Source organism: Vipera berus, assembly GCF_964194415.1.
Source record: "Vipera berus genome assembly, chromosome: 2".
Lineage (NCBI taxonomy): Eukaryota > Metazoa > Chordata > Lepidosauria > Squamata > Viperidae > Vipera > Vipera berus.
The window spans coordinates 25,367,489-25,609,615 of NC_138203.1; the positions used below are offsets into that span (position 1 = coordinate 25,367,489).

General features: G+C 39.4%; 5 protein-coding genes and 1 pseudogene across 19 annotated transcripts; 2 read left to right on the forward strand and 4 right to left on the reverse strand.

Annotated features, from left to right (window-relative positions):
- Window positions 1–22,517: 22,517 nt before the first annotated feature.
- On the reverse strand, window positions 22,518–31,126 carry MCIDAS (multiciliate differentiation and DNA synthesis associated cell cycle protein; the record flags this gene model as incomplete). Its single annotated transcript, XM_081316392.1, has 7 exons — window positions 22,518–22,940; window positions 24,471–24,581; window positions 25,402–25,610; window positions 27,388–27,460; window positions 29,767–29,852; window positions 30,315–30,393; window positions 30,992–31,126. The coding sequence occupies 7 exons, from the start codon at window positions 31,124–31,126 to the stop codon at window positions 22,518–22,520; spliced, it is 1,116 nt and encodes a 371-aa protein (XP_081172518.1).
- Window positions 31,127–35,439: 4,313 nt separating this feature from the next.
- CCNO (cyclin O) lies at window positions 35,440–40,655 on the reverse strand (the record flags this gene model as incomplete). The annotated part of the gene is made up of 3 exons (XM_081316393.1): window positions 35,440–36,295; window positions 38,078–38,263; window positions 40,320–40,655. 3 exons carry the CDS (start codon window positions 40,653–40,655, stop codon window positions 35,792–35,794), a joined length of 1,026 nt encoding a protein of 341 aa, XP_081172519.1. The 3' UTR covers window positions 35,440–35,791.
- Window positions 40,656–45,126: 4,471 nt separating this feature from the next.
- Window positions 45,127–80,084, reverse strand: DHX29 (DExH-box helicase 29). Of its 8 annotated transcripts, none has more exons than XM_081319799.1 (27): window positions 79,780–80,081; window positions 78,258–78,325; window positions 77,856–77,969; window positions 75,502–75,631; window positions 73,874–74,013; window positions 73,030–73,152; window positions 70,828–70,954; window positions 69,739–69,900; window positions 68,288–68,453; window positions 66,773–66,896; window positions 65,161–65,763; window positions 63,978–64,121; window positions 63,721–63,897; window positions 61,690–61,830; window positions 60,260–60,404; window positions 59,960–60,080; window positions 58,165–58,249; window positions 55,251–55,339; window positions 54,540–54,668; window positions 54,103–54,178; window positions 53,158–53,325; window positions 51,475–51,611; window positions 49,484–49,577; window positions 48,695–48,982; window positions 47,811–47,942; window positions 47,147–47,243; window positions 45,127–46,490 (listed from the first exon to the last, which is right to left on the reverse strand). In XM_081319799.1, the coding sequence occupies exons 1-27, from the start codon at window positions 79,979–79,981 to the stop codon at window positions 46,435–46,437; spliced, it is 4,038 nt and encodes a 1,345-aa protein (XP_081175925.1). In that variant the 5' UTR covers window positions 79,982–80,081; the 3' UTR covers window positions 45,127–46,434. The 8 variants fall into 8 exon arrangements, 7 of the variants coding, with proteins under 7 accessions (XP_081175925.1, XP_081175924.1, XP_081175926.1 ...); XM_081319798.1 differs by having other exon boundaries at window positions 53,101–53,325; XM_081319800.1 differs by lacking the exon at window positions 78,258–78,325 and having other exon boundaries at window positions 53,101–53,325; window positions 79,780–79,895.
- A 389-nt stretch (window positions 80,085–80,473) lies between these two features.
- Window positions 80,474–132,387, forward strand: MTREX (Mtr4 exosome RNA helicase; the record flags this gene model as incomplete). 5 transcript variants are annotated; one of them, XM_081317110.1, is made up of 27 exons in its annotated part: window positions 80,474–80,612; window positions 81,473–81,610; window positions 82,918–82,984; window positions 84,347–84,409; window positions 85,083–85,195; window positions 85,744–85,918; window positions 88,603–88,693; window positions 88,787–88,911; window positions 89,464–89,562; window positions 90,319–90,421; window positions 90,544–90,675; window positions 99,030–99,109; window positions 101,196–101,306; window positions 102,233–102,334; window positions 105,594–105,719; window positions 111,878–112,028; window positions 113,500–113,672; window positions 115,335–115,403; window positions 119,096–119,224; window positions 119,843–119,953; window positions 120,958–121,146; window positions 122,197–122,360; window positions 125,054–125,159; window positions 127,966–128,022; window positions 128,876–129,038; window positions 131,688–131,792; window positions 132,164–132,387. In XM_081317110.1, the coding sequence occupies exons 1-27, from the start codon at window positions 80,497–80,499 to the stop codon at window positions 132,214–132,216; spliced, it is 3,111 nt and encodes a 1,036-aa protein (XP_081173236.1). In that variant the 5' UTR covers window positions 80,474–80,496. The 5 variants fall into 5 exon arrangements, 4 of the variants coding, with proteins under 4 accessions (XP_081173236.1, XP_081173235.1, XP_081173237.1 ...); XM_081317109.1 differs by lacking the exon at window positions 132,164–132,387 and having other exon boundaries at window positions 131,688–131,860; XR_014025042.1 differs by lacking the exons at window positions 128,876–129,038; window positions 131,688–131,792; window positions 132,164–132,387 and having other exon boundaries at window positions 125,059–125,159; window positions 127,966–127,989.
- On the reverse strand, window positions 130,838–211,045 carry PLPP1 (phospholipid phosphatase 1). 3 transcript variants are annotated; one of them, XM_081317113.1, is made up of 6 exons: window positions 210,076–211,045; window positions 192,701–192,855; window positions 166,079–166,359; window positions 149,262–149,319; window positions 133,148–133,324; window positions 130,838–132,734 (listed from the first exon to the last, which is right to left on the reverse strand). In XM_081317113.1, the coding sequence occupies exons 1-6, from the start codon at window positions 210,131–210,133 to the stop codon at window positions 132,603–132,605; spliced, it is 861 nt and encodes a 286-aa protein (XP_081173239.1). In that variant the 5' UTR covers window positions 210,134–211,045; the 3' UTR covers window positions 130,838–132,602. The 3 variants fall into 3 exon arrangements, with proteins under 3 accessions (XP_081173239.1, XP_081173240.1, XP_081173241.1); XM_081317114.1 differs by lacking the exon at window positions 192,701–192,855 and adding an exon at window positions 177,769–177,920 and having other exon boundaries at window positions 210,076–211,043; XM_081317115.1 differs by lacking the exon at window positions 210,076–211,045 and adding an exon at window positions 177,769–177,920.
- On the forward strand, window positions 137,371–141,377 carry LOC308661892 (SKA complex subunit 1-like; annotated as a pseudogene). The gene has a single exon. The product of its transcript is annotated as an SKA complex subunit 1-like (transcript).
- Window positions 211,046–242,127: the final 31,082 nt, after the last annotated feature.

Here is a 242,127-nt window from a genome sequence, read left to right on the forward strand (position 1 = left end):
ATTTTGCCAAAATACAGAAATAAACGCTGGTTTTTGGCAAAAACGTTGAAAATTGTCATGTGACCAGGGTACGCTGCAGACAGTTGTAAATGGGGGCCAGTTGCTGAGCATTGAAAATGCAGTCATGGACTGCAGCATGGAAACAGATCTTGGAACTTCAGAACCAGGTCATAAGTACCTTGGGGGCGGGATTGTAACTGGTTCCTAAATGATTGTTTGTAAATCAAGGACTACCTGTACACTTTGTTCTATACCTTGGCATATTTGCCGTATTTTCCGGCGTATAAGACGACTGGGTGTATAAGATGACCCCCGACTTTTGAGAAGATTTTCATGGGTTAAAAAGTCATCTTATACACCGGAAACCCTATACCATTTCAGATAAATGACTGTCCAGTCTCTTCTTAAAAACTTCCAGTGCTGGAGCATTCACCACTTCTGGAGGCAGGTTGTTCCACTGGTTAATTGTCCTCACTGTCAGGAAGTATCTCCTTAGTTCCAGGTTGCTTCTCTCTTTGGTTAGTTTCCATCCGTTGCTTCTTGTCCAGACTTGTGGTGCTTTGGAGAATAGCTTGACTCCCTCTTCTTTGGGGCAGCCCCTGAGATATTGGAACACGGCTATGTGGACTTCAACTCCCAGAATTCCTGGCTGGCTCAGGAATTCTGGAAGTTGAAGTCCACGATCCATAAAAGAACCAAGGTTGCCTACCCCTTGACTAGACATACCCAATTCCAGCAACTGTTCTTTGTATGTTTTATCCTCCGGCTAAATCCGGCTGCAACACAAGCCCGATTCAGCCCCATCTGATGCAGATGGTGCAAAGCAGCCCTTTTGAAGCCCAAAGGGGCTTTTCCTTCCACCCACCCTTTGGAATACACGCAAGAGCTGCGTTCACGCGATGCGCTCTTCCAGGCCAGACTGCAAACGGCACGCCAGAAGCCGCAACCACCGCGGGAACTCTGAGTCCCTGGCTTTCGGCAGCCTGCACGGCCGAGTGCGATCCAGCTTTGAGAGCGCATTTGCAGATGGAGCAGCCGCCGCGTCTGGAGCCAAGCCCTGCCCGGGAGGCGGTCGGCCAGGTGGGCCCAGAAGACATGCTGGAGAGCCGGGCTTGGGGCGGCCATGCCGAGGCCGGCTGGCGAGGGCCACTGCGTCGTCTGCAGGCGAGAGGGGCGCCAGGCCGCCAAGTACCGCTGTCCGGGCTGCCGGGAGAGATAGTGGGCAGCAGGGCACTCTCTGCTTATGCTCAGATACCGCTTGGGCAAGGGGGAGGGGCTTCATGCCGCTCCCGGGGTCTGGTGTTTGCAAGGGGGAGAGGAAGGGGCTTAGAGCCTCTTGGGGGGTGGGAAGGGAGGGGGGACTGGACTAAGGAGGCTTGAAGTTGCTTTGCAAGAATGGGGGCGCTCGATTGATTTATGTACCCGTATTTTCCGGCGTATAAGATGACTGGGCGTATAAGATGACCCTGACTTTTGAGAAGATTTTCATGGGTTAAAAAGTCATCTTATACGCCGGAAAATACGGTATACCTTTTTTACCCTGTTAGTTCATGTTATGCTGTCTCTTGATATAGTCAATTGATGAACCATTTAATTAACTAATGCACCAGTTCCTGAATATATCTGCTCTTTACAAATATTATTTATTTTACCTGTATTTGCGGCAAACAAAAGAGATTCTTGGAAATTTACAATAAAAATCTACTATATAAATCAGTGTTTCTGATTACCTAAAACTGGGTAAAATATTATTTTGGGGGCTAACTGCACACAAACCTATTAATGGTTTTGCAGGTGATCAAGCTTAGGTCAAGCGGTCAGTATTTGAAGTCTTCCTGGTTAACAATTCACAATGAATTGGGGAGGCTGTAATGCAATTATTGCTGTTTTCGTGCACCTACCGTACATGTGTGAAGTAGGATTTTCCACTCTTGCCTTCATAAAGAGCACAAAACAAAACTGCTTGTTAAATCCTGAAAAACGTTTTGGGTAATGAAGGAAAAAGTTTTGGAAGCGTTGGTATAATTAGAATAATAATAAACCACTTCCAGTTACAGACAAACCCATCACTAAGCAGTGGCATCAGATATCTCTAAAATAATTTGGTTTATTGTAACTTAAATGCTTTAACTCAAATATCATTGTCATTCTATAACTCCAGGTGTAAAAAGTCTATTTATTAAGCTTATTTAACAATTGTTTAGTACAGTTTGTGACAGCAAGTTTTTGTTTTCTTGCCCACACAATAAACAGCATAGTTTTGGAACTGCACTAGAGGGTGCTGATTCTTTGTGTTTGATTTTATCTGTAAAACAAACACCTGAGGAAAAGCAAATTGAGCATAAACATTTTTTTACCTGATTCACCAAATTACAGTGGAAAATAATTACTTTCTTCAAAATGTGCAACAAATGAAAAGGGCATGGATCCGTACTGTGATTTCCTCCCATATGTAAGTATCAGCTCCATTTTAGACCAGTTAGACTATCCTGCTATTTCAATAAAGGCTTCTATCTATTGCAACACTGAAATAGTAGTATGAGGTTTAGAAATAAACCAAATAATAACATTTGAAACTAAAATAAATTTGTGTTCAAATGAGTTATGTACTGCTCTGTAGATCTCCCGATGGTATCCACATAGATATTAAAAAGCAGAGTGGACTTCATCTAAATGTGATAAAATAATTTTTATTTTTAAAAGTACCTTTTTTATATGTTCTCTGGTTTACTCTATAATTCTGAATACAATTTGTAAAATTGACAGTTTATTAACACTTTATATATTCAGGGCTTTTTTTCTCATAGAACGCTCAGAACGGAGTTCCGGCACCTTTTTTGGATGGAACCTAATAGGGTAGGCAAGGCGGGTTGTATGACATGTGTGAGTTCCGGCACCTTTTTCTTTTACAAAAAAAGCACTGTATATATTTCATCTCTTTCACCTCTAATAATTGGAATCATTGCCTTAACTTTCTTTTGCAATTATCCAGGATCTGACCAGGAATTTTGCCATTCATTCAGTATCTCTGTTGTAAGCATATTAGTATGAATGGGGATAAGGGTTAAGGTTAGGGTTAGACCCTTGTGAGGTCTGGCCCCAAAACCAACATTGCATTAACTTAGAGGGCCTCTATGCTGAAGCGAGCAGCTTGCCTTTCAGGTGCTCCCTTCCCCGCGAGAGACCCTAGGCCCGGGGTGGCGAACCTATGGCACTCTCTGTGGGCACGCAGGCTATCGCCCCAGTCGTAGGCCTTCAGCTGGGTTTTAGAAAACCTTTTCGCTTTAGGCCTCTGCTGCCGTGTGCAAAAAAAAAAGTTTCAATCAATCAATTTCAACTTCTTGTGGGGAAAAAAAAGATCTCGCAAAGTTGTAATTGATGGATTGAACTTTTTAGTCCCACCCAGTCTGCCGTTAGCACCACAGCCACGCCCACCCAATGGGCCACACCCACTCGGCACCTGATGATACATAAGTGGGGTTTGGGTTGCAGTTCGGGCACTCATCACTGCACTAGGCACATTGCATGGGAAAGCCTCATTGAAAAGTGAAGTCATCTCGGGTTAGAGTTAGAATTAGAGTTAAGGCTAACCCTCAGAAAAGTTAGAAAACTCCCAACTTAAACCTCTGCCACCCTGCGCAAGAGGATTCTTTGCCCACCTAACACCAACAGAAACCAGCGCCAGAGGAAGGAAGGGAAGAGAGTCACCATATAGATAGACCATGCCTCCTTAAGTAACACCAGCTGCCTGCAATCAGTGCAGGTTCGAGTCCCACTAGGCTCAAGGTTGACTCAGCCTTCCATCCTTCCGAGGTAGGTAAAATGAGGACCCAGATTGTTGGGGGCAATTAAGCTGACTTTGTAATAATGCCGCTTGGGGTGTGTGTGAAAGCCCTAATTTGCAGGCATATACATAGAATGAAGGCTACTGCTAAGCTTGTAAGCCGCCCTGAATCTTCGGAGAAGGGCGGGATATAAATGGAATTAAAATAAAATAAAATAAAAAATGACTTATGGCCCTAATTGGATCTGGAATTACAATCGTAAGTCATTTTGGTCGTTAAGCAAGTCATCATGTGACCAGACCCAATTTTACAAGATTTTTGCAGTGGTTGATAAGTGAACTCCACAGACATTATATGAAAGCCTTGGTTAGTAAGTGAATCCATTTTACCCTATGAGCACTTTTTGCCAGAAGCCAGAAGTGATTCCAGAAACCAGTCAAGAATGTTGAAAACTATAGTTACATGATTGCAGGATCCTGCAAATGGCCATGAAGGTGAGCCAACTGCCACAAGCCCAAAATGCGGTCACTTCACCACAAGGGGTAGCTTTAGACCTGATAGTAACTTTTGGGTGTCCGTCATAAATTTGAATGGTTGCTAAGTGACCTGTTGTAAGTCAAGGACTAGCTGTAAAAAGAAGTCAACCCCCAACCCACAGAGCCAGCCCAGGAGGATATTGTGTATCAAAACCCAATGTGAGATCAAAGAGCTCTTTTTCATATCACAAATTGTGTGCTTAAAACAGTTTTCTTACTGGAAACAGATTTGGGTCCTTTTTTGGATCTTAGCTAAGTTAGCTACTATTGAATTATGGTTGAAATTATACATTTTTAGAAAATCTACTGGCTTATTGGCACTACTTTCTTAGAAGACAAGCAATGACAAATAGGCATTGATCTGACAAGGCTGGCAAGCTTAGATCATTCTAAACTTGAAAGAAGCGGTGGTAAGACCCCTCCTCAAAAAGCCTGCCCTGGACCCAGCTGTTTTAAACAACTTTCGCCCGGTCTCCAACCTTTGCTTTCTTGCGAAGGTTGTTGAGAGCATAGTGGCGCATCAACTTCCTCTGTTCCTGGAAGATGCTGATTATCTAGACCCGTACCAATCGGGTTTCAGGCCCGGACACAGCACGGAGACGGCATTGGTCGCTCTGATGAATGATCTCTGGCGAGCTCGGGACAGGGGTTGTTCCTCTGTCCTAGTCCTGTTAGACCTCTCAGCGGCTTTTGATACCATCGACCATGGTATCTTACTGCGGCGTCTCAGGAGATTGGGAGTGGGAGGCACTGTTCTCCAGTGGTTCTCCTCCTACCTTCTGGAACATTCACAGTCTGTGTTGGCGGGTGGGCAGAGATCGACCCCGAGACCTCTCATTTATGGAGTTCCTCAGGGGTCGGTCCTCTCACCACTCCTATTTAACATCTATATGAAGCCGCTAGGTGAGATCATCCATGGTTTTGGAGTGGGATATCATCAGTATGCTGATGATACCCAGCTTTTCATCTCGACCCCAAACCACCCCAGTAATGCCCTCGACGTGATGTCCCGTTGCCTGGAAGCGGTCCGGGTCTGGATGGGGAAGAACAGGCTTCAACTCAACCCGGACAAGACTGAATGGCTGTACATACCGGCATCTCAGGAAGTTCAGATTATTCCATCTCTTACTATTGGGGGTGAGTTATTACCCCCCGTAGATAAGGCTCGCAATTTGGGTGTCCTTTTAGATTCACAGCTCTCCTTAGATGATCATATAGGAGCTGTGACTAGAGGGGCCTTCACCCAGGTTCGTCTGGTGCGCCAGTTGCGACCCTATCTGGACCTGGATGCCTTGCGTACAGTCACTCATGCCCTTGTGACCTCTCGTCTAGACTACTGCAATGCTCTTTACATGGGGCTGCCCTTGAGATACACTCAGAAGCTTCAGCTGGTACAGAATGCAGCTGCGCGAGTTCTTTTGGGGGTCTCCCGATATTCCCATATTACACCTCTGCTCCGTGAGCTGCATTGGCTTCCAGTTGCCTTCCGGGTGAAATTCAAGGTGCTGGTGATGACATACAAAGCCCTACATGGCATGGGTCCGGATTACCTACGGGAGCACCTACTGCCGGCGTCAACCTCCCTCCGTCCTGTACGTTCCCACAGAGAGGGCCTCCTCAGGGTACCACCGGTCAGAGAATGTCAGCTGGTGACCCCCAGGGGGAGAGCATTCTCGGTGGGTGCACCAATCCTTTGGAACCGCTTACCGGCTGAACTCCGGATGGCCCCCAACCTTCGCTCCTTCCGGCGTGATCTAAAAACTTATCTATTCGAACAAGCCGGCCTGGCCTGATGGGTTTGGGTTTTAACATTATTTTAACTAACCTACTACATTGGGCACAATCATTTAACTTTAAATCTTGCATCCTGTATTCATATTTTTGCTGCCCTGTACACCGCCCTGAGTCCTTCGGGAGAAGGGCGGTATATAAATCAAATAAATAAATAAATAAATAAATAAATAAATAAATAAATAAATAAATAAATAAATAAATAATAAACTTCAAACGCTCAAATTGAAGAAAGGTATTGACCAGAATTCTAAAGAATTTTGCTCTCAATATTCTTTGGAATAAGAATCATGTAAGGGAACTAGTCCCCCAAAAAGAGTGATTCCCCATAATAACAGGATATAGAGTCCATGGAACATAGAGTCCTCTACTGTAACCTTTAGGATGTATGATTAATCCTGTTTTGAACAAAATTCTTAACTAATGCTACTAGGATAAGGAAGCAGATTGTAGGCTTAAGGGTTAATGTCTTAAGAATAGTATAGTATATCACAGTGGTGGCGAATCTATGGCACGCGTGCCAGAGGCGGCACTCACGTGCCATGTCCCAGACATGGCAACCATCCCTCTTCAACCAGCCACCTGAGGTCCTACGTGGCTGGATGCATCCCGGCACAGCTGGTTTCCTTCCCCCGCCCGTCCCTCCTGGCCTCACATGCTCTCCTTTTCCTGGGCATGACCCACTGCATCACCTCCTCAGCTGTCGGCCAGCTGTCCAGCTCAGAGGCGGCTTCTCTGAATTGCTGGCGGTGGGCTGCGGAGCCCCAGAGTGCATCGGTCAAGGAGCCAGCAGGCTGTGGCTGCTGACGGACTCCGTTGGCCCCCATGGGCTTGCTGGCCTCTGTGTACGGGGGCCAATGGTGTCAGGCAGCAGCACGCCTCACTTCACCCCACAGGATGAGCCTCCTGCCCACCACCCCACCTCCAAGTGACCCCCTGGATCTCCCCCAAACCTGCCTGGCCCCCATAGGCGTCCCTCCCCACGAGCAACATTGAGGTGACCATGCCCACTTTGGCCACACCCTTTCCATAACCACCGCAGCCACGCCCACCCAGTGGGCCACCTCCCACCTGGCACCTGGTGATAAATAAGTAGGTTTGGGGTTGCAGTTTGAGCACTCGCCATCCCTGGTATATCATATAATTTTGGATTGTAAAAAAATACTGTGTTTTGCTACAGTCTGTAGACCAGGGGTGTCAAACTGCTGGCCAGACGCGTCACAACGAAACCACGCCCACCCCATTGCCAGCAATGGGGAAAAAGCTCCAATATGTCGCACAATGTCACGTGACATCGCGAGTTTGACATGTCTGCTGTAGACTTTAAATTAATGTAGTCAATCTCCAGTCAATTAGAGTGTGATATTAATTTAGATAAATACAACAACAGTTATTATATTCTTATTGCTGTTGTTTTTATTTCCAAGAAAAAGGGCATAAAGTCCCACATCCCACTGCTAAGCATGAGGCTCAGAATTAGCTGTAGCCCCCTTCAAAAGTAGACTCTGTACTAAGCATAGATCTTGCAGTACTTTTCCGTCACTCCCAACACCTTTCCTCCAAGGCAGTTCCACTAATAAGACCAGCCTAACAAAAATGCATCTGGAATAAAGGCATGGGGAGATGAAGGCGTATGAAAAGCGAAGTTAAGAATAGCTTCTGTGGTGATACTACCAAGTTCAGCCAATTTTATTTCCAGTCCTTCATGCAGTGTTTTGTGTACAGCAATGACCACAGACTCATTGTTCTCCACAGAAGCTTTTGAGCATAATCGAAAGAATATTTCGCATAGTATATCAAACTTTTTGTGTTTTTCTACTTGAATGCCTTTTGTCATGCCAATGGGAGTGTGCTGTTCTTCACCAACTCTGTCAATATGCAAACAGAAACTTGCTTTACAGTTAACCAATTTTGAACTTTTATGACAAGCTTACTTCATATTTCTTTTTATAGTGTTCCAAGTTTCGACTTCTTATGAATTTTCCTTTTTCTGTATTCTGTTATTGATTAGCCATACTGCTGCTATTATGAGCATACTTATTTGTGGTCAGCATGGGATTTTATTGCATTTTTGTGGTCAGCATGGGATTTTATATATTAGTACTTCAAAAATCACTAAATATTTCTGCACATGTACACAGTACATTTTTACCGCAGCTATCCAGCAAGCTCATCAAATCTGTCAAAATCCATATTCCTGTACTACAGGCCTGGATTTTAAAACTGAAACACATATTTGAATATCATATTCAGAATCTCATTTTCCTTTAACATGAATCACAGTTCCATCTAGTTTTTTTAGATAACTATATAGAACTTTGAGTTCTTATGCAAAACAACTTTTAATCGCCCACTTCTGGAATATTAAAATATTTAGATAATGAATATGTGAGGCTTCAATTGTGGTGAAAAAGCTACATTGTTCAACAACTAGCCTTTGTTGTTGAATGTTAAATGTCTAAATGTCATTCAGTCAGAACGGAAGAAACTTCTTGGATGAGAAGCGAAATGTTTAAAAAAAAACAACCCCAAGAAAGTCCAATTGCCTTTTGAAAAAACAACTTTGAGAGATAGCTTTTTACTACTGCTGAACTACAATTATGAACTTGTTGTAAAATCAGAGTTCAAATCCTCATTTAACAATGGAATTGATGTGAAATATTTTGAGACAATTATGTTTTTACAATCAAACTCATCTCAGAACTCTTGGGGGATAAATTAGGAGCCTGTCTAAATAAGCAAACTAGATCCAAAAAATAAAATGACAAAAAAAATTCAAATATTTTGGTGCAAAATAGCCTCAAATATTGTAAAGAACCAAGGAAAATAAATCTGTGTTCAAACCATTATTAGAATAGCAAATTTTTAAGTGACAGTATTGTTGCAGGATTGACTCTTGAAAATAAACAGATCATGAAAAGGATACTCAGTTGCCAAACATCCCATTAAAAATAGTCAAATGCTTTTAGTACAGTAGTCTTGGGTACAAAATAAACTATACGTGAATGGTGACATTAATTATATTTGAAGTAAAAGCTAGGGGTTATCAAGAGGCCCATGACAAAGAAAGGCCACACTGCTATCTAAACCTCATCTTGCAAAGGAAAAGAAAGGTGAGTTCAATGTTGTCTCCTAAGCAAAAAAAGACACATTGAACTAACAATAAGCCAGATAAGAATCAAATTCAGGGAGTTTGTGAAGGCTCTTTCTGTCATCTGGTTCTTAGCATTTGCACCATTTGTCAAAATAGCTCACCCCTATAACATGGGGTTAAGATTGAATTGTGTAGATGTAACTGCTATGCTGACTTTTTTTTTTAGCCTCCCTTTGCAGATACCCCTGCCCCAAAGATTGGATGTTTGCAGATATTGACATTTTATAGCGTATAATATATTTTTAAGTGACAGCTGAAGGAAGCACTATTCAGAAGCCCGTGTGTTTCTTGTGATACAGTAGATGTACCAGAAATGGTTCTTAAGTTCCCCTTGCGTCAGACACCTGTTCAAACTCTTAGCTACTAATGTCTTATTTTCAATATTTACTTCATGCTCTCAAACAATATTTGGGGAAATTGAGATTTGTCATTGCCCTCAAGTTTATTCACATAGCTATTTAAAGAAACAATCGGGACCAATCTGGTCAGCAAAATGGGTATTAAATTAGAAATAGTTGGCCTTTAATCATGAGTTCTCCAAACATAACAAAATTTGGCAAACTTTGACCTGATTTCTTCAAGTGCGGCTTTACTCCAACTACTGCTGCTGCTTTTGCTACTCACATTGTTGAATGCCTTTATAAAAATTTATAAATTTCATGGCCAAAATTGTGTGTATCAACAAAAGTGCTAGGAGAGTTGTGGCCAAATTGGATTTTCTCAAAGAATAACAACATGAATATGGGGGGGGGGGGGGAAATCATGGAAAGATGAGACTATAGCCATCAAGGAAACAGTTTGGAACACAAATGAGTTTTGAGGAAAGAATTAAAGCAGTGGTTCTGAATTGTGGCCTGCAGACCCCTGAGGTCTGCAATATCATCACAGGGGGTCTGCGAAGGCCTGAAGAAAATGTTATGATTCAAATCTTGAGTTAAGTCTTGGTAGTCCATGGCCATGGTCCATGACCACAAATGGTATTTAAAAGGGGTCCATGGTGAAAAGGTTGAGAACAACTAAACTAAAGAATTAAAATGGCTTAAATTAATATTATTTTTAAATAATATATTACTTTTCTTTTCATATCTCAGCAGATGACTTTGGGCACAAAAATAAAGCGGGTTAAAATTTGGATGCCCCAAAAGAAGACAATGGAAAATCACTTTTGTATAATTGGCAAGAAAACTTTATGGGAATTGAGCTTGATATGAAGGAGATATTACTTTTTTAAACATTCTTCTTCAAAGAACCCAAAACAGTGCTATCAAGAAGAAATAAACTAATAAATTAGTTGAAATGTTGTTTTTCTTGGTCTGTTGCTTCTGATTATAAATCACTTTGAGTCCTTGTTGAAGTGGATGGACTGTGTATGTACGCATGCTGAATATGTGTATGAAAACGTAAATAAGCAAGCTAGTTCTGTTAGAGTTTTGGGAATGAAAAATAGCAAATAATTTTATGGCACTGTAAATACTAAAAAAAATCACTTAGGATTTCATGAATCACAATCTATTTCAGATGCATGGAATAGCATGCACAAACCAATATGACAGATGGACCTATATTAATGGTTTGATATTGAATGACTGTGATCTTGCCTTAACATTTGTTTTGTTTTATTTTGTATTGGTTTTAATTCTACTTTAGTTGCCCAGAGTCTTGATCTGCAAGTTGGATAGCTGTGTAAATAGATTAATTAATCTTAATTAAGTAATGAAATAAAATATATTTTGGTATCATCGTGGAGATGATTTGCTATTATCTTTTTCTGTGTTGTTTTCTAGGTTTCACAAAATTGCTTGTATTTTCATTGAAATCAACAGGATATCAACTGTACAGAATAAGGAAAATGACCTTGATGGAGATGTGAAAGATCCATTATTAAAATGACAAGGTGTAAATGGTATTTTAGGTCCACAAGACACCAAGTATATGCCGAAGAGGCTCAGATGGATACCTCCTTAATTCACAAAACTATGAAGAAAAGGGAAACAGTACAGCACAAATAGACTTGCAAGATTCTTTTGTTATTATATCCCCTCTCAAAAGTACCCTTCCTGTGGAATTGATTTCTTGGTCTGGTGTTCGTGATGGAGTTGACATTAACTGTGATATGCACGGATCTATCTTTTTATAATGTAAACAAAATGGTAGAATTATTTAAGGTGTTATATTTGCTTTTTTTGAATATGGAAAAGATCAATTATACATTTATAATGAATGTTCCAGCTGTTACACAATGCTCCAGAATATAGTTTGACATAATAGTATACAAATATTTACTTACTAGTCCACTGGCAAGACAAAGAACAGAAGACATATAATGTATAATAGATCACAAGGGCAAAATAGTTGATTTCCTCCTCCAGATTGTTAGTGACATGTTAGATTAGTTGTGCCAGCAATTAAAGTGAGTGCATTGACCAGAAAATAGAAATGAGTGGGAGAAATGTCTTTTCAGCTCCATCAAAGATAGGTTCCATCGATTCCTGAGAGCCACAGGGATACTGTTTAGAGAGGGCACATGGAGAAAGGGTAACTCCCTCCTCTCAAGCGATGAGTGATACATTCTCCCCAACCTTTTTTTTTAGCCTCTGCTTATTCTGGAATATAACCTCTCCCCTCCCCCCTTCCCAACAGAAGTTTGTAAAATAAATTGCTTTTTTTTCCTCAGAAATCTGAACTGATAGTTTTAGAAGAGCTTTGAGATGATATTGAAGACTAAAACTTGGATTATCCCACAGAAATCCTAATTCTGTCTTTACAGTCAGCTGCAAATAGCCCCCCAAATGTATATCTACATTTTTTTATAATTTTCCTTTCCTTCTTGGCACAGTTTGGAAATTACAGTCTTCAGAATGGAACAGAACCCAACTAATGCTGAAAGTCAGGCTTGGTTTTCTCCTTCTAGTTACCAAACCAGTGTAAATTAATTATATAATTCCCTACTTGTTGTTCTTTCCAAGGATTTATAGGAACTTTAAGTTCTGTTGTATGCAGACAAGGCTTTTCTTCCATTATGGATCCACTCATAAGTTTTCTTTGTAATCCAGGGTAAACTATACTGTGGAAAGGTTTAATGTTTGTCCTCATTGTTGTCTGAATCTTTGCCTGCGCTCCACTATGTCTGCTATTAGCTTTGAAGGAGAAATTGTTACTGATCTACTGCTTTCAACTCAATTTCACTCAGTGAGGTAATGGCAAAAGCGGGAGCAGAGGGGAGACAGAATGGTGAATAATCAATGAAGCCATTGACATGGTGGATGATGACATTATTAGCTGCATAGCATATAGGGTATTGCTGACACTTATGCCACTGGAGTTCTAGCTAGCACATTCAATGCCATGGTTCTGTTCACTGATTTGATAATGGTCTAACTTTATTCACCTAACATTCTCCAAATATATTGCTGGAGAATTCTGGGAGATGTAGTTCCAACATACTTAGAGAATGCTGGATTAAAAGGTATGCTTAAAATAAAAAAGTGAAGCTAACTTGTTAATTACATAATCACTTTGGGTTGGGTTGGGGTATGTGGCTATCTTTCTTAAAATATTCATTCACAGTTCTGTGCTTTGTTTTATATAGTGATAATAATGCACAAAATGTCTAAAATGTCCATTAAAAATCTTAATTTTTCAGTTCTGAATTACTTAGATTTCTTCTGCCAAAACTGAGTAAAACATAATTTTGAAGTTTTTCATATAACACACGTAATACTACTTTTATGTTATAAATATATCACATAGCAGGTGGGTTCTTGAAATCAGGACCAGTAGCTGAATATTTGTTTTTCATTAAGTATTTGCTAATAAGTAATTGTTCATATAAACAGGAGAGTTAAAGTTCTTTTAAAATACAACATCTAACATATCTCATTCTGCAGTTCTGGGGCTTAGCTAAAGTAGACCTAATTGACAAGAATAGAGGAGGTGAAGAAGTTCTTTTAACTCTTATGAGGACATATCAGAACTGCATCCTGAAGCCTTTCAACCTGTTGCCCTCCAGATAGTTGCAGATATGTGTACTCTTCTCCAGTATGGCCTTTAACCATGCTGTTTGAAAAATTTTGGAGCCATTAAGGGTGATAGGTTAGTTAGGGAAAGCTTCTCTAAATAAAGGGAGATTGAAGTTTGCAAATATCTAGCCCTTTAGTTGTATTATTGATTTCAATAGGAGTCTTAAGCATAAACTGAGATCTCTTTTGAGGGAATAAATAGAATTTTAATACTCTTTCCTGGGGCTGGATCATGTTCTTTTTTTCTAAACAATTTTGCTATTGTTATTTGAATTTACAATCTGATGCTAAATGTTAACTAGGATATTTGAAATCTATTCAAAATTAAATCCCATTATGTTCAATGGAAAATACCCTCAGGAAGATGTTCTCAGAAATACTCTCAAATGTCTACAGTCTGTTTTGAACTGGTGGGCACAATCTGAATTGTAAGAATATTTTATACTCCCTAATCTATTTTTAACGTATTTATTATTTCTTCTTCCATTTCCTCTTCAAGTCAGTTTTGATTCTCAGTGACTGCCTGGACAAGTCTCTGCAGTTTACTTGGCAAGATTTCAGAAGTGATTTGCCATTGCCTTGTTCCTAGGGCTAAGAGAGTGTTACTGGCCCAAGGTCACCTTGATAGCTTAAGTACTAGAACTCACAGTCCCCCAGTTTCTAACCTGATGCCTTAACCACTACACCCCTACTCTCTATCATAGCTGGTTCTGTTTATTTATTTATTTATTTATTTATTTATTTATTTATTTATTTATTTATTTAGATTCTAAGGTTGGACACCCCTGATATAGAGTCTCCTGCTCAAGCAGGGGGTTGGACTAGAAGACCTCCAAGGCCCCTTCCAACTTTGTTCTTCTATATTTGCTTACTGTGTGTTTCTCCACACACACACACACTCACTCACTCACAGACACTGTGTTTCCCCAAAAGTAAGACCTACCCTGAAAATAAGCCCTAGCTTGATTTTGGGGGTGGGCCTAATATAAGCCATACCCCAAAAATAAGCCCTAGTTTTGGATGTGAACCACACAACTAAAGATCAAGCTAGGGCATCCACTTACCTTGTAGCCAGGCCTCTCCTCGCCAGCCCACTTCTTCTGCTGAATCCCCAAGCCTGCATTTCACAGTCAGAAGTCTTTCTAGAAGGCCACTGCAGCTGAGAACCGAGCTATAGATTGAATCCATAGTCAGTTCTTGGCTGCAGTGGCCTTCCAGAAAGGCCTTTGACTGCAAAATGCAGACCGGAGCTGCATTCTCAGCTGCAGAATGAAGCTGATCCTTTGGCCACTAAAGAAGTGGGCCAGCTGGGTGGGGCTGTTGTGCCGGAAGTAAGTGGAAATAATGCCCCCCCCGAAAATCTCTCTCTCTCTCTCTCTCTCTCTCTCTCTCTCTCTCTCTCTTTCACACACACACACACACACACACACACACCAAAATATTGATACAAGGTATTACAGTGATAGTGCATGATACATTGATAATTCTAAAATGTTCTAATCATTTCAGTGGTTACATAAATTATTCTGCTGATTGTACATATTGCCAATAATAGAAAGTGTTTCTACAAAAATACATAGACACTTTTTCAATTTGTTGAACAACACACAGCTGTTTAAATAAAGAACTAAAAATAACTTCTCTTCTTAAAGAGAAGATTGAGCCAAGATGAATTTGTTTGCTGTACTTGACACTCAGCTACAATAGTTTGTTAGTTACTACATAAGTACAGAAGGTTTACAGTGGTTGCACATTTAATCAAAGCACTGAAGTTTAAACCACAATCATTGGTATGCATGCTGGTACTAAATTAAAAGTGAATTTATTTCATTTTTTATTGATTTTTCTTTCTGGATGTAAAGGGGAAACATAAAAAACACAGTAATACAAGAATTTAATATTAAAAGAGATGTATTTTTGAATGCCCTTGTGAAACTATTATTCTGCTTGTGGCAGGAGGTTCAAATTATTTCATCAAGAAAGTAAATTGAAAATTAAAAAATCTGTTTTATTAACATTAACTTAGTAGGATATATTTTTCACTCTGGTTTAAAATAGAACAAGCATTCAAATCTCAAAAATATATCAGAAAAAACTATTTCATCAACACAATTTCTTCATTAAAATGATCAGTGCCATTGTCCATTGGCAAAATCCGAGTTGGTTTACTTAGAAATAAGTCCTGATCACTAAATGTTTCAATTCAGAATGTCTACAGCAGAGGAAGGGGATGTCAAAAAAACCAAGATGAGAGCTGTTACTACATGATTAAAAAGCTTCTTCCTTTTTACATGCTTGTAAAAAAGGGAAGGATTTCACTCAAATGGTCATAGTTGCCATATTGACTTTTTGGACCTTATTTAATATTTAAATATAATTGCTATTCTGATTATTAAAGTATTTCTTGTTCTTTTACTTCAGTGTTTTAAGTGTTCATTCAAATCAAGCCTGGAAAATAAAATGAAATTATGGAGAACATATCCATACATTGATTGATTGATTGATTGATTGATTGATTGATTGATTGATTGATTAAATTTATATGCCACTCTTTCAAGTGACTCTGGACAGCTTGAATTTCATTTGAATTTACTGTGTAAATGTTCATATCAATTTATAATTTACAAACAAATATGTATAGAATTATAGTCCAATAAATATAAAATGTTGAAAGAAAGCATTTTGTGCCTGTCCACAATGTTTGCTAATGTCTTGGGTGAGATGATGCTATTACTGTAGATTTAGCTCAAGTCACTTCCTTTCCAGTATTAAATCCGTTTCATCAAGATTTTCCACTTTTAAAAGTCTTCACACAAGGTGCATTATTGTATGCATTTCTATTGATCTATACATTTTTATATTTTATTTCTCTTTTACAGGTAGTGATACAAATTAATAAACTATATTGCTGTGTGGAACTTAAAGTTAAATTTCTCTTAGCGCCAAGGTGAGGCATTCTGATTATGAAATAACTCATACAGTACTTTGTATGAAACCAGTGGGCAAATCAAACAAAGGAACAGAACATATACTTGGAAATCCCCTTTGCTGTTGGGTTTTTGGCTACATTACATACAATTTCCACCAACTGAATATTTGATTCATATTTACAATGCAATTCATTTTAATTTTTCAGAGATTTCTGATACAGTTACAAAGTGTTATGTTTTAAAATAATAGGTCTTTTAATGCCAAAATGAGGCTTGAAGTTCTCAGTTGAACTGACTTCAAATACTCTTGTCTGTGAAATTTTGTGAACAATTCTCAAGAGCTGCTCACCAGCATCAAATCATATATTTTCATATTTAATGAGTTTATGTGAACATATCACCAAATTATTTTGGAGAAAAGAGTTTGGTAATTTAAGCAGGAACATGGACAGTTTCAAACCACAGAAGAAAGTTTAGTAGCCATAGCTAACAATACATTCCTAGTGATGCTTACTGCATGCTAATTAGAAGTCTAATCCCAATATTTTACAAGATAGTTTCAATTATCGCACTGAGCTAAATTGTAATATAAAACTTAAACATTTTGTTTTGCAAACCATGGTTTATAGTATGTGCAGGCACACTGGCTGAGGAATTCTGGGAGTTGAAGTCCACAAGTCATAAAAGGACCAAGTTTGAAGACCCCTGAATTAAGTTGTGGGTCCCAGTTGTGATCATTTGATGAAGACTACCTGTATCTCAAACCACTTAAGGTAGGGTATTTACCTTTAAAATCTGGCATCAGTTGTACCATCCTTAATGGTAAACATTAGGGGGGAAAACAAAACAACACAGTATAGATACCTTTGACATTTGTTGCAACAACTACGAATTTTATTTATTTAATTTATTCATTTAGCATTTGTTATTTTATGTTATTTTGGAAAGTATCAAAAGCTTTAAATGATAGAAATGGCAAGGAGAATGGGAGACAGAAGTAACTTATTGACCTTTTAGTATATTAAGATACAAGAGCTGCCCACACTTTTCAGGAGTGACAACAACTCTTCCTCTGCAGGTTTTCAGGCAGCCCACAAAGTTGCTAAGAGAAGGAAGCATCAATAAAAATTTCCATGGAGCCATTTCTCCATGGAACTCATGTTAAGTATGAATCTGCATCAGATACATTTGATGCCTTATGTAAGTTGAGCTACTGCTCCATCCGTTGATTAGATGCTCTGCCGCTCTAACCAAAAGTGGAATTAAAGAACCTTCAGGGTGCCTATTTGAATGTTTCATTGCTAGTGGATTCATCGTGATCATAAAACAAACTACAATGCAGCCCAGCTAGAACTCATCTCTTGTAGAAAAGATTAGTGGGAATGGATGAATTACATTTTCAAAATGTTACAAAGTGGCCCTATTTATTTTACGTCTTTGAAAGTTTAGTGTACTGACAGGACCATTGCATTTGTAGAAAGAAAGGTGTCTTTCCTTGTATTTCTAGTAAGAGCCATGGTGGCACAGTGGTTAGAATGCAGTGTCATAGGCTGACTCTGCTCACTGCCGGGAGTTCAATCCTGACTGGCTCAAAGTTGACTCAGCCTTCCATCCTTCCAAGATCAGTAAAATGAGGACCCAGATTGTTGGGGGCAATATGCTGATTCTGTAAACCACCTAGAGAGGGCTGCAAAGCACTATGAATCAGTATATAAGTCTAACTGCTATTGCTAGTTCCTTGAATGGCCTGGTAAGAACACAACATTGTGCAACCAGAAGGCTCCCTAAGAAAGCACAGGAGAAAGAGGCTTGACTTTTCACAAAGCCCAGGATATTTTAAGCATCAAGATGTTTAAAGAGAAAGGGGGAAATAAGAGATTTCTTGATCAGCTTCTGAAATTTCAAAAGTGCCACCACTCTACCTGATCTAGCCAATATTTATATTTTTTAAATGTGAAAAATTGCTGGATTCTTACAACAAATAAGTTCTTATAACGACATATAAATGCAAACTTCACTTGAAGTCACTTGACCACACGTGAGTAACTCTATCAAAACAAGAACAATTTTTAAAAAAAGGAATACTCCTTTCAAAGTGAAGGATTAATGTTAATACTGTTAATCTTTAATAAACTTTGTTGACCTCTCTGTCTCCTGCCACTAACTCAACAATTTCCTAGATGTGGATCATGATAGACTACAGAAACAGTTGTTGGATATTTATTTGTTTAATTTATTTATTTATTAAATTTGTTTGCTGCTCATCTCACCACAAGGCAACTTTAGTGGCTTACAACCTTAAAACATATATTTGAATGTGCTGATTATGTACATATGCCTAAGCAATTTTTAAACTTTAATTACTTAGTTCTATGTTAGGTTTAAGTATTTCTAAATGTTTCCCCTAATCTGGTTGCCTTTCAAATTAAAACTCCCAGATTTCCCCATCTGTATGACCAAGAATACAAAGCTGCTGATAAATGTAGTGAAATTTGATTTTCTGGCTATGGTTATCAGGGTAACAGAAAAGTCAAACTTTTCCCTACATTTAAAGATGAATTATAATAATTTAATTATAATTCTATTAGATCCCTGGATGAGATAATCACTATTACAGGTAGGCCTAACTTAACAATCACAACTGGGACCGGCAATTCAATCATGAAGCAAAGTGGTCACTAAGTGAAACCACAACTGTGCTGATTTACTTCAGCTTTCCTTTGCTTTACAGACCTGTCAAGGTCATAGATGGGAGGATTAGTGACAAAGTTATTTTTCATCACCGTCATAACTTTAAATGGTCACTCTACGAAGCAGTCATTATAAAGGAGGACTACCTGTACATACAATCTCAAAACCATTTTTCTGAATTAAATTTAGCTTTTGTCCCATAGATTAATGCTATTTCATACAATACACTAAACCATTATTGGGTTAACCATAATTTATTGAATAAAGAATTGACTGGGTTCATGTCACATAAGCCAAAACAATACCAGATACAACATGGCCTAGTGCAAGGGTGAGTAATATATAAGAGGACAGGCTTACAGCTTGTATCTCTGAGAGAGCCATACAATGCTATCTGATGATAATACCACATTATTAGAAGGAGCCAGAATTCGGGGAAAACACAACATTATTTTTTCTAATACTTGTAGTTGAGAATTGCAACAGAAGGTCTCAAATCACATCCATTTGAATATTTAAAAAAATCAATATTGCCACTATGTGAGCAATATATTATCTATATTCCTGGAACCAAAACAAACACTTACCGGTAAATAGAATAATAGCCAAAGAAATAAGGAGAAAGACATTTTTCTTTTATGTAAAGAATATTCTAAGGAATAGAGCCCATTTTGCTATGATTAAAGGGAGAAAAACCCAAGACACTTTGTTGATAACATTACAAAGTAATACAGAATATCAACCAATAGACAGCCATTTTGTCCTTTTCATAGGAGAACAATTTGCATAAATCCATTATCATGTGTAAACATTTTACAAGGGGGATGGAAGAGATAATACCAATAATGTTTCTGTCTTAAGTCCTTTATTTTTTAAAATTCTGCCTGTCAGTCTTTATATGTACAAGTAATACATTACCTTACTAGCTGTAGGATCAAAACAAGAAATTATTCCATTCTTTAATAACTCTTCACTGCAGTCTTCCTTTTACCACATATCAACTGAACAAATTCTACCATGTTAATTCTGCCATAGTAATTACACTGTCAGATGGCTTTTAATGTAAATCACCTACCCTATAGTTTTTTGTGTGTGTGTGTGTTTTGCTTAGTTCATTTGTAATCCAATATTGTGACACCCAGCATCTTCATTTCTGTAAAAAAAAATAGGAATGGACTGTCCCTTTTAGATGAAACAAAACCATGCTTTCTGTAGCGTACTGAAGACTGAACTCTAAAAAGCAGATGGGAGAAGACCAAAACTGTTTTTAATTCAAATGCAATTGAAATATATTATTTAAAGAGTTAATAGTGAATGCTTAACTGTGTATTTCAGAATTTTCCTACTATTGCATTAAAAAGTACAGTTTTTAGCAATAGGGCTCTGGAACCAACATTCAAGCCGTAGACTGTGTACCTGTGTTTCAAAAAAAAAAGTACACTAAAATTGTGGAAAACTCCCTGCCAGAGTATTGGGTAGACAAGCAATTGCTCTGGTTTGCTCACCTTATTCATTGAACATGGTAAGACAGTGTGATTTGTTTTAACACTATACACAAATGCAATCATTTTTTTATTTATCCAGTAAGCCGCTGTTAAACAAAGCTTTAAGATAGCATATACAGTATACTGTAGATTGTAACATTTCAAAGCAGCCCAGAGAATTACAGATGGAAGCAAAGCCATTTTTTTCCTTTTTCTCACTAAACATTTGCAAACCATTTTCTCTTTGCTCAGATTAGCAGCAAAATCCAAGGAAAGGGAACCTATGGCCTGATTTATTCCACATGGTGAATTATGATTTTTTGAGCTTTGAAGCAGTACATCCAGTTAATTATGCTGTCCTCTGTCAACCCTACCCTAAAAATCCAGAGTTTAACCCAGTTTATGAAACAGACCAAGGATCATTGTGTTCTAAAAGCACATCAGCAGACTTTTAACTTAACAAAATGTATTTTATGCATAGATGTAACATGATTTTGTAACTTTGGGGATTTCAATTTAAGAACTAATTTAGGAAAAATCCATTTAAGAGCAGAACCTTAGCCTGAAAAAGTTCTATTATTGAGCAATATTTTTGTATAACTAGAAATCTTCCCTTAAACAAGTGCTATTTAAGCCCACAGTACATGATGATGATAATGATCTACCTACCTAGAACTTCTGGTGGACTCTGCAACAACAACTGCCAAAAATTCTGTTTTTTTCCTATATGTAGTGTCATACCCTTCTCATACCCAATTGAAAATTTCATTTATACTGACCTTCAAGATCCCTCTCTCCCTAGTCAAACTATGAACATTATAAACTTTCTAAACAGAGAGATGATTACTTGAAAAAAGATATTCTCCCTATCAGGAGAAAATGATGGGTCCATTCAAGTAGCCTTTGAAGAAAACAAAAGAGTTGTGTACATCAGGACATCAAGTCTTTCTATAATGTGAGATTGAAAAATGTGCCATGGAATGCATTATCATACACTAAACGGAATTACTGTATATGAGGAGATGTTGTTTTGCTTTGGAAATCTACCTTGATGCCAATCACCATCAAGGAAGGCATTCAAATCTTGAGGTGGACTATTCAACTTTGCCCAGCTACTTCTTACTTTTATGCTTTTCATTTATTTATTTTTTGTGCACACACACATATGAGCTGAGGAGACCATCAAAAGCAAGTAACTACTGGTTTTCTTTCTGAGTCACAAGAAAAGGATATATTTATTGGATTTGTGAAGCTACCTAATCATCAAATGATGGAAAGATGCTTCAGTTGAACATCCCTCTGAGACTTTGCGCAGGTATGCCATACACTTGCAGTTAGCTCTACAGATTAGCCTTAAAACTATCTTAGTCAATAAGACTAAATATACCCATCCCTGCTATGAGCCACTTATGCAAAATTGGGAGCCCTTTCCAGAAAGGAGATCTCTTGCGCTAGCATTGTTAGATTCCTTTAGGGACACTCTCTGCTGGAGCAGTATGAGGAATAAACTTCCAGGCTTCTGTAAAGTGAAAAAGAAAAAAGCAGAGTGGAGAGCAGAGAGCAGTGATAAGAGCAGAGCTACTCTAGCTAGAAGACAAGAGGACATGAGATGCAGCTTTAGAAGAAGTTGCTCTTCTGAAGTGTTTGAAGAAAAGAATTTGATGATGATCGTGTGGAGGTTGGTGGAGTAATACTATGCTACAGAAGCCAATTTAAGACTGGGATTGCCAGTCAACAATAAAAAAAACCGAGCAGCCATTGCTAAAGTATTTCTAATCAGTTTTGATCTTGGATTATTTAGGTAATTCAAGTATTGAGACCAGGTAGATAATAGAATAGCACCATAAATATCCTTGCAGTGGGAGAGGGGGTAATATAGTCATACAATTGACATGCCACCCCTTTTTAGTGCATAAAATAGAATAGAGTTTGAGTCACACACTTTTTTAATCCTCCTGCATGCACAACCCTAACAGGTTTGGTTTTTCCCATGAAGAAGATCCTTAGCTTAAATATTAGGAACTTTTCTTTACTTCTGTTAGCCATCTATAACACATTGCAGCACTTTATATGTGAGGACGAGTGGCATTTTGGCAAGTGTAGTTAGCTGATTGCTTCCCTCTTCAATCAGCTGGGGACCCATCTAAACTTGTAGCCCCCAGTGGCTGTTCTAACAGTAAAAGCATTGCCTTGTGGAAAGGCCAGTGTCCTAATGTTACAGTGCTCTTTGATGGATGTCTTGAAGGACACCCCTTCCTCAAATTCACTACCACTTAAGTCCAGGGAACTCTGACTGCTACATGTCTGCAGTCCATGGAAAGCTCCATACATGTGGATGGCTTCGTTCTCTCCTCGAGGACGCTTTGGGCCTCTGTCGTCATCAATGGACTGCAGGGCTGCATTGCATTTTTCTGATATTTCCCTTAAGATTTCATTCACTTCCATGTCCTCTTCATGCTCAGGAACTGACATCTGCTCAAGGCTTCTCTTGCCAGGACCACAGCTGAGGGAAAGGTCACTGCTGTCTTTGCTCTGAGGGAGCATCAATTTCTGCCAACAATCGAAAGTAGAAATGTTGGAAGACGTTAGCTGCACATCATTCTTGTTATTTCACACCTCCCCACCCAACAGACTATATTGCTAAAATCCCTCATACACTAAAAACAAGTGGAAAATAATTTATTTGGGTACATAGTCACATGTGAATTTTTGTGGGGAATCTCATAAAATGGCTGCCTTGGGTGAGGGCTTGTCATTCACAAAATCAGCACATCGAGACAGAAAGCACCCATGATTCATTCTATATCTTCCCTATCCAATTAATCTTGTTTACTAGGCACAACACATAACCACAGACCAAACAGTGGGCTATAACCATCCACCATTTGGTTTCTTTAAGAATATCTATAGAGCAAATCAAAATGATGCTGGAGTATGGTGCTTCTGAAATAGTCTAGATCATGAAACAAACAGGATTATAGGGATGATATTTTATTGTTGTAGGATAGAATATATAATCATGAAAGCCTACAAGAAACTTCATTCATTCACTCTTTTCTATTTATACAGCTGCCCATCTCACATATGACCCTTTGCTCATCTTATTCCATATGGAATCAAGACAGATTTAATTTGAGTTTCTATCTCATGTTTTCCCCTTTCCTAGTACTATATTGCTGTTTTTCCTCCCTTAATGCCTCTCTATGCATTCCTGGACAATTTATTTATTTATTTTTATTTCTATAGCTGCCCGTCTCAGGTAAGTGACTCTGGGTGTTGTACAGTCATAAAAGCAATTTAAAATACAGTATAGTATAAAAATAAATACATATGGTGGTCAAGGAAAATGATCATAGATGTCCATATAGTCAGGAAACAGGACCCTTCAAACACTCGGGGTCCCAGACCTGAGCAGTTAACCAGAACTTCAAGGCTTACAAAAAGCCAATAGGGTCAGGGTCAGGGGTAGGCAACCTCGGCTCTTTTATGACTCGTGGACTTCGACTCCCAGAATTCCTGAGCCTGGTCAGGGTCATCCTAACTTCTGAAGGCAGGACTTATGGCAGAGAAAGGATGTCTTCTACTCTCTGCCAGGTGACATTCTCCTGAGCTGCTTTGTTTTGTAACATATCAGTTTCTAATTTTTAAAATTAAAACAGACTAAACAAAAGCAAAGTCAGGAAGCCAGGAAGACATCAAAGAAAATGTGTGCAATTCCATTGGGTACCCTGCGATATCACAAGGCCTACCTCTGAAATTTAACTTTACCGTAACATGTCATAATTAATCTCTGATTTTATGCTTGGAGAATAGATCAGGGTTAAACCAGGAGCTTTTTGATGTGTTATGTGAAAAGAAGAAGTCATTTTGACCATAAAAATAACTTTGCTTTATGACAATATGACCACCTAAGTCAGGGGTGTCAAACTGCCGGCCCGTGGGCCGATGCGTCATGGCGAAACCATGCCGACGCCATTGCTGGCAACGTCATCGTGACACGTCATGTGACGTTGTGAGTTTGACACCCCTGACCTAAGTGGTACAGGAGTGATCTCCTGGGAGAGACACTTCAGCACTTACATCTAGCACAGAAGCGAGCTGTTTGGCTTGGCTGGCTAGCTCTTTCAGCTGGATATTTCTTTCCTTCAGAGAAGCAATTTCTTCTTGCTTTTGGGTCAATGTCTCTTGAAGCTGTTGGGAATGAATATGGTCAGGTAGGAATCACGAGCACAGACTATCTTATAAAACAAAGGTTGCCAACAACCAAACTTTGTGACCTATCCCTTCCCTTCCCTCCTCTCCCCCAAAAAACTTTTATCTCGTTAAAGTGCTTCCTTGCTTAATTTTAATGAATGGCAGTTAAATTCTAGCTTTTTAACCTACATTTTGAAACTGCACATTAAAAGATTAGACCACAACATACAAATCAAAGAAATACTGAAATTTATTTTCAGTAGAAATAAATTTAAAAAGGCATAGCTTTTTTTAAAATGCCATAGACAAATGCAGCTAAAACCAATGCATTTTATTTTCTTAGTAATTGTTCGCTTTGTTTTTGGTGCCTTTGAGTCAGTGTTGACTCCTGGCAACTACATTTTTTTTGCAAGATTTCAAAGTGGTTTGCCATTGCTTCCTTCTAAGGACTGAAAGAGAATGGCTGGCCCAAGGAAGGTCACTAAACTGGCTTTATGTCTAAGATGAGACTATGTCTCTAAGCTTCTAGCCTGATGCTTAAGCACTACATCAGAGTGACTCTCTTCCTATTAATTACAGTACAGCTTCCATATTTGGGCTACAAAAATCTGCACACCACTAGATAGCAGTAACAAGATAGAGAAATTACTTTGCTTCCATCTAGGAGTTGCCTGGATTTGTTTCATCTCACTATGAAGGCTCTATAATTTTCCTCTTGCTGCAGTGCTCAGTGCTTTGCATTGATACATTACTGTTTGAATGGCTTGCTGCTAAGTAAATGCCTAACCTACTTTTCATAGCCATTCACTCTTCATACCTGATTATTTTCTACAAGTGCATCCCCCAGTGCTTTTTGATTATGATCTGCCAATTCTTTCCAGTACTGTTCAGTGGGCGAGACACTCTCTAGGCTCAGGTGTGAGACTGGATCAATTTGTGTAGGTTTCTGGAGGCAGGGACTGGGGGGGCTTCCATTATCCACAGGGAAAGAAAAATCCAGCAGAGGAGCTATCAGAGGGGAAGTATCTGGAAAAGAATAGGAATAAAATTATATAGTTGGTTGACTCCATTTATCTTGCTGGCATGTGCACAATTTAGCTGGGGAGCAATTAAGGCTAAATTAAGCACAGAGCAACTAACTCGGAAGTAATGTTGGCGAACCTCAAAAAGCAGCATCAGATTGCAGGCAGTTCTTTCCAGAGGTTTGAACTGGTGTCTTGCATATGAGCATTGAAATTAAGCTACAGGTTATTCAGCTATAGTATGATTAAGCAACTATCCCATTTGGCTTTTTATAATATTTTTTCAGTTTAAATTCCTTCACTGAAAAAGAACGAATACAGATAGTCCTCAACTTGCGACTACAATTGAGTCCAAAATTTCCATCGCTAAGCAAGAATTAAGTACGTTTTGCCCCATTTTATGACTGTTCTTGCCACAGTTGTTAAGTGAATCACTGCAGTTATTAAGTTAGCAACAAGGTTGTTAACAGAATCTGGCTTCTCCATTGGCTTTGCTTGTCAAAAGGTCATAAAAGGTGATCACATGACCCTTGGACACAGCAACAGTCATAAATACACGCCTGTTGCCAAGCATCTGAATTCTTATCACATGACCATGGGGATTCTGCAATGGTAGTAAGTATGAACAGCCATCATAAATCACCTTTTTCAGTGCCATTGTAACTCTGAATTGTCACTAAACGAATGATTGTAAGTTGAGGGCTACTTGTAGACATGAGTGTCTGCAGAAGGGGTAACAAACAAACAAGCAAAAATTTGGCAGCTCAACTGTGTGTCCAACCCCCAACCCTTTTATATGCACTGCACATGAAATTCACCTAAAACAGGGCTTTGATCACATGGCTGCAGCCACCATATTTTTTCCCCTCACACCCCTGCTAGTAGAACTTGATTTTTACCCACAGTGGAATCAAGAGCAGTTAGAAAGACAAATAGATTATAGGGGAAAAGATTATCCTAAACATTTCAGGGGTTTGCCACTAGAGGGCATCAGATTAGGAAAGCTTAATTTAAAGCAAGTTTCCTTAAACTTAAAAGGATTTTTTCCCATGAATTTGATTGGAACCACAGAAATACAAAAAGTGGAGTGAGAGATCGCCATTGATAAAAACAAAAAATCATACCTTGTCCTGAAACAGGCAAAATCTACAAGTAGCCACCCATTTACATGCCTCTAGTTCTTTATTTTTAGTTTAGAATAATTTTAATACAAAACCCACCTAATATAAATGTAGTACTTGGTTAATAAGAATTTGGAAGCAATTTACAGTATTTAATGAAATGCTCCTCCATATTTTGGTACAATGATTTTTGCATGTAAAGAAGATGAGCTCAAAAAATATCAGTGCAAATGAAGCGTGTATATGGCAGGTATTATTTTTCAAAATAATTTTTTTTCATTTATTTCAAGGAAATGTGATTTAATGAGATGGCTACATTGTTTATAATATCTATTCTTTCTCCTAGCCTTTTAATAATAATATTAATGTTATACTTGTGGGATGTTCTTTTTAATATTGTCATTTTATGTTTTTCATTGTTGCCATCCAGAATCATATTTTGTAAATGGGCGGCCATATACATATGGTAAATAAAAATAAATAAGCAAGGGCAAATAGAATGCAAGTGTCTTACACCCAAGTAGACATACATGACATATGCATGCATGGTCAATGACTGAAATAAATTCTTTAATCAAGTGGTAGGCAGCCCATTGCAGAAATCCATAGAAACATTTCATTTCCTATATGAAATGTTAATTAAACTCTCTGCATACTTGCCAGATAAGAAATTATCCACGGCATCTCGAAACTCCTGGAAATCAAAGTCATCTTCGGGTTGCAAGGAAGGGCTCTGGAAAGTATAAAAGAAATGAGCCAATTAGGGAAACTTTTCTCCCAGAAACACTTTCTGACGTCTTCTTTCCACGCTCAAAAAACATCTTCACGCACACCTGCAAATCCACTGGCCACCTCAGGCAGCGAAGGGAACAAGATCGCACTGACATGCTGGAGGGGAAAACAAAGGGCGGCTGATGTTGGACTTGAGGGCAAGTGCTATTGAGGTATTTGCTACGATATACCAGTTTTCTTTTGGAAAAAACAAAAACCGAGATGCGAGAAAGTTGAATCCACCGCCCCTGCGGATTTTACACATAGGCGGCCCCATCACAGGGCATGCTTCTCCCTACGTGCCACATAGTGATCTAGTTGGCAAGATGCGCAAGCCAATCACATTCTTCCAAACTGGGCATTCTTCTCATGCTTGGAGGCAAGCAAACCTGTGCGAGCTTTCCTTTCCAGTAGCCCTGGTTGGCTGACTAGATTGTGCCCAGTGGGTCACGCGAACACCGCCCTTGGTACGTATTGCACCAAGCTGAGCTGCCACTTTATAAAGTTGCATCTTATAAAATAAAATGGAAAATTAGCAAATTGGCGACTTATCATCTGCCCTACGGATCCTCCCTACCATCATATTATCTAATCTGATTATTTCTGGTTGTGGTGAAGGTGCAAAGTACCAATTTCTTCTCGTCTAAGATTGCAATCCAATCCATCCACTACTTTTCCCATAGAGTAAAACCTGAGGATTCACTTCCTTTAACTTCTGAAAAGCATAAATATTTATGGCAGATTATTTCCAAAGTTCAACAATACATTGCAGGGTGCAACTGTTTCAAAGGAAACTCAATACAGTGGATCTAAATCTCAGAAAGTCCAAATTAACTGCCATAGTCTCACACAGACATATACATTCTGACCTATGGTTTGTCTAACTGTGATTTATTGAATAATCCATCATTGTCTAGTTTGTACTTCAGGTGTTTAAGCTGCAGTTGGTTAGTATACCTGATGCCAAAAATTCTAGTTTTTAAAACATGATGGCTGTTCACATAACATACAAAAGTCAAAATCAAGCAATCCACATTATGATTTACTGTAGCCTGTTATGTATCCATGTAATAAAATGTTAGTAGTAAAGTGTAACATCTTCCACTCGGTTTTCTAAAAACATTTCCCCACCCCTGAAGTGTGCATGCTGATCCTTGGGGCTGATCCTCTAAAACAGGCACTGTATATCTTTGTAAGAAAACACCAACAAGCCAATGGAAGCTTTCTGCAGTATCCCCTCATCATAACTACTGGAAAATTCTCTGCACCTGCACTGCATCATCCACAGTTCTCATTTGTAGAAATTACTAGCTGAAATTCCAATACTTATGTGACATCCTAAATCAATCTGGATTTGTTCTACTTTCCATTTTTAATAATTGTCCACTTGTCTGGAAAGAAAGGCTGTTTTGTGCATTAGCAGCAAGAATAAGATTTTTTTTTTTTAAAAAAAGTGTGGTCTCCTTTGATCCAGTCTTAACTCCAGATTTCTTGGGTAGTGCATGTAGCTTTCTCAGCAATACCAGAGAATGGTTTCCCAGCGCATTTTTCTGATACATTTCTCACCATCCAAAGGTCACCTATGGCTTATGGTCTCTATTCCAAATATTATCTAGTCAGGAGTAGGCAACCTTGGCTCTTTTATGACTCGTGGACTTCAACTCCCAGAATTCCTGAGCAGGCATGGCTCAGCATGGAAAGCTCTCCCTTTCTTCTCAGCATGGCTGGCTCAGGAATTCTGGGAGTTGAAGTCCACGAGTCATAAAAGAGCCAAGGTTGCCTACCCCTGATCTAGATAAACCCCATCACTAACCAGATCAAACGCCGCTTAGTTTTTGGAAACAGCCAGCGTTCGCTATCTGCTGCCACCTGGCGGATTGCTAAGGATGAGGTCCAGGTTTCTAAATAAATCTGTGTAGGTTAAGGGGAGGCCGCTTTCCCTAGTGCAGGGGTAGGCAACCTCGGCTCTTTTATGATTCGTGGACTTCAACTCCCAGAATTCCTGAGCTAGCAGCTGGCTCAGGAATTGTGGGAGTTGAAGTCCACGAGTCATAAAAGAGCCGAGGTTGCCTACCCCTGCCCTAGTGGGAATGAATACCAAGCACTTGAGTGTTTGGCGTTCTGCAAGGCACCGGGACCACTTCTATCCCAATGCAGATCTCAACCAGGGAAGCATCCCCACTCTAATGTAGCAAAATAGCTGGTATAAATGCGTGATTCAAATCGCAACTGTTTAAAAGCGCCGGTGGGTGAGGACTATCGATTTACCTGATGAAGAGCGGTGTCTGTAGAAGCTTCCCGCTGAAAGACTGAGGTGCAATCCGCTAAATCTTGCCAATCGATGGTAGCAAAGGCTAAAGGGAAACCAAAGACCAATCATAGGAAACCAACTTTAAAGACTGACAGACGTGTATGAGAGACAGTGTGCAGGGAAAGCTAGGCTTGCGTTTGGTGAATCGAGGGGTTTTGTTTTGTTTCGTTTTGCTGTTGTGTAGACGATTAAAGCATCTGTCTTCCAGATTGTTTATTCCTGAATAATTATAAGCCTCAAAAGTTGGGTTAAAAAAAAAGACAAGATACAGGTGGTGAAAGGGGCAACTGTGAGGATGTGTTAATAAAAAGATGACTAGAAGCTCATTAATATAAATGTGTGTCTGTATGTGAGCGTACAGTGCCTGAACATTGCTAAGCACATTGATTTGTGCTTTAAATTGTAAGCCGCCCTGAGTCTTCGGAGAAGGGCGGGATATAAATGGGATTTAAAAAACAACAACCATATCTTCTAGCTGGAAATGAAGATTGCAAACCGAACTCACCCGTCTCTACTGAGTCCGGAGATGGGTCGTTATGAATAATTATGGGGCAGCTTCTGGGATGCAGGATCTTCCGTGGCACCTGCGGGCAAACAGTTGCAAACAAAAAAAGGTTAATCTTTTTCAGGCAGCCTGGGCATATGTCTCAGCCTCAGGCAACTCAGGATCTCTTTACTCCTTAGGTTGGGCTGCCTGATTTCTGCGCAACAAAGCTTCACTTTTGATTGAGTTTGTATTGTGCAAGGAGATCTTTATCCTCTTTTTAAACCACACATACATGGACACACACAGACACACACAGACATACATACCTATGTGATATAGGTATATATCTCCTGTGCTTTCTGTATATTTTACTTATACCATATAGACATAGATAGAGATGATGTATGTAAGCACAGAAAGCAAAGGAGCTCGAATTTCTCCCTTTGACAGTTTCCTCCAGTATCAGAGCACTGGCCAAGGCAAGGAACTTTGCACATGCCCAGAGATGCTCGCTCTCTTATCAGTGCCCATCTTCCAGTGATTGAATGAGAAATCCAACTTTTCTCTGGTCCAGACCCTGTCCTTGGTTTAACCACTGGGCGACGCTGTCTCCCGTCCTAGAGGGAGCGAGCGAGCGAGCGAGCGAGCGAGCTAGCCGCTTCTCCGGTTCGCGAGGTCTGTCTCCAGCAACGCACCTTTCTCTCTACTTTGCACGGCTTTTTGCCCAACCTGCCGGCCAAATCTTGCACTCTGTTGGGACAGAGGCTGCCACAGGCTTGCCTGCCGTTGTTACCGCCGCCGCGGCCGGCTCCACTCTCGCGCTTTTGCATCGGGACTCGCCGCCCGACTCGCCACCAAGAACGCGTCGACTGATCGGTTGGCTGGAGCGGTCTGGCCGCGGTTGGGGAGCCTGGCCTCCTTCTCTCTTGGGAAGAGAGAGCCGAGGGGAGGCGGGCCGGCTGCGGTTTGAGCGCCAGAGGTGGCGCCTTTACCTTGGCACACGCCAGCATGGCAACAAGCGAGCCCAGCCTCATCCCGCCGTCCCTCCTCTTCCAGTCCTTTCCCCGCTCCGCCCGGAGATTAGGCTCGATCGCCGCCGCCGCTGCGGCTCGGAGCAGACGTACGAAATTGCGCCCTTTCTCTGCCTCTTGGCGCCCCGGCCAACCGACCAGCGCGGCTAAGAGTCCTTTTGTCTTTAACTCACCGCAGCCCGACAAAAGACGATCCAAACCTAGGCTCTCAATGTCTCCGTGTCCCTGAACATAGGCAGAGAGCATTTTTTTTAGCTCCCTGACCAGCAGCCCCTGTCCTACTCCTATTCCCTTGGAAAGCAATCTCAAGGATCTAATTAGATGCCCATGTTAAGCGTTCAGATTATGCAAATTTTAAAGGCAAGTTAAAAGTTACCAAAGTTTACTGCTGGAGGGTAAAAGCCTCCAGGACACCTTTTAGCTACACCACACACTTACTTACTTACTTACTTACTTACTTACTTACTTACTTCTTACTTACTTACTTTTTGATTTGGTTTGATTTGATTTGATTTGTGTGCAGCCCATCTTGTCTAATCTTGGCCATGCCTGACCCAAGGAAACCCCAATCACAAAAGCAAAGAATCACCTGAGCCTTTCAGACAAGTTTGACACTTTGGATGAAATTCATAGGAAGTTGGCAGAATTGCAATCAAAACCATTAGAAATCCCCTCGAGATACGGAAATTCTTTACAGAATCCAAAAAGATAAAACTGGCCAAGGGTGACAGCCATTCAGGCAAACATTTCTTTCAAGATACCAGAGATCACGCCTATTAATAGAGAAAAGGACCCTTCCTCTATTAAGCAGGAAGCCAATTTATGTAATGATTGAGTAGAAAGACCAACAAACTCAGCAGGGTACCACCAAGTACCCCCTATTGATTATCCATGTAATTACAGTTTATGATAGTTCCTAGAGCAGACATGTCAAACACAAGGCTCGGGGGCCGGATCCGGCCCACAAAGTGGTTTCAGGTGGCCCGCGAAGCCATCCTGGAAACAGTGAGGGAATGGCCCCCGCTGCCTTGGCCCCGGGCCCGGCTGGCTGGGAGCCAATGTACAATTTCGTGGTGGTCATTATACTGAAATACATTCAGTCTTAGCTCCACAAGGCCGTCTGGAAACAGCGAGGGACTGGTCCATGCCGTGTCGGCACTGCCCCCTGGGCGCATGCTGGGGAGGTATCACCCTTTGTGCCATACGCACTCCAGTCACGCCCACCCAGTAGGCTGCGCCCACCCTGGCCACACATACACACACACACACACACACACACACACACACAAACGAGGGCAACCGTAATGCTGATGCGGCCCTCAATGAAATTGAGTTTGACACCCCTGTGCTAGACGGTGGGCTCTATTTCTGGAAGGAGTGAAGGGGAAGGTTTTTCTATCAAGGTAACAACTACCTTGGGCCTGTAACTCGGTAGCCTACCTTTCAATTGCTGTACTGCACATTATGGTGTCAAAATAAATTCTGCCTGTGCGCCAAGTGGCCTAGATTTGAACTCAGGATTTTGTTTCTAACCAGCATAACTGGGCCTCTGTTAGGGCTAGACAAATTTTCCAACTCTTAATAAGAATAGATGGCTTACTCAGAAGAATGAAATGACAGGATCTTGCCTGCCTTCAGACAGCAAGAAGAGAGGATTAACATTTTAAAATGCTTTCCCCTCCCACATTTAAAAACAAAATATCTCTCTATAGAAAACTAGCATGTTTGGCAAAATATTATTTTGGAATCTCTTTCCCTAATGTGCTAGCTTTTTTATTTTGTTTTCTTTCAACAGCCATATGCACTGTAAGAAAATGGCACATCTCATTCCTAGTCTGATGTGCTACAGTTCATTTGTCAATTTTTCTTAGGAATTGTTATACGGTAAGGATCCTGTAGTGGCACTGCAGAAAACCATTATATTTTGAGGAGTTTAGAGACATTTTTTATTTAGAAAACTGTAAAAGTTTAGAATTCATTCTGAGCTATGCTTAATCTGCTTGTTTTTCACTCTTGCTTGATAAATTAAGGAAAAGGGGGATCTTCACACAACTGGCTTATCTGCAAAGAAGTAGTCCTCGATTTACAAGTCGTTGAAATTACAACTGACCTACTTCGGAATACTTGCAACCTGGATTTGAAGTTCTGACAGCTAGACCCCCTTCCCCCCTTGTGATTATGAGATCACAGGCTGGACACTCAGCAACTGGCCCACACTTACAGTATTTGCAGCATCCCACAGTCACACGACCACATTGCACAACAATTTTATTGCAAACCAGCATTTACTTCTGATTTTCAGCAAAGCTGGCCTACAGCAAACCATTTAACAACTGAGGTGTTTGCTTTACAACCTCACTAAAAAGGTTGTAAAATCAGATCAGTTGGTCACGTGGATGACCCAATTTACAACCATCACAACTTAGGACCCTGACTGGCAGGCTCCATTATGGTCATAAGTCAAGGACTACTTGTAGTTCTCAGAACTTTTGTTTTCTCTCCCAGAGTTAAGCACCATTCATCAAAGTCAAGTCCTTGTTATCGTAGAAGCAAGGACCAGATTTTAAAATCCTACTACTGGCCTTTGAGCTTTGGTACTAGTGTGCATCCTGGCCTTTTTGGGATCTCTCCACTGTTGTTATTGGGACTCCTTATGGTTGATGGGAAAGAACCTTGCTTGGTATGTTATGCTTTTATGTTTTTGTTTACATCTGCCTACTAAGGTTATTTATGAAGCTGAAAATTTCCTTACCTACTGTGGTGCTCATTGTCCTGGATTCTCATTGACTGGCATGTGGCCACTCCTATTGCCATACCATACCATGCCCTTTGAAAGTAGCCTAATAAGCTTTCTTTGTGGTGGACCTCATGCTAATGAAAAATTTCAGAAATTTGGAAAGCATTTATTATAGCATCTTTCAGTTTGTTGAAAATTCATTTCTTCTTCCCAGCATGAATATAGAAATACTTTTTTTCATTCTCTGTGTTTTATTTTTATTTTTTTACCATCTTAACAGTATTATTTTACTGTTTTGTTTTTCTGTATGGCTTTGGAATACAGGAAAGAGGGCACATTTATAAACTATTTTTATGGACTAGCTAGCAGGAAGTTAACATCATAGTGTTGAATGAATGAACCTTTGTTATCAAAATACAACATGTATACAATGAGATTGGCTGTGCCTCCCTTCACGCCCCCCCCCAACTCACAGTGACAACAAACCCACCATCTTGTTACACCATGTTGAACTTAATGGGGACAGAAAAAAATGCAATGCTATTTTAAACACCAGCAAACTTAAAGGAGAGAAATGCAGTGCTTTCTTTCATATGTCCTCAATCCCTCTTGTTTTACCAGAACATTGGAAGGTGGCATGGGTGAAAAGTAGAGCTAAAAAATTGTTGGGACTTGTCTGTGTACAGCAGAAAGGGTATCAAAAAAGGAGGGAGTGGTAGACGAACACACCCACCCACACCACTTTTTGATGTTTTACAGCACTTTTTTCTAAGAGATGGCTACCTTTCCATAAGTTATAAAGGTAAAGGTTTCCCCTGTCCACTCGTGTCCAACTCTACGGAACGGTGTTCATCTCCGTGTCCTAGCCGAGGGGGATAGTGTTGTTTGAAGACACTTTCCGTGGTCATGTGGCTGGCATAACTATATGCCAAAATGCACAGGATGCTGTTACCTCCCACTGAAGTGGTACCCATTTATCAACTCTCATTTGCATGCTTTTGAACTGCTAGGTGGGCAGGTGCTGGGGCAAGTAATGGGAGCTCACCCTGTTGCAGAGCTCAGGTCTCTAACCTGGGCTGTTGATTTTCCAGCCAACAAGCCCACCATCTTAACCACTGATCCATCAAGCCCTTTTATAAATAATCCAGTTAGATCCTGAAGCTGCAGTTTCAAACATTACTGATTAAAGGGGAATCTACTTAAGACTTATTTATATATGTAGGACTGCGGACTCTGTTATGAAATGGCTTCTTTTCTAAGTGCTTCTTGGATAAATTTATCTGTTTCATAAGTGGAGATAGAAAACAATATAACAAATCACAATTAATGATAAAACTTTATTAGATAAACATCTTTACAATTTTGTTCTCCTTCCTATGGCTTCAAACTGAACTATCATTTTAATAAATAAAGTACCAGGCATAATATACATTGTTTACAACTCTAAGCTATTCCTTAAAATGATGTCAGTGCAATATATGTCTAGTGTGCAAAATAGAATCTGAAATTCTCTGTAAAAATATTAAAGAAGTTGCTCTTTGATTCTTATTCTAAGTCAATATCACAGCTTCTACTAATAAATATAAATATAGTATTAGAAATTATGGGGTAAATATTCAAAGCGAATACTGTTATTTCAGAGGTATTGCAACTATCAGTGATCCTTTTATTTAGGAACTGGAACAAAACAGAAAACATAAAACTTCCCGATGCATGGTCCACAAATTTTAAATAGTTTTTGTTGGGTTAACTTCTGTTTCTAAGTGCAGACACTGATCTGAAATTTCAGGAGGTAGTACCAAAGGCAAAGAGCGCTCATTTAAAGAGACCAGTAAATGTAACTTGTCCAAACAGTCTTGCAAAACTCCCTCTGGATAGTCACTTAAGTGCAAATCCAGTGGTTTCTGGTGCTGCAGCATCCGATCAGCCAGCCCCAGGCAACAGACAGCCAACAAGGAAGGCATGTATTTATTAAAGGCATAGTCAGCCAAGCTAAGTTCAGCCACACCTTTTGCCAGAGCTTTGGCATTGTTGGCTTCCCAAGCATCAGCTTCACATGCTTCCATTCGCATATGGGTGAAGTGTTCAAGGAAAAAACTGATGGTTGGAGCTGACAGATTGAAGTGAAGCTTGTTGAGAATGATGCACTCCAGATTGCAGAGCTGCTGGTGAGAGAAAGTATCACAACAAAGGGCCAGGAGCTGTTTCACCTTAGGTGGGTGCACTTCAACCTGTAAAACACACAAGCATAGAAAGCAATATGCAGGAACTTAGGCAGAAGATAATATCTTGGGAGGCTTCCAATACTGTTGCAATGCACCACTGAAAGTTGTTTTTTTCCAGTGGTTATTATTTTTTGTCACTCCTAATGTCATTAGCATCAGATATTCTTTTTAAAAAAAATTATATTCATTAGCTGGAAAATCAAAAGATATAATAAACTTATTCAGATTAATGTAAATTTAAATGCTTAATCTTGGCTGTAATGGTCTTTTTTAAGATACTGTTTTCTGGAGCTGCAGCACACATCTCCACATACAGGGAGATTTGACTGGGAAATTATAAACATGGGGATTTAGATACTAAGGTAAGAACATGGTAGGAAAGCTCTTGGTCTCTTCCTTATCTTTTTCCTGTGATCTATCAGAAGCCTTCAGAAAGAGTCTAATTGATTATTTCCCTGTTTGAAGATCCTCTCTATGCTCAATCTTATATTTTTAGGAAAAAAAATCTCCTGACTTTGTTTAGAATTTTTTTTTTAGAAAATAGCTCCTGACATTGGAGAGGTTTCTGAAGAGTAGACTATAGATGGCTTCAAGGACAAAGAAAAGATGGGAAACTTCTGTAATGAACTTTCACAATTCATGTCAAGCTCCAAAACCAGTATTATTATTATTATTATTATTATTATTATTATTATTATTATTATTATTATTATTATTATTATTATTATTATTTTATTATTATTAATTTATTTGACTTATATACTGCCCTGTTCCCATAGGACTCAGGGCGGTTTACAGGGCAATTAAAACCATACAATACAAAAGCTAAAATAAATTTAAAACAATTAATTAAATTTAAGCCCAAAAGTTAAAACTTTAAAACCCAATTAAAAACCCCTCAGTCTAGGCCAGACAGCTCAAAGAGCCAAGTTTTTAGGTCCCAGCGAAATGAATGGAGGTCGGGGGCAGTCCTAAGTTCCATAGGAAGTTGGTTCCAAAGGGCAGGTGCACCCACAGAGAAGGCCCTCTCTCTGGGAGTCACCCGCCGGCAATCCTTCACCAGCGGTAGGTACCCTAAGAAGGCCCTCTCTGTGGGAGCGCACAGGACAATGGGGAGTTAATGTCAGCAGCAGGTGTTCCCTCAGATAATCCGGACCCAAGCCATTTAGGGCTTTATAGGTCATCACCAGCACCTTGAATCTCACCCGGAGGGCAACTGGAAGCCAATGCAGCTCACGGAGAAGAGGTAATTTATTTATTTTTATTTTATTTTAATTCCATTTATATCCCGCCCTTCTCCGAAGACTCAGGGCGACTTTCAAGCTTAGGTGTTACACGGGAGTATCAGGGGACTCCCATCACAACTCGCGCGGCTGCATTCTGCACCAGCTGAAGCCTCCGAGTGGCCCTCAAGGGCAGCCCCATGTAGAGAGCGTTGCAGTAGTCTAGCTGTGTATCCTCTGAAGTATGATATCCTGCAACAAGGAGGATGGAGATATTATGTTCTTTAACAGTAGGCTGAGGTCAATAGAACATCACTTATTTGGCTGTTGGTTTTTTTTAATGAATTTAGGAAATTGAACAAAATGACTGATGATTCAGGAGGGAATAGAGCAGTTTGTGATACAGTCCAACATAAAACTGTTTTTTGTGCACATAATTTCAATATTAGATGTACAAAGGAAAATCTAGTGATCAACTAAGAGACAAGAAGGAGAAGGAAAAAGGAAGGAGAAGGGGAAGAGGAAGAGGAGGAGGAGGAGAATGAAATTTTCGAGACCCTACTACCTGTTTGCAAGAGATGAAGAGTGAGGTGACCCCAAGGAGTTGAAAGCAGTCAGCAGCCACTGGGGTGGTTGTGAGAAAACGGTCTAGTGTGTTTACTGTCAGGCATAAGGATTCGAAAGAAAAGCCAAAATGTTTATGCACTGGAATTAGCCAGCTGATCAGTTTGCAACGGGCATCTGTAGTTATCTGGGAAGCCAAGAAAAGAAGGTGTTAGGATGCAAAAGAGATATCATTGAAATCTACATGCAGCCATAGAATACAATGGATTAAAATATTAGTATGCATTTATTTTAAACACAAGGGACATTTACTTTACTGGCTACTTCTGATTTCATTATTTAAATTGCTTTCAATGTGAATAAATATGAATAATTGAAATAATGAATGCATTTGCACCCTGAATACTGTTATTAGTATGATTATCAAGTGGCAAGCATACAAAGGAACAATATTATCCAAACAACTAGCTGGTTGCAGGTTAGATTTTGTTTCTATTTTGCTTTAAAAAAAAGTAAGTATTTTATAATACTGTGCTATTACAAGGCCATGTAGCATATATATATCAATATGGTCAAATTGGAATAATAAATATAGAATTATATACATTATAAGTGTAAACAGGAATCTATGAACAAAAGAACAAATATGAAAAAACACAGTAAAACACTGAACACAGTAGTTGCTATTAATTTACTGAATTATTAATTTACTGAAAATACTAATTGCAATCATATTTGATACTATATTTATCAGTTATGTTTTTCAAACATGTTTGCAATTTATTGGGCTTTAGTTGCATTTGACTGTCATCAGTACACATACATTTTATATGACTGGTCAGCTCCGGCCATGCTCACCATCCGCTTCATTGCAAAATAACCAAGGTATGTCCCAAAGGTGCTTTTTCAAGAGGCAAATGGACTTTCTTGTTTTTCTTTGAAGAAGTTTCACTTTTCATCCAAGAAGCTGATTGGATGGTGGCAAATGGAAAGATTTATATTCCTTGCAGTCAGAGCTGAAGAAGCTTCTTGGATGAGAAGTGAAATGTCTTCAAAGAAAAACAGGAAAGTCCACTTGCCTCTAGAAAAAGCACCTTTGGGTGACTTGAGAATATCCATAGACAACTAGAATATGTACATACAACAACACACACACACATTTATACCTTTAAGTATTTTTATTTTTTAGTGAAAAAAAAGTGTTCCTTCTTCCATCCTTACTGAAAAAGCCATGTATGAAAGGTATAAAGAAAACCCAACAACGAATGGCACATGGCATGGAGAAAAAAAAATATTTAAAGTGCTTTGGGGTCCTGAAACCACAATGTAAGTCATTCCCTACTGTTCAATAAGATCCTCCACTGCCTTCATTAGGATAAGTCACCAGGAAGTGTCTGAGAATTTAGAAACAAAAAGCAACAGATATCTAATTTTTTTAACATCTGATATGCCTATTTATTTCAAAGCAATGTGCCCATTGTAAAGTAGTATTATTAGAGCATAAGTGCAGCATACCGGACGACTAAGTTCAGGCTATAATGCAAATGCATAGTCAAAATTCCATGAATACATGTGTATAACAATGGAAGCAATTAATAAAGCATACATTTGAGCCAAAATATAATCCACATCTAGCATTCCTCCCCACATCACATCTAAAATAAAGATCTTTTCAAGCTCAGATCCTGCCCCACCACATTGATCAGCTCTAGCCATTCAGCCTCTAATCCAAATTTTCAAATGTCCCAGAAGCAGCTCTTTTAAGAATGATTGGGTGCAGCAAAAATTTGTCTGGGTTTGGATTCCTATTTCTGTGCAATTGCAGGTGATGCATTTCAAGGTCTCTCCCTAAACAAGATTGCATTCTGTGAAGGAAAGAGATGGAGGATCCCGAACAAAACCTAGCGTTTTCCTACCAGGACTGCGCTGTGTCAAAAGTCTAAGGGTGTGTATTTTGTGTGTGCATCTTCTGACTTGGTTCAATAAGTGACTTTGAATCCTCCACCCTAGGGGAACCTGCATGTGCTTCCTCGCGGAATAAGCTTAACTTTGGAAAAGCCCTTTCGGGAAAGGGGGAAGACGAGCGAGGAGAGCGGAGGTTGACTTTGGCCCGGGGGAAACTCTGCCCAGGCTTTTCGTGGGCACATGAAAAAGAAGAATCGCGACCTCCTTCTGGGCCGAAGGGCGGACCAGGTTGGACAGCGACCTGACTTCGTTTCCTCGGACCGTCCTTCTCTCCTTACTTGTGGCTGCTGTGCCAGCGGTTCAAGCGGGTGGAACTTGCCCTCCAGCTCCTTTCGGAAGCGGTACCAGCTCTGCCCGTAGTCGCGGAAGATCTGCCGCTCCAGAGGGCGCATGGGTTCGCCGCGGCTGCGAAGCCGACCCACAGGAGGCGGCTTACTTTTCTTGACCGGCGCGCGGAGCTGGCGGCCGGCCACCGTGCCGCCGCCGCCGCCCGGGGGCTCAGGCCGCTCCTCGGGGGTCACGTCCTCGTGCCGCTGCCGCTTGAGCGGAGGGTCTGGCCGCCCGTCGGGAGCCGCAGCCGCGACGCGCTCCTGGCTAATCCGTGTGATGACCATCCTGCGGCTCCGCGCTCCTGGCTGCCTGTCGGGCAGCGCCGAGGCGAGAGGCGCGGGGTCGGCTATATGTTCGGCAGCGCTGCCCCGCCCCGCCCCTGCGCCCGCCCGCCCGCCCGCCGGGAAGGCATTCTTCCGTCGCCTCGCCGGCTTTCCCGGCTAAAGAACCGCTCTCGCAAGGCGCCCTGGGGTTTCTTGAGCAGCAGGAGCAGGTCGCTGGGCCTCGGCGCGCGGGTGTCGGCTCCCAACCTCACGCCCTGGGAGGCGATTCTTCTCCTTCTGAGGGCGCGCCTGCCATTTTATCTGCCGTCGAGACGGCCGAAGGAACTAGAGATGAGCGCTCGTCTCGTGAAAACTTTGGAGGTTTTTTTTTTGAAGGCCCTCTTTTGCTTTAGATTCCCCTGCCTTTACGTCTAGCCTGATTCAAAAGCCGGAGCCCTTGTTTTTTTGGAAGCGGGCAGGCAGAATGTGCCCCTCCGGTGCGAACAAGAGAACCGGGAGACGGTGAAGAAAGGCGCCATCTTCCTCTTTCGCCAATCTGTCGAGCCAAAGCGGGCCTACTGTTGTTGGATGGCTTAGCTAGAACGATTATTAAACCCAGATAGACGACCACCTACACATACATATACCTTGTATGAATTAGTATAAAGCTGACATGTTGAGCATATTCTCCCCTTTACACTAAGCCACGGCCTTTTGTGCCATGTTTTCTTGAATAAACAGCTGCTAGAATGTATACGGAATACAAAATGGCCAAACTCTTATTTTATAATCAAAGCTTGGATTTACACATTGCTAAGCCAAACCTAAAAATACAATAGTTTAGCAGAAGGAGTGAAGCTAAGATAATTTTGTTTGGGGACTTATCTCTGATTTCTGTTATCAGCCTGGATTCTCTAGTTGTACAAAATAGGCAAATATCTACCATCTAGAGGACATCAGGTTAGGGAGAATGAATTTATTATTGGAAGTTTTTATCTTGAAAAGAGTATTTCTTGAAATACAAAATGGTTAGATTAATAAAATAGCTTCAGGCTGCCTAAAAGAACAAAATTAGAATGGCTACTAAAATGTTTTTTTAAAAAAATTACAAGGAACTTAAAACTATAAATGGCAGTCAAAAAATCCTTCTTGCAAATCAATCCATGTTTCAACACATACAGTACTGGTAACTTCCTGAAACAAAGTATGTTTTGAAATCACAAACACACAGGTTAAAAACATAGGAGAAAGTTACCTAAGATGTAGAGCACTGACGCCAACTACTACAGTTATCCTCTCCACAGTAACCAATCATCAGAGGCAATACGTTGGCAATAAGACAGTCGCACAACAGTATCCTCTCTAGCAGCTGACCCTGAGAAAGACACATCCTAGAGGTAATGTATACGGTAGCTATAAGCCTAGCCTTATCCTTACCAGTTCTTGGATTTCTGCATTATATAAATTTCCAAACTCCCTTCAACCCTTAATTTTTCTTTAAAGCCATATAAATTGTGGGCCGTTATCCTCTATTTCACAATGTGCTTTTATAGGCTTTGGTCAGACTGTATAGCAAACTGCCAGGAACAGCCCCAGCTTCTCTCTGAAACCCAATTTGGCCTACTATAAGATTAATGTGGATTTTAAAAATCACTATATTAAAAGTGCCATATTAAGAGTTTTGAATAGATATAAAGCCAGATTGTACCAGAAAATGCCTTATGGGTCTCAGTACAAGAAACATTTTATAGAAGAGAAATAGCAGGCAAAGAGAGATGATTAACATATTGGGAACAGTTAGAACAAGACCATGGAGAATGCAAGATGAAGAGATCAGTTGACTGCAGAAGGACTTAGCTTTAAATGGTTTTCATATGTATAGTTTTTAGATAGATAACAGGACGTTTGAAACTGAACAGCACAAGGCAGAATCTGAAATTGAACTCTGCAAATGATAAACATGTAATTGCTAAACTATATAAACTTTTGCTGAAATGTGAAGTGGAAGAACAAGTGAAAGAGTGTATTTTAAAATGGATAAAGAACTTTGGATATAATGCACTGATAGAGCAGTGGAAAAATATGTGGCCAAAAGGACTGAAATTATAACCTAAAAGAAAATTTGTATAAAATGATGTACTATTGATACCTGACTCCATAAAAATTATTTACTGTATAAAGAACTTCAGATTTGCATTAGACTTTTTAAAAAGCCAAAACATTTTGGGTTCAAATACACAGTGATACAAAGAATTTTAAAGACTGATACACAATTGAAACCAGAACTTTTCTTCTGTGACTAATGGATGGACAATTAGAAAAGCGTTATGGGAGGTATGATAATTGCTGCAAAACTATTATATATAGACAGAAATGAAAAGACTGAAGCACCCATAGTGGAGGAATGGCTGGTGAAAATTATAGACTCAAGCTGCCCAGAATTGCCTTGGATAGCAATATGGGCAGCATGTAAATTACTTACTTAAATAAAATTAGCAGAGATGGCAAAATTGACTTGTCCGATACAGAAAGGACAATAACCATATTTGTATCATCTAGATCATTTATGAAGAGCGCTGGTCTCAGTACAAAACCTTGAGGTACCCCATACTCCATTGAGAACTATATGCTGAATGTTATCAGTCAACCGTGAATCCATTTGGTGGTAGTACCTTACTAAAAAACTATGATCAGTCAAATAGCTTACTGAAATCCACAGCTTTCTCCAATCTGCTAATTTTAATAAAGTTTGTCTGGTATGATCTGTTTTTAACAAACCCATGCTGGCTTCTAGTAATCATCTAGTAATCATCCCATATCACACCTCTCCTCCGTGAGCTGCACTGGCTTCCGGTTGCCTTCCGAGTGAAATTCAAGGTGCTAACAATGACATACAAAGCCCTTCATGGCATGGGTCCGGACTACCTACGGGAGCACCTTCTGCCAACGTCAACACCCCTCCGTCCTGTGCGCTCCCACAGAGAGGGCCTCCTCAGGGTGCCACCGCTCAAAGAATGTCGGCTGGTGGCCCCCAGGGGGAGGGCATTCTCAGTGGGTGCGCCAACCCTCTGGAACTGCTTGCCTACCGAAATCCGGATGGCCCCCGACCTCCGCACCTTCCGGCGCGACTTAAAAACTTACCTGTTCCAGCAGTCCGGCCTGGCCTGATAGCTCTTGGGGTCTCAGTTGTTTTTACTACTGTTTTTTACTATTGTTCAACTGTATACCTACCTTACTCTGTACACCGCCCCGAGTCCCTTGGGAGAAGGGCGGTATATAAAAACAAACAAATAAATAAAATAAATAAAAAATAAATAAATAAATCTTACTCATTGCTAAGTGCTCCCAAATCCACCACCTGATTATCTTTTCCATGATTTCCCCAGTATCAATGTCAAGCTGATTGGTCTGTAGTTTCCTGGATCCTCCTTTTTCCACTTGTTGAAGATTGGAACATCAGATCTTTTCCATACCTCTGGCAGTTCCTCTAAGCTCCAGAAGCTCTGAAAGTTCTGTTCAGTGGTTCCAAGACAACATCTACCAGCTCAACCCTGGGATGTAAACCATCTGCTCCTGATGATTTGAACCCATCTAGAGGGGAGAGGTATTCTCTTACTAGGTTCTTGCCTATTTTGATCTGCATTCCTGCTGTTTCCCAGTCTTGCTTTTGGTAGGTTGGACTATTTTTCCTTTCTGCATGAAGACAGATACTGAGAAGGAATTAAGCAGTTCTGCTCTCTCCCTGCAGCCCATCACCTTCTTGCCATATTCTCTCATTAATGGCCTGATCATTTCCTTGACTTTTTCTTGTTCCTTATATATTGAACTTGTTATTTTTGGCATTTGTTGCAAGTCTTAGTTCATTCTGAGCTATAGCTTTCTTGACTTGGTTCTTGCAAATATGGAGTTTAGTGGTTTTGTGTTCTAATTATCTGGCCCTCTTTTTTAATATACTTGTCCTTTTTGTCTTGGTTACAATTATCTTGCTTATAATTCTGAATTATCTTGTGTACCTAGTCTATCTTTTGTTTTCCTAATTAGGTTGTCACCTTCTGCCATATAACTCTTTTGACAATTTCCCCCAAAATTCCATTTTCCTTCTCCAAGCATATGCCAAGTCATTATTCTCAGGAAGTTTTTCATAAGAATAAACAAAAATCCAATTGAAACTGAGAATGAAGATGCTGTGCTAGTATACAGTCTTATAGAATAGTAATAACCAGATTTACCTTTTAGCTTTTTGTGATTTGGGAATTAGTTCCTTCCTTTAAAATTGACACCAAGGCAAGTGTAAAATCTTTGTATGACTGTCATCCTTTTCAGGCATATCAACAGAACTGTAGTTTATCAGGATAGATCAGTTGGTAAAAATGCTGAAATCTGCAAGTTGCTTACAAAAAGTACTTTAGTATTTCAAAGTCTTCAAACACTTCTTATCTTAAGAACTGACTCAATTGTATAAAAATTCAGGATTAAGATTAACGAGCTCATCTAAGTAAGTGAGGCAAAAGTTTTAGTTGATGAAAAGAAAGCATCACATTTTTATTATATAGTATTAAAAAATTTTCTAAAGCCTTTTTCTTAACAGTATGTACATTTGTAATAAAACACTTTGACCTAATTGATCTTAAATACTAAGAAAAAAGTGAAATCCTAATCTGACATCACAATTTATTAAGGATAATATCTAAACAGGAATGATTTTTATTTTTAATATTAAAATTATACTTGTATTGAAGTACATGATTTTACATTTCTTAACTAGCTTGAGTCTTTCATCACTTGATAGGTTTTGGTTCATATAGGACACACTATTTTTAATACATCAAATTTGATAACACCAATTATGGTTGGTGGAACACTGTGGTATCATTGCATACTCTTGGTTTCTTTATTTAGACAATAATTTGTAGAAACTCAGCTGAGTGTAAAATATTAATTCGCCTGTTTTAGTTTTAAAGTTTGTGCCTGATATTAGAGGTATTGCAAATTTTAAAGTGAAAATAGCATTATATATGATAGAGGAAAGCAAACATGTTTTGAGTATGAATCAAGTTGAAATTCCTATGAGGTGTACGCTTACAAAAAGGCATATAAGAGGTGGTATGCATAATTTTTCTTTTTCTGTATAGTTTCTTTATATAAAGAAAAAAGTTTCTAAATATTTGAGGTGGTATGTTGCCTTTTTTAAAAAAATGTAGTGTTTCTCCCACAGTTTTATAATGCTGACTTCAAACAGAGAATCTCAATCTATAGAAGCATGCATACTAAAAACAATCTGGGACTTCAAGCAAATATTTGTACATCAAACATTTAGAAATATCAAAGCACATATCTTCTGGCACTACCAACCTATACTATGTCTTTTGCAGGTAATCATGAATGAAAATAAACAATTTCTTAGAATGACACAGATAAACTTTTGCTTAATAATTATCTAATCTATTCATGCATTTTGGCAAAGAAAGATTCTGGTTCCTCAGTTGTGTACTTTCTTTAAAAGAACAGAAATCTATGCCGAAATCTTACAACTGAAAGCATAATCAAGGTAAGTTTCATGTCAAAATAAAAAAAAATTCTCATTTTTATACTGAAACCATCTCCATTGCCATTATTTAAATTTTGAATACCCATTGTTCAAGAGTTTTTATTATCAGTTTTACAAGGCAATCTTATTTCTTACAGAATAATGACAGAATGTATGTGGAAGGTTCAGTGTCCTAATGCTGATTGCATTGTTTTCTTTAAACAAGCACATTCTTCATATTTTTCTTGTTCCAATTTCTGTGGCTCTGAACTATCAGACAGTGTTTTCTGTTTTTATCAGTTCTTTGATGATGTTCAAAATTTTGTCATCTAGAAAAAAGAACAGTGTTAAGAAAGAATAAACTTAATTCTTCTCACTACTCAAAATTATCATGGATGTACTGTCAAATGGCCAGATGCACTGTAAGCCGCCCTGAGTCTTCGGAGAAGGGTGGGATATAAATGGAATTAAAAATAAATAAATAAATAAAAAAGAGGCACAGAAGTCAAGAAATTAAAAATAAGAAAAAGCATCTCCAGTGCTGGCATGGTTAAGCTGTTTCACATGGCTTAATTAAAGATACAAACCATAGGCTCAGAGTTTTTTTCCCTATCTCGTAGTTTCATAATCAATGAATGCCCATTATATGTTTAGAACTCGCTGCCACTGTCTTTACTACTGAATTCTTGTTTACAATTTCCAGACATTGAAAAACTTTAACTTCTCCCCCCAAAATTGAATAAAAATAGAAATCTTTTGCTAGCCTTGCCCACTTAGTGCAATGATGTGACTCACTGAAGATCTTACTAGTAAAAAGTAATATTGCATCTGATAAATAGCTATATCTATCCTACATGGTAACTTAGGTGTTTTGTAGAAATTAAGCATCTGCCATATGAATACTTTTCAGCAAGAACGCAGTTTTCCCACATATCTTATATATATATTCAAAATTTTCATGGCAACATAGAAAAAATAAAATTACCTTCAAGGGACATTTTAGGGTTTTCAAGTTTTTGCTTTAAAACAGACTCAATGAGCACTCTCAGTTGCTTGAAAATTACTGCAATTTTTACAGGGGCCTGTGAAAATAATTATGCCAAATAGCTTATTTTATTAACAATTATTAAGATTAAAACAATTTTAATGACTATGACATTGAGACAAATTTTGGAACACATTGGCCTGGAGAAAGTAATGCTGCTTCTTGAAATTAGGGTTAGCAATATTAGGAAGGAGTCAAGAATTTCATTGTTAGAACTATTTTATAACTAATATGGGATTATTTCTTGTTAAATGTGTTTCCTGTTATATCCAATTCAGATCAGTATGAGCTAATTAGTAATATTTTAACAGGAGGTACTTAAAGTCATCGTTCCACAAGTTAGATGTCACAGAAACAGCAATGTTCCAAACTGAATGGAGAAAATATTCAAGCCAGTGACCAAAACATTATTTGTGCTCTTTCTTTACAGAATCTGAGCAGAAGCCTAATAAGTTTGAGAACACTTATCAATAAATATGACAAGTACATTTTCTTTGTAATGTGCTTTCTATCAGAGTTTATCTGTCTATGGACTTTGCACACTAAATGAAAACAAAGTTCAGTGATGTAACAGAATGCTTCCTAACTCACACATAAGATATACCTGAAAATGGATCCAGCCATCAACTGATAAAAGGCGTTCACGATGCAGCACTTCTATATCTCCACCAAAAAGTAATATTGGAAAGGGGGAAATTAAGGTTGTCTCTTTCAAGAACACTCTGGCATATCTAATCTGAATGGAAAAGGCAAATACAATTCATTTGGTTTATCAAATTGCTGTTTTTCATGTAGCAATTATTTTTCAACCCAGGGAATTCATTTTTATATCTATTTGAAAATATGATTATAAAAGCATTCTATTCAAGGTCTTATCAAAAATGTTGTGTGTACAAGAATAAAAGTACTTTTTAAAGTATATCCTTGCATAGTCTAAATGTTTTGCAAGCTTTAAATAAGTAGCATTGGTAGTTACGAAATTATGGAACTATATATCAGTTTAACAACTGCAGAACAAAGGTTTTACATATGCACATAAAGCACTTCATGACAACTCAATCTTGAAGGAAGCAGGCTACTTTTATACAGAATGGCCTAGATCCCACCAATCAACTGCATAAGCGAAAGGCTTTGCTAGCTTCAATAATGACCAAGCCTCCATTGACAATAATAATCTAGCAGAACCCCTAAAGACAGCAATCCAAGTCTCTGTAATTTCTGGATAAAAGGATCTACTTAGTGCATCTAAATTTTATCAGGATCCATCTTTAAATAAGGGCTCCCCAAAACACAGACATAGAAGTTCTCTTTACTTCAGTCCCCTTAATAAACAGGAGCTCTGTAATAGAAGTGGAGAACAGAAATTATTTTATAGTAAGCCAAACATACTTAGAGCCATAAAGCATGCCCACCTCAACCATGTGGATAAATCCTACCTTTACATAATACTGCATTTTCATACCACAATAAAAAATTAATTTAGCTTACTTTCTCTTGATATAGCAGCCATCCGTAGGTTTGCAGATCCCTGTTTACAGAAGAAGGGTGCACCTGTGCTTTACCCTGAGCCGTCTCTGCCATGCATGCTAATTTCTCTGTAACATCCACAGACTTGGTGTACATTATCTTCCCCACATTGTCATACAGCCCTGCAGTTAGCACAGCTTTAAGGAGAACCATTTCTTGTACTGACAAAGAGTGTATTCCTTCGTGACGAGATGAGGGTGCAGCAAACCCTGCTGCCTGAACCACTCTGATAAGTTCCTGTTTTACATCCTAAAATAGATTTATATAATTGTGTTTTATTAATACGTTTGCACTTTAGCACACTGTAACTACATATGCATTTATAATCTGCTTGTTGCCTTAATACTGCCACCAAAACCATTAGTGCAGAAAGCATCTATCCAGAACCTCATGATTGATATCTCCATCTCACCTATTTGGCATTGCATCTGTAGGTAACAAAGAGAATTGATATCAGTGGTATTTAATTTTCAAATGTTTTAAACAAGGTAAAAATACAAACTACATAAAAGATTAAAAGATTTCCTGAGTTGGAATAATTAATCAGTGGAACGTCTTGCCTCCAGACGTTGTGGGTGCTCCAACACTGGAGGTTTTTAAGAAGAGATTGGACAACCATTTATATGAGAAGCGGAGTGGATTAGAAGACCTCCAAGGTCCCTTCCAACTATTATTCTGTTAATAACATTCTTCATTATTGAATAGAGATTTTTGCAGATTAGGAAAAAAAGATTAAAAGGATTACAGTACCTCAAGTGTTAGTAGTGAAGTTCTGTTCAGAAAATTTATCCTACAATAAGTCATTTCAGCACGATAACCTCCTTCAGAGCGGGCTTTCTTCCATCTAGATAAAATAAATCTTTTTATTCTAATGTAAGAAGTCATCACTATTAAAGATATATGGACAGTATATATATATATATATATATATATATATATATATATATATATATATATATATATATATATATATATCAGTTGGGTTAAAATATAAAAGATCATCATTTGGTGCTTATTCTCACAGGACAATTCACTGAAATAACTTGTTTGCCAATAACAATGGTAATTATTGTAATACATATTAACACTGTAAAATGTACCAAAGAGTTGATAAAAATGGTCTGCCATCTAAACCTTCAAATTAAAGAACTACATTCCCTTTAAACAACATAGGGATCTTTTCAAACAAATACGTTCAGCATCTTCTTGCTTAGTTTAAATAGTAGGCAGATAGCAGCTAAAATCTGTATAAAGTAACAATCTCAACAAGATTAGAAAAAAACCCTCTAAAGTGCTTTTGTCAATATAGCTAAGGGTATTCAATGACCTTTCACTAAAACTCTTTTGGTGCTGAATGTTATTGAGTACTGTGTTATGCAGATCCAACTTGAGCAGTATGGGGCAATTGTTATACTATCAACTCCACCTGCAAATTTATTAGTAGATTATGTAATAAGGTTGCTATACTCTCTCATAGCACAGCCCTCGATGTGCAATAAAAATGAAAGAATTAGTGACTATTCAGTGTTACTGTTTACTATTTTCTCAAATAAACTTGCACTATAGGAATAAAAATAGAAAACTTGGGGTTATCATAAACTACATTTTGAGCTTCAGTCTGTAACCAATATGTAATAAAGCTGTAGCATATTTGGAAAACACTATACTTAACCATAACAGCAGTTGCCCTACATTACTCAATGGCTATAGTATTCATATATAATATTAAGGTAGTTATCTAAAATCATGATTTGCCAAATAAGCTATTGTTGCTTGGCTTACGCACAACTAAAATGAATGAGTTCATATACATTGCTAAAAATAACTCAAGGGACTAAACTAGGCCTGAAAATTCTTTTTAAATGCAGCCTCTCTCAAAGGATATGTTTTGAAATTTGCTTTAGTGGGTTTATTTTTCAACTACAACAGCACTTATTTTGATATTGGAGTCTCTTCAAAGCTGATTATGGAATGCAAGAAAACAAAAATAAAAATTCTTGCCATTTGAATTGGTTTTTCCAATCCTTTATACAGTTACTGTTCTATAATTTTTATTAAGATTATACAGGTTCATTGTACCATCTGAGGGTAACCTTAAGCCAACTTTGCTATTTCAAATAACTTGAACAGAATTTAACTTAGTTATTCTTGGACAAAAGAGCACTAGGAAATCTCAGCACTGTAAATTAGTAAGAGAAGCCAAAACACCTTGAAAGAAGTCACTTCTGTTTTCTTTTTCATTAAGTAAACCAGGGGTTCCCAACCCCTAGGCTACGGCCCACTACTGGGCCGTGGCCTATTTGGAATTGGGTTGTGCGAGTGGCTGGCTGGAGCGTGCATGCATGCTCAACTCGCATGAGCGCCGGGCACTTGTGTGCCGGCCCGCATGTCATGCTAGTTGAACTGAATGTGTGCGTGTCAGCCTGCCACTCGCATGGCCAGTTTCCATCTCTCTCCAGCCAGGCCAAGCCGTAAAGGTTGGTGACCACTAAACTTCACATATGTGCCCTTAAAGTCACCATGACTCAACTTATCTCAGAGGACAAGTTATTAAATAACTAGAGAAGATACATAAAACAGAGTGAGTAAAGAAAGCAGTTAACCATAACAAAATTCTTCCCAGGTTGGAATGTATCGTCACTGTAGAGGAAGAAAGCAATGGAAGAACAGATGAATGAAATTATAGTGGCAGTAAATAGATAAGTACAAAAAAATATTCTAAGAAAAATCATTTCAATTACCCCAGATATGCCTTGTAAATTGTCAAATGGTCTGAATTGGCCAATGCCAAAAAAGATTTTGCCAGGTCTGCTTCATCTTTTCTTCCAATTGGGGTAGTAAATGGAGACTTTTCAGTCATCACAGCTGCAATAGTTGCCTACAAAATATGACAATGTACAGCAACATTTATATTTTTATTTCTGATGTATTAAAAAAGTTTTTTATAATAAAGAATAAGGTCACTATCATAGGACTGTACCATATAATCACATACTGAGGTAGGTCTTGCTTACCAACTAATGGAGCTGAAAAAAATAACCTTACGGCTGATTTATGATCTTTACAGCATACCTAAATCATGTGATTGTCATTAGCATCAGTATGCATTGTCCTGTGCCTGACCTGGTTCTTTTTCTTTCCCCGCTTTGCAAAGGGCTTGCAAGAAAATAAGCTGTTTACACATCAAAAGCAATGTGATCACACAGGAAGCACAGACTGGGAGCTGTAGGCATGATATGCAAAGAGCTTGCTTCCTTGCTCTTGATGTGTAAAAGAACAGCTTTTTCTCCTGAAACCTCATTTTTTCCAATCTCTCCTCTCTTTGAAGGGAGAGGGGACAATACAGCAATCAATTTCTTTATGCAATTACTCCTTTGCCCGATTGTCCTGCCCCACCTTGCAGAGCAGAGAGGTTGAAGAGAAAGACATTTAAAGAGAGTATGCTGTTTACTCTTCTGCACATCAAAAGCAATGTGATCTTGCCAGCAGCAGAAAAGGGTCAGGCAAAAAGAGATTGGCTACAGAAATAACCCATCTATTGCAAACAGAGAGATTGGAGTAAAAGGGATTTCAGTAGAGTAACCTGTGCACCCATGGACCTCTCAAGTGCCTGCTTTCAATGCGTATAAGACAATAAGCAGGCACTTGACCATCAAAAGGGTGAGATAGTTGTCATTAGGAGGCAAAGAAAAGCTGAAGTTGTGAAATTGAATAGTTTTATCTCTTTCCAGTCAGAAAGCAGTCATGGTCATATGATTTCCTTAGTGACTTAGTGACCACTTCACTCAGTGGCAAAGTTTCTGGTTTCAATTAGGGTTGTTACACAAGAACTACCTGTAAGATGCTGGACTTTGGAAAAGAGTTATTGACATTTTCTGATACTATCATGGAAAAAAAATCTTTGGACATTTGCAATTCCTATACAACTGTGTGAGATTTCAGCACTCACACATGATATTTCATATTATTTTGACATTTTATTTTGGATGCTACAAACACTTATTAGGATGTACAAGGCACAATACTGTAAATTTGCAAAACCTTTGGTAAGGACTGTCAGAAACTAAAACCTTAAAGCAAAGATGGAAAGTTTTATATGAAAATAATACAAGAGACATAATAACGTGACCAGACATTTACAATGGTTTGGAAGTTTCTTCTTCAAAGGACAGTGCATTTCAAAAATCCCAGAAGAAACAATGAGCATTAGTTTTGCACTGAGTCAACTGAAATAATATTTTACATACCATAAACAGTATCTAACCTACCAGCCTGTATAGAATAGGTTCTCTGATCAACATTTATTTCATGAGCACTGGGCCTGCACTGGCTAGTAATGGGCTGCCCACTGTTAGCCATCAACTTACCACTGGATCCAAGCAGCCAAAAATAGCACCAAATATAAGCATTTTACCAATCTTTACATTTACTGGCAAGGCTGCAAGATGTTGGCCTAGAGGAGTCAGTTTGGGTTCACTTAATTCACAAGCGCCAATTTTCCTTAGAAGATACATGGCTTTGGCAACAATTTGAGACTGAGGTGGGTCTAATGCCTTGGAGAGGAATTCTTCGGGAGAACCAAGATTACATTTCTATAGATAAAGCAGGAAAAAAAATTAAAATAGAGCCTGAAAAGATATATAACTCTCATTCATTCACACATTTTAACTACTTCTAAATTATTTATTTTCATATTTACTACCATAAGATAACATAGGTAATGTACAGTATGATGGGATTTTCTATTTCAGGTTTCAAAGTAACTTAGTTAACTCTATAGGTACTATGCATTTTTATATAGGAAGAGGGTCTATTTGTTATCCGCCTTCAGTCAGCTATACATCCTGGCCTCATATGATTGAACTACAGCAACCTTTGTCCTAACTTAGTACTATGTGAACAGTTTTGATAGGATAAAGCAAAGCTATTTTGCAATATTCATAGTCATTTCCCATACATCTCTGTTTCTCAAATCAACATCCATATCTAGCAAATTTAGATTTATGCCAGGGTTTCATGCTTGCATGTGATGTATATGTGCACTGTACAAAAGCCATAATACTTATTTAATAAATACTTATTTTTCATTTATGAAAACCCACACCATTCAAAATAACTTTTTTTCAAATGGGCATGGTAAATATGACATTACATAATGGTCTATTCCTTCACTCTTCCTTATTTCCATACATCATGTGGGCATTTAAGGTATGACTAAACTTTCTTGCAGTCTTGCCAAGAGATTACAACTTCACGCAAGAATTTTTCTTGTTTAGAAAGGTAAACAATTGCAAACAACACATTTAGCCAGATTCTCAGGATCTCTTAGTAAATCAAAATAATGAATATTTAAAGCCAAGATATCATACCATGATGTGAAGACACAGTTCTTCCAAGGGAACTCGCAATATTTCTGGAACAGAATATTCTAGAAAACTTTCAAATCTGCAAAAGCCATAAGGGAAAGAACAAAAGAAGTGATTTAAGTTGCTACATTCCAATATTTATTATGGAACTTGTTACGTATAAATATCTATCACTACAATGGAAACTATTCATTTGCATTAAGTTGTCAACCATTTCTTTGATGCTGGATTCTTCAACTAGATAAAGGCTACTTTAGTTCTGTAGTTTCTCCCAAAGGATTATTCGTCCTCCAATGAAATATAATATGGTTAATAAACTTTGCATGTTTGTAGTAGTATATCTGAGACAATTTAATAGGTAAATTAAATATCATAACATAAATGCTATAATTTTAGCAAATGATTCTGCCTTGAACATAGAATGGTTAAAATAATTTTACCTCTCTCGGGTATATAGTCGAAAGCAAAATCCATCTCTGACACGCCCTGCTCGCCCCTGACGTTGTAGTGCACTAGCTTTACTGACAAAAGTCTCTTCCAATGAGCTCATCTGACTACTTTCATGGTACCTGAAGAAAATATTAAGGAAATGTCTAGCACATACAATGTTATTAATACTAAACTTAATAACTCTCCAATAGAACACTATATTTTCTTCTATATAAATGAGTACTTCTGAAAACCTAGCTAAGTAGTTTCAACCACAGAAAACTATGCCTATTTTGATACAATCTACAACCAAAAAGGAACCAATTTCAGAAGGATTAACTTCTTGCGCAAACTTAAATGCTGTTCCTAATTTCTCCCACCCATTCCACCTGCAGTAGGCCAGATCAAGTTTCCATAACTGCCTAAATGGAAAGAAAGAAAATACAAAAAAGGCCTAGAGAAAGCGGCTTGCACTTAAGAAACAAAATAAGTGATGAGGTTTTTGATGAGTATATGTTTATTTATTCCTCAAAAATCAGTTGATCTAATAAAACACTGTTTTGAGGGACAAGGTCCTATTCTAGAAAAAGTATAGTACATTATATCTAGTTATTGCGTAAATATAAAAAACTTCTAATGCATCCAAAACTCTATTGCAAAAAAATAATAATCAATATATCTCTAATGAAAGCTGATCCTTTTTAGTGAAAAGGTGTTTTCACCTGTTTTCCTTTGTTCTTCCAGCATCAATTACAAAAACAACATCAGGTATAGTAATACCTGTTTCAGCTATATTGGTGGCCAAAACAATCTGTAAAAGAAACAGAAGAGAAAGAAAAGGTCTGTTTTACGAACATGAGCAAAAATTAAGATCTAAAACAACTGATTCTAATTATGCTTACAATGTATTTGTAACATTTACTTTTTTATTAATAAAATAAAGTGAGCCACTTTAGGGTAATCTATATCCTGAAATCAGGGATCATACAATAAATAGTACATTGATTATCCTTGAAGAATACTTATGTTAAGTATTTCACTTAACATAAAATACCGCACAACAGAGATCTATGACTTTGGGGAATGAGATACAATTGTTTGGAAAGGTCCCAGTTATAATTTTAAGGTAGTTTTATTATTAAGAATCAATCAAGGATATCTGATACTAGACGGATCAGAAATAAAGACTGCAGTGGTTTTATGTGGTAGATTAGAAGCCGTTTGTGGACCTTATGCGAGTTAAATACAATAATAGATTTGTTAACAAAGGGCTTTGAAGTTTAGCTTTGCTATTGGGTTTACCTGTTAACTGTTCTTTTTTTACAGTAGATATATGGTAAGTCAAATTGTTTGGGTAAATAAAGCTATAGAAGGTCATACATTGTGGACCTGTTTTGCAAGAGAGGTAACTATTATTGTTGAAATATACTTATGTTTGATCTTTTGTCTTTATGCACATTTTTGTTTTGTTACTGCTCCTTTTTTCTTTTGGAGCTTGTATTTTAACTTAGGAAATAAAATAAAAAAATATTTAAAAAACTAAAATACTGCAGCCACAGTCCTAACTGAAATTGAATGTTATTAAGATACATCCTAATTTTATATGATCTTCATTGACTTTTCAGAAATCTGGTTTAAATTCAATACCAATCAAGACATTTTACTGCCCTAGGCCAGGGCTTTTCAACCTTTTCACCGATTGTACCACTTTTAGGATATTGCAATATTCGAGTACCACCTAACAAGGTGTCAAAAACGTGATGACCAAAAAAAAACCAACAACACCTGTTCAAAGTTGCAATTGCACTGAAATGACTTATGACCATTTTTCACACCTATGACCACTGCATCATGCCCAGGATCATGTGATTTATATCTGGAAGCTTGGCAACTGATTCATACTTATGATGGTGTCCCAGGGTCATGTGATCCCCTTTTGCAACCTTTTGACAAGCAAAGTCAATGGCAGGGCTGCTGGTGGCCAAGTGCTAAGGCGGGACTTCCCTCCCTTCCTCCCTCCTTCCCTGCCTCCCTCTTTCTCATTCCCATTTCCTTCTGAAGGAAGAATTTGAAACAACAACCCCCCATATTTTCTCTCTTCCATATATTTATCAAATAAGGAAAAGCCTCCAGAGACAGAAAATACAAGCTGCTGAGTAAACTAGCTTAAAAAGGCGCATTCCCCTTTAAGAATTAGCCACTGGCTAGAAAGGAAAGTTAAGAAGCCGGCAGCATGGCTGGCTCAGAAAATTCTGGAAGTTGAAGTCCACGCGTCATAAAAGAGCCAAGGTTGCCTACCCCTGCCCTAGGCATTTAAATTAATGTGTTAGTTTTTAACATGCTGCTACTTAAGTAATTTTAATTCAGGCTACTGAATTAAAGCACTACCACCTACCTTACTCAAATCAACCAAAATGTTCATAATGATTTCATTCAATTAGTATTAAATGTCATAAGCAGTATCTTCATAACAAATTCTGTGTTAATAGAATATTGAGTCATCTTAACAGGAGTGTGCAACTTGTGGTCCTCCTCATGTTGATGGAACAAACTCCTTTTATCTCACCTGGTCATTGTTAGATAAATGTTCCTTCTGGCTGATGCTATAGAAATAGAAGACTAATATAATTCTGAATGACAGCTTTACTCTTGGCCCAGATATAGATGCCAGGCTTAAATGAACAATTCAGAAGAATGAGGAAAGATCTAGCTCAGAGCTTTTCAACCAGTGGTACGGGTACCACCTGTGGTACATTGGCACCTGGCAGGTGGTACGCGACCATCCTAGAAAAGTGGTAGCGGGGGAGGGGAATGAGCTGAACTGGTGGCAGCACTGCACAAGCCTGAGCAAGAAATGGCTGGAGCTGCAGGGCTGAGCAGAAGCGCCAGGATCAGCGCTTCTTCGGGGCTGTCAGGGCTCAGCGGAAGCGCCAGGATCAGCGCCAGGCTCCAGCATGTCTGCTGAGCCCAGAAGAAACGCCGATCAGCTGGAATGTTGCAGCATCTCCAGGGTTTTGTGATTTACATTCAGATGCTTGGCAACTGATTCATATTTATGACGATCACAGTGTCCCAGGGTCATGTGAAGTGACCAAAACCTGCTGCAACCACCCAGCAGACGGGGGGAATAAAAACCAAACACCCCCACCCCCACCCCACCTGCCGCTGGCAATCCTCAACAGAAATGCTCACAACAATGAAAACCTCGGACAGGAGGAAGAGCACCGCTGAGCGGGCAGGCAGGTGTCTTGCTTGGCTGTGGTTTGGGGGGCACTTTTTCAGTGCCATTGTAACTTTGAACAGTCACTAAGTGAATTGTTGTAAGTCGAGGACTACCTACTTTTTTCCTTTTTTTTGGTCAAGTTTTTGACACCTTGCTAGGCGACTGGTGGTACTCGGATTTTGCCATATCCTAAAAGTGGTACAATGGGTACTGATCTAGCTTTCCAAGATTGCAACACAGAACATAATATCACATTAGAAACATTTGGGATACACTCAGTTTTGTCTATTTAATCCCTTTCTTTAAATTACATGAAAAGCACCACACTTGACATAAAAGGCTGAAAGAAAGATCAGAGATCTTGAGACGCAGGGCAAGATATCAGTTCAGATATATTAATACCTCAAGATTACCTTTCTAACACCAGAAGGAGGCAATGTAAATGCAGATGCTTGCTCTTGAGTGGACAGAATAGAATGCAATGCTATTAACTGGTGCCTAAAAATTATAATGCAAAAACATTAATTGTATTGTTTTGACTCATAAGACAAAATGCCTACATCTTAGCAGACAATATGCATGAATTTGGATTTATAACTTAATAATCATTATGAATCGATACACTGTATTAATACTATATACTACAAAAATGCAAAACTATTATATTATATTGAAATGTTTCACTGCCAATAAAAATCTGTCCTTTAATAGCTAGTTTAATATTTATACTTGCTAGTTTTGTTATGAGCAATATGAACTGATATATCCATTACTTGAGAACATTTCAGAAAACTGAAAATGTTTACAAGTAGACAATCTAGTTTTACATAATTTATTTTACATACCAACCCAAAAATGTCTACTATGATAAAAACTATTTTGATGTTTCAATAGGTAATTGCATATTAAATACCGTATATACTTGAGTATAAGCCGACTCGAGTATAAGCCGAGACCCCCAATTTCACCCCCAAAAACTGGAAAAAGTTGTTGACTCGAGTATAAGCCGATCTGCCGTTCTGCAAGCCTCCGCCGCCGGCGGAGGCTGGATCCGCGCTCTGCAAGCCTCTGCCGCCAGCAGAGGCTCGATCCGCCATTTTGCAAGCCTGAATACACAGGAATACCCTGTGTGGCCGCGGCTCTCGGGGAAGCCCTGGCTGTCCGCTTCCTCGCTCCACGCTGCCATTCGGGGCCCGCGCGTTCCCCGGGCAAATCGCGGCGCCCAGCAGGCGAGGAAACACGCCCGCTCCAGTCGCCCCCCCTTCCCTCAGGAGACGCGAAGCAAGTGACCGCCCGGAGCTTACCGAGGACTTGCTTCGGTGCTTCCAGGATCGCGCGCACCTCTCCCAAGCCGCCGCCGTCCGGAGACCTGCCGAAGTTTGGGGAGGTTTGGGGAGGTGCGCGCGCACCTCCCCAAACCTCCCCAAACGTCGGCAGGTCTCCGGACCTCCATGCCCTGCCTGCCTGCTTCTTTCCGCAGCGGAAAGAAGCAGGCAGGCAGGGCGCGGAGGTCTGCTTCTTTCCGCAGCGGAAAGAAGCAGGCAGGCAGGGCGCGGAGGTCTGCTTCTTTCCGCAGCGGAAAGAAGCAGGCAGGCAGGGCGCGGAGGTCTGCTTCTTTCCGCAGCGGAAAGAAGCAGGCAGGCAGGGCGCGGAGGTCTGCTTCTTTCCGCAGCGGAAAGAAGCAGGCAGGCAGGGCGCGGAGGTCTGCTTCTTTCCGCAGCGGAAAGAAGCAGGCAGGCAGGGCGCGGAGGTCTGCTTCTTTCCGCAGCGGAAAGAAGCAGGCAGGCAGGGCGCGGAGGTCTGCTTCTTTCCGCAGCGGAAGCAGGCAGGCAGGGCACGGAGGTCCGGAGACCTGCCGACGTTTGGGGAGGTTTGGGGAGGTGCGCGCGCACCTCCCCAAACCTCCCCAAACTTCGGCAGGTCTGCGGACGGCGGTGGCTTGGGAGAGGTGCGCACGATCCCGGAAGCACCAAAGCCTCGGCCGCGCACAAGTCCTCGGTAAGTTTTTTTGTTGACTGGAGTATAAGCCGAAGTGGAATTTTTCACCCCAAAAAGTGGGCTGAAAAATTCGGCTTATACTCAAGTATATACGGTAACTAAAATTTGTTATTTTCAGTTAGCAATCCTATCTATCTCCTCATAATTCAATCTATGCAACAATGTACATTTTAATTAGAATCTATCATTAGTTTTCCATGATTTGCTTACCTCTTTCTTAGATCAAATCTTCTGTCAGTCAAAATGAGATCATACAACTGCTGTATATGTGCAAGGCCTGGCAGAAAGATCAAGACAGCTCCTTCCATATTTTTGAATTGGGGACTTTTGTCTGTATAAGGACAGGCGGAAGTTAATAAAGAATTCATTTTTATTATCAAGAAAAGTCTCTCTCACACACTGGGACACCTATACGTATTAGGCATTTTCCTTAGGGAAAAAGGCAAACAAAGATCAGGAGTAAGAAAGCCATTTTAAATTTGCGTTTCATGCAATTTTTCAAAACCTTACCTAAAAATGCAAGTAACTCCAGTATGAGGTCAAAGTTGATCTTGTAGGGATTCATACAGTATATGGCTTCCCGAGTTCGACTGCTGTATTTTTGGAAATATGGTCCTAGCTCAATACCAGATGCAGCCTGAACTGGAACACTTTCCTAAACATAACAGAAAGAAATTTGGAACAATAATTCTAAAACAAAATAATGTAGCAAAATAGTTTCATCTATTGCTGCATATAATAAATAAGATAAAAAGGACTATGTGTGTTAAAACAGCCTAACTGCAACATCAACTAACAGAAGATTGAATACAAATTTAACTTTATGCAACAGAGCTAGAAATAAATTTGCTATCCTTTTGTCTGTCACTCTGAAAGGCTATACCAGAAATGAGCAACAAAGAACAGTCCATTTCCCCAACCATATTTTTGCTGGAACTCCCAAGATTATATTCAAAAGCTTGGCAGCAATTTTCATTTTTCACCATTTTTGTATTTTTTAAAATAAATCTAATAAATCCTTCCCCATCCCCAAAAATAACATAAACTAGACTACTGCAACGTTCTCTACATGGGGCTGCCCTTGAGGACCACTCGGAGGCTTCAGCTGGTGCAGAATGCAGCCGCACGAGCTGTGATGGGGGTTTCCCGATACTCCCATGTAACACCTCTACTCCGCGAGCTGCATTGGCTTCCGGTTGCCCTCCGGGTGAGATTCAAGGTGCTGGTAATGACCTATAAAGCCCTAAATGGCTTGGGTCCGGGATATCTGAGGGAACACCTGCTGCCGGCATCAAGTTCCCTTCGTCCAGTGCGCTCCCACAGGGAGGGTCTTCTCAGGGTGCCGCCGGTAAAAGATTGCCGGCAGGTAACGCCCAGGGGGAGGGCCTTCTCAGTGGGTGCGCCTGCCCTCTGGAACCAGCTGCCAGTGGAGTTGAGGACTGCCCCCGACCTCCGTTCATTCCGCCGGGACCTGAAGACCTGGCTCTTCGAGCTCTCTGGCCCAGGCTGAGAATTTTAATTTTAATTTTAATTGGGGTTTTTATTCTCTCAGGGACTATTATAATCTTTTTAATTGTTTTTAATTTTTGTATTTCTTGTTTTAATTCCCTGTAAACCACCCTGAGTCCTTCGGGAAAGGGCGGTATACAAATCCAATTAAATAAATAAATAAATAAATAAACAAAAGAGAGCCAAGATTTCATGGCTGCCTCTTTTTTGTTATATCACAATATCAGTCTGCTGCTTCCAGCAATCCTCAAAGGATAATTTCTCAGGCTGGCCATCTTGTACTGTACTGAAGGCTGACGACCCCTGTTAAATAAAATGGGCCATGGTGTAAAATAATAGTGAATCCCAAATCGAGAGGGGACACCTACTTTGAGCACAACTGGTAAATAGTTCTGTAAACTGACTTATTTTTTTTCCACATAAAATGTTACCTGATATTTTGTTATTCCTCCTCCTTTGCTAGTAACATTTACAGTTATTTCCTCTTCTTCTTCCAAAAATTTCTGACAATATTCAGAATCTTTTTCCAGAACAAAGCCAGTTTCCTCTATTACATCTTCAACATGAAAAACCTGGAGTTTTGTAAAGTGAAATAGTTCAATTTTAGATATACTATATTTATTTTGAAATTACATTCAGAGCAACTTCCCATTACTGGAATAGAAAGGTACATCAACCTTTTGCCTCAGATAAATATCACAAAACTCAGCTGGAAAACTGTATAACGTTTGGCCATCCTGGTCTGTCTTTAAACATGGATAACATATGACTCTGCATATTGCATGCTGCTATTTGCACTAAAACTGACAAATGAAGAACCAGATTATTTAGAAGTAATAATTACTATTTTCTGGGCACATTACGGAAGACCTAGTTCAGCAGAGAAGACTCTGATGCTGAGAAACATGAACAAAGGTAAAGGAGGAGGAGACAAACAGCAAGGTGGATGGACTTGGTTACAGTGTCATCACTGGAAGACTTGAAGAATCAGATTAGGGACAGATCATCATGGAGAAAACTACCGTATTTTCCAGCGTATAAGACGACCCGGCGTATAAGACGACCCCCTACTTTTAAGAAGTTTTTCAAGGTTTTTTGTCTTATACGCCGGAAAATACTTACATGCCCTGCCCTCCCTGTCCGTCGCAGAGGAGGCGAAGGCCCGACTGGCCCCGCCGGCCCTCCCACTGCTCCCGCGCTTCTGCTGGCCCCCGAGACGCAGTGTTTCCCGGGCGGCAGGCAGCGCCGGAGGGCAGCCGCCACCCGCCACGGCCGGCGCCCCTCCTGCTTTCCCCCCCCCAGGCCTTGAACTTCTCCCATTCGGCGCAGGGCGGGGCAGCTCCGCCCGCAGCCTCTTTTTCATGTGCCGCTTCGCTCTCACCGTCGGCTGAGGCGCGCTCGGCCCGGGCTCCCGGTCCCTCTTCCCGACCAGCTTCCCGCCCTGCCCCTCATGGAGCTGGACTGGGCGTGCAGCCTCTCGGTGTGGCTGCTTTTCCTGGGCAGTCTGGCGGTGCGGCTCCTGCGCTCGGACCTGTTGCTGAGCCGGCGGCTGCTGCTGCGCGTGGGGCTGCTGCCCCTCAGCGCCGCGCTCACGGCGGCTGCCTGCTGGCTCGTCTCGGCCAGCACCGCCCGGCGGAAGCGCAACGTTGGACGGGAGCAGGACTTCCCTGCCGGCTCCCGTCCGAAGCTCTTAGGGAAGAGCGAGCCGGCAGGGAAGTCCTGCAAACGCACACGCACGCAGGACTTCCCTGCCGGCTCCACGCTCTTCGCTCTTGAGGCAGCTGCTGCCTCAAGAGCGAAGAGCGTCGGACAGGAGTCGGCAGGGCAGTCCTGCACACGCGCGCACTCCCCAGCTGCTAAGGAGCAGCCAGGGAGTGCGCGCGTGTGCAGGACTTCCCTGCCGGCTCCCGTCCGACGCGAGGGAAGAGCGAGCCGGCAGGGAAGTCCTGCAAACGCACGCGCACGCAGGACTTCCCTGCCGGCTCCACGCTCTTCGCTCTTGAGGCAGCTGCTGCCTCAAGAGCGAAGAGCGTCGGACGGGAGTCGGCAGGGCAGTCCTGCACACGCGCGCACTCCCCAGCTGCTAAGGAGCAGCCGGGGAGTGCGCGCGTGTGCAGGACTGCCCTGCCGGCTCCCGCCAGACGCCACCCACTGATTTTCCGGCGTATAAGGCGACTGGGCGTATAAGACGACCCCCCAACTTTTGAGAAGATTTTCAGGGGTTCAAAAGTCGTCTTATACGCCGGAAAATACGGTACATGTTTGCTAAGTGCTGACGATGGAATATAATCAATCAATGGATATGAAACCATATCCACATTAGAAATAATTTTGTGGCAGTTCATTATAAATTTTTAATACTATAGAGCACAAATTCAGAGATGAACAGTTTATGGTATTTCCAAAGGAAAGGATAAGACATCAAATCAAGAATTGTTATAGGAATACAATTATGCATTTACCTCTACAGGGTAACTCCTTCCTGAAATTCTTAGTATGGGGCAGTGAGTGAAGTAACTGGAGAATTTTTCACTATCAACTGTGGCACTCATCAAAATGAGATGGAGATCTGAACGCTTGTGCAAGATTTCCCTCAAGATAATTAGCAAGAAATCTGATTGAACGCTTCTTTCGTGAACCTTTATGAAAAAGATATAGAGGAAGTTAATACAGATGAATAACTGTGCTGCTTTGAGATAATTAAAAAAATGTTGCTAACCTCATCTACAATAACATGAGACACGTTAGAAAGAAGAACATCTTCTTGCAATTTCCGGAGAAGAACTCCAGTTGTACAGTAAAGCAGTCTAGTGGCTTCTCCTGTTCGCGATTCCATACGGATTTGATAGCCACACAAGGAATTCTTAGAGAAGAAAATAAAAGGTTTGTCCAAAATAAATTTATTGTGATTAGAACTTTCCATTATTATTAGAACATACTATTTTGCTCCTATATTAATTCACAAACATTTTTCATGTTTGAAAAAAAAAATCCATAGCAGGTGTAGGTAGTTTTGAAGCACTGCCCAATTTTTAGTCCATCCCAGCAGAAAGGGATGCTAGCTACTCTTTTTTATTTGTGTTTTTAAGGATATGTAATACTTTCTATGCAAGATTAACTCCTTAATATTTATTAAAAATCTAACAAATATTTCAAAAAGAAATATGCTTCCTCAAAGGGGGAATTTCTCTTATAAACTGAGTGCAAAAATTCAGTACACCCTTAAGGGTGTTTCTGGACTGTTTACCAACAGAACTTCAATTGCAACTCTATTCTGTTCTTCAGTTTGCCAGATAATGCTATTGCACCACAATTAAAGGTAAAGTAAAGGTAAAGGTTCCCCCGCACATGCGTGCTAGTCGTTTCCAACACTAGGGGCAGGTGCTCAACTCCGTTTCAAAGCCGAAGAGCCAGCGTTTGTCCGAGGACTTCTCCGTGGTCATGTGGCCGGCATGACTAGACGCCAAAGGCGCACGGAACGCTGTTACCTTCCCACCGTAGTGGTCCCTATTTTTCTACTTGCATTTTTTATGTGCTTTCGAACTGCTAGGTTGGCAGAAGCTGGGATGAGTAACAGGTGCTCACTCTGTTATGCGGCACTCGGGATTCGACCCACCAAACTGCCGACCTTCTGATCGACAAGCTCAGCGTCCTAACCCACTGAGCCACCGCGTCCCACCACAATTACTGATGCATAACTCAAGCTGTAAGGAATTAAAATTACTACTGAATGATAATGTACCATTTTTTTCCCTTAGGATCGTAACATCTTTTTGTGAAATTCCTCTAAGCCATAAATGAAAATTTGTTCCATTATAAACTGATCTTTTAGGAGCACTTTAGCTATCCTATTACATTCTCTGAAAAGCAGTCTTTGGAATATAACTCTAAGAACGTCTTACTCTTCCACCAGGTCCATTTTCACAGCCCAGTTCTTCACAAACTCTAGTTGCCAAGCTCACTGCTGAGATCCTCCGTGGTTGGGTGCAAACAATATTGCATTTATTCAAATTTCGTTCATTATGTAGCAAATCTTCTAACAAGAAATGTGGAACTTGAGTGCTTTTACCACTACCTGTTTCCCCAGCCACAACCACAACTCGATGCTTTTTTAATGTTTCTATAAGGGTATGTTTATATTTAAACACAGGTAGTTGCTCTCTCTCCTTTAGAAGTCTTTGGTATCTGGAAGAATTCTGCTGTTTTTTAAAGAGAGCTCTCATAGGTTCTAAGTCATCTGTAAACGAGGTCTCAAGAGAAAGCCCATTAAAGTCCTCTTCAGAGATTAAGTTCTCCCAAGAGTCTTCTGCATCTTCTGAAAGTTTGGCCTTGCCTTCAAATTGCTGTTGTGGCTGCTGCTGCTTCAGCTTGTTCAGCAGTCTGGCAATGAACTGGTCACGAGGCTTGTTGGTTTCCATCTTGTTTTCGTCTTCTTTCTTCTTTTCAGCATCGCTCCATTCTAACCAAACATTTCTGTATGTAGGAGGAAGTAACTGATGCACCGACTGAAGAGGAGACACAAAAAGGAATGCTTTAAAGTATGCTTTACAATGAATGATGTATTACAATATTTATTTACTGAGAAGTGTCATTATATTCAATAAAACTGATTCCAGATAAATATGTACAGGACTGCTGTCCTAATCTATTGATGGCTCAAAAGTAAGAAAACTGTTTTTCAACATCCTATTTTAGGCATTTTCCAAAATTAATATGACTTATTTTTGCATTCCCAAAAGCTTATCCATATAATAATTTTGACACATCAGCTCCAGATTTATTTTGTTATTTTTTAACAGAAACTTCTGAAAACTCTTAACATAGTTTTGAATCATGTACCAGTGAAACATTAGTAGACAAGTTATGGGATGGAGGTCTCTGTTACTCTAAATGTCTACTAGTCAGATTTACTCTCTAACGATCTTCCAGAAATTATTTTTAGTCTCTCTCTCCCCCCCCCTCTCTCTCTCTGTTTGTGTGTGTGCATGCATGTGTTTTACACACAATGAAGGCTGCACGGCAGCATAAAGGTTCATCAGCATAATGACATGTATTTGAACAGTGGATTTTGAAGAGAGAGTACATGGGCTATTCAATATTCTTTTTATCTGGGGGTTATGACTGAGTAAGAATGGCTTCTTGAAGTTATGGTATAGGTATCTGGCTTAAAAAGAAAAATGCTTAAAGTCATCATGCCAAGCTAACAATTTCAGCTGGACGTACCTGAGTTTTTCTGTATCTGAATGCTACTTATTATTTTTGAAAATGCTTAAGTCACAACTGCATCATATACTGCCCAATTAAAAATGGAATAAAATAAACAAGAAATGTTACCAATGAGAAACTGCATAAAATTAATAGAGAAAGCAATCAGATCCATCAGACTGCAAAGTTTTAAGAGTCACCATTTCCTACATTAATCACCAAAACATTAATTGCACATATTGTATATGCCATCATTCCTTTTAACCAAGTTATTTTTAAATATTGTTATTGGGAATTATAAAATCTCACCTGCCCTTTTGTCAAATGATACAGAGCTAATGTAGCAGCCAGATGTTGAGCTTGCATACTATCTTCTGTAACGATTGTGGGACACACCACCAATGTATCTTCAGCTGACTTGATAACTCGTACCCTTAAAAATAGTTACTTCAAGCTTAATAAAAATAATATATTAAATAACAAACTATTTGGAATGGGAAATCACAACTTGTTCTCAAAATTCCAAATGGCACGAGCTGTGTAGCAGTTCAGTCACTTCAGTAAAATATGACAATGCATGCTTTGTACAGTTGGTTTTAATGTATAAGCAAACTTTTATCATATATTTCTTATGCAAATAACACAAGCTGCCCAGAGTTGTCATGAGTCAGATAATCCGTAAATTGCATAAAATTTAAAAGTAATTGTTTATCAATGTCAGCTTTATAAACAAATTCCAAATTTGATATAATCTGAAATAACATTTTTTCATTATGTATATTAACAGCAATTCAAAAAACAGAAATGGTAAATAGTAGTAGTAGTAGTAGTAGTAGTGGTGGTGGTGGTGGTGGTGTTGGAAGGGACCTTTGAGGTCTTAGTCCAACCCCCTGCTCAGGCAGGAAACCCTATACCATTTCAGACAAATGGTTGTCCAGTCTCCTTAAAAAGTTAAAAAGTGTTGGAGCATTCACAACTTTTGGAGGCATATTGTTCCACTGATTAATTGTTCTAACTGTCAGGAAATGTCTCCTTAGTTCTAGGTTGCTTCTCTCTTTGATTAGTTTCCGTCCATTGCTTCTTGAAGAGCTTGACTCCCTCTTCTTTGTGGCAACCCCTGAGATACTGGAACACTGCTGTCATGTCACCCCTCGTCCTTCTCTTCATTAAACTAGACATACCCAATTCCAGCAACCGTTCCTTATATGTTTTAGCCTCCAGTCCCCCAATCATCTTTGTTGCTCTTCTCTGTACTCTTTCTAGAGTCTCAACATCTTTTTTACATCGTGGTGACCAAACCTGGATGCAGTATTCCAAGAGTGGCCTTACCAAGGCATTATAAAGTGGTATTAACACTTCACATGATCTTGACTCTATCCATTCTTTATGTAATATGTTTAGATATTGCTGTATAACTATTCTTTTAGGTGATTTTTGAGCTACCTACTTTCTCTCAGCCCAATTTACCTCACATGATTGTGGGGAAAACAGAAGGCAGAAACATTATATATGTCACCTTGTATTTTACTAAATCAAAGAAGGATGTAAATCAAATAACTATACTACTGATTCAGCTTTTGCAAATGGACATATGTGAGAACGTGGTGTCAAATTGACTTCATAATAGTGATAAGAGTTTTGCTTGCCTATAAAACTGAAGAAATTATAGTATACTATGAATGAATTAGATCAGAATGGCACAATTATATCTGAGGGTAAATGATTTAATCTATGTTTCAAGCTGATCTACTTATCCATTAAAATTACTTGAATTGAAGCTATCAAGCATAATCAAGTGAAAACTTGCTTCAGGGTTATACATACCTACATTTCCAATATCTTCCTGATGGAACTTTTTCAAAAGAAGGATTTGGGGACTTGGGATAATGCTTTCTGCACCAGTCAATCAAGAACTGTTTCGGAGATTTTCCAGTCCAACTTCGAGCTGTATAATCAAAATTCCTTACATCCTGAGGATCTTTCTTTTTCACTAATATCAGCAAGAAAAAAACAAAAGTTATTTGTACACAGAGGATAGGGACCATTAATTAATTTTAAATCTGCATTTCAATATAAACAATTTTTAATATAAGCTCTGAAAAGCAGGCATAATTAATGCATGTGTAAAGCTAGATTCCAAATAATTCCAGTATTGAACCTAGAGTCTTGTGCTTCATTACTCTTTTATACAGGGTAGAAAAGGTTTATTTATAATTTGCAGGGTTTTTAAAGAAAAATTATGCCTTAGGAGTTCAGGGGCATAGTGGTAGTCAATTGATTTTGAGAGTCAATTCTTTATTTACAGTGCCCATATTTGAATTATACAAATATTGCTTCTAATTATAACTGCATTAAATAATGCCTTCATTTATCATGCTACATTCTGCAAGAAAGGATGCAGAATGCTGCGAGTTTTAAGTGTAAGGTTCAGTTATAATTCAAATAAAAATGGGATAGCATTTTTTTTAAAAATGCTATGAAAAAAGCTTGACTATTTAACAAATGCTAAATAATGTACAAGCCTGCTCATCAGCCATCTTATATGTTTAATGAATATATTTACCTGTAGGCATGCTTCTTTTAAATCTGCTAGATTTCCTATTTTCAAAGGATTGGGAGAAAAGCCATCTGGCTCTGTTTTAGTCTCAGCTCTTAAAAGGATTTGGCATCAATTTTTAGTGAGCTGGACTGAATTTGCCCCTTTCCAGGTGTTTTCTATGAAGAAATCTCTAGACTCTAGCGTCTCAGTTTTTTTAATATGATTGATTTGTTCAAGTATTGGGCTGAAAATTTAGACTTATAGGAAACTGTTTTGGAGAACTTTGTGTTTCTGTATTAACAGTGCATGGTGGGCAGAAAGTATTCCCATCAAAGAAGAAAGAATGAGAAAAGTTTTTATGATTCATAATTACTGAGATTCTAAGTGAGATGCTTTTATTTTTTATAATTAATAGTCACATTTCTCAAAAGATGAAGGATCTGAGAAGATTTATTCAGTTTTTAAGTAGGATGGTTTATTGTGATATATTTTAAATGAATTTTTAAATAAATACAGTGATATTCTGTTCCAAAGAAAGCAATCTACAGATTCACAACTTAAAAGAGAAAATCTTGAATCCTACAAAATCAAATATTACAAAAGGAAAAATCAAGCTTAACAACAGATTTTGCAGATAATTTAGATGCCCCTTACAAAAGCTATTGATCTAATCTGTATTGCATTACATTCTATGGTAGACTGTCAGAGAATTGAAGTTTTAAAACAAATTTTGTACCTTTTTGTTCTTCTGGAGGAGGATTTTGTAATTTCTCAAGCATGTTCAAATTCAAGGCTCCACCTTTTTCAAGAAATGCAGGATTCTTTTTCTTTTCACTTGGCTGGTCTGTGACTTTTATATCAGGATTGAACACAGGGTGGTCTTCCAATGTTGCCATTTCTCTCAAAAAAGAAATATAAATAGGATTTATTCAAATAGCCAAGGAAGGAGGGAAGGAAAAATGTTTTTTTAAAAATCTACTTGAAAGCTTAAGTTTAAAAAATATTACTCCTATTTAATCTATATCGTCTTCTGTATCTGAATTAATATTAGCGCTATTCACATGGCAATAAGGTAAAGGTAAAGGTTCCCCTGCACATGCGTGCTAGTCGTTTCCAACTCTAGGGGCTGGTGCTCATCTCCGTTTCAAAGCTGAAGAGCCAGCGCTTGTCCAAGGACGTCTCCGTGGTCATGTGGCCGGCATGACTAGACGCCAAAGGCGCACGGAACGCTGTTACCTTCCCACCGTAGTGGTCCCTATTTTTCTACTTGCATTTTTATGTGCTTTCGAACTGCTAGGTTGGCAGAAGCTGGGACAACTAACAGGCGCTCACTGTTATGCGGCACTCGGGATTCGACCCGCCAAACTGCTGACCCTCTGATCGACAAGCTCAGCGTCCTAACCCACTGAGCCACCACATCCCTTTCACATGGCAATATTAAAATATAAATGTTAATATTAATCTCACAGAATATTTTAAAGGAAACATATGTATACTGCTCCAAATTCAGAAAATTTATTGTAGCAGAACACATCATTTTTGCTCAAATCACAAATAATCAAGCTATACTATTTGGCTGTGCATTAATTTTGCTTGATAAAGCCCATGAGTTTATCAGGTGATACAATAATAGCAGGCAACAAAAATAAAAAATGTTGTCCAGGCAAATGTATTCCTATACTTATACATGATGTACAATTTTATAATTTCTCAGTTTTAGAAAAGAAAGTAAAGATGACACCACAGTAGTATTTTATATAACTCTTATAAAAAATGAGAATACTTTTTGCAAAACTGGACAAGTAAATGAATGTTGAACATCTACCTTGTTGAATACGTCTTATTTTTTCTTGCGCCATCTTTTGACCCTGCTTGTTTTTTTCTTCTTTAGAGGATCTTGCTAGCTCTTTCTTTTCCACAAGCTTCTCAGCCAAATGTAAATATCTTTCATTCTGTTCCAGAAAAACTAGTTACTCCATATGAATATGCTAGCAATTTTTTTTTAAAAAAACCCTCATCAGACAGAGTCACTCTTTGAGGGAGATGTGTGATTCAGAAATGTGAAAAATAAATAAAAATTATGAATAAATGCCAGCTTAATCTCCTTAACAATTCTGATGCCAGCACACCTTTAGATATACTTCTTGGAATACAACTAAAGGAGCCATAAACTATGGTTTACAAACTACAATGTCTAGGTTAACACAAAATGTCAAGCTTAGGTCAAACAACCCATATTATTATGAACCTTATCATTCTCACATCGAAGCAAGCAAGTTTCCCTCAGAAAGCGTGAATGGTGAGAGTATTCTATTTTAATCTTACAGGTAACATTCCTACTTTTAATCTGAACCAAATTCATGTTTTATTTTTGCACTACCGTATTTTCCGGCGTATAAGACTGGGCGTATAAGACGACTCCCTACTTTTCCTGTTAAATTATAGGGTTTGGGCTATACTCGCCGTATAAGACTACCCCACTGCATACAAAGTCTGCTTGGATTGGGTGGGTCAGCTCTCCCTCCCTTCCTGCCCAGCCCTCTCTGTCTCCAAGACGATCCGAGCGGTAGTACGCAATTTTTTTTAATCCCATTTATATCCCGCCCTTCTCCGAAGACTCAGGGCCGCTTACAATCTAAAGCACAAATCAATGTGCTTAGCAATGTACAAAGTACACCTCCGGCATCCAGAGCCTGCCTGCGTTTCTTTAACCTCCACATGCTTCCAACTCTCGACAACTTCAGTGTTGTAAACCTTGCTGCTGTTAGTATCCTGGGTGACTCTTCTCCAACCCCCCTCTACCCCAACCCGGGTGAAAACGCTAACGTGCTCCCAGTGTGTGCCTATCCCTCTCCAACCAACTGCCCCCCCATCCCTATCTGGCTCCAGCGGGCTCATGCACACATCCCAGGGCCGCCCTCCAGCAGTCCCCGGCTCCGGTCCATCTGTCACCGACAGAAAACAGCCGGCCCCTTGCCTCCAGCAGGCTATAGCATGCAGTCCTGGCACAGGTCCATCAGCAGGCAAGGGAACAGCTGGCATGTTTTGTAGTGCCCAGGCTCCCTGTACAGCAAGGCAGACTGGGCTGTCCTCCTGAGTGCCTGCGGGGTCCTCAGCAAAGCCCTGTGATGCAGGCACGTGCAAACGCCGTGAAGCAGCTGGTCGTCGGGTTTGCAGAGCCAGGAACCGACGATCAGCTGATAGTCGGGCTTGCTGATTACCGGCGACCTCCTCCCTTGTTTGTTGGAGCGCCGGGTCATGGAGTGAGCCGTGTGCAGTGGGGGGGGGTGAGTAGGTGAAGCAGGGTTTGTTTTTGGAACGAGACCCCCTGTGTAGTGTCGGCCTGCAGGGCTCGACAATGGACAGCAATTTTGTGATTCCCTCCCACTTCCTCCCCCCCCATCAATGAGCTGCCGAGGTTGCCTGCGTGTGTGTATGTGTGGAGGGGTGTTGCCTCTGGTTTTTCCTGTAACATCGGACAATAAAACTGCCCTTAACCCTAACCCCCAGCATATAAGACGACCCTCGACTTTTGAGAAGATTTTCATGGGTTAAAAAGTCGTCTTATACGCCGGAAAATACGGTACATTCAAGCAGTTATTTTCACAACTTAGAAGCTAAACCAGTCAACATTTCCTACTAACTCCATCCATTTGGATGTAATAATGAGCAATAGTATAGCTGCAATCAAGTTTTCTTAAAAGTGAAAAACTGATGAAGCTTTATTATTTGCTTTAGCCCACAACAAGCATCTAGGAACAAATTTAAATCCGCAGCTTCCTCTCCCTTTACTCAATAGGAAAAATCTGTTTCTCAAAGTTACTAACATACTAAACAGACACATAGGTCTGGTTCTCTGCTTAATGCTTCTCAAAAGGGCAAATGCTTTTCCACCTGAAGAGGGAAGATTGTGAGGCATCTCTCCCCAGGAAGGCCTTGCTTGTGTCCAAGAAACAGTTCTTAATATATGCATTACAACAGGATGCTAAAAAGACAAAGATGTACATGAAACAGTTCATGAACTTACTGGGTCAAATTTTTCTTCCTCTGAATTTTTCAGAGACTCATTTTCTTCCTCAGCCCTCTGCTGCTCTGCATACAACAAGATTCGTTCCTTCATACTGATACTTTTTTGTTTTTCTGTGGTTACCTTTGGATATTATAAAGGAATAGTGTAGATAAATTGTTATTAATGCATCTTAAAAACAAGCTTACAAATTACTGAAAATTTGCTGTTGCTTAGAACTAATCTGTATGACTCAATTAGTTTTCTTAGAAGAAATTCCCATTATAGTTAATGTGTTTTATTCACTAACACGCAGAGTGTGTTACAAAACTGATTTTATACTTCCATGAATGCAAAAGCATAAACATCCAGTCATATCTACCTGACCCACCAGAGCAGAAAAACGGGGAATGTTACAAGTCCCTTCTCTTATAGTGGAACCAAGATCAAGGGCCTTCTCTGTGGTAGCTCCCTCCTATTGGAACCTCATCCCTGCAGATATAAGATTGAGTGCCACTTTGACAGTCTTTCACAATGCCCTAAAGACATGGTTCTGTCAACAGCCTGGCGACTTAGAATGATATGGAGCCCATCAAGTGATTGGTCTAACTGTAGTTGCCGGGGTGGGTAGGGCTGGGTGGGTAGGGTTTTATCTTGTAAGCTGCCCGGAGTCACCATGAATGAGTTGGTGATCTTTTCTTCTCTGACATTTATATATTTTCTTAATAAGTAATAAATTTTATGCCATCTAAAGTCATTTCTTCTTCTTCTTCCAATGAATTTGACAAATAAATACATTTTATGTTAAAGCATTTTTTCCATAAAATTAAACAATACTATGGTTTCTCTACATCCAGCAAAGTACCTTTTTCTCACCATCATCTTCCTTCCTTTTATTGTTTAGTACCTGAGGAGTTTCAGATTTTGGCAAAGGAGAATGAAATTTAGCCCTAGTTTTTTTTTGTTCTTCACCAAATTGCTGACTGAAACCTTCAGGCAATGCATCTTTAAAAAGCAGAAACAGAATGTCAAATACTGAATGTTTAAACATATATAGTTGACTGTCTACTTATACATAGTTGATAATTATCTGTAGTTCTAAATTAGAATTACATCTTTAAAATCTTCCTTTTATTGTATAATTAATTCTATTCATATCATAATTTCAAAACTAAAGGTGGAATCTGGAGCTTTGTTTCTGGCAGCACAATAAAAGCAGGTGGCAAGCAAATCTGCTCTTTCTTTAATATCCCCTCCCCAATTCTCAAAAGCTATTTCGGAGAAATTCCCAACCTTTTAGATAACACAAGAATACTTGTGGGGAGTTGTAGTAAGAAAGTGAGGCAAAAGCCTCATTGTGGTAATAAAAAGTTTACAACACAATGCTGAATTCCATGATTTGTCCTTGCAAGCACCTATACTTACACTGAAAAAAGCAAGAGCTTTTATGAGATTTTCCAAAGCCTTTTTTTTAATAACCAGAAATACAAAATTGATAAATTATTTCTGTGTTTCTCTTTTTTAACAATACATTTAAACCATAATTAAATGGGTTTTTAGTTTAAAGTTTTTATGCTTTCTTAGCCACAGTTAATAAAAATGTTACACAGCCTTTACACTTTAGAATGATTTCAAAAAATTATGTAACAGAAATACTTTTATGTAAATGTATGTATGTATGAAATTATGATGCCCACACAAAGGACATTATGATTCTCACATACAAGGATAGGCTAAGCCCTTCTCTGCTCATGGGCTTACTTTCTCTTTTTGATTTTCGATCTAGCTGATGAACCTGTTTATGCCCTCCTTTAGGCCTTATAATTCTAAGTATTATATAGCTATTGGTAGCACCATCAATCTATTACCTAAAATATGCACCCATTATAATTATTTCTTTAAAAAAATAGTCAAGAAATATTGTATCTCTGCTTCTAATACACCTATGGGATTCTCATTTCCCTTTGGACTGTCCCTTGTCATTTCATTGTCTACAACTGTCCTACATTTTTCCCATTATTAAAGAAAAAAACCCACTCAACTAGTTTAACTCTGTTGGTTTTCCTTCTAATATGCAGAACATCTAGTCGACCAAAGGAACATTTCTAAACCTTGGAAGTAGCTTGGCACTTCCTTTTTCTGAAACATTTTTTTTAACTTTCCAGTCTCACTTGAATCCCTGACACTGAATAATTGTCTCCTATCCAAATACTAAGTAGGTCTGATCCTGTTTACCCTTTTGAAAACCACCATATTTGGATAGTCATCTGCACAGATATGCATCTATAATTAATCTTAATTTTCAACTCCTAGAACAGCCAATAGAAACTTGAAATGGTCAATGTCAATTAATAAATACAGGTAATCAATGTATAGAAGGAAAATTCTTCCCTCTTTCCCTTCCTGCAGCCCCAAATCTGAAGGGAGACTTAGAAAATGTTTTATGTTTATATTGGATTTCTCCAAATTCATTAAAGCTGCCTTTATCATTACCATCGGATAGGTTTAAACACAGCCAGTCAAGTGCAGAATGTAGGTCGCCACCATACAAGATAGTATTATTCATAGCTTCTTCAATATCTTCAGTCTTGAAAGAAAATCCTTGCAAAGCCATGTATACATCCTATAAGCAACAATGCATTATGGAATATCAGAGGAAATCCGCAACTTTTCTTCTCTGCACAAAAAAACTTATAAAATATACGTTTCATTCCACTAGAAAACAGTGGAATGAAATTGTTATAATGAATAGTGAATAGTAAAATCTATGCCTACCAATCCTACATTTTGGAAAACATAGTTCTAGATTTCTAAAAAAAGATCTAGCGTGGTATTGTAGCTGAAATTTTGAAGAGAAAAGTTCCTACTTGGTCATGGGGAATCTCTCAACCCAATCTTTCATACTGGGAGGTTACTCTGGAGATAAACTGAGGTAACTCCTGAAATACGTCAACTATCCCATTGGCATATGCAGCAAAAGAAACTCCTAAGATGTTGTTTTACCAAGAATATAACTTTACTGATAGATCCATATAAGTACAGTAGAAGCAAAGCCAGTTCTCAAGTTTTTGCGTGAAAAACTGCGTAGTTAAAATCCCCCTTCCCCCCCCCCGGGCCACCCGCTGTCCATTGTCCACCAATCCAGTACAATCTCTTTGTTTTGGGAAACTGTCTGCTCAGCTCAGAAGGCTCTCATCATTCGACCTTGAGGTGTTGAGATTTTCCCAGACCACAGATGGTGCACATGAATTCCTCAATTCTATCCCAGCTGCTCATACATTCCAATCATACCCCTTCCTGGTTTCTGTTGTCTGGCTGTGAGCAACAGTTCACAGCGAGTCAACTATGACAATATGTTTCAAGCAGTGGTGGGATTCAAATATGTGAACAACCGGTTCTCTGTGTGGATGCTGCTTCCGGAAGTCCATTTTGGGCCTCAGCAACAAAAAATTAGCTACTGGTTCTGCCGAAGTGGTGCGAACCGGCTGAATCCCACCACTGAGTTTAAAGGAGGAAAAAAAAACTAGTATAAATGTGGGGAACCATTGTTGGTCAAAGGAATCAGATTTAAAAGTTTAAATTTTCTTTCACAGAGTTGTTCTTTCCCTGAAACAGTAAGACTGAAGCATGGGAATGTTTTTTTTTTTATCTTCAGGCATCACCGGATTCCCAAGTGAGTAGCTACGGCAAAAAGCAAATGTACACAACTGCCACTACTGCACACTTTATTCAAGTTTACCTTTAAAAAGTATCCAGAAAGTTCAGTCAATACAGAACTTAGCAGGAAGTTCATTAACCAGTGACTAGTAATGGAATCAGATTAATAAATTAAATTTATATGTTGCCCAATTCCCAGCGACTCTCTGCAGTTTACAATTGCTAAAAACATTTAAAAACAAAGATCAGCACAAAACAATATGGTCAGATCTGGATGGTCCAAATATCCATGCCACTTATTTGGAAATAGTTCCTCCCCGTCCAAACTTGCAGTCCCCAGGCACTGGGACAGAACCTTGGACAGCCTCACTTGGCTGATTCAGAGTCAAGTATCATCAGTGTTATGACCATATAGAAAGACGCTCACTAGTTGCCCATTGTGTTCTAAGTACTAGTACTAGTGTTAATCTCTAAAGCTCTAACCAGGGTGTTTCCTGGTTGTAAAGTTTCCTGAGACAAACTTTACAAGCAGTAAGATCTGCAAGAAAGGCTATTTTGCAGATACTCCTTGTTTTATTCATTCATTTACTAGATATGAAGCAAAAGCCTTCTCTTGTAATAGTCTCGGGCTACAGAATCCATTCTCTCAGAGTTGAAGTTGGATCCAACCCTATCAGCCTTTAGAAAAGTCATCAAGATATGTTTCTTCAACAAACCCTTAGTTATCTCACTACTTGAAGTGTCTTGATTTTTAATTTCCATGGGTTAGAATTTATTTGCTTATTTGATTTGCTACCCATTTGCTTCAAGGTGACTCAAATTACTTTCACAGGTGGTTTTTTTTTAATGTTTGCTACCGAACTGTTAATTTGAACAGGAAAACTAGAGAAAATAATGAAATACTAAATAAAATTAATTATAAATAAGCAAAACCAATACAAAACACAATACATGGAAAAGTAGGAAAGTCGATTATAATGTTGCAAGAACCTGAAATACTGAATACTGAAAGTAAACAAATTAATCATCTTTGCCTTCCTTATGTCAGTTTAATATATCAAATAAATGGACTACAAATCATTAACAGACTATAATATAGAAGCCTTTATCTTCTCTGGAGAATGTATATAATTGATTTCACTTAAAAGATATGTTAAATATCAATGCACAGAAAGAGTCTCCAATTTTACCTGTAATTTTTTAGCAGTTAATCTTCTAGAAATCATTCCTTTTTCACCAGTTTGTTTTTTATGCTCATTGATTATGGCAATAATCCTTTTTTCCAAATTACTATTAATTATAACCTGAAATGAAAGAAAAACCTGGTTACAAGCTTTAAAAATTATTGAACAAAGCACATTCACAGCTAGAGATTCAGCCCAATGGTATATACTTGAATACTTTTTCTATATATTTATGAAAAAGGTTACTGAACTATGCATATATTTTATTTGCTAAATTTACTTAATAAATACATTTAATATTAATTTATTAAAATTTTATATAATTTTTCAATTTAGGACTCCAGTCTGTTATGTATATTCCTGCTCCCTCCCCAAAGAATTATTTTTCTGTCTAACAAATCATCTCACCTTAAGAATAGACTCATCTGTACTTGCACTGGAGTCAACTGCAGAACCAAAGCTATATGTTTTGGGACCTGTATAATTAAGCAAAGAATTATTTGACAAAGCCAACGTAAGAGTCTAGTATAGCATTCTAGTCTCCGTAAGGCAAATCAAAAATCTATGGGACATAAAAGCAAGACACAAAAGTACTGACCAATGATAGCATTACTCCTATTTTTAAAATATCCAGGTTAACGCTCATAAAATCTTACTTTTTTGCAAGCTGTGTAACTAGATAATTACAGATGCCCAGAGCTTGATATAATATGGGTGGCTATATGTTTTAAATGAATAAAGTTCCTGTTATTCCTTTAATTTCCCACCATCCTACATCCACCTTCACTGAATTATGTTCTACCTCTATCAGTGTTCTCATACCCTATATAATTTTATATATTTCTCTTATTACATATTTGCTATGTTAACAGCAGATTAACCTGAAGTTCATAAGAGAATTATTCTGCACAGGGGGAAAATACAACACTCTTAAATATCAGCAGATTCAAGAAATGTGTGTTTTGTTGATTTCATTGTAAATGAAAAGATAGAGCTGTTTGTTTTTATTTGCAACTAATTCTGGATTACTGCTACTGGGTTAATTTGTGGATAAAGCAAATGGAAACATTTACCGTATAACTTTTAACACATTTTGAGTTTCATATTCATCTGAGGCCACAAAATATCCAGAATTCAAGTACTCTTTTGTAGTTTATAACCAAGCATCCAGAGATAGCCTTTAGTTTTATAATTTGAGTTTTTCTGTTAGATTTATGTTAGCGACCAGACCAAGGTTTAGTATGAATTCCCTAAGACACTAATAGGCAGAAAAAAAGCATACAGTTAATGAGTTCAAAGGCTCAGGCCTGGTGAGAGATCCTGAGGGGATACCAGTAGTAGATTTGGAAGTGAAAAAAAATCCCAGACGACAGTAATCAAACTAGTTCTCTACAGTTGCCAAAAAAACCCGACATGGTGCATGCAAGTAATTGCCAAGAATCTAGCTGTGAAACTTTATTCATGCCTACAACAGAAAGGGGCCCCATTTCCTACACGTCGGATAGAAAGCTTAAAATATACTGAGGCTCAAATTTATAAAGTTTAAACAGAAAAGGACTTTCTTCTATGTCCCACCACCTTCCCTTAGTGAACCTGGAGTACGATGGGGGGGGGGATCACAATTGGCTTCTATTTCAACACTGGAGCGGCAGCACAGGCAACCCAGTTAACAGATAACTAATTATCCTTTTTCCAGCTCCGAGATGCAGTTCACCGGGACCAGCCTCCCCCAACCGAAAGCCCAGCGGGCGGGTCAGCCTAAAACGTCCCACCTGCAGAAACCTCGGTTGAGGGAATCGGATCTCCGTCCTGCCCCTTTTGGCCCCACCACTTCCAGGAAGCAACCGGGGAGTGAGTCCCACTGAATTCTACCAGGAAAGCCGACGGGCCAATTTCCCTCCGTGCCTCTCCTTTTCTCACGGGAGGGTACCTTGCTTAACACGTAGTTCCTTCCCGGCAGGGCTCGGCCGGGGCACCAGAGGTCTTTTGCAGGCAGCTTCTCCGGCGGCTCCCGATTCAGTCGCGGCGGCGCCCACCACTTTAGCCCGGGCTGCTGCTACCGTAGAGGGATGCACGGCGCCCGCTCCTGCCGCCCCGCTGCCGCCCTTGTGCTTCTTGTTCTTGCCGCCCATGACCGAGACACGCTCGCCTCCACCGCGAGCTCCCGAACAAGCTCTCACGCCGCTTCTGCTTACATCCGGGAATGAGCCGCCGCCGCCATCACCCTTCTGATTGGATCAGGGCGAGGGACGGGCAGTCACTTCCGCCCAAAACTAAGACAATGTGACTCGCTCTCTGTTAGATTGCAACCTAAGTCCTTCGCCTCTCGCTCTTCCAAAAGAATTGCTTTAGAAATTTGATAGAGGTAAAACTACCTCACGGCTTTGACAAGTCGTTTCGGTTATATATATATATATTTTACTAATATTTTAACGTTGCGGAAAAGGTTTTATAAAAGTAAATATTAAAAAATGAAAAAAAATCGAGGTCCGCAGTTCTTCACTTCTTATCTCTACGAGCAACCGGCGGGCGTCAACGTCGATCGGAAGTTTAGCTGCAGCCGATCTAGCCCTTCTGTACTCTATCGTCGTTTACCCTTGGCGTGTTGTTGTGGAGGTGGGGCCGCTGCTGCGCGCTCGCGGGGAAGATGGCGGACGCTTTCGGGGATGAGTTGTTCAGCGTGTTCGAAGACGATGCCGGCTCTAGCTCTGGCTTGAAGGAAACCAAGGGGACACCCGAGGCAGCCACTTCAAGCAAATTAGGGTGAGGAACAAGCGAGGGTTGAAGAGATTAGGGACGGGATCTCTTCCTAGTAGTAAACTTGAGTGGTTTAGTCTTTCGGGTTCCTCAGATGCAGGTTTATACTGCAGCAGGCAAGATAGAATCTCTGAGACGTTTCCTTACTACTAAGAACCAAAGGGGAAAAAAGGATCTCCCTACAGGCCTTGATTTCATGTCCTGTTTACTTTTTCATCCATGTGGGACCAGGATGCGCGAAATACAGAGAGCCAACGTGTTGCATGCAGTTTTTCAGTTGTTGGATTGGTGAATTCAGGTTCAGCCACAGGGCTCACCAAATTACTTTGGGCCAGTCGCTTTCCCTCACTATATTACGTGGTTCTTGTGGGGTTAAAATAAAAGGGACCTACCAAATTTGAGCCTTTTTCAAATTCTGGATTGAAGCTGTGATATAAATCTAAAAGAAATAATGCTGTAAATGAAACAGGTATAGAGGATAACGTGTTTCCCCCCATCTGACCTCCAGGAAACTTCCTTTGGTGTGTGGTACTTCCGGTTCCCCATTTTGGGGGGGGGGTTCTCAGACACATTAATAGGGTTTGGTTCCTTTCTTGAGCGTTCATGTTTTACTTGTTGAATATTTAAATGAATATTACCCATTTGGGCAGTTGGTTCCTCATGCTGCAGTGCAACCTATTCAGAAAGATGATGGTCTTTCCCCCAGTTTGGGCACTGTTACGAGGTAATGTATTACGGGAAATAATGCTTTTGGGAATTTTTATTTCATTAGTGCAATATTGGATATTCAAGCAGAGCTTGTTGATATGTTGGGCAGATTCATCAGAGCTGATTCCTGGCCCCTATTTTTTTATGTTTCCATTTAGAAAACAACGAGATGGCAAATCTGTGGCCCCTGCAAATATCCAAGCCAAAAAAAAGCGTGATGCAGAATTTAATAGTGCAGATATTACAGCTTTGGGAAAAAGACCAAAGTTGGAAGACTTCTCTACGGATGATCTTAAGTAAGACTGAGTTGTACATATTAGACTTGGAAATGCTTATGTTGTTTTTTTTTTAAGAATGGAAGAGATAATGATTTGTGGGCAATTGCAAAAAAAATACTGTAAAAGACATACATTAGAAGCTATTAGAATGTTTTATCATCTAACACTGCTTGCATTAAAAATGGTGTTGTTAAGCAGTTCTGTATTTTCCATTGCTTCCAGTGAGTAGAACAAATCTTACTCCAGGTAAGAATTGATGCAAAAATTGCTGAAAAAATGTATCTGAAGCATTTTAAATGTTTAAGAAAAGTAAAAAATATAGGTAGTCTTTGATCTGTGACCGTTCGTTCAGCAGGTTTTTGCTAAACAAAGGAACTTACATCCCATGCCTGAAATTATGGTCATTTCAGCACCACAGTCATGTGATCAAAATTTGAGCACTTGGCAGCACTGCCTATACTTACAACTAGAGGCACTTCAGTTCCTTCCACGTATCTATTTCTCCCCATCTATGCCTTTTTGCCTCATGTACTCTGTTGCCCCAGCTAACCTTCCTGTCTTCTTTCTCCCCTTGCTGATGGAGTGTACCTGGTCTGACTCTTCTTGCCAAGAAACACTTTGCAGAAGCTGGCAAAAGCAAGTCCCTTTGTGCAAAAGCACACCTCTTTGGGTGAAGCTAGTAAAAGCAAGTCCTTTTGGACCATGCTGCTAGGCCATGCTGGGCTGGGGCTTTCTGGTACACTATGGATCTTGAGCTGCTTCTTGCTTGCTTCTTGTGGCATCCTGGGCTGGGTTTCCTGGTGCATCACAAGAAGTAGATGCAAACAAGCAAGGTGTTTTTCAAAAGGCAGTTTTGGACTTTCTTGGTTTTTTTCTCTTGAAAATATTTCACTTCTCATACAAGAAGCTTCTTCTGTTCTGACTGAATGGTGGGGAATAGAAGGATTTGTATTCTTGCAGTCATCTGGTCATTAGCACCCTGAAGGTTGGTTGTTAGGTCTCTGAAAGTCATTGAGGCCCCTTGGGGTACCCTCAGGGTCACCTGAATCAAAGTGCAAATGGGTGTGGAATTTTGGGACTGCTGAAAGGACTGTTGTAGACAGGAGATAGATGGTGCCTTATTCCTCCTCTGTTGAAAGAAGTCTCTTTAGTTTGAATATAGATGGCCTCTTTGACCCCTCTTTCAAACTAGTGGTCCTTTCTGTCCAGAATGTGGACTTGGATGTATGGATAATGATCATTATTAGCATAATTAATCTTTAAAAGTAAAGTATAACATACATATTTCGTTACTGACTGGTAAATTAATGTGGTTTTCATTTCAGTTTGGCAGATGTGATGCCAAAAGTAAAAGTACAAGCTGTTGAAACAATTGAAGGCTGTACACATGAGGTGAGTGTGAGATTGGTGGGGGTGATGAATGCTGTTTTATATAGTGCTACTATTATGAGTTGCGAATACTATTAAATAGAAATCTACTTAGCAATAGTTTGCTTTTCTGTGTGAGGGTAAGTAATGGGAAAAGAAAAAGGAGACATTTTTGAATACTGTTATAATATGAGCTAAATGTTCATCTGCAGTGGAAATAGAAGTTAAGAAACTCATGTGCATAGTTCCATCTCCTTAAACATATACTCTGATTTCCATTTCTTTCTAAAACTAAAATGTAAGCACTTTATAAAGGTAGGAGGTAAATAGAAATGAGATTAATATTGTGATATTCATTAATTTAGCTGTTTACTTAAGAGAAAGAGTAGATAGAGCTTTCTAGATCTCCCTTGTTTAAAAACAGACATTTTGTAGCATAAAATTGTAAATTATTTCTAGGAGCTAAGCTTACAACATTAAGGTTTATGGGCAATTTACCTCTTTATTGACCAAATTAACCAGAGAAAGACATTATAGAGTACTCTTTCATAAGGAACAGAGATGATTGTGAGCTCTGGAAAAAGAGTTAATAATATTACTGTTTTGAAATGTTCTTGAAGTAACTAGTAATGCAAAATCAACAAGTTGAGGGGATCCATAACCTTAGTTGGAACGAAAGTACAGATAGTCCTCAACATGTAACCATACAAGAGTCTACCTGTTACTGTGATATGTTATGACTGTCATAAAATGGGTCAGTCACATAACTGACTCAATTTTTCAGTGTTTTTTCGCAGTAGTTATTAAACTAGTCCATGGTTGTTAAGTGAACATTGCTGTCTTTAAGCAAACCAATTGTTCCCTGTGGATGTGGTTTTGCTGAAAATCAGAAACAGGTTCCAGTTTTCAGCAGTCATACAACATGGCCATGTGACTGCGGGACATTTCAAATGTCATCTTGCTGAACACCCAAAATTTTGTCACATGACTGCAAATTGAGCCCAAATACCGGAATTTCAAATCAAGGTACATGTCTGGTCAGAAGTAGATGACTATCTGTAATTGTTAAGGCTTATAAACAGAGACATTGATTTAAATCATTTGAAATTATTTTGTTTCTCATACAAAAACAGACAGGTTAAGATATTGGAGATGTGCTGGGAAAACCCTGGTTTGTGTGTACTGTCATTTATAGAGCAAGTGACTTTGGGCCAGTCATTCTCCCTCAGTCCTGCCTACGTCCCTTATTTTGGAGGGAGCATTATTTATTTATTTTTATTTTTATTCGATTTATATACCGCCCTTTTCCCGAGGGACTCTGCTTCAAACATTATGAACATTGTTACTGGAAAATAATATAAATGACTGGAGAATATTTTTTACTAGGTTGCTCTTCCTGCAGATATGGACTTCGTAGCCCTGAAGGCAAGAACTGGGAAAGCTGCAAAGGTTTGTAATTTACAAGTCTTATTCTTTTAATTTTATAGCTAATGGGGAAGAATGGACAACGGATAAAATGGCAGTTATTTGTGTAGACATAAACATTTTTGGGGGGGTTGGTTTTATCTGAAAGTTAATGAAATGCTAATATCAATCATTTTAATAGTTGAAACTAATATGAATAAAACTGTTGGAATTTCTCTGGTTAATTGACTGGAAGATAGTTAAATGTGGGTCATACAGTTTCAGTTAATTATAGGAGCACATAATTCCACTGACTATTCAATTCTGCACTTCTGTTGAATGTATAGAAGCATGTTAATACATTGTTCTTAGGAAAGCTGTACTTCAAGAGAATTGTTCAAATAAAGATTTTTAGAAAGTTTTTAAAAATTAAAGTTCTTGTGTTTTAAAGATACATTTTTTGCATCCTTAGTCCCAAATTATCAATTTGGGGCAAAGATAACTGTGGTTTCAAAGATAACTGTGTATTAGTTGTTCTTATACCATTACTTCATCACATCTGTTGCATTATGATTGTTGAGGATATTAATTTCCAGAATATCTGTAGAATGGCTTTTTTTAAATAAAAAAACCAATACAAACCAAAGTAATATATGGAAAAGAATTGTGCCAATTTGCAATCAGTTCTGGAATTTATATAACTTTTTCTTCTTTTTAGGAATATCCGTTCATTCTTGATGCTTTTCAAAGAGAAGCTCTTTTGTGTGTGGATAATAATCAGTCTGTTTTAGTATCCGCTCATACCTCAGCAGGAAAAACTGTATGTGCAGAGTAAGTAGGTCTCTGATGGATTTAAAAATAAACACTAAATTCTACCCTTGAGTAAAGTAATGGTAAAGTAATTTAACTGTACATTTATCATATTTCCATTTTGTTTGTATATTTTTATATACATATTTAATATGAAGCTAGTTTTGTATTTCTAAACTATAGATCAATAGTTACAAAAATATGGAGTAAAGAGAAAATGATTGGGGTGTGTGGGAACATGGAGGAATGATTGGCAGCTGTTTAATTCTTTTTTAAAATTAATTTGCTGTACAGATTTGCATACCTTGCTTCATTTTCTTTCAAAATAATTTTTGTCCTGGAAATCTGTTTCAATATTGTATTTCTGTCAGATTTATAGAACACACAATTCTTTTCAAGCGTTTAGTACTATTATAATATTGCATATATTGTTTAAAGGAAATAAAATATTTAAGATTTCTAACATTGGGATAATTTATTGGATTTAAACAATAAACAGTTATTATAAACAATAATAAAATGATTGCAAAGCATATCAATTCATAATGAATATTGCATATGTACTACAGGTATGCCATTGCTTTGGCTTTAAGAGAAAAACAGCGTGTGATATTTACCAGTCCTATTAAAGCTCTTAGTAACCAAAAATATCGTGAGATGTATGAAGAATTTCAAGATGTTGGATTGATGACTGGGGATGTCACCATCAATCCTACGGCATCTTGCCTTGTAATGACCACAGAGGTAGGTCTGGTTGTTAAACTTTCCTGTGCTGGTTTTTGAGCTCTCTGTTATACTATGTATATGCTTGTACAAAACATTGAATTGCATGCCATATGGTTCAGTTTAAACCCTGTGTTGTTTAACATATTATCAACGTAATAAAGCCACCTGGAGTCACCACGTGTGACTTTGATGGCCATATAACTTTGGATATGGAATTGGAGATTATGATTATCTGATGCATTCTATTATGATTATCAGATTTACTCTAGATCAGGGGTCCCGAATCCCTGGTCTGTGGACCAGTACCGGGCTACAGCATACCAGCAACCGGTCCACACAAACAAGCAAAGCCACATCCATGGGATGCAGGCGGTATACAAAACCACGCCCCCTCCGGTCCACGGAAAAACCTCTCTCCACGTAACCGGTCCCTGGTGCCCAAAAGGTTAAGGACCTCTGCTCTAGATTATCAGTTCCTCTAGCAGCCTGGGTCACAATTCATCTAGCCCAGACATGTCAAACACAAGGCCCGGGGCCAGATCCGGCCCGTGAAGTGGTTTCATGTGGCCCGCGAAGCCATCCTGGAAACAGTGAGGGAACGGCCCCCACTGCCTTGGCCCTGTCCCAGAGATCCTCCTCCTGCCAGAGACCCTCAGATCTGTCCCACTCCTGCCCAGGCCCCCATAGGCACCCTTGATGCGAACGATGTAGAGCTGGCCACGCCCACCCAGGCCATACGCACTTTAGCCATGCCCACCCAGTAGGCCACGCCCACCCAGGCAACACCCACCCGGCCCCCTGAGGGCAACCGCAATGCTGATGCGGCCCTCAATGAAATTGAGTTTGACACCCCTGATCTAGCCGCACTGACTTGAATTTCTTCAAAGCAGAAGCAGATGTTTTCTCACCACTTTTCTTACCCATTTTGATCATTTTTCTTCTGCCTCACATGATGCGGCTTCTGAGAAATTGGACTTTTCTTTTTGAAAAAAAAATACATACAAAATAGGACTCAGTTCAGCCTTCTCTCTGTTATCACTAACTTGGTATCTTCTATTCTCAAATCAACAATTTCCTTGACTTCCTCTTGTTCTGCCTATGTCTAAAGAACTCTTTCTGTTAATTTTGCAAATCTCAGCTTGTTCTGGACCAAATGCTTCTTGACCTTATCCTTCAGATTATTTCCTAATACTCTGCCTTTGTTACACGCTCCTCTATTTTTAAAAAGTTCTTCTCATTTCTCAATTTATCAAAGAGTTATTTATACAACCATGCTGGTCTCATCAGCTTCTTCCCATTTTTCTTTTCTTGGTGTTTAGTGTTTAATTAACTTTTCAGAATTTTTCCTTTCAGGATTTTCATCCATGGAATCCTCCTTACTTTTTCCCTTAGCTTCTGGAAGTCAGTTCTCTTGAAATATTGAACACTAATCTGACTACTTCCTCACTTGCAGTTTGATAAATTTTAGGATTGCATGGTTACTCTCTCCCACATTTCCTACAACTTCCTGAACCATTTCTTTCCTGTTAGTAAGTAGTAAGTCTAGTATAAGTTGGTCCTTTAGTTCCATCTTCTATCTTTTGGATAACGGGATTGAGTGCAAAGTACATCAAGAACCTGTGGATGTCCCACATGCAACAGTTAGAATCTTATTTTTTATCAATATGGTTGAAATCTCCATTACCACAATGCATGTTTTCTGTATACTTTGACCATCTGGTTTGCAAAATTTTCATTTATATCTTCTGGGTGGTCTGTAGTTTGACACAATAGTGTCATTTCCACCACCACCCCACCACCCCTTTTTTTCTTTAATATTCACCCAGCTTCATTTAGCAAGATTTTCATTCTTGCTGAAAGAATGAAGATGTGGCCATTCTTTACATATAATACAGCCTCCCTCCTCTTTTGATAGATATATCTCTTTTCAAACAATTACCGTATATCCAGTAATAAGTTCTATCCCTCTTTGAAGCGTGCCAATTTCAACAATTTCTGCCTGTTCACACATTTGAACACAGTGGGCATATTACAGTTATATGTTGTCATCTTGTGGGACATAGGAAGTATGCCTTCTGTGCCTTTGTCCCTGCCCTTTAGAACAGCACCCCCCTAAGTTACTTATGGTACCTATCCTTCAGATGTTCTATTAGTCTCTGAAGACCTGGCTCTGTTCCCATCCTTGGGTTTGGATGTTTGTGGGACCCCTGTTGAATTTTTTCCTAAATATTATTGATGTTTTGTCCAGATAGGCCTGTTTTTCTTTTATGATGTATATTCTTTTATAACCTATAAACCACTCAGAATCTTTTTATGTGGTCTCAAAATCTATAAATCTGACCAGATTCCATTTATGAAAATTGTCATATTTTCTTCTGCCCCAGCCTACTAGGACTTCAGATGTGTTCTGTGTGTCCTCCATTCTCTGATCCCTTTTAAACTGCCATTCTTCAGTCTGTCTGTTGTATCCTTTCCTTGTCATTGCTTCCTTATTTGTTTTAGGTTTTATTGCCTTTGGGTTTATGTTAATATAATTCTGCTTATTGATTTCCTTCCCCCTCCAGATTTAGTTTAAAGCCTTGTTTGGATCTGCCCCTCATAAAAACTCTTTGAGGTCTTTATGAGGTGCAGATCCAAACAAGTGTGCTTGGCCCATTGCTTGCAACGTTCAATGGGTCATTTTCATTTATTTTTCTTTTTAGATCTTGAGAAGTATGCTTTACAGAGGTTCTGAGGTTATGCGTGAAGTTGCTTGGGTTATATTTGATGAAATTCATTACATGAGAAATTCAGGTACTATAATTTTGCATATTTATATATGGGTTTTTGTGTGTAGAAGCCTTGTACGATGAGCATGATGCTGTCTTGTGAATTTTTCTTTTCTAGAACGTGGTGTGGTATGGGAAGAAACCATTATTTTGCTCCCTGATAACGTTCACTATGTGTTTCTTTCTGCCACTATTCCAAATGCGCGTCAGTTTGCTGAATGGATATGTCATCTTCACAAACAGGTAAAATGTCTTTTTCTTCACCTTTACTTGCAGCAGTGCTGTTAACTCAGTAGGCTGAGAGTTAGCTTTGGAATACCAAAGTAAAAAAAAAATCATGTTGAAGGCATCAGCGGCAAGAATGATATAAAACAAGCTCAGTTTGATTGGTTGAGTATACGTGGCAAATGAGAACTGAGGTAATCAAGTCTGTACACAGGGAGAGTCTAGGTTTTTTTTAATGTGAAAGTTAAGTTGAGTATATTATTTCAACCTAGTTTTAACTTCCACTAACGTATTATTGGATTTATATTTTTGACTATTCTTGTGAATTCTTTATTAAGCCATAAGACTAGCAATTAGAAAAAAAATAAAAAAGTAAAAATAGAGTTGTGTTAAGACACAAAAGAATGCAGATTTTTATGACAATTTGTGATTTATGATTAATTGCAGATAGCAAAGTCCTGCTGCCAGCCTTAGGTAACTTAATTTGGATAAATGTAGAAATTAGGAATGTCGTATTGTATATAAAAGCATACAGAATATTTTTAAATAACTTAATTTTCTCTTTACCAGCCCTGCCATGTGATCTACACAGATTACAGACCGACTCCTTTGCAACATTATATTTTTCCAGCAGGGGGAGATGGACTTCACCTTGTAGTTGATGAAAATGTAAGGAATGGTGTTTCTTTGAATGCCATTTTATTTATTTATATTTACTTTTATCTCACCATTATCTTTATAAATAATTCAAGATGACAGATACACAACACTCTTTCATCTTTCTATTTTCCCCACAACCCTGTGAGGTAGATTTGGCTGAGAGAAAGTGACCGGCTCAAAGTAACCTAGAAAGCTTTCATGCCTAAGGCGGGACTAGTACTCTTAGTGCTCTGGTTTCTGGTATGGTGTTTAACCACTGGACCAAACTTGCACTCTTATATGTAAATATCAGGATCAAGTGCTGGGGAAAAAGAAGAAAGTACATTGAAGGTCTATACATGCTAGGATGCTTACTGTTCTGTTGAATCAATTATAGTCACTCTTTGGAATGCTCAGGTTGGCACTGGGATAATTAGGAAGAAGGGAATTAATGTATGTATTCATTGGAGGAGGAGACATTACAAGAGAGTAAACAAGCATACAATGCGGAATAGAAAACAATGTGGTAGTGCTGGCAGCCCAGAGCTTGTAATCACTTCCTCTCCAATCTCTCCACTCTGCAAGGGGAGGAAAAAACCAAGTCAGGGGCAGAACAATGCATACTGATTGTGGTGATCATGTGGATTGAAGGACCCTGGAAAGATCATAAATGCATGCACTAGTCAAAGTTATTTGTTTAGCACCTTAGTAAGTTTGAATGGTTGATGAACAGGGCAGTCACTAAGTAAAGCCAAGCTATAACCAAAATCTGTTTTTGCCTTCCAGGGTGATTTTAGAGAAGATAATTTTAATACGGCCATGCAGGTACTTCGTGATGCAGGTGATTTAGCCAAAGGAGACCAGAAAGGCAGGAAAGGAGGAACCAAAGGTTGGTATAAATTTTGTCAGATAAATATATTGCAAGGTTAGGCAGATGAAGTTAAAATGAACTAACTGCCGCTATTTCAGCTTCAAAATCTAAAATGTTTGCTGGAATTGCTGTCTTTGTAGGTCCCTCAAATGTATTTAAGATTGTAAAGATGATCATGGAAAGAAACTTCCAACCAGTCATTATATTCAGTTTCAGTAAGAAAGATTGTGAAGCCTATGCACTTCAGATGACAAAACTGGATTTCAACACAGGTGTGTACTGCTCACTTCTAAATGTTAATTTATTTTTCATCAATTTGCATTATTTCTTACTGATTTTTTAGTGAATACAATCTAAACAGATATGTGTTCTCTAGTCAAAAAAACTGGGATCAGCCAATAACTTTCTTTTCACCCCTTCTCTTTTGACAAATGATGTAGTAAAATCTGATTTTAAAATATGCCATGGTGCCCCTTAGTGTCATATTTCTTGTGATACTGGCCACCTTCTTAAAACATTTTATTTAGAATGTGGTTGTTTGTAATTTTACATTTTAAAACACTTTGTTCTCAAGTATCAAGAGAATTCTTTTAAATAAGCAATACATAGAGAAGGAATAATATATATTTAGTGGTATTTAAGAAGGAAAAGGTCAAAACCTCCCTCTCCCACAACCCGGCCGAGTCCTTAGTTAATGCCTGGCAACAGGCTGCTTCGGAGGCGCTCGACCGCGTTGTCCCTTTGCGGCCTCTGACCCGGCGCAAGTCCCGACTCGCTCCTTGGTTCTCCAAGGACCTGCGGGAGATGAAGCGCCAGAGAAGGGGCCTAGAGAGCATTTGGAGAGCCAGTCGGTCCGAGTCTGACCGAACACAGTTAAGATCCTTTTCTAGATCCTATCTTGTGGCAATGAGGGTGGCAAAGCGCGCCTACTTCACCACCCTCATTGCGTCCGCAGATAATCGCCCGGCCGCCCTATTTAGAGTGGTCCGCTCCCTTTTAAGTCAAGAGACGGGAGAGGACCCCCTACATGGACGGGCTGAGGAATTTAGTAAATATCTGGTGGACAAAATTGCTCAGATTCGGGCTGGTCTGGACTCTGACTGGGCAGTATCTAACGAGAGGAAAACGATGAAGTTGGCCAAGTACATTTGGGAAGAGTTCGATCCTGTGACTCCGGATGAAGTGGACAAGATCATGGGGAAACTAAGTGCCGCCACATGTTTGTTGGACCCGTGTCCCTCCTGGCTAGTCTATGCTTCTCGGGAGGTTACACGAGGCTGGCTCCTAGCAGTTATCAATGCCTCACTGAGTGAAGGGTACTTCCCTGCTGCCTTGAAAGAGGCGGTGGTAAGGCCCCTCCTCAAGAAACCGGCACTGGACCCAGCTGTTTTAAACAACTTCCGTCCTGTCTCCAACCTTCGCTTCCTTGCGAAGGTCGTTGAGAGCGTGGTGGCACGACAGCTCCCTTTGAACCTGGAGGAAGCTGAATATCTAGATCCGTACCAATCGGGTTTCAGACCGGGGCACAGCACGGAGACGGCATTGGTCGCGCTGGTGAATGATCTCTGGCGGGCCCGAGATAGAGGTTATTCTTCTGTCCTGGTCCTATTAGATCTATCAGCGGCTTTTGATACCATCGACCATGGTATCTTACTGCGTCGTCTTGAGGGGCTGGGAGTGGGAGGCACCGTTCTGCGTTGGTTCTCCTCCTACCTCTCGGACCGTTCGCAGACGGTGTTGGCAGGAGGGCAGAGGTCAAGCCCTAGGCCTCTTAATTGTGGAGTGCCTCAGGGTTCGGTGCTCTCGCCCCTCCTGTTCAACATCTATATGAAGCCGCTGGGAGAGATCATCCGTAGCTTCGGGGTGAAATATCATCAATATGCTGATGATACCCAGCTATTCATCTCCACCCCGAACCAACCCAGTGATGCCCTCGATGTGATGTCCCGTTGTCTGGAAGCGGTACAGATTTGGATGGGAGAAAACAGGCTTCGACTCAACCCGGCCAAGACTGAGTGGCTGTACATACCGTCATCTCGTTTAGTCCAAGAGGTTCCATCTCTGACTATAGGAGGAGAGATGTTACCTCCCATTGATAAAGCACGCAATCTGGGCGTCCTCCTAGATTCACGACTCAGTTTTGAAGATCACATGGGAACCGTGGCTAGGGGGGCATTTGCCCAGATTCGTCTTATATACCAATTACGCCCCTTTTTGGACCGAGATGCCCTACGTACAGTCACCCACGCACTCGTTACCTCCCGTATTGATTACTGTAATGCTCTCTACATGGGGCTGCCCTTAAAGACCACCCGGAGGCTTCAGCTGGTGCAGAATGCAGCTGCGCGGGTTGTGATGGGAGCTTCCCGATACTCCCATATTACACCCCTCCTGCGGGAGCTGCATTGGCTACCAGTTGCCCTCCGGGTGAGATTTAAGGTGCTGGTACTTACCTTTAAAGCCCTACATGGCTTAGGTCCGGGATACTTGCAGGACCATCTGCTGCCGGGAACAAATTCCCATCGTCCAGTACGCTCACACAGAGAAGGCCTCCTCAGGGTACCGTCAGCTAGGCAATGTCGGCTGGCGACCCCCAGGGGGAGGGCCTTCTCTGTGGGAGCACCAACCCTATGGAATCAGCTCCCCCCTGAGCTTCGGATAGCCCAAAACCTCCAATCCTTTCGCCGCGGCCTCAAAACACACCTGTTCCACCAAGCTGACCTAGACTGACAGGCATCTTAAATTAATTTATATTTAGTATTTTTAATTCATTTTTAAATTCTCTAATTTTTTATTGCACTGATGTTCTCAATTTCATTTATCTTGATTTATGCACTTATTATATGTTTTATTGTGAGCCGCCCTGAGTCCTTCAGGAGATAGGGCGGGATATAAATCCCATCAATAAATAAATAAATAAATAAATAAAACAGGTTCAGTTGGCCAGCGAGTTTTTTCTTAACTTTTTTTTTTTTTTTTTTGCCGGCTCCAAAGATGGCGGACGCGCTGGGGAGAGCTCCGTAGCCCCCAACAGTAAGGCGTCCCCCCAGGAGCCCCCCAGGGATGTCAATGGACCCCTGGGGTGGGGCCAGAATTTCGGGCAAATGAGCTGGGCAATTATGCCACCCGCTGCCTCCCGAAACAGCTGCAGAGGTGCCGGGACATCCCCGCCCCGCCGCCTGGGCCGTTGGCAACCGTTATAAACGGGGCCAGCACCTCCGCCCTGCCTCTACCGCTTGTCAAACTGCCGGGCAAGGGCGGCGCCTCCGCGGATCAGCTGTGCGGCGGAGGCCCCGGCGGCAAGGATGGCAGCGGCTGCGGCGACGACTTTCAAGCCCCCAGGCTGGTCGTTGATCCAGGGAGCCTGGCAACGGCGGTGGCGGCGGGGCGTCTCCAGGCCCGCCCCTGGCCATCCAAGAGGGGCCGGAGGCTCTGCTCTGCCCCGGCCCCCTGACCGGCTCCCGGGTGACGGCGGCGTCTCCGGGCTATCAGCGGAGACGCCGCGGACCAGCTGGACCAGCTGGGTGGCGGAGGCGGAGGCATCTTCGGCGGCGCCGGAGGTGAGAGACCCGCCCCTGGACCACGACAGCCATCGCAGCCATCCAGGAGGGGCCGGAGGCTCTGCTCTGCCCCGGCCCCCTGACCGGCTCCCGGGGACGGCGGCGTCTCCGGGCTATCGACGGAGACGCCGCGGACCAGCTGGACCAGCTGGGTGGCGGAGGCGGCGTCATCTTCGGCGGCGTCGGCGGCGAGAGGCCCGCCCCTGGACCACGACAGCCCTGGACCACGACAGCCGTCGCAGCCATCCAGGAGGGGCCGGAGGCTCTGCTCTGCCCCTGACCGGCTCCCGGGTGGCGGCGGCATCTTCGGCGGTGAGAGCCCAGCGAGCCCTGGTCTGCGGTCTCCTCCGATGCCGATCACCGGGCAAGGGCGGCATCTCCGCAGATCAGCTATGCGGCGGTGATGCCAGCAACGAAACCAACAGCAGCAGCAGCGGGCAGCGGCGGCGTCTCCGAGGATCAGAGGAGGCGCCGCGGATCAGCTGGGCGGTGGAAGTGGCGGCAGCGAAGACGACGGTGGCCGGGACTGTTTCTCCAGGCCTAGTCGTTCGCCACCCAGGGGCCTTGACAGCGGCGGTAGCACTGACGGCGTGGCATCTCCGGCCCGCCCCCTGTACCGCTACGGCCGTTGCAACAATCCTGAGCGGGGCCGGAGCTGCTGTTTTTTGCCTCGGCTGCCTAATCTGCTCCCGGATAGCGGCGGCATCTCCGAGTGATCAAGGAGACACCGCAGACCAGCTTTACATCGAGGCGAGGCATCTGCGGCCTACACCCCGAGCCACCTCCTCGAGACACCTGGATCGGAGACGGCAACAGCAGGGGCATGACACCAGGGACTCCCATACCTCTGGGAGGCCACGCTCCGGTCGGTCCCCAACCAGTAGGGGCCATGGAGCTGCGGCCGGGAACAACGCCCAGAGGATCAGGGAGGGAACTGTTTGGGCGGCTGAACCACCAGAGCTGACACCAATTAATGGATCCCTCAATCCTGCCTTCTGCCCACCCTCAACCATCCTTGCCCATTCTCTCCCCACAGGACATAACGGGCCTGGGTGCTAGCCACGGTGGCAGAGTGGCTGGCCTTACACCTGCAACCCCATAGAGGTGAGAGCTCTATGGGGTATGCTTCACCCAGAGTACGTTCTGGACCACCTCCGGAAGCAGAGACACAACCCATCGTGAGAGGATGAGGAGTGGCCTGCTTCTGGGGGTTCGCCCGGCCAAGTGGCAGTGGCAGGGCGACGATCCAGAAACGCACCTACCCGACTCGACCCTCCTGCAAATTCACCATCCAGGGGACAGCCTTCCCGGAACCACCTGTGACTATGCTCGTTCAATACTCTAGCATAGTACTGCACGCCCTCAGGGGTTCCCCACTCTCCTGGGTGTGACCCGCCTGCATCACATCCAAACTTGATGACGGGCCCAACCACTGGGCCTCTGAGAGATGGCCGGGCAGGGTCAGGGGCCTCCAGCATAAGCCCAACAAGAGGCCCCTGATTAAGTTCTTAGTTAAGTTTTTTGTGGGGTTAGGGAGGGGGGAGGGAGAAGACTATGGTTGCGCGGGAAAGGCACGCCTTCCAGCCACCATAACGCATGCCAGGCCCACGGCCGTTCGCGACGGCGTACAACAAGGACCAGTCGCCGATAACACCCAGTGGCGTACTGACATACGTCCCATCCCTAGGATGGTGGGGAATGGCAGAAGGTGCACAGACAGAGGGCCGTATCGTCACCGGGAGTGTCATCTCCGCTCTGTACAAGCGGTGAGACGCTCCGACCCTCTGTTCTCCCCCGGAGGACCCGGGAGCAAAGGTGCGCACCCTCCCATGCTAAGGCTGGTCTACCTGAATGCAAGGTCCGTAGCTAACAAAGCTCACCTCATTCGTGACCTAGTGGAGAGTGAGCATGCGGACCTGGCCTGCATCACAGAAACCTGGCTGGGCCCAGAGAGGGGTGTTCCTCTGGTTTCCAGGTACTGCACCAGCCTCGGGCTCATGGGAGGGGCGGGGGAGTGGCAGTTATCATCAGGGAATCCCTTAGCCCGCGAGAGACCACCGTCCCTCAGATGGTCGGGTGTGAGTCTCTCCTACTGAGATACGGCCCAGGGGCGCAGTTGGGCCTGCTGCTGGCGTACCTACCACCTAATCGTGCAGCGGCGGCCCTACCCGAGCTACTCGATGTCCTCAGGGTTGGTGGTTGAATTCCCAAGACTCATGGTCTTGGGTGACTTTAATCTACCGTCCCTGGGAGGATCGTCCGAACTGGCTCGGGAGTTCATGGCTTCCATGGCGGCCATGGACCTGTTGCAAATAATTTCTGGGCCGACTCATGAGAGAGGCCACAACCCAGACTTGGTGTTCTTGTCTGGACGGTGGCGTGATGATATCGGTGGGGGTGCCACAACTGTTACGCCCCTGTCATGGACCGATCACCACCTCCTGCGGCTAGACTTCCCCCTTGCCACCCCCCACCGGGTACCGCCCTAGGCGCCTAATGGACCCCGATAAGTTCCAGGCAGCGCTTAGGGACACGCACGCACCCCCTGCCCACAGCTCGGCGGATGCCTTAGTGGAAGCCTGGGAAAAGGCAGCCACGGAGGCTCTGGACCGAGTTGTACCCTTGCGGCCTCTGACCCGGCGCAGATCCCAGCGAGCCCCATGGTTCACCGGGGAGCTCCGGGAGATGAAGCGTCGGAGACGGGGCCTAGAGAGCCGTTGGAGATCCAGTCGATCCGAATCTGACCGATTGCGACTAAGAATCCTCACCAGGTCTTATCTCGCTGCGATAAGGGTGGCAAAATCCAACTACTTTTCCACCCTCATCGCGTCCGCAGATAATCGCCCGGCTGCCTTGTTCAGGGTGACTCGCTCCCTACTAAACCAAGAGGTGAGGGAGGAACCCTTGCAGGGTCGAGCCGAGGAATTTGGTCAATATCTGCTGGATAAAATTGCTCGGATTCGAACTGGCCTGGACTCCAACTGGGCTGAGATGGAAGAACAAGACATGGACAGTCTTGTCGACGTCATCTGGGAAGAATTTGATCCTGTAACTCCTAAGGAAGTGGACAGGATTATGAGAAGGTTGAGCTCCTCCACTTGCTTACTGGACCCGTGCCCTTCCTGGCTGGCCTATGCAGCTCGAGAGGGGACACGAGGCTGGTTCCTAGCGGTCATCTCTGCTTCTCTGAGTGAGGGTCACTTCCCCACCGCCTTGAAGGAGGCGGTGGTGAGACCTCTCCTCAAGAAGCCCACCTTGGACCCATCCTCTTTGAATAACTTTCATCCAGTCTCCAATCTTTGCTTCCTTGCGAAGGTTGTTGAGAGCGTGGTGGCGCACCAACTTCCTCAGATCCTGGATGAAGCGGTTTATCTAGACCCGTACCAATCGGGTTTCAGGCCGGGCTACAGCACGGAGACGGCATTGGTCGCTCTGATGAATGATCTCTGGAGAGCCCGGGACAGGGGCCATTCCTCTGTCCTAGTCTTATTAGACCTCTCGGCGGCTTTCGATACCATCGACCATGGTATCTTGCTGCGACGCCTCAGGGGACTGGGAGTGGGAGGCACGGTTCTGCGTTGGTTCTCCTCCTTTCTCCAGGGTCGCTCGCAGTCGGTGCTGACAGGGGGACAGAGGTCGACCCCGAGGCCTCTCGCTTGCGGAGTCCCTCAGGGGTCGGTCCTCTCGCCTCTCCTGTTCAACATCTACATGAAACCGCTGGGTGAGATCATTCGCAGTTTTGGAGTAGGGTACCATCAGTATGCTGATGACACCCAGCTTTTTATCTCAACTCCAAACAATATCAGTGATGCCCTCGACGTGATGTCCCGCTGCCTGAAAGCGGTCCGGGAATGGATGGGGAGAAACAGGCTTCAACTGAACCCGGACAAGACTGAATGGCTGTACGTACCGGCAAGCCAGGATATTCGGAACGTCCCACTGCTTAACATTGGGGACAAGTTACTTCCACCTGTTGATAGGGCCCGCAACCTGGGTGTCCTCCTAGACTCGCAGCTCTCCCTGGAAGACCACATAGGAGCTGTGACCAAGGGGGCCTTCTCCCGGGTTCGACTAGTTCGCCAACTACGGCCTTATCTGGACCTGGATTCCTTACGTACAGTCACCCATGCCCTTGTGACCTCTCGCCTAGACTATTGTAACGCTCTCTACATGGGGCTGCCCTTGAGATCCACTCGGAAGCTTCAACTGGTGCAAAGTGCGGCGGCACGGACACTCTTGGGAGCCTCCCGATACTCCCATATCACACCTCTCCTCCGTGCGCTGCACTGGCTTCCGGTTGCCTTCCGTGTGAAGTTCAAGGTGCTAACAATGACATACAAAGCCCTACATGGCATGGGTCCGGACTACCTACGGGAGCACCTTCTGCCAATGTCAGCACCCCACCGTCCTGTGCGCTCCCACAGAGAGGGCCTCCTCAGGGTGCCACCGCTCAAGGAATGTCGGCTGGTGGCCCCCAGGGGGAGGGCATTCTCAGTAGGTGCGCCAGCCCTCTGGAACAGCTTACCAACCGAAATCCGGATGGCCCCTGACCTCCGTACCTTCCGTCGCGACTTAAAAACTTTCCTGTTCCAGCAGTCTGGCCTGGCATGATAGCGTTAATTGGGGTCCCAGTTTGTTTTCATTAGTGTTTCTTATTATTTATTGTTCAATCTGTATACATTCCTTCCTCTGTACACCGCCCCGAGTCCCTCGGGAGAAGGGCGGTTTATAAAAACTAATAAATAAATAAATAAATAAATAATAAGTTCACTTTTACTGAATACAAATTTACTTAAACTATTATATTTAATTTACTTTGACTTTTTTCAATTCCGTAATTTGTTATGAGATAGAGTACTCTGCAAAAAAAAAATATCCCAGAAAAAATATCTGCCCATTATGGTGAGAAGAAATTTGTTACTGGCTTATTTAATATATGCCTAATATCTCTGCTAATTTATTTTCAGTGTTTCTGTTTTACAAACTTCTTGGTAGGCTTTGGTTCTAAACATGGCTATTTTGGAGGGGTAAGGAAAAAAGTTTATTCTTATCCTTTTGTCTTTCAGATGAAGAAAAAAGGATGGTTGAGGAAGTGTTTAACAATGCAATTGATTGTTTGTCTGATGAAGACAAGAAGCTCCCACAGGTGAGTGTTTAAGAGTACATGAGTTTATTTGCAGTTAACAACATAGAACCAATCCCTTTTTAAAAGTTTTTATATCCCCGCCTTTATTATTTTTATAATTACTTTATAAATAATGTAAGGCAGAGAACATACCTAATACTCCTGTTGTCAGCACCACAACAACCCTGTGAAGTGAATTGGGCCAAAAGTCACCCAGCCAGCTTTTGTAACTTAAGGCAGGGCAAAACTCAATTTCCTGGTTTTTAGCCTGGAGCCTTAATTACTAGACCAAACTGGTTCTCAGTTTCTTAGCAATGAATTAAAACCATACTAAATCTTTCCTTTAATTAATTTACAAAATAGAGAAAATCTGCAACAGCAAATGCATTTTTCATAGCCATACAGCCTACGTATTTGTTGTTCAGTTGCTAAGTCGTGTCCCAACTCCTTGTGACCCCATGGATGATCTAAATCTTGGATTAAATTGGGTATAGAATTTGGTGACAATACTTTTTGTAAAATGACATAAAATGTCTACGTACCATTTTTATCTTTTATGTCACCTCACTGTGTTATTCCTTGCATTCAGTCCTAAATCTTTTATCTTTCAACACTTTATGCCATCTGACTCTTTTCTCTATATAGCTCCTTGAAACATCTTTCTCAGGGAAAAATTTAAGAAAATGGAATTAATAAGGTTATGCAGATTATTTGAGTGGAATGCAAAGTGCATTGATGTCCGGCAGTCCCCATCCTTGAAATTTAATGCAGCCACACACACTGGTTTTTCCTGATTTCTGTCCATATACAGATAGTCCTTGACTTATGACCATGATTGAGGCTGGAATTATGGTTGTAAGTTGTGGCACTGTGTGACTGTGCCTGATTTTATTATCTTTTGTGCAACAATTAAATGAATGTCACAGTCATTAATGGGCATTTTTTGCCAGAAACTGAAAGTAAATGCTGGAAACCAGCAAAACTGCTAAAAATCAGGGTCACATGACTGCAGGACACTGCAAACAGTTGGAAATGTGAGCCAGTTGCCAAGCGCCCAAATGATCACATGACCTTGGTATGTGTGTGTGTCTGTGTGTGCCCATTGGAACTTCAAAAAAGAGTCATAAGTAGCTCTCGGGAGGTCTGTTGCAACTTTGAACAGTTGCTAAGTGAGGAGTATAATGTGCTGGGAATAGTTCGACTCCCAACAGCTCTAACGGAATGGTTGGAACTACATGCAAATACATGCTGAGACAAAATGGAGAAAGCCTTGCAAGCAGCTGCACTAAGCCCTCCACAAATGATGGCTGTTTTAATATTTTGTTAATACTAATGCTACACTTGCGTAACTTTCGCAAAATTCCTATTGGAGTGCTTTGCACAACCCTAATTCACAAAAAATGCTTTCTCTCCCAATCTCCTCTCTGATTTCAACCTGATCAAAGGGCCTTCTCTAGATGTAAGGACACATTGTGTGCCATTCTGTTTATTTTCTTGCAACATGTCAGATTTGTATGAAACTTCCATACGTCAATTGGACTTGCTAAATGTTAGCTTTGCCTTTTGAACACTCCTGTCTTTTAAGATTTGGCTTTTGTATATTTGATGGCTTTAAGAGAAGAATCAGTTGGAGAAATCAGGCATTAGATCCTTCTTGTTTCTTTTGAGATTAGTATGTTAATATCTGTGATATTGCCACCACAAAATAATTTTCCACATCCGTTTTAATCCTAGGGCTAGTGAGTAAATTAAAAAAAAATTCTATGCTTTAGGCAATACAGAGAACCTTTGCTGCCTTATAAGATGAAATTTATATGATATACTGAGCAGGCATAAGAATATATTTTCTGTGTATTGCTTTTTTATCAGAGGTTTAACTTAAATCTACTAAAACTTGTTTATTTGTATTTATGGTTCATATTGACATGTTTATGTTATTTATTAATTTGAGTTTTAAAAAGCAGACAAAAAAGACAATTGTTTAAATTCTTTGCTTGCTGACCATATGTAGCAGAAAATCGTTGGTAGCCATATGTAGCAGAGCTAACAAATAATTACGAGCCAGTTACTATGAAATAAGATTCATCTCTTATTTTTGTATATACAGGTTGAACATGTGCTTCCACTTTTAAAACGTGGTATTGGAATCCATCATGGAGGCTTACTTCCTATTTTGAAGGAAACCATCGAAATTCTTTTCTCTGAAGGGTTGATAAAAGTATGTACTTTCAACCATATACTATAATATACCATTTTCATTCTGTGAGTCTATACACATTTTCACATCTAAATTCGGTCAGAAAAATCTTATTTTTATTGTGTTGTGCTGGGTTTTATGATACACTCATATAGTCATTATAAAATTTTAAGGTTGTTCAAAATGGTGAATAGTGGCTGAGTAGAGGTAAAGGGACGTGGTGGCTCAGTGGGTTAGGACGCTGAGCTTGTTGATTAGAGGGTCGGCAGTTTGGCGGGTCGAATCCGGAGTGCCGCGTAACAGAGTGAGCGCCTGTTACTCGTCCCAGCTTCTGCCAACCTAGCAGTTCGAAAGCATGTAAAAATGCAAGTGGAAAAATACGGACCACTACGGTGGGAAGGTAACAGCGTTCCATGCGCCTTTGGCATCTAGCCATGCCAGCCACATGACCACGGAGACGTCCTCGGACAAGCGCTGGCTCTTTGGCTTTGAAACGGAGATGAGCACCGGCCCCTAGAGTTGGAAACGACTAGCATGCATGTCCGGGGGAACCTTTACTTTTACCTTTTTAGAGGTGAAGGACCAGTAACATTGGGTCTTTTGAGGAACTTACTCCTAAAACATTTGGCATTCAGGTAACATGTTGTATGACAGCCTTGTCCAGCTTGAATACCATTGAAAGTTTTTCACAGAGCAGTTCACTCACTAATTACTTTCTCAGGCAATGAAAGAGTGCTGAATACCAAGTGTGTACAGCTATGTGTTTAAATATAAAGAAATCTGGCTAATAAAGAATACCTTTTAGTTCACGGCTACGCTGTGGGAATTGTACATTGAGAGTTTGTTAATTGTCTGCTTTTTTCTTATCACTTTAAACTATATAGTTGAATCTGGGTACTTTAGTATGTGGTAATGAATTTTTTAAATATATTTCTGCCTTCACTTAGGCCTTATTTGCTACAGAGACCTTTGCTATGGGAATAAACATGCCAGCAAGGACAGTGCTATTCACAAGTGCCCGGAAATATGATGGGAAAGACTTCCGATGGGTAAGCATTGGGGAGTGGAGAAACATTATGTGTGTGGACGTTTTTTGCATGGATCAAAACACATGTGTCCTGTCTGGATAGAGACTATGTATATTGATAACGGGGCAGATCTGGAATATATATGTTCTATGCATAGAGGTTGTTGAAATTTATCCAGCCGAAATCTGGAATATTTTCAGTTCTGTTCACATCTCTAGTAAGCATGCTGTCATGCTAGAAAGGCAGGGAGACCTTATAAGATATCAAAGCGAAGTGTAAGTGTCACTTCATTAGTCCTTGTTAATTTAAGAATCTTGAAATGTGTTGGAATTAACCATCAACCAGCCAATACACAATGAATATGCATGGTATGAATTACAGAAATTGCAGAGGGTGCAAGCTGGGGAGACAGGATAATTTGCTATTGAATTGTTTTCCTTTGTTAACAGACAGTAAAATGCAGCATTTTGTTGAGCTGGTTTATTTTTCACTTATTCTTTTATGCTCAAGTCCATTTGATCATCCTGACCTCAGGGCAGCTGGTTACCACCAAGCTTTTATTAATTGATAAAACAACTTTGAACCATGGCATAAAACCCATAAATGTGTGACTCCAGTGTCAGGAATCTCTCACCTCTTGGATTTCCTAAAGGCAGCCTGGAGAAAGGATCAGTTGAAAATATGCTGCATAGATGGGTAGACCTCAGGGTTATGGCATTTTCACCCCAGGTTATTTACTGCTCCCTTATATGACCTCCAGCTTGGTACTCACAGTCTTAAGAAACACTTTATTTGGGTATTGAACCATATTCTTACCTGGATCGTTGCCTTAATCCCAGCAAGTAGAATTGAATAGCTTGTGGCACTGTTGGAGGAGATCGGTACATTTTCCACTGGAGTTTGTTTGTTTGTTTGTTTGTTTTGTTTGTTTTATTTAATTTATATACCGCCCTTCTCCCTGGGGACTCAGGGCGGTTCACAGGGCATATAAATAAAAATACAATACTATACAAAAGTTAAAACAAAGATTAAATCAGTGCCCAATTAAAAAACAATAATGCAATCTAAAATGACAATTTAAAACACAGCTCCCCCATCAGGCCAGACCGGCCAATTCAAACAAATGGGTCTTCAGACCACGACGGAAAGTTCGGAGGTCCGATGCCGTCCGGAGCTCCACCGGCAGTTGGTTCCACAAAGCCGGGGCACCCACAGAGAAGGCTCTCCCCCTGGGGGCCGCCAGTCGACATTCCCTGACCGGAGGCACCCTGAGGAGGCCCTCTCTGTGGGAACGCACAGGGCGGAGGGGAGTTGAAGCCGGCAGCAGGTGGTCCCCGAGGTACCCCGGACCCATGCCATGTAGGGACTTAAAGATCATAACTAAGACCTTGAACCTCACCCGGAAGACAACTGGTAACCAATGCAGCTCGCGGAGCAAAGGTGTAACATGGGAGTACCGGGAAACTCCCAAGACAACTCTCGCGGCCGCATTCTGTACCAGTTGGAGCCTCCGAGTGGTCTTCAAGGGAAGCCCCATGTAGAGAGCATTACAGTAGTCAAGGCGAGAGGTCACGAGCGCATGAGTGACCGTGCACAGGGCATCCCGGTCCAGATAGGGCCGCAACTGGCGCACCAGGCGAACCTGGGCAAAAGCCCCCCTAGTCACGGCCACTACATGATCTTCTAGGGTAAGCCGTGAATCTAGGAGGACTCCCAAGTTGCGAGCCCTATCCACGGGGGGTAAGAGCTCACCCCCCATAGAAAGAGATGGAACATCTTGAATGTCCCGGGATGCCGGAATGCACAGCCACTCAGTCTTGTCAGGGTTGAGCTGAAGTCTGTTCCTCCCCATCCAGACCCGAACCGCCTCCAGGCAACGGGACATCACAGCGAGGGCATCACTGGGGTGGTTTGGGGTCGAAATGAAAAGTTGGGTATCATCGGCATATTGATGATACCCAACTCCAAAACCACGAATGATCTCACCCAGCGGTTTCATGTAGATGTTGAACAGGAGAGGCGAGAGAACCGACCCCTGAGGAACTCCACAAACGAGAGACCTCGGGGCCGATCTCTGCCCCCCTGCCAACACCGACTGCGAACGTCCCAGGAGATAGGAGGAGAACCACCGAAGAACCGTGCCTCCCACTCCCAATCCCCTGAGACGCCGCAGCAAGATACCATGGTCGATGGTATCGAAAGCCGCCGAGAGGTCTAATAGGACTAGGACAGAGGAATATCCCCTGTCCCGAGCCCTCCAGAGATCATTCACCAGAGCGACCAATGCCGTCTCCGTGCTGTACCCGGGCCTGAAACCCGATTGGTAGGGGTCCAGATAATCCGCTTCATCCAGGACCAGAGGGAGTTGATGCGCCACCACACTCTCAACAACCTTCGCAAGAAAGCGAAGGTTGGAGACTGGACGAAAGTTGTTCAACACAGCTGGGTCCAAGGCAGGCTTCTTGAGGAGAGGTCTCACCACCGCCTCCTTCAAGACGGTGGGGAAATAACCCTCACTCAAAGAAGCAGATATAACCGCCTGGAGCCAGCCTCGTGTCCTCTCCCTAGCTGCATAAACCAGCCAGGAAGGGCACGGGTCCAACAAACATGTGGAGGAGCTCAGCCTCCCCATAATCCTGTCCACTTCATCAGGGGTCACAGAATCAAACTCTTCCCAGATAACATTGAGTTGATGATAATAAGATCAGATCACTGTTTCATGGGCAGGTAATGATTCCCAATGAGTCCAGTCCATCCTAGAAGATAGCTTGTTAGAAACTAAGTGTTCAGAGGCTCCAAGAATCTATCCCAAACATACAATAAAGGGCGAGGAGCCAATACTTTGTTGCAGAAAACATGGGGACATCCAGAGACAACCTCTATGTATCACAATACTTTGATAAGGAAAAATGTTCTCTTAACCGCCATAACAGCATTAATGCTGTTAAATAGGCATTATGAGGCAGTTGTCTGGACAGAGCCATCTACTTTTAAGTAGCTATGTTCGTCTCCACAGATGGGGCTTTTGGTCACAGAGTATTGTAAAACTTGCTCCCACTCACCCTGGGAATACCCTGTAGTACAGTATATCCCTTCAGTGAGCCGTGTTTCCAATAGCTAGATTTACTGGGAAGTATCTGTCCAGCTCTAATTAGAAGAGTTTGAGAGAAAATATACAGTGAAGAGAAAAGATGTGAATTATTTTACTGTATTATGTTAGATATAGTGGTAGTGGTAGCAGGTGCATCAGTATTTTGTCTTAATTTTTTTATATTTTCAGATTTCCTCCGGTGAATACATTCAGATGTCTGGCCGTGCTGGCCGCCGAGGCATGGATGATCGTGGAATAGTCATTTTAATGGTGGATGAAAAGATGAGTCCAACGATTGGAAAACAGCTTCTAAAGGTATTTTGATGTCTGATTAGAAAGTTCTGAAAATGTGTGAGAAGCATATAATTAAATGCAAAATAGACTAATGCATTTCTGAAATACTCTATTTTTTCCTGGAAATAGCTGATCTAAGTAATTCAGGCATAGTTTTTATTTTCTGGAACTGTACCTTCTGGGAGTAATTTATCTTGTTATAGATACAGCCCAGTCCTATTTAGGGTAAAAAGATATTCAGAACAATATGGATTGCATTTGGGATGGGTTGAGATCTGCTCAGATTTGGCATCCCTAGAATCTTACCATGCAGTATGCTCATTAGCGTTACAATACTGATTGTATTGAAATTTTAAAGTTTCTATCAAAGATGTTCTAAATTCCATTTTGTTTCTCTTTTGGCCCATTTCGAGTATACTTTATAACTTGTAATCAATATGTAAGTTATTGCACTTTTATTTTTAAACTGAGGCACTCTGGGTTTCAAGTAATCAGATATTTGTTAGCATTTACTGATTGGCATGTCATATTGCATGAACTGAAAATGCTGAGTTGTGTGCATGTTTATAGAATACACTCCAATGATCTAAATGCATAGTTAAGGTGATTAAGTATGAAATAACCCAGCACAGTTTGTGAATCATTGTGAGGAGTTTTGATTGAAGATACAGTGTAGTATAAACAAAACAGCATTTATTTCATGTGTACATTCGTCATATGCAGAATATGCAGTTCAGAATTAAAACTGCTGTCCTTTTTCTGTTCTATAAGCTTGCTCTTTCTCTTGATGTCCATTGTCCCTTTGATTGCAACAGGCATAAGATGCATACCATGATGAAACTGGGAAATATATAGCTTATAATGTATAGAGGAGGATGCATTCAATACTGGCCTGTCATTCCACCAGAAGGAAAAAAGATAAATTCAGTAATTATTTTACTGGATACAAGGACTGAAAATAGATAGCTGATTCATTGTTTTCATTTGGCAATGCCAGTAGACATGCTGTTATTGTAAGTCTAAAATAATAATTATGTTTGAATTACTGAGTAAACCTTGCAATATTTTTTTTCTTCTCATCTGAATGAGTGACATACTGTCTAGTGATAGTGTGCACAGAAACATGCAGTGACATGCAAAGAATATATTTTATGTTACTAAGAGAGTGAATTACTGTCACTGCATGCTTCTGTACACATATCACTGTAAGGACAGTATGTCATCCATTCAGATGAGAAAATATTACAAGGTCTACTCAGTAATTCAAACATAATAATTATTTTAGGTACATACTATTTGTTTTACAACAAGAGCACATCTAGGTTAGGATCCTGAAACTTTGAGGATTAAACATTGCTGTGTGATCCCTTCAGATCACAGTTGGTAATGCTGTTCTCAGTGCTATTGCAACAGATGTTCAGACAAACAGTTGCTTACCTTGATGAAAAATGCTATAGAAGTTTTGCATTCATATTTTGTTTTACTTTTGTGTTTTACTGTTTTATTTTTATTTTTTTGAAGAAGATGTCATATTTTATATTTATCCCTCTGGTTAATTTGTCATTGAAAGTCATCCTTTAGTCCATTTATTGCAAGATGGAGGCACACCTCTTCAAATAATCTGTTGAAGTGGAATATGTGCTACTGTAGAGACTCCATGTATAAACATCAGCTGAACTCCCAGACCTAATTGCAGGGTTGCCTTGTTTTACATAACTCATGTGCATATGTTTCCAAACATTGCATGTGTGGGCAGGCTTTGCAAAATGTAACAGATCTCAATTTGTCGAAGGATGTGACCTACCAGCCAGAGTCTGGCATGAAAAACCTGGCAGGAGAGGATGACTTGGCATTCAGCAGTGGTATAGTATTTAGTGTTCTCATGGTTTTCTTGAAACCATTTTGTAAAAAAAATGAATTCCAGACAGTTAATTTTATATCGTAAGAAAGCATCTTGCAAAATATTGAGAATTCCAATTTCAAAAATGAAAAGCAGCACGTTCTTAAGCCTGCAATTGCTTCCTTTGTCTATAGTGGCATTATAGAGATTGTTGTAGTGTTGCCTTTAAGGATTCAGTGTTATATGGACAAATTAGGATTTTATCTGACTTGTTAGCATAAGCACTGGAATGATAAGCAGACTCTAGACAACTGACCCCCTTGCACAGAGAGAGAATAGTCTGTGCTCTGTTAATACAGGGTATCTGAGGTGAGCCACTTGGTGGATTTGTGGAGATTTCTGGTATTTCAGGAAAACACTTCGAGAATCATTCGTCCAGGTTCTTGGGCATCTGCCATTTAAAGAATTGCAGGGGGCCTCAAGCTATCCCTGTTTTATTTATTTATTTATTTTTTAATTCCATTTATATCCCGCCCTTCTCCGAAGACTCAGGGCGGCTTACAAGCTTAGCAGTTTGACTTTTGGTTGTTCTCATTGTAGATGATTGAGTCAACCTAGGCCACGGGTCGGCAACCCGCGGCTCTGGAGCCACATGCGGCTCTTTGAGCTGCCTCCTGCGGCTCCGTCGCCCGGTGCGCGCGCACCTCTCCGAACGGGAGGAGGTGCGCGCGCACCTCTCCGAACGGGAGGAGGTGCGCGCGCACCACTCCGAACGGGAGGAGGTGCGCGTGCACCACTCCAAAGGTTTGGAGAGCTGCGCGCGCACCTCTCTCGCATCTCCGCCTGAACACCCGTTTGGAGACCTGCTGGTGTTCGGGCGGAGGTGCGGTTTGGAGACCTGCTGGTGCCAGTTTAGAATGCTGCCATGGCCCGCAGCAGCTTTCTAAACCGGCACCAGCAGGTCTCCAAACCGCTGTTCGGGCACAGGTGACCTGCGCACGCAGTTCTCCAAACCTTTGGAGAGGTGCGCGCGCACCTCCGCCCGAACACCCGTGTCGAGACCTGCTGGTGTTCGGGCGGAGGTGCGGTTTGGAGACCTGCTGGTGCCGGTTTAGAAAGCTGCCGCGGCCCGCAGCAGCTTTCTAAATCAGCACCAGCAGGTCTCCAAACCGCTGTTCGGGCGGAGGTGCGCGCACACCTCCGCCCGAACACCCGTTTGGAGACCTGCTGGTGTTCGGGCGGAGGTGTGGTTTGGAGACCTGCTGGTGCCAGTTTAGAAAGCTTTCTAAACCGGCACCAGCAGGTCTCCAAACGGGTGTTCGGGCGGCAGTTTGGAGGTCCCGGGGGTGGCTCCGGCGACGCCCGGGCTGAAGGCGGCGCCGCAACCCAGCACCCGTCACCATGGAGACCCGTCGCCGCTGGTGTGCAGGTGCGTCCACATAAAAAAAAGTGGAACCGCGCGCGTGTATCCACGCACGCACATGCGCAAAAAACATCATTTTGTTTTATGCGTGTGCGTGGATGCACGCATGCGGCTCCCACTTTTTTTATGTCTGATGGAACCGGTTCCCAGTGGCTCTTTTGCTTTTTCAGGTTGCCAACCCCTGATCTAGGCCATGGGTGGGCAACCTTAGCTCTTTTATGACTCGTGGACCTCAACTCCCGCAATTCCTGAGCCAGCATGGAAGTTGAAGTTGAAGTCCACGAGTCATAAAAGAGCCAAGGTCACCACCCCTGACATAGGCCCACAGAACCGACTCTGTGTTATGGGTCAGTTGATCAGGTTAATGCTATGTTTGTTGTTTGACACTAGTCTGATCACAGTTTTTGCTTCCTGGCAAAAGCAGATCTATCTACATGGAGCACCTTTTTTGTTTATATGATGAGGATCCAGCGCTAAGAAAGTAGACAAAGATGGCCCCATACTACTGGAAAAATTATAGTTCCTGGGCTGCTGCTGCCATGTCTGTTGCTGTTTTCACTGGTAGTTTGATCTTGACAGGAAGTCTCTCTTTTTTTACGTTAGTTTTGACCATAGCTGTTATAAGGATAACCTCTGGAAATGATTCTGGGACTGGAAAAGAAATGGCAGTTTTTCAAAACACACTTAACAATAAGCAGATGCATTTTCAGGGTCAGTCTTATCTGGAAAATGATAACTAGCCCTTACGTTTTGGATTCTGGCAAAAAGGGTTACATGCCTTTCAGATGCCCTTTCAATGAATTCCTTAATAAATGAGTGCTAGGATTTTGGCTTACTCAGTTTTCAAGATTATGTGTATAAATTTGATACCCTGTTGACAATAAAGCTAATGAATTATTCAGATGAATCTTTCTTCCTGGATGGTTCTCTACTATTGGAGCTTAACATCTGCCTTTAATTTCTGCCATTGGAGTCTGCATATGATAGAGGTGCTCTTTCGTGGTCCAAGAAATGCATTGAGTCTGATCTAAAACCTGTGATCTTAAACAATTTGTTAACATCGTGATGGATTGACACCCGATATCTGGGAAACTGCTGTAGGAGTTGTTTGGACCATAATATCACACAGCTTGGGAAATGGATTCTGTTGTCTTGATTGCTAAAGCATTGACCATGTTAGTCCTATTTAAAAGAATGTCATTGCATCTGTCATTGGGATTTCCTTTCAGCTCATTGTTTTCAGACTAAGAAAGCTGGTATATATTTCTCAACAAAATCATTAAGACCTCTGATAGGCCTTGAGGCAAGATGTAAAAATGTTAGGAAGTGGTTGATGGCTTGAATTTTATGGGCCTTCTTGGTCAGAAAGCTAAAATGCAGGCATCGTAAGAGCTATTTTCCCCTCCTCCAATAATACTTCTCTACATTTAACTGCTTAGAAAAGATGGCCATCAGAGAAAATACGGCTTTGAGAATTCTCAGCCACCCCTAACCTCCAGATACGATTAAGGTGTGTGACATTTTTGAGGCAGCTCCTTCTAGGAGGCTTTGTAGGGGCTAGGCAAGATGGCACTTTCCTCTCTTGTATCCTGAAACAGTGATTGCATATGTGTTAAGCTGTGTAGATTGCCTGTTCAGTACTGGAGAACCTGCAAGCACTACAATCTACCTGTTCTGTTTCCCCCCCCCCCCAGGGTACAAACACAGACAAGCAGGCATGACTAGCAAGGGTTAATTCCTCAGGCTTTAGTAATTGCCTTCTGATAAGGCCTTGGCAGCAAAATACAAACAGTCAGCCAAAATAGGCTCGTTACCTCAAGCATCCGCTGGAATGAGATAACTTCCGAACAATTGCTCAAAATGAGTCCAAGCAAACAAGCAAACAGTCCAGAAACAGAAGTACAGAAGCGTTGTCAAGAATTCAGGCCAGGGTTTCAAACAGATAGTAAATCCGACAGAATTCCGAAGATGTGACCAGAAGTTGATTAAATTATTGTTCGTCACAAAGTCCTGAGAGCAGCCACATACCCTTTTGTACTTTGTGGGGTGTGGCTCAGTGACTCAGCTAATCTCTGACCCTCCTACTCTTCCTACACTGCTGTAAACGCTTGGCTTTGCGCCGTTCTTGGGGATCTAGCCATGATTCATCTCCGCTACTGTCCATCTGCTGCAGCTGCTCTGGCTCACTCCCAGCCTGGCTAATCACAGGCTGCTCCTGTCGGCCTTCAGATGGAGACGGAGGCCTTGCCAGAGGGGAGGGTCCCAGAGAGGGAGGCCTTGCCAGTTCCTCCCCATCATCCTCAGAGTCCTCTTCCTCGGGTAGGACAGGCTCAGGTGTCGGGGCCACAACACTATTGATAGAAATCTAGGTATAGATTCCTAAAGAGATAGTGGTTCTAAAATCATCATGCTTCTCCCTTCTGAGCCATTGGTACTTCAGCTGTGCAAAGCGATGGAGGACAGCCCCACTGTCACTAAGGAAATTACTTTCTTCTACCTTCTAAGGACTCCAGAGGGAAATAATAATAATCTTGCCTGCTACGACAAATAGACTGAGGAATACAGTAAATGATGGCTTTCAGTAATTATAGCAACAATAATTTCTTAAATCAAAATGTTTTGCCATTCTTACGGTCTGTGTCGTCGTTGGGAGGGTTAGGTAGGTAGGGAGAGGGGAATCTATAGAATTTGCATCTTCCATGTTGAGAGGATTCACTATGTATGCAGGTTTGCCTGTTAGACCTATTTTGGAATTACATGACATCCTGAAATGTTTGGCAGAATCCTTACTAGGCACAAGTTGTATTCATTCCGGCATTACTTAAAACAGGGACATAACTTATATCCTCAGATGGCTTCTTTCATGCTTATAATTCTTTACGCTACCTGATTTTGCTAATTTATTTTTCTTTCTAGGGATCTGCTGATCCTTTAAACAGTGCTTTCCATTTGACCTACAACATGGTACTAAATTTGCTGCGCGTAGAAGAAATTAATCCAGAATACATGTTAGAAAAATCTTTTTACCAGTTCCAGCACTATAGAGCTATTCCAGGAGTAGTTGAAAGTAAGTTTTGTGCAATACCTAATAGTTTGAAAGTTGCTATGCAATTATGTTAAAGGGTTTACTTCCACAATATTCTCTGCTAAAATTGTTATCCTATTACAAAACCACAATTAGCACAATGGCTGTTCCCACAGAGCTGGAGAATACTCAGTGGTTTCTTACTTCCTTTCTTTGAATAAAACACAAATGCTACAGCACAGATAGCCCACTGTTTTAAAGATTTTCTGTGCAGGTTTTTGAGGTTGGGGGCAACTATATAGTCTATCCCACACATTTAGGGCACTATGGGTCTCCCCAAGGATATCTTAATAACAACCAATTCAGCTCTCTCTGGCAGGATCCATATAACTGAATGAAGTACTAGTGGAACAAAGCAAAGCCTCTTCTTAATTATACATGTCTGTCCAGCTCAGAAGGTCAAAATGCATAATTTTCCCAGTAATGTTAGCTTTTGTGCATCTTTTGTTTTATTCTGGTTTTTTATATGTGTGTTTTTAGTGTAATTTGCGAACCACTCTGAATTGTTATGTTGTGCTTTATATACATTTTTAATGAATTTTTAAAAGATCTCTTGAGGTCTACAGAATTAGTTGCACAAGTAGTCGTACTTTTGTCCACTAAGATAATGGGATCAGAGGGGTTTTTATTGTATCTGGGAAAAATTGCTGTAGCTGAAGTAGGACATAACATTAACTTTGACCACTTTACAGTTTCAGCTATGATAATTCTAGTATTATCTTAAAGAGTCTGGCCATTACATAGCCTACTCTGATATGTGGGCATGGGAAGTTGCTCTGGCACAGCAGAATTTCAGCAATATACAAGAGTCACATGTTCCTCTATTGTATGATTGGAATCTCCTAATTGAGATCCTTTGAGCAGAGTTTCAAGTTAAAATTCATTGGATCTTGCTATTTTAAAAATATGAGAATTAATAGAAAACGCAATGTTCTTAAAATATTGGAGGCTTTTTAAGGCATACCAACAAGCTGAAATTTGCCACTAACTCTCCTTATCATTTTGACAAATATAACTATATAATGTTCCCTACCTGTTGTATTAAAACAAAAATAAAATGTTAATATCATGAAGATTTTAATTATGTAGCATGCAAACTGGTCTTCAGAAATGAGAATCAAATATGCTGTAACAAATACTGTTGTTTGGGGATAACCACTCTACACATTCTCATAAACATAAATCCTGTTTTGTTCTCGCTTGGCAGTTAAGCCAGCATAAAACAAATTGCTCTCTATGAGATCCCTAATGTCCTAGGACATGTTGACAAGGAGATGGGAGGGATAACAAAGTCTCTAAGCCCTGCAGATATTTTTCTATGAATGGATAGTGTGCTTTTTCTGGGAAAAATTGGAGTCATAATTTGTTACAATATTGGTCCTTGGTATAACACCTTTTTGTTTTACAATTTGTATTTGCAGGAATTTACAATTTGTATTATTTGTATTTGCAGAAATTAATAATTTGGAACAGCAGTACAATGAGATTGAAATTCCAAATGAAGAAAATGTGATCATCTATTATAAAATTAGACAGCAACTTGCTAAACTGGGTAAAGAAATAGAGGAATATATTCATAAGCCAAAATACTGCTTGCCATTTTTACAACCTGGAAGATTGGTAAAAGTAAGTTACTAATAGTGATCTTCTGCATTTTCAAAATGTGTATTTTTCAAAAATAGAATCAAGTTTTAAATACCCTTGTTCTTCAACATAGTGATTTCATATATTCAGGGACTGTGTCTGTAACTTTAACCCTTAATTAACCAAACATTGAGTATATACTGGCTTCGATCCATCATAGTTGCAGAAAACATATCAGACTATGTAGAACGAAAGTTAGACATGACTAAACATTCTCACAATTTGGACAGTTAATTTAAAGTGTGATTCCATTGAAATAATTTTATATTTATTAACAATAAATAACCCAAAATATCAGAAATTCAGTATAATCTACCATAGTATGTGTTTTTATTGTACACCGGAAAATATTTAAGAGATCCACCAGAAAAGCACATTTCTATTAAGGATCAGTAATTGAATAACGTCTAATATTTGTATTTGTGTTTGCTTATTTTCCTGATTTAATATTATTTTTTTGAATGTGTTGTATACTTCACTAGGCCATTCTGGAGAATGTACATATGGTGTTTGTTTAATTTGCTTTCAGTTTTTTAATAGGTGGCTTGGTATATTTCAGTTTAGCTTCTCATCTTCTGATAATCAAAAGTAGTGCTTTCTAATATTGTTTGTAAATTATAACTGGAAATTTAGGGGGAGGGTGTAATCCAATGCATCAACTGAGAAGATACTGAGAAGTACACTTGTGCTTCAAAAGGGCAGTGACCCAAAGTCATCTATCTAGGTCAGGGGTCTTCAAACTTGGCCCTTTTATGACTTGTGGACTTCAACTCCCAGAATTCCTCAGCCAGCGTGCCTGGCTGAGGAATTCTGGGAGTTGAAGTCCACAAGTCATAAAAGGGCCAAGTTTGAAGACCCCTGATCTAGGTCCTCTGGCTCTAAAGTAGCTTCTCTCATGTTCTCATCATACCTAAGATCACACAAATCCCTGCACGCTCTAATTTAGGAACATTTCACTCTCCATACATACGGTACTCACCAAACCTCACCTGAGCCATACACCAAGCCTAACCCCCAAGCATTTCATCTCAATGAGACCACTGTGCCCATAAGTCAACTCTCCCTCAGCACTATTGCCGCCATCCCTTGGAATATTTCTAGCATGCAGTGCATGGTAATCCTATAGAGTAGTGTTTTTCAAACTTGGCAGCTTTATGTTGCGTGAACTTCAACTCCTAGAATTCCCCAGCCAACATAGAATTGGCAGAATCTGCACAACTTAGAGATGCTAAGGTTGAGAAACACTGATTTAGAAATCAGCTGACAGGAGCATTTGACAAAAAAGTGTTTGGCAGCTCTTTCTTTTTCCCCCAAGACCCAATGGAAAGACAGACAGTTCATCCAGCGTGCCAATGCAATCCACTGGGGTCGGGTTAGATGGAAGAACTCTGACTTCACTCCTGTCCCCTTTATACTGTTAGAAATGCATGAAGAAACAGTTCTTAAATTTAGTCTTTTAATTGTTTTAATTTTTTTGTTGTTTTTCATTATATTTTTGATTTCATATTTTACTTTCACAACACAAAATATGCCTGATATCTTTTTGAACTCTCTTTTTTGTGAGATATTATTTTATCTAAGTACTTTATAAAAAACATCCCCTATACAAAATAATATACAAATTTAATATCTGAATGTTCTCAGGTGAAAAACGAAGATGATGATTTTGGCTGGGGAGTGGTGGTGAATTTTTCCAAGAAATCCAATGTGAAGGTAAGATAAAATGATTTTCCTCAATCTTGAATAAATATATCCCTGACCACAAAATAGGAGAAATGTAAAATCACATATTACTTCATAAGGAGATGCTCATTTTTGTGAGGAAGTTTACAGAAAAAGCTGATTTCTTACAAAAGCTATATTGAGTTGACAGCCGAATCCTGCATGTTCACCAGCAAGTAAGTACCATGAATTGATTAGAACAAACTCCTGTGTGCATTGCAGCTATATATTTTTTCTTCAAATGATCCTGGCTCTTGTTATTTCTGATTATTAGGTAATAATTGAAGTAAAAAAATGGACTGTGTTAATTTCAGCCAATTATCTGAGGGAAATCATACTACTGTATGAGCAAATTTATTCAGAAACAGTTTATAATCTGAAAGTGAAGATAAGGCAGTCCCTCATTTACATGCCTCTAGAGGTATGCACACAAGGGAACAAACATACTGTGTTTCCCTGAAAATAAGACCTGGTCTTATATATTTTTTGCCTGCAAAAGAGGCACTGGGTCTTATTTTTGGGGGGTGTCTTACCTTAGGATCACCGCAGCCAGGTCTCCCACACCCCAACATCTGTAACGCTGCTGCTTGACATGTTCAGCGGGCTTACTTTTGGGGTTAGGGTTAGGCCCACCCCCAAAAATCAAGCTGGTGCTTACTTTCTGGAGGGGGGGCTTTTGGGGAAACATGGTAGTATGATTCTGAGGGTAGGCTGGACCTGTTCTGGGAAAGTCACCATATGATCAAATGAAAAGCAGTAGTCTCTTAGTGGGGTCCTGAGGTTTGACTGAAATAAATTCCAGACAAATTGTCAGGGTAAAGTTGGGCAAGGAGGGACTTTGGGACTTCACCCCTTTCCTGTTCTCCACATAGTCATTGCAACAGGCCACTCATTGATTGTTCCTCTGTCTTCCTTTCCTTTCTTGATGTATTTGCATTCAAGCATGGCATAACCCAGTTGGGCCATGCCCTCATCTGCTTCATCTTCCTAGCATTTTTTCCTTTCCCTCTCTCACTTGAATTCAAGCACATCATCCTCTAGCTTATGCCTTCCCACCCACCCCACCATCTTGTTTCCCCTTGCCTCTTCTTTCCTGCCACCCACTTTGTTGTTTTTCTCTCCTGTCTCAGTCACCATAACACATATGTTGTGGGTCCATGCCCAGATTAAACATGCATGTATTGTATCTTAATGGAAGACGTGCTTTGGGCTGGACACAGAAGACTGCCTGAATTGTCTGTCCTATGCAAGGAACTATCTGAATATAGAACCTGATACAGATCCCTAACTGCATCTTGTTTTATTAATGGAATATTTATAACCCTAACACATAGTTCTAACAGTTATAGTTCAATTAGCTGATCACATTAGCTGTTTTGGATGGTACTTATGAAGAGTATCTCTGACTATGCAAAGAACTACTAAAAGTACTGCAAATCCTTATATATATATATATATATATATATATATTGAAATTCAGAGTGCTTGGGAAAGAATTAACAAAGTTACAAGGTTAAGTGTTAGTGATAGTTGTGGAAAAGCCATGTTGCTATGCTATAATGAAATACAAGTAGCTGTTTTGCATTAGTATGGTTTGCTTTTAGTCTATGCATAGCATCTATTATTGTAATAGAAAGTGATAAACTCCTTTGGGGTTGTTATAAATGACCTACTTTACTACCAATTGAGAATGCAACAGACAGCAATGATGTGGTCCAATACTGTTTCCATAGAGTATTTGATGCATATGTTAGCCTGCTCCAAGTTTGAATAAAAGCAGTTATCTGTTTATAGTTGGCTTAAGGCTGCTTTTGCACATATGGATTGCATTTTGAAATGCAGTTCAAGATAACATGAGACAACACAGGTTTTGAAATCAAAATTAAAACAGCTGCTATACGTATCTTGAATGGAATAGGATGGTCTCATTCACAGCTATTTTTATGAATAAATACTATGATTATGTTATAATATAATAGTAAAATATGATATATTTCTGTTTATATCTGGACATTTCATAGAAACCTGTGATAAAATATGAAATCTGTACAGTGTCTTCCAAAAGTCTTTTTTTAAATACTATGCCCTCTTACTCAAATCTTTCATCTTAGTAGGCCATGATTGTCATAAAACATGGTATTTGGAGATAAATTTCAGTCCTATCATTCTGATTTGGCTATTACCAAAATATATACTATCACAAAGTAATTACCTTAACAGTTAGTGGTTCCCTACAAACAGAAGAATTTTATCTTAAAAACACTTTGTTCAATTAAGGCTCTTATGCTTTTTATCCAACTGGCAAGAATTATGTGTTAATGGTATAGTACAGGGGTGTCAAACTGTCGGCCCATGGGTCGGATGCGTCATCCCAAAACCACGCCCACCCCATTGCCGGCAACGGAGAAAAAGCTCTGATACGTTGCGTGACGTCAAGAGTTTGACATGTATAGTAGATGTCAATAAGACAATTACTGTTTTATGACAAATTCCCCAATTATTTATGAAGATATAAGAACATAAGATATCTCCTGGATCAGGCCAAAATCATATCTAGTTGACCATCCTGTTTCCCATCTTGACCAATCAGGTATCTGATGTTTAGAGATATTATTAATTTCTAATTTGTTAATGAGAGCTAGAACTTTGTAGCTTGAATACTTTCTAATTGTTCATGTTTAATATATTTAATAATTTCTTCCTTTTATAATTAGAAACATATACTTTTCCCTTTTTGTACCTTATTGTCTTGATTGCATTATTGCGTATTTCATGAACATTTCTGTTCCTTATCTAAGTATTTTCTGAAAAAAAATATTTCCTGGTTCTAAAAGTTTTCTTGAATCTGCTTGTTGACCCAGCGATAGCTTTTCTGTTTAGCAACAAGTAGAAAGTTGATTGGAATCTGTTGGTAAAAGTCTCTGGAGGAGATTGCAGTGGGTCAACAAAAATTTCTGGCTGACTTGCAGCTAACAGTAGCAACAAGAAGTTATTTTAGGACAAAATTCAGTTATAGAAATGTGGAAACCTGGAATAACAAAGAGAAAAAATAAGCATAGTTCAGTTGTAATATGGAAACAATTCCTAGGCTAGGAATGTGTTCTAGGGCATCATGTTCTTTAAAATTAAGGGTATGTTTTGCTCCTGACTTGCTGGTTCTTAGAAATTTAATAAACTGTTTGGCAATTGTCCCAATTGCAAACACATTGAATTTAATAGTGACATTATTATTAATTTGAAATAGCATGTCTTTCATCAAATTCTGGCTGTAACTTTGGCTATAACTTCCCACTTTGGATAGAATCCTCCCTTTTGCTAGAAGAATGATGAAAGGAGAAATATCACATGTTGTATAGTTGGATTAACTATGAATTGTAGAAATGATTTTTTAAGAAGCCAAGAGTTCTTACTCTTAGATTTTAGAGTGTAAGGCAACATATATATTTCTTAATTACAAGATCCTACCCAATGCTTAAAACTGATAAAAATTTTCATAAACATTTGTGATTGTGCCCAAATGATTTCATTGTAAAGGGAACTATGGTATGTTTATATTGTTTATGTAGGATATGTTACTTTTTATCCTTTTTCCCCCTAAACAACCACTGTGGTACAGGAAACCTAATAATTTTACTATTGAAAAGTAACTCCAAGCCTTTTCTGATCTTTTACTAATCCCACAGGTTAATTCTGGTGAACTGGATCCACTCTATATTGCTGAAGTCCTCCTATACTGTAGTAAAGAGAGCCTGAAAAATTCTGCAACTGAAGCTGCAAAGCCTGCGAAGCCTGATGAAAAAGGGGAGATGCAGGTGATTGCTTTTCCTTTTATTGAAAATAGAGAAAGAAAATTGTATGTCAAAGGCACTTGGTGAAAACACATATTTTCTCTCTGTGTACAAATTGCTGCCAAAAACGAAGGACACAAGGTCTCTTCTTGCTGGATGACATCAGTTTTAACTGAGGGGGGGAGAGAGAGACTTCTTCTGTGGCCACTCGCAGCAGGACGCCATGTGGCGCATTGTGTGGTGTCCTGCCGCCACTTGCAGCAGGACACCACACAGCAAGATGCACTGGTGCCGCCGCTCAGCTCGCAACACGCCATGTGGCTTGCCCCGAGCAGCGTCACCAGCACGACGGGCCATGTGACATCCTGCGAGTGGCCACAGAGGTCGGGCAGCAGGGCGACAAGTGTCGAGGTATGGGAGGCCTGCCTGCGGCGGTCCTGAGGTAAGCGGGTGTGGGGCGCAAATAAAATTGGAACTGATTTATTACAGAAATATTCCATATTCTCCAGTGTATTATATTGTATAACAGAATGAAAGTATAGTACTGTAGTCAAAATATGCTGCATAAAATATAATCTGTTTAATAGTTTGAAGATTAATGAAGTACATTTTAGTTTGCTGATCACTTGTCTGTTTGATTAGGTTGTTCCTGTCCTGGTTCATCTTCTGTCATCCATCAGCAGTGTTCGACTCTATATACCCAAAGACCTAAGGCCTCTTGATAACAGACAGAGTGTATTGAAATCAATACAGGTAAAGTCTCTCTCTGTGTGTGTGTGTAATAGTCTGTATGATATATATGATATATATATATATACACAGAACAAAAGAGTAATAAAAATTAACAGTTGAGAGGATTTGAATTCTCCAAGCTCCAATATCTTTAATCAATTGGTAATGAAAAGAACTGTACTATGGTTGATGAAAGAGCATCGCCATAATCTCTTGTTACAGTTTAAAAAGTAAAATTATTGGAAAACCATTTAGTAAATATTTGGAAAGTGCCTAGCCCAAATAACATGCTGTTCTCACCGCCTGATTGGCTACTGCAGTGTGTTCTGTTTGGGGTTGCCTTAAAGTTTCAAAAGTTGCAGATGGTGCAAAGTGCAGCAGTTCATATCCTTAGTACTTAATGCCATCCAGACCTTGTAGTGCTCTGAGCACATTGACTGCAGTAATATCTAGGTTCAATATCCAGGTGTGATTTATAAAACTATATGGCTTTGTTTGGTACCAAAATATCTGCACGGGCACCTCCATCAACTAGAGTCCATCTTGAGGAACAATTTGGGAAAACCTCATTAGGAGTCTTCCACTACCAGGAAATTAGAGAAGTTGAAGCTATAACAAGAAGGGCCTGCGCAATAGCCTCCTTTTGGTGGAATAATTTACTAGTAAAGATCAGGTTTGCTGTGATCCTTTTGGCTTTCATATGCAGGTTAAAATAGAGCTTTTCTGGAGAGCCTTTTTGATTGCAAAGAGTAGTGCCAAAGAAATGTTTATCTTCTCACTTTTACGACAGTTGACACATTTGTCTTATCTTCGAATTGTTATGGATATTTTCTTCTTGTAAAACTCCCAAGAGGAGTTTCATGATTGAAATAGTTTAAAAATCAAATAAATATTTGGTCTGAAGGCTTCTTTTTCAGTTTAATCTCTTTGCCACTATGTTACATGTTCTCAAATATCTGAAGTGTCAGCTCTATCAATGCTGCAGTTAAGAAATATTTTAAGGGTTTTAAAACATTTTCTTAAAGGAAGTGCAGAGACGGTTTCCTGATGGAGTTCCTTTGCTGGATCCTATCGATGACATGGGCATTAAAGATCCAGGTCTGAAAAAAGTAATCCAAAAAATAGAAGCATTTGAACATAGGATGTATTCTCATCCACTTCACAATGATTCTAATTTGGAAACTGTATACAAACTTTGTGAAAGAAAAACACAGGTAAGGAACAAACTTTAGGCAGGTTCACTTGTGGAGGGTTGTAGGTCACTGAATAAAGTTTGCCTTCTTTAATGTAGAAGATCCAGGTTCAGTTTACGGTATCTTCTAACCAGTAAAATGATCCTAGAAAAAGAAGTGAATTCTGGGCCACACAGCCAGTTTTGCAGTTGTTATGGCAACAGTCTAGAAACCAGGAGACTATGAGTTCTAGTCCTGCCTTAGGCACAAAGTCAGCTGGATGATCTTGGGCCAGTCACTTTCTCTCTGCCTTAGGAAGCAGGCAATGGCAACCATTTCTAAAAAGCCTTACCAAGAAAAATGCAAGGACTCAGTGACTTGAAGGCACAAAAAAACAAAACAACAAAAATGGACAACATAGGGAAATATTCTGACCTGATAGAAGATGGCTCCCACCTCTTTAAAAAAAATCTTATAAGAGTAATTCCTACTGAGAAGTATTTTCATAATTAAAATTTCAGTATTTTTTTTACAAATATAGTAGCCAATTAGAAAGTGATTTGAGATTTTTATTGAAAAAGCTAATACTTTCTTAATACCTTTAAATTGTTACTCTCCTGTATCTTGTGATGTTCATTAACTTATATGCTCTCTAGTAGTTGTGATCATCTATAGCCATCATGGCCAATTTTCCTGAGGGAGGAATATTGGAAACTTTTGGCTCTTAATAAGGATTTTGCCTCTCAGTCACAACAGACTGAGTAAAAATGAAATGACGCTTTTGATGTCTGTTTTGTGAGTTGGCAAGTCTGTCGAGCTATTTTGGCATGATATCTCATGACTGTAACAGATCTGTTTATTTTCTGACAATCTTTCAAGCAATGACAAAGTGTGCTAATTAGATATGTTTATTCAAATCCCTTTTGGCCATATAATTCAAAGAAACATTTGACTTCTGCTTTCTCATTTATAAAAAGGGATTGTCCTGGCTTTGCAAGTGTTAATGTGGCCTGTCGTGATCTTGGAGATGACAATGGGATTATAAAATTGTCTTCATTTCTTATTTCTGTTAAAATGTCTGTGTTAACTTAGATTGCCGTAGACATAAAAGCAGCTAAACGGGAATTGAAAAAAGCAAGGACTGTTTTACAAATGGATGAGCTCAAGTGTCGTAAACGTGTTCTCAGAAGATTGGGTTTTGCAACCTCTTCAGATGTCATAGAGATGAAAGGACGAGTTGCCTGTGAAATCAGCAGGTAAGATGATGAGAAAAGAATCAACAAATGGACAGTTGTGTTGTTCTGAAAGTATTTGTCTGTTTTTCCTTTGTGCTGGTGTTCTATGATACTGTACTATTTAGAAGAACCTCCTATTCATAAAGATATTTGGTTTGTTAAATAATAGTGGAGTTCTAAAGAACAGCACAGTGGGTTCTGTGAGGCCAATAGGGCTTTAACTTATACAGTCATGCTCGAAATTGTTGGCACCCCAGAAATTTTTCCAGAAAGTCAAGTATTTCTCACAGAAAAGTATTGCAGGAACACGTTTTGCTATACACAGGTTTATTCCCTTTGTGTGTATTGGAACACAACAAAAAAGGGAGGAAAACAAGCAAATTGGACATAATGTCAAACAAAACTCCAAAAATGGGCCAAACAAAATTATTGGCACCCTTTCAAAATTATGGGTAAACAAAATTGTTTCAAGCATGTGATGCTCCTTTAAACTCACCTGGGGCAAATAACAGGTGTGGGCAATATAAAAATCACACCTGAAAGCAGATAAAAAGGAGAGAAGTTCACTTAGTCTTTGCATTGTGTGTCTGTGTGTGCCACACTAAGCATGGACAACAGAAAGAGGAGGAGAACTGTCTGAGGACTTGAGAACCAAAATTGTGGACAAATATCAACAATCTCAAGGTTACAAGTCCATCTCCAGAGATCTAGATTTGCCTTTGTCCACAGTGCGCAACATTATCAAGAAGTTTGCAACCCATGGCACTGTAGCGAATCTCCCTGGTCGTGGACGGAAGAGAAAAATTGATGAAAGGTTGCAATGCAGGATAGTCCGGATGGTGGATAAGCAGCCCCAAACAAGTTCCAAAGGAATGCAAGCTGTCCTGCAGGCTCAGGGAGCATCAGTGTCAGCGCAAACTATCCATCGACATTTAAATGAAATGAAACGCTATAGCAGGAGACCCAGGAGGACCCCACTGCTGACACAGAGACATAAAAAAGCAAGATTAGAGTTTGCTAAAATGTACTTGAGTAAGCCAAAATCCTTCTGGGAAAACGTCTTTTGGACAGATGAGACCAAGATAGAGCTTTTTGGTAAAGCACATCATTCTACTGTTTACCGAAAATGAAATGAGGCCTACAAAGAAAAGAACACAGTACCTACAGTGAAATGTGGTGGAGGTTCAATGATGTTTTGGGGTTGTTTTGCTGCCTCTGGCACTGGGTGCCTTGAATGTGTGCAAGGGATCATGAAATCTGAGGATTACCAAAGGATTTTGGGTCGCACTGTAGAGCTCAGTGTCAGAAAGCTGGGTTTGCGTCCGAGATCTTGGGTCTTCCAGCAGGACAATGACCCCAAACATACGTCAAAAAGCACCCAGAAATGGATGGCAAGAAAGCGCTGGAGAGTTCTGAAGTGGCCAGCAATGAGTCCAGATCTGAATCCCATTGAACACCTGTGGAGAGATCTTAAAATTGCTGTTGGGAAAAGGCGCCCTTCCAATAAGAGAGACCTGGAGCAGTTTGCAAAGGAAGAGTGGTCCAAAATTCCGGGTGAGAGGTGTAAGAAGCTTATTGATGGTTATAGGAAGCGACTGATTTCAGTTATTTTTTCCAAAGGGTGTGCAACCAAATATTAAGTTAAGGGTGCCAATAATTTTGTCCGGCCCATTTTTGGAGTTTTGTTTGACATTATGTCCAATTTGCTTTTTTTCCTCCCTTTTTTTGTTGTGTTCCAATACATACAAAGGGAATAAATATGTGTATAGCAAAACATGTGTTCATGCAATACTTTTCTGTGAGAAATACTTGATTTTCTGTAAAAATTTCTGGGGTGCCAACAATTTTGAGCATGACTGTATTACTCAAGCAGACTGCATATCCTCTGTCCTCTGCCAATTAACAAGCTGCATTTGAAACAATTTTCAGAAATGTTTTCTGATATGAAAGAGCAGATTCTCTGAGTATGCTCTGTACATCAGAATTCCTAAACTCATTCTAAAATTATTTTTTTACCCCTATCCTAAACCAGGTCATGGAGGTACCACTGTTAAATTCCCATCTTAATTTATGCAGCAACTATAAATACAAATCATTCCCTAATATAAAATATTTTGAACTGTGGGATATTCTGGGCATTAGTAAATACAAGTTAATATAAGATTGGGGTAAAACAGGACAAGGATGAGCAATCTTTCAATTATTCTGAGGAGGAAGTGTGAATTTGTTAGATTCCTATGACTGAGTGACTATGGGCAGCTTACAAAAATTGTTGAATTACTGAAAATTGGCCCCACCTGTTTCCATTAGTAGAAGCTATTGCTGGAAAAAGTTAGGTCAACATGTACCGTAATGCTTCAGCAATAGTAAGCTTTGGAGTCAGCAGTTTCCCCAAAGCTTACTCAGCTATTATTACACTAAAACTAGCTTATCTCCCTTACCTAAGCCAGGATTATTTTGTTTAGTCAAAACACAGATGGATATTTTAACTAAATCTCCAACAAAACACGTTCACTTTTAGTTTAAAAAACATTGTATCATTAACCCTTTTCTCCTGGATTAATTTCTTAGAGCTCTCACATCTAACATATAACATCTGAACTCTTAAATGTCTTTTTTCTCTACCTGTTTTGGGAGAAGGGCAGAGTGATTTTTTAAATATTGATTTTAAACATAAAAATTACTAATACTGCCATTAATTGAATCTCTTCTAGTGCAGATGAGCTTTTGCTGACAGAAATGATGTTCAATGGGCTTTTCAACGATTTATCTGCAGAACAAGCAACTGCTTTATTAAGCTGCTTTGTATTTCAAGAAAATGTAAGTTATTTTTTTCCACAGAAGTATCCATGCTTTGTTTGTGTTACAACAAAACATGTTAAAAATGAAGGGATTTATGACACTTCTAAGACCAACGAGGTTTATTATATCATGATAAACAGAGGAATTTGGGGACATGAAAAGATGTTTATAATATTGATAGAGAAAACGAGGATGAAATGAGTGTGAGCTTCCACGAAGTAACAATGGGATGATAAGTGGGCTTTCTTCTCTGCTCTTGTTGTTCCTGCAGTTGGTTATTCAGCAAACCTGTCCCCTTTGGGGAATGACAGGAAGAATTGCTTCAGGACTGCACAGACATGTTTACATAATTCACTGAGAATTCAATCGGAGCTGAACACATATTTATTTATTTATTAAATTTTTATACCGCCCTTCTCCCGAAGGACTCAGGGCGGTGTACAGGGCAATAAATATTAAAATACGATATACAAAAGTTAAAAACATTAAATAATTATGCCCAATATAATACATATGATGGCAGTAGTTAGCTATTGATGTTGTGTGGGATTCTTTTGAACCTGTGGGTTCAAAGAAATGAATTAGAGTCCTCTGTAAAATAATAGAATTATAACTAGAATTAGATTAGAATAGAATAGAATAGAATAGAATAGAATAGAATAGAATAGAATAGAATAGAATAGAATAGAATAGAATAGAATAGAATAGAATAGAATAGAATAGAATTCTTTATTGGCCAAGTATGATTGGACACACAAGGAATTTGTCTTCGGTGCATAAGCTCTCAGTGTACATAAAAGCTATAAGTGATAAATCATAATAAATCATATAGTATAAAAGCCATGGGTCATTTTTTAAGATGCCAGAGAAAAAAATAATATACTGAATGATTAATGCTGCTTCAAGAGGCAGGTAGTACCAGCCATTTTGAAGGAGGCAGCTGTGCACCCTTGATTCAGATGTTCTAGGCAACTTCCAGTTGATCTCCATCCTTCTTTTAGAGTAGGTTACTAAAAAGATGGGGGACAGGGATTCAGCTACTGAAGACTTTGAAAGAAAAAGCTATATCTACATAAACTTCAGTCATACTTCAATCCTGCAGATGAAACTGAAATGGTACTTGTCATCCTGTATAATACTCGTGAGAGTGATGTCATTATAATTATGTTTTCTTATTATGCTTATGTGGATTTATTATGTATTTTTATTATTTTGGTTTCATGGTATTTTTATGATGTGTTTTTTTTCAATGAGCCACCCAGAGTCTACAACTGAACTTGTATACACTATAATGCCAAAGAAATGAACACAGGCATTTTCATGGCTCAAGCTCACTTCATCAGATGCATGGAGTAAATTAGAGCTTTCTTAAGTAAATATAGTGATGGGAATTGGGAATGACAGGAGAAAAAAGGCTGGTGAGAGTCTCTTCAGCTTTCCAAACAACCCTGGCCATTCCTTTGTAGATCTGACCACTTAATACAGGCATGTCAAACTCGTAATGTCATGTGACTTTTCCCCCATTGCCGGCAGTGGGGAGGGCGCAGTTTTGTCATGATGCATCCAGCCCGCGGGCCGGCAGTTTGACATGCCTGACTTAATATATATGGGAAGAGTTCTGCAAGAAAAGTCAGGAGAACAGAATTAATTTTGGTTAAAGAGCATATTCATCATGAGAAAAGCAGGGCTAGATGAATCAAAAGTTGGAATTAAGATTGCCGGGAGAAATAGCAACAACCTAAGATATGCAGATGATACCACTCTAATGGCAGAAAGTGAAGAGGAACTAAAAAGCCTCTTGTTGCGGCTGAAGAAGGAGAGTGCAAAAGTTGGGTTGAAACTTAACATTAAGAAAACCAAGATCATGGCATCCGGCCCTCTCAATTCCTGGCAAATAAATGGGGAAGAAATGGAGGTAGTGACAGATTTTATTTTCCTGGGCTCCATGATCACTGCAGATGGAGACTGCAGCCAAGAAATTAAAAGATGCTTGCTCCTGGGGAGGAAAGCCATGGCAAATCTAGACAGCACACTAAAAAGCAGAGACATCATCCTGTCAACAAAAGTCCGTATAGTCAGGGCTATGGTTTTCCCAGTTGCAATGTATGGCTGTGAAATCTGGACCATAAGAAAGGCTGAGCGCCAAAGAATTGAGGCCTTTGAACTATGGTGCTGGAGAAGACTCCTACGAGTCCTTTGGACTGCAATGCAATCAAACCAGTCAGTCCTAGAAGAGATCAACCCTGACTGCTCTTTAGAAGACCAGATCCTGAAGTGGAAACTCAAATACTTTGGCCACCTAATGAGAAGGAAGGACTCACTGGAGAAGAGCCTACTGCTGGGAAAGATTAAGGGCAAGAGAAGAAGGAGACAACAGAGAATGAGGTGGCTGGATGGAGTCACTGAAGCAGTAGGCGTGAGCTTAAATGGACTCCAGAAGATGGTAGAGGACAGGAAGGCCTGGAGGAGCATTGTCCATGGGGTCGCGATGGGTTGGACACGACTTCGCAACTAACAACAACAAAGAGCATATTTCAGAGATAAAGGGCATATTTCAGAGATTGCAATAGTAATGTCAGCCTTTCCTTTTCTTCCAAAATGACATGTAGTAAACACTAGGAATATTTCACTGGGGAAAAAATCCAGGAAGCTCATACAGTATTCTGCATTCAACATTGGCAGAGAAGCTTTATAAAGATATTTTAAAAAGTGATAATCAGTCTGTGTAGTGTTTTTGATTCCGCTAAGATTTTGTATGGTAGTTACACGAATTTTAAATATGTAGAATATATTGAAGTTGTTGGTGTGTTCTTTTTTTTTTCAGTCGAGTGAAATGCCCAAACTAACTGAACAATTAGCAGGTCCCCTTCGTCAAATGCAGGTAAATGTTTTTCAGTTTGTTTCACGCATAAGTTGATCTAACACAGGAAGCTTTTGTGTAGAATAAAATGTATTACATAATTCAGATTGAAATCTTAAATGTAAATTGGTAAGTGTATTTTTCTAATGAGAAAAATGCATCTGTTTACTTTAGAAGCCTATATAATTTGTCTGCTTTTTTTGTTTTGCAATTTTATTATATTACAATTTCAATAATATGAACTTTTGATATCACTTAATTGTAAATCTATCAGCGTAATTTAAAATTGTTTTGATGTTGAATATGATTGGATAACCCCAGGAATTTACCCCAGGAATGCTCTACATTTGAAATGTTGAGAGCTGTCATAATATGGCTGACATGGACTGGGTGGATATATTTAGTTACATTCATTGGTAAGGATACCCTATGTTATGCCTTCCAATGTGTTCCTTGAATTCATTTTTATTTTCTAGAGTGTCCAGAAACATTTTTGAAAATAAAGATAATGCTAGAAATTGGCATTTCGCTTTAAAAATGTAAGTGGAGTAAGGAACATGGCAGGAACAGGAACTATAGTATCTACAGTCTGATTGATGCCTCATGGAGTATCATTTGGGAATCCCAATTTTATCCTATTAATGTGAGCTCTGCTTTAATGTGTTGTGCATTCCAGGAAGCCAACATACACATTTTCCACTATGAAGCAGAAGCTCTATTTAAACAAAGTAGTTATATTCAAATAATTACTTTATTTAAAACGTAAAAGAAATCTGTAAGACATGAATTTTATCTCTCCAACAATAGAAACTAAACAGTGATTGATATATGGGCTTTTGTTGATTTAAATAAAAAAATTTTTTCCCTTTTTAAGGAATGTGCAAAAAGAATTGCCAAAGTTTCAGCAGAAGCTAAATTGGAAGTTGATGAGGAAAACTATCTCAGTTTGTTCAGACCAAACCTGATGGATGTGGTATACACGTGGGCCAATGGTGCTACATTTGCTCATATATGTAAAATGACAGATGTCTTCGAAGGTATGTGCTTATTTTGATGAAGTTAAAGAATCCAATGCCTTACATTGTAAGTAGTTGTGGCTGTATTCTTTTTCACATTGATAATTATAAGAAAGGAAGAATTTCCAACAAAGGATAAGAGAACATGGCATTGTGGCCTAAAAAATGATAAATTATTCTGCCTATTTTTTCCAGTTCCTTTACGAGGAAGAAATTGGCTTTCACAAACATTGAAAAACACCAAATTAGTTTCTGTTTTCTCATTTCCATTATAAATTTTCATGAGACCACCCTATGTATTATCACATTTGTACCTGAATACACCCAGCAAACCATAGTTTTCGGGTAGGGGAAGAGGGAGAATTGAAGTTTTTACACTGAACTTAAGCGTATGTACTGCAGACATATTTGGTTTTAAATCTTTTTTTAAATTGTGAATTGGTTTAAGTGCTCACTGGAAAAGGGGAATGTAAATTGAATGAATAAATAAACAAACTGCCCTATTGGCCATTTAGTTTTTAAAATCTTGATTGTATAAAAACTGTATTTTTTTACTTTCCCCCACCCCCTTCCCTAGCATTAGCAATCACTGCAAATATTGAATGCATTGTTTGCTGTGGCAACAGTTGCTTTGAAACCAAGTTGCAGCCAGAGTAAATGTCAAAGGGTTTCTTTGCAAAAATAACTGGCAATCCAAAGGGCTTTGCAGGGTATTAACACAGTGGTGGACAAATGCTATGTATTTGGTAAATGTGATTAAGAAAGAAGTTCTCTGAGTGTGGATTGAAATTTGATGTGACTGCACCAAACCCAGGAATAGAAGATTTTCTTCCTTTCTTGTACATGTGCTTGTTTGTGACCCCTTTTCCCAGGTTGACAGTTGTTTTTGTAGTGAGTCTTTGCTTTGCTCACAAACGAGAGTAGCTATAACATCTTAATTTTTGAGAATGAGATTATTTCCTTAAAATATTAAGGGACCCCTAAGTTTCTGTAAATTCGAAAGATATTGTGAGCGGTTTAAATCGTTATTCCAAGGGAAAAAATTATGTTTCTTATAATGAGATTGTTAGCATCTACAACCTCTTTATAAATCAGGAAAAAGCGAGATTAGATATAAGTAAATCTTCCATTCTGTCCATCCCCCACCCACCACTATGCCATTCATTGAGAGACAAGGATCCCAGGGGAGAAAAATAAAAGAGGCCTGAAGTTACTTTTGTTAGGTATGCATTTTATTGATTGCAATGAAGCAGGCAGGCAGTTTTGTGAACAGTTGCATTTATAAATGCTATATAAAAGTGTCCTCTTTTGTTCCCCATGCGATAAAATTTTTTCCAGTAAGCAAATTTGTTATTTTTAAATGGGAGACCAGAACTGCACAACGGGCTAGATTTGTTGAAGTTCAACAACTGGGCAGAGTAGGATGATTAAATTCTGTTAAGCTGCCCACAAAAGCAATTTCCATTGTTAAGGTAGAAAGTTATGTAAAACATAAACAAGGCACTGAGGATAGCAGCTTAACTTTTTTTTTGTCAAATCCCATTAAAATTGCAAATATTTATTTCCAGATATCAGATAAGCAAACAAAAATGGTTCCAAACATGAGCAGTAATACTGAAAGGCATTTTTCTGTCACAGCAAAGTACACTGAATTAAAGTTTTAATGACACATTGTCAGTTTGGAGAGAAAATACAAGCGGCAGGTTCAGTGAGCACGTGCTCACTGAATATCTTGGCAAAAGGAATTCATTTGGTGCCTGATTTGATGTAATACTTGCTCTATGATATGACCACAAGGAAGATTCCTAGATGTCAACATATTCTTTATAGTTTTTTCATATCAAACCTTGTCAGCAGGAATTATTTCTTTCTTGAACTAATAAGTTTGCTCAAAGTTCTGAAGAGGTCAGTGTTCCAAGCTCTTGTGGCTCAGATTTGTTTCTTTTTGATAACTGACTCCATATGACTTTTTAAAAGAGTTGCTGGATTTTTAATCAAGCAATCACACTTAATCTTTCAAATTGATGAAATTGTTCATTACAGGCCTCATTTCTTCAAATTCTCATCAATAGCAAAAAAAAAAATTATCCCCTGCCTTAATCTATACCCACTTAGGCTACTTTTACAGTTCCAGCCCACAAGTTTCCCAGAATGTTTAAAACAAGACATACCTTTCATCAGGTGTCATTGCAGAATATAAAAATATACAGGAGAGAGATAGGTAGATTCTGGGTTCCCTTTTTTAAATTATCTGCATTCACAATAAATTTGTGACATATGCTAAGGCTGAAATATAATACATGAAATATTTCCTTCCCAAAGCACAGAATGAGAGAGGGAGGGCTGACTTGGAATGCCCCAAAGACCACAAAGCCCCCATATTAAGCATGAATTTCAGGGATGGTTAGCCAAAGCCCATCATACATAAAGGAAATACTCCTGTGGATTTCAGAGCCATTTTTAAACTTTGTTACACTCCTTCTCTGCTTCTGATAAAGAGAATTGAATGAATGAGCTTGATTTTATGAACAGCTCCACAAAAAAAACCCCACAATAGAGGCAACAGTCCTATTCTATTTACTTCATAGAAAGGGCCCCATTACTTTGCAGAAAATGATTAACACGAATATCTATCTACCTATTTTTATCTATGTATATTTCCTCATTCAGGTAGCATAATTCGATGTATGAGGAGGCTAGAAGAATTGCTTAGACAGATGTGCCAAGCAGCAAAGGCCATTGGAAATACAGAACTGGAAAACAAATTTGCAGAAGGTTTGTATGTACAATATTATATAAATATGTGCACCTTAAAATGTAGAATATATTTACAAGCAGTTTAAAATTGCTTGGCTGTAAGCCAAAGTATTCCATTTGAACTGAACATGCCTATTATAATCTGCTGTTGCTGAGTTTGAAAGGGGGTGGGGAGAGGTTATCTAGGAGTCTGCTAATGTTTCCATAGCAATCAAAATAGTTGTACAATATCTTGACGTGGAAATTGGGAGAAAATAAGATATTTTGAAAATTCAGGACTGGACTTTAGTTTCCTTTTACTAGATCTTATTATCATGAGCAAGTAAGTAGTATGTGACTACAATTATGTCATTAACATTGGATATATTCTTTTTTTTAATTCTCAACAGGAATTACAAAAATCAAGAGAGACATTGTGTTTGCTGCAAGTCTTTATCTATAAGAAGAATGTGTGGTGTCTGAACAGTCTTCATTCTGCAGCAGTTACTCTAAAAAAGAGCCACTAAAATTACCAGTGCTTCCTCTTCCAAGCAAGACAGATTCTTATTTTGAATGTATTTCATTGCTGTTTGTAATAAGTATTACATATTATTTTAATTAAAAAAATAGTCAGGATACTGTGTTATAAAGCATAAGCTTGAACCAATAGAAATTTAAGGTTTTTAAATACATTGTTGTTAACTATATACATGTAAAGTGAGCACTTAAGAGGTATAGCAGCAGCAGTCCCTTCAAAAGGCATTTATTTCTTTTTTACATAGACCAGAAATATTTGTGAAATTTTCCTTTTAAATAGGAGATTTCGCAGGATAATAGCTCTTGAACATATCACGGCTGGTGATTACTGCCATAGTGATTTCCATTGGTAGGTGTCTCATGTAGAGTTGTATGTGAATCTTCTTCCTCCTTCTGTTTAAATGTACGGCCTCTCTCTTTGAAGAAATCTGAGACATATACAACCTGTAGGGACACAATAATTGTGTCAGCAGATAGAACAGTACTTACACTGTTGTTAACTATCCTTCTGTACACATCAGCCACTGGGTATACTCAAACTGGAAGGCTTTCTCTAGAAGTGATGGCTGACACTCAACGATTTACAGAGCAAATAGGGAGAAAAAAATTGATACGTGGGATAGTGAAATCTGGTAAAAGGCTGCTTTGTTCTCCAGTATTGACAAATGCAAATGCAAATGCAAACTTCATGTCATCTTTTTCCCATTGCAGTTAACCTATGACACATGGAACTGGCAGTTTAAATATATGAAAGCCCCTTTGTGATTTATTTCAGTTGGGGGGGGAACCCCAAAAAGGGTTAAATCAAATTAGCTTGTTTGAAAATGGAAATGATCAAAAAAATGTTGCAGACTTACGATAAGGGTTGCTACCAGTGCTCCCTGGATAAGTCCAGTCAACACGTCGCTCCAGTGATGTTTGTAATCAGAAACACGGGAGAGGCCCACATAAATGGATGCAGCAATAAGTCCAAACTGGACCGTAGGACGCAAAAGTCTTGCCCAGTCACCTTTCATTCTGGCCTGGAGATAAAGCTGAAACCCAAAAGGCACACTTTCAGCAAGATCTGTCAAAAGTTAAACATTTTTTGTAGAAAATACAATCACCTAATGGATAGTAATGGATGTAGTACTGGCATCGCAGAAGGCAGATAGATCACCTTGCTAAGATAAGTGTAAAGACAACTTGAGCGCTGTTTCTTCATATTCAGTATTGTGCTTAATATTTTTTACAGACATCCTTTCTATCAGCCTGTATATATATAGATATATATGTGTGTGTGTGTGTGTGTGTATAAAGTGTTGCCCATTTTTAAATTCAAAGTGGTACGGTTTCAGTAATAAGTTACAAATGTCATGGTTGTCTTTTCTGAATAAGGAAATAGTCAATGCCACAATCATTTGACAGTCACTGTGAAAAACATCTTGCCAAGTATTCTGAGGTGTCTAATAGTTATCTTAGTTATGGGAATATTAATCACAAAATAATGACCAGTAGCAGTAATGACCAGAACCAGAGATGGCATTTTCCTAAAGGCGCTTCCACTTTTTTTCAGGATGGTCACAAAAGTGCTCCTTCTTACCGAGCTGTGGCCTAGAATTGACCTTTCAGACCGTAGTTCCTTAATATCCATCAAGGAGGAGCACAAAAATATTGGCAAGTAATTTATTCACATACACTATAACTATTCAACAAATAATTATATGGTGTCCTGGGCATGGCCACGAAAAATACTAACAGAGGCAAACCATTGTGTCGTCACACATGCTATGAACTGAACGGCAAATTGCATGTGTGCTTCCAAAGATAAATATGAAAAGCTGCCTTCCTTGCTAGAAACATTAGATCTATCTGAATGAATACACATACACATGTTTCTGAAACTAGTGATTACATCACCCTTTTGGTACTCATCTGTGTCATTCTGCTATAAAAAGACTGAAGTTTAATGCTACCGGTATATGTAGCCATTTTTAAATAACCAGGTAAGTTTTTCACAGATTGAAACTTTTACTTGGTCTGGCTTTCTTAAATGTTTGTATGATTGAAGTTTAAGACATTCTGCAGACATATTCTTCAGAGATGAATGCAGGAGTTTTGACACTAAGGCAGGTATGAAGTTCAACATAGCAAAATTGCATAGTGGTGTTCCAAACCAAACAGTTTTCTCTAGACCTTTTTTGTGACTCTAACCGTTACACTAATGTAAACCATTTATTTCCAATGAGAACTAGAGCCAGGAGTAATTCTGATGGTCTAAAAAAAGCAGGCTGGCATTCATCCTTTTTTCCAGTTTAGGAATTCCAACGAAGACATTGAAAAATGCTTTACTTGGCTAACATGGTTTCCACACACAAGCAATTGCTATAGTTGGCAGAGCGACATTACACATGTAGGAGGGAAGGTGGTATATGTGGTTATGAGTGGGAGAAAAGGTGGAACCTTAAGACAGTCATTTAGAAACTTGTGGTTCAAACACAAAACCGGTTGAGTGCCTGGGATCTAGGTGGTAACTGGTAGGATTTCATCCTACTTGCCAATATGTCAAAATTGAATGAGTGATTAAAATGTGGTGTTTGAACCTCCCTGAAGTAGAAATGGTTTCATAAAGCAGGACTCTGAACAACTGAGATGGCAAAACAGGAAACGTGGCTTTAATGTTTATTCATGGATTTTATTTCCATATGTTAGGGCACTAAGTTGCTCAGGGTTTTGCCAGGCTCCAGGCGGAAATAAAGGAGAAACAGCATTTGCTGCACTATCTCTCTTCAGATGTTAAAAGAAAGTGATTAATGAGGAAATAAATTCTAAATACATTTACGACTGAGGCAAATTAAGTGATATGGGATTCTTCTAAGGTTGGAAGGGGTTGGGTCCAGCATATCTGTGATTTTTCAGGGCACATCACTTTCTGGGCCTATCATGAAAGCCCCGAAGCCTAAAAGTATGGCAAGAGGTAGGATGACCATAGAGTTCCTCTGAGATCAGATCTCTATAAACTCATCCTAAAGCTTCAAAGTGTCTTTTTTTAACATTTACACAAGATATTGTATTAAAACTGGAAAGATTCTGTACTCTTTCCTTTATCTGCAATAAGTAATTTGCAATCATATTCATGTTACCACCAAGTTTCACATCTTTCAGAAGCTGTTAATTGAATTCCATTAGGTGTTTCAAGGTGGATATTGCAAGTTTAGGTAGCTAATGATTTAATACATTAGAATCTTTTAAAATTGGAGTGGCATATAAATTGGATAAATAATACACTGAGGTGAGCCAAGACTTATATTTCATTTTCTTCAGCAATTGGGATGTTTCCAATGGCTTTTTCATGAACATTGTGCAAAGCTTTTGGGTTATGCCAATTGCAGGGGAGAAGCAGGAGTACCAAGGGTTAAATGGTTACAGCAGAGTGGGAGTTTGAAAGATGCTGGTCATGGAGACATCAGTGCCAAGGCATTTCTAAGCTTGCTGGCCCTGAGCAAAAGGATGGAGGCAAATGACTTGTTTATAAATTTACAACCGAACCATTTTTCTACCCTATTCCAAAAATGGTTATATTATATTACATGTTGCATTTACAGGCTACATTTAAAAGTTCTTTTATTAATTTAAAATGACCTCCGTTAGGTCATGAACACCCATAGGTTACATCAAGATATGTTTAGGCAAGTTAGGTAACCTTTACCCATAATTAAACATACAATCTTTTCTACAAATATATTAAGTACCCTATTCCTGGTTTTTTGATCCAAGACGTTTTCATTGGAAGTTGAAATGCAGCCCTTATTCCACTACATTCCCTTTTCAAAAAGTACTATAGATCCATTTAATATATTTCCAAGAAAAGAAACACTTGCCTTCTAAGGTTAAATATCACAGCCAGCAAACTTAAAAGGGTTTTTGGAACCACCATTAAATAGTTGTAGAAGATCCGACAAAAAATGAGTAATATGTAATTATTTCTAGTCATTTTCTCCAGTTCTTCATTCACAGACTACGCAATCCTCTGGATGTAAATACAGAGCTGCCTCAACAGGACAGACTGATTTAAAAAAAAAAATTGGGGGGGAGGGGAGATTCTTCTTAGTGCTTGGTTATGATGTGCTCCACCACAGCAAAATTTTCCACTACAGTGCTGATCTTGCTAAGGGTCTCCACAGAATTATACTCTGCAATAAGATCTCACACAATCTTGACTTAAGAGCTTATAAGATGCAGGCCACGCATTATTTTTGTTTTAATATCTACAAAGAACTACTGAACGAAAGAATAGAGGAGGTGTATGTCTGCAGGAGTCAGACTTCAAACAGGCTGTGAGATAATTTTTAAGAATTAAACCATTGTAGCTTCAAGTCTCTTTTGTCATATACACTAAAAATAAATCAGATGCTTGCAGATCATGTTTAAAGCCAAGACCATAGAAAATGGGGGATTTTAACTGATGTGATCATCTAATTCATAGCCCTGTCTTGTACAGTGACACCTACGATTAATAATTCTGCTGAATACAAGCCATGCTGAAACAGAGGGATGGTGCATAAGAATTTACTGATAGTTTAGTTACAGTTCTGCAGTTTTATGTATTATGTTATATAGAATTGCTGAAGATCTCTCTCTCCAATTATAAGGGCAAGCAGAGGAAAAAGATACTGATGTTCATAACAGATCATTATCACCCAGGGAAGCCATTTAATGAAGTGGGCCCCAAAATGGTAAAAGGTTGCCCAGGCCACATTTTAAAGTCACCTAAAAGAACACTTTGAATCCTAGTCCTGGTTTTGCTTTACAGGGTTAAATTCTATTCATGTTTTTGTTGGTGTGTGTTTATAATCCTCAATGTAATGAAAGCAGCAGAGAGGAAAAGGATCCAAACATAACAACACTTGGTCTGAACAAGAAAAATTTAGATCACCAATCCCTTCTTTAAATTTCTTCGTTGTTTTTTTTCCTGTTCTTGACGTGCTAAGACACACCCCTTTATTTCTATAGGCTCATGTATGGACTTTGTTGAATGTTTGCAAATCTCATACCCTATTCTTTGAAAATATTTAAACAAACAGCCTTGGTGGAGCAGTGGGCTAATGCCTCCTTAAGTAACACCAGCTGCCTGCAATTAGTGCAGGTTCGCATCCCACCAGGCTCAAGGTTGACTCAGCCTTCCATCCTTCTGAGGTAGGTAAAATGAGGACCCAGATTGTTGGGGGCAATTAAGCTGACTTTGTAATAATGCCGCTTGGGGGGAGGTGAAAGCCCTAATAAGCAGGCATATACATAGAATGAAGGCTACTGCTAAGCTTGTAAGCCGCACTGAGTCTTCGGAGAAGGGCGGGATATAAATGGAATTTAAAAAAAAATAAAAAAAAATTGGAGGCAGCACCAAAAAAGGGTCAACTGATTTGGTCAATAAACACAAAGAGGTTGTATTTTGGTTCAAAGGTAGGCAAATGATTGAACTAACTCCACCTTAAAATTTCTTGGGGACATTTAAATCCAGTCAGCTAGCCCATTTTGCAGAGCTCATCTGTTAAGCAAAAGATGACAAGTGGCTGAAATAGCCTCTCCACTGCCAAGGTCTGCGCAGAACATACCTCTAAAACTTAGCCTATAATGGCCAAACTATGCCTACTGCTGTTGCCTTAACCAATAGGCCCTCCTGCTGCAGGCTCTCCTAGGATACTAGACACCAGGGATAACATTTAAATATGGTGCTTTCCTACACATGGAAATTTGCAAGCCTCAGCTGATTCAAAAACTGTTCCCCACTAGTTCTGAAGAGATGCACTAGTCAGGACTCAATGTTTCCTTAATCTGTAATAAATGTACCTGCAGTTTCTTTGAAGTGGCTATACATTGGTATTTTTAATTATTAAGAGTAGGAAAACTGTTATCAAACAACATTTTACCCAGAGATGAGGAGAATTTTTTCCATTGTTTTTCAGGTCACAAAGCCCTTTAAAGAGGGAGGAGTATTGTGCAGAGATCAGTTTAGCTAACCACATCATAGTAGGTCGTCTCTTCAAGAGTTCAAAAGAAAAGAAGTTAACAGCATATGCTATTCATAAAAAGGAAGATGTGATAAGATGGACTTTTAAAGCATTGTGTGAAAACCCCAAACTATTTTATAACAGAAAGCAGAGTTACCTAGCAAAATACTCAGTTATCATTGAATCTTATCAAGATGACAAACATACTATCTTGTGAGGTTATCTGAGATTGCATTGAGGTCAGGCTCCTCTGTGTTGTGAGCGCCATCATTCTTGCCCTACTTGGGGCCCAGCGGTCAAGGAGGTAACAGGAGACTAGATCTAGGTAATGTTTATTGTCTCTTTGGAAGAGGAATTTTGCCATTTCCCTTGAAGGAAGCCATGATATGTATCCTCAATGAGTGATTCCTTGACCCTGCCATTCTGGAGAAATAATAACTTGTATCCAACCTCTCATTACAAGGAAAGTTTGTTTAGAAGTTGGTGTGGAGGATTATATATACCTGAGTTTCTTCATCGAGGATGGATGTGAGTATAGAAAAAAAAAATAGCACACAGTCAGATATATGCAGTTTTTTCAAGTATTTTTCCACATAAGGAAACCCTAGTTTAAATAGATCACATACAAAAGCCAAAACGTCAAATCTGTAACATTGACACATATGTCATACATTTCTCATAGATGGGCTTTATGCCAATAAATAAGCAGAATATATCCACAACCGACAATGAATTTGATACATTTTAAGTAATAATAAATGGTCATTACACATGTTCCAAGCACTTAAAATACAGCTAACACATGTCTGCTAAGTAATAATCATTGCCACACAGACACATTACAGAAGAGATAAAAGCTCTGCATTTCACTAAGGGCCAAAAAGACATGGATAAGATTGTATCTATAGCTTTCCCCCTCCCCCATGCACTTAAAAGCAGTTGGACTCGGTTTTCTTCAAGACAGCAGCAGTTGGGGGGGCTTTTGTTCTTGCCTTGGAACAACACCACCACCCTGAAAAAAAAAGCTAAAATTCTTCCCCCACAATTTGTTAACAACACCCTTCATATGGCTAAAAAAAATCTTCATCACCACTACAAGGCAGCAAGAGATACTCATTTGCTGCTGATTGTCGAGAATATCACAGCCCAAAGCTGGTGGCCCCACATCTTTGGAAACCAAAATTCATGGGGAGCAGAAAAGGGCACACCCTCCTTTTACATGCCCCTCCCCCTTATATTGTCTTTAAACTGGGGAAGCTTAAGAATTTTAACAGCTACTTTATAATCAGAAAGGAATGACTACTTTTTTATGACTCTCAAAACTTTGGGTTGAGACCAACCCAAAATGTATTAACCATTGATTTAAAAGTAAAAAAGGAAGATCAAACATAAAACACAAGCTAAAGAATATTACAAATATTATTGCCGCTGTTGTTACCACTGTAACCTGTGTCTCTAGGTTAAAGAAGTACAGTATTATTGTCTATAACTAAGGCATAAATCTAAAAATTTAAAACAGAAATAGGTTATAATAAAACATGATAGTGTCATCTAGCTACTATATATGAATATATTTAGTAACGGTCAAAAGCTCAGCACTGTTATACTCAATAAAACAGTGCCAACCATTATGAGAGTAGAATTCCCTCCATAACTCTAGTCTTTCTCCACTGACGAAACTTGGTCTCAATGTACTGTATCATACCAGGAGACCTATTAATGATAGCCACCTTCCTGCCATAGTTGTCACTTGCACTGATGATTGGTTATTTACAGACAAATCCTCGATAGGCCTTGCCATGGCAGCTACAGACTTCAGAGATACCAAGCCTCTCACCCCAAGAATCCCAGCAATGCATGCACAACCTCTGCTGATCCACTAAGGCACAACACTATTCAGTTTGCATCTTGCCACTGCCGCTGTTCTTGTTGACCCCACATTTGGAATCTTGTTGAATGTGAGAAAGTCTCTGCTGGAGGGAAGTTCTCGGTTTTGCGTGGATTGGCGACTCCGGAGATGACGGAGGGGGAGGAGGCGGGGGCGAGCCTGGCCTCGTCCGGTGAGCTTGACGCAAAAACATCTACAATCTCTTCAAACTTGTGCTTTCATCTCAATTCCAGTATCACAAATATAAAGAAGTCATTTCTGCTGAGAAAAATAGGCAAGGACTCGTCTTTGAAGACAGTGCTCAATAAGGTAGTCCATGAAATAATTCTCTTAAATAGCCTCCTCAATAAATTGGAAGAGGAGTATCATCATCAGAGGAGACTACAGAAAAAACTCAAGGAGCTGCAGGAGTCGGTCGAGAGGGACTATTTGGAAACCCAGCATTTTGCAGAAAATATGCCGATTTACCTTCCCCAAGCCACACAAGGCAGTTCGATAAGCACAACTCTGAAGGAGAAGGAACCTTGCAAGGCCGAAGAGAATAAATCCTCAAAGAAGTCAGCCAAAGTCTCCAAGTGAATCAGAGAAACCCCCTTCATAACGGCAGAGGAGTTTGAGAACATTCCCTCGTACATGAAAGGCCGATTCACACTCAGCCAAGTGAACATGGTCGTTGCCAAGATTGACAAAGCCATTGCTACCAAACACAGCATCCTGCGCCAGCCGGTGAAAACCATGGTGAACGCAACCAGGAATCTCTACTACCGATTCCAGGAAGAAGAAACCGAAGACACAAAAGGTGAATATTTTATTGTGGAGGCTGATATTGAAGAGTTCACCCAGATGAAGGTTGAGAAACGTTTTCACAGAATGCTGACTATCTTGCGACATTGCCATCGAGTGCAGGAAATCCGAGGATCCCGGCTTGTCCACTATGCCATCTGCTAAAAATTATTGGTCACTCTTGTGGACGTTTGGTTTTGACCATGCTGCATCTTTGTTTTGCTTCCTTCCTGCCATTATTATTAGAAAAGACGGGTTTTGTTGGCATTACTAACATGTTTGTTATGGGACAAAGATTTTAGGTTTGTGCAGTGATTGAGACAGCGAACCAATAAATAAACATTTGGAATCTTCCATGATCACCACTTCCTCAGTTTTATAATCCTTCAACCAACAACCAACCATACATCCTCTCTGCTGTCCTGATATGAATCTTCTAATCTTACTTTCATTTCCTCTAGCATTTCTAGTTCCACTCAGTAGGACTTTCACTTAAATGTCCTTTCCACTACAATCACTTTATAATCATCACCATCATCATCATCTCAAGCAGAACTAAAAGCAATGGATAGGAAGACCAGAAAAATAATGACAATGAATCATGCCCTTCATCCACACAGTGACATTGACAGACTCTATCTACCAAAGCAAATAGGTGGACGTGGAATGTTGCAAGTACATAAGATGGTTGAAGAAGAAAAAATGGCTTTGGAAGAATATCTGAAGGACAATGATGAAGATGCACTGAAATTAGTATATCAGGAAGGCTTACTGACTACTGGAGAGACCAAACTGGCCTACAAGAAAGACCAAACGAAGAACAGAATAGAGGCATGGGAAGACAAAGCACTACATGGCCAGTACATTAAAAAAATAGCTGGGAAAGCAGATAATAACAAGACCTGGCAATGGCTAAGAGCAGGAAAGTTGAAGAAAGAGACCAAGGGACTAATTCTGACTGCAGAAGACCAAGCCTTAAGGACAAATGCATACAAAGTCAAAATTGAGAAGACAGCAAGTGCCCCCTATGCAAAGAAGCTGAGGAAACAGTGGACCACCTGGTAAGCTGCTGCAAGAAGATCGCACAGACTGACTACAAGCAGCAGCATGACAAAGTAACAACAATGGTACATTGGAAGATCTGCAAGAAATATCATTTGCCTGTAAGTAAGAACTGGTGGGATCATAAAATAGAGAAAGTCATACAAATGATAAAGTTAAACTGCTCTGGGACTTCAGAATTCAAACAGACAAGCACCTGCAACATAACACCCCAGATTTAACAATTGTCAATAAGAAAGACAAAAAAGTCTGGACAGTGGACGTGGCAGTGCCTAGAGACAGCAGGATAGACGAGAAAGAACTGGAGAAGATAACAAAATACAAAGACCTACAAATAGAAATAGAAAGACTGTGGCAAAGGCAAGCAAGGCTAGTACCAATAGTAATAGGCGCCTTGGGTGCAATCCCAAAACAACTGGAGCACCACTTGAACACCACTGGCATTGACAAATTTGCCATTAGTCAATTACAAAAGGCAGCCTTACTAGGAACTGCTTCCATCCTGCGACAATATCTGTAATACCATCAAACATCCACATCTGCCTATCCCAGGTCCTTGGTAAGGACTCGATAGGTAGACAAAAATGCCAAATCCAGTCTGAACATCTGGCTGACTGTGATGATTAATAATGATGATGGTGGTGGTGGTGGTGGTGGAAGGGAGCTTTGAGGTCTTCTAGTCCAACCCCCTTCTCAGGCAGGAAACCCTTGTTCCTACCAAGCTGAATTACCTCTACTCTCTGTGTTATCTTACAGAGAGTAATATAAAGTAAAATCTAACTCTCTCAAGTGCAAGATCTGAACTAAAGCATACCCACCAAATATCCAAGCTATGCATAAAACTTTCCAACAAAAGTGAGCTTATCACCGCTTAAATAATTGCTTTCATGATCTACCTTTTTGTAACTTTGGACTTCCATTAGAAATTCAAAATACATTCCATCACAACCTTTTGAGTTTTTACTAGAACAAGATGGTTGCATTCAAAGAATGTTAGAACTGCCTTGCAAAATCATAGCGATGATGAATCTAATCCTGGATTGTAGTTCCAACAGCAATCATTCAGTTACTTCTGTGCATTTGTGAACAGCCATTTGGCTGCTCAAAAGAAAACCTCAATATTTTGGACAGATGAATAAATAGGAAACACTGGATGATTATATAGACTAGATCTCCCTCTCTCCTTCCCTCCCTCTTTCTCTCTCTTCTTCCACCCAAAGTTGTTGATATATTACAAGTGTATGCTTAGAAAGAATGTCTAGTAAAAATCAAGGGATACTAACTTTTGCATGTTATGTGACTTGTATGCCTAATTGCGTACAGTCACTCATGCGCTCGTGACCTCTCGGTTAGACTACTGCAACGCTCTCTACATGGGGCTGCCCTTGAGGACCACTCGGAGGCTCCAACTGGTGCAGAATGCAGCCGTGAGAGTTGTGTTGGGGGTGTCCCGATACTCCCATGTTACACCTCTGCTCCGTGAGCTGCATTGGCTTCCAGTTGCCTTCTGGGTGAGATTCAAGGTGCTGGTAATGACCTACAAAGCCCTACATGGCATGGGTCCGGAGTACCTTAGGGAGCACCTGCGGCCGGCATCAACCTCCCTCCGCCCAGTGCGCTCCGACAGAGAGGGCCTCCTCAGGGTGCCACCGGTCAGAGAATGCCGACTGGTGGCCCCCAGGGGGAAGGCGTTCTCTGTGGGTGCGCCTGATCTGTGGAACCGTTTACCGGTTGAGCTCCAGATGGCCCCCGACCTTCGCTCCTTCCGACATGATCTAAAAACCTATTTGTTTGAACAAGCCGGCCTGGTCTGATGGGTTTGGGTTTTAATTATTGTTTTTAAGTAATTTATTTATTGTATTTGGGCACTATGGTTTAATCTGTTCTTAATTTTTGTATTTTGGTATTTATTGCCCTGTTCACCGCCCTGAGTCCTTCGGGAGAAGGGCGGTATACAAATTAAATTAAATAAATAAAATAAATAAATTTTCAAATCCCTGCCAATTGTTAGGATTAAGGTTATCTGCTCTGCCAAATAATTCCCTTGGCTTCCATGAGGCCAGAAAAGCAGCATTCCCTTAACAGACTCACTGAAAGTTTCCTTCAGGCTCAGTCAAGGACTGTTACTGCTGAGAAGAGCCAAAGAAGGTAAAAATTGCAAGTTGAACATGATGCCTAGGGACTGCATCCATGCAGCCTTCCTGACAGCCATACAAAATTAATTGTCACTGCCTTCTTATGGCCTTTTTAAATTATTTCCCAATCTATGTTAGAGAGCTAAAATTCCCAAGCAGTCCCCCATCCCAGCTGACACTGCTTAACATATGCAGTTGGTAAAGTGTCATCTACTAAGACTATAGCAGTAAAATAGGAATAAAAAATAACTGAGAATTCTTGAATTTGAAATAAATACATAAACCATGTATTTATGAAATAAGCGTCTTATGTATACTTCAACTTACAACCATTTAACAACTATTTGAAGATATGACAGCCCTGAAAAAAGTACTTTATGACCAGTCCTCACACTTAAGACCATTGCAGCGTTCTTGTGCTCAAGTGATTAAAATTTGGGCATTTGGCAACTGACATGTATTTACTACAACTGCAGTGTCTCAAGTAACATGATTGTCATTTGTGACTTCCCAGAGGGCTTCCAACAAGCAAAGTCAATGTGGGAAGCTGGATTTGTTTAATGACGACAATGATTCACTGAACAACCATGGCAAAAAGGTCATAAAATCAGATGCAACCCATTTAATAATCATATTGCTGTGCAGCTCCTGTCCCATTTGTGGTTCTAAGTTGAGCATTCTCTCTATTAACATTGCTGAAAAGAAACAGCAATACTATGCCCAATGAATTCTGATAATTTCTGAATTTATGTAAATTACTAGATAACAAATTTAAAGACAGCATAACATGAATTTCATTTTATAAGAAGTAAAAGATAACATTTCTTGGAGTCCAGCTTGATTCCTGGTGACTTCATGGACACAGCCATGGGGTTTTCTTTAAACTACACAGAAGTGCTTTGCCAATGTCTTTTTCTGGGCCTTTTCCTCTCTATTGCACAGTCTACTGTGCTAGGAGTCCTTGGAAGTCTTCTATCCAAAGACTAAGCAGTCTCACCATACTTAATTTCTGAGCCCAAGGGCTGAAATGCAGTAACAGACCTCTGCAAGGTGACTTTATTCCTTGTGGCTACATCACTGCAGCCTTCTTAGGAGCCATATGGAAGCAATTTGCCATTGCTTTCTTCCCAATCTAGCCTGCATCCCTGGGATATCCTATAGGTCTTGCCATAAGTATTAACCAAACCCTCTTCTACTTAGCTTCTTACTCAGATTGGGTCAGCCAGGTTCTGCCATCAGCTAAGTCCTGATAAGAAACATGCATATGGTACCAATTATGATGGTATCTATCTGTATATCTGTTCTAAAGCATAATATGACAAAGTCAGCTAAAATTAACTTTTTTAAGGCTTAGCCTGCTATGCAAGCCAACTCATTTGATTAGTTTACCATTTGACATCTTGTACAAATACAGGTTAAGATAATCATATAAATGCAGCCTGTATATATTCTGGAAGAATTTCTGAAGAAGAGCTTGGGAGTGAAGGTTGTAGAAAGGAGAGGAAAATGTTTATTCACATGCTCCTGAATTTCAAGTTGTGTTACAATATAGGTTTGTGTGCACCTTTTTTAGCAGATCAAAGGCTACCCATTAAAACACAGTAGTGCTAGAGGGGGTCAGAAAGGACCAAAAACTTCAGTGAGAACAGTAACTACGCTGGCCCAAATGAACCCTTGCTTCAAAAGCATATGGACCTTCTTACAATCTGGAGGAATTTAAAGGGGAGAAGTTGAAGAGAATACTCTGACGGAATAAGGAGAGCCTGAAGTGCCAACAGTTTCTTCAGAACTGCAATCTAGTTGTCAATGTGGCTGGATTGCACAATTGTAGTTTTTGGGTTGGCTTTGGGATTTTGTCTGTGTGCACAGTCAGTCACACTAGCATATGTGAGATTCCTTTGGTCCTCAAGAGGCTGGAGTTTGAAGCGTCTGCTTATGATTTATCCAAGCTGTGAGTAATGCCACATGTGAGGAACTGGGGAGTCACGAGCAGCAGACTCACAGCTGGAGCCAAGCGTGCAAGCGGCGGGATGAAGCAGCTTGGAAAGAACATTTGAAACAGGTTAGCAGATGTAGCCGACTGAAAGGGAACAAAATCCTGCACTATCCAATGGAGAGTACATCTGTATGTTGTAAGAGGCAAGACACTTTAATAGGAAAGAACTTCACAACTGAACAAACTCTTCCTTAGAGCGTAAGATAATACCACCAACTCATTCAAGAATTAAGAGCGTTCCTACAGGGAAATTCCTCAGACATTCTCAAGATCCTTTTTAACTCATCTTATGCCCAGGGAGGGGGGGAGGTTTCCCCATGCACTTCAGTACATCATTGGTGCTTTATAATGTACTTCAAGGGTACCTTGTATCCAACATTCTTATTGTAAATTAAGAACATGAAGCTAAGGTAAACAGTGCAGCTTTTATTAGAAAGGAATTGGTTAGACATCTAGTAACCAAAATTAACTTTCAATTTATTTCTTCAGATTTTTTAAAATCCCGCCTTCATTACATAAATAAGACAAGGCGGTGAATACTTTGTGACATGCCAGCCTTGCCCATCAAGACACCTTTGTTTATCTACTTGCCTTCAAATGATCAGGACTAGTTGTAGTTTAATCGAAACAAAGGGGCCAGGTTAGGAAATGGTTGTTTGGAGGAATAAAAATGTGAGCACCATTTTCTCCTTCTCTTATAAATTGGTTTAATCCCTCCAAACAAATTGGCAATTTCTCTGAACTGAAACAAAAACCAATGTCAAGACAAATACAAATTAGGTTTGCCAGTTATTCTGACCCACTGAAGCAAATGAGAAATTTGTGAATAATAAAAATGGATGAGTGAGTGCCTAGTACTAAAAGAATTATGTTCAGCATCAGCTTAAAATGATTCATTGACTATTTTTAGCATGTTTTTAATTGACTTTTGTACTGCTGACTTTCAAGATTAATGATTAGAGTTTATTGTGTTGTTGCCCATTTGTTGTATAATGGCCAAAGGACCTACATGAAATAAATGTTACTGAAAATAAGAATACTGTAGTCTTGCTTCAATTACTTCTCTAAAATATGTTTAGGGTACTCTGAATGTGATTTAAAAAGCAGCTCAGCACTCCAAAAAACGATTACTTCCACCCAGAACTGTTCAAGAGGGTGATTAAAAACAGTCAAGTGGCAGCCATGACAACTCTATGCAACTGAAGCTCTATCTCTTTTTCACATAAACAGTGCATGTAACAGGTTAGAACGAGGCATTTTGATTGCACAAGTAACAGCTTCACATTTTAACCCCTCCATCTGTCCATTCTATTAGATAAAAATCATTGGAAGTAATTAATCTTTCTGCACTTGAGTTCACTTTTAAGTTGCACGACTCTACCAAATAAGCATCCTTTTGGGGGGGGGGCAGGGGGGCTGCATTTTCTCAGAGATAATTTGCTTGGGATGGCATGAGAAGTGGGACCAAAGTAAGTGATAGCAAGATGCCTCCTCTTCCCAAGTGTCAGAGAAGAGACATCTCTTTCTAATCCAAATAACAGAGGCATAGGTGCAGAAAACACCTATGAGAAGGCTTAGTACCTATGGATTTGCAGGCTTATCTTCTCCAGCCAAAGTTGATTTGCTTGACAGGTGTGTTTTCTGGGAGAAGGTGCTGGTGATTCTCACTGTCAGGAAGGGAAGGTAGACCTGCCCATAGGCTTTTCTGGGTCCACCTCCCTCCAGGAGCTAAGTTACTTCCCCATCCCATCCCATCCCATCCCATTGAATTTTTTCGATCTTAATTAAAAGAAAGCTCTTGTGATGAGCATTCAAGAATAACTTATATTTCTCTCTCTCTCTAGTTATTCCTATTTTACCATGGACATGTTAATGTATATCCTTTTTCAGTATCTTACTATGGTCAACTACCAGGAGACTTTGCAGATTACAAACAAGATTTGGAGATTTATTTTGTGACATGCAAAATAAACTCGTTTATTATTTTATTAAACAAAGTTAGATAACTGCTCTACTAGAGAGAACGTTAAGCAATGAACAGAATAAAAACACAGTACACTAAAAAGACCATTTAAAACACTAAACATCATTGAGGCCTCAATAAAACTTGTATTCATCCTCTATCTCAGTTTCATCAACATCCTGGCCTCAATCCTGGGGAAAAAGTCAGGTCTTCACCATTTTCCCAAAAGTCAACAGGGTTAAGGCCATCCATTTCTCCAGCAGATGACTGTTCCACAAGTCAGCCACCATCACAGAGAAGGCACACTTCAAAGGATCCATCAGGCAACACAACTACACTGTGGGGACCTGGACTATGCCTATCCTACCAAAGCCACTGGGGACAGATAAGCCCATAAATAAACGAACAAGCACACAAACATAAACATCTCCATCTTCCAGCTGCCCTGTCTCATTCAAGGGATTCCAATCAAGCTTGCAGCTGTAATACAACCTATATGGATAAAAGGTTCCCAAAAGCTTCACTTTCTTAAATAGTTTTGGATATAGTCAATTATAGCTAAAGAGAGATTTTCTGAGAGGCAGGATAAGAGAAATCCACTTGGTGAGTCAACATTCTTTCCAAGAATGTTCCAAGAGATAGCTGGTGCAAGAAGACAAGAAATCAAGTCTTTGAGCAGCATTTTAGTGCAAGACTGAATATAAACAATACAGATGTAATTGTGTCTAAAGAAATTCCAATTAGACTACTGCGTAAGAGAAAAAATATTTCTTTTTGACTGGTGGACTTTAAAAAATATATATTCCATTTTAATGGGAGAAATTGGGACAAATCTAAAGCATTGATTTGTGCTTTAGATTGTAAGCCGCCCTGAGTCTTCGGAGAAGGGCGGGATATAAATGGGATTTTAAAAAAAATTTCCCCCCCCCAATCAATTTACTTGTTCATCTGGGTGAAAAATATCCTGTTAATTCAATTGAAGTCTGCGGGGAGGTATTGACCAAGCATTCCAAACACCCCCATTCCACCCCCAAATCACTTTTATTTAATGCTTCCCTTGCACAAATAGCTCAAAAGAAATTCTGCTGATGCAGCAAATATTTCCACCTCAAACTTTTTAAACATCATAACCAGCTGCTAAAAATACATATACTTACTGCTAGAAACAGCATGCAATACATGGAGAATGATGAATGTCCAGAATAAAATGACAATCTGAAAAATAAGAAATGCAAATAAGTGAGTATGCATTTGTTATTTTTTTAATATACCATCTGTTCCTTTATTTAAAAAAAGGAAAAGAAAATGCAGAGCAAACGTAGCAGATTTTTTTCACATTTGAGATGCAAAATTTGAATTTGGCAAAATACACTGAATAACTTTGGACAAGTTACTATTTCTCATACCTTCCTCACTGGAAAATTGTGAAGAAAAATGCTAAGCTGAGTCCTTGAAAGAGAAGCCAGGGATATAAACATATCCAAACAGAAGAAAGGAGAGCAATAACAGTTGTCTTTGTAGTTTACAATTTGTAATTTCTATTCCAAATGAGTTATGTTCACTTGAATTAATAAATTAAAATGTTCGTCTATTAATCAATGTTTTAGAACTTTAACATTTATCTGTTTGATTCTGTAATGTCTTAAAAGTTCGGCTAGTCTGCCCAAAAGATTATGAGAGTACTTAATCCACAATATAAATGATGCAGCATTATTAAAACATAACTGTGAACAGTTTGGAGATACAAGATTACCCAGTTTTGGATTTTATAGCGTGGGGTGCTCAGTTGGCTTTGGGGGTTCTCACAAGCTTTGATTCCTAGCCTTGATGCAAGGGGTGATCATAACCTTGCAGAACTAGACCGTATTATCTCCATATATGGATGGAAAGGATGAGAGTGAGAGAAGAGCAGTGTGCCTAAACACATTCATGCCAAGGATTTCAGACTATTACAATTAGTCTTCTATTCTTGGATGCAGTGTTGCCAAAAGACACAGCCAATATAGCCTGACCTTTCAACATCAGAATGCACCACAGTATATTAGCTATACTTTCATGATTCCAGACACAGATCATGTCTCTCCTAGAGAACTTCAGAGAAAGTTATTAATGGTATTCTAATTCCAGCTGGAAATACCTGTCCTTTATAGCTTATCAGTTCCCCAGCTGTATTTGTTTTTCTTCTCTCTGTCACTGCCTGCCATAATTTTAATATTTTAAACAGAGACACAATAGAGATACTGCTAAATGTTCCTCTACAACTCTTTTTTCCAAAGGCAGCCTCAGAGTAGAACATTTTGTCCCTCCGTCCAGCCATTTATTTTCCAAACTCTTGCATTTCTGCAGACAATGTCCTTCAGTCTTTGTCCCTCCAGCTCTAGTTGGTAAATAAGCAAACCACAATGAGAAAGTGTCCATCTCTGGAAACTCAAACCTTTATTTAGTTATATTTCATCTTCCTCTCTCATCATGTTGTTAAATTATTTAAATCATCCCAATAGCAGATCACACATCAAGTCTCAAGTGCTTTCAGGATGTTATTGTTTCAACTGCCCTTGCATATCTTTCTCCTGGAAAGGTTAATACAAAGCTAGAGTATACATTTAATTTTGACTTCTCACTCGGGCCATTAAGGCTAATGTTGACACTTCTTTCCCAAATAAGCTATTTAAAAATATGAAGGAGCAACAAATCTAGATACCTGGCACCAGAGCTCTTTCTAGGTTCATCAAGAGAGAAACAATCTAGAAGAGATGTTTTTTTCATCACAAAACATACATGGCATACATCTCATGGAAAACACTATCAACATAGCGAGAAGTTAGATTTGTAATTCTTTTTAAACATGCTTTGAACAATTCTTCTATGTAGTTGCACAAAATTCATCCTTGTCTGATGAAGGTGCTATTGTAAGACCTTTTACAAAGCTATCAATACAATTTGGATACTGACGTGGCATGTTCTGTATTAGGAAAAAAAATCAGTTCGTATTCTAATCATGAATGCAACCAAATTATGTTAAGCATTTTAGCTCATATTGCAAAATCATATTTTATATCACTAAAAGTTAACTCAAGGAGGCACCCTGAGTAGAATGAAGGATCTTAAAAGAAAAAGGGACTGGAGCTGGGGTGTTTAAGTTGCCAGAGAATATGAGGCAAATAAAGAACCATCTAGCAAAACCTCCATGTTTGCTTAAGTGTATAATTTTGAGAAGCTAGGCTAATTATAGCTCTGACAACTGTTCCCATCTAATAGCTAAGTTTTTAATTCCAAGTTTGTCCAATTCAATTTTTTTAAAAAAAATAGAACTGATTTTTAAAATGTGTCCCTCTGATAATGCTAAATCAAGATGATGCTGAAAATGTTCTGAAAAACAAGAAAGGAAAGCATTCACAAATAACAGCTTATAAACAGAATTTATAAACAACTAATTGCCCACCCCCCAAGTATGAGGATGCAGCTTCCACATCCCTATAGCACTTTAAATCTGTTGCTTCTTCTTCTCACCATCCCATATTTCAAGAAACTCTGTGTTTCACAGTTGCTGAAGCGGAGCAGTTGTTGATTATTGACATAAGTGACATCTTTAACCTGAGAACTGCTGACTCTCAGCATATTACTGTTACTCAGAGCAAATGAAGTCATATGAGATCTGAATTGAACAACGTTTATGTACAGTATCTAAGTAGTCAAGATTGTAAGAAAAGTAAAAGCTCCCACATTTTTTGGAGGCTTGAGCATTTGTTATTACCTTCTGGGAAACATCTGCATAATTCTCATTTGCATCCAGGCATCAGGGACAGTGTAACCCAGTAGGAAGCAGCACCCAGAATCAAGTATTTGGCATATTCAACTTCTTGATATAAATATGATGCAATGTAAGTTAACTCAATAGTAAACTATAACATGCTCTATAGCATGTAATAAGTAGATGTCCTGACTAATTAGATGAGGTTTTATACCATCTAATGGATGTATGAATATGATTAAAAGAATAGACAATTGTTAGAAATAAAAGGACCATTATAAAATAGAAGGATGTGATTTGTAATTAGGATAACATAATTTTCCATAAGATGGGAAATATGAAAATACTAAGAGGGTCGGTATAAGGGAAGCTTTCAATTACCCAAATGTAATTAATTATGAGAAAACAGATAATTGATAAAGTTATTTTGAATATTGATGGGAAATTAAAATTGGAAAAAAGGGGGAAAAACAGGATACAGACTGAATAAGGGAACTGATTGCAAATACATTTGAGATATGTTTTGGTGACAGAAGATATTATAAACTGGTATTACTGACACTATGTATAACATTAGAAACATGTGATGAAGATGTTTATATTTAATTGTATAGGTATTAATAGCAGTAAGAATTATACTTATATAGTGGGGGGAAATGATTACTATTAGAAGAAGAGATGATCGTGGAAATACTGGATGGTGTAGTATTGGATTTTGAGTGAAAGTTAATTTATACCACTGAATGATAAAGGAACCCAGACCCCGAGTTGTTTATTAAGTACATATGATTGTAATTAATTAATAAAATATTTACAAAAGCATGTAATAAACTTGGACAACAATCCATCCTTTCTCATAATTTCATAAAATCAATACATTGATTGAAAGTAGATAAACATTTATGTAAGGATTAATTTTTAGAGCTGTTGCCACAACTTTTGTTAATGACCACTACTTTAAACATGTTTAAAAATGGATCAGACAAATTAATGTAGCAGAGGGCTATTAATAAGCACCTCCTCAATTTGGGATCCTCTGTGTTTTATTGGACAATAATTTCTTCATTTTCAGGCAGCATATCCATCAACTATGCTGGTTGGGAATTCTGGGAATTGTAATCCCAAACTCTCTGAAAGGCATCAAGTTGGGGAATGCTAGATTTATTGCATCTTTACATTATGCAGCATGTCCTTTTTGAGGCAACTTATGTTTAGTTTTGCAATATACCAAAATTACCACAGCTACTAAAACAGTATGAAGAGGTTGATTCCATCCAGTATGCGACTCTCTTTTAAATGAAATAGGAATAGTAAGAGGATAAAATCGTCATGTGCTGTTTAACAGGTCACTATTTCAGAAAACATCAAACTGCCCAGCATATTCAGTGTATAAACATTAGAACAAACCATATTGCAAAACACAACCTTACCACCACGAAAACACTCCTAAAACTGGCATTTCAAGATATGATGTATTAAGAGGAGGACATGTTTTCAATCTAGTAACAATTGCATTCTTGAAACCATCTTTTGCATCCACATTATACTCTCTCATCATTTGCTACACCCTCAGGTCCAAAATAAGTAAATATAGCAGATGGTATTTTGCAACAATAGAGTATTTCATAAAGAGAGAAAAACATTCATTGCATCAATGAAGTTACACTGACAGTTGAAACTTAATATTCTAGTACTCAGCTACAATATGTGCGCTCCCACAGAGAGGGCCTCCTCAGGGTGCCACCGATCAGAGAATGTCGATTGGTGGTCCCCAGGGGGAGATCCTTCTCTGTGGGCGCCCCGGAGCTATGGAATCAGCTGCCGGTTGAGCTCCGGATGGCGCCCGATCTTCGCTCCTTTCGCCGCGACCTAAAAACATTCCTATTTGAACAAGCCGGCCTGGCCTGATGGGGGATTGGTGGGGTTTTTTATTGTGGTTTTATTGGGGTTTTAATATTGTACTGATTGTTTTAGTGGGCATATATTTAATTCTTTTTTAATTTTTGTAACTTTGTATTTTTATTCTTGCCCTGTTCACCGCCCTGAGTCCTTCGGGAGAAGGGCGGTATATAAATATTATTAAATAAATAAATAAATAAATATTTTAGAACAGTTTGGTTTCAGCATCTACTCTTCTTGAAGATGTTCAAGAGGATTTCCTATTTTCTGACGACATAGAACAAAGTACTTGCTAGTAAGATAATTTTTTACATATACGTTCATCCATTATTTTCCTTGAAGTATGAATTTTCCTTCAAATTCTTCCATCAATAACATTAAGAAGCTTTTTGGAGATGACTGCCAGAGGACTGGTGAACTGTAAAAACAAATTTTCTCAATAATTTTCTGAACTTGCTAATTATGATCACACACCCCACCCCTAACAGTAAGAATAACTCATATTTAACTCATAAGGTTTATAATAAAGAGTATGCTTTGCATGCACTTTAGCAGAGATGCTATCAAGAGCTACACTTGAAATGGAAACTTCACAATCATTGTACTGTTTCATGGTTCATTTGTGTTCATTTTGGACTTTGACTTTTAGGGGAGAGATGTACATTAAGATTAGTCTAAAGGGAGGCATGATGGCAAAAGGTTTCAGAGCCAAAAGATGTTAATGTTCTCTCCAAGCCCTTTCAGATTTGGATCCTGCACTCCAGAATTGGAGGTGGTAGGAAGAGGGAAAGAGGACATCTCTTTGGTCTTTTACAAACCTCTTCAAGGGTCGGGCAGCCTAAATAAACAGCTGCATTTTTCCTGTTATAAGCAACAAAGTTTAAAAAACTGGATTCCATTTGTGCCATTTCCAATTGCTTCAAGAAGGCTGAAGCAAATCATTGCTTCTGCAGGAATCATTTTCTATGAACCAAGCGTTAAGATGCAGGCCAGTCCTTTATTAAACTGAAACTTCTGCAAAGTATTAGCAAGCTACACACCCATTTGTCTTCCTTGTCAAAAACCAACACACATGTATCCAGCTAAACCACTGACAGAGCTATCTCTGGAGATGTTTTTTGACACATGCTGCTGTTAAAGGTCACATGATGGATGAGTATTGTAAACTCCATTTTTATGCCTGATTGCCAAGTGCCATCTCAGTTACGCCAAATGCACAGAAGTCAAATCGATTAATCAACCTCTGCTATGGAGAGTCTCTTGATTATGTAGCTGAGAAGGATGAGGACCTGCTTTCTGTTGATCCCTGAAAAGCAGCTCATTTTAAAATTTCTGAATATCTAATTTCAGGGTTTTAGACAAGTGAAACTCAACCTGTGTCCTGGAATTTGAAAGGGTTTCTAAAATACAAAGAGTGTTAAATTAGTAAGAAAGTCCTCCTTTACACAGTTTGTTTGATGAGAAAGACAGAATCTGCTTTGATTACAGGCAATGAAACTGTATCCTACCCAATTATGCAAACTCCACTTGTGTTATATCAATCTGCAACTCTCCAAAATTCCCATGTGCACAATACATGGGTAAATCTGGTACATAAAATCTGATAGAAGCCATTTCACAAGTTCAAAAAGTAGTTGGGATCCTCATATATGAAAGAGCTTCTAGCCAATCTTGAAATCCAAGTTCATAGAGACCAAGAATTTCCTTAGTATCTTGCATGGTCAATTATAACCATGTATGAGCAAGAAAATTGGTTTCAGTCATGACTACAACTTCAATCACTGACTACCGGTATCTGCAAACTCAAGATGGTGGCTTGTATTAAATAAACTATGCAGAGATACTTCTACTTTACTTATCAGGTTCTTCAACACATTTAAGTCTACGTTTTGTGTATTCTATATATGCATGCCTCTAGTACTGATTGTACTTCTTAAGGGTGGCTGCCATCCACAGCTATAAATTCATCTCCTTTGGAATTTAATAATCAAAGCTGGTCATTTATCTCAAGAATTACAAGATTCACCTAGTAGACTTCATAGAGTAAGGGCTGATCTATATAACCAAGATGTCCTAGCACAAATACAGAACCATTAATCTTCTTCAAGGGCAAATACACCTGGTGTCATCTACCAACTCCACCTCAAGTCAATGCTGTGACCAAAATGGAGAAATTGTTGAGTCCCAGAAAAGGGTTTAAGCTGGCTTTATTTCTAACCATCTTATACATATAAAGGTTCAACACTTTAGGGCTTTTATGTGGGAAAGCATTAAGACATGGGTCCCAATTTTTAGATGGCAAATACATTGGAAATTGACATCATGGCCACTTTACTTCAGCCTTTGTTCTCTTAAGCACTTATAGAAGCAGCCTTGGAAATAAAAATTATGCCTGAAGCTGATACTTTACAATACACAAGATTCCTATTTTTTCTTAATTAAAAATATCTAAAACAAATAAAATAAAATGGATGGTGGAGTTTTGCAGACCAGAAGAGAATGTCTACTGATGTCATACTGAAGGTCTCGAGGCAAAATGTTACTACTTTGATTTCTAAATGTCTTTGTTTTATTAGACTTTTATTAGATTAGTTTTAGGTAAATTAAAATATTTTAAGCTACTAAGCCATGCAGTTTTAAAAGGAGGAGCTTGATACTAGCGTTAATTAAAATAAGGACTTGTTTCCTTTAATTACACCTTTGATACATTTGGGGAAATAAGTCAAGTAAGGTAGGTTTAAAAATGTTTTCAGAAAGCTAGATTTAAATGTTATTTTAATATCAATATTGACATATTCAAAGAAAGGCTCAGCTTTCAGTTTAAATAAAATTAAAAACCTTAATACAAATAAGTATACAGTTACACTGAAAGACATGACTAATCTTCAAAAATATCCTCTACATAAGATTTATTTACTTATTTATTTCTGTTTATATGGCTGCCCATCTCAACGTGATTCTGGCAGCAAACAGCAGTTGGAAACTTAAAATAATCATATTACAATAAATACAAATTGCAGAACATTGAAAGTTTAGTGTTGAAATTCCAAACAATGGGGAATTTTGAAGTGCTTTCTTCATCTATGTAGTTGCAGATGCGTAATTGTATAAACAGGCAATTATTCTAGAAAATATTTATTCTGCCTTTAGTTAAATAACTACAAGATAAGCAAATGTCATCCAAAACAAATATGAAATAAACTGTTATAGTTGCCCACAAACTATATGTAGTGTGCCAATACTAACAAAACTGGGATCAATTATACCTGAAGAGTGCATTTTTCTCTGGTTTTAAATGGTGAGAACAATTACCAGTGGATGGCTTGCCTTCAGAAGTTATGGGTGCTCCAACACTGGGGTTGAACTAGAACACCTCCAAGGTCCCTTCCAACTCTGTTATTCTATGTTCTGTGTTCCTTTAATATCATGAATAGTATAATGGTATCTTTACAATAATAAATTTCATAGCCTTTAAGATGCTCAAAGGTTCCTGCTTTTGTTTAAAAGGCTAAGATGTAAATCCTCGACTTACGATCGCAATGGAGCATGGAATTTAGTTCTAAGTCATTGTGATTGTAAATCAAGGCAACAAGTGAGTAAACAGAATTTTACAACCACTGTTATGACAGATAGAAACCAACAAAAACTGTCACAAATCATGGTCATGTTGCAACTGGTTGTAAATCATTTTGCTTGTAAACTCAGTTTCGCTCAGGAGGAGCTGTAACTTCTCTTGCAGCGCAGAGATGTTGACTCCCAGTTTTACTGGGTACACCCTGCATTAAAAAGGATGAACACGACATATGCTCCAGAGCTGAAACTTGGGTCACCACACTAGAACTGCGCCAGAGTGCAACAGGGGACAGAAGAGGAGTGTTGGCAGGGGACAGCAGGCAATGAGGAAATGGAAAAAGACTGAAGTGGATGGGAGGACAATGAATCTCCTGCATTTTATCATGGATAGATCTCAATGACTTCTGTCTATGAAAATTACAGCTCTGGAGTTATTACCGTGCACAGAATTAAAGAGAAGAGTTAATTTGTTAAACCATCTCCTTTCCTCTCTCATGTTGCTGTTTTGTCTATGAATAGATCCTAGTTTTACTTTACACTTAAGCCCCATTGTACTAGCCATCCTTTCATATGGAGTGTTTTTCCCTCTTACTCAAAGTCCATGCATTCATCTAAAAAAACAACTTTCTTTTTGTCTTCTCCCAATATTACGTTTCTCTGAATTTATACTTCTCCTTCCAAGATTTTTTAGATATAAGAGCCTTGGTGGAGCAGTGGGCTAATGCCTCCTTAAGTAACACCAGCTGCCTGCAATTAGTGCAGGTTCGCATCCCACCAGGCTCAAGGTTGACTCAGCCTTCCATCCTTCCGAGGTAGGTAAAATGAGGACCCAGATTGTTGGGGGCAATTAAGCTGACTTTGTAATAATGCCACTTGGGGTGTGTGTGAAAGCCCTAATAAGCAGGCATATACATAAAATGAAGGCTACTGCTAAGCTTGTAAGCCGCCCTGAGTCTTCGGAGAAGGGCGGGATATAAATGGAATTAAAAAAAATAAAAAAATAAATCTTTATAGCTTTCTAACATGAAAAGTAAGCTAACTTAAAGGACTGTCCCCTATTCCCCTACCTTTAACATCCTTTTCAATAATAAAGCCATTTCAGCAGATTGGGTTTCAACTTCTGTTTTATATCGCCCACAAGCAAACAAGAAGAAAATATTTCATAAGAGATGTTAAGCTATAAAGTGGACTGAAATGGCAAAAGGTGAGTACAAGAGCTGAGGCAATTCCATGTCCCAAATGATTTATCCACTGCTCTATGGAAAGAGTGATAAAATAAATCAAATCACATAGCGTTTGCTATGATGTGGCAAGCTTGGCAGTACAAATTCTGAAATTGTGAGCCAAACGAGCAATGATTTCTGCTATAAAACATCTCTCTAACTGCTGCTAAAGCCAACACAGAAAAAATCTAAAAAATAAAAGTAGATTTTTATGAAATGAATATTCTGAGAGTGAAGTTTTTTTTCCCTTTCTTGACTTGAAGGATCCTTTTAGGTACCTTAATCCATATGAAAATGTTAGCTGATGGACATAGTTGGCTCTAAAGAGTTATATTTGAATTGAAAAGGAGGCAGCAACAAATAATAAAGCTCTGTGGCAAAAAGTCTTAGGTTCAATTGCAGGTAAATATTCCAGTCTGAAACAGAGACATTGCCGGTCTGGATAACTAATATCCAGGCACAAGTGATTCAATATGGAAAAAATGTAGGTTTTTTTTCATATACACATCTTTTTAAGCTGCACAGGAAAACTAGATCTACTTGAAACTGGCTATAATAACAGAACCTAGCAAGTTTGATTGAGCCACTTCTGAACATTATCTAATTTTGCTGATCAAGACTGAATGACGAGGCTTTAAGGATTTGTTTCTAAATAAGAGATGGGATATAAGAAGATGAGATCATTTGTTGTACAGTATTTGAAGGTGATAAGTTATTAAAATTGTTTATATTTCTGTGATGAGGGGGAAAGTCATTTCTATATATTTTTCTTTTTTGTTACTGTATTCTTATTTTTCCCTTTGTTTTCTATGTTTTCTTTTCTGCACTACTTTTTCACTTTAGTTTGTATTAATTTTCTCTTTTTAATCGTAATGTTTAATAAAATTACTAAAAAGTTATATTTATTAATCAAGGCATGCCTTATGTTTTCCTTCTCTGGATCTACTCTGGTCCAAGTTTAGACTCATTTACATCCTTTGAAATTAATCTAAAGGAGAAGGAATAACTGCCAGTTTTCTGAGATGCTCCTCGCTATGCTCAGTCATTTTTGGTCAATGTTGTCATGCTGCCTAATTTTTTCCTCTCCAGATACTGCAGAGCTCCTGCCATCTTTGCAATTGTGGAAGATGATGATAAGGGATGCTGGAATATGCAGTTCAGCAACCTCTGTAGTTCCTATTGCCTATTGATGCCCAAGAGAATAGAGGGAGTGGTGCAAATCAATCTCTATTTACAGTATACTTGTATATAAATCCTCTGCAAGATCAACACAGTTTCAGATAATGCTGTGCACAGTACTGTTGCCCAATACAGATGCCTGCTGAAGAAAGATTGGGGAAGTCCTCTTGGCTGCAGCTTAACTCCAAGAACACTTGCCTAAAACCTTTCCCTAACACTTTGCTTGGAGACACCACACAAAAGCATTTATCCCACAAGGCACAGCTTGCATTTCTGCAGACAAAACCTCACAGCAACTCCAAGATGCAAGAGATAAGTATGATACCAAGCAGAAAGCGGCACTCTTTCCTTCACAAAGGAGCAGCTGAGACAAAGGTTGCTGTCTTCTGCTTGCAGTGTTTATATCACAATTACTGCAGTTCATGAATAGGATAAGACTTGAATCTTGCGGTAGAGACAGCTGGGTAACAAACAGCAACAAGACCACTGTTGCTCTGCCAAAGCAGCAGAATTGCTTGGCCTTTGTAAAAGCTTGGAATTCTCAAATAACTCTAGCTTTTCGACAGCACCAGAAACTTACATTTTGTATGTAAAATTGCCTTGCAATTTCTGCCCAAGTTATGCAACACCTGTCAAAAACTGTCCTAATTTAATAATAAACAAACTATGACAGCATTATTAGTATATTAATTTTCTTAAAGCAGTGCAAAAATCAGTACTTGTCCTTCTCTGTCTTATCCACATACATTTTAAAAAAAATTGCTGACTCTAATCAAGTAAAATCAAGCGAACACCATCAAGGCAAGATATGCTAACTTGCTTTGACAGTACAGAGGCTATTTTACTGTAAGTCCTGAAAATATCTGAATTTGTATGTGACATATATTACAAAGTTACATTCCCAGCTTCCATTTTAGCATTCTGTTATTACCTACAAAGCGAAAAGTTCTCACTAATTAGACATCTTCACCGGTTCCTCCACCTTTCATGGGTTAATTTAACAGGGATCTGTTCTGAACAGATTGGAATCATGAGCTAAAAAAAATTAAAATATAATTAACAGGCTAATTTCAGAATAGCAGAATTGGAAGGGACCTTGGAGGTCTTCTAGTCCAACCTCCTGCTCAGGCACAAAACCATTTTCAGACAAATGGTTGTCCAAAAACCTCCAGTGTTGGACACCTACAACTTCTGGAGGCAAGTCATTCCACTGATTAATTGTTCTGTCAGGAAATTTCTCCTTAGATGCTTTTGTGGCACCCCCTTAGATATTAGAATACTATTATCAAGTCACCCTTAGTCCTTCTTTTCATTAAACTGGTCATACCCATTTCCTGCAATCCGTCTTCGTATATTTTAGCCTTCAGTCCCCTAATCATCCTTGTTGCTCTTCTCTTACTAAAGTCTCAACATCTTTTTTATATTGCAGCGACTAAAACTGGGTGAAATATTCCAAGTGTGTCTTTCCAAGGCATTATAAAATGGCATTAACACCTCACATGACCTTGACTCTGAGATCTCTCTCACAGTTACTATTATTGATCCCTCTCAGAGTTATTATTATTCTATACCTGTGCATTTGGTTTTTCCTGCCTAAATGCAGAACCTTACTGAATTTCATTTTGTTTAAGTCTGTCATGATCCTTTTATAACTTGAGCCTTTCTTCTGGAGTGTTGGCTATTCCTGACAGCTTGGTGTCGTCTGCAAATTTGATGAGTTCCCCTTCTATCCCCTTATCTAAATCTCTGATGAAGATATTGAAGAGTACTGGGTCTAAGACAGAGACTTGGGGTACCCTGCTACGTTCTTCCCTCCATCTAGATGCAGTTCTATTTAAGGACTACAGTTGGTATTAGTGAGATTCACTTGGATCAATAGTTAGTATTAGATACAATAGCCAACCATGTTTAAGCCAAGTATGTAAAAAGATTTGAAACAAATCTCAATGAGTTTTAAAAAGGAACTCAGAAATTAAAGTAACTCCTGGATTAAAACAGTCTTCCGTAGTCTGATTCCTCTAGAAGTCTTCGACTACAATTCTCAAAACTCCCAATTCTGATTACCAAAGCACTAAGCGGCATGTCAGGAAATTCAGATTATTCCATCTCTTAATATTGGGGGCGAGTTATTACCCCCCGTAGATAAGGCTCGCAATCTGGGTGTCCTCTTAGATTCACAGCTCTCCTTAGAAGATCATATAGGAGCTGTGACTAGAGGGGCCTTCGCCCAGGCTCGTCTGGTGCGCCAGTTGCGACCCTATCTGGACCTGGATGCCTTACGTACAGTCACCCATGCACTTGTGACCTCTCGTCTAGACTACTGCAACGCTCTTTACATGGGGCTGCCCTTGAGAACCACTCGGAAGCTTCAGCTGGTACAGAGTGCAGCTGCACGAGTTCTTTTGGGGGTCTCCCGATACTCCCATATTACACCTCTGCTCCGTGAGCTGCACTGGCTTCCAGTTACCTTCCGAGTGATATTCAAGGTGCTGGTAATGACATACAAAGCCCTACATGGCATGGGTCCGGATTACCTACGGGAGCACCTACTGCCGGCGTCATCGTCCCTCCGTCCTATACGTTCCCACAGAGAGGGCCTCCTCAGGGTACCACCGGTCAGAGAATGTCGGCTGGTGACCCCCAGGGGGAGAGCATTCTCGGTGGGTGCTCCAATCCTTTGGAACCGCTTACCAGCTGAACTCCGGATGGCCCCCGACCTTCGCTCCTTCCGGCGTGATCTAAAAACTTATCTATTCGAACAAGCCGGCCTGGCCTGATGGATTTGGGTTTTAAAATTATTTATCTAATGTATTCTTATTTTATTGCCCTGTACACCGCCCTGAGCCCTCTAGGAGTAGGGCGGTATATAAATCAAATAAATAAATAAATAAATAAATAAATAAATAAATAAATAAATAAATAAATAAATAAATAAATAAATAAATAAATAAATAAATAAAGCTGAGGCGGTCTTTTCCCCTCCATTCTAAGAAAATGACTTTAGAAAAAATTTGAACTAGGTATCAAGAATTTTAGGTCTGTCACTTCAAATCTTAATTTGTGTTTATTTAAATCACATAGTTTTTTAAATACTTAATTATCTAAACACCTGAATGCATGCACACCCAGAAAACTACTATAAATAATATAATTTCAAAATAAGTTACATTTTGTTCCTTGCTTTTGTTCTTTTCACTTAAAAATACCATGTGTCCTTCCTTAGACGGAACAAAGGCCATTTAAAATTAGATATATTTATATATAGTTCTCATTAAAGCAAAATTTTAAGCTCATTGTAGTAAGGCAGCCCACTTTAAAGACATAAACAAAAAAAATCCCATACCAAACTTGACATTGACATTTACTTATAGATATATAAAAAAAACAATTTTAAATAGAGTGGGAAGGCATTAACCTTGGCAACTTACTGCACTTGTGAAGTTATTGACCACAGGGGAAAAAGCAAATAATACTTTTGAGTTTTATAGTGTTTTTCTGCATGGAAATTGTATCTTTGATCTTAATTTGGCCTGTAGCTTCTATTAGCCCCTATAAACCTCAACCAGCATGACTAATGCCAGGTTATATCGTTTGTAATCTTAGACAGTTGGAGAATGCCAAGCCACCTCTTCCCATGATATCAAGCATGATCACTTTATCATATGTAATATTAAAAGAGGCAGCAGCCTGAACACCTTTTTACCAGACAAACCAGGGGCTCCCATTTTATGTTTGTTCATTTTACTTTCAATGAAGTTAATTTTGCTAGGCACTTCCATGCATGTACTTGTCCAGATGACAATACCTTTAATGACATATCTAAGGTGTAGCAGTCTCTAGATTCAATTCAGCTGTATGGCAGAAATCCTTCTGAATGAAAGCCAGTTTACTAGTTCATTGGAGAGAAACAATCAAGAACATACCCAAGTAGCGCAGCAAAGGTTCAAAATCAGGTAATAACTGAAGTACAATATAAGGTAAAGTTAAAGGTTCCCCCGCACATGCATGCTAGTCGTTTCCAACTCTAGGGGCCGGTGCTCATCTCCGTTTCAAAGCCAAAGAGCCAGCGTTTGTCCGAGGACGTCTCCGTGGTCATGTGGCCGGCATGACTAGACGCCAAAGGCGCACGGAACGCTGTTACCTTCCCACCGTAGTGGTCCCTATTTTTGTACTTGTATTTTTACGTGATTTCGAACTGCAAGGTTGGCAGAAGCTGGGACGAGTAACAGGCACTCACTCTGTTATGCAGCACTTGGGATTCGACCCGCCAAACTGCCGACCCTCTGATCGACAAGCTCAGTCACTTTCCAGTTTAGCACTGGAAATCACTACATCAAACTGGTTCTCTTTCTTATGTGGACTCATGGCCTGTATTAAGAGAAGCCTCTGGATCAAGCTCCTGGCTATTGGGCATTTTTTCAGTTATAAAACAAGAGTTGGAAGGCTCAGAGCCACTTGTATGGTAAAAAAAGTCCAGATACTCTCAGCCCCCCAATTTTTAAAAGCCCTCAGGATTATTTTTTTAAAAGTTCATAGGGGTTAGAAATTTGCCTTCAAAACTGGGTAAATATCCCAGATCTAATCATCCATCATAGGAAGAGTTCCCTCTGGGGGAAATGGATATTGTTTTTTGCTCTTAGTCAATTTGTACCCTGCAAGAGAAGCCCTCCAGAGGCCGTCACTTTTTTCTGTTTTGCTGCCTCCCAAATCATTCACTAATAAAGTGAAAATGAAAATATTTCTTCATCTCCAAAAGAAGCTCCAATGATCCACAGCACATTTTTAATAAACTGATTCCTGAATTTTACTTCTTTTTGGGAATAAACAACATGACCTACAATATCATTTTCTTTTTAATGTACTGTATATATGAAGAAAGAAGCAAATTCCTTAATCAGAATAACTAGGAAGTAAGGTTTAATGTTTCCTAGTTCATACAGAAATCTTGATTTAACTCAGTATGAACAGTTTGCATTTTCTGGAAAGTAAAAAATAAACCAGGGAAAAAGAATAAGCTGCCAGTTCTTCTGAATGTGAGGAGAAGAGGAGAAAAATGGGAGAGTAGAATATAGGCTCCAAAGAGACTGAAAATGAGTCATGATGGAGCTTGCTTCAAAAAGAAAAAAAAGTGACCAAAACTGATAGGAAAAAGGAATGGACAATAGTGACAACATTCAGTACACTGTGGATAGAATGCAGCTAAGTTTTCATACTATCAGTTGTAATTCTGCTTAGAGAGGAAAAGCAATGTTTTAATACTTAAAGAGCCTTTCATCTGCAATCTTCCTTCCCTACTGACTTTCTGTTAAAACAGTGACATTCTTTTAGCAATAATAAAAAAATTCATATAGAAGCATTTTGTTCCTCTGGTATTTCTAGGCAATGATCTAAAAATTTAAGGAATTTTGATTCAAATATGGGTTTGGGCATGCCACAACTATTCTTTCTTTCTTTCTTTCTTTCTTTCTTTCTTTCTTTCTTTCTTTCTTTCTTTCTTTCTTTCTTTCTTTCTTTCTTTCTTCCCTCCCTCCCTCCCTCCCTCCGATTTTGGAAATGGGTTGTAATTTTCTAAAAAAACACAAATCTGAGATTTTAATGCAATTCTGGCTAGTACTTTCTAAGCCATGGCACATTGCCATCCTAACTGCAAAAACTGCAAGGATCTTTTGGACGGGTTTCTTTCATTTTTTTATTGTATTTTTGTAAGTCCTGGCATTCCTATAAAAATTCAAATCCCTTTTCTCCTATGTTTGGGCGGTGCCACTCTAGCTACATACCAACAACCTTCACAGCTTGAATAGCAGGAAATAAAGGGAATGATTCTGTACAGAAAAACAACTTCAGGAATGCAAAATGTCCTGTAATTAACACATTAATCTTTAGGTTACACATCTAGCTCTGCCTAATGCCTATGCAACAAAAGGGGAGCAACAAACACCAAAAGTGATAATACCTATCAAATCACCAATGCAAATTGCTAAGCACATTGATTTGTGCTTTAAATTGTAAGCCGCCCTGAGTCTTCGAAGAAGGGCGGGATATAAATGGGATTTAAAAAAATGTTTTCCATTTTTCTTTTTTCAAGACTTCAATTTATAACTAGAATCTTATTGTATTGGCAGTAATAATTAGCATATGCTAAATATTTTGTACAGTACTAGTTAATGGAATTAAATCTGGATTATTTTGTTGTTAATGGGAACAAAACACACAATACCTTCTGTATACTAGTGGAAGACAAATGATGAGACATCATAAACCCTATTTACAAAATGGTTAAATTCTCACTTTTACCAAAAAGAAAATATAAAATATTTTCATGACCAGGCACACACGTTAACAGACTTACCTTCCTTCGTTAACCTTTACTTTGTCTCCAAGGCATTTGAAGTTTTCAATGTAATTAACAGTGCAGTTGATACGATGCCAATCTGGTTTACATATGTCCAGAAAGTGAGGCCTCAGTCTACCTATTGAATATTTGGCAATGTCTGTCAAAGACTGGCTAACAGCTGCACCAAAAAGGAATGTTCCCAGAGCCTTGTAAATAGTAGCAAGGTAGCTATTTCTCACAAATGAATTAGAGTGCAAACAGTTGTGATATACCGAAAGGGCCTCTCCTATGATTATCTGGAATAAAAAAGAAAAGAATGTTTTAAAAATTGCAACAGAAGTAAAACATGCTGCATACTCAAGTCTGAACATGGGCTTCCAATGAACTAGGTGTTAATTAAGCCTATAAAGGTTCTGTAAAACTATTTTCAGTCAACCTTCCGATGACTAGTTCATAGAATGATCGAAAACAAAGTGAAGGAAATATAAACTTTCATTTTTCTGTTCCTGTCCTGGTTTTAATGAACAGATAACATGAACTAGAAACCTTCCCCTCTATCCTTACCACCAGACAAACACTGCTTCCCGGAAAATCCAGCAGTGGTACCATCAGCAAGGAACACATTTAACTTTTCATCAAATTTCCACTCATTCTTAACCTTTTACTTAAAAGAAATGGTTTCTTTGCCAAGAACTTGATCGTTCTGGAAATTCAGGAACCAAGTGAAAGGGCTAGACAACAATGTTCTTGCCAGAAATGTTAAAGGCCAACTTTTAAACATGGGAACCTCCCAGGCTTCAGCTAGATGGAATCTTTTAAACCGGACACACTTCCTTCAGAATATAATGGTTTCCCAAAACAAAAACAAAGGTGCCAAAGGTGGAAATCTAGAATTATGGAAAATAACAATTTATAGTGTTGGTATTCAACTTGGCTGGAAGTATTTGTGCTTATCTTTTATAACTGAAGTTATAATAATAAGTGGAATGTTAATTATAACCATCTTATTTGAATAAAATGTTGCAAGTTCTAACTATGGATGGGTATCAATTGTATCAATATTCTATTATGCTTTTATTGCCAAACTTTTATCATCCACGTTTATTTCTCATAAGTTGCCTTGAGGAAATTTTGCTCTAGAAAGTGGTCTACTTCAAGGATTATTTAATAATACTAACTTTGTATACGATGCTTCAGCTTTAGTTTTTCCTATGTAGTGGCTTATAATGGTTTAGTAAGTGGTAATCTAGGAAATATTTATATCTGATTGAATTATACAAAAGCTGGACTTTCTAAAGTTCTTTGGAGAATGGAAACAACTGTCTTGGGGTCACATGTGAAGACAGCAACATCAGCACTGGCTAACAAAAGAAAAACCGGCATAGTCAATTTCCTGTATTATTCTCAGGCTTAGAATAGGTGGTAAACCATCTTGGGAACATCTCCTCAAGGAGTTTCATTACATTTCTAGGCAAAATCACTTCTTAGAGAAGCTATAATATTTTATATACAACTTCATGGAACTTTACAGAATATACAAGATACTTAATCTTGCCCTGAAATATTATTTATAGTTTAATATTTTATGTCACACTTGTTGCATGAAGTTCGATTACCACCTTGTCAGTTTCAGGGCAGGGATTTAATTAGCACTACTGTCAGACTATTATTTTGTGGCTACAGAAACTCCTCAGTCCAATCCAGTTAGCAGTATTTTACTCAATGGTTCCATCAAAGCAGCTTGTTTAATTGCTGTAGCTATTTCAACTCTAATGCAGGACTAAATATTTCAAATTAATTTTGAATCCTTATGTGATTTGCTGATCTCTTTTGTCTACATATTACTGTGCTTTAATGGTAATTTGGTATAAGCATCTTGGTTCACGAAATCTATAAACCAGAAATTTGACTTTCCTCAAGAAATCATAATTTGGCAATGAAGTATTTAGCTTCCATTTTTAGAATAAATAATAATTAATGCAGTTGTATCTATTTGCTCAGAAACTGGGCTAATACCTTCTGTAATGGTAATCCATGGTAATATTAAGGATAATAAATTTAAACAGAAGAAAAAAACGGAAGATGAGTTACATAGTTCTTAAATATGAGTGAATTTTAGTTTATATCTCTTGGAATGTGTGATAAAGGTGACTGGAGATATCAACTGAACTTCAGTGATGTCTACAAATCAGTATCAATGGTAGTAATAGGTGGCTATTTACAGTATTGTCTACAAATGTTTTATGATATGGTGTCCTTTCCAATTTTTCCTGTTGCTCAAAAGTCTTTCACAAAAATAACAAAAGCAACCAAATTCAATATAAGCCTTATATGGATAAGACACCAAGAAAGAAGTTTCTTGTATCAGGAGCACTAGAGGTTCCATTTTAGTTTCTAGATTGTTTGAGTCCAGCAGCTGAATGAGTCAGAATGTCATAATGCTTTATTAGTTAGGGATGTGGAAACAATATTGATTGGAAGGAAAAACATTAAGATTGTCTCTCCATCTTCCCTACATGTTGAGATATTATACAGGCTGCCAGAGTGGAACACAATCATGCATTTCTACAAGATAGCATATTAAAAGGCATATGCACCTATGTAGCTAACCACAAGACATTTCTATTATGCCCCATGAAGTGTTCTTTTTAACAATGTGGCTACTCACTGAATTAATAATAGCAATCTTATTATATCTGTGATGCAAACTTGATAATAATATCTCTCACTATTTTAAGGGTCCTAAGGAGTAGACGTAGCTGCCTTTATAACCTATTCCTGCAGTGATTCCGTAGAATCTACTTGCCTTCTGAGAGCATGATGCTGAAAATAAGGTTATGAGCCAGCAAGAATAGAAATGTCACCACCTGAGATAACAGTGTACAATCTGTTCAATAATGCATACCATATCTGAACTTAGGGGTGTTATGGAACAGAGGTAGCCTACGTTTGCTGAACATACTTGGTAATTGGATTCCTCAGGCTACAAAAAATCAATACCAAAATATTTTATGGACATTTCACTCCATGTGGCAGCAAAAGTTTGTGAGCTCAGTTGTCCAATCTGACTACTAAGAGCAGACGTATCTGAACTCCAAAACTCTGGATGAATACTCTTCTTGTTACTGTATCATGGTAATTCAGATGTTAACAGCCCAGTTTGCCTATTTTCATTTCATCTTGGAAAATACTTGAAATTGTTTTTTCTATCTTCATAATGTCAACATTTAAAGGCTTTCCAGTTAGTTAAATGCTTCAATCTATTGTTCACAAAGGAATATAAGCTGCATCTGATTTTAAAGAGGGAAGAGTCAAAAAGCCAGTTTTAGGCATTGAGTTATATTTTCCAAAATATAGTAGAATACAGTATGTAGTAAATATATAGATTAGATAGTTAATAAAGACTGGAAAAATCTAGACTGGAAGACAGCCGTTTTTAAAAATGCATATGGGGGGAGGAGGTTAGAATGATTTCTCCATTTATGTTCTTGACATTCCACACAGGTCTGGAAGCTTTTTAATAAAAATAAAACAACAAGTTGTTACTTCAGGCTCCACAAATGCCAAGTAAATTACCCAATTCTTCTGATTTACAGTATTTTCTATCCAACATATATGTGAAGCTAAGCACAATGAAATATCTGTACTTGTTCATTTATTTACTTATTCAATTTCTATAGCAATTTCTGAGCAATCTTGGACTAACATAGTAAATTTCACTGTTTTGAATTATTTAAACATATTTTAAGCTTGCCTTTTTTTCTATCATACAACTGAACACAAAAGTTTAGGCACACCTAATAAAATTATACATTTCAATGAATCTGTAAGTAAATAGAAGTTGACAAAACCTGTACATTGGACAAAGGTAAATGTGACATCTTCCTATAAATCTGAATGCATGTTTTTTTATGAACAGTCATTACCTATTCAAAATAAGAAAATAACACCTATGGCAAGTGCAATAATCTGATTGACATTCCTTCGATTTTTACCACCTCCTTTGGCAAAAATCAAGTCCCTGACCCAGAAAAAAAGTTGGATATTTCAAGAAGACAAGAATTTGAAACATACCTCCCTATCATCCATACAGTACTCAAAGGGAAAAAAAATACCAAATTTTTGGAATGTCTTCATAATCCTCCATTTTGAATAATATTTAAAATCTGTAGGAGCTTTCAAACAAGCAATGCATTCAAAGATGTATTAAAAAGTTTTTAAACTAGGGGAGAATGGAGAAAAAAATCAAAATGCAAAACCAGAATGATTTGGAAACTATTATTCCTGCCAAAAGGAGTACAATAATGTACTGACAGAAAGGGCATCTGGATTTCCCTATCTGTCATATTCATTGTTTTTTTATTTGGAATCTGTAAACATAAATAGTAAGTATGCATTTATATTTGAGGAAGGATGTCATATTTAATTTCATACTGTGTGTCAGATTCTGTTTACCTAGAGATTCGCTGAAACATACAAATTAATCAGGGGTGCCTGAACTTTTTCATAAAACTATGGTTCCTCTGCTTATATAGTTTGATAAGACATTACACTAGAAGTCAAGAAGACTAGCAATTTTTTTAGTAATTCAGTTTTCAATACAGAAAATTAGGTAAAAATCCTTCAAATGGCTTTTTATAAATGCTTAGCATAAGTTGGAACAAACAAGGCAAATCCTTTCCTTTTTAGTTAATGTGGTCATGGTTATAGAACCTTGAGAAGATGCTTGACTAAAATGGTTTGAAACTACTTTTAGAACAGTCAGTAATAAAATAGCAATATTTTAGAACTACTGAGATCAAGCTATATTTAGTTAAACTTAAGAGAGCAAAAGAACAGAAATCAGAAGGAAACATTAATCCATCGACTTATGCTGCATTTCTGCTGCAAAAATGTAAATCGTGTTACATGAAATCATCAACAGTCACTTTTCCCACTTCTTAAAAATGCAGTAATAAATGTTGTCTCTCTTTCAATATGTACATATCTGGGATTTTAAAAATGGGCATGCAAGGCATTTTATCCACACAGTCATTAAGAAAAATGCCTGCTTTTATGTCATATAACTATTGTACAAACATTTCAGTATAAGAAAAAGTCTTACTAGAAATAAGCTAAACTATAATAAATGTGCAGCATAATATTAGGGATCCCCAATTACCTGTCTCAATGCATTAAAAAATAAAATTCAAATATCAGTATGAGATCCACTTGATTGAGCAAACACAGAAATGGTGGCAGATGGAACTCCAAAAACATTCTCTCTATAGAGGTCATTAGTTTATTTCTGCCTCCTATAATGGGAAAAAGAAAGAAAGAAAGAAAGAAAGAAAGAAAGAAAGAAAGAAAGAAAGAAAGAAAGAAAGAAAGAAAGAAAGAAAGAAAGAAAGAAAGAAAGAAAGAAAGAAAGAAAGTCCCATTAAATTAAACAAGTTGGCAGTCTCCTATATCTCTGGTGATTAAGTTGCAGATGTTCCATGATGCTTAAATAGCTAATTTAAAATAAAAGGCAAAGATACAAAAATATTAAATACCACAATCATTCATCATCTAAACTCCTATAGGAGATCCATGTAGCTTATAGATTTGGCAGCTGGAACCAATAAACTTTTCATAAAAACATAAAAGTACCACCTTGTTATGGCCATTTGAAGGACAATTTTCTTTTTCTTTGGCATATTTTACAGAAAGGGTGGACAGGAGAAGAGAGAAAAGAATATTTAGCTTATCCTCAAGACTTGTTGTTGTTAGCTGAGAAGTCGTGTCCGACCCATCGCAACCCTATGGACAATGTTCCTCCAAGCCTTCCTGTCCTCTACCATCTTCTGGAGTCCATTTAAACTCACGCCTACTGCTTCAGTGACTCCATCCAGCCACCTCATTCTCTGTCGTCCCTTTCTTCTATTGCCCTCAATCTTTCCCAGCATTAGGCTCTTCTCCAGTGAGTCCTTCCCAAAGTATTTGAGTTTTAGCTTCAGGATCTGGCCTTCTAAGGAGCAGTCAGGGTTGATCTCCTCTAGGACTGACCGGTTTGATCGCCTTGCAGTCCAAGGGACTCGCAGGAGTCTTCTCCAGCACCACAGTTCAAAGGCCTCAATTCTTTGGCACTCAGCCTTTCTTATGGTCCAGCTTTCACTGCCATAATTGCAACTGGGAAGACCATAGCCTTGACTATACGCACTTTTGTTGACAGGGTGATGTCTCTGCTTTTTAGTGTGCTGTCTAGATTTGCCATGGCTTTCCTCCCCAGGAGCAAGCGTCTTTTAATTTCTTGGCTACAGTCCCCATCTGCGGTGATCTTGGAGCCTAGGAAAATAAAATCTGTCACTACCTCCATTTCTTCCCCATCTATTTGCCAGGAATTGAGAGGGCCGGATGCCATGATCTTGGTTTTCTTAATGTTAAGTTTCAACCCATGTTTTGCACTCTCCTTCTTCACCCGCAACAAGAGGCTCTTTAGTTCTTCTTCACTTTCTGCCATTAGAGTGGTATCATCTGCATATCTTAGGTTGTTGATATTTCTTCCGGTAATCTTAATTCCAACTTTTGATTCATCTAGCCCTGCCTTTCTCACGATGTGCTCTGCATATAAGTTAAACAGGCAGGGCAACAGTATACAGCCTTGCCGGACTCCTTTCCCAATTTTGAACCATTCAGTGGTTCCGTGTCCAGTTCTCACTGTTGCTTCTTGGCCCACATACTGTATAGGTTTCTCAAGAGACAAATAAGATGGTCTGGTACGCCCATCTCTTTAAGAACTTGCCACAGTTTGTTGTGATCCACACAATCAAAGGCTTTAGCATAGTCAATGAAGCAGAAGTAGATGTTTTTTCTGGAACTCCCTAGCTTTCTCCATGATCCAGCGTATGTTGGCAATTCGATCTCTAGTTCCTCTGCCTCTTCGAAATCCTGCCTGTACTTCTGGTAGTTCTCGATCCACATACTGCTGGAGTCTAGCTTGTAGGATTTTAAGCATAACTTTACTAGCATGTGGAATGAGTGCAATGGTGCGATAGTTGGAACATTCTTTGGCACTGCCTTTCTTTGGAATTGGAATGTAAACTGATCTTTTCCAATCCTGTGGCCACTGTTGAGTTTTCCAAATTTGCTGGAAAATTGAGTGTGGGCACTTTTACTGCATCGTCTTTTAAGATTTTGAATAGCTCAGCTGGAATACTGTCACCTCCACTAGCTTTGTTGTTGCTAAGATTTCCTAAGGCCCATTTCACTTCACATTCTAAGATGTCTGGCTCGAGGTCAGTGACCACCTCATTGTGATTACCAGGGATGTTAAGCTCATTCTTGTATAGTTCTTCTGTGTAATTTTGCCACCTCTTCTTAATCTCTTCTGCCTCTGTTAGGTCCCTGCCATTTTGGTCCTTTATCATGCCCATTTTTGCATGAAACGTTCCCTTCATCTCTCCAATTTTCTTGAAAAGATCTCTGGTCCTCCCTATTCTATTGTTTTCTTCTATTTCTTTGCACTGTTCATTTAAGAAGGCATTCTTATCTCTTCTAGCTATTCTCTGGAATTCTGCATTCAACTGGGTGTATCTTTCTTTTTCTCCCTTGCCTTTCACTTTCCTCCTTTCCTCAGCTATTTGCAAAGCTTCCTCAGACAGCCATTTTGCTTTCTTGCATTTCTTTTTCTTTGGGATGGTTTTAGTTGCTACCTGTTCTACAATGTTCGAACCTCTGTCCATAGTTCTTCAGGCACTCTGTCTATCAGATCTAATTCCTTAAATCTATTTGTCACCTCTACTGCATATTCAACAGGGATTACCTACGGCAACACCTGCGGCTGGCGTCAACTTCCCTCCGTCCAGTGCGCTCCCACAGAGAGGGCCTCCTCAGGGTGCCTCTGATCAAAGAATGTCGATTGGTGGCCCCCAGGGGGAGGGCGTTCTCTGTGGGCGCGCCAGACCTGTGGAACCGCTTGCCGGTTGAGCTCCGGATGGCCCCCGACCTTCACTCCTTCCGGCGCGATCTAAAAACGTATCTTTTTGAGCAATCTGACCTGGTTTGATTGGTTAGGGTTGGGGTTTTAATATGTTTTTAATTACTGTTTTAAACTTGGGCATTACATTTAATCGTTTTTTAACTTTTGTATTTTTTTTTATATTTATTGCCCTGTACACCGCCCTGAGTCCTTCGGGAGAAGGGCGGTATAAAAATATAATAAATAAATAAATAAATAAATAAATAAATAAATAAATAAATAATGATTTAATTCATACCTAAGTGGCCTAGTGCTTTTCCCTACTTTCTTCAGTTTAAGCCTAAACTTTGCAACGAGAAGCTCATGGTCTGAACCACAGTCAACTCCTGGTCTTGTTTTTACTGACTGTATAGAGCTTCTCCATCTTTGGCTGCAGAGCACATAGTCAATCTGATTTCTGTGTTGACCGTCTGGTGATGTCCATTTGTAGAGCCATCTCTTGGGTTGTTGGAAAAGAGTGTTTGCTATCACCATCATATTCTCTTGACAAAATTCTATCAGCCTGTGCCCTGCTTCATTTTGTACTCCAAGGCCAAACTTGCCTGTTATTCCAGTTATCTTTTGGCTTCCTACTTTAGCATTCCAATCTCTCATGATGATAACATCATTTTTTGGTGTTAGTTCTATAAGGTGCTGTAGGGCTTCACAGAACTGGTCAATTTCATCCTCTTCAGCACCGGTGGTTGGGGCATAGACTTGGACTACTGTGATATTGAATGGTTTGCCTTGGATTCGAACTGAGATCATTCTGTCATTTTGAGGATTGTATCCCAGTATTGCTTTTCCTACTCTTTTACTGACTATGAAGACTACTCCATTTCTTCTGAGGGATTCTTGCCCGCAGTAGTATACCTGATGGTCATCTGAATTAAATTCACCCATTCCTGTCCATTTTAGTTCGCTGATACCTAAGATGTCGATGTTCAGTCTTGTCATCTCTTGTTTGACTACATCCAGCTTTCCTTGATTCATGGATCTTACATTCCAGGTTCCTATGGAGAAAAAATCTTTACAGCATCGGACTTTCCTTTCACCACCAGACATATCCACAGCTGAGCGTCCTTTCGGCTTTGGCCCAGTCGCTTCATTCTTTCTGGCGCTACTAGTACTAGCCCTCTGCTCTTCCCCAGTAGCATATTGGACGCCTTCCGACCTGAGGGGCTCATCTTCCAGCATCATATCGTTTTGCCTTTTGGTACTGTCCATAGGGTTTTCATGGCAAAGATACTGGAGTGGGTTGCCATTTCCTTCTCCAGTGGTGTTCTGTACCAGCCTGCTACCGGCCCTGCAGAAAAGGCAGGGACAACCCCTTTACAAACGACAAGAGGCTGGAATTACGCCTGCCAAATTTATAGCTACAAAAATAAACAAGACACGAACCAAGAAACAGGAGCTTTAAGAAACACGAACTATCCAAGCGGTTGCCTTCAGCAAACCAGCCCTCCCCACACATTCCCCTTATATAGAGTTCAGGGCGTGGCTTCTCTCTGCCTCCTTCCGAGAAGCCCCATTGCCTTCCTCTGTTTACTCCTAATTGACTGCCTCCTGCGTCGGGCGTCCTTGAACAGGGTCAGCTGTGGGTCATCTTCATCCACGCTGTCAGGCTCACACAGCTGGGTCTCCGTGGTGACCAAGTGGGAGGGGCCTGGCTGAGGGCTCTCATCAGCAAGATCTTCAACCCCCTCAGCAAGGTCTTCAACACCCCCCTCCTCCTCCTCTGAGTCGTCCGACCCAACTGCCGAACCCACAGGCTGACCCTGAATCACAACAAGTGGATCACGTTTTGTCAGAACTCTCTGCTATGACCTTTCCGTCTTGGGTGGCCCTGCACGGCATAGCTCATAGCTTCATTGAATTACACAAGCCCCTTCGCCACGACAAGGCAGTAATCCATGAAGGGGATCCTCAAGACTATCAGTCAATAAAATAAAGAGAAGTACATTTAAAGATTCAGTGTTTAAAGGTTCAGTTATCATATGTTTATTTGGATCCACTTAAGGATAACTCAAGCTTTAATGATAAATTAAGAACAAATGCTATGCAGTATTCTCTATACACAAGATCCTGAGCAAGGTGCTATACAGACCAGATAACTGTCACAGAAATTGTTACTTTCAGAAGGAAAATCTTCCAGCATGGCTTACCAATTTTTAAAGTCATTTTTTGCCTCCAACCTTATAACTGAAAATATAACAAAAAGGAAAAGGATGGAGAGACAGAGGGAGAGCAAAAAAGAAACTTAAAGAATAGATCATAAGATCACAAAAAGTCAGTTAGGTGATACAGAAATGCGTAAGATAGCGTGACCATTTCCATTAGGTGATAAGTCAGAGACAAAGTGAAGTCAGTCTTTAGCACAGTAGACGGGATCAAATATTTAATCCCTCTTTCTTTCTGGATTTGCTGAAGATGCTAATCTCATTTGAATTTCCTCTCAGCTTCACACCCAAACCAAGTCTTCCTCTCATTATCCTCCTTTGCAGATAATTTAGTCCACAAAGAGAATCAAGAAATAGGGTGGATACATTTGGGAAGGACTGCAATCTGTTGTTTACAGATTAAGTATATAAAATAATTCCTCAAGGATTTCCTGTGGGACTTGACTTTGGATTTTTGCCCTACAGGAAATCTACCAGGAATGAACACTAGCTTTTAAAAATCCACAAGATCATCAGTAGGGTGACCATGAGCCAAAATGAAGTGTCCATGCTTCTCCTGGTTCCAACTGCATGATGGGTGTGGGAGGGGATTTTATTTACTTTAGAAATATTGGAGAGAACAAAAATATTTACAGAGCTTAAATGTTTTAAGTGCACTATATTTATTTGAGAAGGGGAGGGGGGAGGGGAAGAGGGGCAGGAGAAAGGGAAGAGGAGAAGGAGGAGAGCCTTCTCATATATCTTCTGTTACTATTAATAAAGAAAAGTTCCATCTATATACATATATACATATATACATGTATACATATATATATATCCATATATATGTATGTATGTATATGTATATGTATATGTATATGTATATGTATATGTATATGTATATGTATATGTATATGTATATGTATATGTATATGTATATGTATATGTATATGTATGGCAATTGGCCCGATTAGAAAACCATGCCTCATACTGAAAAAAAAGAAAATGTGTGAGTTTATCCAGATTTACTTTTACTACAATCCTGGAACATGATTTTGGACTTGGATTTCTCTTTCTGTGGAAATTCCAGAGTAAATCATTTTCCAGATCAGAACACGTCAAAGATGAAAAAGACATTTACAAAAGGACACTGACCAGGACACTGCCTTTACAACTTCAGGGGTAGGGTATGCAATATATGAGACTGTTCATTTTCAGCTATAATTTTGCTGCTTCTCCCTTGTGTATTTTTTTCAAACCAAACAATTTAAACCTAGTATTAGCTCCTCTAATTCTTTCCCATAAAATAAGACTTTGCATGCAAACAGGTTAATAAAAGCTTTAAGAAACATTACATTTTGAAGTTTAAAAAATGTACAAGAATTCTGTGAACAAAAAAAAACCCTCCACCCAAAACAATTTCTTTTTGTCCAAATGAAAGGCTTAAACCAGTGGTATCTTTCTTCCAGCCACCAAGTACCATCTTTGATACCATATTTACCCAATAATACAAGATACGGCAACTTCCAAATACAGTCTAATGGAGGAAAATGAGGGATAAAACTTACAACAATTATATCGAGAGGAATAATTATCCCCGCTAACAACTGATATGAAATGGTGTCATCTTTGTAAGGGTAGTGGATGGATTCATCATTACAGAACATTCCTCGTTTGAAAGGAGCACCCCTCGCAGTCAGAATTGCAAAAGGCAAGGCAGCTAGCAAAAAGAATAAGATAATTGTGTTATACAGGATGTTTTAGAAATTTTTAACCCCAAGCCTTTCTATCCAGAGCCAGGAGCAAAGTCACGGAGGCAACATGCAAGTTGGATTATTTTCGAGACATACTAGTGTGAATCATACTTTGAGGCTTATAGTATAATAAAATCTAGTGTAGGCAGTAGTGGGATTAAGCCAGTTCACACCAGTTCAGCAGAACCGGTAGCTAATTTTTTGTTGCCCAGGCCCAGAATGGACATTTTGAAGCAGCATCCCCACAGACAACCGGTTGTTCACATATCTGAATCCCACCACTGAGTGTAGGAACAAATTGACTTGTCTGACGTCTCTTCACCCATATAAAAGGCCTGAAATTTACATTCAATTAGTATTATTAGATTCATCACCTGTTCATCTGTTTCTTATTGATAAATTATTGATAAATAAGACATATTTAGGATTTTCTCCAAGTCAAGACTTTTCCCCAGAGACAGGTACTTGCAATTTGTAAAATGGGATTGGTAAATATACCAAAGCAGGATATAAGAAGAAACAAGCAGAAGAACATGGAAAACTTGGTCACTGATTATACTGTAAAATGCTTAGGACATTTTTGTTTGCTTCTTCCTCAAACATTTCCTCCACATATTCATCTAACATGAACCTAATTTTACTGTAATTAACATACAAGAGAGAAAACAGTAATTATAAAAACTGTAGAATTTCAAAATCTGAGCTTGAATGAGTGTATGTACCAAATTTAATTGGCATTGGCTTAAAGTAATCTACTGAAGAATTAACTGACACAGTAAATCAAAAGAAAAATAAAGACACCTGTCAGGAATAGGGCTCAGTTCTGATTTATCCAAAGACATAATATGCTCTCAGTTAAGCAGGCAAGGTCATACAGTCAGATGGAAGCTGTAATGTAATATATTTGGGCACATTAGGAAAGGTTGATCCAAGATTACAAATCTGTTCTGTAATTCAGTGTGCTGCAAAAGATGCAGCGTGCTTTACAGTACCAGAGGTTACATGAATTCTGGAACCAAGAATGAGGCATCTAAATACTGCATATGTTCAGTCTAGCAGGAAAGTATCAAGAAATCCAGTTCAAAACCAAATGTTTGAAAATCATAATAAAGCTTTACTTGCTAAAGAAAAAATGAATTTCCTTTAGTTAAACTCAGTTCTTGCTAATATCCATGATGGTTTCTTTATAGCAACAAGGAAGCAGTTTGCCACTGCATTCCTGAGATTTTTTTAAATTTCACATTCCTGAATTGATATAGAAAAACATCTATAAAAGTTAAATGAAAATGCCACAGAAGTTTCTAAATACTAATAAACAGCATGAACCTGAATTATTGCACTCTGAATATACAACACCACAATCTATTACCAACAATTTAAAAGTTTGTTTTCACCAGATTTAAAAAAGTATCAGCTATAAGACTAATTCCATATACTAGAATAAACTCATGTCCAGACAGTATTTAGGTTTAACTATAAATGGAAAATTCCACAATTAATTTGGATTTGATTTGTTTCAATAAAATTATCACAGAATTCCAAAGATACAACCTTGGACTCAAAAAATAGAGGAATTCATTAATTTCCTCACACGACAGAAATTATTTTTATTCAGCAAAACTGTTAAATGTTAAATAAATAGCCAGAATATTCTCCGGGATCTTGAACCATAAGTATTATTCCCCCCAGAAACATTTATATATTACTCACATTTAACTCATTGCTTAATAAAATGCAGACTGGGAAGGTGGAGCAAGAGACAAAGCATGACATAGTCATTTTTACCTTTTATCTTTAATCAAAACTGAATTTTCATATAATTAAGGTAGCAAAGCACGACCATGCAAAAGGCTTAAAACCTCAACACAGATGTTCAAATCATCTTTTTAATACTAGAAAATCAAGATTTGAACTTGGAGCTAGAAGCCCAAATACTGCATATAGTGGAATTAACTTTAGATGTATAAATTATGGTGAAAAGAACAAAAGGTGCAATAATTGTAATCTATGATAAACTGTCAGTCCATAGTTACTCTTTAAACTGTTCTCTAGATTCCAAAAAGTAGCAATGATGCAGCTTGATATGGAAAACATTCCCAGACTGCAAAAAAAGTCAGAAGTGGGCATACATGTGGACATCACAAAAAGGTCAATTTTTAGAAAATTTCACCGTTTTTTATATATATACATAATCCTCTACTTATGATTGCAATTGGAATCAAAATTGCCATTACTGTACTAAGACGATTGTTAAGTGAATCATGGTTGTAAAGTGAATATGGCTTCCTCCCATTGACTTTGTTTGTTGGAAGGTCTCAAATGGTGATCACATGACCCCAGGACAACCATCACAAATCCATGCCAGTTGCCAAGCACCTGGATTTTGATCATGTGACAGTGGAGATGCTGCTATGGTCATAAGTGTAAGGACCAGCTGTAAATTATTTTTTCAGTGCTGCTGTAACTTACAGTGGTCACTAAACACAAGATTGTAAATTAAGGATTATCTATATTTCAACTCAGGCTGCAAAATATTCCACTTGGCCATGTTTTTGGGGTTGTTTCAGTCAAATCTACCATTGAATACATTGGCAAAAGCATTTAAAACATTTTCTAATACAAAGCTTAGGTTTATTTGCATTAACTGTAATTTTTTGATTCAGACAGGAAATGCTAGATTTATTCATGGTGTGATTTTTTTTACACCTTCTTGGAGGTGTTGTTTTATTCTTGCAAAATATTGCTATAGCGTAGAGAAGATTAAAAAAAATGTGACATACCCCAGGGCTCTCAAATATGGTGACCACTAAACCAAGGTATGTATCATGTCCAATTGATTACAAGGTATTGCCTGACTAGCCAGCCACACCAAAATTCTAAGAACCCCTTAGCTTGTTTTTCAACTTCACCATTTTTTAAAAAAATTAGAATTGCCTTAAAAATGTTATTTTGTGCATTTAGAAATGTGAAATGTGATTATATTAATATATATAATTTCCCCCTTTTCTGCCTATTTATTTATTTTTATTTGGTTTTTTGTTAACTTGGATAGTTGTATTTTGTGTAACTTTTGTGTATTTCTTTTTGTGGGTTTTTTGTATACTGTTTTCTTTTTGTTTCTTTCTGTAAAATGTGTTAAGAAAAATAATTTTTAAATGGAAAAAAATCAGTATCGTTGTGCAAAACATTTCAATAATCCCCAAGAATTATGAGAATCATCATGTTTCAAAGAAGCACATCAACTGCATACTTACAGTAACAGGAAAATACAACCAAACTTCATGCCTGAGCCTACGCACACAGACCCCACCTTTGCAAATATTTATTTACTAAAATCACATTTTACATTTTAGAAGTATGTTTGCTATGTCCAAGTTCTTCTATAATTGTGATGTACGAAGTAGATTTTTACCATTTCCCCAAAGCTGTTTCCATGTGGAATTCAGCCTACTTCTCATTTGTGAGGAGAGGTTATGCATTCAATTGTGTCTGACTCTTGGCGATTCTTTGGGCCCGGTCTGTCCACCTCTCATTTCTCTTCACTGTTATAGCCTACCGTAGACCTGAGACAAGTTCTAACTTCAATGAACAAAGTCCTCACAATTCTATAAAGGGCACATTTTGTGTAGATGTGCCTCTTTATATGAAAGAATCTTAATAAACTGATGCAAGCATTAACAGACATCTTTACTCAGTCAATGGAAATAAAGTTTAGAAAGAGAATATATTACTATTTTGAATACACCGTGTTTCCATTATACATTTAGCTGAATTAGTTAAAGACCTAATGAACTCATTTCCATTTTGTGCAAACCTCAGCTAGGTTTGGTTTATGTGTGACTAAGTGTGTTTGGTTAGTTTATGATGTATTGTACATACTTTGCAAACTCAGGCAGAAAGTTAATTCAGAAACTAGGTTAAACATGTTCTGTGAGCACAACCTATGCATGACCAACCTGAGATACACATGCCATTCACCTAACATATCTGAAAATAAGAATCTGATGAAATTATAACCAAGACATAGACATAGGCTCATATATATTCTCCATGAGTTTGTAAAGAATCAAACATTGCTGGGATCATTTTCAAGAGTGGGGCATTTTCTCTTTGCTATTAGTCCTCACTTGCAATCCATCAGATTCCCCATCTTTTCAGTTTTCCCATGTTTCCACCAGCCATTCTGAACAGGAATAGACAAGTGAGATCTACAGTTAAAAAGTGTGAAGCATTCTTATTAAATTGGGGTTTTTCCTAGTATCTCAATTTCATTCCCCATCTTACAATGTATGTTGAATCCTTATGATGTTGTAAGGTCCCCAATCCCATATTAATTTTTCTACCCACTTTATATCCTTTTGGATTTTTGTTACCATCTCCGTAACATCTACCCTTAAATGCAGGAAATAAAAGGAATAATGTAGCATGCAATCAAGCTCTAACTTGTTTAGGAAACTATAGTGTTACCATGCCACACCATCCCTAGCTAAAGCAGTAGCATTCAAAAGGCTTTTACAATCCATTACTCAACTTTTTCCATTTAAAGGCCAAAAGTACAAAAGTTATTTGTTTAGCATATGTACACACTCCACCGAACTCTACCACACTAAACTCTACCAGAGAATTACCTATATGATATGATGCTTATAATACCACTTAACAATGATAAGTTATTAACACATTTAATTACAGACAAGGGGAAGAAAAGAAAGAAGCTTCTATAGCCTAGCAACATTAAAAGGACATTCTGAATGGCTTTCAGAGCATTCCAAATTCAGTCTTTAAAGATGCTTTGGAACATCCAGGACTACAAACACAGCAGGTCTTCCCTTCTCAAAAATGGATCATCTTCCAGAATACAATAGTAGTGCTGCTGTTCAGGACCCATTATAATCCATCAATTGCTTTCTCACAGTGGCTAATTAGATGAAGCACAAAAAAAACCTTCCAAAAAGACTTCAATTCATTTTCCTATTGTGGAGAGATGCAGAGGGAGTAGCCCTTTAAGGGAGGCGTTCTGCTCCACAAGCAATGCAGAACAATACTCACCTGTCTTCTTCAGTTCATGTTCTGCATAACAAAATGTTTCTTCTAAATGACTGCCAAGATAAGAAAAACTTCTTGGGGGGCACTGGAGGGTAGGGAGGAATAATAAACGATTCTATTAATTTGGCTCCCAAGTCTAGTTTAGTTTCAAGCTTACCTTCAAGCTTACCCACAAATAGAGCCATTGTTAAAAAAGAGAGAGGTATAAACATCTTTTGTAAAATCTCAAAACTAATTACAGGTAGTCTTTGACTTACAACAGTTCGTTTAATGACTGTTCGAAGCTACAAGGGCACTGAAAAAGTGACTTACGACCATTTTTCACACTTATGACCAATGTAGCATCCCTGGTCACGTGAATTACATTTGGATGCTTGACAACTGACTCACCATTATAATGGTTGCAGTGTCCCAGAGTCATGTGATCTCCTTTTGAGACTTTCTGACAAGCAAAGTCAATAGGGAAGCCAGATTCATTTAACAACTGTGTTACTAATTTAACAACTGCAGTGATTCACATAACAAACATGGCAAGAAAAGTAAAATGGGGCAAAACTCATTTAACAAATTTTGGGGTCAATTTTGGTCGTAAACCCAGGGATGGGAGGAAAGAAGGGGTGGGGGGCATGAGAAAAATTACTGTGGCTCAATAGCTATACCATAGTATTCCTGTCTGGCAAGGAGCTTAATGGAGCATTTATTGGAAGACGACATGCTGGATGAAACCCTGTATATAAACACTCATAAAGGTAAAGGTTCCCCCGCACATGTGTGCTAGTCGTTTCCAACTCTAGGGGCCGGTGCTCATCTCCGTTTCAAAGCCGAAGAGCCAGCGCTTGTCCGAGGACGTCTCCGTGGTCATGTGGCCGGCATGACTAGACGCCAAAGGCACACGGAACGCTGTTACCTTCCCACCGCAGTGGTCCCTATTTTTCTACTTGCATTTTTACGTGCTTTTGAACTGCTAGGTTGGCAGAAGCTGGGACGAGTAACAGGCGCTCACTCTGCTACACGGCACTCGAGATTCGACCCGCCAAACTGCCGACCTTCAGATCGACAAGCTCAGCGTCCTAACCCACTGAGCCACCACGTCCCTGCCTATAAACACTCATATCACAGGGCAAATGTGTAGCATTTTTACATGTTAGAAAATGTTAATTATTTTCCTGTACAAGTCCAAATAACAGCAAGCCCTCTAAAGCAGCTATCTAAATTGTACCAATAGAGAAACTTTTGCTAGACTCAATACTGAGATGAGTATTCACAATTTCCAACAATAGTTAACATATCAGTAAGCAGGATGAACTAGAAATTCAGGTAAATGAGGGCGGATATGATATTGTTGCCATTACAGAAACATGGTGGGACGAAACCCACAAATGGAACAGACAGCTAGAGGGATTTAAATTATTTAAATCCTTTATCTCTACAGAAATAGAGCACAACAATGATGAAAACTGTAAACTTGAATGTATTTGGGTCAATAGAAAAGGGGAAAAAATGACATTGCCATAGGTGTACACTATAGGCCGCCCAACCAAGCAGAGGAAATAGATAAACTTTTTGCTAGTCAGTTAACTAAGGTATGTAGGAAGCGCATCACAATAGTAATGGGGGACTTTAATTACCCTGATATCAACTGGGAGACAAATTCTGCACCAAGTGGAAGATCTAACAGATTCCTGACAAACCTAGCTGACAACTTTCTCTCCCCAAAAGTAGAGAAGGGAACTAGGGGATTAGCCATATTGGATTTAATTCTCACTAACAGAGATGAAATGATAGAAAGTGTCAAAGCCACAGGAACCTATGTATAAGCAGGCATATTTATTTATTAATGGGATTTATATCCCGCCCTATCTCCCGAAGGACTCAGGGCGGCTAACAACAAAACATATAATAAGTACAGAAATTAAGATAAAAATAAAATTAAAATCATCTGTGCAATAAATTAAAATTAAAAACTAAAAATAAATTAAAAATTGTAAATATAATTAATTAAAATGCCTGTCAGTCCAGGTCAGCCTGGTGGAATAGAAGTGTTTTGAGGCCGCGGCATACATAGAATGAAGGCTACTGCTAAGCTTGTAAGCCGCCCTGAGTCTTCGGAGAAGGGCGGGATATAAATGGAATTTTTTAAAAAAAAACCTTGGGGGGAAGTGATCATGCAATATTGGAATTCAACATTATGGAAGCACAAGCAATAGAATACAGCCAAACTAGAGTCTTGGACACAGGTCTGCAACCCGCGGCTCCGGAGCCGCATGCGGCTCTTTCAGCCGTCTCCTGCGGCTCCCAGTCCTCTGCCATGTGCAGTCGAAAAAAAAAAGTGGGACTAAAAAAGTTCAACCAATCAGTTCAAATATGCAGGGAAGGTGCATATCTCTGAGTCTTCGGAGAAGGGCGGGATATAAATGGAATTAAAAAAATATATCTCACCTTGGCTCCACTCTTCAGTCAAACCCTGTTCTGCGCATGCGCGCATGTATGTGCATGTGCACACATTTTTTGCGGCTCCCAGTTTTTCCTTTTGTGAGGGAACCGGTTCCGAGTGGCTCTTTCACTGTTTCAGGTTGCTGACCCCTGGTCTTGGACTTTAAAAGAGCTAATTTCAATAAACGTAGAGAGACCTTGGGAAGAATTCCATGGATGAGAATCCTAAAGGGAAAAACAACTCAAGAAGCTTGGGAAATTTTGAAAAGTGAGATAATAAAGGCCCTGTCTAGCACAATACTAACAAAGAAGAAAAATAACAGCTTTCAAAAGAAACCAGCATGGCTGCATAAAGAACTCTCTGATAAACTGAAAAATAAAAAGGACAAGTATAAGAAGTGGAAAGAGGGGCACATAACTAAGGCAGAATATCAGCAAACAGCCGTTCCTGCAAAGATGAACTGAGGGAAGCTAAGGCTCAAAATGAACGACCAAAGTCAAAAATAACAAAAAAAGCTTCTTTCAACATATAAGAAACAAGAAAAAAAGTTAAGGAAATGATTGGTCCATTAGTGGGGGAAAGTGGCAAGAAGGTGACAAGCAACAGGGAGAAAGCAGAACTATTTAACTCGTTTTTTGCATCTGTCTTTACACAAAGGGAAAAAACAGTCCAACCTACCCAAACCAGTGCCATAAAAAACAGAATAGAAACGCAAGTTTAGGCAAGAAAATGGTAAGTGAGCACCTGTCCAGCCTCGACGAGTTCAAATCACCAGGACCAGATGGATTACACCCCAAAGTTCTCAAGGAACTGGCAGACGTGATCTCAGAACCACTGAACTATATTTTTCAAAGATCATGGAGCACTGGGGAACTACCAGAGGACTGGAAGAGAGCTGATGTAGTTCCCATCTTCAAAAAAGGGAAAAAATAGATCCAGGAAACTACAGAGCTATCAGCCTGACCTCAATACCTGGGAAGATTCTGGAAAAGATAATCAAACAACAAATCAGCGAACACCTTGATGCGAACAAAGTTATCACTAAAAGCCAATATGGGTTTGTCAAAAACAGATCATGCCAGACAAATCTTATTGCATTCTTTGACCAAGTGACAAAACTAGTGGACCAGAGGAATGCTGTAGATATAATTTACTTGGACTTCAGTAAGGCATTTGATAAAGTAGATCACAACCTACTACTTGATAAGATAGAAAACTGTGGGTTAGATAGCATCACCACCAGATGGATTCGTAGCTGGCTGACAGGCCGTACTCAGCGTGTGGTCCTCAATGGAACTGCATCTACATGGAAGGAAGTGTGTAGTGGGGTGCCCCAGGGCTCTGTTCTGGGCCCAGTGCTCTTCAACATCTTCATCAACGATTTGGATGAGGGGATAGATGGGGAACTCATCAAATTTGCAGATGACACCAAGCTGGCAGGAATAGCCAATACTCCAGAAGATAGACTTAAGATACAGGAGGATTTGGACAGACTTGAACACTGGGCACTATCTAACAAAATGAAATTCAATTGTGAAAAAAGTAAGGTTCTACATTTAGGCAGGAAAAATCAAATGCACAGGTATAGTATAGGTGGTACCTTGCTCGATAGTAGTAACTGTGAGAGAGATCTCGGAGTCCTAGTGGACAATCACTTAAATATGAGCCAGCAGTGTGCTGCAGCTGCCAAAAGAGCCAACACAGTGCTAGGCTGCATTAACAGAGGGATAGAATCAAGATCACGTGAAGTACTAATACCACTTTACAATGCTTTGGTAAGGCCACACCTGGAATACTGCATCCAGTTTTGGTCACCACGATGTAAAAAAGATGTCGAGACTCTAGAAAGAGTACAGAGAAGAGCAACAAAGATGATTGGGGGACTGGAGAATCTTTTAAGTTGTTCTGTTACTGATTCTACCTTATTGGGAGGGAGGGAGGAGCTTACCTAATAATTTGGAAAAAAAACAAGTTTAACACAGGCTGGTGTTAAGACAGATTCTCTTTTCCTCTTCATTACATTGAGCATGCCTGATGGAACCATCTCAGAAAATTCAAAGTCTTACTTAACTCTTGTACAGAACACATTGATTAGAAATAAACATTCTCAGACAATGAGACTGGGTTTTCAGGAAATGTACAGATCTAATCATGTTACAACACAGAATGATAAAGATACCCTTATAGTATTCATGAGTAAGGTAGTACCATAATATGGAGCAGAGGCTAGTTTAAAGGCAGTATATTATTTTCTATGTAATGATTGCTAAGAAGCTCTAGCTATCACTTGTTTATGGATAAGTATGTTGAAGTGCAGAATTGAAATAGGTCATAATTGTGGAGTTTTTATTATGTAATTTCAATTATTTCAAGTACCTTTGAAATCCCTCCATTAAAGATCAAAACCCTAAAGGTTTTTTAAGCTTGAATGGAAAAAACAAATCTGCGAGATTCCACCGTCATGTTGATTTGCAACGCTTCTCATTCAGAGGTTCGGGAAATAACAATTGACGGAAATGTCAAAGCTCCCATATGGCAGTGTGTTGAATTCCAAGAAGATTTTCAGTGTTTTGGAAAATCTTTAGGAATGAAATAAAAAAGTCCCTGACCACTCAACCCAATACAGCACAACCTAAAAAGATGCCAAACATCAAGAATATCTCAGAAACCACAAATAGACTACTACAATCACATGGAGTCAGGGTAGCACATAAGCCAACTAAAACATCCTAAGTAAACCCAAAGACCCAGCAACCCCAGAAGAAAAAACATCATCTACAACATACAATGTAAGAGCTGCAACAACCCTATGTAGGACAAACAGGCAGAACACTGGCAGAACGCATCCATGAACACCAACTGGGAGTCAAAAGGTATGACGAAAATTATTTAATTTCACAACATATAGACAGATTTAAACAAGCAAGCTGAGAGAACACCAAGGACCCCTAAAAAAAAAAGTAAAACAGCAACAAAAGATGACTCAAATTAAAAACACTTACACAAACACAAATACTTCCAAAAATACCAGATTAATCCATAGCTCAGATCTGCAAGGCCTCTGCAGCTGAGAGCCGAGTTATGGATCATAGCTCGGTTCTCAGCTGCAGTGGCCTTCTGGAAAGGCCTCTGAAAGCGAAATGCAGGCGAGAGCTCCATTCTCAGCTACAGAATTAAGCTTCTCCTTCAGCCACAGAAGAAGTGGGCCCGCTGTGCTATTGGTGCTGGAGGGGAGTGGAAAAGACACCCCCCAAAAATAAGACCTGGTGCAAAAGAGACAATCACCTAGCCCAGACATGTCAAACTCGCAATGTCACATGATGTCGCGCGACGTATCAGAACTTTTCCCCCATTGCTGGCAATGGGGTGGGCATGGTTTCCTCGTGACGCATCCAGCCCGCAGGCCAGCAGTTTGACACCCCTGAGAAAAAGACTCCAACACCTCCCCACCAGTAATCAGTATTCAGATCAACATAAATAAACTTCAAGATCAACTTCAGACCAACAATCAAGTAAGCAATACCCCAATCAAGAGACTACCACAGAGCCATTAGTAAACAGCCCAATCAAAGAATCCCTAAGACTTCACCCACCCACCTAGACAGGCAAGACACCAGAATATAAACTGACAGCAAATAGCACTCCGTACTAGCACTGATGACGTTATCTAGTTAGGGTAATGAAACGTCTGCAAGAAAACAAGCAACCTCAGAGACCACCAAGGATCCCCCAAGATCATTATTTGAATGCTAGGCGTATTACTGAAGTATTCCTATGTGGAAATAAGTTGAATTAAACAAAAGTCGAATTTATTTTGAAATAAATATGCATTAAAGAGTAACATTATGTTTATAAGCCTTTTTAGCATGATTATGACTAAGCAAAAGGAATATTTCTATATAAGGCAAAATTAATTTTGCCTGTTATTTAGATAGTAGAAATTATAGGCAGAAATTGGGTACAATGGATTGGTTTAGATCCAAAATTAACTCCCAGACTACTGTTATGAAAACAAATTAATTTAGGACTTTATACTTGCAGCTCTCAGCAGCAATGCTGCATGGAGAAGCCTGGAAACTTTACATTTTAATTAACTGTGGCATGTCTAATTTTTCAGTGTTGTGACTAAATGTAATTATGGGAGGGGCCATTCAATCGTGTTAAATTCTCGAAGACTTCCTAGAAACGTTCCTGCAGTTTTCTTGGCAAACTTTTTCAGAAGTGGTTTGCCATTGCCTCATTCCTAGGGCTGAGAGAAAGTGACTGGTCCAAGGTCACCCAGTTGATTTCATGCCAAAGGGAGGAGTAGAACCGTCTCCTGTTTCCAGCCTGATGCTTTAACCACCACACTGAAATATATTTCTTATGCTTAGCCTATTTCATAAACATAAATAATGTTTAGCCAACTTCTAACTGTAATATACAGTCTTTCCCACTGAACAATTAAATAAACTACACTTCAGGATTTATACAATGAAATTAACTATGATTAATTTAAGATTACATGTAATCTTGACTTGCCTGATGATCACACACAATAAAAAATTTGAACATATGAGACTGCAACTTACTGGGATTTTTTGAACTAGCTCAATCAAAAACCACATTTTGATTAACCATTCTAGTGAACTCATACTATACTTCAAGTTACAAGATGTGCATTTTCCCCCTTGATTACCATTTATCTGTTCAAAACTTAGAATCATACATTTATTTGATTTATGAAAGCAGCAGCATCTTTAGGCAAAATTAAGGATCTAAATTTTTGGGTTTTGACAAAGAGGAAAGGCATAAGAGGTCCTATAATTAGTAGCCTTGAAACTCAAAATGACAAACAGGGATAAAACAATCAGAATGAAAGAAAATAATCTGTCTTATCCATCTTCTGTTTAAGATGCTAGGACTACATCCAATATGAAATCCTGCTTAGACAGTTGAAAAGAAATGCCAAGATTATGTCATGCAGATTATGGTCAGATGAATACATCTGAAAGCATCAGCGCATATCTGGTATGTGATAACTAAACTTGCAATACAAATCAGAGAACGCAGAGCAAGAATACATAAAGAGAATAAGAGATCCAACATTGCCCTGAAAAATGCTGACTCATGAGAAAGTTTGAGAAACAGAGCCGTTTCATGAAGTCTAGAACATTATGTGAGCTTTGGGATTTAGACATAACAGCAAACCACCAATAGCATAAATTAATAGCATAAATCATTTGGAAACAAGCTTCAAGTCGTCACTTGGAAAGAAACTTCAAGTTGTTTCAATTTGATTACTCAAACTCAAATACATTGTGCAGATCTCCTTTTTATTATAGTTTAATATATTAGTTTTATGTTATTTTTTACCAGTCTTTAGTATTAGTTTAATACTGAATAGAATACAGATCTCATGAATTTGGGGAGCATAAAAAGGAATAAGAATATCCCCATAGGCTTAGTAGATGATCATAGCGAGCTATATCCTAATGCCTGAAATGAGTTCATACTGAAAAACTGAGCTACTACTATAAAACTATTTTGGAACTATACTATTTCATATTTTAGCTATCTGAACTCTTAAGAGATCTCTTATGACAAATATTTCGGCATACAGGTAGTCCTTAGCTTACAACCATTTGTTTAGACACTTGTCAACTGGCATGTATTTATGATGGCTGAAGTGTCCCGCAGTCATGTGATCATTTTAATGCAATTCTGGCAAGCAAAGTCATTTGAGAAGCCAGATTCACTTAACAACCGTGTTACTAACTTAACAACTGCAGCAATTCATTTAATAACTACAGCAATAAAGGTCATAAGTTGGGCCAAAACTCGCTTAAAAAGTGTCTTATTTAACAACGGAAATTTTGGGCTCAATTGTGGTCATAAGTCAGGGACTGCCTGTATTCAAAGTTAGATTACATTTTTAAACTGATTATATTTTTTAAAATGTGCAAAGAGAAGAATAGAGTTCACTGGAGATAAGTGGTCAAAAAAATAAAGTAAATAGATAATATTTTTATTACTTCACTGATCAGAATAGTATGGTTTTGTAACAGGGTTTATAGAATTAAAATAGAAACAATAAAAAGTAATAACAAAATATGACTACTAAAGAGATAAAATATTAAACACATAAAATCACTAAATTTTAAAACTAACTTGCAAAGGGATAAAAAACATAGTATAAAAAGAGTATTTTTAAAAATATGACAGTACTGAAGCATGCAGTTGTTGATTTGAATTCTATATTTCAAAAAACATTAACCACATTATTACTACTTGCCTAGCCCTAGCCTAAAGTAGGCTAGGAATATTTACTATTTATTATAAATATTTTTACATAGTTTCACTACCAAAGCTGCTGTTTTATTTTGTGAAAATGAGAAGTTTTAATAATATTTGAATGATATGTGCTTAAATCTACTGAAATTGGATTTTAAAAGTCATTAACTTTGTTCATATATATAACTTTGAATGTAATCTCGCAACAAGCTCACTGCGGTTCTGGACAAAACTTTGCCAAACCTAATAAAGATAACTAATATTAAAAGAAAATATTTAGGTATTCCCTCTTATGTCTATTTTTGCATAAATAATTGGCTAAGCAAAGTTATGTATTAAAAATAAACATCTGGAAAAAATTCATGTAAACATAATACCACTCTAATTAAAACGAATTTTGCATCACTAATTGCTCTATCACAAGTAAATATAAAATCAATTACCCATAAACTCTGATTCTGGTGCTCAAGTGTCACCACGAGATAGACCACTCTGAAAGATGATAGCAGTGTAATCTGTATACAGTAATGTCACTGAAAAAGGAAACAGCAGCTCTGTAGCAATCTGCTGATTAGCACAACTAATCTTGTTCTATGAGATTCATTCCCTGACAAATGAGGATAGGATTACCACTTAATTTCACATTTTTTCCCATTGTGACAAACCTCCTCTATGAACTACTTTTTATTGTCATTGTTTCTTTTCCTTTTTGTTTGCATCTCCTGTACTACATTCTGCCCATTTAGGTTTAAATTATTCTTTAGCTATTTTCCAACCAACAGAAATCCAAATTTATCACCTTGTCATTTCAAAAGAGACAAACTTATTTGGGGCAATAAGCAGGATCTTTGGAGAATTTTAGTGATTCTCAGCTATCATGATAATTAGTCAACTACCCTGAAGTCTTTCTGTTCAAAGCTTTGATGAAATGTGAGTTCTCCACACATACTTAACACTTTCCCCATACAGCTGCCTGTATATTTTGCTACTTACAGAGCAAATGGGCACAGTGAACCCCACTGTGTAGAGGACAGTAGACGTGATGGTACTGTCATGGAACGGGTAGCTGATGCTGTCATCATTACAGAAAAAGCCCCTCTGATACGGCTTTATTTTTGCCAAGTTTAGAACAGCAAGGGGTAAGCCAGCTGTTGGGGGAAAATACATAAAGTTAAATGTAGACAGATGTCATTTTATATTTTTCATCAAGTGCAGAGGAAACTACTGAGCTACATGCAAAAGTCAAGAATTTTCTCCCAGCCAATTTAGCATCATGCAGTGCCCATAGACTCCCCGCACCTCAAAGCATACTATCAATCATTCATTACTCTCGCCTCCTCTAAAATTTAGGCTCAGAACTTCAAGAGTTCCTGCTTCAACATATCTTGCAGGTATTTGGTTAGAGAAAACCTGACCTTTAATCACTAGCAATCAGCTATTGACAGCTGCAGATTGAATGAATAATGCTTAAACATTGAAAATATGTCACTTACATAAAGGAAGTTTATGTCAATGGCATAAATTTACAAATTACATTATTTTAATTTTGATCAATAAGGTAAAATGAGAGCAATCAGAAAAGAAAAGTCTGAAACCTGGATAAAAGAAAAAAGGCGAAAGAAACAGAGGATATTATGGAGAGCATTTTATCTATTTTTATGATGGAAAGATTTTCACAGCTTGATCTGTTCAGCTTTCAGTAGTATAGTAATTTTGCTGGACATGGACTATAGTAAACACCTCACCAATTAATCCAAATATTAGAAAAACATTTTAAAACAATATGGAATTGGGTCTATAAATAGGCTTACTTCTTTTCCTTATACAGCAAAGGTGAAGACTCCTAGATTTCCCACCCTCCCCAACATCTGGCTAAGAAAAATAATTTCTGCAGCAATCTTATAAATGCCTCTGGGATGGAGAAGAACAGAGCATGGAAATATAAGTCACCACCATTTCTGGTTTATGAGCACCTGTGCTTAAATTATTAAGATTTATTCCATAGCGTCAGCATTTGCTATAATTATCACCATCTTCACATAACATATCTATGTCATAGTACCTCTGTGATTAGCTAATCTAATCCTACTGGAAATAACCTAGTATACGTGTACTTCTTCACTTATTCTCTTGAGGTTTTTATGCAAATATTGGAAGTCATGCTGAAATCATTCAAAAGAGGTACACCAAGCCTGTCACCAAATTTTCCAAATGTTCAAATCCATCTAATACAATGGGGATATTCACACATTAAGCTAACACAGATTCTTCAGCTATACCGGTGCTGAGAGCAGCTTCCAACCCCTTCTTGTCTCAGCTTTTATCCTAGCCACCATTATAATGGCTGGCTGGACATCACCTTCGATTTTCTTTACTCAATTTTAAAAACTCCAATACAAACAGAATGGTCCAATTGAGGATGAAGCCATTCTCTGCAGGATAAGAGAAGAGGCAAATACAATCCCTTAATATCTAGTAAAAAAAAATTCCTTGAGGAAAAAAATATTCTGAATCTGGCTAATTCTCTCATACATTAACCTTACCAAGCCATCCAGTTTAGAGACACCCTACATTTAAATATGGCAATATTCCTGAACTACCAGCTAAGTCAAAGTTCTTGAATAATACACTCGTTTCTTGCTGCAGCTGCCACTGTCAGGCAATGAAATTATTCAAAACCATTTTCCGCACTGTCTCCCAACATCAACATTTCCTTTGTGCCATTCGAGCAAGAGCCAGGTTTTAAAATATACAAATATGTATACAAAAAGATTCATTCTATTATGCATAAAGTACTGTTTTAGAAAACAGCCGTTAGAAATGGAATATTCACATCCAGCTAACTGAAGATTATTGTAACTTGAATAGTTTAGTAATATGTATTGGGGGGGGGGGAATTAAGAAGGACAAATTTGAAATGTCTTTAATAAATTAAAAAAAGCCATATGAGGTTCCAGAAATGAAGATCACCTGGCAAAGTAGTATATCTACTGTATGAACATTTCTCTTTTGGACAGACTAAAACGTTATGGCTAGCTACAAAATAAACAAACCTAAAGAGTAAAAGAAATGGGGGAAGGATTGGGAAATCATTTTTTTTCTCAACTCTAGTAAGACCATATTTCTTCTCAGTGTAGGAAACTTTCACATTGGCATTATTTGTGTATATAATCAGTCAACAAGTCTGAGACTCAGAATTTAACCCTTGAAATCTGCAACAGAGATCAATCACCAGGCAGATGAAGAAAAAGTTCATGTGAAGAATCTAGAAAAGTCTATGGACTGTCTGCATCAGGTAACGATGGTGAGGAAAAGCCATGATGCCCAGAGGTGATGGAGATTGCAAACCAATGCATCTGCATAATATCACAGTCACAAATGCTGGACTGGATGGCTCACTCAGTTAAACAAACTTAAGGCAGAGCTTCTACATTTATCCTCTGAAAAGATACTAAACCAGAGGATTAGAACTGCTTTCTAGAGCAAAACTCTACAGAGCCATTGTCTATAGATGGGTAAGTGAAACGTTCCATAACTGGGTGATATTTCCACTTCTACTTTCTAAAAACAAAGCAAGGAACATTTTGCTGATATAATTTTGCAGAATTTAGTCATCTAGAAACCTTCCACTAAATCCTCTTCAGTTTTCCTCTAATTTTCCTTATTTCATAAAACCTTTTTTAAAAATTGTTATTGTGGCACAATTCTTGTGAGGATAGGAAAGGCCAATCCTCAGCTGAGGCACAGCAGGAAGAGATTCTCTGGGGAACATGGACAATACTCAATAAACAGATAAAGTTTCATTCTGAGATAAACATGATCTGGTCCGTTATGTCACAACTCCTAGTGACCACCCCTTCAACTATTTAACTAAAGAGCAAACTGCTTCAATTTATAGATACATTCTGAAGTACAAGGAAGGAAATACAAGGGAGGGAAAGCCCAGAGGAAATTCTGATTAAAATGCTGAAGTCCACAGGAAAATGTGTGCCAACATGTTCATATCCACAGAGATGAAAAATGTGCTTCCCTTGGCAAAAAAAGTCAGTTCAAATACGTTTTTTCACAAACATGTTTACATAAGGAAAATATTTCATTTCAGAATAAGATTTTAAACACTGAAACAAATATTACACACTGCAAAAATAGCTGGTTAACCTAAAATGTTCAGATCACGTACAGGTGATATCAAGAGTAAAATGCTACGTAGTTTAAAACATCCAGCCCAGCACTCTCAAGGAAACATGGAGTCACTTACAAATGAGGATGCAGATCAACTTGCAAATCAAGCTACCCCACAAGTCTGATAAGGCTGTGTCCTCATTACATCAGTTCATAGTGTTAAAGTCAAACCTTTCTTCAAAAAAGAATTTCCCATTTCAAGCAGTGATGGTCCCAGTAAAATGGTTACTGTTTTACTCTGGTGTTATAATGGTGCAGTCTGGGTTGCCACTTGGGGGAGGGTACACTTGGGTCACTTCAGCTCCCATTTTCCAGTGTGGCAGTAAAACATCACTACAAAGTAGGGCCCAAACAGAAATAAGCATAAAAAGCGACAGCTGCTCAGTGTAAATAAAAATGTTGGTAATGCAAATTTTTACTGTAGTTACAGAGGTGGGGTGGGTGGGGAAGGCGAAATAAAGGGGAAAGGACAAAGCACTTTTCACTGGCCAACAAAGAAATATTAATGGATGTGACATCACTGAGTTCTTCTATTGGTTAGGTTAGGAAACATAAATATTGCTTGGCTGTCAAGTCTCAAGTCAACACTATTGATTTACTTGTAAACATGTCCTTTCCCTTAGCCCAGTGTTTTTCAACCTAGGTCACTTTAAGATGGGTATCAGAATTCCCCATCCAGTTGAATTCCACACATCTTAAAATGACCAAGGATGAAAAACATTGTCTTGGTGTCTATGCATACCTACTCACTATAACCATGAGTCGCTCCCTGCATTGTTTTAATTATGGAAATCAGACATTTTGGGTGATGGAAAGGCTGGTCCTTGGGAAGTACTCTTGGACTCAACTGACAATATTAGAGTTTAGAAGGAATTGCATATAGCTTATATGAATTTCCAGCAGGGAGAGCAGATGTTTAATATATTGTCAATTAAGCACCAATAAATCAGTCACCTTTCCTGGTTTTTTTGTGTTGGATTCTAAATTCCATAATCCCCAGAGAACACATCTGCAGCACACCACATTAAATTAGGCTGTACTAAATAATATTTTCCTATATATAGACTTCAAACATTAGCAGTAGAGTTTGCTTTTCTGTTGTTACTAGAAACAAGTTTTGCTTTCTGAAAAATGTTGATGGTAAACAAAGCAAAAGTCACGCAAAAAAATGACATCACACCATCAAGATACAGGCAGGAAAAATACAATAAAAATCCTTTTGTTCAAAGTTTCACAAAGCAGTGTGCAAACTCCTATGTACTCCAAAAACTTTTACCAAGCTAGATAGTTAATGACAGGCAAGAGAACAGCCCCCCCCCAAAAAAAATCCGCAACCATGGCATATGCATTTAAGCATATTCTTTAAGATAAAAGGAGACAACAGACATTCCAATCAGTTCTATTGGATTGTAACATAATTAAAGTATATTATTAATCAACCATCATGGTTAAAGTTTCATTCAAATATTTTGCATATTGATATTTACAATGCTTCCTGAAATACTGCAATGTGCCCAGATTGAAAGGGTTTTTCCTTACTAGTCCAATTTATACAACATCAATTGTTTATATCAGGGTTCTCAAGCTGCATCTTCCTAAAATGATAATTACGTTTATGTGACCTCATTGCATGAATAAAATAAAATAATACTCAAAAATCTAAGCTTAAATACTGGTAATATTTTAAAAGAAAATTGGAAACCCTTTGTAAGTTGTTTGCATCCCTCCAGGAAATCCCTACCCATGACTTGAGAATAATGTTTATTAAAAAATAATGTTTATGGCATAAACTTTATGGAGCAAATCTCAGCTAGCTGAAGATATATAGTACCCACTAAGCCAGGGGTAGGCAACCTTGGCTCTTTTATGACTTGTGGACTTCAACTCCCAGAATTCCTGAGACAGCCATTCCACAGCCATGGCTGTCTCAGGAATTCTGGGAGTTGAAGTCCATGAGTCATAAAAGAGCCAAGGTTGCCTACCCCTGCACTAAGCTATAAAATAAGTTAATCATGTCATGGTTTAACCCGGGGTAAGCAACCTTTTTTCTTTTACAAAGCAAGCTTGGTATAATTATATTTTTAGAATCAAAACTAAAACATCTCAAAATAGCAAAAATTGTAAAAAAATGTTTGAAAAAGCCTTTTCATTAATATGCAATTTTTGTTGGACCTTATAGAATAGAGTTTACTTTTTGAATTTGGACTTTTTCTAATGGCCCTGCCCAGCCTAGTGTATTCTGTCTGTATGTAATGATTTAGCGTCAATCCATATTTTAAAGTCTATTGATTTTCTCATCTGAGACTTTTTATGAACTGGAAAATAATCCACTTGTTAAAGAAGTCATTTCCCTTCTTAGAAATTATACCTAGAGTTTGTCAACATTGCAGGATCCAATCTGGGTCAGTCACCGGGACCAGAGATTTTGTCTTCTGAGCTTTTGGACTCGTGCTGGAACCCCCCATCCTCAGGGAACTTCTCTCTCTCTCTCTGAAGATTGGCTCCAGCACAACCCCAAAAGCTCAGAAGACAAAACCTCTCGTCCCGGTGACCGACTCAGATTGGATCCTGCAACATCATCCTGGGACATGCAGATTCACCTTCATTTGTCAACATTATCTATGGTTCAGCAAGCTTAATGATACCACACTAGTCTTCCAATCTGATTATTGTAAACTGTGATAAGGAATGTCAGTTGGCTCAGGAATTCTGGGAGTTGAAGTCCACGAGTCATAAAAGAGCCAAGGTTGCCTACCCCTGATTTAACCAATGCATGCATTTGGCACCGCTGGAAAAATAATCTTTAATTACTTTAATTTCTTGTTCAATAATAGAGCAGAAACAAAACAAAACAAGCTTGTCCTTAAACTTCATTCCATCAGTTAAAAGTTTCATTCACCAATTTTAAAAATCTGTTCTCTGGATCCATATGACTTTCCTGAAACACAGTTCACCATGTAATAGTGAATGTGTCACTGAACAGCCAATTACTGCTTAGAATGATAATGAATACATTTTAGCCACTATACTACGTCTTCCTCAATTGTCCTCTATTCATTGGTTTAAACATAAAGCCTTTACAAATATCAAGTTACCATCTTTTATTTATTCTAACACATATTTTCAGTGAATAGGTCTTCAAACATTATCAATTTCCTATACAGAAAAGTAATCTGTATAACAAAAAATACATATTGGACTTACTCATGACAACAACACTAATGTGATTTGTTTCACTCTGTGTTCATGCACTAAGTTCCAACTGCTTGTGGTTTCCTAGAATATGCAAGCATCATAAATACTAACATACTAATACTAATATGTAATCATTCTGAATAATAATCTACATAGCTTTATCTTGCATACCATTTCCTACACAGATTTCATGAAGTAGTATTTTATATCTTATTTAATTTAAACAATGTAAGAACGTAGTGGTCAATATTCTCATCTTTACCATAAGACAAAGACTGATACAGATCTCTTTGATTAAATTTCTAATAACCAAAGTTATTTTCTTATCTTCTTCCCATCTATGTAACATAATAAAGATTGGATGACCTCAATAGTAATAGTTCAGAAGTTAAATCCAACAACTTTATTATCCATTATTTAATGTATTCAAGCCAAGACAGCATATACATTTATTATAAAAAGCTAACTACTAAAATCAAACCTATTAGATAAATTTAATATAATGTAATTAAACAAGAATAAAAATGTTTTATAATATTGCAAATATGTAATCTAAAATGTCTGTAAATGCTAACATTGCAGCCTTTCCAAATTACAAAATATAAAGAATAGGGCAGGGAAAATTTAGGATTTGATTTCCAAAAGCTATTGCAGAACATGAAGGCGTAACATCTTTAGGCAATAATTTAAAGCAGCTGTGTTTTTTTCCTGGCAATACATAATCCAGGGAAATAACATGACTAGTCTAAGGTATTGCAGGCAGGTGTCAGATTCATGCTACAACATGAATTGATTATCTATTGAACCCAAAGCACTGCACAGCCCTATGGCTATTGTAGGAGGGGAATGTACTTCCCCTTCATTAAAATTATCCTAACTATCTCAAATATTCTCTGAACTTCCCAAGTATGTAAATGATTTACCAAGTCAAACATAATATAAACTAGCCAATATCTTTGAAGTCAAAGCAATGTAAAGCTTAACAAATAACTAAACAATAACAAACTGTGCCCTAGGTGGTCAAAACAGCTAATAGGCTATATAATTCCTGTATTAGCACCCAAAAATATTGCTAAGAGGTTATATAAAGGGCAATTTACCAGCTATTCTGTAAAAGAAGAAAATGGCCCTGCAAGCACTAAGATGCCAACTTAATTCAGCTCCATTAAAAATAATTCAAAATAATTCAAATCTGTTTAAAGGGAGGGAACAGTTTCTATCAATATCAAAGCAGCACAGTGTAACAATATTGTTCAAAAAGCAATTTAGAATATGCCACTCCTCAATGATTCATCTACAGCAGGATTTCTCAAATGGATTTCAATTCCTAGAATTCCTGTTGGCTAGGGAATTCTGGGAGTTTAAGTCCACGTGTCATAAAGTTGCCAAGGCTGGGAAACCCTGACCAAGAGTAACTCCACAAATTAAATCATTTTTACCAACTGACATTCCATATCACAGTTTACAATAATCAGATTGGAAGACTAGTGTGGTATCATTAAGCTTGCTGAACCATAGATAATGTTGACAAATGAAGGCGAATCTGCATGTCCCAGGATGATGTTGCAGGATCCAATCTGAGTCGGTCACCGGGACGAGAGGTTTTGTCTTCTGAGCTTTTGGGGTTGTGCTGGAGCCAATCTTCAGAGAGAGAGAGAAGTTCCCTGAGGATGGGGGGTTCCAGCACGAGTCCAAAAGCTCAGAAGACAAAATCTTTGGTCCCGGTGACCAACCCAGATTGGATCCTGCAATGTTGACAAACTCTAGATATAATTTCTAAGAAGGGAAATGACTTCTTTAACAAGTGGATTGTTTTCCAATTCATAAAAAGTCTCAGATAAGAAAATCAATAGACTTTAAAATATGGATTGACGCTAAATCATTACATACAGACAGAATACACTAGGCTGGGCAGGGCCATTAGAAAAAGTCCAAATTCAAAAAGTAAACTCCATTTTATAAGGTCCAACAAAAATTGCATATTAATGAAAAGGCTTTTTCAAACATTTTTTTTACAATTTTTGCTATTTTGAGATGTTTTAGTTTTGATTCTAAAAAAAATAATTATACCAAGCTTGCTTTGTAAAAGAAAAAAGGAATGAATCATTTTGAACTCTGTACAAAACAACTGTCTAATGGTGGAAAATATATAGATTTATTCTTCCACATATGACTTTGTGTGGGAAGTAAGCTCAGACAAGTAAAAATACAAGTTTTATAAGAGCATTACTGCTTGCTTTAATTCCCAGTGTAGAATACACTGCCTAAACACTTTGCAGTATGTGAAGTACCCAATGAAACCAATACCAAACAGTTCTGTTGGATATCACATAAACCATCCATTCCTTTGGCAGGGTTGATTTTCTATATCTTACAAGACTGAAAATACTTCCAGAATTTATCAACTCTGTCTTTCAAACTATGTCATTATTAGATTGTGGAATGAACCAAACTGTAGTGCATAGTTTAAGCAATAAGCATGATATATTTTAATAAAACGTATTTAAACACTGATAAATCCAAAGGTAGCAAGATCTCCAATAACAGACAGTAAAAATATATCCTGAAAATACTTTTTAAAATGTGAAGGGTAGTTTCATTCTTATACACAGACACAGACACACACAGAGACATACAGGCTCACCAGATGGTAAGTAACAAACAAAAGCAAATATCAAAAATGGAGCTAATTACATTTTCAAACTTCTTTACTTTTCTGTTTTCCCCTTGGGAATTTGGGGAAGGGATGATTTCCAATTCTTTTTGGCTAAAAAGATATATTATAATTAAAAATCACATTCATATCTTTAAACAATATTGTTCTTCCCAAAATCACATTAACTAATGGTATTAAACAAAGGGAAAAATAATGGAACAAATCCACATCATATTGTAAACTGTATACTTAAAACGCATGAAGAACTAATGTCAACTAATCTCAAAAATATTCTCGCAGGAATTAATTTAACATGAAAAAGTTAAATTGTTGAATTACCCTTAGATTGATAAAAAACATATTTTTTAAAAAAAAACTTACAGTAACTGATTTATTTGAGGCATTCCAACTGTTATTTTGAACCTCCTGTATATTATTGATATCCATCTTAATGATATCCTTTGTCTATTAAAAATATTATAAACTGAGAACCATCCAAAACACATTTTCATAGTTGATAGTAATTCAGAAATTTTATACCGTATGCTGATAAAGCAACTAGACCAAATTGTGTATTTTTGTCAAACATGATATCATTGGATGCTTGGTTTTTAAAACACGTTGATAAAACAGAACAGCTGTCTCAGAAGGAGACAATAGAATAGAAAATAATGTGACGTATCTACTAGTGTTGTTATATTGGTAGTCTGCAACTGACAACCATTTCTTTAAGTGACCGTTGAAAGTTACAACGGCACTGGAAAAAAATGACTTAGGACCATTTTTCACACAATCATTGCAGCATCCTCCAGATAATTCATTTCATCCAGGATCTTCTGAAGTTCTTGTGCCACCACCTTCTCAATCATCTTCTTCTAGAAAAGGAAGATGGAAGACTGGACGAAAATTGTCCAGAAATGTAGAGTTCAGCAATGGCTTCTTGAGAAGATGCACCCACACCTCCTTATAAGCAGAGTCAGGAACACCTCTTCTGTTAAGGCAAAATTCACCATCATTCAAACCTATTCATATGTCACCTCCAGAGTGGCCTTGACTAGTCAAGATCTAATTCCGTTTTACCAGGGTTCAGCTATAATAACAATTAAGGGCTTTCATCATAACATGTGCCATTTTATTCCTATTTTATCTGATTGCTAGGGATAATTGCAGAGTTAATGATTACATATCCACTGATTATTTTTCCCACTATTGAGTGATAATGCTATCTACTCATAACTAAATTGGTAGAAATTGTGCTGCAATGAAATATGCTGCCCACATTTGGTCAATTATCTTTCGCTGAGAAAATAATTGATCAACTCTCTGCATATTGCAGGATTCATTACACTAGAGGACTATCCAGCCTCTGAAAACCTCCAGAGAAAGTGAAGTCACTGCGTATAATAACTTATTCCATTCATTGATAGCTCTTTCTTTAAAGAATTCTCTCTAATGTCTAATTTGTATTACATCCTTTTAGTCCCATTAGTTCTGGTCTTACTTTCTGGAGCAAGTGAGAATAAATCTGAAGAAGTGAAGCCCACTTGAAGTAGCTATTATGTCCCCTCTGAACTTCTCTTCTGCAAGCTAAACATTCCTAGATTTTTCAACCTTTCCTTGTATGCTTGGTTTCTAGTACTTTCACCATTTTGATAGTCCTTCTCTGGATTTGCTCCAGATTATCAACATATTTTTTAAACTGTGGTGTGCAGAACTGAACACAATATCCATGTGAGGTCTGACCAAGGAAGAGAAGAGAGAGATAATCACTTTCCTTGATCTCATCATAACACAGCAAACTCTCAATGCAATGGACCAAGGGGGGGGGGGAGCAGAATGTCCATCAGATCCAAATAGCTTTTACACAGTCATAAAACAAGGAATGGCATCTCATAGATGCATATTTTAATAATTTTATACATGGGATTTTTTCCATGTGTATTTTTCATATTCTACACATATACATGACAAATGGCACTTCTACACATGGAAATAAGCATACTATAATCAGATTTTGTTTGTTGCAGCTGACAACCACTAAACTGATGTCTATTTACTATATTTCTTTTTCTTATACATGTCTAATCACCAGCTGTAGCTGTGAAGCCTTTAAAAATTCAACACATTTCTTACTTCTGTAATTTTATACCATAAGATCCCAGAATCTTATGATTCATAAGTTAACAAAAAAGGTACTGTCATTCAGTCAATGAGGAATGGGGTACTGCATCACTCATCTACAAACATAGAGAAATGTCAATGCTCAATTCTGCATTATATCAGAGATTAGAAGTCACAGGATCAAAGCATTTGGTAGTGACTTGAAAAAGAAAAAAGTTAAATTTAAGATAATGCAAGATATACGTGAAAGAGGTGGTCTTAAAGTGCCGAATCTTAAATTATATTATGAGGCTGCAGCTTTCTCATCAATTAGTAATTGGTTTAATTTAACAGAAGGGAAATTATTGAATATTGAGGGGTGTGATTTGTTATATGGCTGGCATGCTTATTTATTGTATGATACAAAGGTGGATAATGTTTTTAAGACACATGTATTAAGGTATGCCCTGTTGCGAGTTTGGAAAAAATATCGATATAAGTTAAGTTATAAAATAACAATTTGGGCAATACCCAAACATGCAATAGAAAATATAAATGTGGGATTTAAACATGATGTGACTACATATAAAGAAATCGTTAGACTGGAAAGGAATGTATGGCAATTAAAGCCATTTAATATTTTAAAAGAGGGGAAAACAGTACAAACTTGGTTTCAGTATGGCCAGATACAAGCTAGATAGAAAGAAGATCAGAAAATTGGCATCTCGATATCAGGTGTAAATTTGGTAAAACAAATTAGAGATCAAAATCAAGCACATATAAAAAGGATATATAATGCATTGATAGAAATAGATTCTGAAACAGAACTTGTTAAAGATTCTTTGATAAAATGGGCCCAGAATATTCAAGAGCCAATTACGATGGATACTTGGGAAAAAATCTGGGTCAGAAATGTAAAATTTACACAGGCACAAAACTTAAGAGAGAACTTTTATAAAATGTTTTATAGATGGCATTCAGATCCTAAAAAATTAGCATGTATGTATCCAAATTATCAGCCTAAATGTTGGAGGTGTGGTTGTGATGATGTAACGTATTATCATATATGGTGGACTTGTAAAAAGGTTAAAGCTTTTTGGATTAAAATTTGGTGGAATATGCAGAAGATATTTAAGAAAAAGATAAGGTTTTCTCCACAGTTATTTTTGTTGGGTATTATTACAGATTGTACTGTGATAGAGACTAAATTGATGTTGCATTTAATAACGGAAGCAAGACTTTTGCTATCGCAATATAGGAAGAAGGAGGAACTGCCTACTATAGAAGAATGGACTTCGAAAGTTTCAAACTTGGCAGAAATGGCAAAAATCTCAGCATATTTGAAAGAACAATCGCAACAGAGATATATACTGGAGTGGAGAAGATGGATTGATTATATACAGAATAAATATGGGACTAAAAAGTTTCATTTAGCATATGAATGAGTATTAGTATAATTATTATTAGAATTATAAGACGTGTTATTATTTAGTTACGTTTAAGGGAGTTAAAATGCAATTGGATTTGAAGTTTAATTATAGTTATTTAGCATATTTTAGTTTAAGTTTGTTAAAGGTAATACCCTGTATTCAGCTCTGGGAAGTCGGGGGGGGGAGGGGGAGGGGGGGAATTGGGGTTATGTTTTAAATGTATTGGATAATGTATGTTATGTTTATGTTTAAAAATGTATTGTAAAAGTTTGAAACTCTTTATTAAAAAAAAGAAAAGAAAAAGAAAAAAGAACTCCAGCATTTTCAAATAATCCAGTTTTTCTCAACCTCAGCAATATTAACGTGTGGAGACTTTGACTCCCACAATTCTGTGAATTGAAATCCATATATCTAATGTTGCTGAGGTTGAGAAACTTTGGCTTTCTTACAGTATGTGTTTGTCAGGATGGTAACTTCAGTGCTAAATATTTTTCCAATAGCCATGAAAGAAAATCATAATCTTAGTTAAATTCTGCATTTGTAGCTTGTATGATCTTGTATGAAATCTAGATGGAACTAATGCACTTAACCCCACAAAACTTCACAGGAGAATCCACACAGAAGACAGTTTGGAGCGCTGCTTCCCAATCCTCTTTTCCTAAACCTTTTTACAATCTGAATCACCTTTTATTATGGATACATTTCAGTATATGAATTATGATTTGTCCCAAGTATACTATTTTAATCACTTCACAACTAAGAGCCATACTGATTCAGTTCTATTCTAGCATTATTTTTGATACTAGAATTACAGGAAGTGGTCAAACAAATCTGAACTGAATTTAAATTACAGCTATGGAATTAAATACAAGTAAACCCAAATGAACTGCTCTATTAGCTCCACTAGGAAGAAAATTACTTAGAACAATGAAAAGGGATATACTTTGGAGTTATACGTGTTTCAAAAAAAAATCTGCAAGTTGCTTCAGACCTTGCATCAGCTTTTCATTAAAGCAGGCATGACTTTTTCCATCTGAGATTGAAAAAGATTGTTGCTTTAAGCGGCTCATTCGATGCATTACAGATGTAACTTATCCTTTCTGAAGCTTACCTAGAAGCCCAAAAGAGGTATAACTTTAATTATAAATGCTGTAACTATTTTCTTTTTAAAGCTATCTATCTGTCTGTCTGTCTGTCTATCTATCAACTCCCATTCCCTTTCTGCAGTTGAAGTTATGTGGTTCTACATTTAGGAACTATGACTCCAAATGCTTAGTCAAGATTTATGATTTCTTCTCAAGAACTCAGATCAAATTATCTGATCAGCAAAACCTGTCAAGAGGATAACATAGTTTATAAAGTGATTTACTACTAAAGAAATTATATTCAACACAAAATGATCCTGAACACCTCATTTAAAACCCTCTATTATTGCTGTAATCCATATATCATAAATTATGAAACTTTCATTACTGTGATAGAAAATTTCCAGACACTTTGAAGCCATGGTGAAAATAATAATAATAATAATAATAATAATAATAATAATAATAATAATAATAATAATAATAATAATAATCATAATCATAATCATAATCATAATAATCATAATCATAATTTAATTTTTATACCGCCCTTCTCCCGAAGGACTCAGGGCGGTGTACAGGGCAGTACAATAAAATACAATATATAAAAATTAAAAGAAATATTAAATACAGTAGCCCAATTAAATAGATTAATACAAAATGTTAAGATAGCCCTAAACCCATCAGACCAGGCCGGCTTGTTCAAATAAATGTTTTTAGGTCACCTAAAAATACCTGTAGGGTGGGGAAGGAGGTTGCAGGTTAATCAAAATTTTGGGAAAATTTGAAATGTATCCAATATTTGTGTTACTCTTCATTATTCTAAGTTCATTTTTCCTCTTTTAGAACATTATATGTAGTATCTTTGTTTATGCATAAACGTTCTAGGTTGCCGAACTCCAGAATGACTCTGGGTAGCTTCTCAATTAAAAAGAACTGTCTGATATTGGGAAACAGTCGTCCAAAGGAAATAAATAACAAAGAATGCTCCATCCATCCCTCAACTTCAAAGGGCTTTAACCTTCACCAGGCATGTCAAATTGCCGGCCCGGATGCATTATGCCAAAACTGCGCCCACCCCATTGCCAGCAATGGGGGAAAAGTCACAATACGTTGTGAGTTTCACATGCCTGACCTTCACTGACCCAAGGCTTGGAGGAAGTGTCAAATTTTTAAATCTTGTTTAAAGAAGAATATGGTGGGCTTACAAAGAACTGGGTGATGCTATTTCACAGGGCAGGTATAGTCCCAGAGGAGGAGTGCTTCCTACATTATGTTAGATGACATTGTTGAAACTAACAGACGCGGCTTGTTTCAAACAGGACGGACATATCACACAGGAAATAGATAGCTCTGATAACTAGGACTTCTAAGACTTTAAAGATAATAATCAGACCGTTGAATTACACCTGGAAGCTTACTGGCAACCACTGCAGCTACCAGAACAGGCCTGATACATGGGCATAGAAAGGCATGCCCATCACTGTTTGCGCATTTGAATTTTCTATCAGGTGCACATTCTGAGTGATCCTCAAGGGAGCCTCATGTACAGCACATTTCAATATTATATCTACAAGGTGACCAAGGTATATCTGACTATACAAAGTCTCCAAGGCCAATACTGGATACAGCTGGTGCACAAGTCTGCAAGCTGCCACCTGGTTTCAAACAGGTATCAGAATCCAGGAAAATCCAAGACTTCACAGAGTCCCAGTACAACCCCATTCAAAACCAGAGGCAGATGATCCCAAGACTGCCATTTGGCCTTGCTTGATTCCTTCCCATCTAAACTAATTTGGTTCATTCATACAAGTATCAGATTTGGCATATTTGTACAATGTAAAACTATAATTTAATTAGATAACTAAATTGACTAATACAATGTACTTTTAAATATTTGTTTTTTCCTACAATGGAAGCAATGAACCTCAGTCAGGAGCAAATCCACTAGGCTCTAGATAAGCAACATGTGATCTTGCTTCAATCTTTAAAACACATCAGACTAAATATATATATTTTAAGATGTAAGAATCTGATACAATACACAGCTTCTGAAGACCCAATCCTGAAATAATATTCCAGTTCCTTTATGAGTTATTAACTTGGAAGAAGAAAGTTTCCTCATCTATTCAACAACCATTTTGAACTAAAATTGGTCAATTAATTCAATTATCTAATTAAAGATTAACCATATCACCCTATAAAGTATTTATCTATTAAAGAATGGTTGAGAAAGTTACTATTTGAAAATGTTATGCTATATTTCAATAGATTTCATAGAAACATTCATTCTTTGCTAAACTTATATGGCGTGACACTTTCCCATCCTTTCCAGAGAAGTAAATTTTCAATTACTCTAAAGCAGATATGTTGTTGGTCCAAAATCAATTATCTCCTATTTAATGGATATGAAATAGCATAAATGAAACAAATCTCCATCAAGGCCTTTCTAAAACTATCAGATGAGTCTAACAGAACAGTGGACTGCCATCAATACACTGCCCTTACCTAAAGTAACATTTATAAATATTTAGCAACAACCAAAGCTAGTAGTTCAATATTACATCCGCTGAGGAAAATGTCAATCTAAAACTAGATGCTTCGCAGTAACAAAATTTAAGGGTAGACAAGACATATTTTTAAGGTTAGGCTTATACTTTGCTAAATACATATGTACACATTTTGATTACATTATGATCATTCTTCATACTGCAAAAATGAAAAAGAACTACCGTCAGCAAATAGTGATATAGTATATATATTTTGTAATCCTAGCCCTAAGAGTAGCTGTAGCCACCCATAAAAAATCCATTAAAAGGTGTATTGTAGGACAATAGTGTGCAACTTCATCAATTATTTATCCCTTTACATAAAAGTATGTTCATATGAGAGGAAATCAACTGCTTTCTTTCGAAACTCAGCTTACTAAATGTACATCAATTTTCCCCTGTCTGATACCCACCAAATGCAATTGACTTCACTGGATGATGTGGATCTCAATACACCTGGAGGGCACAGGTTGAAGCAGCATGCACAAAATGTAACTGTGATTTTCCATCTATCAGCACATCAAGGTGGTTTTTTTCCCCAACTCTTTCTCTGTACACCACTCATTCAAGCCATTTGTTATATTAGCCAACTTGAATAACCCTGATTTAAGCAGAATTCCAGTGACCAAGTTTATCTAGGTGAGAGATTGGGGGGGTTGACGCAAAGCTAGCCAGTAAGCAAGGAGATGAACAAGATGAAGGCAAAGAAAGCAGCAGACAAACCTAAAATGGAAAAAAAAATGCTGCATTTATTAACCCTTTTCCAAACCCTCCCCAAGCTTTTCTGCAAGGCCAGAGATGCAAGGCAAAGATTAGCCTGTCACCATGCAGGGGAAAGCAAAAGTACCCCAGGTACACATTCGCTGCATATGTACGTGTAGTAGGCATATAAAAAAAGAGCGTGGGAGATAAACCTTCCACACCCCACCCCACGATTCATTCAGACGGTCTACCCATTTTACTGCCCAAACACGTACATATGCCTCATGGATTCCCGGGGGGGGGTAACCGCAGGAACACAAGCTGAGGAGTTGCCTCAAAAGCCGGCCGGGGCAGCCCTGGCAGCCACCAGAGGGGCGCGTCGGGTGGGCAAACCGACAAGTGCGCAGCAGTGGCGCATCTCCTCTCAGGTGCCCAGGCGCCTCCCCTTCCTGCCAAACCCGAGACATACCTAGGACCACACAGACCACGTCCAGCACCACATAAGGGAGCCGCGTCTTGTCAAACATCTCGGGGCTGAGGTGGTGGCGGCGGCGGCGGCGACGGCGCCCTTAAGCGAGACTCGGTGAGGACCAGAGGGGCGAGCAAGAGAAACGGGCTGGGAGCCCCAGCTCAGCCGCCTCCAGCCACAGGGCCAGCCGAGGCGGGCAGGAAGAAAGGAGGGAACCCGAGCGCGCAGCTTCTCCGCCCAATGGCGCTGCCTGACACCCGAAGCGCCGCCACTACTGCGGCTCGGGGGAGGATGGGTCGCGCTTTAAGGAGGGGGAGGGCCAGAAACCAGGAACGAAGGCGGGCGGGCGGCGGCAGGAGCAGACTCCGCCTCCTTGGGCGCACACCCGCCGCGTGCCCAGAAGCCCAACCTCCCCTCGCCGCCGAATTGTTGAAATTGAGGTAGACCCCCCCCGCCACGTACGTCATAAGCATTTGCTCCGCCTACTTCCTGTTTTCTTTAACCTCGAAGCTGATCGGCTCTCCTACTCGGTGCTGCGAAGATCCAAGCAAGATCGCGGATCCACGCCACGCCCCTCCCTCCCTCCCTGCCGGACCGGGTTGCCTTCATTCATTTGCTCTCACGGGCGCCGTGTGGTTGCTTGTCATGTCTGATTTATTTATTTTATTTTATTTTTTGCCCTGCTTGCTGGAAGAGGTCACGAGGGTTTCGAGAAGATTTTCTGATTTTCAAGTCTCTCCTCCTGCATTTTTAGCTTCTGTTTTCTTAATTATCTTGCTAGATTCGTTTAAACTTTAGAAACGGGGAGGCTTTTCCACGTGGAGGGGGAAACGGAGTAGAGAGTAATTATTACCAGATGCTTTCACGAAATATTAGGCACTCTTGCAAACAAACAAGTCTAGGCGGATTTTTAAAAGATCTGGAAAGCTGGTTTAGTCTGTTGCAAAACAAAAGAGTGCGCGTTTCAAAATCATTAGTGGTTGTTTGCTCAGAAATTAATCTTACTGTGCTCTGAGGGTTTCCTAGGTAAATGAAACTAGGATTAGTTTCTAACAAATTAACGGTGGTGTCAAAATGAATAAATAAATAAGCTAGAAAACTGGGTGATCATTCTCCAGTTGTGATGTACTGTAACTCCCATTAGCCTGAGCCAGCAGAGCCAAAGCACTTTGGGATTTTAATTGCAAGTATCCAGTTACATTTTGGGAGAGATTTCATTAAGGGGCATTAAGACTTGGAATTGGAAATAAAAAAAAATCACATCCATATAGCATAATTGGTCATCGGTATCATGCGTGTGAAGAAATGGAATTTAATTCAAGAACTTGTAAATCTTAATAAAATGATTTATGTAAAGGCCATAAAACTAAAGGGACGTTAACTATCTGAAATAAACTAGCATTTATTTTGCTAACTTGGTAGAATCATATTTGAATTTAATTAAACGAGAATTTTTTCTATCCTGTCTCTTAAAAAGGAACACAAAGAAATAATGTGGATGGATAGTATTGGTCCTTGATTTCAGATTTATTTTTATTCTTTTATGATTTTGGAGAAAATCTCTTATATGTCATGAAGAGTCAACGTTGGCTTGATAGCACATAATCCGTATTCATCCTGAAACTCTTTGAATATGATTTATTTATTTCTTAACACTACCTATCTTACTTATTTTTTTATTTAATTTTATTTAATTCCATTTATATCCCGCCCTTCTCTGAAGACTCAGGGCGCCATTTTGTTTAGCACATGTGAGAGTTTGGCCAGTTTGGATTTTGAATCAGTTTTGACTCCTACTGTAGCAACTGCCTGGACTAATAATCCCTGCAGTTCAAATATCTGGAAAAGCTTCTGTTATATATTCAATGTTATATATATTCAATGTTATATGTTTTGCTTATGGTTAAACTTGACAGCCAGCTGGGCATCAGCTGAGCCTCTCCTAGCAACAGTATGCTATTGGTCCGGCCGTTTTTGGTGGGATCCTTGAAGTATGTGGATTGGCCGGCGGCTAGCCGGCAACTGTATATAAAGAGCGGAGCTGTGGAGAGTTCCCTGTTCCAACCACAATAAACCTTAGTTCTAATGCAGCGTCCTGTCATCTGTGTCTGACGGTCAACCCACAATACACAACAGTGGCGACGAGGGTGGGATACTGCTTGAGCTGAAGCACTAGCTGAGTCACAAGAGCTGAAGCACGGACTACGGGAAAGGAGGGAAGAGTGAACTCTCCCGATTACATTCCTTCCCGTCAAGCAGTGACCAGACCAGAATGACGCAAATTGGACACGTACGCGAATTTGACGTCCGCCACCCCGGGCAATGGGAGTCCCATCTGGGACAAGTCGAGGGGTATCTCTTTGTTAATAAAATCACGGAAGATCGGGTGAAAGCAGCAGCGCTGCTATGCATCAGCGGGCCAGCCGTGTACGACGTGGCAGTCGGGTTAAGCATCCCAGATCCAGTCTCGGCACTGCCCTACGCTGACCTCGTCGGCAAGTTGACCCAGCATTTCATGCCGAAGAAATCTGAAATCTACTGGCGACTCAGATTCATCCAGAGGAACCAGCTTCCCGGAGAATCAGCTATGGACTTCGTGGCCGCCGTATGGCAAGCCGCCCGAATGTGCAGTTTCCCCGACCTCGAAGATCGGATTCGGGACAGAATCGTCTTCGGTCTGAGCGACGATCACCTCCAGCAGAAGATAATCACCAAACCCACCCTGAGCCTGTCAGAAGTCATCAACGAAATTATGGCTCAGGAGGCGATCAACGAAAAGAACACGCTCAAACACGATGACAATTCGAGTGGCTCCGTGCATCAGGAGAATGCCACGGACAACGAAGAAGGGGAACTGGCCAACGAAACACAAATCGATGCCATCCTCCAGAGACTAGAGAAGTTCAAAACCCGACGGGACTACACACCGTCACAGAAGAAGCCGGCTGGCACCAACAAAAGCCCAAGAGCCCAAAGCCGAAACCCGAGGGGAACCAACGCAAATTGTGCCAGCTGCGGAAGCAACCACCCCAGAGCATCCTGCCGGTTCCGCGGTGCCAGATGCCATGCCTGCGGTAAAACCGGCCATATTCAAACCGTCTGCCGAGCCAGGAACCGCGACAACTTAAATGACATCGATGAACTGCCAGCAGGTATCAAACCCCCCCCCCAAGCCTCCTGAGCCCCGGGCACCCTTAGTCATAGAAAATTTGGAAGTGGCATGCCAGACGGCAATCCACCCCCCGCTCAAACCAAAAATTAAAATAACAATCAGTGTGGAAGGAATCCCCTGCGAAATGGAGGTGGATTCTGGATCACCTGTGTCTCTAATCTCGTTAGAGACCTATTCGGCAATTTGTTTTAAGAGCGGTCAGCGGGTTTGCATAAAGCCAACCAAAATTAGACTAACTGACTTCCAACGTTCCCCGATAAAATTAAAAGGGCAGGCAATGATATTAGTCAAATTTAAGGAATTCCAGGGCCCATTACAAGTTTTAATTACAGAGGGAAAACGAACTAATTTAGTGGGCTTAGATTGGTTCCAGGCCCTGGGCATTTGGTTAGGGGGCATAAACACCATTCAAACAAACACCCTAGACTCCGTCTGTAACGGATTTACAGACGTGTTCGGGGGGGCTAGGGAAATACACCGGGCCCCCAATAAAATTATTAAATCCAGACATCTTACCCATTCGAATTAAGGCTAGGAGGGTCCCGTTCGCGTTAAAAGAAAAAATCGAAAACGAGCTAGATAAACTAGTGAAACAGGGAATCCTAGAACCCGTAGAAGGGGGAGAGTGGGAAACTCCTATTGTTACCCCCCTTAAACCGAACGGTAACATAAGAATTTGCGCGGATTATAAGGCCTCGGTAAACCGGGCCTTGAATCCGCATGCTTACCCGGTCCCCTCGGTGAAACACGTCCTCGCTGCAATACAGTCCGGCGCCATCTTTGCCAAGCTCGACTTGGCGCAGGCATATCAGCAACTTCCGGTCACCCGCGAAAGAGCTGAAATTCAAACAATTGTCACACACAAGGGAGCCTTTCGAGTGAATCACTTACAATTCGGAATCGCTGTAGCTCCTGGAATATTCCAGGAGATAACGGAAAAAACACTCAAAGGCATCCCTGGTGTGTGCCCTTACTTTGACGACGTGCTGATAGCCGGAGAATCAGAGTCTGAGCTAGCTGACAGGTTGAGAGCCGTATTGCACAGGTTCCGATTGGCCGGTTTAAAATTACAGAAAGACAAGTGCCATATCAGAGTTCCCGCTACAGAAGTTTTAGGGTTCAGGGTGGATGCTCAGGGCATCCACCCCACTGACTCCAAAATAAGGGCTATTAAGATGGCACCTACCCCTAGGAACAGGGCAGAATTACAAGCATTCCTAGGATTAATCAACTTTTACCATTCCTTTCTACCCCATAAAGCAACAATTGCTGAGCCTCTGCATAGGCTACTTGATAATAATGCCCCCTGGAATTGGACCACCAGACATGACAATAGTTTTAAAGCCCTAAAGCAGTTGCTCTCTAACAATTCAGCTGTCACACACTTCATTGAGGGAAAACCCTTATGCCTAGCGTCCGATGCCTCACCCTATGGAGTAGGCGCCGTACTTAGCCACTTGGAAGGGACAGGGGAGCAAAAGCCTATTGCTTTTTACTCCAGGACACTTACACAAGCTGAGAGAAACTATGCTCAGATTGATAGAGAGGCCCTTGCCCTAGTAGCAGGAGTAAAAAAGTTTCATGACTACCTGTATGGTAGGAAATTTACTATCTTCACCGACCATAAACCCTTGTTAGGGTTATTCACGACCAATAAAATTACACCTCAAATCCTGTCCCCAAGGGTTTTAAGATGGTCTGTATTCCTGTCTGCATATTCATTTGATTTACGATATAAACCTTGTAAGGACATGGGGCATGCAGACGCACTGAGCAGATTGCCACTGTCACATTTTGAGCCAGATCCAGCCCCAGCCTGTAATGTCATTGCCATTCAAGAACTTCCTGACTCCCCCCTTCAAGCTAAAGATATAGCAAAGGGTTCAGCAACTGACAAAATCCTAAGCAAGGTAGCAACATGGGTGGCCTCAGAGTGGTTAGCACAATGCCCAGGAAAAGATTTCCAACCATATTATACAAGAAGAAACGAATTATCATCACATAAAGGGTGTTTGTTATGGGGAACTAGGGTCATAGTCCCAGACAAGCTGAGGGCTAAAGTTCTAAGGGCATTACACGAAGGACACCCTGGTATTGTCAGGATGAAGGCCCTAGCTCGCAGCTATGTGTGGTGGCCAGGCCTAGACAAGGACATAGAAGGACAGGTCGCAGGGTGTTATCAGTGCCAAAAAACCAGACCTGAACAACCTCATTCCACTGTGCACAATTGAGAACCAACACAAGTACCATGGTCAAGAATCCACAATGACTATGCAGGCCCTTTCCAAGGTCACCTTTTCCTGGTGGTAGTAGACAGTTATTCTAAGTCACGGGTCGCCAACCCGCGGCTCCGGAGCCGCATGCGGCTCTTTGAGCCGTCTCCTGCGGCTCCCAGCCGCCCAGTGCGCGCGCACCTCTTCGAAAGGGCAGTGGTGCGCGCGCACCTCTCCAAATGGAGAGTGGCACCGCCCGTTTGGAGAGGTGCGCGCGCACCTCCCCGAATGGGCGGAGGTGCGCGCACACCTCCCCAAACCTTTGGAGAGGTGCGCGCGTACCTCCGCGCGAACGGGCCGCGGCGTCGTTCTTTGAGGAAGCTGCCGCGGCCCGTCTGCAAAGCTGCAGAAAGCGGCAGCTTTGCAGATGGGCCACGGCAGCTTCCTGAAAGAGCGACGCCGCGGCCCGTTCCGAGAGGTGCGCGCGTACCTCCCCGAATGGGCCGAGCTGCGCACGCACCTCCCCAAACCTTTGGAGAGGTGCGCACGTACCTCCGCGCGAACGGGCCGCGGCGTCGTTCTTTGAGGAAGCTGCCGCGGCCCGTCTGCAAAGCTGCCGAAAGCGGCAGCTTTGCAGATGGGCCACGGCAGCTTCCTGAAAGAGCGACGCCGCGGCCCGTTCCGAGAGGTGCGCGCGCACCTCCCCGAATGGGCGGAGCTGCGCGCGCACCTCCCCAAACCTTTGGAGAGGTGCGCGCGTACCTCCGCGCGAACGGGCCGCGGCGTCGTTCTTTAAGGAAGCTGCCGCGGCCCGTCTGCAAAGCTGCCGAAAGCGGCAGCTTTGCAGATGGGCCACGGCAGCTTCCTGAAAGATCAACGCCGCGGCCCGTTCCGAGAGGTGCGCACGCACCTCCCCGAATGGGCGGAGCTGCGCGCGCACCTCCCCAAACCTTTGGAGAGGTGCGCGCGTACCTCCGCGCGAACGGGCCGCGGCGTCGCTCTTTGATGAAGCTGCCGCGGCCCGTCTGCAGCTTTGCAGACGGGCCGTCGCCGTCGGGCAACCGGGAACCGGTTCCATCTGACTTTTTTAAAAAATGGCGACCGCGTGCGTCCGCGCATGCGCAAAACGTTTTTTGCGTGTGCGTGTGCATGGACACCCGCATGCGGCTCCCAGTTTTTTTAATTTGTGATGCAACCGGTTCCCGGTGGCTCTTTTACTTTTTTAGGTTGCCGACCCCTGTTCTAAGTGGTTGGAAGTAGTGCCAGTGTCTAGCATGACCACAGAAAAAACTGTACAGGTGCTGAGGGGGCTATTTGCAACTCATGGCTTGCCAGATGTCATTGTGTCAGACAACGGCCCACAATTTAAATCTGCTGATTTTCAGGCTTTCATCAAGGCCAACTTGATTAGACACATCACATCCGCCCCTTTCCACCCGGAGACTAACGGCCTTGCTGAACGAATGGTAAGATCAACGAAAGACGCCCTGAAGCGAATTGTCATCGGAGACTGGCACCAAAGACTGGCACAATTCCTGCTAAGCCAACATACCACCCCGTCCCCAACTTCCGGTAAAAGCCCGGCTGAACTACGTTGGGGTCGTCGCCTCAGGACTAAACTGGACAGATTGCACCCTGACCGGGTGGCATCTGAAAGACTGCAACACTGGACCGTGTCGGGGCTAGCAATTGGGGACATTGTATGGGCAAGGAATTACTCCACTGGAGATTTCTGGGTGCAAGGGGTAGTGATTGATAAAACAGGGCCATTGTCATACCTCATTGAGGGGGAAGGGGGCCATCAGATGAGGAGGCATTTAGATCAGCTGAGGAAGCGGGCTCCGGAAAATCAACATAGAGAAGTAGAAGTCACTAAAGACAGAGGGCAACCTTGTGACCAGGGAGCCACAACACCACCTGAAAGCCCCCCCGGGGTGAGTCCACCAAACATGGGAAGGCCAGGGCCTCTTATGGAAGCACAGGGCCAGGGGCACCAGCTGGGAGACTCCATGCCCGGACAGGAAAATGGACAGGAGGAACATGACCAGTCCCCTACCAGGATACAGTTGCCACTAAGACATTCCAGCAGAACGCGCAGGCCTCCAGCATATCTTCAAGAATTCGTAAGGTCATAGGTCACCAGCAATGGCAAGCACAGCGCCGGGTCTAAAATTGTTTGTTCTTCATTAGGGGGGAAAGGGGATGTTATATATTCAATGTTATATATATTCAATGTTATATGTTTTGCTTATGGTTAAACTTGACAGCCAGCTGGGCATCAGCTGAGCTTCTCCTAGCAACAGTATGCTATTGGTCCAACAGCCAGCTGGGCATCAGCTGAGCCTCTCCTAGCAACAGTATGCTATTGGTCCGGCCGTTTTTGGCGGGATCCTTGAAGTATGTGGATTGGCCGGCGGCTAGCCAGCAACTGTATATAAAGAGCGGAGTTGTGGAGAGTTCCCTGTTCCAACCACAATAAACCTTAGTTCTAACGCAGTGTTCTGTCATCTGTGTCTGACGGTCAACCCACAATACACAACAGCTTCATTAAAAGAAGGTGAAAATAGAATGTGAATTAAGTATTTCTCTTAAAATGTTTTTTTATTGCTGTTTCTTATTGTCTAGGTCAGAGGTCGGCAACCTCGGCTCTTTTATGACTCGTGGACTTCAACTCCCAGAATTTCTGAGCCAGCTATGCTGGCTCAGGAATTCTGGGAGTTGAAGTCCACGAGTCATAAAAGAGCCGAGGTTGCCGACCCCTGGTCTAGGTCTATGAGGGGTCATGGAACTTGTTAGAGAATGTGATTCACCAATCTATAATATAGCTTACAGAAAGTTGCATTACAGCTCTGTAGGAGACTGTTCCACATGGTTGGATGTGAAGTAATATATTTTGAAGAATATCAAAAGATGTGGGTTTTTTGCATAACTCATGTGAAGAATGGAATGTGATTATATAAACTCATCATGAGAGATGAATAATTATCTTGATAGACCTATTTTAAGAAACTATTTTAAGAAACTATTTTGTCACATATATATTTTTATTATCACTAAATATTTCACTAATTATTTGAAATTTTCATACTTCCACTAATTGAAAAAAAGGTTCTAGAATGTGATACTTTACTTGGTTGTATATTTACTAAACTCACAATTCACAATTCACTGAACACTTCCAGCCTTGTGCTGGTTTCACAGAACTTTACCTAATCATGAGTTTCTCTGTGTCTGTTAATATACTTCTTGCCTTGCCTGCCAGTGAGTTTTGCTCTAACAAACAAATCTGAAAAAATCTACACTTTATTTTAGATATGTCTCTTTGCTTAATGGGGAGCTTAATCTTTAATAGATTATATAAAACAAACAATCTTAAACCAGCAGTGGATAAACACAACACAAAGAATCAGGCATATTTAGAAGAAACAATGAACCATGGAAAATAGGTCATTAGGATTTGCCTATTAGCTTACCGGTTTAAAGGCGAATATACATTAAGCACTTTGAAACTTTAATTGCAAGTGAGCAACTAAGCTGTGGTACAAATTAATATTAAATTGGAAAGTCCAAATTGAAGAACCCATGACAAATCAAAAGCTTATCAAGTCTCACCTTCTGCTAAATCTAAAAAGAAAAGCTAATAGGTTCATCTGCACAAAGCTTTAAATCAATATACTCTACATGTTTGTCATGCAAACCTGTAATGTGAAAATATATTTCTGATAACTGTCTTCTTGAACAGAGTTCCCCAATGTTTCCAGCAGGGGGGTGTTTCCGTGCGAGCGGCCAGCAAGTACAGATGCACATGCTCACCTGCTGCTTGCGCAAATGAGAATGCCATTTCTGCAGCCTGGTTACAATACCCTCATGGCCCACTAGTGTACCGGGGCCCACAGGTTGGGGACCCCTGTGTTCCGTACCAGCCTGCTACCGGCCTTGCAGAAAAGGCAACCCCTTTACAGACGGCAAAAGGCTGGAATACGTCTGCCAAATTTATTACACAAACAAAACATGAAACAAGATACCGAAGCTTTGAAACACTATCGGAGCGGTTGCTTTCAGCAAACCAGCCCTCCCCCAAACATTCCCTTTATAAAGAGTTCAGGGCGTGGCCTCTCTTTACTTCCTTCCGATAAGTCCCACAGCCTTCCTCTGCTTGCTCCTACTTGACTGCCTCCTGCGTTGGGCGTCCTTGAACAGGGCCAGCTGTGGGTCATCTTCATCCACACTGTCAGGCTCACACAGCTGGGTCTCCACCAGGTAGGAGGGGCCTGGCTGGGGGCTCTGCGGAGCCTCAAAGCCATCATCAGCAAGTTCTTCAACACCCCCCTCCTCCCCCTCATCTGAGTCATCCGACCCAACTGCCGAACCCACAGGCTGACCCTGAATCACAACACCCTGTTCTTGAAAACATTTGCTTCACTGGTTCAGTCAGAATCTGGGATAACACAATGAAAAATAGTAGTAGCTTTATTATATACTTATCACTATGAGCACAATAGATATACAATAAAATAATTCTTCCAACAATAATACATTGTAGTTATTTATAACACAATGTACAGTTCAAACTTAAGATAACATTCTAAATTATTGTACACAATACATTTAGAGTTACTGAGTTACTGAATACATTTAGTAGGTGATAACATAATTGTCTATACTAGTTTAAAAGGAGATAAGTAAAATTAAGTTACAGGGTTTGGGATGATAACATGTCATAGGTGGGATCAAGTAATTTTTTCCCTCCAATGTTGATAGAATATGCAAAAATGATAGCTTTTTAAAAATTAGAACTATTTTAGAGTTTTACAGCTTTCCCAAGAAATGAATGATGGGGAAAATTGAACCAATATTAATTGGAGAAGGATTAATGGATTGCAGGAACAGGAATAACTGGCCTTTTGCAGCATTAAATCAAGTGTTCCAATTAATTTTTCACAAGCCAAAACTGAGCTTAAAGAGTGTTGAGTTTGACAGTGTTGTGTGCTCTTAAAAGGACCTTTGGTCCCAATGATGACTTAGATAGGATCCTACAACAGTATCCTGGGACACATATATCTGCCTTCATTCACTCTTTAAAAAGAACAAAATTTGAGCGGTATGATTTTGCTAATATGTTTTTAAGAATTATTTTCATGTATTTATTTGTATCCTAAATTTCCAGCTCAGTGTGGCTGTTCTGAGAAGATTCTTTTATTTTACCCCAATAAGAGCAAACCTGTGGGCGTAATTGGGCTGACAGAAAGTGACTGTCTGTCAGGACCCACCCCAATCCACGTCTTAGGAAAACAAAAACTCTTGGAGTCAGTTCTGGTCCAAAAGGAATTTTTACTAGGACATGCTTGGTTGTGGAAATACAAGACAGGACTTAGTATTGTTTTACAGATTGAAACTCTATAAAGGGATCCCAGTTCAACCCCCCCTTCCCTCAATCCCATTTGGTCAGCCCCCATCATTTTACTTCGTGTCATCCCTTTCGTGGGGAAAAAGGAACTTTGAATCTTTATGGTTATTGCCTTCTTCCTCTACAGAATTAAATGAAGACACAGGCCAGATGCCTTCTTCTCTAACCCTCCCTTTTGTTCCCCCAGTTCAAAAGTTTCCCTTGGTCTTTGAAATAACCTAAGGCAGGCTGAATCCACATGCGCTCCTCCTTCCTTGGGAGATGGCAGAATCCATGGGGGGGGATAATGTTTTAAACATACATTTATGAATGTGATATAAATGGATTCTGACAGTCCGCTCTCCTTAAAAGAAAGGTATGTCCATCTGTAGGGAAAGAAAAGAAAAAGAAGGAAAAAAACATATATAAATGTTAACTCGGTTTGTTCGGATATTCTGTATGAAATCTCTTAAGCAGCTTTGGTGCTTTAACGTGGCGTTTGCTGACCCATTCATTTTCTGAGGAGGGGAGGTGTTTCCAAGCCACTAAATATTGGGTCATTCCATGATGTTTTCTGGAATCCAAAATTTCTTTCACCTCAAAATGTTGTTCCCCTTCCACCATGATGGGAGGTGGTGGTGGTGGGATTTTTGTTTGTAGGGGAGATTGTTGTTCTCTCTTTATTAGGCTGCAGTGAAAGATTGGGTGTATTTGTCTAAGATTTTTAGGTAGTCCTAATTCAACTGTTACTGGGTTTATGATTCTTTTAATTGGAAAAGGTCCAATATATTTTGGTCCTAGTTTTTTACAGGGTTGGAGTGATTTAAGGTATTTTGTGGACAGATATACCATCTCTCCCACTTTGAACGGTGTGGGATCGGCTCTTTTCCTGTCTGCCTGTGTTTTGTATGCTAGTCTAGCATCTGTTAACGCTCTTCTGACAATAGGCCAGGTGTATTGTATTTGAGCAATCCATTCCTTTAGTTCTGGAATTACCGGTTCTTTTGGGGTTAGTTCAGGTATGGGGTTGAAGCTTTGGCCTGTAGCTACTTGAAAAGGAGTGTAACCTGTGCTGGAGTGGACTGCATTATTATATGCCACTTCTGCGAAAGGCAGTAGGTCTGTCCAATTTTCCTGCTGAAAATTTGCATAACATCTTAAATATTACTCAAGTACTGTGTTAGATCTCTCACATTGCCCGTTAACTTGAGGATGATGATTAGATGTCAATCCTTGGGTAGTTCCTAACAGGGATAAGAATTCCTTCCAAAATGCCGAGGTAAATTGCACCCCTCTGTCAGATATGATGCGTAGTGGTGCCCCGTGCAATCTGTAAATATGCTGTACAAAACGTTTTGCTAATGCTTTTGCAGTTGGAATTTTTTGGCAAGGTATGAAATGAACTTGCTTAGAGAACAGATCTGTGACAGTCCAGACAACGGTGTTTCCGTTGCTTTCTGGTAGTTCTACGATAAAGTCCATGGCTATTTCTTTCCATGGGGCTGAGGAATTCGCCACCAGTTGTAACAGTCCTGGCGATTTCCCTTGCAACCTCTTAGCCATCGCGCAAATTTGACAACTGCTCACATAGCTTTCTATGTCTTTTTTCATAGCTGGCCACCAAAATTGCCTTTTAGTTAAGTGTAATGTTTTTACAAACCCGAAATGTCCTGCTGATTTTGTATCATGGCACAGTTGCATGAAATTGATCCTCTGGGTGGTAGGTATGTATAACTTCTCACCCACCCAAGGTAACCCATCTTTAATTGTGCACACATGCCTATTTTTCTGGAACCATTCGTCGCTTTCCAAGGACTTTCGGAATTCTATTCCAGTTTGGCTATTCACTTCCGGCTTCATTTTTACTTGTGCCCTGGTGGTGACTGGTGCTGCCAGTTGTTGTTCTGGTACAAGTGGTTTAAAGTCAGTTACTCGTGTGCTGTTATATTGGGGCATGCGAGATAATGCATCTGCCAGGAAGTTCTTCCCCCCCGGCAAGTGTTTGAGAGTGAAATTGAATCGGTGAAAGTGTTGGGACCAGCGGGCTTGCTTAGGAGTGAGTTTCCTGGGCGTCTTTAGTGCTTCTAAATTTTTGTGGTCTGTCCAGACCTGGAAAGGTATTTTATTCCCTTCCAAAAATTGTCGCCATGTTAATAATGACCACCTTAATGAGAATGCTTCCTTCTCCCATATTGGCCACCATTGTTCTGTTTCGATGAGTTTTCTGGATGTATATGCGCAAGGTTGCAACGTCCCGTCATCATTTTCCTGTAATAATACAGCTCCGACTGCTACATCGCTCGCATCTGCCTGTATTAGAAAAGGTTTGTCGGGATCTGGGTGTTTTAGTACAGGTTCAGCAGAAAAGACTCTCTTTAGCCTCTCAAATGCTGCTTGACATTCCATTGTCCATTTTAGAGGCTGGCTGGATTTCACGCCCCCCCCCCTTCGTTTTCAACAAGTTTGTGAGGGGCATGGCTATTTGGCCAAATGCATGGAGAAATTTGCAAACCCCAGGAAACTTTGCGGGGGGGTGCCCACTCTAATACTGCCCTGACCTTCTCAGGGTCCATTTCAATGCCCTCTAGAGATATGCAATATCCCAGGTAGTCGATTTTTTCCTGATGGAATTCACACTTCGATAATTTAGCATATAAGTGGGCAGCTCGCAACTTTTTCAGGACTGCTCTGACTAGTTTGAATGTGATATAAATGGATTCTGACACTGTCTCTGTGTCATAGAGTGACTTTCTATGGCTGAGAATCAGAGTGGATTTGAATCTTAAGTATAGCTTAATGAAACTCTATTTCTTAAAACCTGAAAATCATTTGCAATTACTGCAGTGCAAATGGACATAGAAAGCAATACAATTTGATGCATATCCCAGTGGACCCCTTTTTCCTGCATTTCATCTCATTTACATTGCTAAGGGTTACTATTCCTAACATTAAATTCTGATGTAGACATCACTTCCATGCAGTAGATTTAATCTTGTGTAAAGGATACAGCCGAGCAGAATGTATATTTACTTAGAACTAAACTTTACTGTGTTTAATCATGTTCCTCAAAGGATTACAGCTGGGCTCTGCCTGCTACTTTGCCATAAATGATGTATGGGGGGAAAAATGTCAAGACTTGCTGTGGATTTTCATGATGTGTTTACCGTACTACTAAGATATATTCTAAATTTATATCCAAAGGCACTATTTCTATTTTTCTTGAAAATCAAGATTAATCTCTGTAAAGTACAACAAATGTTTCACAAAATTATCATTAATTTAATTATCCTTAACCACAAAAATGATGACAGCACAAAATATCATCAAGCTACAAAACAAAGTTACTAGAGATTAATTAACTTCAATGAACATGTACATAATGTTGCAGTCAGACAGATACACTAATTGTCAGAATTATGTATTTAATACTTAAAACATTTTGAATTTCCAGTGATATTCCTATCACCGGTAACAATTGCAACTAGTCCAAAAGATCTTATACAGGCTCTCACTTTTCTTTAGAGCTTTTCATAATATAGGTTAAGGGTGAATGTACTAATGCATTTTGAGTCTTTTTAATGCTGACTGAAGGCCTTAAAATAGAAACTGCAAATCTTAATAAGGAGTATGAATTAGGAAATGAACCATTATGAGCAGAAACCAAGCCTGAAGGGAAGATTTACTAAAAATGCAATGACTCTAGAACCAAATTGATTCATCAAAGCGGAAATGAATTGTCCCAAGGCAAGCAAGATAATCAGAAGAGATAAGAGGATCCATATACCTGCAAAAGGAATATTAGGGTTTGGTTCTTATACATTAATAGTGTGTATGTGATTTGAACAGAATGGGTCATAATGCTATCCTTAACTGCTTTTAATCTTTTTCTCCCTTTCTTTCATTTTAGTCTATTATTGATGAAAATACTGAAAGAAAGGTAGGTAGGTAGAAAGGTAGGTAGGCAAAGTGCCATTAAGTCTGCGCTGACTCTTAGCAACCACATTACTAGATTTTCTTCTAACCTGGTCTTTACATTTTCCATTTGTGCACAATTGTCATTGTAACTGAGTCTATCCACCTTGCAGTTGATTATCCTCTTCTTGTTTTATACAAATTCTAAACAAAACTACAGCAACCTTCACAGCAGCTACTTCATACGATACACATTGCGGACCAATTTTTAAATATATGTGTGATTGATTAATAAATCCTAGTGTCTTTGTGTCTTTGAATGCCACACAGAAGTTTCAATTAATCTAGAGCGCAGTGGCCAGGTGTTGGCAGATACTTGCCAAAATAGGCATATCACATCTAGTTCTAGGTTTTATCTTTGATTCTATCAGCATCTTAAAGTCCTGGTTTTATTTATTTACTCTTTAGATTTATAAGGCTGCCCAACTCACAGCTCTGGCTTTAAAATCCTACATGGCTTGGCCAGTTTTGGGATTCAAATATGTGAACAACCAGTTCTCTATGTGGATTCCGCTTCCAGAAATCCATTCTGGGCTGGGCAACAAAAAATTAGCTACTGGTTCTGCTGAACTGGTGCGAACTGGCTGAATCCCACCACTGGGCTTGGCATTAAGGTATTTCTAGAATGGCTTCCTTTTCTCAACTTTGACTTGTCCAACTTTGACAAGGCTATGATTCCCACTATGGACAAATGGTGACAGAAGCTGATGGAGTTGGCAGAGATGACCAAATTGACCGTTTTGAGTAAAGAAAATAATATAAGTACTTTTGTTTCTATTTGAGACTGCTTCTGGACTTTGTGCTTGAAGTGGAAAAAATGAAACTTTGATTTTGGGTTTTACTGATTAGATTGATTGATTTATGTTATAGTAATGGCTAGTTTATACTATTATGAAAAAGTAAAAAGTTGAGGTTCAATGTTAGTGCTTTATTCTACTGCAACAGAGGGAGTCAGAATTCCATGCCTTTTCTCCTCCTTCATACTTTTATTTCCCTTTTCCCTCCCCACTGTGTCCTATTTGCTTTTGTATTTTTGTAATTTATTCTATAATCTAATGTTGAATTTTTTAAAAAAAGACTACAAATAGTCCATGAACTTAAGAGGATAGAAGCCCATAAACCCTGTTTCTCAATGGCAGTACCAATGTTCTAGCATTCCCTCGTCCTTGAAATCCAATCAACTCCTACCTTGTTAGGCTTCAGGATATCATTAAAATAGAATTGGTTAAAAGGGTATTCAGTTTATACATATTATCATTTTTATTGCTTTTTGACTGGCTATTTTATGATTTTATTAATGTTTAGTATTGGAGAATACTTATTGTTTGTTATAACAATTTTAATTGTACTATGGACATTTTGTTATTGTGATTGCAATATGCTCATTTAGAGTAGGCAAATTAATAGTCTGCAGGCTTCTATGCTTAAACAATTTAGCAATATTTACCTTCTAGTTTGGATTCTACAAAGAAACAATTGGGAGATTACAATCAGTTCTTTTCCTTATGTGATCTGATCCACAACATAATTTTATTTTAATCTATAGGCTCCAGTCAATTCTTCACTTTAGTTAAAATTCTCAAAGTTTTCCATTTTAAGTTTGTATGAATGCATTTATATTGGCATGACAAAGCTAACAGTCAATCTTCTGATACTATAACAAAACTAGCTAATTCCAAACAAGCTCAAGGATTTTGCTTTAAAATGTCACCCACGCTTACAAGAGTTGAGTAACTCACTGTCACTATTCAGGGCAACAGCTCATAGCTAAACAGGTTCTAGCAGACAAGCAAGTCTAGCCATTAAGTGTTTCTTTGGGAATTTCATGTTCCACCTTTGGTTATTTAGACTATAATGACCTGACTGTTTTAGGAATTCAAGTTCAGAATAATATTTTAGTTTGGATTACATTATTATATGGGACCACAGAGGCAGAGGTTTTTGTTTTTGTTTTTTTTTAAAAAAGCATGTGTTCACTGTGACTGCTGATTCTATGGCTTAATTATTAAAATAAAATTGCTAAAATAATTATTTAAGCATTTTCAATAGTCATAAATGGCTCTTTTGCTTTTCATTACCCTCAGTATTTAAACATGTGAGGGGTTCTAAAGCAATGACTGATGGGACTTCGGATGGGACACTGAATAATAGGCCTGGTTCACACAATATATTAAACTACAAGTGACTCGATCCATCCCTAACTAATCCGGCCCCCAGGATCAACTTTTTCTGTAACCACATAGGTCTCTGCAAGGCATTCCAGGCTGGGGGAAGCTGACCTGTATAGTAGAAAGAAACTTCTAATTGATCACTTTAATTTATTGTGGATTCTAATACTTTTGGCTTTACACACTGGATGTAAACTAACAAAAGGTATCAGGAGTCATAATGTAATACATGTAATAGAAAAACAAATAAATACAAGTAAGTAGTCCCCGAGTTATTATGGAAATTGAGACCAGGATTGCTGTTGCTAATCAACATGATTGTAAAGCGCAATGTCATGTGACCGCATTGCTTAGTGACAGCAATCCAGGCAGTCGCATTTGCCTTCAGAACGCCAAGATGCACGGGTCAGGTCATTGAGTGGGAAACAGTAGAAGTTCAGAAAAAGAGCATGCCATAGGGCAGGGGTGTCAAACTGGCAACATCACATGTCGTGACATATTGTGACTTTTTTGCCATTGCTGGCAATGGGGTGGGCACAGTTTCACTATGATGCATCCGGCCCGTGGGCTGGCAGTTTGACACTCCTGCCATAGGGGGATGCGGAAGCCCAGGAGACCCTATGCAGCCTGCACATGGGTTGAGGGACAAGGTGCTGAGATGCATCACAAATGCAGAAAGGCCGAAGGAAGGAGAATGTGGTTGGTGTAAATGCAGGGAGGCCAAGAGAAGAAGGGCATGGATATGCACAGGTATATCCCAAAGAGCCTTGGTGGAGCAGTGGGCTAAAGCCTCCTTAAGTAACACCAGCTGCCTGCAATTAGTGCAGGTTCGCATCCCACCAGGCTCAGGGTTGACTCAGCCTTCCATCCTTCCGAGGTAGGTAAAATGAGGACCCAGATTGTTGGGGGCAATTAAGCTGACTTTGTAATAATGCCGCTGGGGGTGTGTGAAAGCCCTAATAAGCAGGCATATAAATAGAATGAAGGCTACTGCTAAGCTTGTAAGCCGCCCTGAGTCTTCGGAGAAGGGCGGGATATAAATGGAATTAAAATAAAAAATAAAATAAAATAAATCCTTTATTGTATGATAAAATGGCAAGTTCATTTTCAGTCAAATATTTTGTTGTTGTTGTTAGATGTGAAGTCGTGTCCGATCCATCGTGACCCCATGGACAACATTCCTCTACCATCTTCTGGAATCCATTTAAGCTCACGCCTACTGCTTCAGTGACTCCATCCAGCCACCTCATTCTTGTCGTCCCCTTCTTCTCTTGCCCTCAATCTTTCCCAGCATTAGGCTCTTCTCCAGTGAGTTAGTATTAATCTCCTAAGTCAGAGGTGTCAAACTGCCAGCCTGCGAGCTGGATACATCATGGCGAAACCTCATTGCCGGCAATGGGAAAAAAGTTGAGATATGTCGCGATACATCACGTGATGTTGCGAGTTTGACACCCCTGCCCTAGGTGTATTAATGTAATGTAATAGTATCATTTCCTGGGGAAAATTCTTAATAATGCCTCCATCAGGAGGAGGAGGAGGATTACATACCATGAAGCCATTGTTAGCTATTAGCAACTACATAGATTGATTTTCTTCCATCAGGGTTTGGTTGAATAATGTGACAAGAGACTTATAGACCAAATTCCTTGCTGCTGTTCTGAACCAGCCCTCTTCTGGCCTTGTAGTAAGGCAAACCCCTATTCAGAAAGAAGAGACTGGAGAGCGTCCAAGGCTAAAAGGCGTCTGCCAAGATTTATTACTCAATTAACAAAAACACTAGAGCTTGTCTCCTCAAGCGGAAGAGTTGCTTTCAGCAACCAGCCCCTCCCCAAACACTCCTTTTATTGAGAGCTCAGGGTGTGGTCTCCCTGTGCCTCCTCCCGAGGAGTCCCACAGCCTTTCTTTGTTTGTTCCTGCTCGACTGCCTCCTGCGTCGGGCGTCCTTGAACAGGGCCAGCTGTGGGTCATCATCCTCCGCACTATCGGGCTCACGCAGCTGAGAAGAGGTCCCCGGCTGAGGGCTCTGCAAAGCCTCCAAACCATCATCAGCCGGTTCGTCTCCCTCCTCCCCCTCATCTGAGTCATCCGATACATCGGAGCTGGCTGTCGGACCCACAGGCTGGCCCTGAGTCACAACAGCTGCATGCACCCTGACAGATTTTCTACTTATGTTTGTGTTCATGCTCTGCTTCTAACCTTATTTACCTGCTTTCTTATTTTATCTTCAAAACCTCTCTGTAAAGTAGGTTTGACTGAAAGTGAGTGGTTCAGAATTACTAAGTGACTTATGTGGCTGAAGGACTCAAACTTGAGTTTACTTCAGTCCTAGTCCCAGACCTGACCATTAATTGTGAATACAGAGTACTGTGCTCAGTCTTTCTGAAAGGTTATTCTTAATATTAAGTTTCTTTTAACTTTTATCTTCTTTCAATTCCTGAAATTTAAATCCTTAAGATCTAATCCTATCATTCAGTGGCGTAGCGTGGGTTGTCAGCACCCGGGGCAAGGCAAGATAGTCCCTCGCTCTCTCTCTGCACCGCACCGCACGCCTGGCACCCCCCCTCCACAGTGGGCGGCGACCCGGCGGCTCGGATCGGATTCGCACAGCCAGCACTGCAGTGAGAGTGAGTGAGCCAGGCAGGGGCAGAGAGCTGCGAGTGTGAGTGCGCCCCCCCCAGATGTTGCGCCCGGTGCGGCTGGCCCCCCCTGCACCCCCCATGCTACGCCACTGCTATCATTTGATAACTGTTTTACCCAATTCATCCTGGAGATTAGGAAATGTTGAGCAAATATACCCAATGACTTTGGTTTTCTTACTATACAGGTCACTTGATAACAAAACACACAGCTTTCATGTGTAAGACAGGCTGTGGCAATAACTCCACAGTTGATCTATGGGCATATGACTGCAAATCTTGCACAACAAGGATTTTTTTTTATCATGAAGTGGTGAATGCTCCAACACTGGAAGTTTTTAAGAAGAGACTGGACAGCTGTTTGAAATGGTATAGGGTTTCCTGCCTGAGCAGGGGGTTGGACTAGATGACCTCCAAGGTCCCTTCCAACTTATTATTATTATTATTATTATTATGAGCTTGAACCACACAATATTTAGCATTGTAGAGGAAGGAAAAATCAAAGAGATTGGAACATTATTCTTTTGCAGATGACTCCCATGGACCTTTTAAAATAATTCCCTCTTTAAAACAAGCTCATTGATTGCATTCATACATCCACATCTGTACAGGAATGTAACTGAAAATAATTTCTGTGGCTATTCACAATTGTGCAACTCAATAGATATGTTGTGGAAACTTCTAATAAAATTCTACTTTCCTGTCACAAATATCTATACTACCTTATGCAGGGTTGTTTGAAGTAGACTTCTTCATTTCTAAAAAAGCAATTATTCTTTTAAAAATGTTATTTTAAGCAGGCCATTGCTTGATAGGATTTCTTTTATTTTTATATTTTGCTCTGTCAGTGACAGTGTACTTATTCCTCAGTCCTTCAGGGAGGAAAAAGGAACAGCTTCTCTTCCCTCTGTTACTTACACAAAGATACTTTAAAACCACATCTCAATAAACTGAAGCGCACCTTACTGGGCAATATATGGAATCAATTTAAAAACCTACCAAGCAGTTGCAGGGCCATTGGGGTGAAGGCAGTCTGGGGTTGATTATTAAGGGAAAACAACCAAAAAGATGGGTTGGAGAGCCAGTCATCACGATGCTGGATTAGCTGTTGAAGCTGGATTTCATACACACCACACACACACACACACACAGTGTATGTGTGTGTTTTGTGATTGTGTATTTAGAATATCGGAGGGATGCGGTGGCTCAGTGGGTTAGGACGCTGAGCTTGTCGATCAGAAGGTCGGCAGTTTGGCGGGTCGAATCCCGAGTGCCGCATAACAGAGTGAGCGCCTGTTACTCGTCCCAGCTTCTGCCAACCTAGCAGTTCGAAAGCACGTAAAAATGCAAGTAGAAAAATAGGGACCACTCCGGTGGGAAGGTAACAGCGTTCCGTGCGCCTTTGGCGTCTAGTCATGCCGGCCACATGACCACGGAGACATCCTCAGACAAGCGCTGGCTCTTCGGCTTTGAAACGGAGATGAGCACCGGCCCCTAGAGTTGGAAACGACTAGCACGGATGTGCGGGGGAACCTTTACCTTTATCTTTATTTAGAATATCAACAGTTGAAATATCAGACATCAAAAATTGTACTAATGAAGTTCCATTGAAAGTGCATAAGAAATACGTCATGACCAAACCATCTCCACAGGATTGTTAAGAGATAAAATGAGAAGAGAGCAAAAACTGTTACACTACTCTGAACTGCCTGTAGGAGAGGAACACTAGAAGTAGTACCTGAAATAGCTTTACATTGTTGTGCCTGCCTGAAATGATTACTTAATTACAGAATTACTTACTTAATACAGTACTTTGGTTACAAGACTCTGTGAGCAACGTGATTAAGTAATGGATATGTGATTGCAGAATAAAGGAAGCTAATCATGCAGGATGACCTAGGAAGCAACAATACTGTACAAAAGAATTTTAATTGATCTCTAACGTACCAGAAATGTTACAAGGTCAGTTTCATTTGGTTGTGAGAATACTGACGACTTAGCGGCATTTTTTAAGACTCTTCTTACACAAGCAGAGACCCTTGACTTACAACTATTCATTTAGCGACCATTTGAAGTTAAAATGGCATTGAAAAAAGTGACTAAAGACTAGTTTTCGCACTTAGGACCGTTGCAACATCCTCATGGTTACATGATCAAAATTTGGGCACTTGGCAATCAGCATGAATTTACAACAGTTGCAGCATTTTGGGGGGGGGGGTCTTGTGGTTGCCATTTGTGACCTTTCCAGCTGGTTTTCAATAAGCAAAGTCAATGGGGGAAGCTGCATTTCCTTAAGGACCCTGTGATTCACTTAACTGCAGTGATTTGCTTAACAGTCAGAACAAAAAAGGGTGTGGTTCATTTAACAACTGCCTTGCTTAGCAATGAAAATTCTAATGCCTATTGTGGTCATAAGACACGGACTATCTGTACAAGAAGCAAATAGAAGGCTTCGGTGCACAGACATTGCACCTATGAGGTTCACAACTTTTTTTGGCCAACTGTCAAATTTAGAATGCCAAGGCAGAAAATTAACGTACTGAGTCAGTATAAATTATATCAGTTTCTTTTAATCTACCGATAAATAAAAATAGTTAATATTCTTCCTTTCGTTATATTAAAAACGGCCATTTGGAATCAATTATTGGAGGTCTCTGAGGGTCATCCTCAAGACTTTCAAAGATTGCATCCAGATCTGGGGCTGCAATTGGAACAGCTCTACACCAAACCATAGCTTGTCTAACTATGCTTTGCTGAATAAAGCAAAGCACTCTTATAAAAGGCTAAGGCAAAACTTTGGGTTATGAACTACACCAACTGAGTTCATGAATAGCTCAAACCAAACAACTTATATTATAGCCTAGCAGAAACTAGCCACTCTGTCTTCACTGAGGAGCCATAACCAGTCTTTAAGAAATGGCCAGCTAATAGCCATAATGTTATTACACAAACAAACCATTCCCAACCAAATTTCTTCACAATGTTTGAGGCTTAGAGCTCCCAAACTTTATAGCTAGAAGAAGAATTATAGTTCTAATATATATGGAACAGTGTAGACAAACATAGTTTCCTTACTTTCAAAATCTAACCAACAATTCTAATTTCAGAGTATGATGCTTTCTTCACAATAGTAATGTAATGTAATGTAATGTAAATTATTAGATTGAGACACAAGAAATTACACTATCTGTGACATTCTTTGATCATTTTTGTATGCCACATTAAACAAGGTAACATTTTCATATCTAGCATATTGAACAAATCTGGGTCTTAGGTTTATTTAAAGTTAAGTCAATGAACATAAGCACCCCACATTGTCTGAACATGAAAGATTATTAGTGTGGCATTCTCTCTTCTAACCTTGGGAGAAGAGATCATTTTTAATAGGCATTCATAACATATTCTAGGATCAACCAATCAACCTTGGTGGTGCAGTGGGCTAATGCCTCCTTAAGTAACACCAGCTGCCTGCAATTAGTGCAGGTTCGCATCCCACCAGGCTCAAGGTTGACTCAGCCTTCCATCCTTCCGAGGTAGGTAAAATGAGGACCCAGATTGTTGGGGGCAATAAGCTGACTTTGTAATAATGCCGCTTGGGGGGGGGCAAAAGCCCTAATAAGCAGGCATATACATAGAATGAAGGCTATTGCTAAGCACATTGGTTTGTGCTTAAATTGTAAGCCGCCCTGAGTCTTCGGAGAAGGGCGGGATATAAATGGGATTAAAATAAAAAATAAATAAATCATTGGGCCAAAATAATAGTAATGAGAATGAACTTCTCTTCACATGATGGCTAGGTGATGCTCTCAAGACACCATCAATCACAAGGAGAGAAATAGCCAGAAAAAGGAGCTAAATAATAATAAAAAGGTGATCTAGCTGAAATGTATTTTTTTCACTTTTTTCATACAGTACGGTATATGTACAGGTGAAGAAATGGAGCAACAAAAATGAAGAGCCTTCATTTGCAATACCGCCATAGCTTTAAGGTTTAGTTTTGATTTTTAACTTTGACAACAAGAAAAATATAAGCTGTAGACAAGACAGCCATTGCAAAAGTGGTTGGGATACTAGCCAAGATGGATGTCGTCTAGCAAACCAGACTGATTCTGTTTTGCTGGTGCCTGATACCACGGGTAGTCCCAAAATAAACAGCATGTCTGGTGAACATACCCAATCTTACATTAACTCTAAGCTGCATTCACAGATGTCAGACTTAGAAATGCCAAAAGTTGAAACTCTGGCATACAAAGCATATGCTCTGTCATTGAACTACAGCACTTCCTGTATAGTTAATTATTGATTTCTCAGCTGCAGTTCCATTGCAATTCCATATCTAAATATTGCAATAAATTTGTTGATGGTAATTTAAGAAACAGCACCTCTCAAAATCTTGTGAGAAATTACTTTGGGAAACTAATGTCACTTAAGGTTCCTATCTTTTAATTAGAGAGTTCCTGTTTTTACATTTATTTTTATTCCATTATACAATAGAAGTCAAACATTTTGGCCTGAAGCCTTGTAAACAGAAGTTATGTTGCAAGATAAATTAGTCAGGATGTGATAAAACCTTTCCATTACATAGGAAAGGGTTATTTCCCAGAAATAATATGTTCAAGTTCAAAACTCATGCAGAAACTTTCACCATTCTTGCTTTTTCAAGGAGAGGCGAGATTATGCTTGCCTAATTTTTGACTTTCCAGATGCAAGTAGAAGGCACAGGATATTGTCAGATAGAAAGAAAAATGTGACTACTCTGCATTAGCTTACTGAATTTGTCTATAGCTTTATATTCTTAACATCTCTACTGAGCTAATCCAAGATCATCATGAAAAAAAATCATTGCTGGAGTTGCTTCCAAACACTGCATGTCAGCTTTCATCAACCAGGTTTTTTTTCTTTCCACACTGTTCTCTATTTAGCAAATACAGGAATCTTCCAGTACTTTTGCAATAGTGCCTAAATAAAAAATAATAATTAAACTTGGCTTTATCCAGATGGTGTGAGTCAAGATGTGTCTTATGTATGTTTGCTTTCATACAACATTCAGAGCACAAAATACTAACCACATTTTAGTGTAGTATGTTGTGTGGAGCAAGCCCATATATTTAGTTTTGTGATTTAAGTATATTTAAGTACATGAACTCAGGAAAGTGGGTTAATTCAGTAAACCATGAGCTGACTTAACTGTGGGTAAATGTACTGTGAGAAATCAGCATACATACACAACCAAGATAGTCCCCTCAACATACCAGCTTTGCACATCTACCTGTCATTGCGTTCTATACTGAATGTTATATTCTCTAAAGTTTCTTTCATCAGGTAAATGCATCTGGAATTATACACTTTGTTATTAAAATAGCAGCCTTCTCTATTGAGGTATTTTAAGAGTATTAAACCACTTGGCCACTTGAGATAATTTGTGACCTAGGATGACTGTCCAATCATAATTTGAAGTTGTATGTTTCAGCAAGATCAAAGTCTGAAATACGAATGCAATCTGATATGGCAGCACTCTAGGGCAGGGTTTCTCAACCTTGGCAACTTTTAAGATTGTGGCCTTCAAATTCCAGAATTCCCTATCCAGCATTGCTGGCTGGGAAATTTTCAGAGTTGAAGTCCACAGATCTTAAAGTTGCCAAGGTTGAGAAACACTATTCCAAAGTCAAGAGCCAGGAGTCAGGTCTAACACGTCAGATCAATACCAAAGATCCTTTTAGAATTTGTTGTTCAAGGAAGCTTCTACCGAGGCAGAAAGTTCTATTATATTATTATCTGGCCAGGAGGAGCTAGCAGTAGTCTAAAGAAAGACTGGCAATGTATGGTTCTCCAGCTTGTTGACCTCCAACCTTCACAAAATGACCAGTGGAAAGTGTACAGCTAAGTGAGAACCCAGCTAAGTGAGAACCCAGCTAATTATGACAGAAGTTGTGATTAAACAAGTATAATGTGCAAGCCAACCAATTAGATGTGCAACTAAGGCATTTGAAATTTGACTGGATTATAGTCTGTCTTTAGCTGTAATAATAATAAAGGCAATATATATTTTTGCAACTGGAGACTGATTTCCAGAAATGCCAAAGAAAACAATAACAAAAAAAGCTTCTTTCAACATGTAAAAAACAAGAAAAAAGTTAAGAAAATGATTGGTCCATTAGTGGAAGAAAGTGGCAAGAAGGTGAGAAGCAACAGGGAGAAAGCAGAACTACTTAACTTGTTTTTTGCATCCATCTTTACACAAAAGGATAAAACAGTCCAACCTATCAAAAACAGTACTGTAAAAAATAGATTAGAAACATAAGAAGAGAGAAAAGAAAATGGTAAGCGAGCACCTGTCCACCGTAGACGAGTTCAAATCACCAGGATCAGATGGACTACACCCCAAGGTTCTGAAAGAACTGGCAGATGTGATCTCAGAACCACTGAACTATATCTTTCAAAGATCCTGGAGTACTGAGGAGCTACCAGAGGACTGGAAAAGAGCTGTTGTAGTTCCCATCTTAAAAAAGAGGGGGGGAGGGGAATGGATCCAGGAAACTACAGACCTATCAGCCTGACCTCAATACCTGGGAAGATTCTGGAAAAGATAAGCAATGAATCAGAGAACACCTAGAGGCAAACAAAGTCATTACCAAAAGCCAAAATGGGTTTGTCAAAAACAAATCATGCCAGACAAATCTCATTGCATTCTTTGACCAGGTGACAAAATTAGTGGACCAGAGGAATGCTGTGGATATAATTTACTTGGACTTCAGTAAGGCATTTGATAAAGTAGAGTAGTAGACCATAACCTACTACTTGGTAAGATAGAAAAATGTAGGTTAGACAGCATCACCACCAGATGGATTCGTAGCTGGCTGACCAGCAGCCATAGTCAATGTGTGGTCCTCACTGGAACTGCATCTACTGTACATGGAGGGAAGTGTGTAGTGGGGTGCCCCAGGGCTCTGTTCTGGGCCTAGTGCTCTTCAACATCTTCATCAGTGATTTGGATGAAGGGATAGATGGAAAACTCATCAAATTTGCAGATGACACCAAGCTGGCAGGAATAGCCAACACTCCAGAAGACAGGCTTAAGATACAGAAGAATCTTGACAGACTTGAACATTGGGCGCTATCTAACAAAATGAAATTCAATGGTGAAAAAAGTAAGGTTCTACATTTAGGCAAGAAAAACCAAATACACAGGTATAGTATAAGTGGTACCTTGCTGAATAGTAGTAACTGTGAGAGGGATCTCAGAGTCCTAGTGGACAATCACTTAAATATGAGCCAGCAGTGTGCTGCAGCTGCCAAAAAAGTCAACACAGTGCTAGGCTGCATTAACAGAGGGATAGAATCAAGATAACGTGAAGTGTTAATACCACTTTACAATGCCTTGGTAAGGCCACACTTGGAATACTGCATCCAGAGTACAGAGAAGAGCAACAAAGATGATTAGGAGACTGGAGGCTAAAATATATAAGGAACTGTTGCTGGAATTGGGTATGTCTAATTTAATGAAGAGACGGATGAGGGGGTGACATGATAACAGTGTTCCAATATCTCAGGGGTTGCCACAAAGAAGAGGGAGTCATTCCAAAGCACCTGAAGGCAAGACAAGAAGCAATGGATGGAAACTAATCAAGGAGAGAAACAACCTAGAATTAAGGAGAAATTTCCTGACAGTTAGAACAATTAAGAAGTTGTGAATGCTCCAACACTGGAAGTTTTTAAGAAGAGACTGAACAGCCATTTGTCTGAAATGGTATAGGGTTTCCTGCCTGAGCAGGGGGTTGGACTAGATGACCTCTAGGCGTCCATTCCTCCTATATTATTATTATTATTATTATTATTATTATTATTATTATTATTATTATTATTATTATTATTATTATTAAACTTTTATTCATAAAACATGAAACTCAGTTAACTGAACACTCAAATTGACTGGCACTATCTCCTTAAAATGTAAGATGTTCCAAGTAGCGCAGTTTTTTGTAGCAATCCTGGAGTTATTGCAGGAAGCTGCAATTTCTTGATGTATTTTTCAAAGTTTTTGGACATAATTCTCAGTGTCCCAATGACAATGGGTATCACTGTTACACGTTTCATCCATAATCATGCAGATGATGATGATGATGGTGATGATGATTATAATTATTATTAAAAATAGTATGTCTGTGTATGCATGAGATGAATGTCAAAAAATGGTTGTTTCTTTCCTTTTTGTCTTGTGCAATTCAAATACAGTATTCCAGCAATTTTTCCAAATCCTCATAATGACCCTGTGTGCTTCTAATGTTTTGGAACTTTTCTGTGACAAGATAAATATTCAATAAGCTGTCCCAATCCATCTGCATACCAGGCACCACATCTGTGGCTCTTGGAAGCAGAATCAGTCTTTTGTCCAGATGGTCCTTGGCCTCCTAATATTGATTCCAAGGTTTGCAATACTTTGTGCTGACTTCAGATGATGCATCTCCAGCTGACAGAAGCAACATGTAGTATATCGTAGAGAATCACCCGTTCACTCTCTTAATGTCTGAAGCTGATAAGCAGGGGTGACATAATGACCTATTAATATACTGTTACTGCTCAACAAAACAGAAGAGATGAAGCATCTCAAAAGCAAAGCGGGTGAGAAGAGATTATTAGTTTTGAGCCAATTCCTAGAAATGGTAATTAGTTTGTCATTTCTTCCATAGTTCCAAAATACTGCTATTCATGTGCTTATGTAAATTCTTTAAGCATGAATTCATTTTAAATATCTTAATGCCAAGAATTAATTTTGTTATATATCTTTTTTTAAAAAAAAAATCCAGATCATTTGAAAGAAAATCCCACAGGGTTTTTTCTTAAAAAAGAAAAAAACCTTCCGTTGACAATCTAGGCAATTTTAACTATAATGTGTAAAGAGTTAAACACTAACAAAAATCAGAGGCATCTGTATTCTATTCAGTCCCAGAATTGTGAGTCTCCATGGCCTGCTATTTGCCAACTTTTGACTGGATTCATATGACACAGCCATTGTTTGTTGCACAAGCCAGAAGTTCACACAAGGCACTAAGCTGCAAATTGCAGTTCATAAAAAAGCTGGATTTACAGAACACAATTAGTCAGAATGAAACAAATCATATCATGGTTTTGCGTGATGTGTGAACGGCTCAAAGTCAGACAAGCTTTATTATATCTTTATGAATAAATAAGCATGGGCACATATGAATACATAAAGCAGACATGTCAAACACAAGGCCCGGGGGCCGGATCCGGCCCACGAAGTGGTTTCATGTGGCCCGCGAAGCCATTCTGGAAACAGTGAGGGAACGGCCCCCACTGCCTTGGCCCCAGCCCAGAGACCCTCCTTCTGCCAGAGACCCTCAGATCTGTCCCACTCCTGCCCAGGCCCCCATAGGCACCCTTGATGCGAATGATGTAGAGCTGGCCATGCCCACCCAGTAGGCCATATGCGCTCTAGCCACGCCCACCCAGTAAGCCACGCCCACCCAGTAGGCCACGCCCACCCAGGCCATACCCACCCGTCCCCCTGAGGGCAACCACAATGCTGATGTGATGCAGCCCTCAATTGAGTTTGACACCCTGACATAAAGCTTCACTTTTTATTTAAAAATCGGTGCTTTGCCACAACAAGGCAGTAATCCATGAAGGGGACCTAGAGGCACTAATGCTATCAAATGCAAACAAAACAAAACAAAACCAACGGAACCTGAATAGGTAGTCAACATGTCCAGCCACCCACTATCCACAGCAGAACACAGGATTCTACAGAAAGAACTCAACTATAATACAGGTGATGCCAATCACCTAGAATTTTTTGCAGCCTAGAAGGGGCATTTAAAACCACCAAACTCTCCACAGAGGTGCAAGAAAACATTAGACAAAGCATCATTCCACAGATGAGAAGATGACAGGAACAGAATCAACTTATGCAGAAGACAGAACAGCCCTCAGAAACCTAAGGACCAGACCATCATTATCCTACTCAGAGACAAAGGACGAACCACATTGATTATGGACAGAACACAATACCAACAAAAAGCAAAAGAAATACTGGAGAACAAAGAAAACCTATATTCCTGTGAACACAAATAGAATACAAAAACTAGACAACCAGATCAAAAGAACCCTCAGTGACCTCACTAAGAAAGGCCAAATTACCAAAGAGGATCTGGACAGACTTGAACACTGGGCGCTATCTAACAAAATGAAATTCAATGGTGAAAAAAGTAAGGTTCTACATTTAGGCAAGAAAAACCAAATGCACAGGTATAGTATAGGGGGTACCTTGCTCAACAGTAGTAACTGTGAGAGGGATCTCGGAGTCCTAGTAGACAATCACTTCAATATGAGCCAGCACTGTGCTGCAGCTGCCAAAAAAGTCAACCCAGTGCTAGGCTGCATTAACAGAGGGATAGAATCAAGATCACGTGAAGTATTAATACCACTTTACAATGCCTTGGTAAGACCACACTTGGAATACTGCATCCAGTTTTGGTCACCACAATGTAAAAAACATGTTGAGACTCTAGAAAGGGTGCAGAGAAGAGCAACAAAGATAATTGGGGGACTGGAGGCTAAAACATATAAGGAATGGTTGCTGGAATTGGGTATGTGTAGTTTAACGAAGAGAAGGGTGAGGGGTGACATGATAGCAGGGATCCAATATCTCAGGGGCTGCCAAAAAGAAGAGGGAGTCAAGCTATTCTCCAAAGCACCTGAAAGCAGGACAAGAAGCAACGGATGGAAACTAGTCAAGGAGAGAAGCAACCTAGAACTAAGGAGAAATTTCCTGACAGTTAGAACAACTAACCAGTGGAACAACCTGCCTCCAGAAGTGGTGAATGCTCCAACACTGGAAGTTTTTAAGAAGAGACTTGACAGCCATTTGCCTGAAATGGTATACGGTTTCCTGCCTGAGCAGGGGGTTGGACTAGATGACCTCTAAGGTCCCTTCCAACTTATTCTTATTATTCTTATTATTATTCTTATTATTCTTATTCTTATTATTATTATTATTATTATTATTATTATTATTATTATTATTATTATTATTATTTACTCAGCCTTCCTAGTGTCTGCTGAGAAGACGAGTTTTACAACTGGAAGGCACCAAGTTTTTTTAAAAAAAGCTAGAAGTTTCTCCTTACCCATAGTTACAAAAATGACTTTCTAGTTACTTAAAATCTAATTGTATTTTAATAAATTAGGCCTTTGAAACTTAAAAAAAGCAAGATTTGAGAACAACACTGGTTAGCCAGCAGTGTGCTGCAGCTGCCAAAAAATCCAACACAGTGCTAGGCTGCATTAACAGAGGGATAGAATCAAGATCACGTGAAGTATTAATACAACTTTACAATGCCTTGGTAAGACCACAGAGAAGAGCAACAAAGATGATTAGAGGTCTGGAGGCTAAAACATATAAGGAATGGTTGCTGGAATTGGGTATGTGTAGTTTAACGAAGAGAAGGGTGAGGGGTGACATGATAGCAGTGTTCCAATATCTCAGGGGCTGCCACAAAGAAGAGGGAGGCAAGTTATTCTCCAAAGCGCCCAAAGGCAGGACAAGAAGCAACAGATGGAAACTAATCAAGGACAGAAGCAACCTAGAACTAAGGAGAAACTTCCTGACAGTTAGAACAATTAACCAGTGTTAATTGTCTCCAGAAGCTGTGAGTGCTCCAACACTGGAAGTTTTTAAGAAGAGACTGGACAGCCATTTGTCTGAAATTGTATAGGGTTTCCTGCCTGAGCAGGGGGTTAGGCTAGATGACCTCCAAGGCCCTTCCAACTTTACTATTATGATTATGATCCTACTGAACTGATTCCAGCATAGTTACTAACTGAAATTGGGAGACTGAGGAACTTGTTCTACAATTTGTGAATCTCACCATTTCTATCAGGATGTGTCCTAATTATTCTGAGACCTAAATTCACTCATAATTAGGGCCTATTTCTGCTTTCTGCAGCTTAATAAAAGTTTGCAAAAGGTTATATAGAAATGCATTCCCAGCAATTACAGAGTACTTGTTACAAGCTATCAGTCAGAGACCAGAGACCTTCACCGTTGTCACCCAGAGAGGAGTACATATAATTGTTTCTTACATGCATTTAAAATGAAAACAGAAACATTAAAATAACTCCACTGCTCTTCACAGATTTCCACATGCTTTTCACTTCAAACCATATTTTGTAATGAGACACTAAAGCCAACCCCAGGAAGCATATGCCAGGGGCATTAGACAGTTTGTCTCCATGTACTGGCACTATATAGAAATGTTAGATGAAATGAGGAATTACACTGGAAATGCATCAATCATGCTAATTCACTTTTTGTTCCACTTGAAGGATTTCTTTGTGATGGAAGAATAAAGCTACGCAATGAAAGCCTAGGCTTGAAAGATTTCTGAAGGCAGATTTCCAAAGTGAGAAATCAAGAACATATACTGAAATGCCATCACGTGCAACAAGTATTTAATTTGAGGACACACCTTCTAAAGTTCAACTC

What these genes read in the sequence shown, in the direction of transcription:
- DHX29 (XM_081319798.1), bottom strand. Translation starts at nt 79,981, where the DNA reads ATGGGCGGCAAGAACAAGAAGCACAAGGGCGGCAGCGGGGCGGCAGGA. An exon ending in GGAAGATATTGGAAATGTAG is followed by an intron (nt 66,897 to 68,287) that starts GTATGTATAACC and finishes ACTATTTTTAAG; the next exon opens with GGTACGAGTTATCAAGTCAG. An exon ending in GGAAGAACAAAGGAAAACAG is followed by an intron (nt 54,669 to 55,250) that starts GTGAAAACACCT and finishes TATTTTCTTCAG; the next exon opens with GTACCATGAAAGTAGTCAGA.
- PLPP1 (XM_081317113.1), bottom strand. Translation starts at nt 210,133, where the DNA reads ATGTTTGACAAGACGCGGCTCCCTTATGTGGTGCTGGACGTGGTCTGT. An exon ending in CGTGGTCTGTGTGGTCCTAG is followed by an intron (nt 192,856 to 210,075) that starts GTATGTCTCGGG and finishes TTCCCCCAACAG; the next exon opens with CTGGCTTACCCCTTGCTGTT. An exon ending in GTAAAGGTTAACGAAGGAAG is followed by an intron (nt 149,320 to 166,078) that starts GTAAGTCTGTTA and finishes CTTATTTTTCAG; the next exon opens with ATTGTCATTTTATTCTGGAC.